Source organism: Homo sapiens, chromosome 13 (assembly GCF_000001405.40).
Source record: "Homo sapiens chromosome 13, GRCh38.p14 Primary Assembly".
Taxonomy (NCBI): domain Eukaryota; kingdom Metazoa; phylum Chordata; class Mammalia; order Primates; family Hominidae; genus Homo; species Homo sapiens.
Genome location: NC_000013.11, coordinates 37,929,707 through 38,218,064, shown reverse-complemented (window position 1 = coordinate 38,218,064; position 288,358 = coordinate 37,929,707). Strand labels below are relative to the sequence as shown.

The 288,358-nt window shown below is 36.0% G+C and overlaps 2 long non-coding RNA genes and 1 pseudogene across 3 annotated transcripts; 2 read left to right on the top strand and 1 right to left on the bottom strand.

Annotated features, from left to right (window-relative positions):
- Positions 1-74,832: 74,832 nt before the first annotated feature.
- Positions 74,833-167,248, top strand: LINC00571 (long intergenic non-protein coding RNA 571). The gene is made up of 6 exons (NR_047500.1): positions 74,833-74,933; positions 124,517-124,639; positions 128,405-128,492; positions 155,831-155,916; positions 156,612-156,669; positions 167,184-167,248. It is a non-coding gene; the product is annotated as a long intergenic non-protein coding RNA 571 (long non-coding RNA).
- Positions 152,494-283,617, bottom strand: LINC02334 (long intergenic non-protein coding RNA 2334). 2 transcript variants are annotated; one of them, XR_941880.4, is made up of 4 exons: positions 283,028-283,617; positions 220,128-220,253; positions 188,374-188,416; positions 152,494-152,720 (listed from the first exon to the last, which is right to left on the bottom strand). It is a non-coding gene; the product is annotated as a long intergenic non-protein coding RNA 2334 (long non-coding RNA). The 2 variants fall into 2 exon arrangements; XR_941877.3 differs by lacking the exon at positions 152,494-152,720 and adding an exon at positions 168,006-174,114.
- On the top strand, positions 223,339-225,476 carry HSPD1P9 (heat shock protein family D (Hsp60) member 1 pseudogene 9; annotated as a pseudogene).
- Positions 283,618-288,358: the final 4,741 nt, after the last annotated feature.

The window sequence follows — 288,358 nt, the reverse complement described above, 5'->3', positions numbered from 1 at the left end:
CTAATGGGCATGTGAAAATACGCTGATCTTTATTAGTCACTGGGAATGTGCAAGTTGGAACCACACCAGAATGCTATTTTATACCCACTTGAATGATGTTAATTAAAAAAAACATTATCACAACTATTTGTGGGGATGTGGAGAAGTGAAAATCTTCATACACTTCTGGTAGAAAAGTGGACAGACATGCACACTTTAGAAATTTGTTTGACATTTTTCATAGAGAGCTAAAAACAAATTTATCATATAACCCAGCAATGTCACTCCTGGGTGTGTTTAGTCAGGAGAAATTAAAATATATACCCACATAAAGATTTGTGTACAAATGTTCTCAATAGCATTGCTAATGGTGAGAAAGGATCCCAATCCTAGCTGTCATTTACCGTTGGGTTGATGGACAGAGTATCGGTATCTCTGCAGTACTAATGCTCAGCAGGGTGCAAAACAAATTGCTGGTGTGTATATAACACAGATAAAGCTCACAAGCATTATGCTTGGTGGAGGAGACCAGAGGACAATTGTAGAATTCCTTTTTCATAAAATGTGTAGATGAAATTCTATGGAGATGGAGAGTGAATTAGTGTTTAGCTTGGGTTGAGAAGTGAGGTAATTAAGGAACACAATAGATCTTATTGGGGTGGTGAAAATGTTCTAAAATTGTTTTATGGTAATAGTTGTATAACAATGTAGATTTACATTAAATACTTTAAGTTGTGCAATTGTAATGGTTGAATTATATGATAAGCAAAATACACCTTCATAATTTTGTTTTTAATGAAGGCAAATGAAGATATTCCCAGAAAAAACAGAACTAGAAGGATCTGTTGCTAGGGACACACCTTTAAAAATGTACTAAAAGATCTTCCGATTGAAAGGGAACAACTCTAGCTGGTGACTAAAACATGCAGAGGGAAATGAAGACTACCCTAAATAGTAAACTTGGATGCAAATATAAAAAACTATATAAATCTATTTGTCTTTTTTTCTTTAAACTACCTTAAAAACATGAAATTGCATAAAACAATAATTATGGCCCTGTGTTACTGGACTTATTTATTTATTTATTTTGAGACATGGCCTCACTCTACAATGGTGCAATATCAACTCACTACAACCTAGAACTCCTGGGCTCAAGCAATCATTCTGCCTCAACCTCCCTAGTTGCTGGGACTACAGATATGTGCTACCATGCCCAGCTTATTTTTTTTAATTTTTGAAGAGAAAGGATATCACCATGTTGCCCAGGATGGCCTTGAACTCTTGGCCATAAGCGATCCTTCTACCTTGACCTCCCAAAGTGCTGGCATGAGTCACTGCACCCAGCCTGGACTTATATATAGATGTCCTATATGTAACAATAATAGCATATAGAATAGAGGAGGAAATGATGCTGCAGTTATATATTTTAGTGGAGTTAATGTAGTATTATTCTGAAGCAGATTATGATAAATTAAGATGCACATTTTAATCCTTACAGCAACTACTGAGAAAATAATTTGGAAATATATAGTTAATACATAAGCCAAAAAATGAGCAAAGGAATGAAAACGAACACTATAAAATATGCACTTAGCATGCAACAAGGCAGTCAAGGAGGAGCAGTGGAACACAAAGACAGAATAGTGCCCTAAACATATGCAAATAAAAGTCCATTGCAGTGCTGTACCAGCCAAACCAAAGTCATCTTCAAGTCTAATCCAGTTTAAGAAAAGTTTGGATTAGGATCCTAACTCCATCACTTTCTAGCTGCATTGCCTTAGGCAAACTACGTATTTTCCCAGTGTTCCATTTGTTTAATAGGGTTGATAATAGCTTCTTTATGGAACCATTGAGATGATTATATGTAATTAAAATTTAAAGAGAATGTAAAGTGTTAACACTCTGCCTAATATTTTATAGATTCTTATTAAGCAGAAGCTACAATAATGTTCACTATAATGATGAATGCCACTATTGGTGGTTGTTTTGTTGTTATTGTATTATTGTTGCTATTTTACAGTCAAATTCCTGATTTACTATTCCTAAAAGCATCTGTCCCAACACAGAGGAAGGGGAAAGAGTTAGCCTGCTCTGATTGATTCTGTATTGGTATGAATAAGATCCACAGTTCTTCATAATATGAATGTTTCTTACCATTCCACAGCAGTTTTGAGTATGGGACATTAACATTTTGTGTGATGTGGAGGATTGTTTCAAGTAGGTGCTCTATACATATAATAATGTTTTGCATGGTAACTCTGATCCCTCATTGACTGCATATGACTCTAGGAAGTATTACAAAATCTCTTATTACATGAGGATTTGAAAGGGGTATCAACTGTTCTACCCAAGGTATTAGTTTATAAAGACCTTCATGATAATTCTTATACTCATAAACAATCAAAATAATAGACAAGATTCTATAAACTGTACTCTCCCAGAAAGCATAAACTTACTTGTGGTAAAAATATGATTAAGTGCTTAACAAACACCTGTTTTATTTAAGCAATAACAAATGCATGTACATCCACCACTTGTTTGTAGAACACATTTATTTATTTAGCGGAATTGCCAACTGGGGGGAAATTGCATCTAAACACCACTTAACAAATATCCTTGTTCTCTAAATTTCCATAAGAAAGATGTTAATGAGAGTTTGTTCATTACAAAACCTTGCAGCTGAATTATCTGGGCAATAAAAGGGAAATGGCATGGATCATGAAAGGGATCATGTCACAGTGACCAAACTGAAAGCCCTTGACAATTTCCCACTCTGATGTCCAGATGTCAGATAGTCTTCTGGGTCCTGGATGCCTCCAGCAAAGGGTGTCCGTAAAACACTCTAACGTTCATAGTGGATGGCTGACTCGTCAGGTGGGCAGTCATCATGGACAACCAAGCTGCTGTATATGAAGATTGACACATCTACTAAGTGCAGCGGGCCTTCTTCTGGGTATGGTGATGATCAGTTAGTTAAACATTACTGTTAATTAAATGGTCCTCTCTTCAGTTGTTCATCTGGTACAAAATTTCACACTGTAAAATAATCGTGACATTTTCTTTGTTATGACCATATGCGAAAACCCTTCACTTACCAGATAATTCAGCTGTGAGGCACTGCTATAAATTTACTATCATTAAGATTCCTCTTTTTTTTAATGATACTTTAAATTCTAGGGTACATGTGCACAACATGCAGGTTTGTTACATATGTATACATGTGCCATGTTGGTGTGCTGCACCCATTAACTCATCATTTACATTAGGTGTATCTCCTAATGCTTTCCCTCCCACCTCTCCCCACACCACGACAGGTCCCCGTGTGTGATGTTCCCCTTCCTGTGTCCAGGTGTTCTCGTTGTTCAATTCCCACCTATGAGTGAGAACATGCAGTGTTTGGTTTTTTGTCCTTGTGATAGTTTGCTGAGAATGATGGTTTCCAGCTTCATCATGTCCCTACAAAGGACATGAACTCATCCTTTTTTATGGCTTCATAGTATTCCATGGTGTATATGTGCCACATTTTCTTAATCCAGTCTATCATTGTTGGACATTTGGGTTGGTTCCAAGTCTTTGCCAGAGCAAAGATTCCTCTTAGTACCATTCAAAAGGTCCCAAATGGGGCTGATCTCCAGAATCATCAGTGGAGTTTTTGAAAATACCAAATCTTGGGCACTGCTTCAGACATACTTAATTCCTTTGGAGAGGCTCTCAGGAAAAGGTATTTTATGATGATCAATAGAATTTGTCAAAATATACTACAGAGAAAAAAAAACTCTCTATAGCCTGTAATTTTGATATATTGTTTCATTGATACTTGGAAGAAAATTCCATTGCCTAAGATTTGCTTGTTATCTGAGCCCTGACAATGTACTTGTTTGGAATAATTCAGGGAGAAAAGTTGAGCAGAGCAGGTAAAAGACCCTTAAAGGGAATAAATTTGAGCCTTCCACTTGTACAGACATTTCATAAGTGTTAATTAACTCTGTAATGATTATTGGGCCTCAACATCCACATTGTTGGAGGCAGGTGTCCATTCTACACAAGGGGTCGTACTTACACTTTTAGTTGCCTGTTGCAACAAGAAGTTTCAAACTGTTTTCTGCCAGTGGCTGCAAGTCTACATGAGTGCCTCAGAGCCACAGCTAACGTTGAGAAGTGTCACATAGATGGGAAACTGAGCCCACAACTGAGCCCACTGCCCACAACTTAATCCAGAGACAATCTATTCTTACCAGATTTTATGTTAGGAAAGTTTTAAAAATAAGTATTTGAAAACAATGTTCTAGAACAATTAGCCTCCAGAGTCTTTACCTAATCAGACTCCCAAGAAGTGTACATTCCTACCTTACTTAAAAAGATTGGAAAGCTCTATTACCTAATCTTTATGTCATTCAATTTGTCTAGCTACACTTTTTCCCTGGGTGATCTTAACCATTCTCTGGCTTAAATCATATTACCTATATAGACTCAATATGTTGATGACTTTCAAATTTATATGAGTAATGCAGGCCACTTCACTGAGCACCAGGTCATCCTACTGCCTATTCATAATCTTCTCTTGGATGGCTAATATGTTAGTCAGAGTTCTCTAGAGAGACAGAACTAACAGGATAAATGTATATATGAAGAGGAGCTTATTAAGGAGTATTGACTCACACGATCACAAAATAAAGTCCCACAATAGGCCATCTGCAAGCTGAGGAGCAAGGAAGCCAGTCCAAGTCCCAAAACTTCAAAAGTAGGGAAGCTGACAGTGCAGCCTTCAGTCTGTGGCTGAAGTCCTGAGAGCCCCTGCAAATCACTGGTGTAAGTCCAAGAGTCCAAAAGCAGAAGAACTTAGAGTCTGATGTTCTAGGGCAGGAAGCATCCAGCACAGAAAGAAAGATATAGACTGGAAGACAGCAAGTCTGCTTATTCAACTTTCTTCTGCCTGTTTTATTGTAGCCACACTGGCAGCTGATTAGATGGTGCCTGCCCAGATTGAGGGTGGGTCTGCCTATCCCAGTCCACTGACTCAAATGTTAATCTCCTTTAGCAACACCCTCACAGACACACCTAGGATTAATACTTTTCATCCTTCAATCCAATCAAGTTGATACTCGATATTAACCATCACAGCGATAACTGCCTCACAATATCTTTATCTTTCTCCATCTTATGTAACACATCCAAAGAGAGCAACTCTTCTCCACAGAGTAGCCCAAGTAGTATTTCAAAAGGGAAACCAAATTGTGTCATTGCTCTACTTAAAACTTTCTAATATCATAACACTTAGAATAAGTTCAAACTCTACTTGTAATCTACAGACATGTAAGGTATGCATGAATCCTTCCTGCAGGGGTGTTTTGCTGGTCAATATGCTATTTCTTGGTTTTAGACCCACTCTTCTATATTCTGCCTTATAAAGCTGGGGATAGGACTATGCTAATTACATTACTAGTTTGCTGGCTGGACTGGTGGTTTCGTAGAGTAGTCATTTAAGACACCATTATGACAAAAGTTGGGTAACAGTACTGTTGTGGGAAGTCAGAGACCCCGAACGGAGGGATAGCTGGAGCCACGGCAAAGGAACATAAATCTTGAAGATTTCTTGGACATTTATCACTTCCCTAATAATACTCTTATAATTTCTTACGCCTGTCTTACTTTAATCTCTTAATCCCGTTATCTTCCTAAGCTGAGGATGTATGTCACCTCAGGTCCACTGTGATGATTGCATTAAGTATAAAAATTGATTGTAAAACATGTGTGTTTCAACAATAGGAAATCAGTGCACCTTGAAAAAGAACAGAATAACAGCAATTTTAGGGAACAAGGGAAGACAACCATAAGGTCTGACTGCCTGCGGGGTCAGGCAGAATAGAGCCATATTTTTCTTCTTGCAGAGAGCCTATAAACGGACGTGCAAGTAAGAGAGATATCGCTAAATTCTTTTCCTAGCAAGGAATATTAAGACCCTAGGAAAAGAATTGCATTCCTGGGGGAAAGTCTATAAATGGCCACTCTGGGAGTGTCTGTCTTATGCGGTTAAGGACTGAAATACACCCTGGTCTCCTGCAATACCCTCAGACTTATTAGGGTGGGGAAAATAACCGCTCCCTGGTAAATTTGAGGTCAGAGTGGTTCTCTGCTCTCAAACCCTGTTTTCTGTTGTTTAAGATCTTTATCAAGACAATACGTGCACAGCTGAACATAGATCCTTATCAGGAGTTTTTGATTTGCCCTTTGCCTTGTGATCTTTACTTTGCCCTTTGCCTTGTGATCTTTATTGGCCTCAGAAACATGTGATCTTTGTTCTCCTTTTTGCCCTTTGAAGCATGTGATCTTTGTGACCTACTCCTTGTTTGTCCACCCCCTCCCCTTTTGAAATCCTTAATAAAACTTGCTGGTTTTGCAGCTCAGGTGGGCATCACAGACCTACCAATATGTGATGTCACCCCTGGCGGCCCAGTTGTAAAATTCCTCTCCTTGTACTCTTTCTCTTTATTTTTCAGATCGGCCAACACTTAGGGAAAATAGAAAGAACCTACATTGAAATATTGGGGGCAAGTTCCCCAGATATCTGGTGCATGGGCCAGGGACAATGATTTCTGTCATGTACAGTGCAATTTACAAACCTCCTACAGCACTCATTTTCAAACTGCTTTCTGAGGATGCCTTCCTGTCTGTGTAAGCACCTTAGTAGCTACAACAATGGTAAAGGGAGTAACCAACAGATGGGGCTTTATGAGTCTACAGAGAAGATTTGTTCTTACTTTAAAAGTGACCAATTTATTTCTCCCATTGCCAGAATATGGAAAGGGAAATGGAAGGGTTGACCCTTATTAATCTCCCTAACAACCCATTCACAGAATTTTTTGGTTTCTGTTTCCACAGCTTTGAAAGCTGTTGATTTGCAGGTTCTACTTGCCAACAGAGGAGTATTTCCATCAAGGAACCCAACAGTGATTCCATTGAATTGGAAATTGAGATTGCTTCCTAGCCGTTTGGTTCTCCACATGACAATGAGCCAATATATAAAGAAGAGGGTTAACATACTGGTTGAGGTGACTGATTCTAATTACCAAGGAGAAATTGAGCTGCTTTTAAGTAATGTGGAATAGAATAGAGGACCTACGTATTCTCTGGGGTGGGTGCCTTTTGCTACTTCTTGTTTGGTAGCAATCATAAAAGGTATAATCATTGTGGCCTCAGACAATTCGAAAATGAAGGTTTGAGTCACTTCACAAGATAAAGAATCTTGGGAAAAGCTGAGGTCCCCACTGAGGTAAAGAAATCACGGAATGGGTAGTACAGATGGAAGTAGGAAGTAGAAATTGAAACTATTCATCTCAGAGACTCATCATTAGTTATAGGAATGAAGGCAGTATCAGTTATGAGTAGATTCTTCTATTATTAGGTATGTACTTTTGTTTTTATTAATGAATATGACATTTCTTTTCTTTCCCTTCTGCCATTTATTATCATAAATAGGGTTGTTCTAGTGGTTAACATTATAACATTGTGTTTAGTTTCAGAACATTCAGATGGGACTGTTACTGAATTTGGGGAATAATTCACACCTTCCAGACACATACCCTGTGACTATCATCTAGCAATGAATGAAATGACCTGGGACTTTGGGTCTCCCCCTTAGGAGGAGAGGATGAGTATGTCTTAATGTGTTCAAAGAATAATTATTAGGAGAAATTGTTGGTTGAAAGTATAAATTTTTTACTGTCATATGGACCTTTGGATATATTTAGATGGGATACTGATTAGCCAAATAGGTGGACTCTACTGCTTACCAAGCTATTGTCTCAGCTATACACCTGCCTTCCCCAGGTTGGGTGCTCCAGAAGCAGACACTGAGACTGAGTGTAACAAGCAGGGCATATTAGAAACACTGGTAGAAGGACAGGTGGAAGGTAGGACTGGTATGAGGGAGAATTGGGCTGCAATAATTGTAACACAGAAATGATAAAACTCTGCCTAGTGCCCTGTGGAGCTGTAGGTTGTATAGAGCTCATTACAGTTGTCTCACAGTAAGCCAAAATGGTGGAGCCTTTATAAGCTGAGGAACAGTCATCAGATATGGGCTATCCAGGAATGACCATGTTCTTCGGTGAAGCAGCTTTCAGCAGCCATGTTCCGCTCTGAAGGAACTACAGATGAGACTGCTCATAACACTCCCAGCTTCTGATCTGAGCAGTGTGGCCACATCACCCTCCTCTACCTTTATACTCAGTTTGTGAAGCTTGGGCTAGAAAACCGTATGTTTTGCCTTGTCATATGGTTTCCTATTATGTTCTCATGAAGAAGAGTACTAGAGGGAGACTATAAGAGAGAAGGAACTTATGCGTTTCTTATGCCTTTCTTTCTTTCTTCTTTTTTTTTTTTTTTTTTTTTTTTGAGATGGGTTCTCACCCTGTTGCCCAGGCTGGAGTGCAATGGCATGATCTCGGCTCATTGCAACCTCCGCCTCCTGGGTTCAAGCGATTCTCCTGCCTCGGCCTCCCAAGTAGCTGGGATTACAGGCGCATGCCACCACACCTGGCTAATTTTTTATGTGTGTTTTAGTAGAGACGGGGTTTCACCATGTTGGTCAGGATGGTCTTGATCTCCTCATGATATGCCTGAATCGGCCTCCCAAAGTGCTGGGATTACAGGTGTGAGCCACTGCGCCCAGCCCTCTTAGGCCTTTCTTTTTTCTTTCTTTCTTTTTCTTTCTTTTTTTTTTTTTTGAGATAGAGTCTCACTTTGTCACCCAGGCTGGAGTGCAGTGGCACAATCTCAGCTCACTGCAAGCTCTAACTCCGAGGTTCACGCCATTTTCCTGCCTCAGCCTCCCGAGTAGCTGGGACCATAGGGGCCTGCCACCACGCCTGGCTAATTATTTTTTTGTATTTTTAGTACAGATGGGGTTTCACCGTGTTAGCCAGGATGGTCTCAATCTCCTGACCTCGTGATCCACCTGCCTCGGTCTTCCAAAGTGCTGGGATTACAGGCGTGAGCCACTGCACCTGGCCCTCTTATGCCTTTCTTATTGTGCTTACTGTTTTCAGCAAATTTAGTGCCATCTAGTCAAACTTTGCCTCAGCAAATCAAGCTGTGTCGTGGTAGAGGAATTGTAGGTATAATTAATAGGTTTATAATATGAAGCAGAGAAATGCAAATATTTTCAGTCTAGCTGCTAGCAATTACTAATTATAAAAAGGTAGTAACAAAGTTTCAGTAAAAGCTTATAAAACTATTTCAAGACTTTTAATACTAATCCTGTGTGAAAGAATAATATAAAGACCTAAGTCAGTTAATATCTCAAATCAAGAGAAATCCTTGGACATGTTAGATTACTTTACTCATTTTTGTTTGAAAGACAACTACATTATTTCTCCTTGATTTTTATCTCTGACTGGAATATAATAAAAGCATAACATTAAGCTTATGTGAGATGAGTTAATTTTCTCATAAAAAGCTTAACTAATTTTAACTTCAAATTTTCCCTATACTAGTTTAGTGGTCAGGTATGTTATTATTACTTCCATTAAATGTAACTGATGTCACTTGTTGATTACCTCTAATATTTCAAAATTAATTAAGAGTCTTAGAAATTGTTTTATGCTGGCGTTAAGTAACACAGTTTGCTTTAAATTAATTTATAAAATACAGAAATAATCTGATAATGAAGGAAATATATGTGCTTACCTCCAAAGACAATTAATAATTACATTGAATTTATTTTGCAATTTAATAATATATTTAATTATCAATTAACCAATTTATTACTTAATTTCCTGTGGCATAAAATTATCAAAATCTATGACAAGCAGTGAAGGATATTTCTATTTCATTATGTACTATTTTTTGTGCCACTTTGTTCAGAGAACTGTTGTACTATCTGTAATTCTCAAGTTAGTAGGTCATAATTATGCAAACCAGAACAAATTCTTTAAATAATATGCTCTTCCAGCTGATCGCTCTAATTTTGTTAAAAGAATCATATGGCAAACCAGAGATACTCCAATTTAGACAGCAAAGAAATAAAATGCTCAGAATAATTTCCCACTTGAGCACTATGGTGGACAGCCTTTAAGGTGGTCCACTTGAGTCTTACCTTCCAGTAGCCAAGCTTCTATGAGATGCTTTCCTCTTGTGTGTGGGTGGGACCTTTGACTTCTTCATAAGAAGTAGATTGTGGCAAAGGTAATGGAATGTGTATGATTAAGTGTGCTTGAATATATATAGTGCTTAACTTGCTAGAGTTGCGCGCTCTCTCTCTCCTCGTTTGCTCTCTCTCTCTCTCTCTCTCTCTCTCTCTCTCTCTCTCCTTTGCTCTCTCTCTCTCTCCTTTGCTGGCTTTGAAGAATCAAGCTTGCATAAATCCTATAAATATCCACAAGGAAATAAATTGTACAAATAACGAGAGGGAACTGGGAAACAGATCTTTCCCCAGTTGAGCCTGTAATGAAATCTCAGCCTGGCTGGCATTTTGATTCCAGCCTTCTCAATCACAGGAGTCATCAGATACAGATGACTTGCACCTAGACTCAGTCCACAGAAACTGTGAGATAATAAATATGTTTTGTTTTAAGTCACTAAGTTTGTGGTAATTTGTTATTTCAGCATAGAAAATAATATAAGCATTATATAAGTGATCTTCATAGACTATGCCTTGAGACTTCTCACAAGCTTAATATATCATCGGGGCATTTACAGATGATGACTCTAGAAACTGAGATTTAAATCAGTACTTTTTGCAATAGGTTAAACGGAGACATCACAACTCATTTAACTAAGGACTCTAAATTTGAATTTTACTAATTCTAATAATATTTATAAATAAGTCAATTTCTTAATAGTCTTGCTGGGGGAATCTAGGATTATTATACAACAAATAGGAATGATAGCAATTGATGTTAGGAACATAACTATCTGGGATGATGGCCAGATATTATATTGAGTGTTTTCACAACCTTTTTTAAAAAATTATTTTACATAGGTTCAGTACCAATCAGTCTTCTTTTCTGCCAGGATATAAATGGGCAAAACAACTCTACAACCAAGGCAATATTAGCTATGTTATATTTAAAAATATCTTATTTAATTGGGTATAATTGTCCTGCTGTTGGGAAACAGGTGTCATACTTCGAATGTGGCAATGATGACTATGACACAACAGTCTGTTAGTATCACAGTGCTTATGAAGTCACAGCAATTTTGGTGGTGAATTCTGTGACCTTAGAGAAATGAGGAATACCTGCACATTATTGGTACTGCAGACAAAATCTCATGGAGATAAATTTTCTGTTCTTATTTCTTATCTCCAGATCTTGATGCATTACCAAAGAGAGGTATAATAAAACTCTGAAACATTACAGGCCAGAGAGAAAGCAACCTGTGTTTCTTATGTTTAATCTTCAGATTGTAGTTAACATTATTGCTTTAGCATTTGTGCCACTCTATATGACTTTTAATTAACCCTACAACGAAGTATGAATGTATTTATTATACTTTTTGATAGGCCTAAGTAGATATTTCAAAATATAAACAATATAAGTGCTCAACTTCATAGATTCACAATAAATATTGTCATTTAAAGTTATTTGACTTGGAATTTATCTGAAAAGTCTTTCCTAAAATTGAAATATTAGTTAAAGAAATACAATCATTGAATATACAAATGTTGCTTTTAATCACGTTTGCTATTTTATTATAATTTCACTGTCTGTAAGAATGTTAGTAAGCTTTTTACTAAGCAACACATTCGATGCATTTCTTAACACAAAATTCTAATGAGAATGATCAACAGTGGGGAATGGAGAAAAGTTATATTACGTGTTTCACAACATTCCGAAAGATACTGAAGAGGTGTTAGTTGATCTTTATTTGATAAATATTTCTATTAACTGACCTTCCTTTGATACATTTGGCACCTTTGGGCTTATTGACTCTTTAATACATTGAGTAACATCTAAAATTGAGAAGCTTATTATGTGCTTCTCAACCATGTTACTCATTGTTTCTGATTCCTTTCAGCTCTGTATGTCAGAGATTATTAGGAAGGTATTTTTGTTGCTTTTAATTTTTATCAGGGGGTGGTATCTGTAAATTAAAAGAATCACCAAATATTATAAATAAATTGCACAGATATCCGAACATAACAAGGTTAATTATTTGCTTTTCAAGAAAATATTTTTAATGTAAATTTTATTTATTTGTTTACATTTTATTTTAAATTTTTATGGGTACATAGCAGGTGTATATACTCATGGGGTCAAGAAAATGTTTTTTAAAAATTTCTTGAAAGTATTCAGCAAGAAAAACATTCATATCCAAACACATAAGCAAAAACCAAGTTTTTCTTTGTAAACTTAAAGAAATGAATACACTCCTAGGATTTCTGAGGGAAAAATATAGTCAACATAAAAATTCATAGCTAGGTAATAATCTAATTCATGTTGAAGTTGAATGGAAAATTATCAGATATCCAGCAGCCTTTCTGCATATGTACTTTGTTGAAAATGTGTTACTTAAAGAAGTACTCTAGCCAACCAAAAATTCTCAAAAAAATTCAATACGAATAGGAAATGTTACTTTAACAAATGGAAGTGATAAAGCAAACCAGGAAAACATGGTGTTAAGTCTAACTTACTATTACTAATATGATTATTTAAATGTTAAAATATAAAACAATTCCTTACAAAATAATGCATATAAAGTGAAATTATGCCAGGGCTGAATCGATTAATAGCTTATGTATATAAAATTCAGAAATTGTGTGGAGGAAATATGGCAAAAATATCTTAATGAAAGTTAACTAAAAATACATCTTTATTTTATCAAAATAAATATGAAATAAACATGATAAAGAATAAAATTCAAAATAAGTATGGTAAATCCTAAATATTTTATATGGTTTAGAAATAAATAAGTGAAATATCTAAAAAGTAACAAAGAACATTAGTTGAATATTTACAGAAGAAACAATAATGGAGTTGGATATAAAGAAATGTTCACTAAGATTTACAGAGAATTATAAAATCAGAATATAAATTGGCTTTTGCCTAAAAAAGTTGTTTTTATTTATTTTTATTATGTTTCTTTTTCTTCACAGTAGCAGTTCCCACTATAAAAAAGTTGTTTTTTTAAAAACTATTATTTAAAAACTATATTCAGTAATGATATTGTCATGTCTCAGCCAGGAAACCCTTCCCATAGACAACAATTATAAAATCTAAGCAAAATATTTACTGTAAAACTATTTGAAGACACTGGCTGATAAGTGACTAAAGCTGGAATAAACTGCAGGAAAGATTACTCCCAAAAGGCAGCAGCTGTGAGAGGTAAGAATTGCAAGTTCCTGGTTATGAAAAATATTAGAGCATTCCCCATATTTTCTGTTTCCAGTAGCAGAGAACAGCAGCATTACTGAATTGAGGTAGTGGAGAACTGAGAATGTCTTCAGCAGAGATGAAATCAGGGTAGGCTCATGGAAGTGAGAGAGCCACAGAAAGAATAAGACATAAAATTGACTCTGGATCCATTTTGTAAGCAGCCTTTTATTTTTTTTCTCTATATGTAATCAGACAGTCTTACTCCTTTAATTGAGATAGTTCATTTACATTTATTATAATTAAAAATGTATTTTGGTTAAAAACTACCATTCTATAATTTGTTTGCAATTAACCTGCATGTTTTATGGCACTTTCCTTTCCTTTTGTAGCTTTTGTATTAATAAAATCTTTCTATTTAACCTCTGCTATATAGACCTTTTACATAATGCTATCATATGACCTTGCTGAATACACACACCACACACACACACACATACACACAAACACTCTTTAACTGTACTTTCAGAAGTTACTGATGAGATTAAAACATGTATTCTTGACTTATACAGTCTAACTAAAATAATTACTTTTACAACTTCCCCACTAATGTTAGGACATAAGAATAACTTCATTTATCCCTTCCAGACTTATTTTTGTCATGCATATTAATTCCAAAATATTTTAACTTTTATGACATTATCATTTTATATTTATCTATATTTGCCAACATATTTGTCTTTTCCAGTACTCTTCATTCCTTTCTGCAATACTGTTTGTGACTGAAATCATTTTTCTTCAGTCTGAAAAAAGTCCTTACAGGATTGTTTTCATAATTATATGCTGGCAATAAGTTTATGTTTGATTAAGATAAATATTTTTGCTTTCATGTATGGAGCACACTTTTGGTAGATAATGAATTATAGATTGGCAGTTACTCTCTTTCAGCACTTTCATAGTATTATTTGCTTTCTGTCTTTGATCATTGGTGTTTGAAATCATTTCAGTCTCACTGTTGCTTTTTTTTAAAAGTGATGTATATTTTTCCAAGAATTTTAAAAGTTTTTTTTTCTCCTTCTCATTTTCTTAAATAATTTAACTGTGACTTACCTAGGTGGGCTATCTTTATATTTATTTGATTTGGCATTTCTAGAGCTTCCTCAAATAAATGGTTGATTTATTTCAACCATTTAAGAAAATTTCTAGCCGTTATTATTCCACTGATTGCTTTTGTCCCCTTTTCTTGCTCCTCTCCATATGGTACTCCCATTGCATGTGCGTTAGAATTTTTAACTGGATTCTATACATCCTTTCTGCATTTTTCATCATTTTCATCCTTTACTCACATTGTACTTCAATTTTGACATTTTCTATAAACTGTTTTTCAGTTACTAATTTTGTCTTCTTTCATACCTAATTTCTAATCATCTATTGAACTCATGTATGACTTAACTTGAAATGTGCTATATATTTCTAAAACTGCCTATTGATTCTTCTTACAAGTTTACTTCTCTGGTGAAAGCCTCTATTTTTTTCATCAATTTGTCCTATCACCCCCATAATTGTATTAAAATTTTAATCATGTTAATCAATCATAAAATACCAATTTTAAATACCTTATCTACTAACTTCAAGATCTTGATCAACTCTGGATCTAACTCTATTTTACGTCTTTTTTTTTTTTTCTGGTTTCTGTTATATGATGGTCCTGTTTCCTGGAATGCTTGGTAATTGTTTATTGACTGCTTGACATAGTGAGTAAGAATTGTAGAGAGACTTTATAATTTTAGCTTCCACCGAAGAGATGATTCATCCATTCCACAACTTGGCAGATATACAGGGGTAAAGGGAGGCTAATTAACTTCATCTCATCAGGGCTGAGCTGCGTCTACACTGGGCTGTGGTTTGAGTAAGGCTCTGGCCACGTACACCTTGCTCTTGGCCCTAGAGTTCAGCAGCTAACTCTTCCTTGATTTTTATCTTTACCAAGTACTCCCAGGAAAGAGATTGACTACAGAGTGTCAACTTAGCTCTCCCTAAACGATTTTCAATCCTATCTTTCTGTGTTATTTGTCCCCCCTTACTGGTAAATCTTTGTTTTTCACATAGGAATTCTGTAAGAAATATGCTGATATGTTCACCACATGCTTTCAGGTCAATCTCTTGGCTTTCCATTTCATGCCACTTCAAATGTGGACAGACAAATGTCTTGAAAAGAACACCAACTATTGAAGCCCCTCAAGTCTCAATACTTTCTTCCTTCACTTTCCTACTGCCCCTTGTAGCTACCAAGGGCTTTGCTGGCATCCTGCTCCCCGGGAGTAGCCCTCTCCCATAAGCCCAGATTCTCACTACCCAAGGCTTGTGACTTCAGAAGAAAAGCAATCACAGATGATCACCTCACCTCTGAGAGGTTCTATCTACTCAAAAATTTTAGTGCCTGTAGTTATCGTTGCTCCTGAAGCACCCTGATTCCTCTAAACATATTTTTAAAACAAATTTTTATGAACTTTTCTAGTTTTTTATAGCAACATTGTTCTGCCACAAATTGCCCCATCCTACCCAGATACAGAAGTCTCTCAATTATGTTTTAAAGTTTCATAAATGAAATATAAGTATATTAATATTTTACAACTATAAATACAGTAAGGATAAGGAAATAAAATTATCACACAGAATAAATTTGATTTTGAAGTGTGAGAATAAAAAAATGATTTCATATGAGATTATGACATATGGATAGATGTGGCAGAAGGAGAAACAGGCATAAGGAACTAGTATCTAGAAACCCTTAAAATACATAAGGCATTGTTACTATCCTACAAATGTTATAAGCATTATCTCTAATAATTAATATATACTCTGATTATCCTCAAAACAAACATCCCATAATAAAGGAAAATGTATTTTTGTCGCCTTTGAAGATTTTTTCTTAAGGGAGTCTGCTCACACATTGGGCTGTGGGGCACAGATACAAACCACATCTTTTATATTTTCACGAGTTACTCATGATTATCAAGTTGGGATTAGAATTGTCCGGAGATGACACATTCTATGCCAAAAGAATATTCTTTTGCAATATTTTAGGACTTTCTTCAGAAAACTCCTTTCACATTTCAATAAAGAAGAGAATGTGAAAAGGGGCAAACTTGCAATGTTTTTTCTTAGGCATATATACGTAAAGTTTTCATGTATTTTATATTTTTAGTACGTGCATAAAAGACAATAGGGAAATCTAAGAAACACACATCACACATTTAATTTACAGTAACTGCTCCGCTCTGTTTTTGTCTTTTTTTGTGCTCACCTTTTTTGAATTGTCTTCATAGATTCTCTCACAAAGTCACTTTACTTTCTTTTGCACCAATTAATTATCTTCAAGATTCCCACCAAAGATGGGAACCAGCAAGAATGCTTCCTGGAACTAAACCAGCGAGAGTGCTTCCTGAAACTTGAAAGAAGTTTTACGCATGTTTTAAAGCAATGTAGACATTTCTACAAATATTCCCATCCATGTTACAGTATATAAACCAGATTCAAAGCACAATGAAAGAGTTTTTGTTTAAGCATAAATGTCTTTCTTGTAACATGAGTAATTGAGGGTCATATCCGAGTACAGCCCCATATGAAGAATTGAAAAAAAAATAATAAACTCTCATTTGTAAGTTGGCATAAACTGGGAAATAAGTTGGTGAATATAAGAATGTGTCAAATTATTCTTTTAGTTCTGTGATTCTGATAGTTTTAGAATTCTGGGAGCAGAAGGAATAAATTTTTCTCAGTCCATTTAATGTGTGTTGGGGTTATGAGCAGAGAGCCTGCCTTCCATTATCAAGGCAGACTCCCATGGAATTCTTTATGCTTTTTTTTTCATGGAATATGGATTTGAGGGAAATTTTGAATGGTGCATTGCAGATGAACAAATGTTGTTTGTGGTTGAATGTTACATTACAGATGACAAAACAAAATTACACTTATTTTAATATGTGCATACAGATTGTCTATTTTTAGACACCAGGAGATTGGGGAAGAAATAAGGATATAAAATAAAAAGTGAAATCAATGATAAAAATATTTATTGATGTATTTTAAAGTTTCGGTGGGATGATTTTTCAAAAATATATAAATTACCAAATTGTCAAAATTAACAGAAAATCTGACATTCATACCTAAAAGAGATGTTTAGAAACTTTATAAACAACTAACACACAGGGATCAAATCATAGTTATAATTCGAAAAAAATATTTAAGGAGGAGGGAAATGACGCAAACCCCAATGTCATTAATATTGAACTTCATTCACTACAAAAGGTGGGTAAATGGTTATTTCTTCTCATCTAGTGTCTTCCTGCACTAAAGTTACTTTGTTCCCTTCCCCTTCCCCTTCCGCTTCCCCTTCCCCTTCCCTTCCCTTCCCTTTCGATGGAGTCTCACTCTGTTGCCCAGGCTGGAGTGTGGTAGCACTATCTCGGCTCACTGCAGCCTCCACCTTCCGGGTTCAAGCGAGTCCCCTGTCTCAGCCTCCAGAGTAGCTGGGATTACAGGCGTGCACCACCACACCCAGCTAATTTTTGTATTTTAGTAGAGACAGGGTTTCACCATGTTGGCCAGGCTGGTCTCGAACTCCTGACCTCAGATAATCCACCCGCCTCGGCCACCCAAAGTGCTGGGATTACAGGCATGAGCCACCACGCCTAGCCTAAAGTTACTTTTCTTACATTCTGTCTTTTTAAATTTTTTGCACTTTTATTACTTTTTTAAACTAATAGCTGCTTTCATGTAGTTTGACAATTGTATTATATTTTGAGCTGTTATATATATTTCTCTTCTGGAAAATGGGGAATCATACACATCCTTCCCTCATATCTTCCTAAAGCAGCTATGAGTCTAAACCCATTTTGTAGTGCTGGTGATCTTAAAATATATTTAAGGGATGTATAACACACTATGTAATATCTATGATGGTAAAACCTGAAGAAAACTAGAACTTATTTTATTTGTAACTGGTCTAAAATGTTAAATAAAACATGAATGAGAAAGGTACAGTACATCAAGAAGTTAGATTAGAAAAAAAAAAGTTTAGTTGAACTGAAGAATTAATTACAGCTTTCTTCTCATTCCAGATCCACAGTCTTCAGGTGCTGCACAGCAGCAGAGTAATTGATCTTTTTAACGCTAGTTCATCCTCTCAGACACTTTAGCCCCTTTGAGGTACCCTGTAAAATACTGAGGTATATGAAAGAATATTTCTTTTTAAGTACTACTTAGATTTTATTTCTTCCTAAATTTCTTTCCTAACTACTTTTATCAGATGGATTATAAACACTTTCTACTGAAAATCACCTGGAAACTTGAGATAGATAGCTGTGCCACATTAACTGATAGTACTCAATCACGCCCACCTCTCCTGAGGTGACATTTTCTATATTGATAGAAATCAATCACGCCCACCTCTCCTGGCTGTGACATTTTCTATAACTAATCTAAAAGACTTCCTGTTGTCTACTACCTTTAATTAAGTTATCTATCACAGGCAACCTTTTGCATACTAATCACTTTTTTGTTAATACTGTATCTTTTTGTAATGTTTTTGAAGACATTTTAAGAAACAGTAATCCAAATTTAAGCTAAAATTCCAAAGCATGTATTACTTCCAATGAATATAATTCAACAGGGGTATGAATTGATGGAGAGAAAATCTTCCACTTGGCCTCAGTATTAAGGCTTGGGTTCTTGCCCTTGTTTGTAAGCCTACTTAAATTTCTGCTTCCAGTCCTGTTCAGTACCCCATAAAGGACTTTTGTATGAATGAGAAAAAAAACCACTGCTTCTGGCAACTGCAACGTAATGGGCATGTAGCTTGACAAACACATCACAGGCTACATTTCAGACTCCACTTACCCTCTCCATCAGGCACCATCCTGCAGGGCACACTCTGAACAATTGTATGCAGTGAACTTATTTGGAACCAATGACATGCTCATCTGATAAAAAGCACAACAGTTAACGTAGTTACAGGTGAGAACTCAAGCAGCTTCACTCCTTCAAGTGCTGGTTCTTCTGCCTCAGAATTTCCTTAGCTTTCCTTAATTCAAAGTATAATTAATTAGATATAATAGGACAGATTCTCCTTAGGCATCAGTGTCCACATAACCAAACTAAGAAATACATCTGAATATGGACATCTGATGAGGCCACTTGAGAAGCTGATCCCTAGATACAGTCCCTGGACCTCTGATTTTCCTGTGAGATCCCAGCACTCTCTCCTTGCATCCCCAGGCCTCCATCATACAGGGTAGAGGTGCAGGATGGAACAGCCCAGTGGTCCTATAACTTCCAGCTAAATAGAGAAGACTGTCCTGAATGGCCCACCATTCTCTGAGATTCTAACTGCATTGGTCTCATCAGAGTTCACATGGATATTTACCTTAGGCAGCACAGTATTTCCAAGACTTCCAGAGGATCCATCTGTATGTGGACTCTTATTCTTTCCTACCTTATTAAAACCCTTCCCCTGTGTCATCTCAAACTTCAGTTTTGTCACCCTAAAACTCTCCTACATCCCCAAACCCTTCCATAAGTGTTTTCTTTATTTTGAAAACCTCCTGCCCCACAGATGAGTGTACTTTCCCTTCACACTCTTCAAGTCGAGATTTGTTTATGATTTTTCACTTTATGTACCTCAAGGCCTTGATGAGGTTATATACACCCTATTTATTTCATGTGACTTGACACTCTATTTATTAAATGTGACTTTATTCTTTCTCATACTGCCCCTTCAAGTCCATTCTCTCAAGTTGTTCTTGCCTGTGTCTTGGTAAAAATCACAGGACCCATAGATTTTCCTGGTGATTCTCAGTTACTTTTAGGTAATACAGTGCCCATTGTAGTTTAATGATCACGTAAGTGTAAAACTTCCCCACCTTCCTGGTTTGTGACTACAAACTGTAGGTGAAAGGGAGCTATAGTTGGCTTCTTCATTATTCTTGCACCAACTCTGTCACTGCATGTCACCACCTGCTGCTTGGGGCCTCTCCAGGGTTCTAGTGGAAGAAAGGAGAAGTGATAAGGGAAAGAAAAGCTGTTACTTGTCTGGTGCATGTATAATCTAGCATGTTGCATTCTGTCCGTCAGGTGACACAACTCCCACCCTTTCTCCTGTGGGAGCTTTGGTGGGTTCTCAGGAGACGATTCCTGGGTATCTCTCAATTATGTTATTTTCAACCTGGGAAATTCTGCATCTGACTGGCCTTGCATAGCTCTGGTTTACCGCGCCCCCCCCGCACCCCCACCCCCCACCGCCGCCTTGTTTTTCTTAAATATTTGCATCTTCTTGGTCATTTCACATTTCCAGGTAGGCCTCTTGAATGAAGCTTTCTCAAGACTACTTAATTTTGGTTCTTGGATAAGAGCCATGTCTGGCCACAGGAAATATCCGTATATTCTGGCACCTTAAAGTCTTAGACTAGGCTTATCAGTAGCCCTGTTTGCCCAGGAGACTTACCCAGTTTCATAGCTGAAAGTCCCATGTCCTGGAAACTCCCTCAGCCCTGGGAAAACCAAACCTCTTGGTCATTGTGCCTTGAGGTACAGAAAAATCCTCCCTTCTCTGATGCCTGTAGGGCCAGCTACAACCAAGCCATCTCACATTTACATTCTAATAGGTAGGAGGCAGATACCTGTTCTTATAATATTCAAAGCCTAAAGACTAATGCTAAGCTCCCTCCAAGCTGTTCTTTCTGAAGATGTTTCATTTGACTCAATGAAGAGGAGGCATCCACTTCTTCCCCTCACCATGGAAGTGGGGGACAGAACACTCAGCTCATGAAGCAAAGGTCTCCAGGAGAGCAGATGATGGGCTAATGCTAGTGCAACCTGTTTCTCAGTCTCACAGATATCCTGTATACCTGGTCTGGCACCTTGCTTTAGAATATGGGATTACTTGAACCAGTTGTGGTGTTGCTGACTTTTGAGATCTTTACCAAGATGCTGAGTCAATAAGAATAATATTTAATATTATATTTCTAGACCTAAACATGAAGTTAGTGTTCTCTGTTCCTTTAAGTCTATCTCTTCTTCCTTCAAGATTAACAGTGACTTCGAAATGTCTGACATCAGATTAGCCACTTGATAATCTCCTTTGTTGCTTTTAAAAATGGCTACCAAGTCTTAGGTAGTCATTACAAGAGTTTCCCTATCCCAAAATCATTTTTAAATGTTTATTTTTATGTTATTATCTAGTATGTGTTGAATTCAGAAAAATATATGGTCCTCACATATTGCTCCTCCTGTATTCTTTTTCATTTAAGTACAAGATTTATTTTTTTTCAAAAAACAATTATAGTTTATTCTTAATAGTAAGGTGTAAATATATGTCGAGTTTATTTTCGAGAATGCTAAGCTTGACCAAAAGGATATTTGCAACAGATTTGAATTTTCAGCTCAGGCAGCTAGGCACATTCAATAGTTTTTAACACAAGCATCCGACCATTCCATTTTAAACTCCCCAGTCAGAAGCCTGTCAATGACTCATCTCTATTTTCTCACAAAGATACATATGTATGCACACACACAAACACACACACATTCATAAACACTCTGAATAATCTGAATATAATGAGTTTGTTGTGAATTTAGAACAGATTTATTTTCTTTTTATGCATTCCCTTTCTGATCACTCTACTTCCATCTCAGGGGAAGAAGACATCTTTAAAGCAAATCCTATGTCCATCGTGAATCATAAGAAGACAGCAATATTCAGTAGGAATTCTCAACCATTCAGACACTCTTCAAAAACCTCCAGACAATACAATGATAATTTTTAGGCTTGGGTTAAATAATCATCTGCTATCTGCCATTAGATACCTATTGCATAAAAATTTCTTATTCTCCTTTGTTACCAAAAAACAGACATCGTTAATTACGGAGCTGAAACCCAATGCAGGTAGTTATGGTGCTTCTTTGAGAGGTAGTCTTATAGCAAAAATACAGCTCATTCAGGAGAAAAACATATAAATGAATTCACTTTGAAGGTCATATAATGATATCTAAAGAATGTGCTGGTAAATACATTCATTTACCCAAATGTATCATTTTGCTTCAATTATAATTATATGTGAAAGGCACATTAACTGGTGTTAAAAGCTGAGAAATATAATAAAAATCACTAAAACACATGAGAAATTTATGACACCAAAGATTCAAATAATTTACAAGTCCTGAGAAGTCATTGGTAGCTACTGTCACCTCCATGCTCCAAATGGTTAAGGATCACACAATTTAAATTTATGTGTGGAATCTCAACTCTACCATATTACAATTGCGTGGATTTTGGCAAATCAGTCCCAATGACTAACAGACTTCCCACTTCTTAACATTAAGAAATGTTTTTAGTGAAGCTGTTTTTTAAAAATACAGTGTAGTGACAATGATTTGGGGGGCTGAGAGAAACATTGCACTAACAGTATATAGTGAATAATTGCGTATATTTTTAGCCAGTCTTACCTGTAAAGTATCTCTTAGTATGTGAAGCTAATTAATGCAAATATGATACATGTGAACCTTCTCTCAGGTGTAGCTATAGAAAGATAACAAGTGACAGTCACTGAAGTACTTTCTCAAGAACCTCTAGCATAACTTAACCAGCACTTTACTTTGGGTGAGATGATATAGAAAAATACAAATGGCTAAATTTTTACAACTGCCAAGGCATATATTTGTAAAACTTCCAAATATTGAAGACAAAAGAAGCTATAAGTCAGAGGAAAAACAGGTCACACAAAAATGGTTAGGTGCCCAGATGACTGGCTACTTTTAATAGAAGCACTGAGAGCTTGAAGACAGGGGAGACATGGTTTCAAAAATCCGAGGTTAAAAACATTTCCAACCTAGAGTACTATACTAAGCTAATATTAGTCAAGAATGAGGATAGAAAGATGACACACACACACACACACACACATATATATAGTCTCAGAAATTTAACTTTTTATACATTCCTTCTGTGTTCTGCCATAATAAGGAAGTCAATTACTAGGTTGGTACAAAAGTAATTGCTTTTTTTGCCACTGAAAGTAATGGCAAAACTGCAATAACTTTTACACCAACATAATAAAAAGAGAAATATAAGCTACACCAAACAGGGGATACAAACAAACGTTATGGATAAGGTGAAGGGATATCCCAGGGAAGCAAATATACATCTATCTCACAGAGTAACCAGACAAAACTGGAATATGTCAGAACCTCTGGGAGGGATGATTCCAAAAAGAAGACATTGATGCAATACCTACTGCATTTGCATGGCTTTAAAGCAAATTTAGATAATTATTGGAAAGCCAGTGTTTGAAGTAACAAGAAATATTTAGTATACTGAACAAATGAAAAAAAGAAAACCATGGATACTATTAGACCTGGGGAACAACAGACAAAAGATTTGTGCAAGAAAGGAAAACTAGTCATGGTGCAAAATATTGTTCAGTTGTGCATAGCATGTGTAATTTTAATAATACAACCACAGAAAACTGATATAACCAAACTTACCATATAAAAATATTGAGAAGGTAAAAAAAAATAAATGTATTTGGTGTGTGTATGATATTAGATTAGGGGTTGATATTGGGAGATCAGTAGAAAATGTCTAGTATTAAAAAACCAGGAATTAGTAATATAAATGAGCTTAGTAGAGATGTGGAAGTAAATATCTAAAGAATAAGTTAAAGAGTTTCAAGTAGTTGCTTTTAGTGAGGAATCTGAGGGAAAGGGAAGACAAGGAACTTTTCCTTATTTCCTAGTTGATCCTTTTCCGTTCTGTATCCTTCCTGTCCTCCTCAGGCTTTCTGGAAGGCTGCCCTCTATGGTTTACAACACCCAGACTCCTTTGCCCTCTGACTTGCAGCTGGGTTTGTCCAATGGGATGTACTAGGAGGATATTTAAATATTAAAGTGCAGGAGGAGAGGGAGATAAAAGTATTTGCCTTTATCCCTCCTATTTTCTGACTCTCTATTGCACTAACAAGAGTCCCCCTTCCAGGCTTGACCTCTCACCTTAACAGAACTAATGAATGTATTTGCCTTTATCCCTCCTATTTTCTGACTCTCTATTGCACTAACAAGAGTCCCCCTTCCAGGCTTGACCTCTCACCTTAACAGAACTAATGAATAATTTCAAAATTTAAATAGAAATAGTCAGTTGTATAACCTATGTTTAATTTTTCATTTTAAGCACCGTAAAATCTTAACCATTGACATATTAGGCAGTTTACAGTTAAAATATATTTTGAATAAATGCATGTATACTTGCCTAATGCAATAGATACAAGCTTGAATATTTGTTCCAGAGAATTGAGACTTGGTCTATTCCTGGGAGCTCATTTTTAGACTTGCCTCTGTGCTTTGGTGGTGCAGGGAGACATGAGCATGGCTGAGGATTCTGTCAAGATTGCTGAAATCAGACACTACTTGAAGATATTAAGGGACTTTATATTGTAAAACCCTGGAATCCTTCCCAGTCCACCCTCAACTGACTGGAGTGCACCCATGCACCCTAATATGTGCACACACACACATACACAGACCTGGGAAAAAATGAGAGAACCTACCTACACCAAAAAAAAAAAAAAAAAAAAAAATACAGCCAAGGACATGGACTATGCCTCAGGTACTGCAAAACGTAGAGGGAACAGACACTGATAATGTGACAATTTACATTTTTCAATATTAAAGAAGAAAACTCGAGGCTTTGTATAATATTCTTAAGGAATTATTGTGAATATATAATATATGTGAGCAACTACAGTAGCCTTATCAGTAAACCTACCTTTAGCTGAACTTAATGATGATGAAAGTACAGTGCTGACCTGTCTACCTATACAAGCACTTATTGGTAATTTGAGAAAATGCAAATTCAAATGTCTACTACTGGGCCACTGGCAAAAACAGCTACAAGAGGCTGCCATAATAATCTCTGAAAGCAGTAGTTTACAAGAACAGGTCAGGATGAGGTCAGGGAAGGAGGGCGGCAATGATGATCATAGTTGATAAATACTGACACTGTCTTCATTCCATACATTGTATTGTACACATTTAGTCTACCCTGAGTAGTGATCCTCAACCTGCTTCTTCATCTTTTTCTCCAAACACCAATCTAAGAGCATATGGACAACCTATTTGTATGTTTCTGTTTGAAAAATGTCTATAATGTAAATTGGTTAATCTGTCTTTATTGTCCTTCCAAATCAGCTCGCTGTGCTTTAAGATCCACATCTTATTCTATTATCTGATATACATAGAAAACTACTTCTAAAAATAATTTCTGTAACTTGCATGGTTCCTCAGATGCTGAATAATAAAACAAGACTAATTTTCATATTTTATGTCTTAATGTCTCATTATAGTTAATAATATTTGGGAAAATGTATAAACTGGGGAAGAGTTCAATTTAGGAAATACACTATGTCTTAATAAAGCCACAAGATAAATTGTGACTTTGCATTATCTCTTTTTCTACTCACTGTGCTCACCCTTTTTAAGAACTCAAACTGGCTGGTTTTTATACTACTTTTCAATCTCATGCAACAGATACACACTGATTACTTAGCGTTTCCCAGGCACAATGTTAAGGAACTCTCATTGAGTTGACCCCATGTCATCTGACCTCAAGGCCAGTGCTTAATCAACCACCATTCACCACCTCCATTCTAAAGGACTTGTGATTAGTTGCTCAAGACATTTCATCATTCTGAAGGTGAAATAAAAAGTAGTCCTTTATTCTATGATTTAATACAGAATATACTTATCTTCTTTACATGAAGTCATGTATTCTCCTTAATGAGAAACAGGTGGCAGAAATACAATGTTATAATTGAGAAACAGGTGGCAGAAATACAATGTTATAATTGAGAAACAGATGGCTCCTGTAGTAGGCAAATTAATGACCTCCCAAAGATATTTAAGCCCTGCCAGGCTTAGTGGCTCATGCCTCTAATCCCAGCATTTTTGGAGACTGAGGCAGGCAGATCCTTTGAGGTCAGGAGTTCGAGACCAGCCTGACCAACATGGTGAAACCCCGTCTCTACTGAAAATACAAAAAAAAGCTGGACACGGTGAGGCACGCCTATAATCCCAGCTACCTGGAACGCTGAGACAGGAGAATCACTTGAACCCAGGAGGTGAGGTTGCAGTGAGCGGAGATCGTGCCACCGCACTCCAGCCTGGGTGACAGAGGAAGACTTTGTCTAAAAAAAAAAGATATTCAAGCCCTAATCCCCAGAACCTGTGAACACGTTACCCTATGTGGCAAAGGAAACTGTACAGATGTGATTAAATTAAGGCTCCTGCAATAGGGAGATTATCCTGGATCATCCAGATGGGCCCAGTGTAATCAGCAGAGTTCTTACAAGAGGGAGCAGGGGATGTGATGACAGAAGAAGAGGTTGAGTGATGTAGCCATGAGCCTAGAAATGGGGGCCGACTCTGGAAGCTGGAAAACACATGAAATAAATTGATTCTTCTCTAGCACCTGCAGCAGGAACACAGTTTTGTCACAGCTTGATTGTGACACTTTGTACTTCTGACCTCTGAAAATGTAGGAAAATAAATGTGTTATTTTAAGCCACTGAGTTTGTGGTAATTTTGTTACAGCAGCAGTGGGAAATTAATGCAATTTCTTTTTAGTTCGCCAAGCACAAATCGCCTTACATGTGACTTGCCAGATTATGAGGGCACAGTGCAAACAAAACACAGTCTACTTTTTATCCACTAGGTGCATATATGTTTACTCTTTGTCTTTTAGTCTTACTTACTGATGTGTATGTCATTCATAGACTTCTAAAGCAATCTTTCATTTCTTTCTCAACTGTAGTTGGCCTTCTGTATCCATGAGTTCCATATGAGTGGATTCAACCAACTGTAGATTGTAAGTATTCAAAAATTGTTTTTCACAAAGTTCCAAAGGAACACAGCAGGTGCATCACACATAAATTTTATTCTATCTGCTTTTTCAGCACTCCAGGAACCAATTAAAGCCAGACAGATGTTAAGTGAAAACTAAACCATTTTGTTAAACATGAAAAGGAGTTAGAGTAATACAGCATATATAGAGTATAACTTATATGATAAATATTGTAGGATATAGTATGTATATGTAGTGCATTTTTACATATATGGTGTAAAGGTAAACTATTTCATAATGGTAGACTCTAGTCCTTCCCATTCTAAAAATAAAACTTCTCTAAGAGTTTTATTATTTTCTTCATTTAAATTTCTAGAAAGAAAACTTATGTCAGCCTTTTCATTAATATATGGAAGGATAGATATAATTTTTACTTCTTTTCGTTCATCTTTCTATAGGTAGCCACTGTTTCAAGTTATAGTCTTTCTAATTTTTCTTAAACACTATCTGGTTTTCCTTCAAATGCATTTTATATAAATGATCTTATCCAAATATGTATATACCATAAACTGTACATAGTTAAAATGTACAATTGGACAAGTTTTGACATGTTGCTAAGTCAGCAACCATCATGAAAATGAACATAACCTTCTGCCCCCTCAAAATTTCTCCTGCCCTTGTGTAATTCCCCTCAGGTACCCCCTACCTTCATCTGTAGACAACCATTGAACTGGTTTCTGTCACTTTAGATTAATTTACATTTTCTAGAATTGTATATAAATGTCGTACCATATGTTCACATTTTAATCTTGCTCTTTCCTTCAGTACATTTTTTTGGGATTTATCCTTGCTGCATGTATCAAGAGTTCATTTATTTTTAATGCTAAATAAGATTCCATTCTATGAATGTATCATAATTACTTTTTCAATTCACTTGTTGATGAACATTTGGATTATCTCTAGTTTTTGGCTATTACAAATTAATCTGCTGTAAACATTCAGGTAATATGTTTATATGGGTATATGTTTTCATTTCTCTTGGGTAAATACCTATGGGTGGTATGATCATCATATACTAGGTGGAGAAAACTTTTATTCTTTTCATTTGGAGACAAGGTCTGGCTCTGTTGCCCAGACTAGAGTGCAGTGGCTTGATCTTGGCTTACTGCAACCTCCAACTCCCAGCCTCAAGCCATCCTCCCACTTCAGCCTCCCAAGTAGCCAGGACTAGAGGTGTGACCACAATGCCCAGTTAATTTCTGTATTTTTGGTAGAGATAGGGTTTTGCCATGTTACCAAGGCTGGTCTGGATCTGAGCTCAAGCGATCCGCCCCACCTTGGCCTCCCAAAGTGCTGGGATTATAGGCTTGAACCACTGTACCTAGTCCTGCCAAACTTTTAAAAACATAATTGTATTAATACTATTTTTCATTCTCACCAATAATTATACAAGTTCTAGTTGTTTCTCATTCTCTCCAAAACTCGGTATGATCTGCCATTATATTGGTTGTATACTGACATCTAATTTTATTTTGCATTTTCCTAATGACTATGAGGTTCAATATCTTTTTATCAGATTGTCATCCACTTATATTCTGTTAATGAGGGCTCTGTTCAAATACTTTGCCCATTTAAAAAAATGAACTGCTGATATTGTCTCTTATTGAGTTTTGAGAAGTATTAGACAATTGCTATTTCTTTTTACTGAAATATGTGATAGAATTAATCAGTGAAGCCATATGGGCCTGGAGTTTTCTTTGTGGGGAGGTTTTTAACTAAAATTCAATTTCTTGAATAGATATAGAACTTTTCTTGCTATCTTTTTCTTTTTAGGTGAACTTTAATAGACTGTGTGTTTCAAGGAATTTTTCCCACTTTATAAATGCTATAGAATTTATTGGCATTAAGTTGTTAATAATATTGCTTATTTTCCTTTAATTATCTGTGGCTTCTGGAGCGGTGACACTTCTCTTACTACATATAATATTGGCAATTTGTGTCTTCTCTTTTGTTCTTGGTTAGTTTGACTATTTTATTAATTTCCTGATACTCTCCAGTCAAGTGTGGATTTCTCTTACTATGTGATGTCAGTAAGTGTTCAAGTTAATATTATTTCTTATTGTTTCTAACTCATTGAGTTAGAATAGCATATTTTAGCTCATTATGTTATGAATAATATACACTCTACTATATTTTTCTATATGTAAATACCAATATCTGAATTTTCTAGTATAGTGGTGCATATTATAGAAAGAGGGGCTCTTTGAGTAAAAAAATATGGATTTGAATCCTGAATAATATCCATTATGATTTCCAGTTATCTCATGTGTGAATGAAGATAATAATACTTATCTTTTAGTCACTGGGAAGACTAAATGAGGCAAACTACATAAAGCATAGTAATTGACACATAAAACATCAATCAGTATATAATATTATTTGATTTTAATTAATCTACACTATTGTATTGTTTCTGATTAAAATTCAATGAATAAATATTTATTAATCTCCTAATATGATTTTTTCAGACAGCATGTTATGTTTTTGCATTCAGAATTATAAAAACAATATTCTTGCCTCTTAAATTAGACTTTATCAGAATTCCATTCAAATGGTCAGAGCAAAAAAATATCAATTATACAGTATTTGAAAAACAGACTTTTTGCATTAATATAGAAGTTTGCATGGCTTTGCCTTTAGAAAGAAAAACATTATGGCTCTATTTTCCCCCTTCTTGAAGTGCCTTGCCAATCACATGGCACAGTGATATCAGATAGCAATGGCAGATGTCATTACGAGGACAGCAGACACAGTAAAAACTAGATTACTTCACAGGACATAATATGCTTTCTTCAGGAATAAAGAAAATCATGCAATGGAAGAGAACCTAGAGTAGAAACAGAATATTGCAAAGATCACAAAATATTCAAGTGTACTTCTTTTTTCTTTAGTGACAGAAATATTTTAATATTACTCAGGCTGGTCTTGAACTCCTGGGCTCCAGCCATTCTCCATCCTCAGCCTCCTAAGTAGCCGAATTACAGGCACATGACACCACGCCTGGCTCCAGCATACTTTTTGAGTGCATATATGACCCATAGGAACGCTAAGAAATAGTTTGCTGTATTTGTTTTAAAGAAATTAGAGGTCCTTCAATGGTGGTTGGGGTCTGAAGGTAGTGAACTAACATGTGGAAGTTAGAATCCTGCATTTGTATCAACAGAATCACGGTAATATGATTTCACAAAAAGACCAACCATAAATATGATGTCAAACATTTTCTTAGAGAAACTATTATGGTATCGGTTAAAACACACACAATTAGAGACTTTGACTATTTTTAAATCTAACAAGCCAACGTCACATGTTTAAATAATACTTGCTGATGATACTTAGAATTCCTGCTCCAGCACCAATCTCTCTTCTCTCACTTGGCCTTCATACTGCATATTCAACTGCCTTCTAATCTAGTGGTCAACAGATACCTAAAAATCAACATGTCTAATTTAGAAACAAATTTTGGGTCTTTTTTGTTCTTGTGCCCAAATTTTTCCATTTCATTCTTCTCCATTTTGGTAAATAACACACTGAGATTCAGGCCAAAAATCCCTACTCATCTTTGATTTCATCTTTCATTCTTTTTTTCCCCTTCCTCCCTTTCTTCCTTGCTTCCTTCCTACCTTCCTACTTTCCTGCCCTCCTGCCTTTCTTCCTTCCTTTTTTCCTTTTCTTTCTTGCTATATTCTAGAAAACATAGCAATGCCTAGAATGTAGTAATAGCTCAATACATATTTATTAACTGATTGGATGAATGAATACATAATTGATAATAATTAGAAAAATGAACTATTGCACTGTGAGCTTCCTCTGGATAGATATTATATCAGGGTTCTGTGGGAAGCAAATGTTGAGAACCAGTTGGAAATGCAACATTTTTATTGGGTAGGTAGGGGAACTGATGGAAATACCTGTGAAAGAGGGAAGAGAAGGAAGCCAGATTGATTAAGGAAAGCCTTCAGACCACAATGCAAATGTGACAGCTGAGAAAACAAAGGGGGCAGGAAGTCGAATTTTCTGGGGAGACCTTCAGACTGCAAAATAGATTTGACAAGATCTTGGGTAGCCAAGAGGAGAACTTCAGAATAAAGATTATTCATTATAGGACTTCTCTATTGGGCAGAAATGGCCAGGCCCTAGCAGCTCTACCATGCTCAGTCGTTGGTTCAGAACTGTCCAGAAAAAGTGCAGCCTCCATTCAAATTTTGTGGCAGAACCGAATGGTGCTACTGCTGGAAGCACATAAGTATCTGTTGTCTTCACAGTTACACAAGCATGATCTTGAAAGAGCTCTGAGAAAAGAACCTCTAAAGCTTATCTGTGTGTGTCTCTCTCTCTCTGTGTGTGTGTGTTGTTTGTTTGTTTTTTGAGACGGAGTCTGGCTGTCTCCCAGGCTGGAATGCAGGGGCGCGATCTCAGCTCACTGCAAGCTCCGCCTCCCGGGTTCACGCCATTCTCCTGCCTCAGCCTCCCGAGTAGCTGGGACTACAGACGCCCACAACGCCTTGCTAATTTTTTGTATTTTTAGTAGAGACGGGGTTTCACCTTTACCTTGTTAACCAGGATGGTCTCGATCTGCTGACCTCGTGATATGCCCGCCTCGGCCTTCCGAAGTGCTGGGATTACAGGCGTGAGCCACCGCGCCCAGCCATGTGTATATATATTTTCTAATTCATTGATAACATACTCATATAAAGTACACATATATTAAACTTATAGCAACTCAGGGAAATTTTACAATGTAATCACATTATGTAATCACCACCAAGGTAAAAATATAGACAATTACAAGGAAACTCAAAAGCCTCTACCCTGCCCAATTTCAGTTATTAATCCCCAAAGGTAACCAGCATAAATTAGTTTTGTTTGCTTGTGAAATGTTATTAATGAAATGGTACTGTATATGCTTCTTTGTGCCTACTTTAATTCATTTACATTTACATCGATAAAACTCACAAATGTGGTCATCTGTGACAGTAATTCCTTAACTATAATTGTTGAAAAATAAAGATATCACCATGTATCTATAAGTGCATGTCTATTTATGAAAAGAAAGGCAAGATATGCCAGCTCTCTGAAGCTTAAACTTCCTTACTCTTATTTCATAAATTTTCCTACTATATTTTGCATTCACTTTGGAAAAAATAACAACAAACATCTTTCTCAATTGTTTACTTTTTTAATAGATGTTCAAAATTGATAGTGCAATTGCTCTCATCATTATGATGCATCAGAACAGAAGAGCAGCTTTTTAAAAATATAACGTAACAGTCACTTCCCTCAGAATTACAGATTCAGTAGGTCTAAAGTGTAATTTGTAATTTGCAAATCACTTTTTAAAAATAAGTAGTTCAAGGGATTCTCTGGCTGTGGCTCAAACACTGTCTCCCAACCACTCCTATAATCAAGTACTCTACCTTCCGGAAAATGAAAACCCACTCCATTTTTTTTTATACTTGTAAGAAATATACTTTCTGTGGGATTTGTTTTCATCTTTCCCCATACCAAAATATAGGAAAGTATAGAAACAAAGAGGAATTGATATTCCCTTCAGGTTGACTAAACTTTAGATAGTTATTTTTTCTGACTATAGGCCCCTAATTTATCTTTTCTCAGAGCTTTTACTTTGGGAAACTTGCAATTGCAAATCCAATTATTTCTTTGCCTTTTTGAGATGTTAAGTTTCTTCTCATCTCTTGCCAGTTTTACAGTCCAGAGATGTCTTTCTCAAGTACCTGGAAGCCAGCTCTTTGAAATGTAACATCAAGAATACAGTGCTCCATTATGGAAAACAGTATGGAAGTTCCTCAAAAATTTAAACATAGAACTACCATCTGACTCAGCAATCCCATTTCTGGGTACATATCCAGAGGAAATAAAATCATATTCCCAAAAAATAGTTGCACTCCCATGTACATTGCACCATTATTCACATAGCCAAGATAAAGAACAGCCTAACAGGTGAATGGATTAAATAATGTGAGATGTATATGTGTGTGTGTATATATATATATATATATGTATATATATATATATAATCCCATGTGTGAAAACAATGTATAGATATATGGCTATTTGGATATGTATGTGCGTGTGTGTGTGTGTGTATATATATATATACACATACGCAATGGAATATTATTCCATCTTTTTTAAAAAAGGATATCTTTTCATTTGTAACAACAAGGATGAGCCTGGAGAACGTTGTGTTAAGGGAAATAAGCCAGGCATAGAAAGACAAATACTGCATAATCAAACTTATATGTAGAATCTTTAAAAAAGTCCAACTCCTAGTAACAGAGAGTAGAATGGTGGTTACTAGGGGCTGGATATAGTGAAAAAGGAAGATATTGGTTAAAACGTACAACCTTTCAGTTATACAGTGAGTATGTTCTGGAGACTTAATATACAGCATGGTGGCTACACTTAAGGATAATGTATTGTCATTAATGTAATGTAATGTCTTGAAATTTGCTGACAGAACGGATCGCAAGTGTTCTCACTACAAAAAAGGCAATTATGCGAGATGATGGGTATGTTAATTAGCTTGACTGTGGGAATCATTTCACAATGTATACATTTATCAAAACATGAAATTGCCTATCTTAAATAAATAAATATATATAATTTGTCAATCATACCTCAATAAAGCTAAAAAGAAGAAAAAAGAAAAAAATAGCACTCCTATCTCCCAAGCTCTGTGGGAGTGTAAGAAGTTACCTTAGATAAATCCAATTAGCATACACAGATGGCCTAAATACATTGACCAACTTCACTCCTAATGTCCTCCAGTACTTTCCACTAGCTCAGCCCAGCAAATAAAAATTTCCCTGCTTTGCTTTAGCTGAGTTTAATCTCTCTTCCTTACTGCAATAGTCTTAACCCCTGTGGCAATTGTCCTGAATAGAGTCTTTTCTTGCCTGATTAATTCTGTTCAGTGCAATTCCTCTTTGGTAGAGCACTAAGGGAAGATTTCTATATTTTTCCCAAATTTGTAGAATGGGAATTTATGTTGGATACTTTTTTCCAAACTGCTACAATTTTGTGAAGCTCATAGAGCTTTCAACTTGGCTTTGAGAAAGAAGAAATTTCATTTCATTTTTTAAATGTAATAACTAGAAAAGAGAGAGGGACAAGGACCAGGTGAGTGATCCTGTCTGATTTATGCACTAGTTATAGAAAAGTTTCTCATGGAGCATGAAACTGAAGATGTTAATGGGAAAATAACGAATAAATGGCTTTGGGAAATAATTAGCAAAAAGTAGGAAGGGTAATGAAGAACCTATTGTAGTTGTCCAGACTTAATGCATAATCATCACCTACTTCCCCTGCGAGGAGAAAGCCAGCGCTAATCTCTGTTGGAGGTAATTAGCTTAGGTAGAAACATTAAGGGCAGTTACATTTTTTAAATTATGAAGTTTAAATCTTACTGTATGAAATTGTCTTGATTGTTTTGGAAATACAGGACTTTTATATGTCATTTACAGAACTTAGTCAAGTAATTACTCTCAGAAAGAATAATTTTACAAGAAAAAAATGCATAAATTATCATGAGTCAGAAAACATCACCATCGGAGGTGGTAAGATTAATATTTGCATATAAACCTTCTTTCTTCTCTATTTCTGGCATTATATGTGCTCTTACTATATAATATTAGCCTTATTAATTTAAAATGTTTTGAGAAATTTCTCTCCTTATTCTATTAGCATTTTGTTCTGGATAATCCCAAATGAAATATTCCTTTATTTAAAGTCTCATTTCCTCTTACAGAATCAATACTCCAATTTCTGAAAACGTGATGGTACAGAATATCCTTGCTAACATAATGATAATGTCATGTATCAATGAGATTTAAGAGTTCATAGGGTATGCCACAGCTCAATGGAATTGATTATTTTTGTTTTAGAAAGGCTTTTTTTTCTTTTCACCAGTGTGTATGTGGTTCATAAGTGGCAAAACCAGGACTAAAACACTCACTGTTTGGTATAATTATGTATTATATCCATCACTCATTTTCCCATTTATTAAACATAGAATGTTTGTTTCAATTTTAAGTTCTGAACTGTCCCAGTCCTACTAAAATCTTCCATTTCTCCAAGAAATGCTGGTTCTTTTTATTGAAGGGCAGTATTGGAAACCAAGTACTGGGCATGGATACGCTCATTGCTATTGTGATGTTATCACTTCCAGACTATTTCAACAGAGAGAGCTGGAAAATGTATATGCATAGAACCTGCTTATGTATACATGTCTATATTCTGTATCTGACTATCAGTATTTATCTTAAATTAAACAATAGTTAATATTGATGTCTCAAACTCCAATCCAGCACAGCATGGTCTATTCTAACCTCTCCCTCTTGCTTATCTCTAACCTCCTGCTCCAGGATGAAAACCTGTCCACTATCCACTTATTTATTTGTCAATCTTGTATGTATGTACAGTGGTTTCAGAAGAGTTAACCCTTATCCCTGTGAGAAACAACTTTAACAACTATAGTGTTTGTGTCAGTTTCTTTTTATCTTATTGTATATCATCAGTTCTGAAGTTGCTTAGATCAGTACCTCCTTTCTTCTCACCCACTTCAGTGAGGCTGTCCCATACTTGTAATACAGCTAGATCGTTTCAGCAAAATCTTCATTTTTTTCTCCCATATTATTTTTTAAATGTGCACATATTGTCTCATTTTTTGTGATTTAAAATTATTTGAGTGTGAAACATGGGAAAGTAAATATTTTTGAAGCTGTCAATTAAGTCTGGAAATAAAAGCATATACAAACTTTTGTGCATATATGAAATGATAATGGGATTGCAAGCTCTGTGAGGGCCAAGATCTACCTTCTTTATCTTTGGAGTTCTGCACCTCATATATTTTCTGGCTTATGGTAGTGCTGAGAGATCTGTTACTTACATGCGTTTCTTGATGTCAGACTTTTATATCACTCTTCCTTTATATCACTCTTCCTCACCTAGATAATTTGAGATTGTACAGATAGGGCTGTGGTGCACACATTGCTAAAAATATGTCTTTTCCGATAATCTTATTTTATATTGCAAATTCTAAATTATTTTGTAAATTTGGGCTTAATTTTAAAATTTTGGGCTTATAAGTTTGAGGATACCTATCCTTTTCCTTTACCCATATTAAATTCTTTGGTGTTCATCTTTCTAATGTAGAAGTTTTATTGTTTCTTTTAACTTTTTATTTATAAATTTCCCCCATTATCTTCAGAATTAGGTTCTCCTAGTCATTTATTCTATTCTTAGAGAGATTAAGTGGTTACCACGTAGGGCAAAATTGCTTTCAGCTGAAAAATACTTCAAGCAGAAACTTAGGAGTAAAAATTCCCCAATGCTACTCTATCTTGCCTCCAGGCCTACTGTAATTTCCATCATACTCATAATAATGGCAATGGTGTTAACACTATTCTTTATGATTTACAAAGCACAGTACAATTTCATTTCATCATCACAATAAATCTACAAATAAGTATCACATTCGTTTTGTAGTTGAGTTTCAAAGAAGTGAAAAAATTTGTTCACAATCATAATGCTCACCATGCTCTAAAATATGAACAGGTTTTAAAAATCTCTTAACTATGTACTCTATTTTCTTAAATGTTGACATAATTTGAAACAAAGAATGTGGCAGTAATATAAAAATGCATATATCCATATGTATGTTTGTATCTGCAAAAATATAGTTTTCCTGAACCTTTTCAGAGTAAGTTGCAGACTTGATGCCCCTCTACCAATCATATTTCAGTGTGCATTTCCCCAAAATAAGTACATTCTCTTATATAACTGTAGTACAAAAGGGAGAAATTAACATGGATACAATGCTATTTTCTAATCCACAGATTTAATGCAGATTTTTCTAACAGTTCTTCTGTTCTTTTGTTGACACCATTTCCTTCATCTGGCGAAGTAGGACCTTCCAATAAGCTACTTTTAGTTTCCCTTTCATTTTTGTTTCATCTATGGTCTCTCTAGGATGATTTCAGGGTTAGGTTCATGAATTTTCCTGTATGCCTGTATGTTTTCTGACCAGGAACTCAGTTCTCTCCCTTGTCTTCCTTTCCTAATATGTCTGTCTCTTTGAAGTTGTGCATGCTTTCTCCTTTTCACATTCTAATACTCAGCCTAACTTCATCTAGATGTGCGGATTTCTAGAGGACAATGTGAGCAGGGCTGTGATGAACTCTCCAGCTTATTAATTGTCTATTGTCTTCTTCTAAGTATGTATCTGAAATTTAAATTGCCTATCTGTACTCAGTTAGTATCTGTTTATATTGTTTCCTTCTGTGAATCTCTGACCACCTCTTCCATTTTTTCTTGCCATGTTAAACTTACTATTTGCATAGAGACTAGACTCATATGTTTAGCCAGAAGTATTTTTTTCCATCTGTCTACAAATTCTGTTTAAATCCCTCATTATCAAGCTGCCTATCTTTGGAACAATACTTTTCCCATACAAATGACATAGCTTATTGGCACGGGATAAAATGTATCAGTCTGGTACCTTGAGTCATAATTTGAAATGCACATGTTTAAAATTCCATTTTCTTGCCCAATATTTTTATTCCCATATATTCTTTTCTCTTCCAAGGTTCCAACTGCCAGTGAGAACAATGACTAAACACCACCTGTGCATACTTGTCTTTATTAATTGCCAAAGACTTTATAATCCCTAAAAAAATCTTTTATTACTCACTCAAATCTTCAGGATGGCAAGTAATTGATAAAATTGAAAAATATCAAAAGTGTCTATATACCTAGAAAGACTACAAACCTATGGATTGACTATTTAGGATCTTCATTCATTCGCACATGTGTTCAAGAAATATTTGAATTCTTGAACCCAGATAACTGCCTGATAATTTGAAAAGTACAATACAGGGCTAAATAGGACAACTCTCTGGCCTCATTAAGCTCATATTACAGTCAGAGTTTCAGATAATAAAGAAATAAGAAAACAAGTAAGTATAGAGGATGACATATACAACAACTGAGATCAACACCATGGCAAGGTAGTAAGTGACTTGTGGGGAAAGCCTCTTTAGGTAGTGCAGGCTAGGTGGTTCTTTCTGATCTGATAAACATTAGAAACAAATATCTCAAAGGAAAAATTCAGGTAGGGAGGAATAAAAAGCAAGTCTGCTGTTTTCAAATATGGAACTGCATAGATGTATAGGTATGGTGATTGAATGAGATTAAGTCATGTGTGTCTCTTAATAGCAGTATGAGGATAGTAGTGAAGGTATTTTAGATAGACTGTGAAGCTTATATTCCTACTAGTGACTGGATAAAGAGAGATATGAGACAATTAGGAACTTGTTCAGATGACAAACTCTCAGAATAAGATCAATGTGATATTCCTGAATAATTTGATCAATCATATGGGGTTTCTGGATAATTTCTTCCTCTTCATGGTCCAGTGATAGTGTGGGGGTTGCTATGTTGTTTGCTGTACAAAAAGAAATTGACTATCAAAAATAAATTGCCTATTACAAATACATGGTATTGTTAGAGTTGGTATCTAGCCAGACATGAGCAGGGCAGAAGATCCCCCACCCCCACCCGAAATGTCAGGCAACCATCAGGTGATGGTTAGGCAGTTGTTAAAATGTCTCTCTAAAATAATAATTGATTACAGTCTATGCCAGGGAAAGGCAGTCTCTCAACAGATAGATGGTGATCAGCATCTTCCTAATAAGGTCCCAGGAGCTGAGTGAGTGGCTCAAGCATGTGCCCTAACAGGCAAAATGGAGTGTAACTAGAATGTGACCTTCCTCTAGAAACATTGTACAGGTAAGGGAAAAACACCTCAAGTGAGCATGCGCACAACAACTCCAGTAAACACCTGGTGCATGCAGCCCCTCCCAAGTGCTGGCAGGCCACTGTGCATGTGGGCAGCCCTCATCAAAGGAAGAAGTAATGCAACCCCAGAAACATGCCAATGTATAAGACCCCAAGTCAAAGATAACACCATACACTTGAATCTCTCAAGTTGTCTGCTTGGCCCTCTTCCAAGTGTAATTTACTTCCTTTCATTCCTGCTCTAAAAATTTTAATAAGCTTCCATTTCTGCTCTAAAACTTGCCCTGGTGTCTTCTTTCTCTCTCTCTCTCTCTCTCCCCCACACACCCCTTTCCCTCTCTCCCTCTCACTTTATGCCTCTCAGTTGAACTCTTCCTCCTGAGGCAGGAATTAAGGCTGCTGTAGACCCGTGTGGATTCACCGCTGCTTACGGTTTCTCATCCACAATTGTCTAGGGAGTTTCTTTGTCATTCCAATGGTCTAAAAAGACTTGCATTTTCCTAAGTGGAGTCTAGTGTTCACTTTCCACAAGTCTCCAGTCCTGCTCCGTGTCTTCTCTTCTTTTCTCTTATTATTTCTCTTGACTCAGGTTTGTATTCTTTTCCTCTACTTACCAGCTTCATGATTATTTCAAAGGTATTCAACATTTTTGTGCCTCAGCTTCCTCAACTGTAGAAACATTATTGATACTGTCTTTTAGGGCTGTAGTCTGGGGTTGCTCAGATAATATTTGTAAAGCAATTAACACAATTCCTAAAAACTATTAAATGTTAATATGTTAGCTATTATTTTTATTATGAGAATCTTGTGCTTTCTCAATTTCTTCCACCACCTCTGCCCTCAGCATTTTCTACATTCTCATTTTAGTATATATTATCCAATTTGCTATACTGGATAATTGATCAGGTTTATTACAGTTTTTCAGTTTTTTAGCTTTTTAAAATTGTGTTTTCACTTTATATTGAAATATACATTTAAAGAGTGCGCACAATCTGAACCAACTGATTAATTTTTCACACAGTGAAATCATATAAACATCACCCATGCCAAGAACTAGAATATCTATATTTTTTAACTTTTATTTTAGGTTCAGGAGTACATGTGCAGGTTTATTATATAGGTAAGCTCATGCCACGTCACAGGGGTTTGTTGTACAGATTATTTCACCACCCAGGTACTAAGCATAGTACCCTATACTTATTTTTTCTAATCTTCTCCCTCCTCCTACCCTGAACCCTCAAGGAGGTCCTAGTGTCTGCTGTTCCCGTTTTTATGTTCATGTGAAGAACTAGAATATTAAGAGTATCTCAGATGTCTCACTTTTGGCCCTTCTTAGTCACTACCTCTGCACAAAGGGAGCAACAATTCTAACATTTATAGCCATAGGTCAGGTTTTCCTGTTACTGAATTTTATATAAATAAATTTGAACAGCATTTGCTCCTTTGCAGCTGGCCTTTTGCTCAACCTTGTATTAAAAATATTATTTCATACTGTTTGCATGCAGTGGTAATTTGTTAGTTATCTGTTCTGTAAAGCAGAAGTGAGCAAATTACTGCCCAAGGGTCAATCCTGGCCCACTGCCTACTTTTGTAAATATAGTGATTCCCCCTTTTTCTGTAATTTTGCTTTCCATGGTTTCAGTTACCTGCAATCAACCTGGGTTTAAAATATTCAATGGGAAATTCCAGAAATAAAAGAGTTCTATGTTTTCAATTGCACAGCATTCTGAGTAGCATGACTGAATCTTGTGCTCTCAGATCCCATCCTGCTGGGGACTTGAATCTTCCCTCTGTGCAGAGGATCTACACTATCTATGCACCTGCTCCTTAGTGATTTAGGAGCCCTCTCAGTTATTAGATCGACTGTCACAGTATTGCAGTGCTTGTGTTCAGGGAATCCTTAATTTACTTCATAATGGCCCCAAAGCAAAAGACTAATGTATTAGTCAGGGTTCTCCAGAGGGACAGAACAAATAGGATATATGTATATATAGAAGGGAGTTTATTAGGGACAGTTGACCCACATGATTAAAAGGCAAAGTCCCACAATAGGTCATCTGCAAGCTAGGGTAAAAGAGAAGATGCTAGTGGCTCAGTCCACATCTGAAAGCCTCAAAACAAGGGAAGCTGATGGTGCAGCTTTCAGTCTGTGGCTGAAGGCCCAAAAGTCCCCAGGAAGCCACTGGTGCAAGTCCCAGAGTGCAAAGGCTGAATAGCCTGGAGTCTGATGTCCAAGGACAGGAGGAGCAGGAGCAAGCATCCAGCACTGGAAGAAGAAAGAGAGCCAGAAGACTCAGCAAGTAAACTTATCCCACCTTCTTCCCCCTGCTTTGTTGTAGTTGCGCTGGCAGCCAAGTGGATGGTGCCCACTCACACGGAGGGCAAGTCTTCCTCTCCTAGTCCACTGACTCAAATGTTAGTCTCCTCCAGCAGACCCTCGCAGACACACCCAGAAACAATACTTTACTAGCCATCTCGGCATCCTTCAATTCAGTAAAGCTGACACCGAATATTAACCATCACAAGTAGTGTTGCTGACAGTTCAGATATGCCAAAGAGAAGCCATAAAGTGCTTTCTTTAAGTGAAAAGGTGAAAGTTCTTGACTTCATAAGGAAATAAAAAAGTTGTATGCTGAGGTTGCTAAGATCTATAGTAAGAATGAATCTTCTATCTATTAAATTGTGAAGAAGGCAACAGAAATTTGTGCTAGTGAAACTGCCTTTGCAAAAATTATAGCTGAAAAAAATTCTGACAGTGAAAGAGATCTGATCTAACCAATTCTGTCTGTCTTCTAACCTCCAAGCTGCCTTTGTTCATTCCTGGGTGTAGGGTGAACAAACTTTGCGAGGAATTTAGTTTGTAGTTTAACTTTGAAATAAAGATGATAACAGCCCTTCCCCCAAGCAAACCCCCTCTTTGCTGAGAGACAGCCTTTGTAAAACCAACAAATTATCCACAAGATTAGAAATTGTGGCTCAGGAGTCATGCAATCAGAGGCCACAAAATTACTAACCTCCCCAGTTGCTCCTATAGATAATAACATTATTATAAAACTTAAGATTGCTGTTTGAGGTACTTTTCAGAACCTGCATTCTGATGGATCAGCTGGAGCTACCCAGCCCTGTAAACTGGTTTATCTGTTCTTGTGGTCCCCACCTAGGACTGACTCAGCACAAGGGGACAGCTTTGATTCCCTATGATTTTATCACCAATCCAACCAATCAGCAATCCCCATTCCCTAGCCCACTGCCTGCCAAATGATCTTTAAAAACCCCAACCTCCAAATTTGGGGGGAGGCTGTTTTGAGTAATAATAAAACTCTGGTATCCCATTTAGCTGGCTCTGCCTGCATTAAATTCTTTCTCTATTGCACTTCTCCTGTCTTGATAAATCAGTTCAATCTGGGCAGCAGGCAAGACCAACCCATTGGGCAGTTACACCAGTTTTGCTGTCACACCTTAAACTGCCAAAGTTGTAGCCACAGTGTATGAGAAGTGCTTAGTTAAGATGGAAAAGGTATTAAATTTGTGGGCAGAAGACATGAACAGAAATGCATTCTGATTGACTTCAATTGGGTTCAGTACTCCATGGCTTTAGGTACCCACCAGGGGTATTACATCATATCCCCCTAAGATAAGGGGGAACTAGTGTACAGTTTTATTTCAACATAGCCACTTCAACATACACACTACTTGTGTATACATTGTCTGTGGCTGCTCTCTTGCTACAATGGTAGAGTTGTGTAGTTGTGATAGACACTATCACCTGCAAAGCCTAAAATATTTACCATCTGGCCCTTTTTATAAAAAGTTTGCTGACCCACCCCTTAGTTCAAGGTGGGCTCAGCCCAGACTTCTGTGTTCTTAAGACAAGAAATGTTAACAGGGGGTATTCATCCCAGGCCCTAGAGCCAGAGGACATAAATTCAAGTCAAACTCTGCAATTAACCATAAGAGTGTGGAAAAGCTACCTAACATGCATATAGCTTAGTGTGTTTTTGTTGCTGAAAAATAGTGATGATCATTGTACCTTTCACATATGGTATATGTGAAGAGTTGTAAGGCTTAGATGTGATTTTGCATGTTCATCACATTTAGTGTGTCACAGTAGCTGTGAGACCCAGAATAGATTTATTATTATTATTTTAAAAATAAAATTTTGTTTTGTGTATTTAAGGTATACAACATGATTTTATGTGGTACATGTGTATAATAAAATAGTTACAATAGTGAAACAAATTAACATATCCAGAGCAGATTTCTTAAGCTCTCCATGCCACACTATCCTCATGTATAAAATGGAGAAAATTACAGTTGCTACCTCTAGGGATTTTTGTGATGACTGATGAATTAAAGAAGTAAAGCATTGAGAAAAATGTCTGCTGAGTACAGGAATTTAGTAAGCACTAGTCGTTGCTGTCATGATCATTGACATTTTCATCAGAATTGTTACTAACATTTAATCAAATAAAAAGCAACTATAAAAACAAAATATAAAGAAAATGACTAGAAAATTTGACAGAATTTGATCACAAAGTCTGAAAAGATTTCTCCTGAGTACCAAATGTGTCAAATTTATTTGCTTTATAAATTATCATCTGCTTCCATTGGAACATAATTTTTTAAAAAAATTCTCTGATGGTTCCATTTCAGGAAAGAAATGTTTAATGTTTATTTCTAATGCTAATATAAAAATAAATTAAAAGAATTTAAAGCTACTTATTATATTCAGCAATGTTTAGAAGAAAAAATGTATATACTTTGTTCTTCTGTACAATGGTTTGTCCTCAAGTAAGAAAAATATTTAAAAACTCTATCCTAAATCCTGTAGTGGCTCCATATTTCACTCCATGTAACATTCAAAGTTCTTAAGATAACCTACAGTACCCCATGTAAGCATCTCCCATTACCTCCGTGAACTCTTCCCACAACTTTCAGACCCTGCATAAGGTCGCTTATTACCTCTTGGAACCCCCACGTACACTCCTCTCCAGCTACCTGTGACTTCTCAATGTTCCTGGAATATCATTGCCTTGGGGCCTGTGGTAGGCAGACTTATAAAATGCCTCCCCAAAATATCTCACCCTGATCCCAGGACTGATTATGATGAGAGATCACACCCATGAACATGTGTCATTACCTGGAAAAAATGGATCTTGCCGATGTAACTGAGGCTAATCAGTTGACTTTGAATTAATTAAAAAGAAGATTATACTAGTGGATCTAACCTTATTACAGGAGCTCTTTGACGGTAGAGAGTCTTCTCTGGATGGTAGCAGAAAAGGAAGCCAGGGAGATCTGAAGCATGAGAGGGGTTTGTCATGGGAAAGATTCTCTGCCACTGGAATGGAATGGGCTGCCTGGAAGAACTGAGAGTGACTTCTGGGAGCTGATTGTGTTCCCCTGCTGGCCTCCAACAGGAAGGTGCTGACTTACACCTGCAACCACAAGAAACTGAACTTTACCAATGACCTGAATGAGCTGGGAAGTAGATTCTTCCTCAGGTCCTCCAGATAGCCTACTCTGCCCAAAACCTTGCTTTTGGCCTGGTGAAACTCTAAACAGAGAACCCAGTCACATCTACCCAGACCTCTGAGCTACACAAGTGTGAGATAAGAAATGGGTGTTGTTTTAACTTACTGTTTGTGGTGATTTATTATGAAATAATAGAATACTTGCTTGGCCTGTTTTTTATAGCTGGATAGCTGGAAGGATTTCTCTTTGATATCCATTTGGCTAATTCTCTTGCTCCTTGAAATCTTGACTCCAATGTTTTCTCCTTGAGAGGCCTACGGTGGTAACATTATTTAATATTTTAATATGCCCCATTCCACCCTAGCACTTGATCTGTCTGCTACCCTGCTTTACTGGCCCAGTTTTTTTTCCCACATAGACTCTTATTACATATAACATTAATATACAGATATACTCTGGCATAATATAATGTATTTCTTCAATTTGTTGTTCTCTCTCACCACCTGCCACAAGAATAAAAACAAGGCCGCTTTCTGTTGTATAACAAATGCCAAGTGCATGAAAAGGGCCTGGCCCACTGTGGGCATCTAATAAAAAAATTGTTGAATAATTAAATGAATGAATGAATGAATTAATGAATGAATAAAAAGTTTACACAGAATGTTGGACTGTGGTTTGCAGTGAAATAGGAGGTTCACAAACATACAAATAAACATAATTAAAAGTCCAAGTTACTATAACAATACTTTGTTTCCCTTTTGTAATGCTGTGCAGAAAATGTCTGCTATCACACAGAATGTTATTTAGTCTTATGGAGGAGATTAAATTTTGAAATGATGTTTAAATAAAGAGCAGAGATCAGATGATTCATTCAAAACTACAGAGAAAAACAACTTCAAAAATGCTTCCAAGAAAAATATTTTCAAAGTAATCTCTTAGAATCTCTGAAAGAAAATGAACAAAATGTAAAGAGACAGTGTCCTCAGCAAAAAGCCATAAATAATGGGAAGACTGTGTATGGCAATGTCTGAATCAGACTTCAGGAGTTAAATCAAACTTACAGATTAAATCAGACTTAAAGAATATAAAATAAAGAGAGAGGAAAAGAACAAGGAATTGCATCTTTCTGCATAGCCTCATGATTTTTAAGTGATAAAATTCACAATTAAGAGATAAAGAAATACCATTTGACCCAGCCATCCCATTACTTGGTATATACCCAAAGGATTATAAATCATGCTGCTATAAAAACACATGCACATGTAAGTTTATTGCGGCACTATTCACAATAGCAAAGACTTGGAACCAACCCAGATGTCCAACAGTGATAGACTGGATTAAGAAAATGTGGCACATATACACCATGGAATACTATGCAGCCATAAAAAATGATGAGTTCATGTCCTTTGTAGGGACATGGATGAAGCTGGAAACCATCATTCTCAGTAAACTATCGCAAGGACAAAAAACCAAACACCGCATGTTCTCACTCATAGGTGGGCATTGAACAATGAGAACACATGGACACAGGAAGGGGAACATCACACACAGGGGCCTGTTGTGGGGTGGGGGGAGGGGGGAGGGATAGCATTTGGAGATATACCTAATGTTAAATGACGATTTACTGGGTGCAGCACACCAACATGGCACATGTATACATATGTAACTAACCTGCACATTGTGCACATGTACCCTAAAACTTAAAGTATAATAAAAAAAGATAAACATTTGTACATGCTAATTTCAATACGCAAAGTGAAAATCATGGAAGCCTAAAATATGCAATGTAAACATTTGGGTTAATAGTGAGAAGAAAGCTTAGCATTACCAGTTGCATTAAATTCTTTTTTGCTGGAGGTATGTTGGCAACTTTGACATGAAGGCAACCTGGGAATGGGAAAGCAGGGAATGCAGACAAGGTGATGATGAAGCTGTATCCCAGCTCTGGCACTGGAGGCAGAGATGGATAAAATGTGTACACATTGGAATAGCCTTCATTATAGTGAGGTATTAAACCTACATGTGGCAAGTAAGAGTCTATTTATTTGTTTTCTTTCTTTATAGTCTTATTTGTTAATATTAAAGCCATTTTAGTTGTGCTTTGAAAACCCATGAGAGAGCATTTCTTTCTATACTGTACCAGAGTGTGAAAATGGAATAACTCAGTGTGAAGGTAACACTGTTAATCTGAGTGAGGGAACCAAATGGGAAAAAGATCAAAGAGAAACAGAATCAGAGCAGATTAATGAACTGATCTCATCCTCCTCCAACTTCTTCTTACCAGGCTGAAATGTTGGAGCTCTGGGTTTTGTTTAATAAAGAAGGTTTCTCTTATATCTAACATAGCTTTAGGATGAGAACCCTGGTTAGAACCCCAGTTAAAAGGTAGACTCTTTCCTAGCCCTGACGTGTCAATCATTTGTGAAATCATGTCTAAGTTTCCAGCTCCAGTGATGTTATTAGCCACCTTTCAGTGTATCATCTTTTATGGGTAAATCAGGATCTCATCAACTGTTCTACACCAATGAATAATCTCCTACCAGTTTCTGCCTACCATCCCCTCCTGATCTGTCCTGAGTATTAGAAATGGACCACATGTCCGAAAGAATTTTGACTTAGTTTTTAAAGCTAAGAATATAACTTTTAAATTCTTATGCCATTTTTTAGTGAGCAAAACTAAAAATGCAGCCAACCAGAGCATTCCAAAACATTATAGAGCCCATCCATAGATATCATTTTAGCCTGTGAAGTGTGAAACTGTTTCTGGGAATAAGGAGAATAAAATTCTAACAAATGGCAGAAATATTAAAAAAAAATCAACATAGTAAATGACATTAAGAAAAAGACTTATTTCATCAATTAAAACCCTTGAGGGCATATCAGAAATAATAGAAATACAGGCATTTGTAAGTAAAGAACAATGTTGCCCTGGAAATCTATGCAAATTAGAACTTTTTGGAGGAAACAAGAAAGAAACACTTCATCTAACAGCAACAAATAGAATACAAGATAAATTTCAGTTGATATTAAGATTAATTAAAGCAGTGTATATATATATATATACTACTGTTATATATATACACTACTTTAATTAAATATATATTATATATATATTATATATATATATAAAATATATATAACATATAGGAATAGGCGTAGGCTAGAAATGTGAAAATGAATGGTCACTTATAGAATTCATCCATAATCCACAAATACCAACGTTCTGACGGCCTATATGCCACAAAATATAACAAATATGGCAAAACTGACACTTTTTTAAATAAACCACTGTAAATGGCAAATCTTCTGCCAACTACTTAGAATGATCACAGGTTAGCAGGCATTGGACATGATATATCATTGTTACTTATTCATCTATTAGCTTAGTTATTGTTTTACTCTCTTTAATTTGGTCTGACAAGGAGATGAATACATTGGAGAAAAATACATAAATGAGTAGCAACTTATTATTTAAGTAACTGTAGACCCAAAAATCAATCAGAAAGTTCTTGGCTCTGAAAAATGTTTATTTCAAGAATTCAGGGCTACAGACACTTTCCAGTAGATACAAAATAAATTAGATAAAGATGTGTAAGTATTTTAAAAGCCCTTTAAAAAATAAAAATAGGAACTAAGATGAGGTTATATTATGAAAATTAATTTTTTTAATCAGCCCTCCTTTTGGGTTAATAATCTCTGCTATACTCAAACTTCAGCTGAGATTTTAAGCTCAGTTAAAATTAAAAAATAAAGCAACTTACAAATGGTAGGAAAACTTTGAGGCATTTGTATTGGCCTTGTCCCACTCCTTCACTGACTTAGGGGCCTGTGTTTCCAAGGTGGGATCCTGGTCCCAGGTTCTGGAGGGAGTAAAGTGGATATTATTCACAAATAATTGGTTATATGTTTATCACTTGTCTAGGGGCTACCAGAACTACTGATGCAAGGTTCATATCTCCATTTCACCTAACACTGAATTCAGAATAGAAAAGAGATGAATATTACTCAAAAGTATTATAAAGCTAATGAAAAACCCACAGTCACTTGGGGCAAAAGATTATGGCTGAGATACACAATAAATGATCCATGCCAAGGAAGAATGCTGGGGGCAAATTTTTTGGGAAATCAGGACATTCAAAAATACGTATGTATAGTAGGGAATTTAGAAGCCATATATATTCCCATAACAGACTTGAAAAGACCCTATGCTTTCACCTATGGCTTATCTCTTGGCTCAGTATGGCTCAGTACAAACCATTGTTGAAGAAGTACCCAAGCTTAGGGCTAATTTGCAAAGAATGGGAGAAATGATTTTGCGACAGCTGGATTTTCATATGCAAAAGTGTGGATTTCGGCCCCTGCCTCATGCCATATAATAAAATTAATCCAATATGAATCAATGACCTCAATATAATACCTAAAATCCTAAAACTCTAGAAGGAAACATAGGTATAAATCTTCATAACTGTGAGTTTACAATGGATTCTTGTATATGGCATCAAAATCGTGAGCAATAAAACAAAACAAGCAAACAAAAAATAGATAAATTAGACCTCATTAAAATTACAAAGTTTTGCACATCATAGGATATGATCAAGAAAGTGAGAAGAAAACCCACAGAATGGTAGAAAATATTTGCAAATCATATATCTAATAAGAGTTTGATATCCAGAACATACAAAGAACTCCTAACTCAACAACAACAACAAAAACCCAGCTTTAAAAATGGGCAAAATACTTGAATAGACATTTCTCCGAAGAAGATGCACAAATTACTTGCTAATAAGCACATGAAAAGTTTACTAACATCACTGGTAATGAGGGAAATGCAAATCAAAACCATAATGAGATACTCCTCTACACTCATTAGGATGGCTATTATCCAAAAAATGGAAAATAACAAATATCCAGGATGTGCAGAAATGGAAACCCATGTGAACTGCTGGTGGGAATATAAAATGGTGTAGCCACTATTGAAAGGAGGTTAGTGGCTTCTCAGTGGGCTAAATATAGAATTACTGAATGGTCCAGAATTCTACAAGGCATATACCCAAAGCAATTGGAAGCAGGGACTCAAACAGAGCAATGTCCCTTTCAGCATTATCCACAATAAATAGCCAAAAGATAGAAATATTGAAGGTGCCCATCAACAGTTAAATGGATTAAAAAAAGTGTAGGTGTGCGCATGCGTGTGTATACATATACATACAGTGAAATATTATTCAGCCATATAATGAAATGAATTTCTAATACATATTTCAACATGGATGAAACTTAAAAACATGCCTAGTGATTTAATCAGATGCAAAAGAAAGAATACTGCATGATTTCATTTATATGAGATATTAAGAATAAGCAAATGTATAGAGATAGAAGTTAGATTAGAGGTTACCAAGGATCAGGGGAGGAAATAATGGAGAGTTATTGCTTAATGACCTCAGAGTTTCTATTTGGAGTGATGAAAACGTTTTGGAAATAGATAGGGGTGATGTTTGCACAACATTGTGAATATAATTATACTAAATTGTACACTTAGATATAGTTGAAATGACAAATTTGGTGTCATATATTTTTACCACAATATTAAAAACTCAATGAGAATTTACATGGTTGTGAATAAGTGAAGCAGTAACAGTAATTAAAAGACACAAACCAAGGCTTTCAAATTTTTTTTATCTTAAATATAATTGTCATTTGAAAATTTCATTCACCAAAATGTAAAAATTGTCAGCTACCCTGTAAAAAATTCATAGAATTTTAAAATTTGAAAATGTATTCCACAATTTTTACATATAGAAACTGAAACCCAGAGAGGTAAAAAACATGCTTAAAACCACATACACATTAGAGACCAAACCACAATTAGAGTTTCTTTTGCAGTTTTCTTCCTCTTTTCATTTAGCTGTTACTCCTTAAGTACTGTCAGTTTTTGGAGGATACAGCATTTTACCTGCATTTTTCATCACTGCCAGTTAAGAATCTTGCACAGCTCCTGGTACTCAGTAAATTTTTGATAAACTTTCCTTGAATGAATGAAGAAATCACCATTTGGTTATTTTGTACTTTTTTGCTGGTTTAGTAACATTGTGGCTCAAGAACAGAAGAATAATGACCCAGCTTAAATCAGACCAGATTTCAGCCACCTGAAACTCCTCAGGTCAAGCCATTACAAGAGAGAGGAAAGGAGTTTGCATTCACACTCTGGCAATGAACTGGCTCTGTAAGAACAGAATAAATAGAACCATCTCAAATGATGATCAGAAGAATTACCGTAACTGAATGAAAGAAGGAAGTAGATAAGGTGTTCTGAATATACAATTATGTTTCTTATAGTATTTTCCATCTAATAAATAACACAACAATGTTGTCAAAACATATAATACATTGTAAAATAATCTTAAAATTGTCTTTCAAATTTATTTAAGACATTCTAATCAGAATAATCAATAAGGTAAATCTTGTTGCTGTTTTTCTTTTAATAAGCTGCCAAAAATCAACAAGAAAGAAATTTTTTATGTTCTTGAAAGTGTTACTTCAGTTGTGTTTCTTGGTTATAAAAATTTAAGACAAGCAGAAACTTCTTGTGTTGGAGAAATTATATAGTAGAAATGTTAGTTTGGCTTATGGAAAGTTTCTCTAGCCCCTGAAAAGAATTTGGGGGAGTGTAAGGAGCCATGTGCATTCTGGGAAGGAAGGGTCCCAGATATCCAATGCCTTTCCTCCCAAGTTTGAAAGTTAAGTAAAACTGTGGGAGTGAATTGCTATCTTCATAAACAAAGTTTCCTAGCTTAAAAGACTACAAAGAGGAATTAATTCACCATGATAGGAGAGAACCCCTACCTTTGGGATCTGGATCTAACACAAAGACCATCAGGAGGGATTGTCCTGACCAGGCTTACAACCAGATTTGCAGCCTTTTGCAGACCCATCTCCCTGGCATGTGGTAGTGCTTTGGGACCCGTCAGGTAAGTGTGAGGTAAATTAGACAAATCTTGGAGCTTAGCCGCAATTGGAAATCATCTGCGTATTACCTGAGCACAGCCACTATCATTATATTATGTAGGGCTGATGTTTTATATTACTCACTGTGGCAATAATTGATTAAAAAATGCCAGTGGGCTGATGGGACAGTCTAGTTCACTTGCTCCACTTTACTACCAGAAACATGACTGAAGTCCTTCGAATAAGTGTAAGTGAGTAAGTGCCTGTGGTATGTACACAACTAAAGAAAAGGGGGAGATAGCCTCATGGGGAAAGCTTGGGCTTTTTCCTTCCTTTTTTTTTTTTAAGCTGATGAAAGCATCAGTGATTAATTGGACAGATGAACAAAGTATGGGCATCCTTGCACACAGGATTGGTTGGGCTGTCCCATTACATTACCACCATTAAGCACAAACCTATGAGAGCACTCTCCTGATTTTTTGCTATTGTCCATTTTAAAATTAGATCTCTAAACTTAATTGATAAAATAAGATGTCCAATTTCTCTTAAATTAAGGTAAATAGATTAAATTTCTACACTTAAAGTAACACATCTAAAGACATCATAAATAGTAAAAGGAAAATAGAAAACTGGATATATTAATTTAAAAGATCACTATAAAAATTCAATATATGGAAAATGCACTATCTGGTTATTAAGTGAAGTAATTAAAATCAAACAATACTGAGATACCCTTTTGTACATATCAAGTTGGCTAAGATTTATTAGATAAATTCTTGAGACATTGAGATAGGCACTCTTATCTACTGATGGTTAAATGAAAATCGGTCCATCCTGTAGGAAAGAAAGAAAAAAATGAACATATACATATTTTAAGAGTTCATACTCTTTAATCCTAGAATTCTCACAGGTAAATATATATTTGTACTGAAAGTTTATACAAATATGTTTAATAAATCTCTACCACATAAGCAAAAATTAATAAACACAAAGAAAAACAATTTAGCAGTCCAATAATAGGGATTGCTTAAATCAAGCACCATGAACATATAACTTGGAAATTCATATAGCACTAAAAGGAGCATGTAACTTGGAGAATTATGTAGCAGCATTGCTTTAGTTTTTCAAATAGTATCCAGATTTAAGTGAATTGAAAAGAAACTGATTGCTCTTCTTTACCAAAATTAAAACTCTTGCAAGGGCATCTTGTGACACTAACTACTTGGAGCAGTTATTCTTTTCCAGTAGCTCACCAAATGGGTCCAGAGCTATGCATTTGGAGTTCGTGATAATGTCACCACTGGTTTTTATAAGAAATTTGTGTTGCCGCATGTTTCTTGCGGCAACACAAATTTGCTGCAAATTTGTTTTTGCGTTGATCATGGGGCTCTCGTTCTGAAATTGTATACCAACCAGATAAGCATATCCTGAAAGAGTGGGAGGAGGGCATGCTTTTAGTTTTTGGAAGATTCATTGATTTCTCAGCAAGAGAGATAGTGCCTCCAGCAATAGCCATGGAGAAACTATGCTGCGAGTATTCACAGTTCTTCACCGTAGCACCTCCCCACTTCCCATTCCTTGGATTTTCTTTTTTGCTTTTATTTTACCTATTGCTACTAAAAAAAGCTTTAGATCATAGGCAATAAACATACCTTTCACAACTGAATTTGTATTATATTTGATATACATGACTATTAAATATATATGTTTAGTGAAATGCTTTATGAGAAAATACAAATTAAAATCTCAGATATAAGAGGCTGGTCAGTCATTGTACACATACATACGTGTGTGCACACACACATGTTAAGAAGATATTATTTAAAGCTAGAAAATTGCTTAAGAGATTTTAATCAGTGACAAATACCATGAAGATATCCTTTTTCACTTCGTCATCAATGTATATTAGAAAACATGCATAATAAAGGCCAGCCAGTATAACTCATTGATCTTGTATCCCCAACAAAGGCTAACAGATGCTTGCAAATTCAATAATCTGTGTGGTCATTTTCACTTAAGGTGCTTGCTGTAAATATAATTGTCAATCCGTCTATATCTATCTATCTATCTATCTATCTATCTATCTATCTATCTATCTATCTATCTACAGAATTGTGCACTTTAGCATATCTCAAATTATGCTGGTGACAACTTTAAGAGTTTATTTTGCTTCTCAGACAGTTGTCCTATAAATAATGGTGCAATCTGCTGTAGTGTAATCTATATTATTGGCAGAATTCTTCATGTTTGTGCATCAAGTATCAGCAAAAATACATTCCACATTTTCATATTGAGTAAAACATTAACCTTTGAATCTCTTAGGATGCACTTTATAAATATAAGCAGAAATAAAAAAGAAATATTCACAGGTTTTACATATAGACAAAATGGGGCTCACTAGTACTTCAAAATTAAAAGCACTAGATCATAGACTTAAAGACATATGGCACCATTATTTAGTCCTTGTCAAAATTTTCAATTAAATTATTGTAAAAGTAATATATATTCTGTCACAAGAACTATGAGTTTTGCCTTAACAACCTTCTTTTTATTGTTTTGACAAAATTTGCCATTGCTTTAATTTGTCTTTATTTGCGTAAGTCTCTAAGCCCACCCTTTTTAAAATTATAGATGTCAAAACCTCTTTAGTTTTAAATAATAAAAAAATGCATATTGAATTTGGTGTTATTTTTGGTTATTAATTTCATAAGTTACAGGGAGCAGAGGTAAAATGTATTTTAAAACTAAAATATGAAATACAAGTTAGAATAGTTGGTGAATTTTAGGAAGCAAAGGCCCAGTACATAAGCATTTTATTCTAATTGTATTGTGTAGAATTTTTAATCAATAATGGGGATAATTACTCCAAATGGAGCTGTATGTGCTATCCAAGGTAGTTAATATTTTACCATTTTGTATTTTTTCCTTTTTTTATTATACTTTAAGTTTGTATTTTTTTAATTAATAAGAATTAATGTTTACCACCACCAAAACACACACGCACACACACACACAAACACACACACACACACACACACCATATAGATAAATCCAAAACAGTCAGTCCAACTCTTTTTCCCTAATGCTCAATTCCATGGATTCCCAGGAGTCCATGGAATTTAATTTAATACATCAATCATACAATCTGCAAAGATCAAATCAGTGTAATTGGGATATTCATCACCTTAAATGTTTATATTTTCTTTATGCTAGAAACATCAGAATTGTTCTCTTCTAACTATTTTGAAATATGCTATAGATTTTTATAAACTATAACCATCCTACTGATCTATTAAGCTCTGGATTTTATTTCTTCTATCAAACTGTATATTTGTAATATTTTTATATTAATTGACCCCATTTCATTTCTTCCTCTTATTTTTAAACTCATATTGTTTTATATTAATTAATGAATTTATTATCATCTAAAAATTTTTTGAGATGTAATTTTTATCTTCATTTTCTAGATTAAAAATTTGATATTTGGAGTAATTAAATATTTTTTCAAGTCATGCAGCTAGTAAGTAGCAAACTAAGATCAAGTTCTGACATATTGTTCCAAAAACCCCTTATCTTCCATTATGTTATATTCTCTGAACGATACTCTCATTCACTCTAGAAGAAGCAACTATCCATGCCAAGTAGTTTGCAGAGAGAACGAACATTGTTCTCACTCCCAAGTTAGCTGGTAATTGATGTCTGAAATTCCTTTATCAGAGAAATCATATATTTTTTTAAAGATGTGGGCCTTGCTATGTTCTTCAGCCTGATTGGATTTTTTAACCTCTTGAAGGCAGGATTTATGTGATATTATTATAAAATCATCTATTATTATAAAATCATAAGAAACAGTACTGCCTGCCTAATAGTTGGCCAAATAATGTATGCTGAAACAATTACTTCTTGAAAATGCTTCATATGCAAATGTGCAAAAGGTAGCATATAGGCTTAAATGACCAACTAATCAACAATTCCTATCTGACCCTTTCCTAAAGGTAGAGATAAGAACGAGTTGCAGAAGGGTGATGGTTGTGATATTGAAGCCCCTTACAGGAAGAGAAAGGATGAAGAATCGAAGACATCACAGAGAAACTTGGCCTCATTTCCACATTTCCAATAGACCCTGATTAAAAAATTGGCTAAAGACTAGACTTAAAATACAGCTAGCAGCTGGTCATCATCACTGCAAAATAAACTTATTTGGAAAGACACATGCTGAAACACAGCAATCAATTACTTTGCATTTAGGAGTAAATTACAATCATTAGGACTAGTAATTTTTAACATGTGGAGTACTAAGGATGTTGAGTTTTACCCCCCACTACAGAGAGAAGGGATGTTATTAAAATAATAAATTTGCCAATTATTGTTCTTATCTATATGGGGGTCTATCAATGAGGTGTTTAGAATTCAAAACAATGCTCATAATACTAAAGTTTCTCCCTGGCCATTGGTAGCCAATTCTACCTATCCAAATGCACAATCGCTAAGGAGGTGTCACTCTTCAACTCTAAGTGTAAGCTCACAGATAAAGCACCAAAGCAAGGCTTTTCCACTTTGTCAAAAAAGTTTCTCTAAGGTGTGTATAAGTGCTGTTTTAAAATGCTATATATTTTCACCTTTTTTGTGTGAGTAGTTCTTTGTCATTTTTAGGGTTAACATAAGGAATTCTATAAAAAGGACTCACTTGGTACTAGAAGCACTCATGTATTAGGGTTCTCTAGAGTGACAGAAAAATAGGATATATATATATGTATATCCTATATTACGTATATATATATATATATATCCTATATTACATATGTGTGTGTATATATATATATGGAGTTTATTAGGTGTTATTAACTCATGTGATCACAAGGTCCTACAATAGGCTGTCTACAAGCTGAGGAGCCAGAAAGCCAGTCTGAGTCCCAAAGCTGAACAACCTGGAGTCCTGTGTTGGAGGGCAGGAAGCATCCAGTGCTGGAGAAAGATGTAGGCTAGGAGGCTAGGCCAGTCTCACCTTTTCATGTTTTTCTGCCTGTTTTATATACTGGCCATGCTGGCAACTGATTAGATGGTGCCCACCCAGATTAAGGGTGAGTCTGCCTTTCCCAGCCCACTGACTCAAATGTTAATCTCCTTTGGAAACACCCTCACAGATATACCCAGGATCAATACTTTGCATCCTTCAATCCAATCAAGTTGACAGTATTAACCATCACAACCCACATTTGAAAAGAAATAAATCAATATTTTGAAAGGCAAAAAAGAGTGGGCAGATACGTAAGAAAAAAGTAGGGGTTTTAAATAAAAAAGGAAGAAAAAATTTAGAAGTGATTAGAAGTGATGAGAGGCAAGGATGGAGGAGGAAAAAAGAATCATATTGAAAATTATAAGTAAATGGAAAAAGAAAATTATTAGTCTAAGAGATGGCTGTGAAATTTTGCCACCAATTGCTTCAAATGTCACTTAGTAGCACTAAAGCACTTGGAAGTGTTCAAGTTGCTGTAGGGGCAAATGAGATACATCTGAGTAAACAAAGTAAATTGATAAAAGAAAAGCTTGTCCTGTAATCCCAGCACTTTGAGAGGCCAAGGTGGGCAGATCAAGAGGTCAAGAGATTGAGACCAGCCTGACCAACATGGTGAAACCCCATCTCTACTAAAAATACAAAAATTAGTTGGGCGTTGTGGCATATGCCTATAATCCCAGCTACTCAGGAGGATGAGGCAGGAGAATCACTTGAACTATGGGGGCAGAGGTTGCAGTGAGCCAAGGTCGTGCCATTACATTCCAGCTTGGGCAACAGAGTGGACGTCATCTCAAAAATAAATAAATAAACAAACAAAAATTAAAAGCTTGTTTGTGTAAGTTTGGCATCTGCATGATTCCGCAGCTGTTTTTTTTTTTTTTTTTTTTGTCTTGTTCACAGTGACGGTAACACTTCAGCAGTTACTTGCTGAAGCCTAGCTTCACTAGGCAAGATCATGACAGATGATGAAGTACAGAAAAGTATTCACAAAGCAATTTATACTGAAGAACGTTTAGGCAGTTATATGTTGCAAAGAGGGAAAAAAAACAAGATTAAGGACAAAGTAAAACTGAGTGGTAAAGCTAAGCCGAATAATTGCATGTGGCATATTGGAGATTTTGTTATATTTGGGTCCACACAGGTGTATGGAAGGTGACAACGTGCCAGCCAAAGAAGAATGCTCAATGAGCACCATCCAACCGGAGCAAGGATGTGGCAGGCTCTGGGTACAGACAGATGGAAGTCTCTGGCAAGCTCTTTGTATTTTTCTCACTCTGTGGATAAATACAGGCACTCACAGATATCATTGTAAATTTCAGTTGCTATTTCTAGGGAGCCCAATGTTGTGTGCAGTATTATAAGGAGAATGGTGGCTTTTGTGTGAAGATTTACCTCACTGCATTGTCATCCTCTGATGATACCCCCAGAAAATACATCCCAGAGTTCAAGGAACAGAAAGACACACTGACCAAGTAGAGATTTTCAAATAACATAGACTAGTAACTCAATTAAAAACACACAGTGGAGGGTCAAGGGAAAAAATAAAGGTAAAATAACCCACTTAGGATAGATTACAAGGAAGACAGAAAAGACATACTGAGTCCCTAGATATGTTCTATCAGAGAGACACAGTTAGAAGTACACCTGGCCAAGCTGTAGTTCATCATTTAACCTGAAGAGCAGCTGTAGATTTTATTTATGTCTCTTGGGAAACCACAGGTAGGGTCAGAAGGGTTTCACAAATGGTTGGTCAATTTAAGAACTCATAAATATTGTGTGCCTTCATAAGCCTCATGAATTTGTTATGTATCAGGAGTATTATATGCCGCAGGTATATGCAGTGTGTTATGAATATTAAGTGCCACTTGATCTTTCTGTCTTTATGTTTGGTGCATACCTGTTTTACTTATGTTATCTATTCCTAACCCACAATATAGTTTACTGATTTACTTAATATTTTCGTGAATTCTGTCTATGCCTCACAAGCTACTTGTTTCCACATCTAATTTATCTCATTTGTCTCTTTTTCCTATTTCCTATAGCAGAATTGAATCATCTTAAATAATAAAGGAAATTCACATTACATTAAAAGTGAGAGAGGACTTGCTAGGGAGAAGGGAAATGTAAAAGCTGGGAGAATTGGGTCAGTGATAGTTCAGACGACATTATAATTTAACATAGTTGTAGTGAATGTTGGGAGATAATGAAAAAAGATAACACAGATAGTGAGTCCACATCTGTTTTACAAGGTTGATGATTAGTGCTTTCTTTCTTATTAGAAACAGGAGTGTCTGCTACAAACAGGAATGCCTGCTACCCTGTTTCTACCTTAGAATATGGGATGCACTCTTAAAAGGTCCAGAGTGAGATAACTATCTTCTGTCTTTAGGTCTAATTATCACCTTTTCCTTAAGCATTGCCTCCCTTAGGAACAGCCTCTTCACAGCATGTTGGATGGAGAAGATATTCACTCCTCAGGATAGACTCCATTTTCTACTCAAAGTCCCAGCAACACAATTACCACAAAGCAAGTAAATCTTTCCATTCTGATTAAATGATACTTATATAAGGATACATCTTAAAACAAGGTGAATATACAATGAAATTTCTATTCTTTAAAGCTATCTCTCCTCTAGTGGGAGATGAATTTATATTTGTGTGATGTTTCCTGCAGCTCCCGTTGTCGCAGTCCCCATTTCTCATTCCCTATCTTTTCTGTCTGTTCATCTGCCACACACCACTTTCCGACAAAGACACAGTGTTCCAGGAAATTAAAATATGTTTTACTAAGAAAGAACAAAGTCAGTATAGATGTAATGGAGCCTATCTACACACAAATCAATTTGCTTTACAAAATAGAAAATTATTTTTTAAGTCTTAAAACATCCAAATTCATGCTGGGAAAACTGGCTAGCAATAAGCAGAAGACTGAAACTGGACCCCTATCTCTCACAAAAAAATGACTCAAGATGAATTAAAGACTTAAATATAAGACCTCAAACTATAAAAATCCTGGAAGACAACCTAAGAAATACTCTTCTGGACATTGGCCTAGAATTTATGACTAAGACCTCAAAAGCAAAAGCAAAATCAACGAAAATAAAAATTGACAATTGGTACCTAATTAAACTATAGAAATTTTGCACAGCCATAATAAACTATCAAAATTGTAAACAGCCTACAAAATGGAAGAAAATATTTGTAAACTATGCATCCAACAGAAGACTAATATCCATAATCTATAAGCAACTTAAACAAATCAACAACAACAAAAACAAATGACCCTATTAAAATGTGGACGAAGGACATGAACAGACTTCTCAGAAGAAGACATACATGTGGCCAACAAACATGAAAAGAGAAATGCTTAACACCACTAACTGTCAGAGAAATGCAGACTGAAGCCACAATGAGATATCATCTCACACCAGTCAGAATGACTATTAAAAAGTCATAAAATAACATGTTGGTGAGGACTCAGAGAAATGGGAACACTGACACACTGTTGGTGGGAATGTAAATTAGTTCAGCCCCTATGGAAAGGAGCTTGGAGATTCCTCAAATAACAACAAAAATAAGACTACCATTCGACCCAGCAATCCCACTACTGGGTATCTACCAAAAGGAAAAAAAAATGTTCTACCAAAAAGATACCTGTACTCACTTGTATTTTGGTATTGTTAACGATTGACAATACCAAAACCAACCTGGATTCCCATCAATGTGGATTGGATAAAGAAAATGTGGTACATATTAACAAGGAAATATTACACAGCCATGAAAACAAATGAGATTATGTCCTTTGCAGCAACGTTGATACAGCTGCAGGTCATTATCCTAAGTGAATTAACACAGAAACAGAGAATCAAATACCACATGTTCTCACTTATAAGTGGAAGCTAAACAATGATTACACACACATAAGGATGGAAACAGTAGACACTGGGGACTCCAAGGAAGGGGAGACTGGGAGCAAGGGCTGAAAAACTGCCCAAGGGTACTGTGTTTGCTATTTGGGTGATGGGTTTGATGGAATCCCAAATATCACCATTACACATTACATCCATTTGACAAACCTGCACATGTACCCCTGAATCTAAAATTTAATGAACAAAATAAAAGTTTTAACCTGAAAAAAATACTGGATTCAGACTACAAAATGATGTGCTAATGTGATAACATAAATGTAAAACTAAAGTATTCTGCTACTTCACAAAATCAAATTTTAATTTAAATGTGAATTGAATTTTCCACCATGAGCAAAGTCGTAAAAAAACCTCAAGATAGGAAGATAATGATTTCACAAATCTTATTTCTTAAATTGTTTGGTATTGCTGCCTGTAGCTGCCACCTCTCTTCTTGTATAGATCCTTGAGATCTTAAGTACCCCTTGAGCCAAGATGTAGCTCATTTACTGTGTTGCTGAAGTTTTGATGGTTGTATAAAATACTCCATATGATGCTTTTCTAACACTGGAGACTGGGCGGAAGAACTATTTGGAGGTTCAAACCTGGCTAAGCAAGATTTTAAGAATAAACTAAGACTTGCAGAGTATTTGTTTTTTAATAATAACTGTGATTTATTGGACAGCTACTCTAAGTGCTAGACATTGTCTCAAGCTCTTTAAATGTATAATATCTGTATTATTACTGGTTTTATACAAACAAAGAATCTGAGGATTGGAAAAGATGTGGTACTGTACAGAGTCATTCAGCAGGCATCAAGATTTAGACTCAGGTTTATCTGATTCAAAGATAGTTTTCTTTCCACTGGATCATTATGCATCAATAGGCAGAAGGGAGTCTTTGAATGTTTTGGAACATAAAAATGGAATAAACAGAAAGGTGCTTCAGTTAGATATGTGGGGTGACCCTCAGGGACATTATTTAAGATAGGGCTCCTGTTAAGAGGAAATGGCAAAAATAATAGAAGTTTGAACAAAGCTTATAGTAGTGGAATAGGAAAGTAATTGGAGTGTAGTAAAAGCAATTCTGTGAAAAAAATGCATGAAAAACTTTTATCCTCCTATGTATCCCCTGAATCTAGCACAGTGCCTGCCTTTCTGTAGGGGTTCAACATTTGCTCACTGAACAAAAGGAAATCCATGGATGAGCTATTGGTCACCAAGGAAAAGCAGCAGGTACTCTCAAGCAATGGGATCATGAGTGGGATAACTTTTTAAAACAAGGACCTAACTCAAACGAATTGGAAAGGAAATGATGACAGGCATTCAGAGATGAAGGTGTTGGAAAATAATAACTGTGGCTGTAATAAGGGGAACAGTTGTATAAATGTGAGAAATAAATGGAAAATGAATGATTGCCACATAGCCAGCTTTTCCCATTAGCACAAACATAGCTCAAAGTATCTTATTCAACTACTCATGTAACACCTGACTACTCAGATTACACAATAATCAAAACGTGTTTAAAGGAGTATTTTATAGTTTATAAGGCACATTCATGAAAGGTTCATGATGTAAAAATTGAGACAAAATTTTTAAAGATAGCTAGAGCAGATGAAGAAGGCAATTTTAGTGCCATTTTATAGATGAAATATAGGAGGATGAATGATAATTTCAAAACACAGCTGGCTCACAGGTAGTACCAGAACTTTTCATTATTTTTTATAATCTATACTATTTAATTATATTAGCAGTCACACATTTTGTACAATAAAATTCACTAATTTGAAGAGTCCAATTTGGTGAATTTTGACAAATATATTGTGACAGTGTAACCACAACCACAAATAAATCATAGAATATTTCCATCACCCTGAAAAGCTCCCTTATGTCCATTTGTGGTCAATCTGCTGCACCTATCCTTATGACGGCAGTGGCTGCTCCAGAGAGATTGTCGCTGCCATCATGCTGGCTACACCAGGGAGGCACAGCTGGGGCTGCACACTCCATGGAGCCAGTGGGAGCCCCATCCCTACCATGTTGGGGTGGGAGCTCCCCAGGAGCAGTTGCAGCTGCCCAAACCGCAGCTGCAGACCCAGGCCTCCCACTCCATGGAGTAGGTAGAAGCCTAAAACTAATTCATAGTTTTAAGTTTAAGTTGTAGATCTATGATTCTTTTGGCACAAATTTTTGTTTATGTTGTGAAATAAGTGATAGTATTTATTTTTTCACCTGTAAAAATTTTCCCACAGAATTTGTCAAAGACTATTCTGTCTTCATGTAATTACCTGGACAACTTAGTGAAAATCAGTTGACCACATAAGTAAAAAATCTCTTTCTAAACTCTGTTTTATTCTATTTACCTAAAGTTAATCTGTATGCCAATACCACATCATGTTGCTTAATGTAGTTTCATAATTACTCTTAAAGGTACAGTAAACTGGCCAGGTGTGGTGGTTCATGTCTGTAATCCCAGCACTTAGGGAGGCCAAGGTGGGTGGATCACTTGAGGCCAGGAGTTCAAGATCAGCCTGGCCAACATGGTGAAACCTCATCTCTACTAAAAATACAAAAATTTTCTAGGTGTGGTGGCACATGCCTGTAGTCCCAGCTACTTCGGAGGGTGAGGCACAAGAATCGCTTGAACCCAGGAGGCAGATGTGCAGTGAACTGAGATAGCACCACTGTACTTGGCAACAGAGCAAGACTCCATCTAAAATACAGTAAATGCTTCAATTTTTGTTTTTACCTTTTTATTTTATTTCATTTTGGCAACTCTTTGTCATTCCCATTTTCACCTAAGTTTTAAAACAATATTGTTAATTTCTTCAAAAGTATCTCTGCTGTTTTTATTTAAATTTCATAAATCCACAGATTACTCTGGACAAATTGACATGTTGATAGTATTGAGTCTTCTACTAATGAACATAGTATATATTTAGTTTATATTTTATTTGTCTCATATGGTTTGGTTGTGTCCCCACCCAAATCTCATCTTGAATTCCCACATGTTGTGGGAGGAACCTGGTGGGAGGTAATTGAATCATGGGGGCAGGTCTTTCACAGGCTCTTCTCATGATAGTGGATAAGTCTTATGAGATCCGATGGTGTTAAAAATGGGAGATTCCCTGCACAAGCTTTCTCTTTGCCTGCTGCCATCCATGTAAGATGTGACTTGTTCCTCCTTGCCTTCTGCCATGACTGTAAGGCCTCCCAAGCCACATGGAACTGTAATCCATTAAACTGTTTTTCTATATAAATTACCCAGTCTGATATACTTTCATGAAGCTTTATCAGCAGCATGAAAATGGACTAATGCAGTAAGTTGGTACCAGTTGAGTGAGGCACTGCTGAAAAGATACCCAAAAATGTGGAAGCGACTTTGAAACTGGGTAACAGGCAGAGGTTAGAACAGTTTGGAGGGCTCAGAAGAAGACATGAAAATGTAAAATTTGGAACTTCCTAGACACTTGTTGAATGGCTTTGCACAAAATGTTGATAGTGATATAGACAATAACATTAAGGTTGAGGTGGTCTCAGACAGAAGTGAGAAACTTGTTGGGAATTGGAGCAAAGGTGACTCATGTTATATTTTAGCAAAGAAACTGGAAGCATTTTGCCCCTGACCTAGAGATCTGTGGAACATTGAACTTGAGAGAGATGATTTAGGATATCTGGTGGAAGAAATTTCTAAGCAGCAAAGCATTCAAGAGGTGACTTGAGTGCTGTTAAAGGCATTCAGTTTTAAAAGAAAAACAGAGCATACAAACTTGAAAAATTTGCAGCCTGACAATGCGATAAAAAAAGAAATCCCATTTTCTGAGGAGAAATTCAAGCTGGCTGCAGAAATTTGCATAAGTAATGAGGAGCCAAATGTTAATCACCAAGACATTGAGGAAAATGTCTCCAGGGAATGTCAGAGGCCTTTGTAGCAGCCCCTCCCATCACAGGCCTTGAGGTTTAAGAGGAAAAAGTGGTTTCATGTGCTGGGCCCAGGGTCTCTCTGCTGTGTGCAGTTTAGGGACTTGGTGACCTGCATCCCAGCTGCTCCAGCCATGACTAAAAGGGGGGAAGGTACAGATTGGGCTGTTGCTTCAGAGGGTGCAAGCCCCAAGCCTTGGCAGCTTCCACATGGCGTTGAGCCTTTGAGTGCACAGAAGTCAAGAATTGAGGTTTGGGAACCTCTTCCTAGATTTCAGAGGATGTATGGAAATGCCTGGATGTCCAGGCAGAAGTTTACTGTAGGGGTGGGGTCCTCCATGGAGAACATCTGCTAGGGCAGTGTAGAAGGGAAATGTGGGGTGGGAGCCCCCACAGAGAGTCCATACTGGGGCCACCGAGTGGAGCTGTGAGAAGAAGTCCACCATCCTACAGACCCCAGAATGGTAGATCCACTGACAGTTTGCACTGTGCACCTGGAAAAGCTGCAGACACTCAATGCCAGCCCATGAAAGCAGCCAGGAGGGAGACTGTACCCTGCAAAACCACAGGGTGGGGAGCTGCCCAAGACCATGGGAACCCACCTCTTGCATCAGCATGATCTGGATGTGAGACATGGAGTCGAAGGATATCATTTTGGAGCTTTAAGATTTGACTGCCTTGCTCGATTTTGGACTTGCATGGGGCCTCTAGCCACTTTGTTTTGGCCAATTTCTCCCATTTGAAAAGGCTGCATTTACCCAATGCAAGTACCTCCATTGTCTCTAGAAAGTAACTAATTTGCTTTTTATTGTACAGGCTCATAGGAAGAAGGGTCTTGCCTTGTCTCAGATGAGACTCAGGACTGGGGACTTTTTAGTTAATGCTGAAAGGAGTTAAGAATTTGGGGGACTGTTGGGAAGGCATGATTGGTTTTGAAATGTGAGGACATGAGATTTGGGAGGAGACAGGGGCAGAATGATATGGTTTGGCTGTGTCTCCACCGAAATCTCATCTTGAATTCCCATGTGTTATTGGAGGAACCTGATGGGAAGTAATTGAATCATGGGGGTTGGTCTTTCCAATGCTGTTCTTGTGATAGTGAATAAGTCTCATGTGATCTAACGGTTTTATAAGGGGGAGTTTCCCTGCAAAAGTTCTCTATGTGTCTGCTGCCATCCATGTAAGAAGTGCCTTTGCTCCTCCTTGCCTTTCACCATGATTGTGAAGCCTCCCCAGACACGTGGAACTGTAAGTCCATTAAACCCTTTTTCCTGTATAAATTACCCAGTCTCAGGCATGTCTCTATTTTTTTATTTTTATGTATTTATTTATTTTGAGACAGAGTTTCACTCTTGTAGCCCAGGCTGGAGAACAATGGCATGATCTTGGCTCATTGCAACCACCGCCTCCCAGGTTCAAGCAATTCTGCCTCTGCCTCCCAAGTAGCTGGGACCACATGTGCCCACCACCACACCTGGCTAATTTTTGTATTTTTATTAGAGATGGGATTTCACCATGTTGGCCAGGGTGGTTTTGAACTCCTGACCTCAGGTGATAGATTCACCTTGGCCTCCCAAACTGCTGGGATTATAGGCATGAACCACCACAACTGGCCTTGGGTATGTCTTTATCAGCAGCATGAAAACAGACTAATACTTTGTCCAAATGAAACTGTATAGTTTTTGCTGTACAGATCTTGAATATACTGTTTGAAAATTATTCCTGTGTTATGATTTTAATGAAAATTTTCCTGTGTTATGATCTTTATTCCTGTGTTATGATTTTAACAATGTGGCTACAGGCCCCATGCAAATCCAAAATTCAACAGGGCAGTCAAATCTTAAAGCTCCAAAATGATATTCTTTGACTGCATGTTTCACATCCAGATCACACTAATGCAAAAACTTCAGTTTCAAAATATTGATTGCTGGTATATAGGAATACAGTAAATTTTTAAAAATATCCATTATATCCTACTGCTTTTCTAAGTTCATACATCAAATTTAGCAGTTTGTTTTGGTTTTACTGTTTTAATATTTTAAAAATAGACTTTATTTTTTAAAGCAGTTTTAGGTTTACTGAAAAATTGTAGAGAAAGTACAGTCCCCATTTACCCCTTTTTCCTTAACACATGCACACAGTTTCTTCTAGTATTGCAATCTTGCATTGCTGCAGTACATTCACTTCCATTGTTGAACCAATACTGAAACATTATCATTAACTCAATTCCACAGTTTATGTTACAATTTCTTTGTATTATATAGTTCTATGGATTTTTCACACATGACAATATTATCACGCAGAATAGTTTCACTTTCCTAAAAATTCCCTGCTCCCCTATTCATTCTTCCTTCTCTCTCATCAATCACTGGCAATCACTAATCTTTTTACTGTCTATGGTTTTGCCTTTTCCAAAATGTCATATAGTTGGAATGATATGGTGTGTTGCCTTTTCAGATTGGTTTCTTTCACTTAGCAGTATGCATTTAAGGTTTCTCTACATCTTTTCATGCCTTTATAGCTCATTGCCTTTTAGTGCTGTGTACATCCCTGTCTGGATGTACTATGGTTTATTCATCTATTCACCAAGGACTTCTTGGTTGCTTCCAAGTTTGGTAACTATGAATAAAGTTGCTATAAACATCCGTGTGCAGATTTTTATGTGGACATAAATTTCCAACACATTTTGATAAATACCAAGAAGCATGATTGCTGGATCACATAAAAATATGTTTAGTTTTGTCATAAACTGCCAAACTGTCTTCCACAGCAGCTGTACCATTTTGCATTCCCACCAGCAATGAGTGAGAGTTCCCGTTGCCCCACATCTTTACCAGCATTTGGTGTTGTCTAGGTGCTGTTGACCGAATTGTGCTCCCCTAAGATTCATGTGTTGAAGTTCTAACAACCAGTACCTCAGAATCTGACTGTTTTTGGAGGTGGGGTCTTTAAAAAGGTAATTAGAATAAAATGAGGTAATTAGAGTGGACTGTAATTCAATATGGTGTCCTTATAAGGAGAGAAGATCAGAATACAGACACAGAAGGAATACTGTGAGAAGACACAAGGAGAAGGTAAACATCTATAAGCCAAAGAGAGAAGCCGCAAAAGAAACTAACCCTGCTGACACCTTATCTTGGACATCTAGTCTTCAGAAGTATGAGAAAATAAATTTCTTGTTTTTGAGCCATCCATAATTTGTTATGGCAGCCCTAGCAAACTAACACACAGGGTTTTGAGTTTTAGCCATTATAATAGGTGTTTAGTGGTATCTCATTGTTGTTTTAATTTGCAATCCCCTAATGATATATAATATTGAGTATCTTTTTATATGTTTGTCATCAGTGTATCTTCTTTGGTGAGGTGTCCAGATCTTTTGTCTATTTTTTAATTGAGTTGCTTATTTGTTTACTGTTGAGTTTCAGGAGTTATTTGTATATGTTTGATACATGTTCTTTATCAGATATATGCATATTTACCCCCCAGTCTGTGAATTTTCCATTAAAGCAATGTTTTTCTGAGCATTCTAGCCAGGGCTCCTTGCATAATGTGGTCTGTCTACTCTGGCTGGTAGGAATTCAACTTACTTCAATCTTATTTGAGGTCTAATTAATTATCCAGTTTTCTGCTTGTTGTTGATTATTTCCTATATCCTGTGAAATTTTATCCCACATATGTGCATCTCAGCATTCAGCCAAAGAATTGTTGGAATGAATAACTGCAGAAAGCTAGAGCTCTCTCTTCCTGTGGAATGGCTCCCTCCTCTCGGGTGCACTGTCACACGAATTCTAGCTGCCACATTCTACCTGGACTGCCATTTTTGTCTCTTCAACTCAGTGCAACCACAGTCTTTGTTTGAGGTCTGCTTTCCTATATTGAAACCTAAAAACTGAACTCACAGAGCTCATTTTTCTTGTTTTTCTTCCTTCAGAGTCTACAGCACTGCATGGTGTGTTTTCCAACATCTGAAAATACTTCTTTTCACATGTATCTTGTCCATGTTTTTGATGTTTATAGTGGGAGTGAGATCTTATGTAACCTTTCATAGGTCATAATGGAAATCCCGTCTAGTCATTTTGAGATACTTTCAATGCTAAAGGAGCAACCTGTTTGTCAATTTCTTTATAGGCATACAACCTTTTATTTTGACCTCAATTTTTGTACATTTTTAAAATTGATATTACCTTGAGATAAGTTAAATAGCATCAATCCTCTTTTACACTTTCAGAAACAAACATTTTAGAAATAAAAAAGAGATAATATTCACTTCTTTCAGACTTTTACATAATTATAAATCCAAAAATAGTGTGAGTTTCACACAGGAAGAACCAAGATATAATATTTTAGAGTGTCAGACTTTGCCATGGTGGTGCATCCAGTACAAATTGTCTGTTAAATAATCATGAAAGGAGAGAGGGAAAGAGTAAGGAGAGAGGGAGAGAGAAAGAGAAGGAAAGAGAGAGAGGGAGGCTGGGAGGGAGGGAGACAGAGAGAAAGAGAGAGAGAGAGGAAGAGAGAGAGACTTAGAAAGAACAAAATTGCAAGAACACTGTAATCCAAACATCACTAAAGAACATATAATAATATATAAGGGAACAATATACTATCTGTGCTATGGGCAACATTTATGGAAAACAAATGAGAAATGGGGATTGAAAGAGAATTCATTAAATAACCATTGTATTAATTTAATTTCTGAGCCAATTAATGAATATAAATAAAATAGAAGATATGTGGAAATATAATTACATTTTCATTACTCAGGAAGTGCCAAATTAAGGCAGTTCTTTTATTTGCAGGCAAATGGATTTCCTAATATAGAAACCGAAAAGTATATAGACCTATTCTCCAAATCATTTGTAGAGTTGGACCACTGTATGACAACCTGTCTTTACAAACAAATGGCTTAAAAGGAGTGGGGCAGAAAGTGTACTCTTTTCAGTACACCCCAGCTCCCATGAGTGATCAGACTCAAAGGAGCTTGGCTACACATGTAAGTTTCTCCTTATAAGTTCTCAGTCCATCTCTAGGGGAGAAGAAATGCTGAAGAACACTCAGTGCCTTTATATTGATGACAATAATGGTACTCCTCGAAATAATGGAGATGTCAGAAGCATTTGCGATAGGTGTTTCACCCTTTTCTAAGTACAACATGGATTTGCTTTTTCTGATTGCAAGACTACCCCTGTAATGTCAAATGATAACAATGTTTGACTATGTATATGTTTAACTATGTGTATGTTTAACTATGTTGAAGGACAAAAGCTCAGTGTCTACAGAGCAGGCTACATGGAATGGAATTGTTTAAAGAGGATAGGAAATTGTTTAAAGATTGTGAAAAGATGCCCACTTGGGAATTCGGTTCATATTTATTCTCTCGAGCACTGTGGAGAGATAGAACATGGAGACACGGATGCTTGAGATGCCAATTAGCAGGCTATGGTAGCAATCTCAGTTACCTACATGGAGGAAGTGGTGGTGTATTTGAGACACATACAACTGGATATGTCACTGTGGAGGTGGGAGGGACTTCTTTCATCTAAATTTTAATGAAATTGCTATGTTCCAAACCACATCACAAATTAACTGAAAAGTTTAAATCCTGCCCACGGATTTCACCTGAGTCTCTGTTTAGCATGAGTAAAAAGGAGTCTTACCACTACTTACCCTATACTGCCTATTTGTTCATTATTTAATTTTCTGTTTCACATAATTCTGCATCATCTGTATAATGTTAACATTTAATCCCGAACATAATCCAACACATGTCATGTCATTGAAAATAATATCATGACCCTGGTACACAGTATTTAAAACAATTATGACCTTCAGGTAAACAAAACAGGAATTTAACATCATTATTCTGTTTTTGTTGTTTAAATTATATTAAAATTGTGTGCATTTATTTTCTTAGAACACTCCATAGACCTATTTTCATAGGAACACATAGTTAAGTCCTTTCTTGTTATGTGGAAAATTCCTTAGTCATTGTCAGAGAAAGAAATAATTCACCAAGAAATCATGAAACTAACAGACTATTTTATCATTTTAGAGAGAAAATATCACACCATTAGTTTGAATGGTGAGTAATGGTGGGAGGTATAGTTATGAAAGTGTTCTATTTGTCATAGTTCACTCCAATTCTGACTGCATATACCCTTTCAAGTTTCTAATCATAGTTGATCTTTGTTTGTTTTTTAGGGAAAAAAAATGTAGAGAAATGGTGAGGAATTGCATTGTTAGAGTCTGTATAAAAAAATGTCTCAAGAGAAGAAAATCTGATATTATCTAAAGAAAGCTCTGTGACTTTGGGGGATTCTTTGATGATTATACATTTCGAAAGAAGAAAAAAAAAAGGAGAAGGCGCTCACACATAAATACAAATTTAAGAGTTGCATGAAACTGTAACAGTGCCAAGAAGGCTAATAAAAAATAATCTGAGCCTTGGAAAATATGTGAGGAACAATAAAAAGAACACTTTTACTAGGTTCAAAAGCAGGAAGAGGAACAAGGAAGAGAGAGTTCCATTCCTTGCAACAGATGGTATAATGTTAACAGAACAACTTAACTGCTGTTTTGCTTTTGTCCTATTCATGCAGGGAGTTTGTCTCACTGAAACTGTTAAAGGAAGATAAGATGCTGTTTAAGTCCCAATGTAGCTGAGGAAGTAACGAGAGAGCTCTCAATGCCAGCACCTCCACCTCAGAGATCTCCAGGCCAAACGCCCCAGTACAGAAGGAAAGAACGGCTAGAATCCAGTTTGGCAATTGCTGAAAACCATGAAGAATAAGATAGATGACTAGGATCCATGGAAATAATTCACTTTTTTAAAAAAGGTAAAACACATGTGGGAGAACTTGATGTCAGCTACTTAGATTGTTTCAGAGTTGCCCTTGGAAAAGAGTAAAGCACATACTAAGGGCCAGTATGAATATTCAACATACTGTTGGAAGTTCTGGCCAGGGCAATTAGGCAGGAGAAGGAAATAAAGGGTATTCAATTAGGAAAAGAGGAAATCAAATTGTCCCTGTTTGCAGATGACATGATTGTATATCTAGAAAACCCCATTGTCTCAGCCCAAAATCTCCTTAAGCTGATAAGCAACTTCAGCAAAGTCTCAGGATACAAAATCAATGTACAAAAATCACAAGCCTTCTTATACACCAATAACAGGCAAACAGAGAGCCAAATCGTGAGTGAACTCCCATTCACAATAGCTTCAAAGAGAATAAAATACCTACGAATCCAACTTACAAGGGACGTGAAGGACCTCTTCAAGGAGAACTATAAACCACTGCTCAATGAAATCAGAGGATACAAACAAATGGAAGAACATTCCATGCTCATGGGTAAGAAGAATCAATATCATGAAAATGGCCATACTGCCCAAGGTAATTTATAGATTCAATGCCATCCCCATCAAGCTACCAATGACTTTCTTCACAGAATTGGAAAAAACTACTTGAAAGTTCATATGGAACCAAAAAAGAGCCCGCATCACCAAGTCAATCCTAAGCCAATCCTAAGCCAAAAGAACAAAGCTGGAGGCATCACGCTATCTGACTTCAAACTGTACTACAAGGCTACAGTAACCAAAACAGCATGGTACTGGTACCAAAACAGAGATATAGGTCAATGGAACAGAACAGAGCCCTCAGAAATAACGCCGCATATCTACAACTATCTGATCTTTGACAAACCTGAGAAAAACAAGCAATGGGGAAAGGATTCCCTATTTAATAAATGGTGATGGGAAAACTGGCTAGCCATATGTAGAAAGCTGAAACTGGATCCCTTCCTTACACCTGATACAAAAATCAATTCAAGATGGATTAAAGACTTCAACGTCAGACCTAAAACCATAAAAACCCTGAAAGAAAACCTAGGCATTACCATTTAGGACATAGGCATGGGCAAGGACTTCATGTCTAAAACACCAAAAGCAATGGCAACAAAAGCCAAAATTGACAAATGGGATCTCATTAAACTAAACAGTTTCTTCACAGCAAAAGAAACTACCATCAGAGTGAACAGGCAACCTACAAAATGGGAGAAAATTTTCGCAACCTACTCATCTGACAAAGGGCTAATATCCAGAATCTACAATGAACTCCAACAAATTTACAAGAAAAAAACAAACAACCCCATCAAAAAGTGGGTGAAGGACATGAACAGACACTTCTCAAAAGAAGACATTTATGCAGCCAAAAAACACATGAAAAAATGCTCACCATCACTAGCCATCAGAGAAATGCAAATCAAAACCACAATGAGATACCATCTCATGCCAGTTAGAATGGTAATCATTAAAAAGTCAGGAAACAACAGATGCTGGAGAGGATGTGGAGAAATAGGAACACTTTTACACTGTTGGTGGGACTGTAAACTAGTTCAACCATTGTGGAAGTCAGTGTGGCGATTCCTCAGGGATCTAGAACTAGAAATACCATTTGACCCAGCCATCCCATTCCTGGGTATATACCCAAAGGACTATAAATCATGCTGCTATAAAAACACATGCACACATATGTTTATTGTGGCACTATTCACAATAGCAAAGACTTGGAACCAACCCAAATGTCCAACAATGATAGACTGGATTAAGAAAATGTGGCACATATACCCCATGGAATACTATGCAACCGTAAAAAATGATGAGTTCATGTCCTTTGTAGGGACATGGATGAAACTGGAAATCATCATTCTCAGGAAACTATTGCAAGGACAAAAAACCAAACACCGCATATTCTCACTCATAGGTGGGAATTGAACAATGAGAACACATGGACACAGGAAGGGGAATATCACACTCTGGGGACTGTTGTGGGGTGGGGGGAGGGGGGAGGGATAGCATTAGGAGATATACCTAATGCTAAATGACGAGTTAATGGGTGCAGCACACCAGCATGGCACATGTATACATATGTAACTAACCTGCACATTGTGCACATGTACCCTAAAACTTAAAGTATAATAATAATAAATAAATAAATAAATAAAAAGCAGAACAAAAGATAGCCCATATGTGTGAAAAAAATAAAAAAATTTTAAAAAAACGGCAAAAACAAAAAAGCAAACTATGGTATAGAGTATAACTTCCTTTTTCTCAATAAAATAGGGGAATGCATTTTTTTTACTATACATCACCTTCTGGAAAAGCATCTTTCACTCTGCATATTTATGAGATTCATCCTTGTTTTTTGACTTATCAGTAGCTCATTCCTTTTTATTACTGAGTCATATTTCAGTGTGAATGCACCACAGTTTATTGCTCTCTGTAGAAACTTGGACAGTTTTCAGTTTTTCATTACAAAGAATAAAGCTTTCATGAATATTCTTATTACAAACTTTTTTTGTGCATAGTTTTCCAATTTCTTGAGTAAATTTCTAGGCAGGAAACTCCTTGGTTACAGTGAAAATATTTGGTATATATGATTTTATATATCAAATGTAAAATCCCAAGCCTCTTCTTCAAAGTGAAGGAAAATATTGTATGGTACATTCCCACACAGCATACATTAGAGTTCCCCTGACCCCATGTTCTCGCTAGTGTTTGGTTTTTCCAATTTTTAAAGTTTTAGCCATTCAGGTGTGTGTAGTATAGGTATTGATTGTAAAAATCCATATTAAAATGTCTTAAAACATCACGGACATATAGTCATAGAACAATCTGGTGAATAATAAATGATTGAATAATTGTTTCCTGGGAATCAATGCATCGCCTTTGAGTCTCTTAGTCTGTCAATCAACTGCATGACCATGCAAGTTAGGCAAGTTATGCAGTCTTGGTTTCCTTTTTGGTGAAATAGCTTAATAATAGATCTGTCTCATAGGTTTGTACTAAAGATGGAATGAAAATACCTATAAGTGAATTAAAAAGGTTAGAGTCTTAAAAAGTTCAATTTGAGTCTCAGGGACCCCTTTAGTACACACTGCCTTAAATTGGAGTGGGTTCTTCAGCAGCAAACAGTTGGTAAGTATTTCTCTGGAGACATTTACTGTATGCTACCCCAGAATTCCAGAAGACCCTGTACTTAACTATATTAATCAGCATTTTTATTATTGCCTGAATGAAAATAGAAGTAACGTTAATGAAATCTCTAAATCTGATAGGAGAGTTAATATTTGGTGTCAGAATTTAGTTGTAAAATCTTTAAACAGATTAAAATATGCCATAATCTAATAGAAATAATTATTTTTTAAAAGCAAGCAAACAAAAATTCACTGGACTTACAGGGTCTTGCTACACTTAAAAAATAATTGTAAGGAAAAAATTGGTTGATTATAGCATTACAACCCTAAGTACAGAAAAAAATAATATCTGTAACTGTTTATAGCATTATATATTCATATTTTAACATAGTATTGTGTTTACTTTTGTTAATCATGTTTTAAGGAGGATCTTGAAACAAAATGTATGTTCAAAAGAGAATAAGATGCAGTTATCTTTTAATTTGAGAAACAGTTGATGAGATTTAGTAGAAGATGGTGACATTGATGTTTTGTCTTTTAGGCCAAAAGATAAAAACAAGCAAGAAAGCAAACAAATAAAAGTAACAACAAAATTTAAGAACCCCTTGCATGGAAGGATGCTTATTTCCTCTGGACTGAAAGGTATGACTTATATCTAAAGTACGTACATTTGGGGGAAGGTGATTTTAGCTAAATGTGGGAGACATTGAACTTTCTTTTCCTTCTCTCCTAGAATCCCATTTCTTTTTATTTTAGGGCACTTGCCAAATTCTGTTGTAATGTTGACTTTACTGTCTGTCAACCTGAGTGTGAGCTACTTGAGACCATAGCGCTGAACCTTGAAGGAGTCATGGGCACTGGCACCCCACACAGTTGAAAATTTGTGTATCACTTTTGACTCCCCCCAGGCTTAATTAATAGACTACTGTTGACTGGAAGTCTGATCAATAACACAAACAGTCAATTAACATATATTTAGTTAGCGTATTATATGTAGTACAACTGTATTCTCACAGTGGTAGGCTAGAGAAAAGAAAGTGTTGTTAAGAAAATCATAAGAAAGAGGAAATATATTTACTATTCATTAAGTGGAAAAGGAGTATCACAAAAGGTCTTTATTCTTATCCTCTTCACATTGAGTAGGCTGAGGAGGAGGAGAAAGAGGAGAGGTTGGTCTTGCTGTCTCAGGGGTGACAGAGGAAAAAGAGGTGGAGGAGGTAGAAGAAGAGGCAGGAGAGATAGGCACACTAGGTGTAACTTTTATTGAACAAAATCTGGCTATAAGTGGATCCACACAGTTCAAACCCATGTTGTTCAAGAGTCAGCTATATTTTATTGTCTTGTTAATCCTTCACAATTATCACAGAGCCAGGTACACATACTTGAGAGATGTGTGTTAAATTGAGTATAATAGGTTATTTAATAAATAAAGACATCCAAGAACATGACTAGATGCATTTGCAAGGATATTGCCCCGAGATCCTGCAATTATCACACAACTATGAAGGCAAATAATGTAGATAATTTAGAAGTAATTTATTTTTGTTTTAGTTGGGAGTTCTAGAGATCTCTAAAGCCAAGTCTTCATGTCAATTCCATGAAGATTCATGAATCAGATGCAATAAGTTTGTTTCATTATGAATTCTTCATATGTGGATAAATTTTTATGGATTCATTAGAATTTAAAAAAAAAACCCATGCACACACACACACAAAACAAATAAAAAGCAAAACAACTAAGAATATCAGTAGTACCTCTTGAAGTAAGGCCAGAATCTATGACTAACTTGGCACATGAAGTATTTAATATCCTGGAAGTGATATTAGATTTTACTGGGGTGTGAATCACTCATTTTGTTTTTCTAGAATGTCAGTTTCTGCTATTTTTCTGAAAACCATATGTCATTATGAAAAGAATCATACTTCAAGTTTAAGGTGCTTTCAGTACTGAATATGATTCAGTATTGTTAACTTTTTGTGATTTAAAACCATAATATTCATCTCCATTACTTAAAAACATTTTGTTTGAGTATGAATAGAGATATTAAATGAGGCTCACCAAGATCCCATTTAATACTGGCAGAAATTTTCGCTGTGACATTTTGCAGATAAGAGCTTGTGATTCAAGAGACAAAAGGAATCTTTAGCTTTTTCACTTTAATTCTGGCTGGCATATTCTAACCCCTTTTATTTTCTAATGTCAGTTTTCTGAAATATATAAATGGATCCTCTATATATTGAAAATTATGCACTAGTTTTCATTGGTATAATTTCAGATTACATGTATGTTACTTCTATTATTTTATTTAAGTGTTCTTTCTTTTCTGTTGTTTTTGCCACAGTTTATGTTTTTCCCTTAGAGGTTTGGGTCACTGTTTTAAATATTTATATTTTCAACAAAGATATCTTATGAATAAATTAATCAAGTGATTGATAACACCAACACCAGTTGTTCCCACATACTAAAAATACTTCTAATAAAAATTATTTCAAAAATAAATATGAGTTACTTACAAAAAGAAAGAAATTTTTTATGGAATCTAAAGATATTGAGTTTTTTTAAATGAAGACAATTGGAAGTCCTAGCTAGAGCAATCAGGCCAGAGAAAGAAATAAAAGGCATCCAAATAGGAAATGAAGGATCAAACTATCTCTCATCACTGATGATACGATTGTATACCTAGAAAAGCCTAAAGACTCCACCCAAAGGCTCCTAAAGCTGATAAATGACTTCAGTGAAGTTTCAGGATACAAAATCAGTGTACAAAAATCAATAGCATTTCTCTACACCAATGATGTTCAAGCCAAGAGCCAATTCAAGAATGCAATCTCATTCACAATAGCTGCACACATGAAAATAAACCTAGGAATACAGCTAATCAAGGAAGAGAAAGATTTCTACAAGGAGAATTAGGAAACACTGTTAAAAGAAATCAGAGACAACACAAATGAAAAAACATTCCATGCTTATGGACTAGAAGAATCACTGTTGTTAAAATGGCCTTACTGCCCAAAGTAATCTACAGATTCAGTGCTATTCCTATCAAAGTACCAATAATATTTTTCACAGAATTAGAAAAAAAATTCTAAAATTCATATAGAATGAAAAAAGAGCTCAAACAGCCAAAGGAGTCCTAAGCAAAAAGAGCAAAGCTGGAGGCATCACACTACCTGAATACAAACTACACCATAAGGGTACAGTAGCCAAAACGGTATGATACTGACACAAAAACAGACACATAGACCAATGGAGCAGAATAGAGAACAAGAAATAAAGCTGCACCTCTACAGCCATCTAATCTTCAACAAAGTTGACAAAAATATGCAATGGAGAAAGGAATTTCTATTCAATAAAATGGTGCTGGTATAGCTGGTTAGCGATGTACAGAAAAATGAAACTGGACCCATACCCTTCAACATATAAAAAATTAATTCGAGGTGGAATAAATAATTAAATGTAAGATTTCAAACTATAAGAATCCTAGAGGAAAGCCTGGGAAACACCATTTTGGTTACCAACCTTGGGAAAGAACTTATAACTAAGTCCTCAAAAGCAATTGCAACAAAAACAAAAATTGACCAGTGAGACCTAATTAAGCGAAAGCACTTCTGCACAGTGAAAGAAGCTAACAACAGGGTAAACGAACAACCTACAGATTTGGAGAAAATATTTGCAAAGCTATGCACCTAACAAAGGTCTAATATCTAGAATCTATAAAGAACTTAAACAATGGAACAACCAAAACACAAATAACTTAAAAATGGGCAAAGGATATAAATAGATACTTCTCAAAAGAAGACATACATATGGCCAACAAATATATGAAGAAATGCTCAACATCACTAATCATCAGAGAAATTCATATTTAAAAAAATGAGATAGTATCTCACATCAATTACACCAATTAGAATGGCTATTATTAAAAAGCCAAAAAATAACAAATGTTGGTGAGGCTGTGGAGAAAAGGAACACTTATATACTACTGGCGTGTATTTAAATTAGTTCAGCCAATTTGCCATTCTGTGTCTTTTAATTTAGCACATAACAGAACCAAAGACAAAAACCACATGATTATCTCAATAGATGCAGAAAAGGCCTTCGACAAAATTCAACTGCCCTTCATTCTAAAAACTCTCAATAAATTAGGTATTGATGGGACGTATCTCAAAACAATAAGAGCTATTTGTGACAAACCCATAGCCAATATCATACTGAATGGGCAAAAACTGGAAGCATTCCCTTTGAAAACTGGCATAAGACAGGGATGCCCTCTCTCACCACTCCTATTCAACATAGTGTTGGAAGTTCTGACCAGGGCAATCATGCAGGAGAAAGAAATACAGGGTATTCAATTAGGAAAAGAGGAAGTCAAATTGTCCCTGTTTGCAGATGACATGATTGTATATTTAGAAAACCCCATTGTCTCAGCCCAAAATCTCCTTAAGCTGATAAGCAACTTCAGCAAAGTCTCAGGATACAAAATCAATGTGCAAAAATCACAAGCATTCCTATACACCAAGAACAGACAAACAGAGAGCCAAATCATGAGTGAACTCCCATTCACAATTGCTTCAAAGAGAATAAAATACCTAGGAATCCAACTTACAAGGGATGTGAAGGACCTCTTCGAGGAGAACTACAAACCACTGCTGAATGAAATAAGAGAGGACACAAACAAATGGAAGAACATTCCATGCTCATGGATAGGAAGAATCAATATCATGAAAATGGCCATACTGCCCAAGGTAATTTATAGATTCAATGCCATCCCCATCAAGCTACCAATGACTTTCTTCACAGAATTGGAAAAAACTACTTGAAAGTTCATATGGAACCAAAAAAGAGACTGCATTGCCGAGACAGTTCTAAGCCAAAAGAACAAAGCTGGAGGTATCATGCTGCCTGACTTCAAACTATACTACAAGGCTACAGTAATCAAAACAGCATGGTGCTGGTACCAAAACAGAGATATAGACCAATGGAACAGAACAGAGCCCTCAGAAATAATGCCACACATCTACAACCATCTGATCTTTGGCAAGCCTGACAAAAACAAGAAATGGGGAAAGAATTCCCTATTTAATAAATGGTGATGGGAAAACTGGCTAGCCATATGTAGAAAGCTGAAACTGGATTCCTTCCTTACACCTTATACAAAAATTAATTCAAGATGGATTAAAGACTTCAATGTTAGACCTAAAACCATAAAAACCCTAGAAGAAAACCTAGGCAATACCATTCAGGACAGAGGCATGGGCAAGGACTTCATGTCTAAAACACCAAAAACAATGGGAACAAAAGCCAAAATTGACAAATGGGATCTCATTAAACTAAAGAACTTCTGCACAGCAAAAGAAACTACCATCAGAGTGAACAGGCAACCTACAAAATGGGAGAAAATTTTTGCAATCTACCCATCTGACAAAGGGCTAATATCCAGAATGTACAAAGAACTTAAACAAATTTACAAGAAAAAATCAAACAACCCCCATCAAAAAGTGGGCAAAGGATATGAACAGACACTTCCCAAAAGAAGACATTTATGCAGCCAACAGATATATGAAAAAATGCTCACCATCACTGGCCATCAGAGAAATGCAAATCAAAACTGCAATGAGATACCATCTGACACCAGTTAGAATGGTGATCATTAAAAAGTCAGGAAACAACAGGTGCTGGAGAAATAGGAACACTTTTACACTGTTGGTGGGACTGTAAACTAGTTCAACCATTGTGGAAGACAGTGTGGAGATTCCTCAAAGATCTAGAACTAGAAATACCATTTGACCCAGCCATCCCATTACTGGGTATATACCCAAAGGACTATAAATCATGCTGCTATAAAGACACATGCACACATATGTTTATTGTGGCACTATTCACAATAGCAAAGACTTGGAACCAACCCAAATGTCCATCAATGATAGACTGGATTAAGAAAATGTGGCACATATACACCATGGAATACTATGCAGCCATAAAAAAGGATGAGTTCATGTCCTTTGTAGGGACGTGGATGAGGCTGAACACCATCATTCTGAGCAAACTATTGCACGGACAGAAAACCAAACACTGCATGTTCTCACTCATAGGTGGGAATTGAACAATGAGAACACTTGGACACAGGAAGGGGAACATCACACACTGGGGTCTGTCGTGGGGTGGGGGGAGTGGGGATGGATAGCATTAGGAGATATACCTAATGTAAATGATGAGTTAATGGGTGCAGCACACCAACATGGCACATGTATTTATATGTAACAAACCTGCACATTGTAAACATGTACCCTAGAAGTTAAAGTATAAAAATAAATAAATAAAATAAATTAGATCAGCCACTGTGGAAAGCAGTTTGGAGATTTCTCAAAGAAATTTAAACTACCATTCAACCTAGCAATGCCATTACTAGTATATATCCAAAAGAAAATAAATTGTTCTACCAAAAGACACATGCACACATATGTTCATTGCAGTACTATTCAAAATAGCATAGGCATGGAATTAACCTAGGTTCCCATCAACAGTGGATTCAATAAATAAAATGTGATACATAATACATCATGGGATACCATGCAGCCATAAAAGGGAATCAAATCATGCTCCTTGCAGCAATATGGATGCAGCGGGATTCCATTATCCTAAGCAAATTAATGCAGGAAGAGAAAACCAAATACCACTTGTTCCAACTTATAAGTGGGAGCTAAACATTGGGCACTCATTATATAAAGATGGCAACAATAAACACTGGGAAGTACTAGACGGGGTCAAGGATTGAGAAACTAACTATTGGATATTATGCTCACTACCTGGGTGATGGGATCATTTGTATGTCAAACCTCAGTCCCACACAACATACCCATGTAACAAATCTGCACATGTACCTCCAAATCTAAAATAAAAATCAAAATTGTAAAAAAACAAAGACAATTATTGTTTTGCTTTGAAGAGTTGATTTATAAATAATTTTTTTTTTTTTTTTTTTTTTGATACGGAGTCTCGCTCTTTCGCCCAGGCCGGAGTGCAGTGGCGCTATCTCGGCTCACTGCAAGCTCCTCCTCCTGGGTTCACGCCCTTCTCCTGCCTCAGCCTCCCGAGTAGCTGGGATTGCAGGCGCCCGCCACCATGCCCGGCTAATCTTTTATATTTTTAGTAGAGACAGGGTTTCAACGTGTTAGCCAGGATGGTCTCGATCTCCTGACCTCGTGATCCACCTGCCTAGGCCTCCGGAAGTGCTGGGATTACAGGCGTGAGCCACTGTGCCCGGCCGATTTATAAGTAATTTTAAAATCAGAAAAAAAGAAACAGCAGATAGAAAAGAGCAACATTATTTTAAGTTCAAAAAATTAAAAAAGCAGAAGAGATAAAACAAAGCAGTATCTCATACCAAAAGTAAAGATTATATCATTGAAATGTAATAAGACCATGCCTTACAAGTATTTCAGGAGCAAGAAGAATCTGGGGTCCAGACTGTCTAGCTAGCAGCAGATGGGAGACTTACACCCACTTCAACCTGGGCATAACTTTTTCTCTGCTGTGCATTTAGCAAAATATAAACCTTTATTTGCTACCTCAAAGGCTTTTTTCTTATAAGGCCTGGTATGCATTTCAGATTGTTTTTTTGGGGGGGCAATATTAGGTGTGTTACTCAGGAGGATTTACGGTGGTCAGTTTCACAGAATGTCTGGTCCTAAATTTTAAAATGTGTAAAAAAAAAAAAAATTACTGTAACTCACAGCTAGGGAGAACAGATATCCCAAGTTTGCCAGGAAATTCTGGTTTATACCTTGTGTTCAAGCACAATTATTAATAACTGCTGCATTTCACTTCCAACTGTGTCCCAGCTGAATGAAAATCCATCGTCACCCCATTTACAGATTACCAGTTGGGTTTTAATTAAGCCATTACCAACCAATCTGTAGCTCGGAGCTCCACTCCTCAAAGAGTAGTACTTGGACTAATCTAACACCCTGCGCATTCCATGGTAGCTTGTTAGAATTGCAGGCCTCACTCCAGATTTACTGAGTCAGAATATGCATTTTAATAATATCCCCAGGTGATTCACACATATAATAAAATTTAAGAAACACTAACCTATAAAAACAGATCAACTTAACATTTGTTTTAGGACAGTTCGTTCTTTGAAAAAGAGTATAAACACCTATACACAAAATATCAAGCAAAACAAAGAAAGCTGAAAAAAGCAAAGGAAAAAAAAGTCAATCTTTTTTCCCATTCTCATTTGCAATTAGATTGCTTTGTTCATTTTCCATTAGATTGTTAATTAACATAGCATTTTAAGAACTTTTATCTTTATACATTTAATTTTTAAAATTTTATGTTATTTAACATTGCATCTATCAAAAATGTAACCAAAACTTATGTATATAGTTTAAACAGACAACTATGAAGCTAATATCTATTTTTACCCTAGTCAAGGCTAGAAAGAGAATATGATTAGCATTTATGATGTACCCCAAGTTCCCTCCAAATGTTTCTATCTTTAATGTAGCTGCTATCCAAACTTGCAAAAATTATTTTCTCATTTTTCTTCATAGTTTTAACAAATGTATATGGATTCCCAAATTATACAATTTAATTTGCCATTTTAAAATTTATGTGAATGAGATAACACTGCTCATATGTAGGATTTTATTATTTGTTTTTGCTTATTCAACGTTATGTTTGTGAATTGACACAAGGTGCTATAAGTGATTATGATGTATTTTTTTATTGCAATATAATTTTCTATTATATGAAAATGTAAAAGCTAATGCATTTATTCTATTATTTATAGATTTGTTGGTCATTTTTCTGTTTTCGTTTAGTGACTAAAAACAAATAAGCATTCTATACATGTATGAAAGTGCAATATAGATCCAGGAATTAAATCGTTAATTTATAGTATATGTGTGTCCTTAGCTTTATTAAGTAATGACAATCTATTCTTCAGAGTGTTTATAAAAATTTACCCTCCCACCATTAGCGTTCTTATGTTTATTTCCATGCTTGCCAATTTTGCTAATTGGCAAGCATGGAAATAATTTTTTAATTTTTTATCAGTCTATCAGTCTATTTAAATTTTTATCAGTCTATCAGATGTGTTTTAAATTCTCATAACCATGAAAAATTAGGCATGTTGATGGTGTTTTCTTTGGAGGTTTGAGCATCTGAATATTCTTTTGTAAGCCAAATAGTCATGTTAGTTTAGTTATCTTGTCTTTTCACTTTCTTCAGGGTATGTGTGATGATCATAAATCTCTCCTTTTGATGTAGTTGAATTTATTATTATTTTTCTTTTATATTAGCATTTATTCTGTTGTTTAAGAAAACTTACCCTATTTTGAAATCACAAATCTATTTTATTATATTTATTTTTTATAAATCTTTACAGTTTTGCCTTCTAGATTTCAGTCTTCAAGCCACAGGAATTATTTTTAATATAGAATCACGTATAGATCTTCAATTTTCTTAATACTACTTATTTGATGTATGTTGCTCAGCTTTTCATATCAAATATCAAAATATGAATCAATATGTTTGGGTCTATTACATTTCATTAGATATTTGCCTGTATTGTTGGTAATGCTAAACTTTCTTTGTTACTATAAATATATAAAGTAAACACTGTAATGATTTATGAACCAAACTGATTTGATGGAGTTGAAAAACTCACTGTAAGAATTTCATAATGCAATCAGAAGTATCAATAGCAGAATAGACCAAGCTGAGGACAGAATCTCAGAGCTCAAATACCAGTTCTTTGAATCAACTCAGTGAGACAAAAATAATGAAAAGAGAATTTTAAAAAGTGAACAAAACCTCTGAGAAATAGGGGATTATGTAAAGAGACCAAACATATGATACGTTGATATCCCTGAAAGAGAAGGAGAGAGGGCAAGCAACTTAGAAAACATACTTTAGAATATTGTCCAGGAAAACTTCTCCAACCTCACTACACAGGTCAACATTCAAATTCAAGAAATTCAGAGAATCCCAGTGAGATAATACAAGATGACCATCCCCAAGACACATAATCATCACATTCTCCAAGGTCAATGTGAAAGAAAAAGTATTAAAGAAAGACAGCTAGAAAGAAGGGTGGGTCACCTATGTAGAGAACCCCATCAGGCTAATAGGAAACCTTTCAGCAGAAACCCTACAATCCAGGAAGGAATCGGCAGGGGGGGTGCTATATTCAGCATCCTTAAAGAAAAGAAATTCTAATCAAGAATTTCATATCCAGCAAAAATAAGCTTAATAAGTGAAGAAATAAGATCCTTTTAGACAAGCAAATGCTAAAGAAATTTACTGCTACAAGACGTGCCTTAAAAGAGGGCCTTAAAGGAGTGCTAACCATGGAAATGAAAGACCGTTACTGGCCACCATAAAAACACACTTAAATATATAGATTATCAATACTATAAAGCAAATACACAACCAAATTTATGTAACAACCAGGTAACAACACTATGACAGAATAAAATCCACATATGTCAATATTATCCTTGAACGTAATCTGGTTAAATGACCCATTTAAAAGGCACTGAATGGCAAGTTGGATTAAAAAAAGCACGATCCAACTGTATGCTGTCTTCAAGAGACTCGTCTCACATGCAATGACATCTATAGGCTCAAAGTCAAGGGATGGAGAAAAATCTCCTAAGCAAATGAAACACAAAAAAAGCATGGGTTGCTCTTCTAATCTCAGAGAAAACAGATTTTAAACCAAAAATGATCAAAAAGGACAAAGAAAGGCACTACATAATCATAACAATTTCATTTTTATAAGAAGACTTAAGTCTCCTAAATATGTATGCACCTAACACTAGAGCACCTAAATTCATAAAAAAGCTCTTAGAGACCTACAAAGAGACTTAGTTAACCACAGATTAATAGTGAGAAATGTCAACATCCCACTGAAAGTATTAGACAGATCATCAGTGCAGAAAACTAACAAAAATATTCAGGACCTAAATATAATATTGATACTGGTATATATACAATCCTAAGCCACGGGCTTAGTCCATGGGCTGTTAGGAACCAGGACACACAGCAGGAGGTGAGCAGCAGGCAAGCAAGTATTACTGCCTGAACCCTACCTTCTGTCAGATCATAGGCAGCATTAGATTCTCACAGGAGCATTAACCCTATTATGAACTGTGCATGCGAGGGATCTAGGTTGCATGCTCCTTATGAGAACATAATACCTCTGAAACCATCTCCCCTACCACAAGTTTGTGCAAAAATTGTCTTCCATGAAACCAGTCCCTGTTGTACAAAAGGTTGGGGACCACTGATCTACAGAACATTTCACCCAACAACAACAGAATTTTTTTCATCTGCACATGGCACATACTCTAAAATCAACCATATGCTTGGTCATAAAACAATATCCAGCAAATAAAAAAAAATCATAACAACCACACTGTCAGACCACAGCACATTAAAAATAGATGTCAATACTAAAAAGACGTCACAAACCAATTACATGGAAATTAACTAATCTGCACCTGAATGACTTGAGTAAACAATGAAATTAAGGCAGAAATCAAGAAATTCACTGAAATTAATGAAAATAAAAATACAACATACTAGAATCTCTGTGGCTTTCCTCAACTGACTTTATTACAATGCTTGTTCTTTTCTATAAATTAAGACAGTTTGAACGTTGGCCTTTGGTGTAAACAAGAAAAAATGGAATGACTCCAAGAAAATCCAGTCATTTCTTACACAGTATATCTTTCCATTCTGTCTCTGTTTAGTCAAATGTCAAGTTTAGGTCCCAAATATCTTTGTCTTTGTTAGTATTCTGCCTCGATGATCTGTCTAATACTGTATAATACAGCTAAAGTAGTAGTGAGGAAAGTTTGTAGCACTTAATGCTCAATCAAAAAGTTTGAAAGATCACCAATTAATAACCTAACATCACACCTGGGTGAACTAGAAAAACAAGCACAAACCAATCCCAAAGTTAGCAGAAGAAGTGAAATAGTTAAACTGGATGAAGCTGAGATAGAAAACCATAAAAAAGATAAATAGAAACAGAATTTTGTACTTTGAAAGAGTAAATAAGATTAATGAACTGTTAGCTAGACTAATAAAAAAAGAACATCATAATTAAAAAATCAGAAATAATAAAGGAGACATTACACTGACCCCACAGAAAAACAAAAACCCTCAGAGAATATCACAAACACTTCTATGCACACATACTAGAAAACCTAGAAGAAATGGATACATTCCTGGAAATATACAACCTCCCAAGATTGAACCAAAAAGAAATTGAAACCCTGATCAGGCCAATAATGCACTCTGAAATTAAATCGGTAATAAAATTTTTCTAACAATCAGAAAAATCCCTGGACCAGAAGGATTCACTGCCAAATTCTACCAAATATAAAAAGAAGAGCTGGTACCAATCCCACTGAAACCATTTCAAAAAATTGAGGAGGAGTGACTCTTCCCTTACTCATTATATGAGGCCAGAATCATTCTGATACCAAAACCTGACAGGAACAATAGAAAAGGAGAACTTCAGGCCAATATCCATGATGAACATAGACACAAAAATCCTCAGCAAAATAACAGCAAGCTGAATCCAGCAGCATATGAAGAAGCAAATCCATCATGATGAAGTAGAGTTTATTCCTGGATAGCAAGTTTGATTCAATATACACAAATGAATAAGTGTAATTTATCACATAAACAGAACTAAAAACAAAAACCATGTGATCATCCCAATAGATGTAGAGAAGGTTATTGACAAAATTCAACATCCCATCATGTGAAAAACCCTCAACAAGCTAGGCATCAAAGTAATATACCCCCAAATAAGGAATCACTTATGACAAACCCACAGCCATCATCATACTAAACAGGCAAAAGCTAGTACTTATCTTGAGAACTGAAACAAAACAAGGTTGCCTACTATCACCACTCCTATTCAACATAGTATGGGAAGTCTTACCCAGAACAATCAGGCAAGAGAAGGAAATAAAAGGCATCCAAATAAAAGACAGGAAGTTTAAATATCTCTGTTTGCAGATGATATGATTCTATACCTAGAAAACCCCATAGTATCTGGCCAAAGGCTCCTAGATCTGACAAACAACTTCAGCAAAGTTTCAGGATACAAAATCAATGTACAAAAATCAGTAGCATTTGTATACATCAATAATGTCCAAGCTGAGAGCCAAATCAAGAATGTAATCACATTGACAATAGCCACACACAAAAATCCCTAGGAATACAGCTAACCAGGGAGATGAAAGACCTCTACAATGAGAATCAGAAAACACTGCTCAAAAAACCAGAGATGATACAAACAAATAGCAAAACATTCTATACTCATGACCGGAAGAATCAATACTGTTAAAATGGCCATACTGCACAAACCAATTTATACATTGTATTAGTCCGTTTTCACTCTGCTAATAAAAATATACTCAAGACTGGGTAATTAATTCAGGAAAGAAGTTTAATGGATTCACAGTTCCACATGGCTTGGGAGGCCTCACAATCATGGCAGAAGGCAAGGAGGAGCAAGTCATGTCTTATATGGATGGCAGCAGGCAAAGAGAGAGCTTGTGCAGGAAAACTCCCCCTTATAAAACCATCAGATCTCATGAGACTTATTCACTATCATGAGAACAGCATGGGAAAGACCCACCCCCATGATTCAGTTACCTCCCACCAGGTCCTCCCACAACACATGGGAATTGTGGGAGCTACAATTCAAGATGAGATTTGGGTGGGGACACAGCCAAACCATAACACACATTCAATGCTTTTTTTTTTTTTTTTATTGACAGAATCTCACTCTGTTGCCCAGTAGGCTGGATGGAGTGCAGTGGCGATCTCAGCTCACTGCAAGCTCTGCCTCCCGGGTTCAAGCTATTCTCCTGCCTCAGCCTCCTGAGTAGCTGGGACTACAGGTGCCCGCCACCAGGCCCGGCTAATTTTTTGTATTTTTAGTAGAGACGGGGTTTCGCTGTGTTAACCAGGATGGTCTCGATCTCCTGACCTCGTGAGCCACCTGCCTCGGCCTCCCAAAGTGCTGGGATTACAGGCTCAATGCTATTTTTATCAAACTACCAATGACATTTTTACCAATTTTTAACATACTATTCTTACATTTATATGAAATCAGAAAAGAGCCCTCACAGTCAAAAGAATCCTAAGTAAAAAGAACAAAAACAGAGGCATCACGTTACCCAATTTCAAACAATACTACAAGGCTTCAGTAACCAAAACAGCATGATACTTGTCCAAAAACAGAAACATAGACCAATGGAACTGGTTAGAGAACCCAGAAAGAATGCAGCCTACCTGTAACCATCTGTTCTTTGACAAAGTTGACAAAACAAGCAATGAGGAAAGAGCTTCCTATTCAATAAATGGTGCTGGAATAACTGGCTAGACCTATGCAGTGGATTGAAACTAGACCTCCTTTTTCACCACCTACAAAAATCAACTCAAAATAGATGAAAGCCTTAAATGTAAAACTGAAAAATATAAAAGCCCTAGATAAAAACCTAGAAAATACCATTCTGGACATAGGCCCTGGCAAAAATTTCATGACAAAGACTCCAAAAGCATTTGCAAAAACAAAACAAAACAAAAACAAACAAAAAACCCAAAAAACAAAAAACAGTGATACCTACTTAAACTAAAGTGCTTCTGCAGACCAAAGGAAATGATCAACAAAGAAAACAGACAACCTACAGAATAGGAGAAAATATTTGCTAACTATGCATCTGGCAAAGGTGTAATATTCCAGAATCGATAAAGAACTTAAACAAATTAAAATGCAATACACAGACATGGACAGAGAGTTTTCAAAAGAACACATATATGCAGCCAAACAGTATATGCTCAACATCACTAATCATTAGAGAAATGTAAATCAAAACCAAAATGAGATACCATCTCACACTAGTTAGAATAGCTATTGTTAAAAAGTCAAAAAATAATAGATTCTGGCGAAGCTGTGGATAAAAGAGAATGCTCCTATGATGCAGGTAGGAATGTAAATTCGTTCAGCCACAGTGAAAAGCAGCATGGAGATTTATCAAAGAACTTAAAACAGAGCTACTATTTGACCCAATGATCCTATTACTGAGTATATACCCAAAGAAATATTAATTGTTCTACCACAAAGACACATATATGCATATGTTCATTGCAGCACAATTCTCATAGGAAAGACATAAAATCAACCCAATCAACCCAGATGTCCACTAATGGTGGACTGGATAATGAAAATGTGGTACCTATACACCATAGAATACTACACAGCCATAGAAAAGAATAAAATCACGTCCTTTGTGGCAATACTGATGGATCCGGAGGCCATTATCCTATGTGAATTAATGCAGAAACAGAAAACCAAATACCGCATGCTCTCTCTTAGAAGTAGGAGCTAAAAACTGAGCACACATGGACACAAAGTAGAGAACAATAGATGCCAGAGCCTACTTGAGAGTGGAGTGTGGGAGGAGAGTGAGGATGGAAAAACTACTCATCAGGTCCTATGCTTATTACCTGGGCGAGGAAATAATCTGTACAGCAAACCCCCACAATACATAATTTACCCATATAACAAGCCTGCACATGTACCTCCTGCACCTAAAATAAAAGTTGGGGGGAAAAAAAGAGGATATAAGAGTTTCCAAAAATAAATTGAAAACATTAATAGTTTTTCTAATCTTTGCATTTGTTTATGTTTGTATTTATTCTTCCAGCTGATTGGTGGGTAGAGAGTTCTTTGGGGGCAGACCTTTGACTACTGCTTTAATTTCTTTTATGAATGTAGGATTATTTGAGTATTCCATTGCTTGAGTCATTTTTAGTAAGTTCTATTTTTTTCTATGCATTTTCTAATATTTTTCTTAAAATATTTTGGAATATAAAATTATTTATTATCTCATAATATTACTTGTATTTATGTGCTCCCTTGTTATTCCTGTTATAATTTGTTGGACATTTTTTGCCCCCTCCTCATTAGTCAGTAGAAGATTTGTCAGCTTTATTAATCTTCTCAGATAACTAACTTTGAAGTTTTTCCTCCTCTTTTTTAGGTGGATACTTAGCTTCTTCATCAGCCTTTGTTATTTTATTTTCTGATATAGATTATATTAGTTTCTTAGAGCTCCACAACAAAGTACTACAAACTGGGTGGCTTAAAAAAAAAAACAGCATATATGTATCCTCTCACAATTCTGGAGGCTGGAGTTGAATGCTGAGTTCAAGGTGTCAATAGGGTCATGCTCCCACTGTAGGTTTTTTGGAAGAATTCTCCCTTGTCTCTTACATGTTCTGGTGGGTGTAGGCAATATTGGCGCTCTTTGGCTTAAAAATGTATCACTTCCATATCTTCCTGTATCTTCACAAGGCCTTTCCCCACCTGTGTGGGTCCGTATGTGTGTCCAAATTACCTATTATAAGGACAGCAGTCATTGTATTAGGGCCCATCTCAATACAATATAATTTAACTACATCTGCAAGACCTAATTTCCCTCTTCCTAGAAGCAGAGTGTTTCTATATTACAAAACATTTTCTAATTAATAAAGAAAAACATTAATCTCCCATGTTAAATTAGTCATTGTTCAAATCTTGGGACAATTTCTTTTTGTATTTTCATTATATATTCACCTAATGTAATACATGTAGCATAGGTATATTTATAATATATATACATATTTTTATCCCATTCTTCTTTTTATAAATAATTCTTCTTTCATTAACTATAGTAACAAGTTTTTTGTTTACAGATTTAAAACAAAACCACTATTCTATTTTTTAGAAATATCTAAAGTCTGTGACATGTATCAGAATAACTGTGTATCAAAAAATGTGTCTCTATTGTTATATAATTGACAGTATGTCAATAATTCTCAAAAAGTGATTAAAATCTTTATTTGTAAAAGTTACATCAAGTAAAAGATAAAACTTATTTAAAGATGAAAAAGCAATTAAATTGTCAAATAATTATATCTATAGGAAATTACTGTCTTTCAACTAGTAGGAAATTCCAGAGACTCATAATGATCAATAAACCATTTATCCAGTCCTCCAATTATGGATTTAAAAAATGGTTTTTCACATCTATTACAAACTTCCAAGTCCATTAAATTCCTCCTCACATCTATTACAAACTTCCAAGTCCATTATATTCCTCCCAAGTACAATTTATTGGCTGTGTAACCTATGTAGTATGTTCACCAAAATGTTTTTAATTTGCTTCTGTATACACATTTAAATCATATCTTTAGCCTGGCTGTAGTCAAGGGAGGTTATTTGACTAGTACTTGTCAACAGAATGTGTGTGTAATTATTGTATGTTACATGTACACTTACCCTCTAAAGACCCCTAAGTAACTTTTGGTACATTTTCTCTTTCATCAATACAATTGGATGTAAAGGATTTCAGTATTTTCAGAACACATGATGATGGGATTCCAAATTCCTGTGTTAAAAGTAGGATATCTGGCCTAAGGAACTGTTCAAACTGCTCCAATCTGAAATGTGAGTCAGATATAAACCATTACTGAGATAAACTGCTGAAATTTCAATATTTTCAATATGTAATGGCTGCCATAGTATAGACTGTGCTATCATGATCTACACGGTAATTGCTACCTTGACTTGCGACACTACTATAGGAAAATAAAAAGAGTGAAATAGGTAGCACTTGCTACAGATAATATATAGGATAAAATATATACCTGAGTTACTTGGAGGCAGCAAACAAAGACATATAGCAGCAAAGATAGATGAATATCCAGGTTATATAGTGGCAAAACACTGAATATAGTTTTCATCTCCTATATCTTGAAATGTAGATAATGTGCTTATTATATTTATAGCTCTAGGGGAATAATTTGGAAAATGGTACCATAATAGTGTGGATTGCTTACTGTTGGCTGTGTTTGGCAATGTATTGCAAGAAAGAGAAAATGGATTTGGTAAAGAATTGGCTGGTTGAAATAAGAAATGAAAGGGAATGAAGAGAGCCCAGAAACCCAGGGTTCTGCAGACTTTGAAAAATAGATTACATTTATCTCAAAGAAGTAAAATATGGATTTTAAAATGGCCTTGAATGTCGAGGGCTAATAAAAATGCTTGGCTGAATAAAGTCACTCAGAACAAATATCAGATTAAAAGGGCAGCCCCTGTAGCTGTTGTTCCAGATCACCTTACAGTAGCCACTATTAAGTTTTAAGAGTGAGCTGTGTACTTAAGAGCTTAGAAATAAGAAACACAAACTAAATTGATTATTTAATTGAATAATTGATGATCATCTTGCCTCATCCAGTAATAAATTCCCACCTGTCAGCATTTAGAACTGGTCTTACTCTCCAATTTCTGGTTCTGACGCCTACTGGTGTTAATTCATTACTTCAGCTGACATTTTACTGATTACAAAATTAGCTCATGACAGATCTTGGCAACTCTCGGGACCACAGGTGGGCTGTGATTGAGACAACAAACCCCAAAGGCCACATGTTGTAGGAGAAATCCGGTTTCACCTTGGTTCATATTTCAATGCTTTCTATCACCAACTGGAACAAATTTAGTGAACTGAGGAGGCTTTATTGACCAATCCGGCAGAGCCAAACTTTCCATGTCTCAGTCTGACACTTGCTCATGGCCCAGAGTCCACAGTGTTCCATCAGATCTGTGATCCTGTTCTTAGCCTTGCTGCCCCTGTTTGTTGCTGTTGTTTTACATAATTCATTTCCATAATTATAATACAGCTGTCTACATTCTTTTACTGGCTCTTGCTCATTGTTTTTCATTATCATGTATCCCATTCTATTTTATGAGAGCTTACTTTGTAACAGGCATCTTAGAAAAAGACAGTAGTTTTGTTTTTTGTTTTTGTAGAATTTGAAATAGATCAAGTCCTTGCTCAGGAGCATCAGGTACAATGGAGGATGAGAAGGAGTGGCAAAACTTAATGCTGAAGAAGTATGTGAGAGTGTCCAGGCTGAATGATGAGAGACTCCCCTTCACACCCACAATGCCCTCCCCAAATCACCTCTAGATATATGGCCTATTCCCTCAGACATACTATGAGACGATTCTTCCCTAGATAGTGACCAAAGGAAGAGAATAATAGGTAAATACTGACAGAAGCTGTACTTTTTCAGAGGCTCCTGGCTAATTATCCTGTGGTACAATCCACTAGGAACCCACAGTTGTCCATGGTATTCTACACAGAATTTTTTTAGGCCTTACACTTATGTATAAATGGATAGCCAAGAAATCAAAGATATATGAGGAAAGATTCCAACATCAAAGATAAAGAACAAACAAATAACAACAAACAAAGAAGGAGGGCAAGGAAATAAAGCTAATGGAGGAAACAGAGGGAAAGATAAAGCTATAATTTATGAAAAATTTAAAAAGAGGCCAAGCCAAAGTGACAATAAAAAAGAAAGAAAGAGAGAAGAAGAAAAAAAGAAAGAAAGAAAGAGGATAAGAAAAATTTGGTACATATACACCATGGAATACTATGCAGTCATAAGAAAGGAATGAGATCATGTCCTTTGCAGGGACATGGATGGAGCTGGAAGCCATTATCCTCAGCAAACTAACACCAGAACAGAAAACCAAACGCCACATGTTTTCACTTATAAGTGGGAACTGAACAATAAGCACACATGGACACAGGGAGGGGAACAACACACACTGGGGCCTGTTAGGGGAGGGAGAGCCTCAGGATAAACAGCTAAAGTATATGGGGCTTAATACCTAGGTGATGGATTGATAGGTGCAACCAACCACCATGGCACAAGTTTACCTATGTAACAAACCCGCACACATTGCACATGTATCCCAGAACTTAATATAAAATAAAATTTAAAAAAAGAAAAAGAGTCGGGGTACAGTGGCTCATTCCTATAATCCCATTGCTTTGGAAGGCAAAGGCAGAAGAATTGCCTGAGGCCTGGAGTTTGAGACCAGCCTGGGCAATATAGCAAGACCCCCATCTTTATAAAGAAAAAAATTAGCCAGGCATGGTGGCAGGTGCTTGTAAGTCCTAACTAATTAGGAAGCTGAGTGGGGAGGATCACTTGAGGCTTGGAGTTCAGGGTTACAGTGAGCTACGGTCTCACCACTGCACACCAGCCCGGGTGACTTAACAAGCCCTGTCTCAAAAAAAAAAAAAAGATGTAAAAAACTACATCTGAAATTCTGACAAAAACGAACAAGCGAAATGGACAAAAGGGTTAAGTGGTAATGTGAAGCTAAGTCCTGGAAAGCAAATTCAAATGACAAAGAGATGAATAGTAAGAGTTGTAAAAATCAAAGGTTCAATCTAAGATGTCCAACATCTGAAAAGAAAACACCACTTATAGGCTAGAATAGGTGAAATACATGCGGTGACATCATTTTTAAAATCTTATGAATATTTCTCAAAAGGCAGAATACAGATTTCCAAACAGAAAAGCTTACACAGTTTCCAGCATAGCAAATTAAAAAAAAATCACCAAGCCATAAGTTATAAAATCTCAACATGTTCAAGATAAATGGCAAATCATACAAATTCCAGAAAGGTCAAAGGAATTACTCCTATATACAGGTATTTGAATGCCAGTGAACTTTTCAAGAACAGCATTGGACTAGTTAGAAAACAGTAAGACTTTCAAGTTCTTGATGAAAGATGTAGAATTCTATATCCAGCCACGCTATGAGACTTGTAGTAAAGTATTTTCGGATGCATGTCCTTAAAAATATGCCCTCCATGCTCTCTTTCTCCAGCAGCTTCTGTATGACATTCACCACAAAAAAAAATGAGTGAAAAAGGAGAAAAATATACATGAAGAGACATATTTAGAAAACACAAAATCCAACACAAGAGTAAATTCCTTGAAAACTGGTGAGGGACAAATGGTTCCAGGAAATCAGCTGTATAGGAGGCACTTAGAAATTTGCAAAGGTTAGCACAAGATGATAAAAGGCTGCAGGAGGGATATCTCAAAGAAAATGAAAATGGATTTTGTAGATTACCTGACATATGGAGATCTTAGGAATATTTTACAATTTTGCACAGGAATAGTTTTTATTATAAATACAGAAAATCCAGCAATAAAAAATGGGGCAATTAGAAACAGCAAAAAATAATAAAACTTTTATAAAGGAAGCATATGTGGACTATATGTTTAACTGTAAATTATGTACACTCAGCTCTTTGTATTTGCGGGTTCTGTATCTGCAAATTCAACTGACTATAGATCAAAAAGACTTGAATAAAGAATAGCACACCAAAAAAATAATAAAAATAAAAAATACAGTACAGCTATTCACATAGCATTTACATTGTGTTAGGTATTATGAATAATCTAGAGATGATTTAAAGTATACAGGAGGATATACACAGATTATATGCAAATACTATACCATTTTATATAAGTGACTTGAGCATCCACAGACTTAGGTATCCATTGGGGTTATAGAACAAATTCCCCATGGATACTAAGGGAAGATGGGAAGATACACACACACACACACACACACACACACACACACACACACACATACATACATATACATGTATATATGAACACATAGAATATCAAAATTGTGACATAATATTGGGAGAGAAGGAAGGCTTTTTGTGGAGGAGACTGAGTAGTATAACGTGGTAAATTTCACACTTGATCTTAGCCGTAAGGTCAAGAAGCAATAAAGTCCTAAATTTTTATTTCAATATTAGAACTAAGCAGATAATGTTTAAGATAGAAAATTGGGAAACAGGTTTATGAGCATATTATTTACACTTATGGAGGTAAATTCAGGGCAAAAAATGAAAACATAGAAAGACCTTTTTTGGGGGGAATCTGGATGGAGTTTAGAACAGTTAATATTCATCATAAAACATGTATGTTTGCTTTTTAACCAATATACATGATTAATTTGAAAACAAATAATAAGTAAATAAAATAAACACAAAGTGAAAGAATTTTGCATTTTCCTGAGATTGCAAGAAGTTTCTGCTGAATAAATTCTGGTGGGTTAGTCAAGGTTATGTTGCAAGGGAAGTTGAAGAATGAGTGGGGGCTTGAGTTTTGGCCTTGTCTTAAGGGGGATTTAAAGTTACTGAATAATATCAATGTAAACCATAATTAAATGTGCATTTTAAAAAGGTCTGTGTGTCATCCTATGGAAAATACTTTGTTCACTTTTTCCATCTAAGGCTGTAAGGACCTTGTTTTGACAGCTATTTGGACTGTTTACCTTTTAGTCCAGCCCTATTTGCTTTTGCCTCATTCTGACGCACTTACCTCCCCAGATACCCACCCAGTCACACTAGAGCTGAAGCCTTGCTAACTTGCACAAATACTGGGAAACCTTCAGTCTGCCTAAATCCAGGGACTCGGCAAACTTATTCTGTGAAGGGCCGGACAGTAAACAACTTTGTCGTGTGTGTCCATGTATGTATGTGTGTGTACAGTTGACTCTTTAACAATGTGGGGGTTAGGGGTACAGATCTCCCAGGCAGTAGAAAATTTGTGTATAACTTTTGATTCCCCACTTAACTACTAATAGCTTACTGTTTACCAGGAGGCTTACTGATAACATAAACATTCAATTAACATGTATTTTGTTTATTATATGTATATACCATATTCTTATAATGAAGTAAGCTACAGAAAATAAAATTTTCTCTATTAAAAATCATAAGGAAGAAAAATATTTACTTTTCATTAAGTGGAAGTGGATTATTCCAAAGGTCTTCATCTTGATGTCTTCATGTTGAGCAGGCTGAAGAGGAGTAGGAAGAGGTGTTGGTTTCACTGTCTCAGGGGTGGCAGAGGCAGAAGAAAGTCCACATATAAGTGGACCCATGCAGTTAAAACCAAGTTGTTCAAAGGTCAATTGGTCAACTGAATGGATAGATAGATAGATAGATAGACAGATAGATAGATAGATAGATACACACACACACAGGTACACACATATATAATTATTTTGGGCCCACAATCCTTTAAAAATCATTCTTAGTTCACTGGCCATACAGAAAAAAGCAACATGAAAACAACATTCATTTAGCCCTTGGGTCATAGGTTGAAAATCCCTGATCTAACTCATGCTTTATCATAGACCTTTAAGGAAATTTAACATTGATTTCATTTGTGCTATTTATAAATACATCATATATTGTAATGTTTTCACATCACATTGCCTTTTTGAAATTTTCAGTCTCCCTATTAATCATCTAGATAAAGCGTAGACCCCTTATTGGTGGCTTCAAAGCACTTTGTTAACCAGTTTCACTTTCCCCACTATTAATTTCTTAACTATGCCTTTTCCCAGACATTCAACAAAGCAGCTCAATATGCCATAAACCATCTACATGGAATCACTCAAAGTATGTGTCACAGTATAGATCCCTAGGCCCAGTTAAGCACATTAAAGAGAACTGTGGGCTCCATAAATGGTTATTTTTAAGAAGCTAAGTGATTCTAATACGCTTTCTGTTCTGAAAGCACTGTATCCTATCAATGCGCTTACCTCACACAAGCTTCTGAAGGACAATAGCCTTCACTGCAGACTTCCCTGTAAGAGTCCCAACTCCTGGAGCAGCTTCACTCTTGATATTTGCCACAGGCCTCGCTAACATAATTCTGTCCCCATTAGTATGGAGCAACTTGCAGATATACAACGTTGCATCTCCTCTCACCATCTGACTCTTTTGTATGTGTATGTTATTGTGTTTTTTTATGTAAAGGGAGTTCCAGGCCCATGTGCGGAAATAAGCCTCGTTGCAAATTATTCCATAATTAGGGATGGCTTCTACCCAAATATAGAAGAAAACCTGCTTCGAAATAACAATATAAAAAGAAATCTGTCTAATTCTGACAAAATGTTAGACTAGGTTGGCCAGAATCCTTATCCATCCAAACAATAAAAGATTCTGGGAAAAAATAATTATATCATTTTCGATAATTGTCCAAGCTTGCAATAAAGGAAAGGAAACCTGTAGGGTCTAAAAATGAAGAGGAATATTGTGATTCACAGCAGTAGGAACAGGAGCTGCTGATGGTCATGGCAGGCCTGGAGGATCATCAGGCCACCGTGAGAAGGGGAGCTGGAAGAGGAAATCATCACAAACCTGGAAATGCGAAGATTACAACCCCAGAGAGAGGAGACTAACAAATTCCACCTGTTTGTTCAGTGACATAGCAGTAAATTTGCCTCCTTCCAGTCCTAGCCAAGAATTATATTTTTCTGTGAAAAACATAACTTTTAATCTACAATCTAATTCTAAATTTGAGATCATAATTTATGCTACCATACAATGTAGGAAAATCTAAACTGAGAAACACAACATATAAATCCCTGATTTGGTTTGGATCTGTGTCCCCACTCAAATCTCATGTTCAACTGTAGTCCTCAATATTGTCCTGTTGGGAGGAGATTGGATCATGGAAGTGGATTCTTCATGAATGGTTTAGCACCTTCCCTTTGGTGCTGTTCTCATGATACATTTCTCACAAGATATAGTTGTTTAAACATGTGTGGCATCTACCCCCACTTCCTCCTGTTGCAGCCATGTGAGACATGCCTGCTTCCCCTTTGCCTTCTGCCAAAATTGTAAGTTTCCTAAGGCCTCCCCAGCCATGCTTCTTGTACAGCCTGTGGAACCCTGAGGCAATTAAACCTCTTTTCTTTATAAATTATGCAGTATCAGGTAGTTCTTTATAGCAGTGCAAGAATGGACTAATACAATCCGCTAAATATATAACAAAGCAATAAAAAAAAAAGACAGATAAAAATCACTCAAAAGTTACAGGATTTCTTTGGAGTAGTTGGATAACCTTCGGAAAATTACCCAAATTCCAACATAGAGAGATGAGGAGATGAGGGAAAACACAAATAATTAAAGGAAAATGTACCTATAAAAGAATTTTCAGAAAAAAAAGAAATAATAGAACCATGAATCTTAAAATTTAAAAGCATTCCATGTCTCATGTTTTGAGCAGATCAAAAAATGCCATAATTAATTATAATAAAAATGTAAAACACTAAAGACAAATGAAGTAACCCTAAAAACCCCCAGAAAGAGAGACTACATACAAAACAATAGTAATTAGATTGATGAAAGTCTTCTTAATTGCAGCAGAAGAGGCAAGAAAAACATAAAGTAATATTTTCAATGTTGTGGTAGAGAGTAACTAAACTATCATCGAATGGGAGTGAAATATAGAAAATTTTGATGAATGAATCAGAGATTGAAAAAGAAATCAAAATATGTGTTATTCTGTGAATGAGGTTTCAAGTATGTACTTCAGGAAGAAGAGAAGAAGAAAGTTGAACTCAGAACACTAAGATACAAGAAAAAATACTATCTATGTTATATATATATAAACACACGTATATACACATACACATGCATATATAGAAAAGTGTTTAAACAATAGTTTATATATATATGAATACTATTGTTTATATATGTATGTGTACATATATATATACACATATACACACTAATTTGAGGAGCATTGAAAACTGGCTAGTATAAGAAAATAATAACTTAATTGATAGTAAGATAATTTTTAATCTTTCTTTACATTTTTATTTATTATTATTATACTTTAAGTTTTAGGGTACATGTGCACAGTGTGCAGGTTAGTTACGTATGTATACATGTGCCATGCTGGTGTGCTGCACCCACTAACTCGTCATTTAGCATTAGGTATATCTCCCAATGTTATCCCTCCCCCCTCCCCCCACCCCACAACATTCCCCAGAGTGTGATGTTCCCCTTCCTGTGTCCATGTGTTCTCATTGTTCAATTCCCACCTATGAGTGAGAATATGCAGTGTTTGGTTTTTTGTCCTTGCAATAGTTTACTGAGAGTGATGATTTCCAATTTCATCCATGTCCCTACAAAGGACATGAACTCATCATTTTTTATGGCTGCATAGTATTCCATGGGGTATATGTGCCACATTTTCTTAATCCAGTCTATCATTGTTGGACATTTGGGTTGGTTCCAAGTCTTTGCTATTGTGAATAATGCCGCAATAAACATACGTGTGCATGTGTTTTTATAGCAGCATGATTTATAGTCCTTTGGGTATATACCCAGGAATGGGATGGCTGGGTCAAATGGTATTTCTAGTTCTAGATCCCTGAGGAATCGTCACACTGACTTCCACAATGGTTGAACTAGTTTACAGTCCCACCAACAGTGTAAAAGTGTTCCTATTTCTCCACATCCTCTCCAGCACCTGTTGTTTCCTGACTTTTTAATGATTGTCATTCTAACTGGTGTGAGATGATATCTCATTGTGGTTTGATTTGCATTTCTCTGATGGCCAGTGATGGTGAGCATTTTTTCATGTGTTTTTTGGCTGCATAAATGTCTTCTTTTGAGAAGTGTCTGTTCATGTCCTTCACCCACTTTTTGATGGGGTTGTTTTTTTCTTGTAAATTTGTTTGAGTTCATTGTAGATTCTGGATATTAGCCCTTTGTCAGATGAGTAGGTTGCGAAAATTTTCTCCCATTTTGTAGGTTGCCTGTTCACTCTGATGGTAGTTTCTTTTGCTGTGCAGAAGCTCTTTAGTTTAATGAGATTCCATTTGTCAATTTTGGCTTTTGTTGCCATTGCTTTTGGTGTTTTAGACATGAAGTCCTTGCCCATGCCTCTGTCCTGAATGGTAATGCCTAGGTTTTCTTCTAGGGTTTTTATGGTTTTAGGTCTAACATTGAAGTTTTTAATCCATCTTGAATTGATTTTTGTATAAGGTGTAAGGAAGGGATCCAGTTTCAGCTTTCTACATATGGCTAGCCAGTTTTCCAAGCACCATTTATTAAATAGGGAATCCTTTCCCCATTGCTTGTTTTTCTAAGGTTTGTCAAAGATCAGATAGTTGTAGATATGCGGCATTATTTCTGAGGGCTCTGTTCTGTTCCATTGGTCTGTATCTCTGTTTTGGTACCAGTACCATGCTGTTTTGGTTACAGTAGCCTTGTAGTATAGTTTGAAGTCAGGTAGTGTGATGCCTCCAGCTTTGTTCTTTTGGCTTAGGATTGACTTGGCAATGCAGTCTCTTTTTTGGTTCCATATGAACTTTCAAGTAGTTTTTTCCAATTCTGTGAAGAAAGTCATTGTTAGCTTGATGGGGATGGCATTGAATCTGTAAATTACCTTGGGCAGTATGGCCATTTTCACGATATTGATTCTTCCTACCCATGAGCATGGAATGTTCTTCCATTTGTTTGTATCCTCTTTTAATTCCTTGATCAGTGGTTTGTAGTTCTCCTTGAAGAGGTCCTTCACATCCCTTGTAAGTTGGATTCCTAGGTATTTTATTCTCTTTGAAGCAATTGTGAATGGGAGTTCACTCATGATTTGGCTCTCTGTTTGTCTGTTCTTGGTGTATAAGAATGCTTGTGATTTTTGTACATTGATTTTGTATCCTGAGACTTTGCTGAAGTTGCTTATCAGCTTAAGGAGATTTTGGGCTGAGACAATGGGGTTTTCTAGCTATACAATCATGTCCTCTGCAAACAGGGACAATTTGACTTCCTCTTTTCCTAATTGAATACCCTTTATTTCCTTCTCCTGCCTAATTGCCCTGGCCAGAACTTCCAACACTATGTTGAATAGGAGTGGTGAGAGAGGGCATCCCTGTCTTGTGCCAGTTTTCAAAGGGAATGCTTCCAGTTTTTGCCCATTCAGTATGATATTGGCTATGGGTTTGTCATAGATAGCTCTTATTATTTTGAAATACATCCCATCAATACCTAATTTATTGAGAGTTTTTAGCATGAAGGGTTGTTGAATTTTGTCGAAGGCCTTTTCTGCATCTGTTGAGATAATCATGTGGTTTTTGTCTTTGGTTCTGTTTATATGCTGGATTACACTCATTGATTTGCGTATATTGAACCAGCCTTGCATCCCAGGGATGAAGCCCACTTGATCATGGTGGATAAGCTTTTTGATGTGCTGCTGGATTCGGTTTGCCAGTATTTTATTGAGGGTTTTTGCATCAATGTTCATCAAGGATATTGGTCTAAAATTCTCTTTTTTGGTTGTGTCTCTGCCCGGCTTTGGTATCAGGATGATGCTGCCCTCATAAAATGAGTTAGGGAGGATTCCCTCTTTTTCTATTGATTAGAATAGTTTCAGAAGGAATGGTACCAGTTCCTCCTTGTACCTCTGGTAGAATTCGGCTGTGATTCCATCTGGTCCTGGACTCTTTTTGGTTGGTAAGCTATTGATTATTGCCACAATTTCAGATCCTGTTATTGGTCTATTCAGAGATTCAACTTCTTCCTGGTTTAGTCTTGGGAGAGTGTATGTGTCGAGGAATTTATCCATTTCTTCTAGATTTTCTAGTTTATTTGTGTAGAGGTGTTTGTAGTATTCTCTGATGGTAGTTTGTATTTCTGTGGGATTGGTGGTGCTATCCCCTTTAACATTTTTTATTGCATCTATTTGATTCTTCTCTCTTTTTTGCTTTATAAGTCTTGCTAGCGGTCTATCAATTTTGTTGATCCTTTCAAAAAACCAGCTCCTGGATTCATTAATTTTTTGAAGGGTTTTTTGTGTCTCTATTTCCTTCAGTTCTGCTCTGATTTTAGTTATTTCTTGCCTTCTGATAGCTTTTGAATGTGTTTGCTCTTGCTTTTCTAGTTCCTTTAATTGTGATGTTAGGTTGTCAATTTTGGATCTTTCCTGCTTTCTCTTGTGGGCATTCAGTGCTAGAAATTTCCCTCTACACACTGCTTTGAATGTGTCCCAGAGATTCTGGTAAATTGTGTCTTTGTTCTTGTTGGTTTCAAAGAACATCTTTATTTCTGCCTTCATTTCATTATGTACCCAGTAGTCATTCGGGAGCAGGTTGTTCAGTTTCCATGTAGTTGAGCAGTTTTGAGTGAGATTCTGAATCCTGAGTTCTAGTTTGATTGCACTGTGGTCTGAGAGATAGTTTGTTATAATTTCTGTTCTTTTACATTGGCTGAGGAGAGCTTTACTTCCAAGTATGTGGTCAATTTCGGAATGGGTGTGGAGTGGTGCTGAAAAAAATGTATATTCTGTTGATTTGGGGTGGAGAGTTCTGTAGATGTCTATTAAGTCTGCTTGGTGGAGAGCTGAGTTCAATTCCTGGGTATCCTTGTTGACTTTCTGTCTCGTTGATCTGTCTAATGTTGACAGTGGGGTGTTAAAGTCTCCCATTATTAATGTGTGGGAGTCTAAGTCTCTTTGTAGGTCACTGAGGACTTGCTTTATGAATGTGGGTGCTCCTGTATTGGGTGCATATATATTTAGGATAGTTAGCTCTTCTTGTTGAATTGATCCCTTTACCATTATGTAATGGCCTTCTTTGTCTCTTTTGATCTTTGTTGGTTTAAAGTCTGTTTTATCAGAGACTAGGTTTGCAACCCCTGCCTTTTTTTGTTTTCCATTTGCTTGGTAGATCTTCCTCCATCCTTTTATTTTGAGCCTATGTGTGTCTCTGCATGTGAGATGGGTTTCCTGAATACAGCACACTGATGGGTCTTGACTCTTTATCGAATTTGCCAATCTGTGTCTTTTAATTGGAGCATTTAGTCCATTTACATTTAAAGTTAATATTGTTATGTGTGAATTTGATCCTGTCATTATGATGTTAGCTGGTGATTTTGCTCGTTAGTTGATGCAGTTTCTTCCTAGTCTCGATGGTCTTTACATTTTGGCATGATTTTGCAGCGGCTGGTACCGGTTGTTCCTTTCCATGTTTAGTGCTTCCTTCAGGAGCTCTTTTAGGGCAGGCCTGGTGGTGACAAAATCTCTCAGCATTTGCTTGTCTGTAAAGGAGTTTATTTCTCCTTCACTTATGGAGTTTATTTCTCCTTCACTTATGAAGCTTAGTTTGGCTGGATATGAAATTCTGGGTTGAAAATTCTTGTCTTTAAGAATGTTGAATATTGACCCCCACTCTCTTCTGGCTTGTAGAGTTTTGGCCGAGAGATCTGCTGTTAGTCTGATGGGCTTCCCTTTGTGGGTAACCCGACCTTTCTCTCTGGCTGCCCTTAACATTTTTTCCTTTATTTCAACTTTGGTGAATCTGACAATTTTGTGTCTTGGAGTTGCTCTTCTCGAGGAATATCTTTGTGGCGTTCTCTGTATTTCCTGAATCTGAACGTTGGCCTGCCTTGCTAGATTGGGGAAGTTCTCCTGGATAATATCCTGCAGAGTGTTTTCCAACTTGGTTCCATTCTCCCCGTCACTTTCAGGTACACCAATCAGATGTAGATTTGGTCTTTTCACATAGTCCCATATTTCTTGGAGGCTTTGCTCATTTCTTTTTATTCTTTTTTCTCTAAACTTCCCTTCTCGCTTCATTTCATTCATTTCATCTTCCATCGCTGATACCCTTTCTTCCAGTTGATCGCATCGGCTCCTGAGGCTTCTGCATTCTTCATGTAGTTCTCCAGCCTTGGTTTTCAGCTCCATCAGCTCCTTTAAGCACTTCTCTTTATTGGTTATTCTAGTTATATATTCTTCTAAATTTTTTTCAAGTTTTCAACTTCTTTGCCTTTGGTTTGAATGTCCTCCCATAGCTCGGAGTAATTTGATCATCTGAAGCCTTCTTCTCTCAGCTCATCAAAGTCATTCTCCATCCAGCTGTGTTCCGTTGCTGGTGAGGAACTGTGTTCCTTTGGAGGAGGAGAGCCCTCGGCTTTTTAGAGTTTCTAGTTTTTCTGCTCTGTTTTTTCCCCATCTTTGTGGTTTTATCTACTTTTGGTCTTTGATGTTGGTGATGTACAGATGGGTTTCTGGTGTGGAAGTCCTTTCTGTTTGTTAGTTTCCCTTCTAAGAGACAGGACCCTTAGCTGCAGGTCTGTTGGAATACCCAGCTGGCCGTGTGAGATGTCAGTCTGCCCCTGCTGGGGGGTGCCTCCCAGTTAGGCTGCTTGGGGGTCAGGGGTCAGGGACCCACTTGAGGAGGCAGTCTGCCGGTTCTCAGATCTCCCGCTGCATGCTGGGAGAACCACTGCTCTCTTCAAAGCTGTCAGACAGGGACATTTAAGTCTGCAGAGGTTACTGCTGTCTTTTTGTTTGTCTGTGCCCTGCCCCCAGAGGTGGAACCTTCAGAGGCAGGCAGGCCTCCTTGAGCTGTGGTGGGCTCCACCCAGTTCGAACTTCCGGGCTGCTTTGTTTACCTAAGCAAGCCTGGATAATGGCGGGCACCCCTTCCCCAGTCTCGCTGCCACCTTGCAGTTTGATCTCAGACTGCTGTGCTAGCAATCAGTGAGACTCTGTAGGACCCTCTGAGCCATGTACGGGATATAATCTCCTGGTGCGCCGTTTTTTAAGCCTGTTCGGAAAAGTGCAGGATTTGGGTGGGAGTGACCCGATTTTCCAGGTGCCGTCTGTCACCCCTTTCTTTGACTAGGAAAGGGAACTCCCTCACCCCTTGCACTTCCCAAGTGAGGCAATGCCTCACCCTGCTTCGGCTCATGCACGGTGCGCGCACCCACAGACCTGCGCCCACTGTCTGGCACTCCCTAGTGAGATGAACCCGGTACCTCAGATGGAAATGCAGAAATCACCCGTCTTCTGTGTCGCTCACTCTGGGAGCTGTAGACTGGAGCTGTTCCTATTCGGCCATCTTGGCTCCTCCCCCTCAATTTTTAATCTTAAATACTGGTGTGATATTCATATTATTTAATAACTAGTGTGAAATTTTAAACTAATTTAAAGTTAAAATATAAATTGAAATTTAAAATATATATTACTTTCCATTCTGTGACTAATACATTATTCAAATTTGCTTACCAAGTGGTACAATTTATAATACAAATCTTTTATTAATAATTCAAAACATTTCCAAATCATTTGCTAAATTTTAGAAATTATTGCTATGACTTATTTGAAGAATATTTTGTTTGCTGAATATGGCTTCGATTTGCACCACGATTTTTAGGTAACAACAGTGACCTCTTACTGACCTCCCACCAATTACATTGGTAGTTGTTACATAATAGTTTTAAGAAAAAAAATTATCTTAAAATCAATGACATTGTTGATGCTGTTTTCTCCTCTCTCTGCTTTTGGCAAACTACAAAGAAAAATAAAGTCCTAAACAAACTCAGAAAGGAACAAGACATTACTTATAAAACAATAATTCAACAGATGGAAGTCTTCATCAGTTTTATAACACTTATAATACTGTCAGAGAACTTTATATAATCGTATCTCCATTTTTGACCAAGTCATGAAAATCATGGGTTGGACTTCCATTTAGTTCTGCAGACCAGATGACATGTGGTATAGGCGGATAATTAAGAAAATGGGCACACTGGGCTGCTAATTACACCTCTACCATGGAAATGTGAAATGATCCCAAACTGTTTCAGTTTCTTCACTTGAAAATGGAGATGATGATGAAAATCATATAATTCTAACAAGTTAGTATGCATTAACAATTATGCCTCACACAGGACAAATGTCATATAAATATTAGTTCTATTTGTAGTAATGGAAATGAGGTTAATATTCATGATGGATGAATATTTCAGGGTTTTTCATGAACCAGTGCAATTAAATGGAGGTAAAATGTAACAGGAAGCTACATCTTTCCTGTTTGAGGCCCCAAACCACCGCAAATTGTCCTTTGGTTCCTGTGGTCTCCCTCTTGTTGCTGGCATGCTTGCTATGCCAGTGGACACCATAGTGCCTGACCAGAGACAGCAATGATTCTTTAATATCAGCCATGGTCTGTCTTTGTCTCTCCCAGAGTCTCTCAGAACCAGACAAGTTGTGGAGCCAGATAGGCATTTGTTCCCCAGTGGTGCCAGCTCTGCTGCCAATGTGCCTTGTCCTGTCCTGACTGGGCTCACTCTGACTACGTAGACTTATGAACGTGCAGGATCACCGGTGAAGTGACTGGTGCTGGGACATAACCCTGGCTTTTGGGGACCAGATGTGTCCCGTGCTTGGGGAATTAAAATGGTAATGTCTAGGAAGCAAGAATTTCAAGGTGCTGACTGTGAAGGCACTGAACAATCAGAATGAATTGGCTTTGGAAGGAAATAGATCTGAAAGCAGTGCAATGCTGAGCCAAAAGAAAAATTCTGGCTGCTACCTACTCTTCTCAAACTATCCTCTATATTTTAAACCGAGTGGAAAAGAGCTAATAAAATAAAGCTCTATAATGAAAACAGATGACTATATATTATTCTTTCTGTTGCATAATCTGTTCTGCATGCCATTGTCCAGCCTCATAAACTCACCTGACAGGTGATCGGTGAACTGAGAACTTTAGGTTGATTGGATATGACTGTTCCTGCTGCAGCATCTTAAAACAAGCAAAGCAAAAGTAGACTTTTAATTCAATATTTTGTTATATTGTTGATAGGAATTATTTGCATTCATGTTTTTCCTTCTAACTCTACTTTAGGTTAAGGGAGTATGTGTTCAGGTTTGTAACATGAGTAAATAACATGTCGTGGAGATTTGATATACAGATTATTTCATCAGACGGGTAATGAGCATAGTACTCAAGAGGTAGTTTCTCAGTCCTCACCCTTCTCCCGCTCTTTACCCTCAAGTAGACCCTACTGCCTATTGCCCTGTTCTTTGTGTACATATGTACTCAATGTTTAGCTCCCACTTGTAAGTGGGAACATGTGGTATTTGGTTTTCTGTTCCTGTGTCAGTTTCCTTAGGATAATAGTCTCCAGCTGCATCCATGTTGTTGTAAAGAACATGATCTTGTTCTTCTTTATGGCGGTGTCGTATGCCAGGCTGTATATGCACTACTTTTTTTTTTTTTATTTTCTAGTCCAGCATGATGGGCATCTAGGTTGATTCTATGTATTTGGTATTGTGAATAGTGCTGTAGTGAACATACATGCTCATGTGTCTTTATGGTAGAATGATTTATATTCCTTTGGGTATATACCCAGTAATGGAACTGCTGGGTTGAATGGTAATTCTGTTTTAAGTTCTTTGAGAAATCCAAACCTTCCACAGTGGCTGAACTAATTTACATTCCCACTAACAGTGTATAAGCATTGCTTTTTCTCCACAATCTTGCCAGCATTTGCTATTTTTTTACTTACAGTCATTCTGACAGTTGTGAGGTGGTATTTCATTGTGGTTTTGATTTGTATTTATATAATGATTAGTGATATTGAACTTTTTTCATATGTTTGTTGGTTGCTTTTATATCTATCTTCTTTTGAGAAGTGTCTGCTCATGTCCTTTATCCATTTTTTAACAAGGGTTTTTTTTTTTGGCTTGTAAATGTGTTTAAGTTTGTTGTAGATTCTGGATATTAGACCTTTTTTAAATGCAAATATTTTCAGTTCAAATACCTTGCAAATATTTTCTCCATTCTGTAGGTTTTCCATTTACTCTGTTGATAGTTTCTTTTGCTGTGCAGAAGTGCTTTAGTTCAATTAGGTCTCACCTGTCAATTTTTGTTTTTGTTGCTTTTGGAGTCTTTTTCATGAAATATTTGTCAGAGCCTATGTCCATAATAGTATTTCATAGGTTTTCTTCTAGAATGTTTATAGTTTTAGGTTTCACATTTAAGTCTTTAATCCATCTTGAGTTGATTTTTGTATATGGTGAAAGAAGGGGTCCACTTTCAATCTTCTGCATATGTCTAGCCAGTTATTCCAGCACCATTTATTGAATAGGGAGCCCTTTCCCCATTGCTTGTTATTATCAACTTTGTTGAAGATCAGATGGTTATAGTTGTGTGGCTTTATTTCTAAGTTCGCTAACCAGTTCTGTTGGTCTATATGTCTGTTTTTTGTACCAGTACCATGCTGTTTTGATTACTAAAGCCTTGTAGTACAGTTTGAACTCAGGTAGTAATGTGGTTTAGATCTGTGTCCCTGGCAAAATCTCTTGCTGAATGTAGCCCCCAGTGTTGAAAGTGGGGCCTGGTGGGAGGTGATTGAATCATAGGGGCATTTTTTTTTTTTCATGAATGGTTTAGCATCATCCTCTTGGTGTTGTTCTCATGGCAGTGAGTAAGTTCTTGTGAGATCCAGTTGTTTAAAAGTGTGTAGCACTTCCTTCCTCACTCTCCCTCTTGCTCCTGCTCCAACCATGTGATGTGTCTGCTCCCCCTTTGCCTTGTGCCTTGATTGTAAGTTTCCTGACGCCACTTCAGGAGCTGAGCAAATGTCAGCATCACGTATCCTATTCAGCCAGTGGAACCATGAGCCAATTAAACCTCTTTTCTTTGTAAATTACCCAGTCTCAGGTATTTCCTTATAGCAATGTGAGAATGGACTCATACAAGTAGTGTCATACCTCTGGCTTTGTTCTTTTTACTTGGGAATTCTTTGGCTATGCAGGCTCGTTTTTGGTTTCCCATGAATTTTAGAATAAAGTTTTCTAAATCTGTGAAAACATGGTTGGTAGTATGATAGAAATAGCATTGAATCTCTAAATCTCTTTGGGCAATATGACCACTTTAACAATATTGATTCTTCTAATCCATGAGCATGAAATGTTTTTCCATTTGTTTGTGATGTGTCTGATTTCTTTCAGTAGTGCTTTGTAATTCTCATTGTAGAGATCTTTCACCTCCGTAGTTACTTGTATTTCCAAGTATTTGATTCTTTTTTCGTGGCTATTGTCAATGAGACTGTGTACTTGATTTTTTTTCTCAGTTTGAGTGTTACTGGTTTATAGAAATGATACTGATTTTAATACATTTATTTTGTGTTCTGAAACGTTGCTAAAGTTTTTTATTAGGTGGAGGAGCCTTTCAGCAGACTATGAGGTTCTCTAGGTATCGAATTATATCTTCTGAGAAGGCAGACAGTTGACTTCCTGTCTTCCTATTTGGTTTCCTTGTATTTCTTCTCTTGCCTGATTGCTCTGGCTAGGACTTCGAAAATGATGTTTAGTAAGAGTGATGAGAATGGGCATTCTAGACATATTCTGGTTCTCAAGGGGAATGTTTCCAGTTTTTGTCCATTCAGTATGAGGTTTGCCATAAATGGCTCTTATTATTTTGAGGTATATTCCTCTAATATTTAGTTTACTGAAGGTTTCTAACATGATGGGATATTGAATTTTATCAGAAGACTTTTCTGTCTATTGAGATAAGCATGTGGTTTTTTGTTTTCGTTCTGTTTATGTAACGAGTCACATTTATTGATTTGTGTATATAGAACCAACCTTTCCACCCAAGAATAAAGCCTACTTCATCATGGAAATAGCATTTTGATGTGCTGTCAGGTCCAGTTTGCTAATATTTTGTTGAGGATTTTTACATCTATGTTCTTCAGGGATATTGGCCTAAATTTTTCTTTATTCTGTCTGTGCCAGGTTTTGGTATCACAGTGATGCTGACCTCATAGAATTAGTTAAGGAGGAGTCCTTCTTCCTCTATTTATGGGAGTAGTTTTAGTAGTATTGTTACCAGCTCTTCTTTATACATCTAGTGGAATTTAGCTGCAAATCCATCTGGTTCAGGGCTTTTTCTGGTTGACAGATTTTTGTATTGCTGATTGAATTTTGGGAGTCATTATTGGTCTGTTTAGGGATTCAATTTCTTCCTGGTCCAATCTTGGGAAATTGTATGTTTCCAGGAATTCATTTATTTCTTCCAGGTTCTCTAGTTTGTGTGCATAGAGGTATTTATAATAGTTCTGAGAGTTTTTTTTTTAATTTTCTGTGGAGTCAGTGGTGATGTCCACTTGTCATTTCTGATTGTGTTCAATTTTCTCTCTTTTTTTTCTTTATTAGTCTAGTTAGTTGTATATCAATCTTTTGTATTCTTTTGAAGAACACGCTTTTGGTTTTATTTATCTTTTATATGTTTTTTCATGCCTCCATTTTGTTCAGTTCAGCTCTGATTTTGGGTATTTCTTTTCTTCTGCTACCTTATTGGTCGGTTTGCTCTTGTTTTCATAGTTCCCCTAGGTGTGATGTTAAGTTGTTAATTTGTGATCTTTCTAACTTTTTGATGTGAATATTTAATGCTATAAACTTTCCCCTTAACACTGTTTTAGCTATGCCCCAGAGATTCTGGTATGTTTTATCTTTGTTTTCGTTAGTTTTAAAGAATTTCTTGATTTCTGCCTTAATTTCACTGTTTACCCAAGAGCCATTCAAGAGCATATTGTTTAATTTCTATGTCATTGTATGGTTTTGAGAGATCTTATTTGTATTGATTTCTATTTTAATTACACTGTGATCTGAGAGTATGGTTGGTGTGATTTTGATTTTGTGAATTTGTTGAGAATTGCTTTATGGCCAAGCATGTGGTGAATTTTAGAGTATGTGCCATGTGCAGATGAGAATAATGGATATTCTGGTTTTGTTTAGTGAATTCTGTACATGTTTGTTTAATCATTTTAGTCAGATGTTCCTGTTTAGATCCCAGATATCTTGGTTAGTTTTCTGCCTCATTGATCTATCTAACACTATTAGTAGGGTATTTAAGTCTTCCACTATTATTATGTGGTTATCTAAGTGTATTTATAGGTCTCTAGAAACTTGTTTTATGAATATGGATGTTCCAGTGTTGGGTACATATACATTTAGAATAATTAAGTCTTCTTGTTAAATTTAAGCCTTTATTCAAAAAGAAAAGCATTGTTGATTTAAAGTCTGTTTTGTCTGAAATAAGGATAGCAACCTGCTCTTTTTTTAGCCTTTGCTTTGAGCCTATGAGTATCATTGCATGTGAGATGGGTATCTTGAAGATAGCATACCATTGGGTTTTGCTTCTTTATCCAATGTGTCAGTCTGTATCTTTCAAATGGGCTGTTTATCTCATTTATGTTCAAGTTTATACTGATGTGTGCATATTTGACCTTGTCATTATGTTGTTAGCTGGTTGTTATGTAGACTTGTTTATATGGTTGCTTCATAATGTCAATGGTCTATGTACTAAATTGTATTTTTGTCATGGCTGGCTACTGTCCCTTGTTTCCGTGTCTACCATTCTCTTAAGGACATCTTCTAAAGCAGGTCTGGTGGTAACAAATTCTGTTAGTATTTGCTTCTCTGAAAACTATTTTATGAAGCTTATTTTGGCTGGATATGAAATTCTTGGTTGAAATTTATTTTCTTTCAGGATGCTGAACATAGGCAATCATTCTCTTCTGGCTTGTAGGCTGTCCACTGAAAGGTCCACTGTTAGCCTGATGGGGTTCCCTTTGAAGAGAACCTTTCCCCTTCTCTCTAGCTACCTTAAATATTTTTTTCTTACTCACTGACCTTTAAGAATCTGATGACTATTTGCCTTGGGAATGGTCATTTTGTATAGTGTCTCCCAGAGCTTTGCTGAATTTCTTGAATTTGAATGTTGACCTCTCTAGTGAGTTTGGGGAAATTTTCTTGAACAATATCCTCAAATATTTTTTCCAAGTTGCTTGCTCTCTCCCCTCTTTCAGGGATGCCACTGAGTTGTAGGTTTTGTTTCTTTACATAATCTCATATTTCTTGAAGGTTTTCTTAATTCTTTTTAAATTTTTTTCTTTATTTTGGTCTGACTGAGTTGATTCAAAGAACTGATCTTTGAGTTCTGAGATTCTTTCCTCAGCTTGGTCTATTATGATTTTATACTTATAAGTATTATGAAATTCTTGTAGTGAGTTTTCAGCTCTATCAGATCAGTTTAGGTTCTTTCTTAAAAATGGCTATTTTGTCTTTCAGCTCTTATATTGTTTTCCTGGCTTCCTTTGATTTCTTGGATTGGGTTTTAAGTTTCTCCTGAATCTTGATGATCTTCATTTCTATTCAGATTCTGAATGTTCTGTCTGTCATTTCAGTGTGGTTGAGAACTATTTCTGGGGAAGTAGCACAATGATTTGGAGGTAAGAAGACACTCTGGTTTTTTAAGTTGCCAGAGTTCTTGCACTGGTTCTTTCTCATCTGTGTGGGCTAATGATCCTGTAATCTTTCAAGTTGCTATACTTTGGATGGGGCTTATTGGTTTTATATTCTGTGATGCCCTTGTGTATTTGATGTGGTATAAATTGGATTCAGTTGACTGGATTCATTTCTGGACAATTTCACAGGGGGCTAAGGCTCAGATCGGCACTCTTGGGCTGCATGCTCTAACCCTGGGGGACTGGGACCAGGCCCACAGCTTTGTTCTTTGGCTCCTCAAGGATCCTGTTTCACTGGAGGGGCTGAGGTATTCCCAGTCCACTGGTAACAACCCTCTTAAGGGGGCGTGCTGGCAAAAGTACTTCACTGGGGAAGTGGCAGTGAGCTTCATGCTTTCAATCACCAACGAAGTGGTACAAGAAGGCTGTGAGCAAAAGCACACTGGCGAAGCAGTGTGGGCTGCTGTCAGCAGGTGCATGCTGGGAGTGGCCCATCTGCAGAAGCTCTCTGATGATTTGGTGGTATCTGCCAGTGAAGATATGGCAGTGACCACTGGGAAATGCCACAGTTGGAGATCTCAGACTGCACTACTGGGAGAGGCCAGCAGACAGGGGGCTCTCAGATCAGACTGTCCCCATCCCATGAGCAGACAGTCCTGTTCCACCCATGTCTAATAGTCAACAAAGGCCCAAGCCACCTAGAGGAGCATGGTGAACCTTGGGGTATGGATGTCCCCAGCCATGTGCCACTGCTGCCATTTCCATGCCAAACCCTGTAGGCTCTACACCACTTAGAGTCCTGTCCCTGCCAACTCTCTAAGCAGCTCTCTGCCAACTCAAATGTCCACAGGGGTCATCAGTTCCCCTTCAGCTAGGATTCCAGAGGTCTGTGGTGATATTTGGCCACTCATGCCTATTTGACTCATGCTTTCCCTAGGAGCTGCCCAGGACAAGAAGTACATCCTGGCACTCAGCAATATTGTGCAGCATTCCCAGCCTCCTCCCCTTTCAGGGTAGGATCTGTGGCCTTCCTCTATTTATTCCCAATGGCTTCCTTCTGAAAATCTGCTTGGAGTGTGCCAGTCTTCATGGTCTGGTCTCTCAATAGGTTGGAGAAGCTATTCTTGGCAGCATGCAGTCAGCCATCTTGGCTCTTGTCCCAGTATTAATTTCTATTGTAAAAAATATTTCATGAAGTGTTATTTTTTTCTTTATCACTGATTTTGCTGGATTATGTGACATGTCTCACCTAAATCCTGGCTATGTCTGGAAGTCTGGACAGGTAGAAGTTCCAGGAAAGAGATCTGGATGGCTGGTGACTTGCAGGATCACTGAAGGGTAGCAGCTTAGGATAGTGGCCTTTGATGTACATGAATATAAATGTATATTTTGACAACTGCTATGACCTCATGTATGCACAAGCAAAATTATAAAAATGTCCAATTCAAAAAATTAGAAAAAGCCTAGCAGATTAAGCCTGAAGTATAAGAATGGTAATAATACACAAATGTAAACAAGTAACATAGGTACAATAAAGATAAAGAAAATCCAAAATCAGTTCCTTAAGAACTCCTAAAATAGACATATCTAAGATTTAATTAACACAACTTCAAACTTCTTATATAAAATACTAGTAAGTTGACTTCAGTAAAAATGTGTGTGTTTATATGTGATACATTCCGACCACATACAATTATCCCTCAAAATACAAAAATGTAAAGATGATTTGACTTTTTAAAATGTTTTGACATAATTTACTATAATGATGGAACAAAATAGAGTAATTCATCCTTTAGAGAGTTGTCTCAAAAATATAATGAGATTTTTAATCTATCAGAATTAATAATAGAATCTAGCAATGCAATTTATTGTTAGAAATCATTACTGTTATAAATACTAGTTTTATATTTTTAAATTACAAATACATTTTACAGATTGTGAAAATATATGTTGCAAATATTTAAATATTGTATTCATTTTTAAAGCCCCTTCCCCATGATATTTTGTTTATAACTATTATCGCTCTTCTTATTACAATATAGTTTATCAGTTTACAAATATTTCTTCCTACAGTATTACATGCTCATTGAAACCAGGGAAAATGTAAAATTTATCGTTATGTCTGCTGAGTCAGTTTTGTTTCCAATGTATTCTAAATGTTCAATCAATGTTTCCTAAATGGAAATAAAATAGGAAACATACAGTAGTTCTGGAGTAAATGAAATGTCCTTCAATAAAATAAATAAAATCTTATTCCTAGATTTGACACTTAGCTTGAATCTTGACTGTTGATGGAGTGGACCCACAGAGGAAGCAGACGTAGAGTAATAGATTTTGATGGAGAAGAAGAGAGGGTGAAACAATGGTGTTGATTCTATTGACTGCTAGAACAGGGAACTCTCCACTAAAAGAATGCAGAAATGGAATAGACAGTAGCCAAGAAAAATACCATTTGTATCACAGTTTAAACTACAATGTAGCCTGTTGGTTCCAGGACAAAGCTATTGAAGGATAACTGTTACTTTGCTTTTGCCTCCTTGGAGTTGATCTCAAAGGAAAAATGCTAATAAATGGGTACCACTTTTAATATCAGTGAATCATTCAGTATTAATCATAGCCACAGAAAAATCAGTTATGTCTAAGGACACAGTCACATTAATTTGATAGCCAGCAATTGCTTTTTATATAAGGTAACATTAAATATGAGAAGTCACATAAGTGAAATCAAAAGGAAATGAAGCAATTTTTGAAAAAGACTATGACCCAATAGTGAACTAAAACTAATGAAGAGAAAGTAGAAGGGTTTTTTCCAGAATAAATCTGATAAAATGATTATGCTGTGAATTTTCCCTATTTTCCCATTTTATAGTGATTTTTAGCTTATGTGACATCAGCCCAGCACCAAATGTTCTCTGACACACTAAGGATTTTCTTGCCACAACATTAGACTTTTCGAAGCCTAAGAACAATGAAGGCTTATGAATGACTTTGTCACTACTCTTTACCACACAATAATATCCTTCCCTTCTTTTAAAATTTGTCTCAAACCTCTTTATTTTATGAAGGTTTCCATAATTGATTCCATAATCTCCCAGATTTTTCATCTTTATGACAAAACTTCTATCACTTTAGCCCTAAATTATCTACTTTTATATATCTCAGTCACTTTGTACTTACATGTAGGTTTCTTTTTCTGGCTTTCCCACTGTGTGATAGGGATTAAAACTTGTGTTTCCTTTAATAATGAGATACTAAATTAGAAAAGAACAATACCTAACAATACCCTAACAGCCTAAGCAACTGCTCTTACCATTTCTCTTATTCTGTGTCTCATCTATATGAACATCAGAGATACAGCTATCCACTATCTTCTTCTCACTTAAGCACTTTGATCTGCTGTTAAATAGTCTGAATTTGTAATATGATATTTAACAGATGCATCAGTATATTTTGGATGTTTGTACCCTCCAAATCTCATATTGACATGTAATCCCCAATGTTGAAAGTGCAGCCTAGTGGGAGGTGATTGGATCATGGGGGCAATTCCTCATGAATGGCTTTGTGTTCTCTCAGTGGTAATAAGTTCATAGTAATGAGTGCACCCAAGATCTGTTTGTTAAAAAGAGTCTGGGACCTCTCTCACTCTCTCTTGCCCCCTCTCTCACCGTATAATACAATGGCTCCTCTCTGCCTTCCACCATGGGTAAAAGTTTCCTGAGGCCTCACTGGAAGCAGAGCTGGCACCACGTTTCTTGTACAGCCCACAGAACTGTGAGCCAAATAAACCTCTTTTCTTTATAAATTACCCAGCCTCAGGTATTCTTTTATAGCAATACAAAATGGAAACAATGGAAATAACAAATTTCTAGAATCTTCAAGTCAATATCCCAAAAGGCTAGAATCAGAGGAGAATTGATGGTAAAAAGAAGCAAAAGGTGTAAGGAATCAGCACTGAATATACATTTGATATGCCAGTTTCTATTATAGGTGTTTTACAGATAGGATACCAGTTATATCATTGCAACAATCCCACTCAGTGAGCATTGTTGCTCACATTTTATACATGAAGCTGTGAATACAAGTGGCCAAGTGTTTTGGACAGAGTCAGGCTGCTTATAGCTGGTAGAGCCAGGAATTGCACCCACTATCATGTAGTTAGACTAAAAATGCTCATTTCCTTTCAAAACACTGTGTATCTCACAAAGAGAAATTCTGAATTTGTATTGTAACTGAGAGAATATAATTGAGACTTTTGGAAGAGAGAGAATTAAAAATTAAGCTTTGGGGTTTTGTTTGTAGTTATAAATACCACTTTCAGATTGTTTTTCACTATATATTTCCTACTCAAAGATTTGTTAAAATATTTACTTTATGAAACACATACACAATTCTTCCATTGGTAAGATTTTTATTTTTGTGTCATTCCTGGTTTACATTTTCATGAAAATATATTTAATTCAAAACAAATATTGCTGTAAACCTGCATCATAATTAATAACTAATTTTCTTTACAGACTGTCATAATTTTAGAATCTGGCTTGATTTTCACTTGTTTTGCTCTTCCTTTTGCAAGTCACCAGAAAAAAACACAGAAAATCAAATTGAATCAACATTGCTTTTATGTCTGCCACATTAACTACACTACAACTTTTTGAAGAGAACTCAGCAAAAAGATAACATGAAGATTAACACCAGAGCATTACATACAGAAGATAGATCTTAGAGCCAACAGGCAACATTTGTTATTTCCATAAATACTTACATTTATCTAAATTCTAGAAAGAAAAAATGCAAATTAATGCAATAACTCTTGTCTCTTAGGAAGATATTTTCAAATGTGTTGTTACACTATCATTTATTCAGTGCCATAAATAAACTTCAGTGTTAACAAGCATAAATTAAATCAAGGTCTCTGACCCAGGATCTAGCTATCAAATAAAACTGTAACAAATCATAAAATGTAATCACATCTAAACTCTTCATTGTTATAGGAGTAAATGAAGTGGAGTAAATTAAGAACAATGTGATTTATGTTTTCATTAAACAGAACACTGGGGCAATTTGAGACAGTACTTTAGATAACTTTTTAATAGATTGTTAAATTTCATGACTGAAAAGAAATTGGAGATTATCTAATCTAATATCCCTGTTTTTTTTGTGACTGTTGTTTTTACAGATGAGGAAAATAATGTCTGGAGAAGTTTATTAGTTGCCTGAAGTTACAAAGATTTTTCTGTTAGGGATAGTACTATAATAAAAATGAGACCTTTTTTTCATTATATATATTTCCTTCATTAAATATATATAATATGCATTATGTAATGCATATTAAGGAAAATAGAAGTATCTCTATAATTTTTAGTTATGATATGTTCTATCTTTTTTTGTTTTTAAATTATGAGGAAAAAATAGGCTAAAATTAAAGTAAAAGTTACTCTGACCTTTGGTGCTGAGCCATACCTCAACGAGGATATCACTGTAAGGCTGGAGTATAGATTAGGAATAAATGAGGCCAAATTTAACCAGAGTTTTCCTGGAATATTTTGTATATTTCTCAACCAAGGGAAAGGAGGACAATATCAAAATTAGGAAACCACATTGACAAGTCACTGGTGTTTGGAAAAACTGGAGAGAGTTGACATAAATATGACTGGAGAGTAGATTTGGCTCAAGTAGTAAGGCTGGTATGGTAGGAAACTAACACAGTTATCTGCCTTACCTCAAATGTGTCTCCCTCATTTATTAATCAATAAGATTTACAGCAAACCTAAATATTTGTCACTGGTAAATAGAGTGAAAGACTGATATGGTTTGGATATTTGTCCCCTCATGATCCCGTGTTGAAATGCAGTCGCCAATGTTGGAAGTGGGGATGTGATTAGATTATGGGGATGGATCCCTCATGAATGGTTTAGCATCATTCCCATGGTGATAACTGAGTTCTTGCTCAGTTAGTTCAGGCAAGATCCGGTTGTTTAAAAGTGCATGGCATCTCCCTGCTCTCTCTCTTGCTCCAGCTTTTGCCACATGATACACTGGCTCCCTCTTTGCCTTCCACCATGATTGTAAGCTTCCTAAGGCCTCAGGAGAAGCAGACACCAAAAGCATGCTTCCTGTAGAGACTGAAGAACCAATTAAACCCCTTTTATTTTAAAATTATTCAGTCTCAAGTATTTTTTTAAAAGCAACACAAAATCAGCCTAGTGCAGACTGAGACAGGAGTTTCTGTCTTCCTCCAAAATATAAATAAAGACTACAGCAACTACTATTACAATTAATAGTATAGCAGTAATAATACAAGTAATATTAGATCAACACAAGGCTGCAAACTTGGAGCTTTCCTAAGGAGTTCTTATTTCCACAGTAGTCTTTTCAACATGTTTTTGACCATGGCTGCCTCTACCCATGTTTTCTAAGAACCAATGCATTAATTTCATTCCTCAAAAATTCTGTGTTTTTTATTTTCCTATATTTATATTCTTTCTTTTTATTTTTTAATAGTATTTTATGAAAATTATCTTTATTTTTTAAAATAGACACATTTATATGTCTGACATTGTTCTAGGCCCTTCATAAATATTTAAACTATAATTTATGTAATAACACTATAAAATAGGTCCCTACTATTATTCTCATTTTGCAAGTGAGAAAAAAAAAGCATCCTGGAGATATAAAGAAATTTTTTCATGGTCATCTAACTGGTGAGTGAGACCATTGATATTTTAACCTAGGTTTAAAGTCATAGAAAACTCACCAAAAGCACAACTTACGAAGCCAGACTGGTTTCCTATTCTATAACTGATATAACTATTCTATAACTGATACATCATTCCTATTCTATAACTGAGATATCTTTCTATTCCATAACTATTCTATATTCTATAACTCTTCTATAACTGATATGTCTTTTCTATTCTTTAACTGATATATCTTTCCTAGTTTCTCATGAAAAAAATTAAAAAGCACAAGACTTATGAAAAAAATTAATATATATGATTTTAAGAGGGGTCCTTTGAGGGTTAAAAGTGGAACTTGTCAATTGAGAAAAATGATGAGACAAGTCTTAATCATTTTAGGAGGTTTACTTGCCAAAGTTAAGGATGCACTCCCTCCAGACAGGTCTATGCCTTTCTCCGAAGATGATTTTGAGGGCTCCAAATTTAAAGGGGAAAGGGCAAGATATTGAGAACTACACAATTTTCATGTAAGAGGGGGGAAGAAAAAAATAGTCATTCATGCCTTTGTCTGGCTTAGTGAATCTGAATTTTTTTACATATAATGATGTATTAGGGTTCTCTAGAGGGACAGAACTAATATATAAAATACTACTCAATAAACTCCCATGTATATGGAGTTTAAGTTAAGTTTTATATATATATGGGAGTTTATTAAGTAGTATTAACTCACACGATCACAAGGTCCCACAATAGGCCATCTGCAAGCTGAGGACCAAGGACACCAGTCTGAGTCCCAAAGCTGAAGAACTTGGAGTCCAATATTCGGAAGCAGGAAGCATCCAGCACAAGAGAAAAATGTAGGCTGGGAGGCTAAGACAGACTAGCCTTTTCACATTTTCCTGCCTGTTTTATATTCTGGCCACCCTGGCAGCTGATTAGATTGTGCCCACCCAGATTAAGGATGGGTCTGCCTTTCCCAGCCTGCTGACTGAAAGGTTAATCTCCTTTGGCAACACCCTCACAGACACACCTAGAATCAATATTTTGCATCCTTCAATCCAATCAAGTTGATACTCAGTATTAACTATGACAAATGACATAGACAAATGGGGCAGTCGAAAAATGTGGGGAATGTGTATTTTACATAAGACAACATAAGACAAAATGGGGTAGGGGAACAATCGGATATGCATTTGTGTCAGGTGGGCAGAGGGGTGACTGCACCTGTAAAGATAAGCTATAAATTTACATGGCCATGGTGAAATTTTAACAGAATACCTTAGAGTAAAGATCTTGCAGCTCACTAAAAATTTGCTTGTGGGCAAAACATGGGGGAGGCATGGAGCTTTTCATCTTGTAGCCATCTTATTTAGAAACAAAAAAGGAGGAGTTAGGTTTGTGTGACCCAGTTCCCAGCTTGACTTTTCCCTTCGGCTTAATGAATTTGGGGTGCTAAGATTTAATTTTCTTTCACAAACTCTAGATTATGTAATTAGTTCAGGAACACTGCATTTGATTGTTGCATGAGGATGCCAGAAGAGTAGATCATGCAGAAAATTGAATTTTACCATTTATTATGATAATTCTTTTATGAAAAGGCTAAATAAATTTCTTGATCTATTAGAGGAACTTGATGGGATAGGTTCATTCTTCAAGTTTGGGAATAAGAGTAGAGGAGAGCTACACTGTTTTGCAAAATAGAGAGAAAAATGTGTAGTTTCATGGGATATATAAGAGTGAACGATGGAGTGAAGAGATGAGCCAGCAAGTTTGTTGGAGTCTAGTTCTGTTTGATGTAAAGACCAAAAGAGCCTGGGAGCAGTGGCTCATGCCTGTAAACCCAACACTTTGGGAGGCCTTGGCGGGCCAATCACTTGAGGTCAGAAGTTCGAGACCAGCCTGGCTCTCTACTAAAAACAAAAAAAATTAGCCCGGTGTGGTGGCACATGCCTGTAGTCCCAGCTACTCGGGAGGCTGAGGCAGAAGAATTGCTTGAACCCAGGAGGCGGAGGTTGCAGTGAGCTGATCACCACTGCACTTCAGCCTGGGTAACAGAGGGAGACTCCACATAAAAAAAAAAAAAAAAAAAAAGAGGAGCCCAAGTGTTAAGGTGTTAAGGTGGAAGAGTAGCAATGTCAAATAGGTTATATTGGACTGAAGGTTCTTTTCCATTCAATGTGCTGTGTGACTTCCTCCAGGAAACTCCAGCTTTTGTATTAGTGAGTACTCTTGCATGAGAGCTTTCTGTGTGCAGGTGTTTACCCTTGAAGGAGCTTTGTTGCACATCTGCATGCTTGGGGACAGAGAGAAACTACTCTCAACTGGAGTTCAGGGGTCTCAAGGACTGTGAGAATGTGATTACGTGGAATCCTTTGCTGGCTTTTGGGCTTCCACAGGGAGTAGAATTGGAGTTTGTGCCATTCTGTCTCTATCTTGGGGGTGAAGCAGATTCTTAGGTTTTTTGTTCATAGTGTTCCTGATTCAGTTGAACTAAAAATCCACCTTCTAAAGGACAAAAATTACAGTTTCCACAAGACTGTTTAAAATATTGTACTACATGGCTGTCACTCAGTCATTCATTGACCTATTAAGTCAGGGAATGTATGAGAACATTGACTATATATAACAATCAGTAAATTTATCAACTAGAATCCTGTTGTCATGTTTGTTCTAGAGAAAAATTATGTATATTGTGTATAAAATTTTATCTTGGTTAAAATTATTTGTAGCTATAGTTAAGTAAAAAAAATGCACTCTTATTTCTGGGTTTCTGGATATATATTCTAATTAATCATATTTTATATTTCCCAGTATAATTTTTATGATCTGGCATAAAACATCACTCAAGTTTTCATATGAGTAAAGTCTTGAATTTAGAAATTATGATAGTTTATTATGCATGCCATCCAATTCCTGCTGTAAGCATTTGATAACAAATGGATTAATAATCTTTATCTAGATATCATTTATCTTTGTGTCAGATCATAACTTATTGTTGTATATTTTTATCTTAAATATTTACTATCTGTCCTTTGCAAACAGGGTCCCATTTAAATTCCATCAGTGTGAGTGATGAAAATTTTGAAAGGCAGACAAAGAGAACCTGTTATAGGCTATAGGCATGTACATGGGCTTTGGCAATGAAAGGATTTGCCAATAGTTTCTAGGCATTATTCTCTGAATGGCCTGCAGTTGAGATGATCTGCATTTGTCTCCTACCATTTTCTTCTCTCCTGAATTTTGTATCATTCCTTTCAGTGGTAATGTAAGCCTCTATTTTCTTGCTTCTATTATCTAAGGTAGTTCCTTCTCCTGACCAAACCCAAATTGACACAGTCTGCTTTACCTTGGCCCTAGCCATTCAATACTCACTCATTATTTCTCTATTTACATCATCAGTTAAGTATAATTTTTCATATCCTCTATTTCTTAGCAAACGGCATAAGGAAATAATTATTTCTTCGGAGCAACTATTACAAGTTCTCTGTGGTTTGAATTACTCTTAATATATAAAATATAATTTTGTTTCTCTCCCCTTAAGACTTAATACTTGGATATTTTCTTCTCCCCACCCCCCAAATCCCCAATTATGCCAAAACATTTGTCACTATAAACGTGAACATCTTTCTTTATGATCAGATATCTCCTGCAAGATAACGAACTGTGTAGTAAATATATTTTTTACAAATATCTCATGATTTGAACATGTTAAATTATCAATGCTAAATCAATTTTCTTTCGGATTTAAATTTAAAATGACACTAGCATTTCTAATCATTTTAAATCAGGCTCTGATGGCATTTGAATCAACCTTTTAAAAAACAAAGCAGGTTTTTAATAAAGCATAAAGCCATGGGGTTTTGCATTGCTTAATGAACTATAGCACTTTCTAATCAGATAATTACATGCTTATACAGAGGTCAGAATAAATAAGTTTATATATGTTTACCAAACTGTGACAGTATCAATCTGTAGCAGTAGTTGATTATACACATTCAAATAAATTTTAATAATAATTGAAAAAATATTACAGCCTTTTAGAGCAAAAAAAGATATAAAATATATGATCCAAATTCATTTTTTGACAAATACGTAATATGTCATTTGGAAAAACTACATTATTACCACTAAATACTGTTGGCCCTGTTTATAATTAAAAAATGATCTTTCCCTCAGAAAGTTTTGTTATCTTCTTCTGCTGCACTCTCTATATAATTAGTGCCTGAACACAAAAAATATCCTGAAAATTCATACATATGCCAATGAAATAATAAAAGAAGACATATATATTAAATATATTAACTTTGATCTACTGTAGATTTTCCTTGGTAAATATTAAATCAAGTTTAGCCTAAAGCTATCTTCTTACATATTTTAAGTTCAGCCTAAAAGTTTCTCTGTATATCGTCAACTATAACTGAAACGGAGTTGTACACAAACTGTAGTCTACTCTTGTGCCAATTACCAAGTTTTGGCCAAAGGTGGCCAACTGTTCAAACTGTGTTCAAATAAGGAAAATGCCAGGCTGTAACCAATTCGGCTGTTTCCTTACCTCACTACCATTGTCTGTATGTCTCTATCCTTTTTCTGCCCATAAATCTTCTACCACATGGCCATGCTGGAGTCTCGGAACCTACTTTGGCTCAGGAGGCTGCCCAATTCATGAATTGTTCTTTGCTCAATTAAACTCTGTTATTAATTCAGCTAATGTTTTTATTTTAACAGATGGCATCAGAAGTGGGATCTAAAGTAAAGCTTCTAACAATCCCCATGAGCACTGAGTGACCAAGCAAGGTACACGCCAGGCCTGTTCTGTCTGTTGCTCTCACAGAGGAGCTGGGGATCGTGGTAAGTTTTCTTTTGGATTCTGAAGCTCCACAGATTTGTGTTTTGAGCTCTCTGAGTTTCCTTGAGCGAATGTATGATCCAAACTGGGTTTGGAACTCATAAGAGAAATTGGACTGGGTCCACAATTGAATTAGATCTGATAATTAACTGGCTTGAATCCAGTTAGAGATCTCTTATATCTGATTGGGTCAGAAAGAAATAGGTAGTAAATGCCAATATTGCAGGGGGTGTAAAATTTGGCTTTTGTAAACTCACAGGGATTTTTGTGTTCTATGCCTTTGTTTCATTTTAGGTGGAGAAAAAAATCATTAGCTAAGTTGATCAAAAGAAACTGAGAGCCAAAGCCAATATTTCAGGTAGAAATAGGATCCTTAATTACTTAAGAACTGAGTTCCTTCTGGCTTATACATGCATAAATATTAGATCCTGGAAGCAGCAATGTCTTACAGACATGGCAGAATCTTACTAAAAATAAGTTACAGTAGAATCTTCCAAATAAACAACACTGCAGCAGAAACTTCTAAAAAGATTTCAATGTTTTTATTTAAAGAATTTGTAAAAGGCAAATAAAAAGCTTACGTGACTGATAGATAAGAAAAATTAAATCTGCTAACCCTTTGTCTTAGTTACCAACCCATCTCAAGGGTGGAAAAAAAGCTATCCTAGATAAGTTGTTTATAAAAGGTAGACCCTAAGGTAAAATAGGCTTGCTTTGTTTTTCAGATCTACCCATGCTGAATCCAGGCATACAGAATGCTTTCTGGCCTTATTCCTTAATAGACTCCAACCTTAACTCAAGTAATTTTAGGTAAAAAAAACAGTAGCTAAGTTAAAAAGAACACCCTATTGAACTAAAATATACCTTTCTGAAATTTAATTGGCTATCTTAAAACTCTTTTATAAATAAAATTTATATCTATGAAGGAAATCTCCAATTTTAAGGATGTCTGCCTATGTGTGTTCGAAACTCTTACCATCTTTTAAATTTACATAATAAGTCATACCTTTGTTTAAGGTGCTTTTCTGGCCATCCTGTCTTAAGTGAACTTTTATTTAAGCAGATTTTTTTCCTTAGTTTGAGAAAATGATGATACAATATTTAGGCCTAAAATCTTAGCTCTGTGCTTATGAAATTTAAATTTTTCTGTTCCACCTAAGAGTTGTCCCTTTAGAAATTCAAATTTCTTGCCTAGTACACAATTGCTTAGGGTAATGAAACAGGTAATTGGATGATTGGAAGGCTCAATGGGGAAAAGAAAAGCTATTTAAAAGCCAGCAAATGAAAATCCTTTATGAAAGCTATATGATCTGTTTCTGTGTGTTTGTATCTGTATATGTGTATGTGATATTTGGTAAATAAAGCTAGCTTTTAAACTGTTGGTAAAATGTAAGTGGTTTCAAAATTATCAAGTTGAATATAATTAGATATATGCTTGATTTAACTGTGAGCTTATGTCTTTGATTTAGAGTCTCTGGATCCATGGGTCTGGATAGGTGGCAATGATAAAGTCTGGAGACATGTTTTTAGTGCCTATATCAGGGGCTGCAAGCCAGAATCAAGCTCAATGTGGTCCCTTCTTCCTCTGTTTTCCCTTTTTTGCCTCATAGATATTTTTGGAAGGGTTGGTTTCTCCAGGTATGGTCTTAACAACTGTTTCCTCTCCTGATGGACTCAGACAAGCCTTGACCTTCCTAGTCCTCATGTATGTCACATGGCTACTTGGGACCTAGAATGACTGGGGGAAGTCATTGGGGAGGCTACCTGTGTCATAGTATCAAAGTTCTTTTCAGTAATTTAAAATCTTAGAATCATATTTTTTTAAATTCAGTAACAGATAATCATAAAATGTCTGAGTCATCTGTAAGCTAATATACTGAGATATTAATTAATAAATATACATTTAAGTCTCTATACCTTGACATGTTATTTTTATGTGGTAGGTATTGATATAGGAGTTAAGAAGGAATTACTTAGGCAGACAGCAAGGCCATGGGAGTTCTCAGTAGGGCTTTTCTTTTTAATGAAAAGCAGCTTCAAATTATTTTCTTTTCTAATGAAAAGCAGCCTGTAAAATTGAGCTGCAGACATAGATGCCAGCAGTTGTGCCAATCATGTTAAAGATGGTGGCTCCATCTTCCCTTCTCTTTGTCAGCCATGTGTACAGTGAGAAGCAGACAAGATGGCTCCGATCAACTGGAAAGCCCATTTGCACCATTTGCATAATTAGATTATGGTTGGGCCACCAGTTTCCCCTCCTCCACCCTCTCCTCTGCCCACTATGTAGATGTCATACCTGATTGAACCAATCTGTGAGCCCTATGTAAATCAGACACTGAATTCTCCAGCCTGCCTATAACGTCTGCTGCAGTCTGCTGCCCCTCCTCTTTTCAGATGTCTCTCTCTCTCTCTCTCTCCTCCTCTCTCTCTCTCTCTCTCTCCTCTGTCCTCTCTCCTCTCTCTCACTAGGAGCTGCTCTCCTCTCTCCTTTCTGCTGTCTATTGAACTTTCTACTCCTTAACCCACCCACATGTGTCCATGTCCTGAACTCTTTCTCAGCACATGGCAATGAACCCCAGGATATATACCCCAGACAACCGTAGCTGCTTCAGTATAGAAAAGCTAAGTATGTTTAGACTGTTAATAAACAATAATTTGGATAACCATCTTTCTAAAAACTTATAAAATATTTTTTATCTACAAATACTGATATAAAACAGTTCAAAATTACTTTCCAGGCTTATCACTGGAAATTAGGGTTACTAAGGGTTAAAAACTACTAGATATGAGATAATTCTTTTTTCAGAGTGTATAAGCAAAGCAAAATATGTGTTTGATGAGGAAAGTTATAAAGGCATAAAAATGTGTGTTAAAAATTGTGTTTGGTTTGAAGTTACTTAAAGATTTCAAATTGAAGGAATAAAAAACAGATAAAACAAGATGAATGTAGAAAGTTGGGGAAAATGTAAAATAAAAGATTTACAGAAATGTGTGGTTAAAAAATGATAGATTTGATAAATGTTATTTATGAGGTTTTGTTAAAATCAGTTTTCATATTGATAATACACTGATAGGTTTTCCCTTTTTAACAAGAATTTTGTGTAGTATTAACATGCCAGTATAATATTTTCATTCACCTTTTCAGTAAACTGAGGAAAAGAAAGAGTAAATAAGAACAGAGAGATTCTGTCTCATGCTGTCTTGTCTTTTGATTGTTTAGAAAACTGAGTCCCCTTGATCAAAGACAAACAGGTTTTGTTTTTAAAAATCTTTTAATTATTACTTTGGTAAATGAATCACTGTGGTCTTATGGTGACCTCTGATCCTATTTTGGTCAAGTGCTCTAAACCTTTGACATATTTGACAGGCTTCGCAAAATCAAATTTCAACTTCAAAATTGCGTCTTTTTTTACCTCTCACTTTGGGGTGCTCCAGAGGCCACCTGAAGCATCCAAAGGAGAAGTAAATGGGATTATTTTACATGTTATGTTACAAGGGAAGGATTGTCAAATAAGAAATAATATTTAACCTTCTTCAGGTTACATTTTAATGAATGTTATTTATATGTGTTCCAAAATTGTATGGGATTTCTAAAATTCTAATGTGTATAATATTTTGTTATTGTAGACCAGAGAAATAACCAAATTTCCTAGTCAATTGTGTCATTAACCATGACTATTCAAAGCCATTTTCACAGTTAATTGCTTCTGAAGCAGTTTCTGAAAACTTCACAAGTATATAAAATCCTAGAATATGTTGTTTTGCAGGAGGTTCATGACAGGATGAAAAGAAACCTGAGAAGCACTCTTGAAGAGAGGTTTCTGAATAACTTTCGAATCATATCATTTGGACTGGGTAAGAAATCTCTGAAACTTTAATAAAAAGACTGACTGGTTTATCTAAATCAGCCAGTACTGAAGTTGCTCAGATATACAATTTGAATAAACTTCATTGTCTAGGTAAAATTACCCATGATAACCCATCATTTATCAGTGCTGTGCACTTAAATTGGAGAAACAACTGGTATTCAAGAGGACATAATTTGAATAAGCATGAACTCTTGGAGAACTAGGGCAGCAGGCTTGTCCTCTTGAGTCCTTAAAGCTTTTGTTATTAAATGGTCTACATTCCATGACTCATCATGGAAAAGATAAAATGATCCCGATAAATGTATGTGTGTGTGTGTGTGTGTGTGTGTGTGTGTGTGTGTGTATATATATATATATATATATATATATATATATATATGGACTTCTAACTTGCTAAAATAGTTTATGACCAAAATGTTTGGTTTGTTAAACTCACATTCCTGGGAAGACATTCAAAACTTCAGGTACATTTCACTACCTGATGGGCCATTTAAACATTTATAGAAGGATTTAATCACTTGTCATCTCAATGCATGTTTTCTAGTTATACAAAAGTTTCTCATGTAAGAAGTCTGATGTTATAACAGTAGCTCATTATGCCACAGTATATTTTCACAAAGTAAAGAAAATTCTTCATGGTTCACTGACTGGGGACAATCAACCTCTTCACAATCTAGAACCCAAAGATTCTAGATTGTGATCCAAGAGCATCAGAGAAAAACTGCCCTTGCCATCCACATTGTAGCATAACTTTGGGACCTTGAACCTAAGGTTCATAATCTCACAACTCAGAAGCATCCCTCAATACTCTTGGAACTGTACGCCCTTTGAAACCCTTAAAATAAAACTAGGCAGAGAAGTTTCTACCCAGAAGAAGATGGCATCCTTGATGTGGACAGCTTTATCCCAAGATCACGGATCAAGACTTTTCTACTATCACGAGACTCTTATCTTTCAATTTTTTTCTTTGCTTATGCCTCTTTGAATAATAGAAGTAAAAAGGGGGTCTGTTGTGTGGACTCATGGAATATACTTTGTGAAAAATTTTGCAGCCAGCCTTATACATGGATAAGCTTATGCCTTGATAGATGGAAGATGAAGACCCAATGTAAGTTAGAAATTTTACTGGTACATATGTTGCCTCATAATCAGTCAGAAACAGAACATTGGTCCACTCCTCTTAACCTACATCATGGGTTGCAGAGAACATTGCCAGGAGGCCTCCACTCTTTTAGAAGGGTCACATTTGTTAGGTCCTTTTTTCCACAATTTCTTTTTTGAGTGTTCTCAACAATATATATTTTATAAATTTCCTGAACACATAAAAATATCTATGAATTATAATTTTGTTATCCAAGGTAAACATTTTGGAAAGTAAGATTGAAGAAAAAAAATATATATATATAATAAAATAGTTATTTTTCACTGAAGATTTTAAAATTTCTTCTTCTCAAACCCAGCAACTCATCAAAGTAATATTTTTTGTAATTGTCATTATTTCTACCTAATTTATCTTATCCACACACTAATTTTATAGTTAAAATGTCAAAACTGACAAAAATGTATGACAAAATTAATATTAGCCAAATTTACTCTGGAAAATAATTATGTTTCCCACTCTGTCTCTGCAAAATTTCTTCTGCATTTAATATGCTTTAAACGGATTCAGTTTGAATGCCTCCCCCATGAATAATTGCTATTCTACTCTGCTAGAATTAATACTTTTTTTCCTGATATTTTTCCACCATGGAACATGGTTGACATCTTTAGGTCACCTCTATATTCTCTATTCCCTCTTTTTCGGTTTTTTAATTCTTTACCAGACTATAGAATACTTTTGAGAGAAAAAAAAAGAACAAAAAAAAACAAAAAACCTTATTTCTGGGCTCTCTACTCTGTTCCACTGGTCTATGTGTCTGTTTTTGTATCAGTACCATGCTGTTTTGGTTAATGTAGCCTTATAATATAGTTTTGTCACAGTATTCTTCAGGTTTCTCTTCACTAGCTGGGAACCTCTGTGTCTGGTGGCTGCTGGCCCCTCTGCTTGAGTTTTGCTTGTACCTGCTCATTCCACCCACTCAGCCTGGCAGGCTGTGGTTGGTTTGCACTACCTACTGGCCTGGATTCCACACATGCTAAGGGCAAGACAGGCATGGAGTGGCAAGGGGTGTATGAACAAGTGAGTACGGGGGCCAGTTGCTGTGCACAGCAAAGCATGCTGGCTGCTGTGGTGGGGTGGGCAGCTCCAGGTGCTGGCACAGGCACTGTGAGAGGCTGTGGCTTCATGCAAGGCTTCGTATGAGGCTGTGGCTGGACCAGACATGACACAAGTGGCTTCCACTGCAGGCACCAGTGTCTGCACAGGAAGACTGCAGTGGCACCCAAAAGCTTGAAGACACCAGGAACCACAGAGCCCCAGAGAGGTTGTTGCAGCACGTCCCAGTCTTGGCTCAGGGAGCCCCGAGGTCTGGGCTCCCAGAAGGGCTGCAGCTCTTTGCTCCTTCTTGTTGTCAGCAGTGTGGCAAGCAAGGGAGCGAGTTTCAGGGGGGCATGTTTCAGCCCATTTGTGTTACACCTCTTCTAGTCCCACTGCCCTACTCTAGCCTGCAGTTTCTGGGTTGGCCTGGCCCCACCACTGCTTCCCATCACATGGGGCGGTCACCAAGTACCAGCAGAAGGCAGGAAGGCTGTACTGTTACAGCAGCTCTGGCTCAGGGAATCCTGAGGTCTGGGCCCCCAGAAGGGTTGCCACTCTTCACTCCCACAGTCCAGGAGTGTGTCACTGCCCGTGCCTCAGTGAGCTGGCCAGAAACATTTTACATCTCCTTTTGCTCCTGCTGTTCAGCGGGTCCAGAGTTCTTGTCCTGTGTCCAGGAAGAATGAGGTTACACAGACTACTGGAGGGTGAGCAAGGTGGAGAGGAGCTTCATTCAGTGACAGACCAGCTCACAGCAGAGAGGAGACCCAAAGTGGGTAACTCCTATCCACAGGCAGATCATTCTGATGAGTGTAGAGAATACCCAAAATGGGTAGCTCGCATCTGCAGGCAGGCAGTTCTGACAGGTGTCGGACTCTGGCTGAGTTTGGGGTTTTTATGGGCTCAGAATGGAGAAAGTGCATGCTGATTGGTCCATGGGTGGCCATGGGCAGGCCTGGAAAAAGCACCATCCAGTTGGATAAAAGGCATCAAGGAAGTTCTCAGTCCATGTTGCAGACTCCACCTAGAAATGGCAGCCAGCCCCCAGGCTTCAGGCCATTCTTGGGTTGAAAGTGGGGTTTCACCTGCGACCCACCCCCTTCGCGCCCAGGAGTCTCCTGCTGCCATCAACATGCTGTCCATGGCACCCAGACTGTCTGCCATTAAGGGGTGCCTGCAGGCCCTCATTGAGCCACCCTCAGCCCCCTGGCCTCCTTCTCATGCTCATTAGCACCCAAAGTCCAGAGGGGCTGAGGTAGCAGGGGTCAAATGTGTCAGCACCTCCCCAGGTGCACACACACACAGCCAGATCATGACAGTTCCCAGGCTTGGCCACAACTTTCCTCCACACTGGAGTGGGCTCTGGGAGTGGGGAGAGGCCAGGGAACAAGAGTAGGCACTTTGGAGCCTTCAGGGGGAGGGGGCTTTCTGGGCCCATGAGAGCACAGGGATGCCTGGGTCTGGAGCCTTGGCTGGGTAGCTGCAGTTGCACCCAGGAGCATGGGGCTCCCACCTGCCAACTTGGTAGGGCACAGGGATCCTGCTAAGATCATCTGTTCCTGGCCCTCACTGGTTCTGTGGAGCACACAGCCCCAGCTGTGCCTTCCATGCTGCAGCTAGTGTCTTCACAGTGGCCACTCAAGATGGGCCGCTGCCACCATCAGTTTGAAGTCAGGTAATGTGAAGCCTCCAGCTTTGTTCTTTTTGCTTAGGATTGCCTTGGCCGTTTGGGCTCTGATATGGTTTGGCTGTGTCCTCACCCAAATCTCATCTTGAATTCTCACATGTTGTGGGAGGGATCTGTGGGAGGTAATTGAATAATGGGGGCAGGTCTTTCACATGCTATACTCGTGATAGTGAATAAGTCTCACGAGATCTGATGGTTTTATAAGGGGGAGTTCCCTGCACAAACCCTCTTCTCTGGTCCGGCGCCATGTGAGACATGTCTTCTACCTTCCGCCATGATTGTGAGGCCTCCCCAGCCACGTGGAAATTTGAAGTTCATTAAAACTCTTTCTTTTGTAAAATGCCCAGTCTCAGGTATGTGTTTATCAGCAACATGAAAACTGACTAATACAGGCTTTTTTTTTTTTTTGGTTCCACATGAATTTTGGTTTCATAGGATTTTCTAGTTCTGTGAAGAATGTCTTTGGTAGTTTATTAGTGAATAGCATTGCATCTGTAGTATGTCTGTTTTTTGTGTTTTTTTTTTTTTTTTTTTTTTTTTTTTCTGAGATGGAGTCTTGCTCTGTCCCCCAGGCTGGAGTGCAGTGGCACTATCTCGGCTCACTGCAAGCTCCACCTCCCAGGTTCACGCCATTCTCCTGCCTGAGCCTCCGGAGTAGCTGGGACTACAGGCACCTGCCACCACACCCGGCTAATGTTTTTGTATTTTTAGTAGAGACAGGGTTTCACTGTGTTAGGCAGGATGGTCTCAATCTCCTGACCTCATCATCCGCCCGCCTCGGCCTCCCGATTCTTCCTATCCATGACAATGGAATGTTTTTCCATTTGTTTGTGTCATCTCTGGTTCTCCTGAGCAGTATTTTGTAATTCTCATTAGAGAGCATGAATGATCTGATTTCTCTGCATCCTAACCAGAATTTTGTGTTGTCATTATTATACATTTTGACTGGAGCATAGTAATATTTCATTGTGATTTTGATTCACATTTCCCTAGTGGCTAATAACATTAGCTATCTCAAATATCTTTTTAGGTACTTATTGCCATGTGCATTTTTTTGGTGAATTGTCTCTTCATGTTTCTTGCTTATTTTCTTATTGGACTATTCAAGTTGTAAGATTTTAAAAATATATACTAGATACTAATCTTTTATTGGATATATGGTTTACAAATATTTTGTACTCCATATACCTCATGTCTTCATCCCTTTAGCAGACTCTTTCACAGAGCAAAGGTTTTTAATTTGAATTGAGTCTATTTAAAAAAACGTGGATTATGCTTTCAGTGTCACAGCTAAGAATTATTCGCCTAGCCCTAGAGCCCAGCGATTCTCTTGTACCTATTTTCTGAGTTTTACAGTTTTACATTTTACATATAAGTTGGTGATCCGTTTTGTGTTAATTTTTATATGAGGTGTGATATTCTTTTTAAATTTTAATTACTGATATGCTACAGCTTTAGTCTACCACTTCAGTATTTTTTTTCTATTTGTTTTTCTTTCAATGTCTTCTTTTTTCCATATCCTTGTGGGTTACTTGTACATATTTTTTTAACTCCAGTTTTACTTATTGATACTGTTTTTGAATGCATCTCTTTGTATAACTTGGATATAGGTCTCTCTCTATATATATTATATATATATATTATTGTATACAGGTTGCGCTCTCTCTGTGTGTGTGTGTGTGTGTGTGTGTGTGTGTGTGTGTGTATTTTACCAGTTTCAGTGAAGTATAGAACACTTATCTCCCTTTTTCCTTTACTATATCCCATTTAAAATACAGTTATCTTAAGTATTTCTTTTACACACATTTAGAACCTTTAAAGACAACATTATAATTTTTGCTTCAACAGTAATATAATTGAGAAAACTCAAGAGGAGAGATAAAGCTATTGTATTTGCCATATTTTTACTTACCATGTTTTTTCTTTCTTCCAGATATTCTGGGGTTTCATATTTTATCATTTTATTTCTATTATAGACATTTAGCTATTCTTTTAGGATAGATTTTTTGAAGGTAAATATTACTAGCTATCCTTTATAAAAGAATACCTTTACTTTTTTTTCCAAAAGGACATATTCACAGCATATAGGATTTTGAATTGGCAGGTCTTTTATTTCAGTACTTGAAAATACAATTCCACTTCTATCTACAACAATTTGAGGCAGAATCCACTGTCACTTGATTTATTTTTCTCTGATAGCTAATGTGTCATTTTTTGGCTACTTTCAAGTTTTTTTATTGGTTTTATTTTCAGAAGATTAATTATTTTGTGTCTTAGTATGAATTTGGGAGGTTTATCCTATTGGGAGTTTGTTCAGTTTCTTGAAATTATAAATTTATTTATCTTAACAATTGAAATATTTCTCTTCATTTTTTAAAGTACTTTTTCAGTCCCATCTTCTGTTTTGTCTCTGTCTGTGACTCTGATGACATGAGTGTTATGTCTTTTATTATAGTCCCACAGATTACTGAGGCTCTGTTAATTTTTAAATTTTAGTCTGTTTTTGTTGTGATATCCAGACTATGTAATTTTTATTGTTTAATCATCTAGGTCACTGATTCTTTTTTTGTGTGTGTAGCCTCCATTCTGCTTTTGGGTTCATCTACTGAGTTTTTATTTCAATTATTATATTTTTCAGATCTAATATATTCATTTGGTCCTCCTTTATAACTTTCATTTTTTTCTTTAGTGTTTTCATTTCTTTGCTGAGTATCTTTGTTGTAAGTGTGTTTATAATTGCTAATTGAAGCATTTATATAATCACTGCTGTAAAATTTTGATATTTCTGTTATCTCAGTGTTGATATCTATTGACTTTCATTCAGTTTGAGATTTTTCTGTTCCTTTTTGGGGGGATGTATCCATTCCCTTAAGCATTTATTCTTTCAATTACAAATAATCCAATTATACTCTTAAAGTTATTTTAAAATGTAGAATAAAGTCATTATTGACTATGGTCTTCCAGTTGTACTATCAATCAGTGGGTCTTATTCATTCTTTTTAACTATTTTGTTTTGTACCCATTAACCATCCCCACCTTCCCACTAGGCCCCTACTATCTTTCCCAGCCTCTGATAACCATCCTTCCAACTCTCTATGTTCATGAGTTTAGTTGTTTCGATTTTTAGATCCTACCAATAAGTGAGAACATGTGATAATATTCTTTCTGTGTCTGGCTTATTTTCCTTAATATAATAATCTCCAGTTCCATCAATGTTGCTGCAAATGATTGGATCTTATTCTTTTTTATGGCTATATAATACTCCATTGTGTATATGTACCACATTTTTTATCCCTTCATCTGATAATGAAAGCTTAGGTTGCTACCAAATATTAACTATTGTAAACCATGCTGCAACAAACTGGAAAGCAGATATCTCTTTAATATACTGATTTCCTTTCTTTTGCATATATTCCCAGCAGAATGATTGCTAGATTGTATAGTAGCTCAATTTTTAGTTTTTTGAAAAACCTCCAAACTGTTTCCCATAGTGGTTGTACCAATTTACATTCCAACAATATATGGGGGTTCCCTTTTTTCCACATCCTTGCCAGCATTTATTATTGCCCATCTTTTGGACATAAACCATTTTAACTGGGGTCAGATGATATTTCATTGTAGTTTTGATTTGCATTTCTCTGATGATCAATGATGTTGAGTACCTTTTCATATGCCTGTTTGCCATTTGTAGATCTTTTTCTCAGAAATGTCTATTCAAACCTTTTCCCCAATTTTTTTTATCAGATTATTAGATTTTTTTCCCATATAATTGTTTGAGCCTCTTATATATGCTGGTTACTTATCCTTTGTCAGATGGGTAGTTTGCAAATATTTTCCTCCATCCTGTGGGTTGTCTCTCCACTTTGTTGACTGTATCCTTGCTGTTCAGGGGCTTTTTAACTTGATGTGATCCCATTTGTTCATTTTTGCTTTGGCTGCCTGTGTTTGTAGGGTATTCCCAAGGAAATGTTTTTGAAGAACATCTAAAAAGCATCCAGGTCAATGTCCTGGATATTTTCCCCCAATGTTTTCTTGTAGTAGTTTCATAGTTTGAGGTCTTAGATTTAAGTTTTTATTCAATTTTGGTTTGATTTTTGTATATGTTTGGGTTTGATTTTTGTATATGTCTAGTTTTATTCTTCATATGGATGTCCAGCTCTTCCAGCACCATTTATTTAAGAGATTTAAGAGAGTCTTTTCTTGGGCATATGTTCTTGGCACCTTTGTCACAAATGAGTTCACTATAGGTGTGTGGATTTGTTTCTGTGTTCTATATTCTGTTCCATTAGTCTGCTTTTATACCAGTACCATGCTGTTTTGGTTACAAAAGCTCTGTAGTATAATGTAAAGTCAGGGAATGTGACTCCTTCAGTTTTATACTTTTTGTTTGAGATAGCCTTGGGTATTCTGGATTTGTGTGGCTAATATAAATATAATTGCTTTTTAAATTTTTTATATTGTTAACTGTTGCCATATAGAAATGCTACTAATTTTTGTACATTGATTTTGTGCCCTGCAACTTTACTAATTTTTTTATCAGTTCTAATAGCTTTTTATTGGATCATTAGGTTTTTCCAATTACATGATTATATCATCTGCAAACAAGAATAATTGGACATTTTTCTTTCAAATTTGGATGATGTTTATATCTTTCTCTTGTCTGATTGCTCATACTAGGGCTTCCAGTGCTATGCTGAATAACAGTGGTGACAATGGCAGATCTTAGAAGAAAGGCTTTTGAATTTTTCCCATTCAGTATGATATTATGTGGTTTTTATTATGTTGAAGTATGTTTTTCTATCCCCATTTTTTAAGGGATTTTATCATGAAGGGGTGTTGGATTTTATTCATTGCTTTTTTAGCATGAATGAAATAATCATATGGTTTTTATTCTTCATTCTGCTGATATGATGTATCACACTGATTGATTTCTATTTGTTGAACCATCCTTATATCACAGGGAGTAAATCTTACTTGGTCATAATGAATGACCTTTCTAATGTATTGTTGAATTCAGTTTGCTACTATTTGGTTGAGGATTTTTGCATTAAGATTTATCAAAACTATTGGCCTGTAGTTTCATTTTTTTCTTTATTTTGATTTTTATTTTAAGTTCTGGGGTATATGCGCAAGATGTACAGGTTTGTTACATAGGTAAACGTGTGACATTACTGGTTTGCTGCACCTATCAACCCATCACCTAGATATTAAGCCCACCATTCATTGTCTATTTTTCCTAATGCAATCCCTCCTCTCATCCCATCCCCCAACAGGCCCCAGTATGTGTTTTTCCCCTCGCTGTGTCCATGTGTTCCCATTGTTCAGCTCCCACTTATAAGTGAGAACCTGCTGTGTTTGGTTTTCTATTCTTGTGTCAGTTTGCTGAAGTTTTCCTTTTTCTGATGTGTCTTTGCCTTGTTTTGGTATCAGGGTAACACAGGCCTCATAATGAGTTTGGAAGTATTCTCTCCTCCTCTATTTTCTGGAATACCTTGAGTAGCACTGGTATTAGTTCTTCTTCAAACGTTTGGTACAATTCAGTGGTGAAGCCATCGGGTCCCAGGCTTTCCTTTACTGGGAGACTTTTTTACTACAGCTGCGATCACATTACTTGCTATTTGTCTATTTAGGTTTTTAATTTCTTCATGGTTCAATCTTAGTAGGTTGTATGTGTCCAGGAATTTGTGAATTTCTTCTAGATTTTCCAATGTATTGGCATGTAGTTGCTCATACTAACCACTAATGATCTTTTGAAATTTTGTAGTATCAGTTGTAATGTCTCCTTTATCATTTTCAATTTATTTGGATCATCTCTCTTTTTCTTAGTCTGGCTAAGGGTTTGTCAATTTTGCTCAACTTTTCAAAAAAGTATTTTTTAAATTTTAATTTGATTTATTTCTGCTGCGATCTTTATTATTTCTTTTACTAATTTGGGGTTTAGTTTGCTCTTGCTTTTCTAATTCTTTAATATGAATCATTGGATTGTTCATTTGAAATTTTTCCTTATTTTTAATGTAGACACTAATAGTTACAAACTTCCCTGTTAGTGCTGCTTTTGTTGTATTCCATAGGTTGTTAGATTGTGTTTCTATTATCATTTTCTTCATAATGTTTTTAAATTTTATTTTTAATTTCTTTATTGACCCACTGGTCACTCAGGAGCATGTTACTTAATTTCTATGTGTTTGTATAGTTTCCAAAATCCTTCTTGTTATGAATTTCTAGTTTTATTCCATTGTGGTCAGAGAAGATGTTTGATATTATTTCAATTTTTATATGTTTTAAGACTTGTTTTGTGACCTAACAGGTAGTCTGTCTGTTAGAATGATCCATGTGCTGAGGAAAAGCATGTCAAATGAAATGTTCTGTAAATATTTATTAGATCCATTTGGTCTACGGTGCAGATTAAGTCTGATGTTTCTTTGTTGATTTTCTATCTGGAAGATCTGTCCAATGCTGAAAGTGGGGTGTTGAAGTCTCCAGCTACTATTGTTTTCGGTCCTATCTCTCTGTTTAGCTCTAATACTATTTTCTTTATATATGTAGGTGCTCCAGTGTTGGGTGCATATATATTTAAAATTGTTATATCTTCTTACTAAGTTATCCCCTTTATTATTATATTGTGACCTTTTTTGTCTCTTACAGTTTTTATCTTGAAAATTATTTTGTCTGCTATAAGTATAGTGACTTCTGCTCTTGTTCAGTTTCCATTGTCATGAAATCTTTTTTTTTATTTCTCTATTTTCAGTTTAGTGTGTCATTATAGGTGAAGTGTGTTTCTTGTAGGCAACAGATCAATAGGTCTTGCTTTTCATTTATTCAGCCAGTCTATGCCTTTGATCGGAGAGTTCAGTCCATTTACATTCAATATTATTATTGATAAGTAGAGACTTACTTCTGCCTTTTTGTTACTTGTATTCTGGTTGTTTTATAAGTTTTTTACTTTTTTCTTTCTTTCCTCTAGTGAACATAATTTTTCTCTAGGGATGTAATTTTAGTTTCTTGCTTTTTATTTTTTGTGTCTCTATTGTATGTTTTTTGGTTTGACGGTACTGTGAGGCTTGCAAATACTACGTTATAATCCATTTTGTTAACCTGATAACAACTTAGCACTGTTTGCATAAAGAAACAAAGAAACAAGCCAAAAAAAATCCCTAATAAGAATTCTGCATCTTAATTTCATCCCTTTGCTTTTTAACTGTTTGTTGTTTCTTTATATTTTACTGTACTGACCATATCTTGCAAATTTGTTACAATTATTATTTTCAATTGGTTCATCATTTAGTCTGTCTACTTAGGATAAGGATAAAACTACAGTTCCAATGTTATAATATTCTGTGTTTTCCTGCATACTTGCTATTAACAGTAAGTTTTGTACCTTCAGGTGATTACTTACTGCTCATTAATGTCCTTTTCTTTCTGATGGAAGTACTCCCTTTACTATTTCTTGTTGAAAAGGTGTGGTGTTGATGAAAACTCTCAGCTTTTGTTTGTGTGGAAAAGTCTTTATTTCTCCTTCATGTTTGAGGGATATTTTTGCCAGATATACTCTTCTAGGATAATAGTTTTTTCCTTCAGCGCTTCAAGTATGTCATGCCACTGTCTCTTGGCCTGTAAGGTTTCCACTGAAAAGTCTGGTGCCAGATGCATGGGAGTTCCATTGTATGATATTTGTTACTTTCCTCCTGCTGCTTTTAGAACCCATTCTTTATCTTTGACTTTGGGTGTTTTATTATTAAATGCCTTGAGGTGGTCTTCATTGGGTTAAATATTCTGGTGTTCTATAACCTTCTTGTACTTGCATATTGGCATCTTTCTTTAGGTTTGGCGCATCCTTTGTTATTATCCCTTTGAATAAACTTTCCATCCATCTCTCTTTCTCCACCTCCTCTCTGATGCCGATAACTCTTAGATTTGCCCTTTTGAGGCTATTTTCTAGATCCATTAGGTGTGCTTCATTGTTTTTTATTTTTTTTCTTTTGTCTCCTATTACTGTTCATATTCAAATAATCTTTCTTGAAGTTCACTAATCCTTTCTTCTGCTCAATCAATTCTACTATTAAAAGACTGTGGAGCATTCTTCAGTATACCAATTACATTTTTCAGCTCCAGAATTTCTGATTGATTCTTTTTAATTATTTTGATTCTTATATTAAATTTATCTGATAGAATTCTGAATTCCTTCTTTTTGTTATATTGAATTTCTTTGAGTTTCCTCAATACAGCTATTTTTAATTCTCTTTCAGAAAGGTGACATATCTCTGTTTCTCCAGGATTGGTCTCTGGTGCCTCCTTAAGTTCATTTGGTGAAGTTAGGTTTTTCTGGATGGTGTTGATGCTAGTACATGTTCTTTGATGTCTGGGCATTGAAGAGTTAGGTATTTATTGTAGTCATCACTGTCTGCACTTACTTGTAGCCATCCTTCATAGGAAGGCTTTCCAGATATTTGAAAGCACTTGGGTGTTGTAATCCAAGCTGTATTTGCTTCAGGGGGCACCAAAGCCCAGTCATGCTGTGGCTTCTTCAGACTCATAGAGGTACTGCGTTGATAGTATTGGACAAGATCTGGGAGAATTCTCTGGATTACCAGGCAGAGACTCTTATTCTCTTCCTTTACTTTCTCACAAACAAATAGAGTCTCTCTCTCTCTGTTCTGAGCTACCTAATGCTGGGAGTAGAGTAACACAGCCCTCTGTGATGAGGTTTGTGGGAACTCAAGTTCAGACTGCTGGGATAAGTGATTTCCCCTGGCTAGGGCTGGTTTAAATACTCGCACCATGGGTGGGCATCAGCTGAGATTGGTCTGATTTTCCTTTCTTTCTTACAGGACAGCACTGAGTTCAATGCCTCACAACTGGTGTGTTCTCCCTCCCTCCTCAGTGTCCAAAGCCATTCTTTGCACCATGCTGCTGCTACTGGGGGTGGGAGAGGGGTGGTATCAGAGATTCAGGACTGTTTTCTCTATCTCTTCAGTGGCTCTTCTTGTGATATAACTTTCTATGACACCATTCTTGCATATAAAGCTGGGGATGCCACCTTGTTACCACCAGCTAGAGGTAGAAATCCATCTTCCCCACTGGCTGCTGCAATCACATGAAGGGGAGTGGGTGGGTGTAGGAGTTCCTACTCACCATAAAGCCTCCACTAACAGTGTGGTTGGGGTGACCTCTTTACTGTTAGTGGTGAAAATATTAACTCTCCACCTGGCCTGTGCTGTCAGCACCCTTTCAGAAAGAGGTGAGAGATTCTCATTGCTGCTGGGTGAAGGTAGAAGCTCATGTCAGTTGTGTCAACTAATACGGGGAATGGGGTTGCTGACTCACTATTGGCCAGTAGCAATGTACGTCCTGGCTTTCTACTTGGCTTTCTCTGAGAATCTTCTGTTGGGGTTAGAGCACCTTGTCACAGCCTCTAAACTGTAGCTGTGTAACCTCCCCATGCAACCTTTAGCAGTGTAGGTAGGGATGGGGTAGGCTCATGTTTTTCTTTCTGTGGCATCAGGCTGTAGTAGTGAGGTTATTGACTAAAAGTCTGTGGCCTTAATAACCTGCCATTTCTCTAGAGAAAGCAGGGATTTTTGTCTTCTTGTCTTTGCCTGTTGGTGTTTCTGGGCTGCCAGTTTTTTTGACTCCAAGTTTGGTATATATGAATCAAAAATAAATCCTAGAGAATTCACCACGGTATAGTGTCTTGGGCCTTGAGGTCCATAGCCAGTCTACCTTCTTCTGCTTACCTGTAGGAGCCTTCTTATGTTGGTTTTGTATGTGATCAAAGGGGAGGCTGAGGCAGGTGGATCACCCGAGGTCGGGAGTTTGAGAGCAGCCTGGCCAACATGGAGAAACCCCATCTCTATTAAAAATACAAAATTAGCCAGGCATGGTGGCTCATGCCTGTAGTCCCAGCTACTCAGGAGGATGAGGCAGGGGAATCGCTTGAACCCAGGAGGCAGAGATTGCAGTGAGCCGAGATCGCTCCATTGCACTCCAGCCTGGGCAACAAGAGCAAAACTCTGAAAAAAAAAAAAAAAAAAAAAGAAGGAAAGGAAGGATGTTATCAACTTGACCATTTCTATGAAAACTCATCCACTGGGGACCCTCCAGAACAGTGAATATGCACCCTAGAGTTGTATCTTTGAAAAGTTTATGGATGTTTCATTCATTCACCATTTCTCATTCTTCATGAATCCCAGTGCTGGGATTACAGGCATGAGCCACCATGCCTGGCCGATAGCATATTCTTTAAATGCTTTAAGTGCTTTTGCTTTTTCCCTTTCTTCCGCTGTCTGCTCACTTAATGTTACTTCTTAAAATGCATCACAAATAAACCACCTGTAGTCAAATCTTTGTCTCAGACTTTGTTTTGAGAAACCAAAATGTTTAGATACAATCATCTTATTCATATATTTCATTTCACATATGAAGTATTTGTAAACCAAAATATTTCTGTTTATCTTCAGTGATAAAGTCATTCATACTAGGACAGCTTCAGGTGTAGTAGCTGTAACAGTTTGTACAAGAAATAATTATATGGTCAAATATCTTGAATATCATCATGCATTTTGCTAAAGCATAAAGAACATGAGTTCCAGGTAAATACTGTAGTGACAGTCTTTTCTGTACTTCCTTGCCATTTGAATTCCTGTCAATAAATGTGACAGCAAGGATAAAATTCATAAAAAAATTTAGCCACAGTTTCCGACGTGACAGAAGAAATGATGTGTAAGTTACCTTTATGTCCACAAAAACCAGCAAAGTGTCCAGCAGAAACATTGATTCTTAATAAGTGTCTGCTATTGGATATTTTAAATCATGTTTACTAGGTGGCAGCATTAATAGAGATTTAAATCACATCCGAGTTAATCATTTCATCTGTCTTGCATGTTGTAGTTCATTAAGTGATTATAATACTCATTCTGCAGTTCTTATGTATCCTTTTTTTCCTCTGAATTTAAAAGCATTTGTTTCCACTAATAATTATTAATATATTATGGGCAGCAAATATAGCAACCTTAATAGAACTGATCATCTTTATGCCCGTTTTATGTCACCCATTCTCTACTCAACAGTAGCCAGAATTTTAGTTTATCTGAAAGGTCTGACTTGTGAATTAACAATTCAGATTTTCTTCCCTGGATGATCCACATCCCTGGTTACCATGATTTTTGGGGGTAAAATTTCTCAATTTTCTATTTATACTTTTCAGTGGTCATGTAAGAAGCAAGACTCACCCCAATGAATACTTCGCATTCCAGAATACTCAGCCTTGTCCCATTATCGAACTGTAAACTTACGCCCCCATACTGAGTAAATTATTTATTCCAGTAAAATAACTCATTTATTTTCCTACCAGCCTATTAACATGGGAAGACCCAGATATAGCAACTGCAGCTTTATGTTTAGTGAAACATTATGTCATCTCGTGGTATTATCTCCCACCAGGAGCCAGAAACTCAAAGCCAGAAGGGCATTAAGTTGTGGAGACAAGAAGCATATATTAGCCACATATGTCAATGGAAATCTTTCTGAGAAGGGCAATTTCTTGGAATTCCAGCAACCAGGAATGCAGCATTATATGATGTCTCTTGGTTCCAAGTATAGGTTACATTTTGCAGAATAATGGCTAACTACCAGAGTGTCATTTCCTAGCTCTTAAGCTGAGACTTCAAGGATCCATGTCCATAATCTATCAGGGGAATCTCACCCTTTAAGTTAAGATGTGCAATCAATGCAAAATATCATGTAATGAATAATATTTCCTGTCTGTAGCAAGGAGACATTTTAAATGTTAATTTTAAAGTGGCTACTGAATATGTTCAGGAACACCAAATTTCCAGTGCTAATGAATTGCCTGGTGCAGCAAACTGTGATAGAATGCCAAAATGTATCTCAATATTAATTGCACATAGTAAAAATATCAACGTGATGCTACAGGGATAAAGAAAATTGCAGGAATATGTCATAAGTATGAGATGTACAAGACTTCCATATTAATTTCTCAAGCATACCTGTGAATATTAGGATCTGTATATTTCTCTTAACTGAAAATCTGTGATACCATCAATTATTAATATAAATGGAACAAACTATTGCCATTTATTAGGAGAAAATATATACTGTAAACTGAAAGCTGAAACAGGACTAGATAATATATCCTGAGAATAGGATCCAGAAGTTGCATTATTCACCTATCAGACGGCAACAAGGATCCCAATGCTAGTCATAATCGTGGGTCCTAAGAACCCCTGAAAAGCTGGATTTACTAACATTTTCATATGTGGTAGATGGGAATGGGGTTATATGGAAGATGACACCCTGGATTCTGCAATTGGCAAGTATTTAAAGTGTATGGGAGAAATGGTAATAGACTTATATGTTTGATTTAGGTACATGGAAAAAAATTAGATAACAATGCAGAACATTGGAAATGACTGTAGAGGTAGACAGAATTTCTCTAGCTTCTGTTTTCTTGACACATTTTTCAAATATGAGAAAACAGCAAGTGGATGAACTTCTGTCTGAAGTACTCTGACAGAAGCCTTCTTCTAGAGGGCATAGACAATACCAGAGCTTTTGTTATTTTCACAGGAGTGGAGCCAGAGAAATTGGGTCTCTAGAGGTTAGGATTCTAATGTGAAGAGATGTGTGGATAAATGACCTCAACACATGTATGAAAATGCAAGTTTTATTTATTTGCCTAGGTATGATGAGACCAAAAGACCAGGAGACAACTGCCAAAGGTTATTATAACTCCAGATCCAAAGGGAAAGGGACACATGACACTATGGGGGAGACACATGGAAAAGCACCAAGGTTGGTCAGGAGGAAGATGGACTGTGCTGAAAATGCAGGCAAGAGCTTTTATTGTGGTTTTTGCAGGAAGAAATGGGCAAGGTAGTGTAAGCAGGCTTAGAATTGGCTAGTTTGAGCAATTTTGGCAGGCTCCATTGTGTAGGAGCTCTTCCTAGTTGTCTGGTATCTGGCTCTGGGGTAATTAGGGCAAGGAAATCATGGCCCAGACTGTGAGAGCATGATTTTAAAATGTGGTTGGGGATATGGGTTCTGGGTTAGTTTAGTTTGCCTTTGAAAAGCATGTTTGCATGTGAGTTCTTTGTATCTTTGGGAATTGATAAATCTTGGGAGAAGCAGTCTGTCCAGGATCAGCAAGACCCTAATATGTGAAAACATTAAAAATACAAAAAATTTACAAAGCATAATTAGTGTGACTCACAGTTGGTTTTCCCTTCTTTTTTTTTTGCCATTATTTGAAATATAGGGTGGGATTCTAAGAATCTAAGTAGATAATCTTCTTAATTTCAGTTAATAGTTGTTTTTAATAGAAGATTAAATGAAATAGAAGTGTTGACTAATTGATTAATAAACTGGAAGACAAGAAAGTCAAAAAAATCCAGAATCCTTGTAGAGAAAAATTCCATAGATTGTTTAGAACAGAGTGTAAGAGCTTATATAAGATACAATGAGAAAATTTAATATATGTTAATTAAGTTCTAAAATGAGAAAAGAGGAAAATAATATGACAGAAGAAATACGGAAAGTCACCAAATATTCTCCAAAGCTGAAGAAAGTTATTAAAGTACAGATTTGAGAACTTCAATAAACCTTAGTTGGAATATGCACAAAGTAAACCACACTAAGGCGTATCAGGATAAACACAACCAACAACTTAAAGCAAAAGCAACAGCCAGAAAAAAAAATCATTTCCTTCAAAGCAACAATAATAATGACAAACTCATTTTTTTTTTTTTTGAGACAGAGTTTTCCTCTTGTTGCCCAGGTTGGCGTGCACTGACGTGATCTTAGCTTGCTGCAACCTCCACCTCCCAAGTTTAAGCATTTCTTCTGCCTCAGCCTCCCAAGTAGCTGGGATTACAGGCACCCGCCATCACACCGGGCTAATTAGGTATTTTTAGTAGAGACGGGGTTTCACCATGTTGGTCATACTGAGCTCAAACTCCTGACCTCAGGTGAGCCACATACCTCGGCCTCCCAAAGTACTGGGATTACAGGCTTGAGCCGCTGCACCTGGCCACAACAAATAAATTTTTAATAGCAGTAATGAAAGCTCAAAATTAATGGAACAAGATCTTTATTTATTTTTATTTTTTAATTTTTTTTATTTTTTTGTATTTTTATTTTTATTTTTTTATTATTATTATACTTTAAGTTTTAGGGTACATGTGCACAATGTGCAGGTTAGTTACATATGTATACATGTGCCATGCTGGTGTGCTGCACCCATTAACGTGACATTTAGCATTAGGTATATCTCCTAATGCTATCCCTCCCCCGACCCCACAACAGTCCCCGGAGTGTGATGTTCGCCTTCCTGTGTCCGTGTGTTCTCATTGTTCAATTCCCACCTATGAGTGAGAACATGCTGTGTTTGGTTTTTTGTCCCTGCAATAGTTTACTTAGAATGATGATTTCCAATTTCATCCATGTCCCTACAAAGGACATGAACTCATCATTTTTTATGGCTGCATAGTATTCCATGGTGTATATGTGCCACATTTTCTTAATCCAGTCTATCATTGTTGGACATTTGTATTGCTATTGTGAATAATGCCGCAATAAACATACGTGTACATGTGTCTTTATAGCAGCATGATTTATAGTCCTTTGGGTATATACCCAGTAATGGGATGGCTGGGTCAAATGGTATTTCTAGTTCTAGATCCCTGAGGAATCGTCACACTGACTTCCACAATGGTTGAACTAGTTTACAGTCCCACCAACAGTGTAAAAGTGTTCCTATTTCTCCACATCCTCTCCAGCACCTGTTGTTTCCTGACTTTTTAATGATTGCCATTCTAACTGGTGTGAGATGCTATCTCATTGCGGTTTTGATTTGCATTTCTCTGATGGCCGGTGAGGGTGAGCATTTTTTCATGTGTTTTTTGGCTGCATAAATGTCTTCTTTTGAGAAGTGTCTCTTCATGTCCTTCACCCACTTTTTGATGGGGTTGTTTGTTTTTTTCTTGTAAATTTGTTTGAGTTCATTGTAGATTCTGGATATTAGCCCTTTATCAGATGAGTAGGTTGTGAAAATTTTCTCCCATTTTGTAGGTTGCCTGTTCACTCTGATGGTAGTTTCTTTTGCTGTGCAGAAGCTCTTTAGTTTAATGAGATCCCATTTGTCAATTTTGGCTTTTGTTGCATTGATTTTGGTGTTTTAGACATGAAGTCCTTGCCCATGCTATGTCCTGAATGGTAATGCCTAGGTTTTCTTCTAGGGTTTTTATGGTTTTAGGTCTAACATTTAAGTCTTTAATCCATCTTGAATTAATTTTTGTATAAGGTGTAAGGAAGGGATCCAGTTTCAGCTTTCTACATATGGCTAGCCAGTTTTCCAAGCACCATTTATTAAATAGGGAATCCTTTCCCCATTTCTTGTTTTTGTCAGGTTTGTCAAAGATCAGATGGTTGTAGATATGCGGCATTATTTCTGAGGGCTCTGTTCTTTTCCATCAGTCTATATATCTATTTTGGTACCAGTACCATGCTGTTTTGGTTACTGTAGCCTTGTAGTACAGTTTGAAGTCAGGTAGCGTGATGCCTCTTTGTTCTTTTGGCTTAGGATTGACTTGGCAATGTGGGCTCTTTTTTTGGTTCCATATGAACTTTAAAGTAGTTTTTTCCAATTCTGTGAAGAAAGTCATTGGTAGCTTGATGGGGATGGCATTGAATCTATAAATTACCTTGGGCAGTATGGCCATTTTCACGATATTGATTCTTCCTACCCATGAGCATGGAATGTTCTTCCATTTGTTTGTATCCTCTTTTATTTCATTGAGCAGTGGTTTGTAGTTCTCCTTGAAGAGGTCCTTCATGTCCCTTGTAAGTTGGATTCCTAGGTATTTTATTCTCTTTGAAGCAATTGTGAATGGGAGTTCACTCATGATTTGGCTCTCTGTTTGTCTGTTATTGGAGTATAAGAATGCTTGTGATTTTTGTACATTGATTTTGTATCCTGAGACTTTGCTGGAGTTGCTTATCAGCTTAAGGAGATTTTGGGCTGAGACAATTGGGTTTTCTAGATATACAATAATGTCGTCTGCAAACAGGGACAATTTGACTTCCTCTTTTCCTAATTGAATACCCTTTATTTCCTTCTCCTGCCTAATTGCCCTGGCCAGAACTTCCAACACTGTATTGAATAGGAGTGGTGAGAGAGGGCATCCCTGTCTTGTGCCAGTTTTCAAAGGGAATGCTTCCAGTTTTTGCCCATTCAGTATGATATTGGCTGTGGGGTTGTCATAGATAGCTCTTATTATTTTGAGATATGTCCATTCAATACCTAATTTATTGAGAGTTTTTAGCATGAAGGGTTGTTGAATTGTGTCAAAGGCCTTTTCTGCGTCTATTGAGATAATCATGTGGTTTTTGTCTTTGGTTCTGTTTATATGCTGGATTACACTCATTGATTTGTGTATATTGAACCAGCCTTGCATCCCAGGGATGAAGCCCACTTGATCATGGTGGATAAGCTTTTTGATGTGCTTCTGGATTCAGTTTGCCAGTATTTTACTGAGGATTTTTGCATCAATGTTCATCAAGGATATTGGTCTAAAATTCTCTTTTTTGGTTGTGTCTCTGCCCGGCTTTGATATCAGGATGATGCTGGCCTCATAAAATGAGTTAGGGAGGATTCCCTCTTTTTCTATTGATTGGAATAGTTTCAGAAGGAATGGTACCAGTTCCTCCTTGTACCTCTGGTAGAATTCGGCTGTGAATCCATCTGGTCCTGGACTCTTTTTGGTTGGTAAGCGATTGATTATTGCCACAATTTCAGATCCTGCTATTGGTCTATTCAGAGATTCAACTTCTTCCTGGTTTAGTCTTGGGAGAGTGTGTGTGTCAACGAATTTATCCATTTCTTCTAGATATTCTAGTTTATTTGCATAGAGGTGTTTGTAGTATTCTCTGATGGTAGTTTGTATTTCTGTGGGATCAGTGGTGATATCCCCTTTATCATTTTTTATTGTGTCTATTTGATTCTTCTCTCTTTTTTTCTTTATTAGTCTTGCTAGTGGTCTATCAATTTTGTTGATCCTTTCAAAAAACCAGCTCCTGGATTCATTAATTTTTTGAAGGGTTTTTTGTGTCTCTATTTCCTTCAGTTCTGCTCTGATTTTAGTTATTTCTTGCCTTCTGCTAGCTTTTGAATGTGTTTGCTCTTGCTTTTCTAGTTCTTTTATTTGTGATGTTAGGGTGTCAATTTTGGATCTTTCCTGCTTTCTCTTGTGGGCATTTAGTGCTATAAATTTCCCTCTACACACTGCTTTGAACGCGTCCCAGAGATTCTGGTATGTTGTGTCTTTGTTCTCATTGGTTTCAAAGAAAATCTTTATTTCTGCCTTCATTTCGTTATGTACCCAGTAGTCATTCAGGAGCAGGTTGTTCAGTTTCCATGCAGTTGAGCGGTTTGAGTGAGTTTCTTAATCCTGAGTTCTAGTTTGATTGCACTGTGGTCTGAGAGACAGTTTGTTATAATTTCTGTTCTTTTACATTTGCTGAGGAGAGCTTTACTTTCAAGTATGTGGTCAATTTTGGAATAGGTCTGGTGTGGTGCTGAAAGAATGTGTATTCTGTTGATTTGGGGTGGAGAGTTCTGTAGATGTCTATTAGGTCTGCTTGGTGCAAAGCTGAGTTCAATTCCTGGGTATCCTTGTTAACTTTCTGTCTCGTTGATCTGTCTAATGTTGACGGACGGGTGTTAAAGTCTCCCATTATTATTGTGTGGGAGTCTAAGTCTCTTTGTAGGTCACTGAGGACTTGCTTTATGAATCTGGGTGCTCCTGTATTGGGTGCATATATATTTAGGACAGTTAGCTCTTCTTGTTGAATTGACCCCTTTTCCATTATGTAATGGCCTTCTTTGTCTCTTTTGATCTTTGTTGGTTTAAAGTCTGTTTTATGAGAGACTAGGATTGCAACCCCTGCCTTTTTTTGTTTTCCATTTGCTTGGTAGATCTTCCTCCATCCTTTTATTTTGAGCCTATGTGTGTCTCTGCACATGAGATGGCTTTCCTGAATACAGCACACTGATGGGTCTTGACTCTTTATCGAATTTGCCAGTCTGTGTCTTTTAATTGGAGGATTTAGTCCATTTACATTTAAAGTTAATATTGTTATGTGTGAATTTGATCCTGTCATTATGATGTTAGCTGGTTATTTTGCTCGTTAGTTGATGCAGTTTCTTCCTAGTCTCGATGGTCTTTACATTTTGGCATGATTTTGCAGCAGCTGGTACCAGTTGTTCCTTTCCATGTTTAGTGCTTCCCTGAGGAGCTCTTTTAGGGCAGGCCTGGTGGTGCCAAAATCTCTCAGCATTTGCTTGTCTGTAAAGTATTTTATTTCTCCTTCACTTACAAAGCTTAGTTTGGCTGGATATGAAATTCTGGGTTGAAAATTCTTGTCTTTAAGAATGTTGAATATTGGCCCCCACTCTCTTCTGGCTTGTAGAGTTTCAGCCAAGAGATCCGCTGCTAGTCTGATGGGCTTCCCTTTGTAGGTAACCCGACCTTTCTCTCTGGCTGCCCTTAACATTTTTTTCCTTTATTTCAACTTTGGTGAATCTGACAATTATGTGTCTTGGAGTTGCTCTTCTCGAGGGGTATCTTTGTGGCGGTCTCTGTATTTCCTGAATCTGAATGTTGGCCTGCCTTGCTAGATTGGGGAAGTTCTCCTGGATATTATCCTGCAGAGTGTTTTCCAACTTGGTTCCATTCTCCCCGTCACTTTCAGGTATTGCAGTCAGACGTAGATTTGGTGTTTTCACATAGTCCCATATTTGTTGGAGGCTTTGTTCATTTCTTTTTATTCTTTTTTCTCTAAACTTCCCTTCTCACTTCATTTCATTCATTTCATCTTGCATCACTGATACTCTTTCTTCCAGTTGATCGCATCGGCTCCTGAGGCTTCTGCATTCTTCACATAGTTCTCGAGCCTTGGCTTTTAGCTCCATCAGCTCCTTTAAGCACTTCTCTGTATTGGTTATTCTAGTGATACATTCGTCTTAATTTTTTTCATAGTTTTCAACATCTTTGCCTTTGGTTTGAATTTCCTCCTGTAGCTCGGAGTAGTTTGATCGTCTGAAGCCTTCTTCTCTCAACTCGTCAAAGTCATTCTCCGTCCAGCTTTGTTCCATTGCTGTTGAGGAACTGCATTCCTTTGGAGGAGGAGAGGCGCTCTGCTTTTTACAGTTTCCAGTTTTTCTGCTCTGTTTTTTCCCCATCTTTGTGGTTTTATCTACTTTTGTGGTTTTATCTACTTTGATGATGGTGATGTACAGATGGGTTTTTGGTGTGGATGTCCTTTCTGTTTGTTAGTTTTCCTTCTAACAGAAAGGACCCTCAGCTGCAGGTCTGTTGGAGTTTGCTAGAGGTCCACTCCAGACCCTGTTTGCCTGGGTATCAGCAGCAGTGTCTGCAGAACAGCAGATTTTCGTGAACTGCGAATGCTGCTGTCTGATCGTTACTCTGGAAGTGTTGTCTCAGAGGAGTACCCGGCCCTGTGAGGTGTCAGTCTGCCCCTACTGGGGTGTGCCTCCCAGTTAGGCTGCTCAGGGGTCAGGGGTCAGGGACCCACTTGAGGAGGCAGTCTGCCTGTTCTCAGATCTCCAGCTGCGTGCTGGGAGAACCACTGCTCTCTTCAAAGCTGTCAGACAGGGACATTTAAGTCTGCAGAGGTTACTGCTGTCTTTTTGTTTGTCTGTGCCCTGCCGCCCAGTGGTGGAGCCTACAGAGGCAGGCAGGCCTCCTTGAGCTGTGGTGGGCTCCACCCAGCTTGAGCTTCCCGGCTGCTTTGTTTACCTAAGCAAGCCTGGGCAATGGCAGGCACCCCTCCCCCAGCCTCGCTGCCGCCTTGCAGTTTGATCTCAGACTGCTGTGCTAGCAATCAGTGAGACTACGTGGGTGTAGGACCCTCCGAGCCAGGTGCGGGATATAATCTCCTGGTGCACCGTTTTTTAAGCCCGTTGGCAAAGCGCTGTATTCGGGTGGGAGTGACCCGATTTTCCAAGTGCCATCTGTCACCCCTTTCTTTGACTAGGAAAGGGAACTCCCTGACCCCTTGCGCTTCCTGAGTGAGGCAATGCCTCACCCTGCTTCAGCTCATGCACAGTGCGCTGCACCCACTGTCCTGCGCCCACTGTCTGGCAGTTCCTAGTAAGATGAACCTGGTACCACAGATGGAAATGCAGAAATCACCCGTCTTCTGCGTCGCTCACTCTGGGAGCTGTAGACCGGAGCTGTTCCTATTCAGCCATCTTGGCTCCTCTCCCTGCTCATCGGAACAAGATCTTTAAAGGGCTTGGAGAAAAAAATTGACAACAAAAACAAAGAATTCATTGCTAATACACCAATACTAAAAGAAATACTAAAATGATTCTTTGGAAAAAAGAAAAAGTATTTTAGATAAACCCATCAAATATCCAAAAGGTTAAATATGTGGATAAAATTAAGTAAATATCAATTCAAAAGAATAGTTATAATTATAATAAGAATGAATGCCTTTGGCTTTAAATATTTACATATGATTAAAATGCAGAGTAATGACACAAGAGAAAGCATTAAGAATTCTAAGGTTATAGAAAAATCAAGGAGTTGTTGAAGTAAAGATTTCTATTAGGTTCTAATTATTCAGGAATATGTGATGCAATATCATCTATTTCAACTTCTGGGCTATAAAAAGTGCAGGAATGTTTAATCAACATATTAATAGAGGAAGGAAATAAATATATTTGATTAAATCAAAAGAGGATATGAAAAGAGACAAAATACATATATAGCAGATGTATCAAATAGAAAACAAATAGATAAGAGATATAACCACAATATTGAACTCATTTCAAATGGAAATAGACAAAATACTTTAAAACAAATATTGCTAAACTGGTTAAGTCTAACAACTATGCTCTAAAACATTAGACGTTAGGGATTTGACTGAATTAAACATTCAATAACAACCATTTGTGTTACAAGAAATAATGAAAATGAAGCTATAAACAAACCAGGAATAGGCACTTCATTAATGTGAATAGGATTATGTACAAAAATTATTCAGAAATCATTATTCTTGATGAATTAGTAAGAGCACTTCCCTGAAGATAGGGAATGAGGAAAGGCTGTAATTGTCTTCATTTCACATTTCAATGGACAGCCTTGTCAGAACAATATGATGGTGAAAATGTTAAATTTATAATGACTAGAATGTAAGAAAATAAATTGGCATTATTCACAGAAGGTTGGTGGTGTGTGTAGTAATCCAAAAAATTTTATGGATAAACTGTTAGAGATAATAAATTTTCATTATAACATGATTACAATTAGAAATGTAGTATATCTGAAAAAAATTTAAAATTACAATTGGTATAACTTATGCTTGCACCAATAAGCATAAGCAGCTAGGAATAAATTTAATAAGTGATGAGTGAGACCTCTCTATTAAAATAATGCAAAAGAAGTACTACCTAATAGAGGGCTACATCATGTTCATTGTTTGGAAGATTCAACTTTTTTTGAGAGTTAGTTGTTCTTGTTCTGTTGCCTAGGCTGAAGTGCAGAGGCATTGTCATGGCTCACTGCAGCCTCCCCCTTCTGGGCTCAAGTTATCCTCCCACCCGGGCCTCCCAAGTAACTAGGACTATAGGTGTGTGCCACCATGCCCAGCTATTTTTTTTTTTTTGGTAGAGACAGGATCTCACTATATTGCCCAGGCTGGTCTCAAATTCCTGGCCTCCCACCTTGGCCTCACAAAGTGCTGGGATCATAGGCATGAGCCACCAAGCCCAGCAGGATTCAACATTTTTAATGTGTTGCTGCTTCCAAAATCCTTCCATGCATTTAATGCACTTACAATTAGATTTATAGCATGTGTTCTTTGGCTGGAAATGACAAATGGATATTAAAAATCATATGCAAATTTAAAGGCAAGAATAGTTATGACAATGATAAAGAAGAATGAATCTGCAGGCATTACAATACAGATACAAGATTTTTAAAGCTATAGTTGTTAATATAATGTGGTAACGCAAACTAGATATGCTACCACATGGAACATAATAATATCTAGAAACAGACCCTTTAAATACAGTTAGTTTATGATAGAAGTGATACGTACAAAGGAGATACATAAGTACAAAGGAGATAGCATGATATTTTCAATTAATGATGCTGTGGAAATTTGATATTTAAATGGAAGTACAATGTAGTTTTTATATATGTATGTGTGTGTACATAGATGAATGCCTCTTTTACAGTCATGCCATACACAAAAATCAATTTAGGATGAACTATAGATCTAAATACAAAATGTAAGTCTACCGTTTCTTGAAGATAACATAGACACACTTCATGCCATTGAGGGAGACAATAATTTCTTAAATACTATAAAAAGTACTACCTAGAAGTGAAAAAATGATAAACTGGAAAATATTGAGTTTTTTTCCCTTAAAACAAATCATTACATGAGTGAATAAAAAGCTATTATGTGGGAGAAGATATTTTCAAGGTATACACATGAAAAAAGACAGATAATATAGGATAGATAGATATATAGACAGACAGCAAAACAGACAGATACATACTTCCTAGGGAGACAGATTCCTATACATAAAAAATATTCCCTGGAGATAATTTTGTCCCTACTTTTTCACACAGTCTTTCCTGATGTGTTCTATGTGATTAATAACATATTCTTTTGTTTGATTTTTTCCCATCATTAAATGGCAGCACACTAAAAAAAAAAAATGTAGAGACAGACAAGCCAATAGAAACATGAACAAAAATGTAATCAGGCACTACACAAAAGGAAATGCCTAACTGGCCAATAATAAATGAAGTTTCTCAACATTTTCAGTGGGGGAAATGAGAATATATATGTGCCTCTCCCCAAGAAAAATAAAACCAGTCAATAGGCAAAGTATATTAAAACTGTGAATTCATTTCTTAAGATCGGTGGAATCCTTTATCACAGAGCAATAAATTGCCCTTTGGTGAGTACTAAATGATAGTGGGTTTATGCAGAAGCTAATTTAGATAATTAATTCTACCACATAAGTGTTAGATACACACTTTTTTGGCACAGAGCAATAGACAAATACATATTATTCTGTAAAATTCATTTTATAACCCATCTTAATCAAGTTCTGTGTGCTACTATAAGATGCAATAGCATTAGAGCAGATTTTGGCATCTGAGAACCAATTATTTATGTGATTAAACAACCTTAAAACTCCCAGAGCATTTTAATAATCAAGAATGTTTTGTAAAACATTAGCATAATAAAAATGATCTTAGTGAAAAATACTAATATGAGAATGTAATGGATGCAAGACACTGTTCTAAGAGCTTTACAGGTATTAATTTATTTAATACAATCATACTATGAAGTTGGTCACATTACATTTTCTGTTTTACAGATAACAGTGTTGAGGCAGAGAAGTTTCATAATCTGCCTAAGATCATTGCATTTACAAGTGACGAACCCACTGCACAAATTTTGGCAGTATGTTTTTCATTAATTAGCATTTACTATCTGCATTTTAGAGTTAATTCTGTTTTATTGTTCTGTATTTATTTTCTCATCTTATTTCATCTGCAGTCTGTTCACTAATATACCATGAATTTTAAATATTAATAGTGAAATTAACAATGACTGGTAGTTTAAATTTTGGCTCACTGAAAATGAAATTGAAAATGACTTTGTGTAACTTTTTGTATTTTTGAATATTTTATACCTTCACTAAAGTAATGCAAATTCCACAAGCAGTAGAATAACACCTCACAAATCTTTCTGCTACATATACAACAAACAGAGAATTTATTAAAGTTTCTTACATTTTACCATTGCCAAATAAAAGCTGTTTGTAACAGGTTCACGTAATCTCATTAATTTTTAGACTCCAGTGGGAATAAAATTTGCAGATCATTAAATTTTTACTTCTTTTCTCTGAAATATCTCTAAATTGTTGTTTCTTTGTCTGTGGAAAGTAATAATATTATTTCACATTTTCACATAATATTTACAAAAATGCTACATTTTATAGCTATTCTCTCGATATGCCTGAATTTTAACCAAGAAAACAGTTTCTGAAGATTTCATTACCTCAAAAATATTTGACAGGCTTGCTCTTTATGATAAGTAGAATGATGAAGATGATGATAATTTTATTAACCAAAACTATTTTTTTTTTTTTGCAGATGACAGAAACTTCATCTGCATTGGCTTCGGCAAAGCAGAAATTTATTAGCTTACAAGGTAAATGGGGGAATTAAGTAACCAAATTTTGGGAAGAGTAAGGATGCAGCTAAGCCTTAGCATCAATGGGACAAGAATTTCAGACACCACAGGAATCTACCTCTATCATCTACCTGTCTTTGATATTGTTTAGAAATCTCTAATTCTGGCATGTGTTTTGCACATATTAAGGATCATATAACTAAGAACTCTCAGACCTCATGACTCACAGCATTTGCTACTTCGGAAGCACCCCTATTTCAGTTTTAAAATACTCAGAAAATCTATATGATGTTCCTACCTGGGTCTGCTGCTCGGCTTTGGGCAATGAGCTCACGTAATGGTGTCATGTGTGAAAATGGGACAGCCCATGAGAACCATAGGACTGGAATGATATAATAAGGAATGTCTAGGCTGGGCACAGTGGCTCATGCCTGTAATCCCAGCAGTTTGGGAGGCCAAGGCGAGCAGATCACCTGAGGTCAGGAGTTTCAGACCAGCCTGACCAACATGGTAAAACCCCGTCTCTACTAAAAATACAAAAAATTGGCCGGGCGTGGTAGCTCATGCCTGTAATCCCAGCTACTCAGGAGGCTGAGGCAGGAGAATCTCTTGAACCCATTTTGAAATCAGCCATTTCTGCAAGGCTGCCTGCTCCTTTTAGTAGAGGATGGTATTTAGATACCAATACCCAGAAACTAGATGTGCTCAGTGCTTCTATGGCCTCCCAATAGACGGAACTGAGAAATATGTACAAATAGCTAGATATGCAGATATACAGTTTGATTCTTACTGCTCTTGGGTGTTGTATTTGTGAATCCACTTCCTTGCTAAAATTTATTTGAAACCCCAAAATCAATACTCATGATGCTTTTGCTTTATTCATGGACGTGCTCAAAGTGACAAAAAATTTGAGACACCCCATGATGGTGTTCCCAGTTGAGATCAACTAAGGCAATTTTCTCCCTTCTTGTTTCCATACTATAAACAAGTGTCCCCTTTGTGATCTGTTTAGTGCTACATTTTTCACATCTTGATTTTTTGGTGATTTTGCTATTTAAAATGGACCCCCAGGGTAGTGCTGAAGTGCTGTCTAATGTTCTTAAACGCAAGAAGCCTGTGATATGACTTACAGAGAAAACGTGTTAGATAAACTCCATTCAGGTACGAGCTATAGTGCTGTTGTTGACTATGAATCAACAATATATATTCAATAAAGTGTCTTTAAGCAGAAAGACACCTAAAACAAGGTTATGTAATGATCAGCTGACAAAAACGTGACCAGAGCCTCACAGGAACCTAACTCTATATTTTCCCTAAAAACAATGGTTTTAGTTTCTGCTAATTCCATTTTCACAGCAACTTTTATAGAACATAATACTTCAAATAATAAAAGTCTATTATGTATATACTTTTATACACATACATATATAACCATTTCTATTTGTCTGTGTGTATTCGTGTCTGTGTATGTATACATAAAGCTCATGAGTTCATATCAATATTTATAATTTCAATGGAACACATTGGGGTTCTTTTCAACCATCTTTCTTTGCCATAATTATGAATCTATTCTCAGACAACAATGATAAACCTGATTCCCACACCATCAATATACTTACAATAAGTACAAAGTACAAGTATACATTGTGAATACTTATGTATACTCACAAATATTTTGGCATCTCTTTGGCCATACCCTTCACAGGCCCCATCTTGTCCATGCACCTGTCTGCTTCCTTGGCTTCAGAGCATTGCCTCCAAGTCCTCTACAGCACAACTTTCCCTTCAGCATCCAACCTTATGATGTACTGGGATATTGTGTTGCCCCTCTCCCCTCTCTACCTGTGCTGGGCTTTAAGGCTGACACACCTATAAACCCCAGGAGTGGAGGGAAGGTAAGAAGGAAAAGGGTGATGTTAAAAAAAAAAAAGATTGAAAAGGAGATAAGATGACAAGAACATGCAGTGAATATTTATGGCATGTTTACCTCTAAGGGAACATAATTTCACAAAGTTTCTGTTACAAACAACAAATGTATTTAATCTGTCAGTTATAAAGATACTAACATATATGAAAATTTGGACGCAATGTCAAAAGGTAGAGTGTATATTGAAGGGTAAAAATATAGAATGCAGGCAATTGTACACATATGCTAGTTAAGCTCCCTGTAAGTGCTATATATAGGACTGTAGTGACATATGAGGCAACCGCCAGACCTAAGACTTAGTTGCTTACTTCAATGGATCATAATATGTTAATCAAATATTGATTTTTAGTAATTATTTGAAATTTGGATTAAAATATTTATCTAAGTAAAGTCTCATAGATAGATGTTAAAGCAAAGAAAAAACACTACATAAAACATATAATTGTGCAGGTGAGAAAACTGCACATGTGTAATACATAAACCTGCCAAACATGTGAATTAGGTAGCAGACTTTACAAAACTGCTACAAATTAGAGGTGGCTAATACTTTAACATATCTTTAATTACTTTATATTGTATTAATAAATAGTGAAAAAGAGAAATTTTAAAATAACCTATCTTGTTTCTTACATTATTTAAAACCATTATATTATTACAAATCAGGTAACGTAAGTGCTGGAAGTCCAATTAATATGTGTGTTTCTAATTGTCTTCATTAATTAAATGTTTGAAGTCAAATGCATATATACAGCCAAATCCAGAGATTCTTAGAAAATTAAAAGCTTAGTGATCTAGTAATTTTGATGGATAAATCAATTGCATAGACGGGAAAATGAAGCCTTAAGGCAGCTCTTGAAAAAATGCAAGGCAAACAAGCAAACGAACGCCTTTTTATTCATACAGGTGTGTGTGTGTGTGTGTTTGATTGATTTTACCTCCTTGATTTTTTTTCAAGGCCTTGGCTAAGTATAAACCAACATATGTATACATGCCTTCTTTTTTATAGTAGAAATACACCTGCATTTTCATGAATCATACAAAATGTTGAGACACAAGAAAGAAATTGTGAAAAAGAGTGATAATACAGTGGATTCATTAAATGAAATTCCGGGCATTTATTTCAAAATGGCATTGAGATCAAGTGCATATTCTGCCATAATTTGAAATTTTTTATTTCGCATGTCATAATTTTAAAAATAATGTGACATATTAGTATTCATATTTTCTCAGGATATATGACCTATAGTGAAAAATTAAACTTGGAGTTAAAAAATTATTTGGAAAAAATAAAGCACTTAGTGAAAGATTAATATTCATTCATATAAAACATCTAAAATCTCAGCATATTTTCAAATAATTCTACTCTACATAATGCTAGAAGAAAGTGACATCATTTTAAGGATAGGGAAAAATCTTTACCTTTCATAGTTAGAATACATTGAGTTTCTGTTCTTTGGAAAAACTTCTCATATTTAGCATGCTGGTAGTACTAGTGTTAATATTAACAGAAATTATAAAAGTAGCAGAAATTAATGAGCACTTACCATGTTCTAAGCACTTTGCTAAGTACTTTATATTATTACCTCATTTGATCCTCATGATAACATTAAATGGATCTTATAACTGCTCCCATTTTACAGATGAGGCAATCGGAACAGCAGGGTTGAATTGACTTGTCCAACATGCTAGCATGTGGTGGAAGTCTGGTTTCAAACCCATTAAATAGGACTCAAGAGTCTGTGTAGGATGCCATTCTGCCATTCCTTCTCTTCATATCATTGAAATGTATGATGAATTATAATCATTTAAAATAAACATGTAACCTACTTTATTTCATGCATATTTTCTTAAAATGTTAAATAATTTTTTTCACAAACTCTATTACATTTTTGGTACACTAGGAATGCAGGATGGCTAATGAAGCAATGATAAAGTCTCTCCGAAAAGGGTAGATTTTTCCTTTATGAGTTATACTTTTTGAGTTGATATCTAGAGGATCTGTTTAAAGCAAAACATGTCAAAGACCATGATAAAACTCACAAGATAGTCATATCAATACACTAATAGCTACTCAGAGCCCTCACTGTTTAAAAGAAAATGAAAAGAGTGATGCACTTAGCTCATGTTGGTGCTTTAGCTGGACTTGAAATGCAATAGAACAACAAAGCTTTATTACTAAAGTGAAAAGATTTGAGGCTATCTCAAAAAATCCTGGAGAATATTTAAAATGTCAAGATTTTGTGATCATAAAGACATTACTGTTGACTTATAAAGTTGGGCAATTGTGTCCAAACTATTACCCACCCTCACCTCTGGTAGTTTCTACAGTCATTTGGTAGGAACCCCACAGCTTTTAACAGGCAAGACTTTCTTTGAGAAATATCAGTTTTACATTTTCTTCTTAGACAAATACTTAAAAAGTAGAAAGAAGGAAACCTACAGAAGGCTGGAAATTTTATATGTTTATATATTTGGTTTTTATAAAACAAATTATTTGATAGGTTTAAAAAAGCCCTGAATCTCAGATAGATTACATAGCTTTGCCAATGTCATACACCTAAATAAGAAGAAAGGAGATTCTAGCTTCAGAACCCAAGCTTCCTTCAATGAACTGCAAACTGCCAATAAACTAATGAAGGATCTCCGTAAGTAGATTTTCTCTTGCATTATATATTATATATCTAATGGCTGATTGGTGGGTAGAACAGTGTAGGGAAGTTGCAAACATTCCACAGAAGGTCGTCAGACTATCAGTAGTTTTGAGGGGCAGAATAAGGAAAACATAGGGCTTTGTAGGTATAAAAGCAGGATTTCCTAAGTATAGACATAGCTGTAGGGAGTTGCTTCCACTGTCTACAGGATTCAGTTCAACTTTGAGCTGGCTGACTTATGTATATGAAAATGTTTATTCACCAACATGAGCATGCTATGCCTTCTTTCCTCTGTGAGTTATCCTTTGTGTTTTTATTCTATAATTAGAAATTGATTTTTTTTCCTGGAAGAATCATTTGAAAAAAGCTTTTCTTTATGTATATATTTACAAACTAATCTAGAGAGAGGTATTTCTAAAAATGCATCAAAAATTAATAACACCTACTACAAATCATATGTGTCAAGGGGTAGGCACAACTTCTTATGGATAGGTAAAGAAATACATGGAATAGGCCCGATGCGGTGGCTCATGCCTGTAATCCCAACACTTTGGGAGGCCAAGGTGGGCGGATCATGAGTTCAGGAGATTGAGACGATCCTAGCTAACACAGTGAAATCCCATTTGTACTAAAAATACAAAAAATTAGCCGGGCGTGGTGGCATGCACCTTTAGTCCCCACTACTTGAGAGGCTGAGGCAGGAGAATCGCTTGAACCTGGGAGGCAGGGGTTGCAGTGAGCAGAGATCGCATCACTGCACTCCAGCCTGGGTGACAGAGTGAGACTCCATCTCAAAAAAAAAAAAAAAAAAAAATACATGAAATAATCACACTGTTAAGTTTTCTAATTTGCAATGGGTATAAAATACATGAGGATATAAAATGTACTCTTAAGTTCATTCTTAGGCATTAAAGAAAATGCCAACTCCTTTATAAGAAACTACACATTTGTCATAATAAGTATTTTTATAATAGCTTTTAATAAAATATGTATCCAGTAACAATTATTATCATCATGATAATAGTAATAAGAATAAGAAAAAAAGAACATTGATTGGGTGACTAGTATGGCTGGACTTATAACTTAATAGATTACTTCATTTAACAGTCATTCCAGATACCTGTGAATAATCAAAGATACCTAATAAGACAATTCCAAGAAAATGTGATCCTACCAATAACCCACAACCCCCCACTTCCCACTCAAGTGGCAGCCAGAGAAGACAATGGTGTTCTATGAGCATATCTTCCCACCTACCCACACCCAGGCCTCTGCTGGATGGCTCAATTGTGGATTTGTGACTCAATGACATTCAGTCAAACACTAGCCAGTCACCAGTGATGCTACATTTTGCTAAAATATAAGCTGGAATAGTGACATTTATTTGTCTCGAAAATTGTTGAACCATAAACTATTAAGAGAGAAAAAGAGTTCATACTGAGATCAGTAGCTCAACAGTCATGAGAAAAACTGGAAAACCTATGTTATGTTGTATATAATCCAAAGCAAGGTAAAAGTTTAAACTAGCAGTGAATAAGAGTTATAGGATGGATAAAGAGTAAATGAGAAAAACAGTTGGAAATAGACGAAAAAAGAGAATATACACAAAGAATAATCAAATCCCAAAAGTAAACGTCTCACATAAGCCTAATAGTTCATGACTCAAAGTTGCCTTGGGTTAAGAGTGAGCCTCTTGCTCATCCTGGCAACTGAAGATAACTGAAATTGAAATTTCCTCACAGGGATCTTGTGCTTTTATTGTCCCTTTATTATGAAATGATTATTTTAAAAGACAACTCCATCCCTACTCTGCTGTAAGGAATAGATAGTTTTACTTTACAAAAAAGAAATAATAATTCAGAGTGTAAACAAAGTTTTCCAAGGTCATGTAGAGTGTCTATTGCCCTCCATAATTCTGCACACTAACCTACTACACCCTATTGTTTTCCTATTATCAACTTTTCTTACTCTTTTTTGAAACATTGATTTAGATAGCTGGAAATGAATTATAGTTTTTCAACAAAATGTTACTTAAATTTAATTAATCAACCATTGCTTATAGACAAAAAGAAGTATAAGTGCTTGTTGAAAGGGCACACAATTTTAGCTGAATTATTATATTGTATTAATTTCACATAGTATATTTAACAAGGATATCTCAATGACAATGCTGCTAAGCATAAGTAAAATGTATAGATATTTTTATACTTACAGGTGATAAAGCAGAAGTAGTTAAATCCTAGTGTGAAGGGCTCATTTAGATATGTCTTTGTATTAAGAGAATGATGAACCTCTAAGATTGGAACTAATCCAAAGCCACCTCTAAGAGTGGAGCTAATCCACTGAAGCCTAGACCAGAAGGATTTCACGGTAAAACATGATATTGTTGTAATTATAGTTTCTCAACTTGGGCACTATTAACATTTCGGACCAGTAACACTTTGTTGAGGGAAGCTGTCCTGTGCATTGTAGAATGCTTAGCAGAATTCCTGGCCTCTACACATTTGATTCCGGTAACAATATCCTAGGGGTAAAATTGCTCCTGGTTTAAAACCACTCTATCTGATGTGTTTTCATACCAATATACCCTGTGCATTTGCATGAGTCCTAGAAAGAGAAGAGTATGCAAGTTAAAACTAATAGCTCTGTTTTCATTTTTTTTAAAGGGAGAGTGGATTGTCATTGAGACATATGTTCTGCTTACGTGGAGAGTAACTTGAGCAACGTTACCCACCTCTATGTGGAAACACAGGTTTATTTAGTATGTTGAAATTCCAGACATAACTATCTGTTCAGTAGCAGTGGTTCCTATAAGACAACAACTTCACTGTTCATTTTGTGCTAGTAGAATGGAACTTCACGGACCTTGGAGAAGCATACTCCAAACACTACAAATGATGGTTATACTTTGGAGAGATGCTAAGACAGCAGATGCTAAAATCCAGATACCTTTTGTGAATATGAGGCATATCTACTGGGAACACATCATAATAATCTGTTGAGGTAAACATTAAAGATGGTGGCAATAAGCAGTTGGAGAAAAAGAAAAATATCAACATGCAAGGCACCATTGTTTTCTTGCTTCTTAATTGTAACTTTTTATTTTTTGTGTATATGGCTATCACAGAGATTTAAAAATTAATCATTGAAAATCATTAATAGAATCGACCTGTGAGCATCAACACAGAAATGGATAAAGAAAATGTGTTATATACACAGTGGGATACCATTAAGCCTAAAAATGAAGGAAATCTTGTTATTCACAGCAACATGGGTGAGCCTGGGGGGGCATTATGTTCAGTGAAATAAGTCAGGCACAGAAAGATAAATATCACCTGTTCTCACTTATATGTGAGAGCTTAAAGAAGCTCAGCTTATAAAAGTAGAGGGTAGAATTGTTTAGTATTAGAGGCTTGGAATGGTAGGGAGGAGAAGATAGCTAGAAGTTGGTTAACAGACACAAAATTGTCTAGATGGAGAGAAAGTTCCAGTGTGCCATAGCACTGTAGGGTGACTATAGTTAACCATAATCTACCATATTTTCCAATAGCAGGAAGAGAGAACTTTGAATGTTTGAAGTGCTGGACATTCTTACTACTCTGAGTTGATTATTACACATTGCACACATGCATCAAAACATCACTCTGTATCCTACAAATATGTACAATATTACGTGTTAACTCAAAATAAGAAAAAATGAAATCTTGATTTATTATTATCTAATTTCAGTATTTTACCACTTTCCCCCAAATGCAAAAGCAATTTAGTACTATTTTTCAGCATCCCATTGTCTTGTATTTTACTATACATTTTATGAATCTGATACTACATGTATTTTTTCCCTAGTATTGATTTACATATACCTACACACATCCGTACTTTCACCTGGGATTCCTTTGTTTTAGTCCTTTAGTATTCACTTTAGAGAAGATCTGCAAGTTGTGAATTCCCTTAGCATATGATTGTCTCTATTATATGCTAAAAGAATATGATAGAATAAATAAAAGAATATGTTTTTCATTTTGAAGGATATTTTCACAGAGTATAGATTTTGAGGGGTTTATATTTACTTTTAATATTTTAAAGATATCATTCACTTATCTTCCAGCTTCCATCGTTTTTGACAAAAATTTAAACATCAGTCTTGATTTTCCTTTGAAGATACTATGATTTTCTAACTGCTTTAAAATGTTTCCCTTTGTCTTTGATATTCAGCAATTTGACTAGGACATATCTAGATGTGGTCATCTTTATATGTGTCCAAATGAGTTTCGCTGCGCTTTATAAACATGAATTGATAATTTTATCTGATTTGAAAAATTCTAGACAAATACTTTATCAAATATTGTTCCTATTCCATGCTCGTCTCTCTTTCTGAGCAATAACTATAATTCAAACTATTTTATCATGTTCCAAATATCTCTTACTTTATGTTACTGTTTTCTTCCCTGCTTCGGTATGTAAAATTTTTATTGACTTATCTTTGGGGTCACTAATTCTTTATTCTGTTGTACCTAATTTTTAATATTAAAAATTTTTAATTTTAATTTTAATATTAAATTAGTATTAAAATTTTAATATTATTTTAATGTTATTTTTATTAAATAATATTAATATTTTAATGTTATTTTTATTAAATAATATTAATATTTTAATGTTATTTTTATTAAATAATATTAATATTTTAATGTTATTTTTATTAAATAATATTATTTTAATGCTATTTTTATTAAATATTAATATTTTAATGTTATTTTTATTAAATATTTAATATTTTAATATTTTAAATTTTATAATATATAAGTGGAGTTATTTTGAATACTTTTTATTTCAGTTCCATTAACTAGATTATCTCTTGATCTCCTTTATAGTTTTTCTCTAAACTTTAGTTACCTACTTTCAGGATTATTTTAAACTTTTATTTTAGGTTCAAGGGTACATGAACAGGTTTGTTATCTAGGTAAATAGCATGTCATGAAGTTTTGAGGTATAGATTATTTTGTCACCCAGGTAATAAGCATAGTACCCAATAGGCAGTTTTTCAATCCTTTCCCCACTCTCACTGTCGTCACTTAAGTAGGCCTTGGTGTCTAACATTCTCTTCCTTGTGTCCATGTGTTCTGAATGGTTAGCTTCCATTTATAAATGAGAACGTGGTATTTTGTTCTCTGTTTCTACTTTAGTTTGCTTAAGATAATGGTCTCCTGCAGCATACATGTTTCTGAAAAAGACATGATTTCATGCTTTTTTATAACTGCATACTATTCCATGGTGTATATTTATCACTTTTTCTTTATCCAGTGCACTATTAATGGTCATCTAGGTTGATTCCATGTCTTTGCAATTGTAATTAGTGCTGCAGTGAACTTATGCATAAATGTGTCTTTATGGTGGAATGATTTATATTCCTTTCAGTACATACCCAATAATGGAATTGTTGGATCAACTGGTCATTCATTCTGTGTTAAGTTCTTTGAGAGATCTCTGAACTGCTTTCTGCAATGGCTAAACTAATTTATGTTCCCAGCAACAGTGTGTAAGTGCTCCCTTTTCTCCACAACCTTAGCTGCAACTGTTATTTTTTGACTTTTTAATAATAGTCCTTCTGACAGGTGTGAGATGGTATCTCACTGTGGTTTTGATTTGCATTTCTCTAATGATTAGTGACATTAAGAATTTTTTATATGCTTGTTGGTCACATGTATGTCTTCTTTTGAGTAGTGTCTTTGCCCACTCTTTAATGGGGTTGTTTTTTGCTTGTTAATTTGTTTAAGTTTCTTATTGATTCTAGATATTACACCTTTTTTGAATGCATAGTTTGCAAATATTTTTCACCATTCTACAGGTTGTGTGTTTACTCTATGTATTTGTCTATCCTTGTGTTGCTATAAAGAACTACCTGAGACTGAGTAATTTATAAAGAAAAGAGGTTTAATTGACTTATAGTTCTGCAGGCTGTACAGGAAACATGGCTGGGGAGGTCTCAGGAAACTTACAATCATGGTGGAAAGTGAAGAGGAAGAAGACACATCTTACATGACAGAAGCAGGAAGAAGAGAGTGAAGGGGTAAGTGCCACACACTTTTAAACCACCAGATCTCATAAGAACTCACTGTCATGAGAACAGCAAGGGGGATGTTTGCCCCTATGATCCAATCACCTCCCACCAGGCCCCTCCTCCAACACTGAGAAAACTATAATTTGACATGAGAATTGGGTGGGGACACAGAGTCAAATCATATCATTCTGTTGGTAGTTTCTTTTGCTGTGCTGAAACTCTTTAATTAGGTCTCATGTGTCCGTTTTTTGTTGTTGTTTTTACAATTGCTTTTTGTATCTTTGTCATGAAATCTTTGCTAGGGCCTATGCCCAGAATGCTATTTCCTAGATTATCTTCCAGCATCTTAATAGTCTTATGTTTTACATTTAAGTCTTCAATCCATCTTGAATTGATTTGTGTATATGGTGTAAGGAAGGGATCCAGTTTCAATCTTCTGCATATGGCTAGTCAGTTATCCCACACCATTTATCGCATAGGGACTCCGTTCCCCATTGCTTGTTTTTGTCAGCTTTGTCAAAGGTAATCTAAATGGTTGTAGGCGTGTGGCATTATTTCTGAGCTCTCTATTCTGTTCCATTGATTTACATTTCTATTTTTGTACCAAACCCATGATGTTTGGTTACTGTAGCCTTGTAGTATAGTTTAAAGTTGGGTAACAGGATGCTTCTAGCATTTTTCTTTTTGCTTACTATTGCCTGCTATTTGGGATCTTTTTTGGTTCTACATGAATTTTAAAATAGTTTTTTTTTTCTAGTTCTGTGAAAAATGTCATTAGTAGTTTGATAGGAAAAGCATTGAGTCTGTAAATTGCTCTGGACATTATGGCCATTTTAACAATATTGATGCTTCTTATCCATAAGCATGGGGGGATTTTCCATTTGTTTGCATCATCTCTGATTTATTTGAGCAGTGTTTTGTAATTCTCATTGTAAACACGTTTCACCTCCCTGCGTAGCTATATTCCTGGGTATTTTATTGTTTTTATGGCCATTGTGAATGCGATTGTGTTCTTGATTTGGCTCTCAGCTTGGATATTGTTGCTATATAGGAATGCTACTTTTTGAACACTAATTTTGAATTCTGAAACATTGCTGAAATTGTTTATCAAATCAAGGAGGTTTTGGGTAGGGACTATTTGGTTTTCTAGGTATAGAATCATATCGTCTGCAAAAGGGGATTATTTGACTTTCTATTATCCCATTTGGATGCTTTTTTTTCTTTTCTTTTGGCCAATTATTCTGCTTAGGACTTCCAGTAGTATGTTTAATAAAAATAATAAGAGAGGGCATTCTTGTCTTGTTTTAGTTTTCAAGCGGAATGCTTCCAGCTTTTGCCCATTCTGGATGATGTTGGCTGTGAATTTTTCATAAATGGCTCTTATTATTTGAGTATGTGCCTTTGATGCTTACTTTGTTGAGAGTTTTTAACATGAAGGGACATTGAATTTTATCAAAAGCCCTTTCTGCATCTATTGAGATGATCATGTGATTTTTGTTTCTAGTTTTGTTTATATAATGAATTACATTGATTGATTTGCCTCTATGGAACCAATTCTTGCCTCCCAAGAATAAAGCTTAAGAGATTGTGGTCATTTAGCTTTTCAATGTGCTGCTGAATTCAGTTTGCTAATATTTTGTTGAGGATTTTTACATCTTTGTTCATCAGGAATATTGGCTTGTAGTTTTCTTTATTGTTGTTTGTCTGCCAAGTTTTGGTATCAGAAGGATGCTGGGCTCATAGAATGAATTAGAGAGGAATTCTTCCTCCTAAATGTTTTGGAATATTCACAGTAGGGATTATACCAGGTCTTCTTAATATGTCTGGTAGAATTCATCTGTGAATCCATCTGGTCCTGGGATTTTTCTGGTTGGTAGGCTTTTTATTACTGATTAAATTTCAGAACTCATTATTGGTCTGTTCAGGGTTTTAATTTCTTCTTGGTGCAATATTGGGAGGTTGTATGTTTTCAGGAATTTATCAGTTTCTTCTAGGTTTTCTATGTCGTGTGCATTTAGGTGTTCACAGTAGTTTCTAGGGGCTTTTTGTATTTTTGTAGGGTTAGTGGTAGTGTTCACCTTTGTCATTTCTGATTTTGTTTATTTGGATCTTCCCCCTTTTTTCTTTATTATTCTGACTAGGGGTCTATCTATCTAATCTATTCCTTCAAAGGATCAATTCTTATATTTGTTGAACTTTTGTACAGTTTTCTGCTTCTCAATATCCTTCCATTCAGCTTTGATTTTTGTTAATCCTTGTCTTCTGCTAGCTTTGAGGTTGCTTGCTCTGATTTCTCTAGTTCTTCTAAGTGTGCTGTGAGATTATTAATTGGAGGTCTTTCTAACTTTTTGATGTGGCATTTAGCAGTATAAACACCCCTCTTAATGCTGTTTTTACTGTGTCTCAGAGATTCTGGTATGTTGTATCTTTATTCTTCTTAACTTCAAAAAATTTCTTGATTTCTGCTTTGACTTTATTGTTTATACAAAGGTCATTCAAAAGCAGGGCTTTTAAAAATTTCCATGTAATTTTATGGTTTTGAGGGTTTTTTAAGTAATAATTTCTATTTTTATTGTGCTGTGGTTTGAGAGTGTGATTTGTATGATTTTGTTTTTGTTTGTTTGTTTTTGATTTCCTGAGGATTATTTTATGGCTAATTGTGTTTTCTCTTTTGCAGTGTGTGCTCTGTGCAGATGAGTAGAATATATATTCTGGTGTTGTTTGGTGGAGAGTTCTACAGATGTGTATTGAGTCCATTTGGTCAATGTTGAGTTTGAATCCTGGATATTTTTGTGAGTTTTCTGCCTCAGTGATCTGTGTAATATACTGTCTGTGGGGTGTTGAAGTCTACTACTATTATTGTCCAGTTATCTACATCTCTTCATAGGTCTCTAAGAACTTGCTTTATGAATCTGGATTCTCCTGTGTTGGATGCATATATATTTACAATAGTAACATCTTTCTGTTGTATTGAACCCTTTACTATTCTGTAATGTCTTCCTTTGTCTTTCTTGATCATTGTTGGTTTAAAGTCTGTTTTGACTGAAATTCGACTGTCAACCCCAGCTATTTTCTGTTTTCCATTGGCTTGGTAGATTTTTCTTCATCCCTTTACTTTAAGCCTATGGATCCATGTGAGATATGTCTGTTGAAGACAGCATACAGTTGGATCATGCTTTTTTTTTTTTTTTTTTTTTTTTTTTTTAGGCTGAAGCGCAGTGGCATGATCTCAGCTCACTGCAACCTCTGCCTCCTGGGTTCAACTGATCCGCCCGCCTCAGCCTCCCTAGTACCTGGGACTATAGATGAGCACCACCATGTCCAGGGCTAATTTTTGTATTTTAATAGAGATGGGGTTTCACCATGTTGGCCAGACTGGTCTTGAATTCTTGATTCACCTGTGTCAGCTTCCCAAAGTGCTGAGATTACAGGCATGAGTCACCTGCCTGGCCAGGGTCTTGCTCTTTATCCAACTTGCCACTCTGTGACTTTTCATTGGGGCACTTAGCCCCTTCACTTTCAAGGTTAATATTGGTATTTGCTGATTTGATCCTGTCATTGTGCTGTTAGCTGGTTATTATGCAGCTTTATTTGTGTGGTTGCTTTACAGTGTCAATGGTCTACGTTTTTAGTGTGCTTTTGCAGTGGTCAGTAACAGTCTTTCTGTTCTATATTTGGCACTTGCTTCAGGATCTCTTATAGAGCATGTCTGGTGGTACTGAATTCCCTTAGCATTTGCTTGTCTGAATAGGATCTTATTTCTCCTTCGCTAATGAAACTAAGTTTGGCTAGATATGAGATTCTTGGTTGAAATTTCTTTTCCTTAATAATGCTGAATACACACTCCTAATCTCTTCTGGCTTGTGGGATTTCTGCTGAATGATCTGCTGTTAGCCTAATGAGGTTTCCTTTGTAGGTGATCTGCCTCTTCTCTCTAGCTTCCTTTAACATTTTTTCTTTTGTTTTGGCCTTGAAGAATCTGACGACCATGTGGCTCGTGGATGGTCTTCTTATATAGAATCTCACAGGGATTTTCTGCATTTCCTGATTTTGAATGTTGTTCTCCATAGCGATGTTGGGGAAGTCTTCATAGATGATATCCTGAAATATGTTTTCCAAGTTGCTTGCTTTCTCCTCCTCTCTTTCAAGGATGCCAGTGAGTCATAGATTTGGTCTCTACATAATCCCATATTTCTCGGAGGTTTTGTTCATTCTTCTTTATTCTTATTTTTGTCTGACTGAGTTCAGAGATGTTGCCTGTGAGCTCTGAGATTCTTTCTTCAGCTTGGTCTATTCTGCTGTTAATACTTGCAATTACATTAAGGAATTCTTTAGTGTGTTTTTTAGCTCTATCAGATCAGTTTGGTTCTTTCTTATAATGGCCATTTTGTCTTTCAACTCCTGTATTGTTTTATTGTAATTGTTAGATTCCTTGGATTGGGTTTTGACTTTCTCCTGAATCTTGATGACCTTTATTCCTATCCATATTTTGAATTCTCTCTCTGTCATTTCCACCCTTTCTGCCTGGTTAAGAACCCTTCCTTGGGAACTAGTACAGTTATTTGGAGGAAAGAAAACACTGTAGTTTAGTTGTTAGAGCTCTTGCACCAGTTTTTTCTCATCTGTGTGGGCTGATGCTCCTTTAACTGTGGTGTAATTGAGTGCAGACTCCTTTTTTGAATGTTTTTTGAGGGCCGAGGTTTTGTGCAGGGTCTTTGTTGTTGAAATCTTGTCGTTGTTTTCACAGAGGGGGGTATATTAGCAAGCATTTTTGGAGTTGGAGTTTGGGCTATGATCCAGTAGATGGCACTGAAGTGTAATGGCCAGTAGGTGGGCTCTTGCTCCACCACGTGGCTCCTCTGTATTTCTTCATGATTGCAGCCATGCTCCCTCTCAGTGCTCTGAAAGTGTGGGCTCCCTTTCCCACTCCAGTGCTGGCTTAAGGTCTGGCCTTGGCACTCCTGGGCTGCACACTGCTGCTAGGGGCGAGCTAAGGCTTTATTTTCCCTCCCCAGCTTGAAGGCAACAGGGGAAGGGACCTTGGCAGTTGCTGTGGCAGAGGGCCTTTCACTTGTCTCTTGGGGCTCCACCCTAGAGAAATGCAGAGCCACTACTAATTGGAGAGATGGGCTTGGGATTGGGGCAGCTACATTGTGAACCCATGCCTGGAGGCCCTGCCTGGTGATGCGCAAGGGTGGCAGGGGTCTCACAGAGGAGACAGACTGGCCTCCTCTCCTTAGGGCAGCTGTCACTTCCTGGACATGTGGGTTAAGCACTCAAGGTCTCTGCCCCTTCCCCAGTCCAAGGGCAGCAAGGCAGTACCGCTGCAGTGGCAGTGGGAGAGGTGCTTTCCGTTGTCCCTGGGAGCCCTACTTCAGAGAAACGCAAGCCATTGCTACTGAGAATGTTCAGCCAGTGGGTGGGGTGGCTACGCTGCTAGCCCAAGCTGGAGGCTTCACTTGATGAAAAGTAGGAGGTCAAGGGCTCACCAGGAGGAACAACTGGGCTCCTCTCCATATCATGACTGTGTTGTGCTAGGAGTGTGAGTGAAGACCTCAGGCTGTTTGTTCTTTCCCCAGTCTGAGTGCAGTAAGGGCAGAACTGCTGCCATGACAGTGACAGAGGGGATGTCAATTGCTTCTGGGAGGCCCACCTCAGGAAAATATAGAGCCAATAGCAGTGGGAATTCTCATCCGGGGGTAGGACAGCTGCTCTGCTGTCCCCAACTAGGGGCCTTGCCTGGTGAACAGTGGTGAGTGGGGGCTTACGGGGAAGAGAGACTGGGCTCTTCTCCATATGGTGGCGATGGTGTGCTGGAGGGGCCAGTGTAAGGACCAAGTCCTTCGTTCTTTCCCCAGCCTGAAGGTAGTAAGGGCCATACCACTGCAGCTGCAATAGCAGAAGGCTTATGGATTGTCTTTTGGATTTTTCTCCTCAGAGAAACACAGAGCCATCACTGACAAAGCGTTCATGTGGGGGCGGGTTGGTTGTGCTGGGGGCCAAGGTCAAGAGGTGCTGCCCAGTGAAGAGTAGCAGGGGTGAGGACCCATGTGGAAAAGAGTCTGGCTGCTTTTCTGCAAGTCTGTACACTGTGCTGGGGGTCTATGTTAGTCCCCAATCACTGTGCTCACTCCCAAGACTGAGGGCAACAGGAGTGAGGGCTGTGGAGCAGCAAAAACAGCAGCCTGCCCATCCCCTCCAGGAGTTCCATGCCAGGGAAGTACAGATCTGTTCCTCAAGAGCCCAGGTGGGACTTTTGTGACCATGCTAGGATCCCAGGCCAGTCTGGCAACGGGCTGTGTAGAAGAGCCCCACAGTCCACCCACTGCTTAGCCCCATGGATTGTGTTCCTATTCTGAGGACATGCAAGAGAGCCTGTCCTCCCCCATTGCCGCAGCTGCAGCCATTGGTACCAGGGTGCCTGGGGATGAAAAGCTCCAAGGATTTCATGAGTGCCTGAGTGGCAGTTCTGCCCACACTCCATGTAGCTGTCTATGTCAGTCCAGAGGCCCTGGTGGGGCACGGGTGTCATGGGGGATCGCCTGGGCCCAGGGTTGCAAAGGTCTGTGGCAGAAATGTGACTCCCTGGGGACTCTCACTTACTAACCATGGTGAGGGCCATCTCCCGGCTCTATGCCACTTCTGGGTGAATGATTGTCCTGTCTCATTCTTCTGTTTTCTGTGTATTGTTTCCTTGATGAATCCCAATGTGTCCACCTGGATGGTCCACTCACCACTCTTTCTTCTCTTTGTGAGAGCAGCACACACCAGCTGCTTCTAGTCAGTCACCTTGAAAGGAGCTCATCTTTATTTATTTTTTTATATGCCTACGGTGGAAGATGTGGAAGATACATTAAAGATTATCTGAATTGTACTATCTTCCCTCAAAGATTGTTAATTATTCTCTGGCAAGTCCTTAAATTCAGGCACATCTTTTATTTATTTATGTATTTATTTTTTTAGACAAGGTCTTGTTCTGTCACCCAGGCTGGAGTGCAGTGGTGTGATCACTGCTCACTGCAGTCTTGACCTCCCAGGCTCAATGGTCCTCCTGCCTCTCAGCCTCCTGAGTAGCTGAGGCTACAGGCTCACACACCACCCCACTAATTACTGTATTTTTTGCAGAGATGATGTTTTGCCATGTTGCCCACCCTGGTCTCGAACTCCTGGACTGAAATGATCTGCCCACCTCAGCCTCCCAAAGTGCTGGGATTGCAGGTGTGAGCCATTGCATCCAGCCAGGTGCATCTTAATTTTTTCAAGGGTTAGTTTCAGGCTTTTTAAAGGTACATTATTTCAGCTTTCCTCTTACACCTAGAAGAGACATGACCCTTACTCCTAGGAACTAGGTCTGACCCTTACTCCTAGGAACTAGGTCTTACCCTTACAATGTGTTTCTACTGGAATCTCTAGCTAAATCTCACTATTCATCAAATTGTCTCCACTACAGCTGGAACCAGTGTCATCTTCTATCTATCTTCCTAATACTGTGTAGCCTCTGTGATTTCTTCCATGATCTCCAGCTTCTAGCTGCTATTCTATGCTTGGCCTTCTAGAATCTCTTCTTATGTATACAAATCTCAGCAGTTGGCCAAAAACCCAAGAAAAATTTTGGGGACACTTTATGGCTCCTTCTTTGTGGAATCCTGCCTCTTGATTCAACCATGTCAACCCCGTTAAGCTCTAATCTCTGTCTCCCCTGCCTAGTGAAATTGACATTCATCTTGGGTTCTATGTAGCAGCTTAGTAATTGGTAAATGCTCTTGGGGGAAAGCTATGTGTGATCTTAACTTTCTGTGTTTCCTGCTTTCAAAGACCGTAATCCACATTGGTTGCCTTCCAATGCCTGCAGTCATTGTACATATTTTAGCTGTTATATCATTAAGGAAAATCTTATATCCAAGCCATTTACTTTAACTGACACTATTTAAAATCTTAATCTAATATGGTTTGAAAAAATATGGTGTTTGCATGTTCTCACTCATAAGTGGGAGTTGAACAATGAGAACACATGGACACAGGGTGGGGAACATCACACACCAGAGCCTGTCAGGGGGTCAGGGACTAGGGGAGGGAGAGCATTAGGAGAAATACCTAATGTAGATGATGGGTTGATGGGTGCAGCAAACCATCATGGCACGTGTATATGTATGTAACAAACCTGCATGTTCTGCACATGTATCCCAGAACTTAAAGTATAATGATATGTGTGTGTATGTGTATATATATATGTGTATATATATATGTGTATATATATGTGTGTGTATATATATATATGTGTGTGTGTGTGTGTGTGTATATATATATATATATATATATTCCTAGAAAAAAATGGTGATCAAGGGAAATGGATAAATACAAAAAATAAAAAAGCACACAATATGTAATGCTAATAAAACATTCTTTGGCATATGACTTGGGCTTTTAATATATTCAATCCAATCTCCAGTTTTTATATCTTGAGAATTATATGAGAGATTAAAATTCAGAACTATGGCTCTAAGGTCATATAAATCTTTAATAAAATTAAATAATATCTAGTAGATTATACTTATTAAACTATACATGCCTCTCACTAATACTGTATCAGAGAAAGACTTTAAAGTAAAATAGATTTTTAAAAAGTAACCATCTTTGTATTAGGCTACTGAGAACATGAATTGCTGTCTTTTTCTCCTCTAAGGCATGCATCCATCGACCCAGAATTTTTACTCTCATGACTCAGTACTATCAGACATTACCTTACAACACTCTGATGAAGAAATATAAAATGTGTTTCTATTTTGAAGGGAGAAAAGGAAACTCAAAGGAGCTAGTTTGCTTGTGTATAATATCATATCTAGTTAGTTAGTAATGAATAAAATACTATGTATGTTTTTAAATTTTCATTATAGCACTCTTTTTAATAGGCAAACTGCTTATATTTAGCAGATGTTTTGTGTCTGTGTCTGTGTTTGTGGTGTGTGTGTGTGAAAGAGAGATAGAGAGAGACACACAAACCACACAGAGACATTAAGGTGGGGAATACAAGGCTTTATGATTAACCAGCTAACGTGAGAAAATTATTATCTAAGCAGAAGATCCCCAAAGATTACTATTAAACTAGGTTTTATAGGAGACGTTCTTTTGAATCTCTGGCCCCCAATTTAAGCAGGAGTTCCAGAATGCTGCTTCAGGAATCTTCCATAAGAAGAAAGCCTGTAGTTAGTTATAAGGGACTGAGGCTTGTTTTTAATAAATGGAGTTACCTCCTCAATTATGAACTAGTTTTCTTTTTTTTTCATTTTTTCTTTGCAGTATTGCAAACTTTGTATTTTATCCTAATGACAAGAATATCTTGAATAAGATATTTTTTGACTCGTTTTTTTTTCTCCTGGAGGCATAAATGAGCTAGAAAATAATCTAAACTCAGGCTTCAGACTGATAATTCAAAACCTAAATTTCCTAACCCTTAATTTTAAATTGGGACTTTTCAGCATGAAGATTATTGGATATGTACTATATCAGTGTGCTTTAAGGTGGAGATAGTGATAGGGCAAATTTAAATTTGTCTAAAGCTTAATTTACAAACAAAAATATATTTTTGGATTGAATTTAAAGATTCCTTTAAAATATGCATGTCTTCTCTCCCTTTTCCACCACCTGAAATTATAGATTCTCTTTATAGCAGTAGAGAACATGAGGCAGTACAAAACACATCAGTCTGTGTGTGCATAATCACACGCACATTTATTTTTTCCTTTCTATGTTGGTGAGTTGAAACAATCCTGCTGCTATGTCTCCTGGAGAAGACTGCTGTATTTTTTGGTGGGGGCTTACAAAATGAAGAGATTTCAATGTTCAAAAATTGGCTTTGCAGCTGTGGCATGCCACCTTTTATAAACAAGGAAAAAAATAGCTGCTTTTTATTTTTCTGGAAGGAAAATGCCACCTGTCATAGAGTTCTGTAGCCCCTGTTCATATTTTAACAAATAATTTTCATTTAGTTTTCCCTTTCCTAATGAAAGGTCTAAAGTTATTGAAAATGTAAGTAGTGCAGTAGGAAATAAAAGGAAGCTTAATTGTAAGAAACTACAAAAGGATATTTTAAGAAAAGTACAAAGCCTCCAAGAAATGAGGGACTATGTGAAAAGACCAAATCTACGTCTGATTGGTGTACCTGAAAGTGACAGGGAGAATGGAACCAAGTTGGAAAACACTCTGCAGGATATTATCCAGGAGAACTTCCCCAATCTAGCAAGGCAGGCCAACATTCAAATTCAGGAAATACAGAGAATGCCACAGAGATACTCCTTGAGAAGAGCAACTCCAAGACACATAATTGTCAGATTCACCAAAGTTGAAATGAAGGAAAAAATGTTAAGGGCAGCCAGAGAGAAAGGTCCGATTATCCACAAAGGGAAGCCCATCAGACTAACAGCTGATCTCTCGGCAGAAACTCTACAAGCCAGAAGAGAGTGGGGGCCAGTATTCAACATTCTTAAAGAAAAGAATTTTCAACCCAGAATTTCATATCCAGCCAAACTAAGCTTCATAAGCAAAGGAGAAACAAAATCCTTTACAAACAAGCAAATGCTGAGAGATTTTGTCACCACCAGGCCTGCCCTAAAAGAGCTCTTGAAGGAAGCACTAAACATGGAAAGGAACAACCAGTACCAGCCACAGCAAAAACATGCCAAACTGTAAAGACCATCGAGGCTAGGAAGAAACTGTATCAACTAAGGAGCAAAATAACCAGCTAACATCATAATGACGGGATCACAGTCATAACAATATTAACCTTAAATGTAAATGGGCTAAATGCTCCAATTAAAAGACACAGACTGGCAAATTGGATAAAGAGTCAAGACCCATCAGTGTGCTGTATTCAGGAGACCCATCTCATGTGCAGAGACACACATAGGCTCAAAATAAAAGGATGGAGGAAGATTTACCAAGGAAATGAAAAACAAAAAAAGGCAGGGGTTGCAATCCTAGTCTCTGATAAAACAGACTTTAAACCAACAAAGATCAAAAGAGACAAAGAAGGCCATTACATAATGGTAAAGAGATCAAGTCAACAAGAAGAGCTAACTATCCTAAATATATATGCACCCAATACAGGAGCACCCAGATTCATAAAGCAAGTCCTGAGTGACCTACAAAGAGACTTAGACTCTAAGGAATCCAACTTACAAGGGATGTGAAGGACCTCTTCAAGGAGAACTACAAACCACTGCTCAATGAAATAAAAGAGGATACAAACAAATGGAAGAACATTCCATGCTCATGGGTAGGAGGAATCAATATCGTAAAAATGGCCATACTGCCCAAGGTAATCTACAGATTCAATGCCATCCCTATCAAGCTAACAATGACTTTCTTCACAGAATTGAAAAAACTACTTTAAAGTTCATATGGAACCAAAAAAGAGCCCGCATTGCCAAGTCAATCCTAAGCCAAAAGAACAAAGCTGGAGGCATCATGCTACCTGACTTCAAACTATACTACAAGGCTACAGTAACCAAAACAGCATGGTACTGGTACCAAAACAGAGATATAGACCAATGGAATAGAACAGAGCCCTCGGAAATAATGTTACATATCTACAACCATCTGATCTTTGACAAACCTGACAAAAAACGAGAAATGGGGAAAGGATTCCCTATTTAATAAATGGTTCTGGGAAAACTGGCTAGCAATATGTAGAAAGCTGAAACTGGATCCCTTCCTTACACCTTATACAAAAATTAATTCAAGATGGATTAAAGACTTAAATGTTAGACCTAAAACCATAAAAACCCTAGAAGAAAACCTAAGCAATACCATTCAGAACATAGGCGTGGGCAAGGACTTCATGTCTAAAACACCAAAAGCAATGGCAACAAAAGCCAAAATTGACAAATGGGATCTAATTAAACTAAAGAGCTTCTGCACAGCAAAAGAAACTACCATCAGAGTGAACAGGCAACCTACAAAATGGGAGAAAATTTTTGCAATCTACTCATCTGACAAAGGGCTAATATCCAGAATCTACAATGAACTCCAACAAATTTACAAGAAAAAAACAACCCCATCAAAAAGTGGGAGAAGGATATGAACAGACACTTCTCAAAAGAAGACATTTATGCAGCCAAAAGACACATGAAAAAATGCTCATCATCACTGGCCATCAGAGAAATGCATATCAAAACCACAATGAGATACCATCTCATACCAGTTAGAATGGCGATCATTAAAAAGTCAGGAAACAACAGGTGCTGGAGAGGATGTGGAGAAATAGGAAATTTTACACTGTTGGTGGGACTGTAAACTAGTTCAACAATTGTGGAAGTCAGTGTGGCGATCCCTCAGGGATCTAGAACTTGAAATACCATTTGACCCAGCAATCCCGTTACTGGGTATATACCCAAAGGATTATAAATCATGCTGCTATAAAGACACATGCACACGTATGTTTATTGCGGCACTATTCACAATAGCAAAGACTTGGAACCAACCCAAATGTCCAACAATGATTGATAGACTGGATTAAGAAAATGTGGCACATATACACCATGGAATACTATGCAGCCATAAAAAATGATGAGTTCATGTCCTTTGTAGGGACATGGATGAAGCTGGAAACCATTATTCTCAGCAAACTATCGCAAGGACAAAAAACCAAACACTGCATGTTCTCACTCATAGGTGGGAATTGAACAATGAGAACATATGGACACAGGAAGGGGAACATCACACACCGGGGCCTGTTGTGGGGTGGGGGGCAGGGGGAGGGATAGCATTAGGAGATATACCTAATGTTAAATGATGAGTTAATGGGTGCAGCACACCAACATGGCACATGTATACATATGTAACAAACCTGCACGTTGTGCACATGTACCCTAAAACTTAAAGTATAATAAAAAAAAGAGAAGTATTTACATTGAATAATCAGAATTTTACAGGCAGGATGAATATTGAAATTTGTCTAATTTTCTCATTTTACACATAATGAAACTGAGGTTTTTATTAGTTCAACATTACACAGCTAAGTAGTGATAAAATCAAAGCTAAGACTCATTTCTACTAACCTCATTGACATTTTTCTTTACTTTAAATATCAAATCAGTATAAAAGGGTCATGTCCCAATCTCTTTCATTTTAATAAATGAAATCGCTTTCTCTTACCTATAAAATATCTTTGAACATTTTGCTATATTAATCAATTATATTGTGTTTTATTCTGATAGATTTTAGTTACTTGTCTGTAATAAACTAAGCATTTCACAAATACATTCTATACAAATATATTAGAAACTGTAAAAGGACAGAGTCATGTTTGCCTTTTATTTTAATCTATTATATAATCAATATGTGCCAAAGGAACTAGGACACAGAACATGCACATTAAATATATGTTAAATATAAATGTATTTAATAATTAAATATATCCTAAATTCTGGTGAAAACCTAACTAAAACATGCAAACTGACTTACAAAGGCTTATGCTTCATTGAGGGAGACAAAACAATTAAAAATTAAATATCACACAAGATTTTATAAAACTATTTATAAACAGACCATTTATGTGAAAGTTGCAATAATACTGAGTTGAAGGAGATTTTCCAAATATCTACCTGTAACCATAATTTTATATTCTTATGAATGAACTATTATTTAATAGTTCCAGTTACACTTGACTGCATAATACATTTTACATTTTTTTAGTTCTTTCAAAACTAATTTAAGTGTTATCTGAAGTTATGACTGTTAAAAATGTTTCAAGGGAGTATATAATGTTTTTGCAATATGGCATAGTTTTGATTCACATGAAATTGATGAATAATCAATGAATAAATACACATATCCAAGTGGCTTCTGGGAACTCATACAGAGAAATTCTGTTAATATACTAAAGTTGATCATATGTGGTGGACAACTGGAAAGGAGGAGTTAGAGTGATTTCGGCTTAGATTTTGGCAACTCTAGATGTTAACATGCGGATCAGATTTGACTGAGGTATCTATGTTGGCTTCACATTAATTCTTAAATAATAGATCTATCACCTAAAGGATATGAAATGCCCATCATTTAAATCTGGTCATATGCCACATTCTCTATGATGTATCACACTTCTTGAAGTGATCTTAGTAACCATCAAGTTAACTCTACTAATTGTCCATCTGCATAGACTGAGGGAGAGAGGTGAAGGAATTTGCCAAAGATAAATATAAAGTCAATACAAATAGTGAGCAGCAAGGCCAGGATAAAAACGCAAATCTACTCTATCTCAGATGAATATTGTTGTTTCTAAGTCATGTTGTCTAACTTGGAGTTACTGGATTGACTCAGAAACATAATGATTCAAATTAAGTTGAATAGCCATGATAGTGAAGATAAGTTCCTTGGATGATTGGTAGTACTACATATGTATGTGTATATATATATGTACATATATGTATACTACATATGTGTATATATATGTACATATATGTATACTACATATACTATTACTACTACATGTACTATATATTGGTAGTACTATATATGTCTGTGTGTGTAGTACTACCAATCATCCATGGAACTTTATATATATATATATATATATATATATATATATATATATATATAGTTCTGTGTGTGTGTGAACTACATATATATATAGACACATACATATAAAGTGTGTGTGTGTAATATATAAAGTTCTATGTGTGTGAACTATATATATTACACACACTTTATATATATGTATGTATGTATATATGTATGTATATATGTATATACATATATACACGTGTATATATATACATACATACACGTGTATGTGTGTATGTATATATGTATATATATAAAATATGTGTGTGTTATATATATATATTTCATATACTTCATATATATATATAAAGTATCTGTGTGTGTAATATATACGCACATACTTTTTCCTCCCCATCTCTGATTTGAGTGTGTGTGTATGTGTGTGTGTATATATATATATTTATTATTTGAGTATATATAGTGTGCATATATACACACACAGCTTATTGAGATATAATCCACATACCATACAGTTCATATATTTAAATGGTACTATTCAGTAGTTTTTAGTATCTATAACTTTTATTGTTTTATTTATTTACTTTTTTGAGATGGAGTCTCACTCTGTCACCCAGGCTGGAGTGCAGTGGCATGATCTCAGCTCACTGCAGCCTGTGACTCGTGGGTTCAAGCGATTCTCCTGCCTCAACCTCTCAAGTAGCTGGGAAATACAGGCATGTGCAGCCACACCTGGCTAATTTTTTTTTTTTTTTTTTTTTTTGGTAGATACAGGCATTTCACCGTGTTGCCCAGGCTGGTCTCGAACTCCTGAGCTCGAACGCCTGCCTCGGCCTCCCAGAGTGCTAGGATTGCAGGTGCGAGTATATTCTCAGAGGTGTACAAACAGAATCAAAATCAAAATCAATTTTAGCACATTTCATCACCCAAAAAATAAACCTTCTACCCATTAGCAGTGACTCCCCACTTAACACTCAACATCAGCCCCAGCCCTAGGCAAGAGCAAATCTACTTCCTGTCTTATATTTTTCCTTTCTGGATATTTCATATGAGTAGAATCTTACAATATATGCTCTTTTGCGACTGGCTTCTTTCACTTAGCATAATGTTTTCAAGCTTCATCTATCTTGTAACATGCATGCGTACTTCATTTCCTTTTATTGAATAATATTCCATTGTATGGGTAGACCACATTTTTAATCAGTTGTTCAGTTGATAAATATCTGAGTTGTTTCCATTTTTTGACTATTATAAGTAATGCTGTTTTGAATATTTATACACAAGTTTTTGTGAGAACTTGTGTTTCTATTCCTATTGAGAATATTTAGAAGTGGAATGACTGATATATAAGGTAACTGTATTTTTAATTTTTGCAGAATTGCCAGACTTTTCCAAAGTGATTGAATCATTTTATATTCCCACCAGCAGTATATGAGAGTTCCAATTTTGTTCACCATCTCCAACACATTGATTGTTATTTGTCCTTTTGATTATAGCCATTCTAGTATGCGCAAAGTGGTATCTCACTGTGGTTTTATGTTACTCTGATGACTCCTATTGTGGAGCACTTTTTTATTTGCTTTCTGACTGTTTGTATATCTCATTGAGGAAATATTTATTCAGATATTTTGCCTATTTTAAAATTTGATTATATATCTACTTTTTTATTGAGTTGTAAGTTGCTTATATATTCTAGATACAAGTCCCTTATCAGATATAGGATTTGCAAATATTTTCTCCCATTCTCTTGTGTTTTTCCCTTTTGGGATGGTGTCCTTTGGAGCACAAGATGACACCTACTTTTACAAGTTGCATTTTATACATGATCTATGTATGAATATAAGACGCTAAGGGAGTGAAATAGACTGCATTTCTCCTATAGGATTGAGAGCTGAGAACTAAGAATTTCATGGCATTCAAGTCAGAACACAAAAGTTAATAGTCATTCATCACAGAACATGGATGTAATAACCTTCAAAATTAATATAGTATAATCCATTATGGCTGAAGTGTAGAATAATATTTCAAACCTAAAAATGTATGTATATGTTTATGATTAATATATGATACAGTAAATATATATGTGTGTGTATATATATGCATACACACATACACACACACAAACACATGAGTTGACCATAGACCCACATAGTATTAATTGAGAATTAGCTGACACAAAGAGACAAAGGACAAAAAACACACAGCAAGAAGCCTTAAATGTCTCTGCTAGAGATACTCTCACTAGGTGTCTTTGTCAAGACCAACACAATTTTATGAAGTCAAGAAAGCTATTTACTAAAAATTAAACTGGATTTATTTGCTTGTTTTCTAGGTTTAAGTAACACCTTTTCTTTTCCAGCTCTGATTTATTTGAGTGCAAATACTTCAGTATTCAATTTGAAGGGGTGGAAATAAACCAGGAAAGAATAAGTAGCAAGAACACCTTGATTTCTTATCCTTTTAAGGTGTCTTTATTCTCTTAGCTTTATTATTATTAGAGGCATGTGGATCTAAAATTACCTAACAATGTAGTTAGGTTCCAGCTAATTGTCAGATACTACTACCTTGAATTAATTGCTTCTAATATTGATTGATATTCAGCTTAGAGAAAGAAATATGTAAAGAAGTATATGTTGTCCATTATTTTTCTCATATATTATAAAATATATAATTTGATTAACTCCTACTAACCAAGATCAGGTTATCCAGACTATAATTCATTGGCAGGCACATTTTTTTTAACTGAATTGTATCTTTGAAGTATCCTGCCTACATTGAGGGTTACTATAAGACAGGCCTAATATATGTGTCTGTATGTGTTCTGGAAAGACCTTTAAGTAGGGATGTGCTAGTCAACATTTGACAACTAGCTTTCTAGGGGACAAAAATCCCTTCTATGCAGCATTTGCCAATCCCCATGGTGTAAATTCTTCCACGCTGGCTAATTTCAAGATATCAATGTGACCTCACTGGACTCAAGGTTGAGAAGACATGCCCACAAATGTATCACATTGCATGGTTTAAGCTAGAGCGAATCAGCTCCTGAATATCACTGCCTGCAGAATGAGCATACTTCTCTAGAATGATGGCTTCTTTTACCTTGTGGATAACAGCGACTTGCATCCTGGATCAAATTTTATTTATCGTATTTGTGCTACAAAGCTTAGAGCCAAACTGAAAGCTAATTTAAAGTAATATATGTATGTTTTCGTGTTTTTGTTGCCTCATTTCTAGATCTATTTGATCTTAACTCAATCCTTGTTTTATTTTTTTAGTTTTGTTTTGTTTTCAGAGATAGGGTCTCACTCTGTAGCCCAAGCTGGAGTATAGTACCATGATCATGTCTCACTGCAGCTTCAAACTCCTGGGCTTGAGCAATCCTCCTCCCTCAGCCTCCCCAGTAGCTGGGAGTATAGATGTGCCCCACCATGCCTGGCCTTGTTTTTATTTCTTTTATTCCTATTCTTAAAGTTCATTCCATCCTTTAAAATTTATAAGCTATATCAATTATTTTCTAGAAAGAGTCATAATAGACTTAAATAAATGAATAATCCTTGGACAGCTTCAGACACAGAGTGGGAATTAAAAACGAATTACTAAAATATCTTATGGCGGCCGGGCGCGGTGGCTCACGCCTGTAATCCCAGCACTTTGGGAGGCCGAGGCGGGCGGATCACGAGGTCAGGAGATCGAGACCACGGTGAAACCCCGTCTCTACTAAAAATACAAAAAATTAGCCGGGCGCAGTGGCGGGCGCCTGTAGTCCCAGCTACTCGGGAGGCTGAGGCAGGAGAATGGCGTGAACCCGGGAGGCGGAGCTTGCAGTGAGCGGAGATCGCGCCACAGCACTCCCGCCTGGGCGACAGAATGAGACTCCGTCTCAAAAAAAAAATATATATATATATATATATATCTTATGGCTAAAAGTGAAAGAAAAAGGGGTTGCATATTAACTCCACTTCCATCTGGGCAGGAGCAATTTGCTTCCCTCTCTGGCCCTCAGTATTCTTACCTATGTAATTAGGTATATCAGGAAAAGCTCTAATACTATTCAAATTATCCATAATTTTGTCACTTCAAAAGCCACTGGTTCATTGTAAAACTACATTGCATTGATATTTAGCACAGTTTAAATAAACTATGTAGTTTCATGCTATGTTCAAATGATTTTAATGTACTCAATTTTAACTTTTGCAGACTGCTATTGGCTCACTGGTGTTGACAGGCAAACTTGTAGCTACATGTTATTAGCTCTTTATAAAATGACATTTCATCTGTAGGCAGAGTAAAAAATTTTGAATTTTATGCATGAAAAGACTGATAGCTGGCACAATTATTAATTTCTGCAGGCTTCCTGTTGGTGGTATATGATTTGGAAAAGACATTTGCATTTACAGTCTAATACAAAAATGATTCTATCCTGTCAGTTAATTTTGGAAAGCAAAATACTTTAAGCAACTCTACTTTAATAGTCCTAGTTCCCAGGGATATGTTAGCAATTCATATGAGCAGATGGCTATGGCCTGGTAGAAAGTGTTCTGGGACTGTCAGAACTTGTACTTGAATTACAGCTATGCTTTACTAACCACTTGACCTTAGAGAAGGTATGAAATAATCTAAGCCTTAATTTTGTGTTGTAAAATGGGCAAATCCATTCAATTTTCAGGACTGATTTGGAGATCAAATGAATTAATAGAGTTAATATTCTTAGCATAGTTCTAACTTGGCAAATGCAGATATTTGTGACAATCCCCTCCCTGGTCTTTTCATATGTTCTTTAGTGCAGAATTGCTCAGTCATATTCAAGGGTTTGTTTTAAATCAAATGGCAAGGAAATCAATTGTTTCTTCCCAAATTCCTTAGTGCATGACTTATCTCACTAGAACAAATTTAGGTAAAATATTCCAGTGATAGGTATCTCAATGAGGAAAAAACATCAAATAATTGTTATAACAGGCAAGGCCTACAAGTATTCTGAATTAAAAAGGTTGATTAGTTCTGTTTTTTTCTACTGCTTAACTACATGAAAATCACATTTTTAATAATCTCACTTCTGGGAAATATAGTGATGTACTTCAAAATTTGGAAATAATTACCTTACATTCTGATTCCATATTGTAAGAAGACATAAAATAGATGTTCTTAGAAGTCAGATACAAGGAAAAAGGAAGGAAAGAAAATCCTTTATAAATTTTTATGAATCATATGTTCAAAATAAATCTTACTGTGGAAGATATTTTCATCACCTTATTTTAAAAATGTGTTGAAGAAGGAAAGTGAACTTGTGATAATATCATTTAAATGCATTTATGGGGCATAAAATAAGCCTAATAAGAAACTAAAGTTACTGGATTTTTACTTTTAATTAGAAGCAGTTGAATTTAAATTCCAGATAAAGAAAGCATAAGCAGTGCAATGTTTGTCAGCTAAAAGACCATAATAACTAAGTTTGAAATTGATTTCTCATCTGTCTGTTTCAAAACATACAACATAGAAATTACCATGAACTATATAATGTATGTGTCGGGGGTGGAGGTGGGACTCTGGGAAAAGGGTGGACCGTGGAATAATATTAAAACACAACAGGGCCAGGCGCAGTGGCTCACGCCTGTAATCCCAGCACTCTGGGAGGCCGAGGCGGGCAGATCACCTGGGGTAGGGAGTTTGAGATGAGCCTGACCAACATGGAGCAATCTCGTCTCTACTAAAAATACAAAATTAGCCAGGCCTGGTGGCACATGCCTGTAATCCCAGCTACTCAGAGGGCTGGGGCAGGAGAATCACTTGAACCTGGGAGGTGAAGGTTGCAGTGCACTCCAGCCTGGGCAACAAGAGTGAAATTTCATCTCAAAACCAAAACAAAACAAAAACCACAATAAAGTATCTTTTTATAAATATAAGTAAAATCTAGGAATATAGAGGGCTAATTACCAACTTTATCTTGCAGTATATTGTATGTTAGCTTATAAGACAATATTTACATATGGACTTTACAGCTCATAATTATTATTACTACTAGTATATTTATAGTAACATCTATAAATTATTAATGCAGAATAGATTCTGTTTTAAAACTCTCAATAGCCATTATGTCTGTTTCCATATACATATTCATATATTTGATCTCTGATTTTCAACCTGAGTGTTTCAATACCCTTCAATGTGTAGAGAAAGGAATAAAATTGCTCCCATCTCTCCCATGTTCTTAAGTTTACTTGAGCCTCTGGCCAGATACCAGTCTACCGGTACTTTAGGTTATGGGGTGCCTGGGGTATTACCTGGTTTATTTCAACTAAGAACACATATCATGCTGTATCTCCCACGTACCCAGGAATGCAGCTGGAAATGCTATGGGAATGCAGGGGAACTATATGTTCCCCTGTGGGTCTCTGCATCCTTCCCCTCTACCCTTTCAGAATTGTGTGAACTGAGCAGCTTTGCTCCTGGGACTAATAACTACTCTGACTGATATTTAATTTGTTGTTTTCTTCTAAGGTAATTACACCAGTACATAGTAGTTACTGTCACCTAAATTTTTTTTTAAAAGATTGGAGAAGACAGCACCTTACTTTTCTTGTCTCTGTGACAACGTCTGTAAGATCCATTTGCAAGCTGTACAAAGACAAAAAGATATCATTATTAAATGTTTATACCATATAGTCCAACATTTGTATGTAACTTTAGGTACAAATATGTTTATTATTTGATGAGCTTGTCTCAGTGCCAGCTGTCACTAAAAGAAGGAGAAAAGAGGAAATAGTGGGTAGGATACAATTGAGGGCTTCACATTTAACGATTATTCCCATCTGCTTTCAGAACAACTTTTCTCAAAGAGAATGTGGAGACTAGAAAATAACTGGCAAATTTATTCTTGTAAAATAATTTCTTTTTTTGTTTATTTTGTCTGTTTGATCACAAACAAGAGCATGGCATGTGAAATACTTTCTACCAGTGGTTACATAATTAAATAGTCAGCTATTGAAAAAAGTATGAAATATTGATTTGAAAGACACTTTTCACCAAGCACTGTTCTAGACATTAGAAAGATGGTAAAAAATAATGTAGATACATGTTCTGCTTTCATGGAGTTAACATTCTCATGGGATATACAGCTATGCAGCTGAACTTTGGATTGCGATGAACCTTCTACAGTATGCCCCATGCTGAATTTAAGTACTTTTGACCTGACCAGTATGTTTGGTTAAAACTCTGTGATATGGTTTGGATTCAAGTCTCCACTCAAATCTCATGTCAAATTTTAATCCTCAATGTTGGAGGAAGGGCCTGGTGGGAGGTGACTGGATCATGGGGGTGGATTTCCCCATTGCTGTCCTGTGATAGTGACTGAGTTCTCAAGAGATCTGGCTGTTTAAAAGTGTGTCTCTCTCTTTCTCCTGATACTGCCATATAAGACATGCCTCCTTCCTGTTCGCTTTCCCCATGGTTGTAAGAACTGATGGCAATCCTACTCAAAGTATTTGGAAAAATAGAGGAGGAAGGAATACCTCCAAATTCATTCTATAAGGCCAGTATTATCCTGATACCAAAAGTAGACAAACATGAAGAAGGAAAACTACAGGCAAATATATCTGATAAGTACTGATGCAAAAATCCTCAACAAAATACTAGCAAACTGAATTCATAAACATATTAGAAAGGTCATTTACCATGACCAAGTGGGATTTATATCTATGATACAAGGATGGTTCAACATACATAAATCAATCAATGTGATACATCATATCACCAGAATGAAGGATAAAAACCATATGATTATTTCAATTGGTGCTGAAATAACATTGGATAAAATTCAATATCTCAAAAACTGGGTATAAAAGGAAAATATTTCAACATAATAAAATCCACTTACGACAGACCCACAGCTGGCATCATACTGAATGGAAAGAAACTGAAAGCCTTTCTTCTAAGATCTGGAACATGACAAAGATGCCCACTTTTAACTGTTATTCAACATAGTACTGGAATTTCTATTTAGAGGAATCAGACAAGAGAAAGAAATAAAGACATCCAAACTGAAAAGGAAGAAGTCAAATTACCCTTGTTTGGAAATGATATGATCTTATATTTGGAAAAACCTAAAGACTTCATAAGAAAATATTGGAGCTGATAAACATATTCAGTAAATTTGCAGGATACAAAATCAACATATACAAATCAGTAGCATTTCTGTATGCCAACAGTGATCTGAAAAAGAAATAAAAAACATAATCCTATTTACAATAGCCATAATTAAAATTAAATACCTAGAAGTCATTTAAAACAAAGGGTGAAAGATCTCTGTAATGAAAACTATAAAACAGTGATGAAAGAAATTGAAGAGGACACCAAAAAATTAACAGAGATTCCATGTTCATGGATTAGCAGTCTACCAAAGCAGTCTAAAGATTTAATTCAATCCCTATCAAAATACCAATGGCATTCTTCACAGAAATAGAAAAAAAATCCTAAAATGTATATGGAATCCCAAATTCTCAAATGGCCAATGCTATCCTAAGCAAAAAGAACAAAACTAGAGGAGTCACATTACCTGATTTCAACTTATACTACAGAGCTATAGTAAACAGAACAGCATGATACTGGCATAAAAACAGAAACACAGACCAATGGAACAGATAGAGAACCCAGAAACAAATCCACACACCTACCATAAACTCATTTTTGACAGGAGTACCAAGAACATACACTGGGAAAAAGACAGTCTTTTCAATAAATGGTGCTGGGAAAACTTGATATCCATAAGAAAAAGAATGACACTAGATCCCTATCCCTCACCATGTACAAAAATCAAATCAAAATGAATTGAAAACTTAAACCTAAGACCTCAAACTATGAAGCTACTACAAGAAAACATTGGGAGGGTCAGGCATGGAGGCTCCTGCCTGCAGTTCCAGCACTTTGGGAGGCAGAGGCAGAATTCCTTGAACCTAGGAGTTCAAGATCAGCCTGGGCAATGTGGTGAGATTTGGTCTCTACAAAAAATACAAAAATTAGTTGGGCATGATGGCATGTGACTGTAGTCCCAGCTACTCAGAAGGCTGAGGAGGGAGGGTTGCTTCAGCCTGGGAGGTCAATGCTGCGGTGAGCTATGATCCTGCCACTGCACTCCTGCCTGGGCAACAGAGCAAGACCTTCACAAGAAATATTAAAAAAAAAAAGAAAGAGAGAGAGAAAGGAAACATTGAGGAAAGTTTCCAGGACATTTGTCTGGGCAAACATTTCTTGAGCAATACCCCACGAGCACAGGGAACCAAAGGAAAAATAAACAGATGGGATCACATCAAGTTGAAAAGCTTCTGCACAGCAAAGGATACAATCAACAAAGTGAAGAAACAACCCACAGAATGGAAGAAAATATTCGCAAACTACCCATCTGACAAGGGATTAATAACCAGGGTATATAAAGAGCTCAAACAATGCTATAGGTAAACATCTAATAATTAGATAAAACATGGGCAAAAGATTCAAATAGACATTTCTTAGAAGAACACACACAAATGACAAACAGGCATATGAAAAGGTGCTCAACCTCACTAGTCATCAGAGAAATTCAATCACAACTACAATGAGATATCTGACCCCAGTTAAAATGACTTATATCCAAAAGATGAGCCAAGACAAATGCGGGCAAGGATGGAGAGAAAAGGGAACCCCCATACACTGTTGGTGGGAATGTAAATTAAAACAACCACTACGGAGAACAGTTTGGAGGTTCCTCAAAAAACTAAATATAGAGCTGCCATATGATCCAACAATCCCACTGCTGGGTATATACCCAAAAGAAAAATCAGTATATCACAGAGGTATCTGCACTCCCATGTTTGTTGTAGCACTGTTTATAATAGCTAAGATTTGGAAGCAACCTAAGTGTCCATCAACAGATGAACATATAAAGAAAATGTGGTAAATATACACAATGGAGGACTAGTTCACCGCAAAAAAAGAATGAGATCCAGTCATTTGTAACAACATGAATGTAACTAGATGTTAAATGAAATAAGCCAGGCACAGAAAGACAAACATCACATGTTCTCACTTATTTTGGGATGTAAAAATCAAAGCAATTGAACCCAGGGACATAAAGAGTAGAAGGATGCTGTCCAGAGGCTGAGAAGGATAGTAGGGGGTTTGGGAGGTGGTAGGGATGGTTGATGGATACAAAAAAAAAAAAAAACAGAAAGAATGAGTGAAACCTAAGATTTGATAGCAAAACAGGATGACTGTAGTCAATAATAAACTATATATTAAAAAATAACTAAAAGAGTTTAATTGGATTGTTTGTAATGCAAAGGATAAATGCTTGAAGGGATGGGTACTCATTTTCCATGATGTGATTATGACACATTGCATACCTGTATCAAAATATCTCATGTATCCCATAAATATATATGCTTACTATGGACACACAAAAATTAAAAATAAAAGAAATCTTAAAGTGCATACAACAGTATCTGACACATATCAAACAAGTTGTAAATTCTAGCTATTGTTTTTGCTGTTATTTCTTTAAAGTATAATGATTATAGATTTCTATCTATTTTCTTCTGTTAATAGATAAATAAGGTATAGTTTATGGTAAGTAAGAGAGACATGGATTTATATATTTATATCATCTCATGCAATATGGCATTCTGAAAATGTAGTATTAAAATGTATTGGCAGATAATCTACCTGGGCCTCATATTTATTATTATTAGATAGATAATAGTATTCATTAAGCAAGAGAAAACAACCATGATGGAAAACAATTACAGATAATGAGATGATTAAGGACATATTTATTTTGCGCCACCTGAGGCACTGTAGAGTTTTAATAGTTGGATAGTGGGTCTTGAACTTAGGAGAAAAAGACTTAAGGTGTAAGATTAGAAATACTAGCTCTACCCTTTGCCAATTGTTTGATCTAGAACATGATTATTCATTTCTGAATCTCAGTTTTATACTCTTAAAAATAAATGGAACAGATAACTAATGAGATACTATATGTGAAGTTGGCTAGCACTGCACCTGAGGTTTTAGTTATATCCTTTGTCTTTCTTTCCATTTCATTCCTCCTCTTCTCTTTCCCATACCATATAGTGTAACCATCATTGGTGTTAGAGACAAAAATAATTTCTTTTAAATCCTGATTCCATCACTTATTAATAATGTGACCTTTACTTAAACTCCAGGAAATTTTGTTTTATCATCAACTATAAAGTAAGCATGCAACCATGTGTTGGTTTTGCCAGGATTAAGTAAAGATTTAATTATTGTTTAGTATTTATTACTATGATTTTAATAATATGCCAGGAAAATACAAGGTGATTGTACAATGGTAACTTTCATTTTTTTTCTTTTTATCATTTCTATTTTCTATATGTATTTTTTCTTATTTATTTTTAAATAAGAAATATTTTAAAATGTATTTTTAATTGTATTTAAGAAATATTTTAAAATGCATTTTACTTTTTTAAATATTTGAGAAAATGTAAAATACATACACTTCAGGATTCTACATAAGATCTTGATTTTAGTGTTTGTCTGTTATATACTTTTGTGTGGGCTTTCTATTATTGATGCTGGCAAAGCTTGTCCAAATGTGGCTTTCTACTAGTAAATGAAGGCAACATAAAGTGTTATGCATGACTCACTTGGCTGACACACTTTCTTATTTGTTTGAATAAAAAGAAAAACCCTTCAGCGAGATTAAAATGTTGATTAGAGTGAAATCTAAGGATTTCTGAATTCCAAATTTATGTGATCCTTTCTTCTAATCCTTTCTTTAACTGCCTCCAAGCTTTGAACACCATAAAATGTACTTTAAAAAGCGAACAATACCAAATAATTATTTTATTTTAATATTGATGAATAATGATATTTCTAATATCATATAAATCAGAAAAATTAGTTTTTTTAATTCAACAACTCATTCTGTTAAGCTTGCTATTTTTTTCTTCACCTATAAAGCATGAATAATATCCTCCCTTGGTTACCTCTTTGGATTAGTGGAATGATGAAATAATCCATATATAATTTTAAAACCCATAAATTAGTAAGTTATTGCTAGTAATACTCCAAGAAAATATGAAAATAGAAGCAATTAACACATTAAAAGTTAACAAGTTATTCTGTTGTATAGCTGACAAATATCTGCTGCTATTAAATAATGAATATGATGCAGCAGAGTTTTTAATGCTTTTTTTAACCCTAAAAGTAAATTTTCTAGAAAAAATACCAGCTATGTGAGTTTTAGAATATTAAAGATATTCTTGGAAGAGGAAATGTGAATGCTTGTTGAAAAATAAGATTGTTGGCAGTTCGTTGTCAAAAAAGCTTAAAATTCCAAAGTGTCTACCAGTTGTATAGTACTAAAATAAACCTATCCTTGTTTTTTTCAAAATTTTATCAATAACCATGCAGCTGGGAACTGCACAAGCTAAATTAAATCAACATATTGGAAGAAAAGGAGTTGATGATGACAGTAATCACTGAGTATTTAAGTGATGTAAAGGCTGAGAAGCAAATAAAAGAGTGGGGGGACGGGAGAGATAAAATAAATCATAAACAGCAGATAGTTTATAACTAGGGCAAGCCAGTAGCTTTAATGAACATTTTCCATAAAATAGCATGACAAATGATGCTTAAAATATTGTGCATACAATTAATTATGCAGCTTCTCTTTTTTACCCAGTGGATAACATACTGAATTTATAATTTTATTATTTCAAACTAATAGGTTTTGTACATAATTATGACAAATACCTTTAAGGTTTTTATGAGATGTCAGTACTAGTTATGATTAAGAGCTATAAAATGACTGCAATATAGGTTGGTTTCAAGTGTAATTTCTAAACTAGCCAATGTTTTCAAGAATAATTTATTATTAAATTCTAAGGCAATTACTTATTAACCATTAAAAATAAAAAATAAATTATATATTCAACTCAGGAAGCTAGAGAAAAGTGTTTTTTTTTTTTTTTTTTTTGAGACGAGTCTCATTCTGTCACTCAGGCTGGAGTGCACTGGTACAATCTCGGCTCACTTTAATCTCCACCTCCCAGGTTCAAGAGATTCTTCTGCCTCAGCCTCTCGAGTAGCTGGGACTACAGATGTGTGCCACCACACCCAGCTAATTTTTGTGTTTGTAGTAGAGACAGGGTTTTACTATGGTGGCCAGGCTGGTCTCAAACTCCTGACCTCAAGTGATCTGCCTGCCTCAGCCTCTCAAAGTGCTGGTATTACAGGCGTGAGCCACTGCGGCTGGTGGAGAAAAGATTTTTTAATTAAGAAATTTAATATCAAAAGTAAACAAGATATTTCTAAATAATATATAAGGAAATAAGTGAAGCAGAAGAGAAACTAGAAAATATTTTTAATTAAATAATATTAAAAATGTAGTCTCAAACTTTCTAAGGTACAACAAAGCAGTGCTTTGTAATAAATGTAGATAGATTTAAACACTCAAATGCAAAGCAAACCCTAAATACATAGAAAAAATAAAATAAGAATAAAGAAAATTAAGAAATGTGGTTCCATGAAAGAACAATAAAATTGATAAGCTCATAGCTGGATAGATCACAAATTACCAGTTTTATTAATGAAAGGAAGGAACATTATAAAAAATAGCACAGGCATTAAAATGATTATTAAAAAATTTGAAAAATAATTTTTGGACAATGAATTTAACAACTTAGATGAAAAAAATTCTTAAAAACACAACATGCAAAACTGACACAATATTAGTGAGAAAATGAAAGTATCCCTGTGTCTCTTAAGGAAATTGAATGTGTTACAAAGTCCTTTCAATAAAGTAAACTTGAGAGGGGAGGCGCTTCAAGATGGCTGACTACAGACATCTGGTAGTAGCCTCCTCTGCAAAGACAAACCAAATAATTAATAGATAATAACACTTTGAATACACCACCTAAAAAAAATGCTGGAATTCAACAAAGGAATGACAGGAAACACCTAAGGTGAAAAAGGAAAGGGAAATAAGCCAGTCTACTCCAGCTGTATTGGCTGGGAGACTGAAAAGACTCACCAGTGTGCAGAAAGGGTAAATGAGTGACTCCCACAGCAGTCTACATTCCCACCACAGACCCCTGCAATCCAAGCCATGGAAGAGCTCCTCAACTTATGATCCACATAGGTTTTGAAACTAAGACGGAGCACTGCCTGAAGACTGAGCAACAGCATTACTCCAGAGAAGGAGCACACGTTCTTTCGAAATAATTGAATTAGACAAATATTAAGAGGAATAAAAAAGGAGGAACAGTGTCTATGTGACATAAGGAACAACATAAAGTAACCAAATATTTAAATTTTCAGAGTCCCAGAAGGCAGAAAGGAAACAAACGTTGGAGAAAACATTAATTTTAACATTTCTCAAGTCTAACAAGAGATTTAGACATTCAGATACAGGAAGCTCAGAGATCCCCAAACTGATATAATATAAAAAGTTGTTCTTTACAGCACATTGTAGTCAAACTATCAAAAGTGAAAGACAAAGTGAGAATTCTTTTGTAAATTCTACAAGAAAAACTATATAGTCACTTATAATGGAACCCCCATCAGACTAAGTGAGTTTCTCAGTAGAAAATTTATAGGCCACGGGAGAATTAAATAATATATTCAAAGTGCTGAAAGAAGAAAACTGCCAGCAAGGGATACTATACCCAGCAAAGCTACTTTTTATAAATGAAGGACAAATAAAGTTTTTCTCTGACAAGCAAAAGCTGAAGTAATTCATCACCACTAGACTGGACCCACAAGAAATGCTTGAGGGATCTGTACATGTGGAATTAAAAGGAGTATGTCTGTATCACAAAAACACATAAAAGTATAAAACCCCACTGGTAGAAAAAAAGACACAAATGAGGAAGATAAAGGTCTCAAATGTTACCAGCACAGAAAAACACCACACCAAAAAAATAAACAATAAAAAAGAAATGAACAAAAGGACAACCAGGGGTGAAGAAAACAACCAGGTATCAATTAATGAAATGGTAAGAATAAGCCCTCACATATCAATAAGAACCTTGAATGTAAATGGATTAAACTGCCCACTTCGAAGATATAGACTGGCTGAATGGATAAAAGAAAATAATATGACCCAACTATATGCTGCCTATAAGACACTCATCGTGGCTGCAAAGACACATGTAGAATAAAATTAAAGGAATGGAAAAAGATATTCCATGCTAAGAGAAACCAAAAGTGAGTAGGAGTAGCTACACTTATATCAGATAAAACAGACTTTAAGTCAAAAACAGTAAAAAGAGACAAAGAAGGTCATATATAATGTTAGACATCAGTTCAGCAAGAGGATACAATTCTAACCATACATGAACCCAACACTGGAGCACCCAGATATGTAAAGCAAATATTAGATCCAAAGGGAGTGATAGACTCTTGTACTATATGTATTTGGGGGCTTCACCACACAACTCTCAGCGTTAGACAGATCATTTAGACAGAAAATTAACAAAGAAATATTGGATTTAAACTGCCCCAAAGGACCTAACAGGTACAGAGCACTTCATTTAACAGCTACATAATACATGTTCCATCACATGGAACATTCTTCAGATAGTTTACATTTTAGAAGACAAAACAAGTCTCAACAAGTTTTTAAAAATCAAAATCACAAGTTCTTTTCAGACCGCAATATAATAAAACATCCATAATAAGAGGACATCAATAACAAGACATCAGTAACAAGGGAAACTTTGGAAACTATACGAATATATGGAAATTAAATAACATCTTCCTATATGATCATTGGGTCAAGGAAGAAATTAAGGAGAAAATTTTTAAAACATTTTTGAAACAAATGAAAACCAAAATACAACATACCAAACCCAATGGGATACAGCAAAAAGCAGCATTTAAAGTAATGCTTATAGCAATAAATGCCTACATCGAAAAAGTAGAAACATTTTACATAATCTTACAGTTCTTCTCAAGAAACTACAAAACAAGAAAAAAACAAAGCCAAAGTTAAAAGAAGGAAAGAAATAATAAAGACCAGAGCAGAACTAAATGCAATAGAGACTAAGAAGCAACACAAATTATCAACAAATGAAAATTTGGGGTTTTTAAAAAAATTACATAAAGTCGATAAACTGCTAGCTATACTAACCAAAAATAAAGACTCAAACAATATCAGAAATGAAAAATGAGACATTATAACTGATGCCACAGAAATACAAAAGATTATCAGGGACTATTATGAACAACTACACACTAATAAACTGAAAAAACTACAGGAAATTGATAAATTCCTGGATATATACAACCTACCAAGATTAAAGCAAGAAGAAACAGAAAACCTGAACCGAATTATGAGTAATGATATTGAATCAGCTATAAAAGTGTCCCGACAAATAAAAGTCCAGGATCGAATGGCTGCCAAATTCTACCAGACTTTCAAAGAAAAACTAACACCAATTCTCCTCAAAGTATTTTTGAAAACATATGGAGGATGGAATTCTCCCTAACTTATTCTAAGAGGCCAGCATTACCCTGATACCAAAACCAGACAAAAATACAACAACAACAAAAATTACAGGCTAATATTCCTGATCAATATAGACACGAAAATCCTCAATAAAATATGAGAAAGCCAAATCCAGCAGCACATCAAATAGATAGCACAGTATGATCACGTAGAATTTATCCCAGGGATACAAGGATGATTCGACCTATGCAAATCAATAAACATGATACGTCACAACAACAGAATGAAGGACATAAATCATATGAACATATCAACATGCCCAAAGAAAGCATTTGACAAAATTCAACATCCTTTCACATTAAAAACTATCAAGAAACTAGAAGAAACATACTTCAACATAATTAAGGCTATATATGATAAATCCACTGCTAACATCATATCGAATGGGGAAAAGCTGAAAGTCTCTTTTTCTATTTATTTATTTATTTATTTATTTATTTATTTATTTTTTGAGACAGAGTCTCGCTCTGTCGCCCAGGCTGGAGTGCAGTCGTGCGATCTCGGCTCACTGCAAACTCCGCCTCCCGGGTTCATGCCATTCTCCTGCCTCAGCCTCCTGAGTAGCTGGGACTACAGGCGCCCGCCACCACGCCTGGCTAATTTTTTGTATTTTGTAGTAGAGATGGGGTTTCACCGTGTTAGCCAGGATGGTCTTGATCTCCTGACCTCGTGATCTGCCCTCCTGGGCCTCCCAAAGTGCTGGGATTACAGGCATGAGCCACCGCGCCCGGTCAGCTGAAAGTCTCTCATTTCAGAACTCAGACAACATAAAGATGTCCATTTTCACCACTTCTACTCAACACAGCACTGAAAATCCTAGCTTGAGCAATCAGGCAAGAAAATAAAAGGCATCTGAATTGGAAGATGGGAAGTCAAATTGTCCCTTTTTGCAGGTGACAAAAATCTCATATCTAGAAAAATCTAAAGACTCCACCAAAAAACTCCTAGATTTGACAAACAAATTTGGTAAGGTTTCATGATACAAAAATCAACATAGAAAACTCAGTACTGTTTCTCATAGAAGGGAGCAACTCACACTGGGGCCTGTCAGAGGGTGAAGGGTGGGAGGAAGGAGAGGATCAGGAAAAATAACTAATGGATACTAGGCTTAATACCTGGATAATGAAATAATCTGTACAAAAAACTCCCATGACACAAGTTTACCTATGCAACAAACCTGCATATATACCCTTGAACTTAAAAGCTAAAAATAAAATAAAGAAGAAGCTTAAAAAACAAAATTTAGTATTGTTTCTATATACCTTAATGAAATAGCTGAGAAAAAATATCAAGAAAGCAATTCCATTTACAATCGACACACATATACAAATACCTAGGAATAAATTTAACTAAAGAGGTGAAAGGTCTCTACAAGAAAAACAGCAAAAGTCTGAAAAATAAAAATAGTTGAAGAGGACACAAATGGAAAGACACCCTGTACTCATGGATCAGAGGAATTAACGTTATTAAAATGGCAATAATAACAATGAAAACTACAGATTTAGTACACTCCCTATCAAAATACCAATGTCATTTTTTCCCAGAAATAGAACTATCTTGAAATTTGTATGGAACCAAAACGGGTCCAAATAGCCAAAGAAATCCTGACCAAAAAGAACAAAGCTGGAAGGATCTCACTGACTTCAAAATATATTACAGATCTATAGTAACCAAAAAAGCTTAGTGTTCACATAAAAACAGACACATAGAACAATGTAACAGAATAGAGAAACCAAAAATAAATTCACATATTTACAGTGAACTGATTTTTGACAAAGGTGCCAAAAACATGCGGTGCAGAAAGGATACCCTCTTCAGTAAATGTGGGAAAATCAGATATCCACATGCAGAAGAAAGAAATTAGACCCTTATATCTCACTATATGCAAAAATCAACTCAAGATGGATTAAAGACTTAAACATAAGATCTGAATTATATAAAACCACTAGAGGAAATAAGATAAAACACTTTATGACATTGGTCTAGGCAAAGATTCTATGGCTAAAACATCAAAAGTACAGGCGAAAATTCAAAATTATACAAATATACAGATTAAAGTAAAAAAAACTTCTACACAGCTAAGAAAGCAACCAACAGAGTGGAGAGACAACCTGTTGAATGGGAGAAAATATTTGCAAACTATTCATCCAACAAAGGACTAATATTCAGAATAAAAAGGGACCCAACAACTCAACAGAAAAAAGAAGTTATCTCATCAGAAATGGGTAAAGAACATGAACAGGCATTTCTTAAAAGAAGACATACAAATGGCCAACAGGTATATAAAAAATGTTCAACATCAGTAATTATTAGGGAAATGCAAATCAAAACCACAATAAGAAATTGTATTATCCCAGTTAGAATGGCTATTACGTAAAAGACAAATATAACAGATGCCAGTGAGAATGTGCAGAAAAAGGAACTCTTATAAACTGTTGGTGGGAATGTAAATTAGTACATTCACTAAGGAAAGCAGTAGGCAGATTTCTCAAAAACTATTCATAGAACTTTCATATAATCCAGCAATCCTGCTATTGGGTATTTATCCAAAAAAGAGTAATGAATATGTCAAAAAGATAACTCCATCCTCATGTTTATTGCAGCACAATTCATAATAGCAAATATATAGATTCAACCCAAGTGTTGAAGAAAGTGTGGTATATACACACAGTGTCCACAAAAAAGACTAAAATTATGTCATTTGCAGCAACATGAATGAAACTGGAAGTCATTATGTTAGGTGAAATAAGCCAGGTATAGAAAAACAAATATCACATATTCTCACTCATATATAGGAGCTAGAAAAAGTTGATCTTATAAAGGTAGATAGTAAAATAATAGATACTAGAGGTTGACCAGGATGTGTGAGTTTGTGGAGTGGAGGTGAAGAGAGGTTGGTTAATGGGTAACAAGCATACAGTTAGATAAAATATATTTTAATGTTCAGTATCAGAGGAGGGGACTATAGTTAACACCTATGGATTGTGTATTTTAAAATAGCTAAAAGAGAGGACTTGAAATGTTCCCAACATGTGGAAATGATATTCGAGGTGATGAATACCCTAAGGACCGTGACTTGATCATTACACATTATATATGCATGTAACAAAATATCACATGTACCTCATAAATCTGTGCAAATATTATGTAGCAATGAAAAACTAAAACATATATATTTGAAAACATAAAATTAAAATAAAGCAGATGTCATGTCCTTACGGCTTCAATGATATCTCTGCCAAACATTCAAGAAGAAAATACCAATATCACATGAACTATTCCAAGAAGCAGGAGAGGAAGGAGCCCTCCTAAAATCATTTTATGAAATCAGCATCACTCTAATAGAGGTTGAGTATCCTAATTTGAAAATCCAAACTCCAAAATTCTCCAAAATTTTAATCTTTTTGAGCACCAACATGATGCTCAAAGGAGCTGTTCTTTGGAACATTTTGGATTTCAGATTTTTGGATTAAGGATGCTTAACCTAAGGATAATGCAAATATTCAAAAATCTGTAAAAATTTGAAAGTCAAAACACTTCTGGTTGCAAGCATTTCAGAGTAGGGATACTCAACCTGTACCAAAATATAACAAAGATGTAGTTTAAAATATACACCAATATCTCTAAATTAATATAGATACAAAATTATTTAGCAGGTACTAGCCAACAAATACAGTAGTATTAAAAAGTTTAGTATACTGTGAACAATCAACATTAATCTGAGTAATTTGGGATTGGTTTTACATTTGAAAATGAACCATTGCATTTTACCATAAAAAGAGAATAAAAGACAAAAACTGTTCTCATTTCAATAGATGCTAAAAAAGCATATAACAAAATTTAACAGATAAAAAACTCTCAGCAAACTAAAGAATATAAGGAGACTTCCTCAACCTAATAAAAGGCAGCTACAAAAGGCCTACAGCTAAATAATAAATATTTGAATATTGAAAAAGGAAGTGATGTACATTTCTACCACTTCTATTCTGCACTGCACTGGAGCTCTTCTCCAATGAAATCAGGAAAGGAAAACAATGAAAACAGATAGATAGATTTAAAAACAATAAAGATATAAAAGGAAGAAGTAAACCATTTATATTTGCAAACGTCATGATTAGTTACATAGCAAATCCTGAGGAATCTACAACAAAACTATGGAACTAATATATTTATTTAATGAGGTTGCATGATACAAGGTTAATATATACCACCAGCAAACAAAATGAAGAAAAACAATGCCATTTAAAATACTGTCCTTACACATAAAATGTCTTTGAATAAATTTAATAGATATGCAAAACTTCTGCATTAAAACATACAAAACATTGCTGCACTAAATTAAAGACCATCTATGTAAATATCTAAAGAATGAGTTTTACAAGATTCACGGGTTGGAAGACTCAGTATTGGTAAAACATCAACTTTACACAAACTGATCCATATATTCAATACAAATTCAATGTAAATCCAAATGCTAGAAGAGTTTTTATAGACATTGACAAGCTAAATCTATGCTTTATGTGGAAATGCGAGATCTAAAATAACCAAAGCTATCTTGAAAAATAAACCAAAGTTGGAAGATTACCTCATGACATCATGAGGTAATATAAAGCTACACTAATTAAGACAGTGCAGTAGTGGCATAAGTATTGGCACAAAAGTTTGATGTAACAAAATAGAAAGTTAAAACATACATACGCATTTATATACTGTCATACATAAATATTTATATAGTATCATTTGACTTATGAACAGACAATCAAATTAAAGGGAGAAAGAAAAGGTTTTTCTTTCAACACGTTGTGCTATAGAAAAATGTATATTCATGGTGAAAAAAAGAAAAAGAGAAGTCTGACCCTTACCTTACATTAAGCAAAACAATTGTTTAGATATAGAATGTAGACTAAAAGATAAAAGAAGTGAGTATAGGACTTTTAGAGAAAAGAAGAAGGAAATATTTTTTATGACTTGGGAGACAAGCTTTTTCACCAATTCACAGAGAGCAATAACTTTTGAATAATATATATAACAATAAATCAGACTTTGTCAAAAAAAAGTACTCATTAAAAATATCAGAAAATCAATGTGTAAGTGCCGGAGAGCAAAGAAAACAATCAGCAGAGTGAAGAGACAACCTACAGAACAGGAAAAATATTTACAAACATACATCTGATAAGGGATTAATATCCAAAATATATAAAGAACTCAACTGCATTGTAAGAGTAAAAAGAAGCCACTTAAAAAAACAGGTGAAGGACCTGAACACATATTTCTCAAAAAAAAGCCATACAAATAGCCAAGAGATATATGAAAAAAGGTTCAACATCATTGGTCATCAGGGAAACACAAATTAAGACAACAATGAGATATTTCATACCTGTTGAAATGGCTTTGATCAAAAACAAAAGACAAGTGTTTTTGAGGATGTAGATAAAATAGAACACTTATGCCCTGTTGGTAGAAATGAAAATTACTATAGGTATTAATAAAAATAGTATGGAAGTTCCTTGAAAAATTAAAAATAGAATTACCCTATGATCCAGCAATCCCGCTACTGGGTATATATACAAAGGAAACGAAATCACTATGTCAAAGGAATCTGCCCTCTGGTGTTGATTTCAGCATTATTCACAACAGCTAAGATATGGAACCAACCTAAGTGTCCATCAACAGATGAATGAATAAAGAAAATATATATTTACACAATGGAATACTATTCAGCCCTAAGAAAGAAGGAAATTCTGTCACTTGTAACAACATGGATAAGCCTGGAGAACATTATGTTAAGTGAAATAAGACAAACACAGGAAGACAAATACAGTATGGCATATTCTCACTTATGTATGAAATCTAAAAATGCTGAACTCATAGAAGCAGAGAGTGGTGGTTACCAGGTGCCGGAAGTGGGGTGGGAGTTAAGGAAGATTGGTCAAAGGATAAAACATTTCAGTTAGACAGAAGGACTAAGTTCAAGAGATCTATTTTACAACATGATGACTGTAGTTAATAACAATGTATTGTATACTTGAAAGCTGTTTAAGAGAGTAGATTTTAAGTGTTCTCACCACACAAAAAAATAAGTATTCAAGGTGATGCATATATTAATTAGCTTGATTTAGCCATTCCACAATGTATCCATATTTCAAAACATCATGTTGTACACAATAAATATATACAACTTTTATTTGTCAATTAAAAAATTAATATTTTTTAAAATTAGTCAGCTGTGCTGGTACATACCTGTAGTCCGAGCTACTGAGGAGACTGAGGCAGGAGAATCACTTGAGCCCAGGAAGTCAAGGCAGCAGTGAGCTGTGATCTTACCACTGCACTCCAACCTGGGGTATAGAGCGAGACCTTGTCTCAAAGAAAGTATTAATTAATTAATTATAAAAGAAAACAAATGTGCAAGCCACAGCTGGAAAAAACATTCACAAAGCAAGTATATGACCAAAATCTTGTCTCCAGAATTTATAAGGAGCTCTACAACTCAATAATAACACAAACCACTGAACTGAAAAAAAAATAGCGCGCAAAAGATTTGATAGGCACTTAAAAAAAGAGCAAGAGTAGTAGAAAGAGACAGATATGAGTTCACAGAAAGCACAGGAAAAATAATATTATTTTATAAAGTAAAACTACAATGTGATACTACACAATGTATCTCATACCATATATAAGAAATAATTCCAATAGACCTATTGTAAGGGCCTAACTGTAAATCTTGTAGAAGAAAACATAGGAGACCGTCTTATGACATTGGGTTTGGCAAAGAGAATTTAAATAGGACACAAAAAGAAAAACTTTAAAAGGAAGCATTTAGTAAATTGGATTTCATCAAAATAAACTCTTTGAGTCTTCCGCAGTCACTATTACGAAATACAAACAGCAAGCCACACCAGGAGTAAATACTCCTAAAATCTATGCCTGACAATGGGGCTTGTATTTAGAACATAAAATGAGCTCTCACAATTCAGTAAAAAGAAGGCAACCCATTAAAGAGAATATATGAATCATTTCCCCACTCAAAATCAAATATTATGATATTTAATACAAAATTGGCAGAGGTTAAGAAAATGAATAAGCAATTCATAAAAATCAGAAAGCTTTTTTATTAGCTTTCTGTTGTTTGGTGGATGCAACGATCATCACAGTTCTCTATGGTTCCTAATTATTCTTGTATTTTCATCTAATCAATAAACTGTTTCTTTCAAAATAACATTCTTTTGGTCATTTCTGCACATCTCTTTTATTCATCAGCTGTTTTTAAAAGATTGCTGGTACCTTTTTACTGTCGATACTCTATGCATTACCTATCCCTCTGAGTTGAGAGGTGTAGGTAAAAGGTGGAGTATTCTCTGTAGTTTGAAAAGTTATTTTGCCAAGAAGCCCCTTCCCTGAATCACCTGACTGTGGGCTCAGTGCATGCTGGGCTGTGTGTGGCCAGGCGCGTGGGCAGCACAGAGTGACATGGGCAGACTGCCTGTAAGCAGACACTGTGGTCAAAATAAAAAGGACTGAAATTCAGACATGAACACTTTATGCATCTTGGACACAAATACACACTCTGCAAAAAGAGAAGGAATATTTTATATTTCGAAAAGTCACAAAGAACAAAGTAATCCCCTTTTCTCTTTCAAATCAGCAGTTTTTTCCAACTAACATTTCCTCTGGGAAATGGTAGGGGGCCTTTTAATTCATAACTATTTTATTTCAAGTTCATTACTTATTTTTAAATTCATTTATAATTAATTATTTTTCTTTTATCTTTTATATTTTTTCCAAAATTCTCAAGTTTTTTTCTGTATTCACTCATATTGATTTTTTATACATTTTTAACTCTTATATTTGATTTCATTTTGCATAAGCATTGGCTCAAGGATCTTTATTTGAAGAAGTTTTCATCATATTTTCATCAGAAAATATTTAATCTTATCTCTATGTGTACCAAATAACATTTTAATTTAATTCTTAGATATTTTAATTCTTAGATAATTTAATTCTTAGATAGAGGTCTTCTAACCTTGTGGATACTACAAATTAGAACCTCAAGTGATATAGACCTTCATTGCAAAATCTTAGGAGAGACTATTTTAAGCCACAACTTGGAGCTAAAACATAGATACACAATTTTTATTTTGGGGTTTTCTGCTCACAGTTGCATTTTCATTCCTTTACACGCAATCTTTCTTTGAAGAAACAATCCTTCATTATTTAATCTAATGAATTATTTGTAAGAGATTAAACACTTATTCTTATGTTTTTTTAAAAAAGGGTTTTTTTTTGTCCTAACAGTATGTTGATTTTTAAATTTCTTTTGTTTCTTAGTTTTCTTAATATTGTGTTTGGCAAGACATTTAAAATTATAATATTTTTTATAATTTATCTAGAAACTAGATGTTTTCAAGCATAATATTCTGAAAGCAGAAGTCAGTTAGGTCATATTGTCATTATTTGAGATTTTTGATAAGATACCACAATTTAGTTATAAATTTGAATTAATATTTGACATTGTTTTCTGTCCTGAAGATTTTTAAAGAGAAGCAACTATTATTATAAGTGGTGCAGTCTTCCCTTTAAAACCAATTTTTATATAAAACTGACATTATTCATCTAAGACTGAACCAAGTAAGGCTGTCTTTCTATCCTGCAACCATTGAAAGGTACAGCACTGACATTTAATAGGAAATATTCAGTCATTTGTTTTACAGAAAGACATTGGGCTTCTCTATGATATTGAAATGAATGTGAAAAGTACGGCAAAAGCATGCTTTAAGTAGGAAATTGAGAGATAAATTATTTTCTTTCAAACATTCCCACTAATTGGGGCTCAAATGAGGCTATGGGAGAGGCAAACATTTTCTAAAGTAGGGTAGAAAGAAGGAGAAATGAGAATTTTCATTTTATGTGTAACCGACTAAAAAAATAGCTTAAAGATGGAGATTAGAAACTACAGCTGGGTAAAATAAAAAAAATTTTAGATATCTTCTAAAATATATTCAAATTTTAATTTGAGTAGAAATGTATTCAAGTTAAAGGAAAATAATCGACTACCATTTTAAGCATCTTCATTTTTTATTTTGTTCTGCTGACTTATAACTAAGAGCTGCCTTAGCAGACTGAAATTTGTGTTATGTCATTCATAAACGAACGCATTCTGAGTGTGCATCACACTTTTTACATTTGTTTAGTTTTGTTTTATTTTGAGACACAGTCTCACTCTGTCACCCAGGCTGGAGTGCAATGGCATGATCTCGGCACACTGCAACCTCCGCCTCCTGGGTTCAAGTGATTCTTCTGCCTCAGCCTCCCAAGTAGCTGGGATAACAGGAGCCCACCACTGTGCCCAGCTAATTTTTGTATTTTATTTTTTAGTAGAGACGGGGTTTCACCATGTTCACCAGGCTGGTCTCAAACACCTGACCTCAAGTGATTCAACCGCCTCTGCCTCCCAGGGTGCTGGGATTGCATCTGACATTCTCAAATAATCTCTTGTTTCATTTTGTGGAACTCTATGTTCCACAAATGTGGAGTGCCAGGCCCACACTTTTAAAATTTTAAATGTTACTTTCTCAATTCTTGTATCACCATTTTCTAAGAAAAACTATATTTTTTATATTATGTGTGATTTACAGATATTTTTCTCTGTCACGGTGAAAAACCTAAAAGACAATTTTCATTTTAATATTAACTTTCTAGTTTTTGTCTGAAATTGCTTTTGATGAGGAATCACTCTGAAGAGCTATTAAATAATGGATTAACATTTAATGCAGTATCTGATTATTGAGAAAACACAGTTGAATTTCTTCATTTTATGCATGAAGTATTGACAACTACAGCCCATGCTGAGTGCAACTGATTTCAGTGGCAAAACCTCAGCAAAAGATTGTACTGCAGCTATATTGCCTGCCAATAGTGATATGTTTCACAACTATTTGTGCTGAGACTTGGTATTTTCTCATAGACATTTCCTACTGTCTTATCGTTTGCTCATTTTCAGCTATAAAATATTGATTATGTAATCAAAAATACAGTTTTGATTATTTTCAGGGCTACTGACACACACCTTTAAGGAAGTTGGAGATACAGTGGTGAATATTGCTAGCAAAATCCCAGTGCCCATAAATGCAACTTATGTAGACTATGCCTGAGAATATGGGTTTCTAGCTTAGATTTTAAAGAAGCTTCATTATATGCTTGAATTTAAACATCCCTGAAAACAATTGGGTAAGTATATTTAGTTGTTTTAAAATTAAAAGAAACAATTTCAAGGTTTTACTATTTATTTTTTCTTTAAAAATTCACCTTTTCAGTGTCTAAGTAGATTTTAAAAGTCATTTGGATTCAGGAATTAAATCCAGTATTAATTCATATGATGTGGACATCCATGAAACTTCCTCAGTATAATTGAACACAGATTTTTGAAGATCATGGATATAGAATACCTGTGAATTACGTCAACTCATCCAACTTTTCCATCTTTTGATTGACCCAGAATAATGTTGAAATATATACAGTTGAATAATTGTGTATGTGTGTCTGTGTGAACATACTCAAGTAAATGCTTTATAAATATAACTGTGTGATCTTACACAGTTCTTACACACACACAGCTGTATTTATAAGGTATTTGCTTATGTTCATGGTATATAGGTATGTAAATATGCACATACATGAAATATTGTTCATGAGGGAATCATAAGTAAAAATTATTGAGAGCAATTTACTAGTAACAGAGAAGCTATTCTAAAATTTCAGAAAGAGCATTTTTAAAAATTTACCAAGGTAAAACATAATTAATAATTAAATTTGAGTTCAGAACCAGCCATGGGCAGAGCTGGTTTCCAAACCGAGCTTACAGAAGATTATGTCCTAGAAGCACAGGCAATACAAAGGCAGCTGGCACATCGCCAATATTGTATTGCAGAATGTAGAAAGCTCTGTTCCTTGTTATATTGAAGTCATCAGTCCTGCTCTATTTGTCTGAAAAAGTAAACATTCTCTAGACGAAGAAACCACCATCCAGAATCCCATATACTGTGCCCAGCTTTTAATCTTAAATTTTGAGCCATGCCAAGAAAAAAGCCCCTAACCCACTGATTAATAAGTAAACTTAGCAGAGTTGCTGAATACAAGGTCAGCATACAAAATTCAATTGTAATTCCACATGCTAGCAGAATAGAGAACACAAATTTTACAAGGGATTGATTTTTGTTAGTATCAAAAGAACTTTGGTACCTAGCAATAATTCTAAAAACAGTTGTACAAGAACTCTAAAATGAAAACTCCAAAACATTATTTAGGAAATCAAAAAGATTTCAGAGAATGGAAGGATAGATACTGTTAATAAATTCCAAGACTCAATAATTTAAAGACATACTTTTCCCAGATTAATCTATGGAATCGGTGCAAAACTCTATCAAAATGTGAACAAATTTGTACTATTTGTGTGGGGGTGTGGGTGTATAAACTCACTGGCTGCTTAAAATTAATTTGGGAAAATCACAAAAGGCTAAATAGAATCAAGAAAATCTTAAAGAAGAGTAAAGCTAGGGAAATTTTACAATAGATTTCTGGAAAAATAACCTACAGTAATTAAGACAATGCCATATGGACAAGTAAACTAATGGAATGAAGTCAAATGTGCAGTCCCGCCCATACGGGGTAATTTGATTGGTGAGAAATGTCATACCACAATACTGTGAGGAAAGGGACAGTTTTACAAATAAATGTGCTGGGGCAACTAGGTAGCCATATAGATAAAATTTTATCTTGCCTTCAAGCACAGATCATTCACAAAAATCAATTCTAGATTGACTGCAGATCTTATTATAAAAGGTAACTATATAAAACTGTGGGAAAAATAGGAAATATTTTATATTATTGAGGTAAGCAAAGATTTCTTAAATAGGACACTAAAATTGCTAACAGTGATGGTAAAATTCAATAAATTGATAAAACTATTAAAGTTAAGAACCTATGTTTATCAAACAAATATTGTAAAGACATTGAACAAACAAGAATGTGGGAAGCTGTCTGTCGAACGTATATCTAACAAAGTCCCATATCCAGAATATATAAATATCTACACATCATTCTTTTTACTTTTTAAATTTTTTCTTTAATTGTTTGAGACTGGGTCTCTCTCTGTCATTCAGGCTGGAGTGCAGTGGTACAATCATAGCTCACTGCAGCCTCGAACTCCTGGGGCTCAAGCAATCCTCCTGCCTGAGACTCCTAATATGTGGGGCTACAGGTTTGCACCACCACACCTGTCTTAACACATTTCATTTTTTTGTAGAGATGAGGTCTCACTATGTTGCCCAGGCTGGTCTCAAACTCCTGGGCTCAAGTTATTTCCCACCCCAGCCTCCCAAAATGCTGGGAGTATAAGCATGAGCCATTGCACCTGGCCAATATATGCAAATCAATAACATAAAGATTAACAGAGCAATAGAAAAAAATAGACAAAAGACATACAGTGACATTTTACAATGTCATCAGGTTAATAAACATATGAAATCTGTTTAAGGAATCGAGTTGCATGGGGAAATGCAAGCTAAAACCACAATTACTACCACCACACCAGAGTGGTAGTAGTAATTGTTTCTACTAATTACTAATTAGTAATTCTAATTCTTTAGCTACCAGAATGGCTGAAATAAAAAAGATAATGCCGAGTGTTAGCAAGGATGTAGCACTCTCAGACACAAATAAGAGTGAATGGTAACCACTTTTCAAAATTGTTTACCAATATCTAACATAGCCAAATTATGCATACTTAGTGTCTCAGCCATTCCTCTCATATATCTATATCTATATCTTTATATATATTCCAATATACATATGTACATATGATCATTAACAGACATGTACAAGGACGTTCATAGCAGTGTTAATAACAAATGTGTTGAAACATTAAGATAAAAATATCACTACCTATAAAAATGGATAACTCTCAAAATATAATTTCTAATGAAAATATTCAGGTATAAATGAGTATGTATAGTACATAATTCTATTAATAAAAATACCATTAAGAGGACAAATACATCTGTGGAGTAAGGCATCATAATAGTTATTACCTTTGTGAAGAAACAGTGACTGGGAAGTTGGCTTTTTGAATATTGGTAATGACCTATTTCTTATATCAGTGCTGATCACTCAATGTATTTCAATTTGTGAAAATAAAGTTGTATACTTCTGATTTGTGTACTTTGGGTCTATGTATTCTAGTTCAATAAAACATTTAAATGATAAGATTAAAAAATGGATTTAGACTATTATCACACATATCTGACCAAGAAAAAGTCATTTCTACCTCAAAAAGCAAATATATTAAGAATATTGTGCTACATCAAAAAGCTAGAGAGATCTCAAATGGACACCCTAACATCACAACTAAAAGAACTAGAGAACCAAGAGATACACATCCTAAAATTAGCAGAAGAGAAGAAATAACCAAGATCGGAGTAGAACTGAAGGAGATGGAGACATGAAAATCCCCTCAAAAAAGATAAATGAATCCAGGAGCAGGTTTTTGAAAAATATAATAAAGTAGGTAGACTACTGGCTAGACTAATACAGAAGAAGAAAGAGAAGAATTAAATAGACACAGTAAAAAAATGATAAAGGGGATATCACCGCTGACCCCACAGAAATACAAACAACCATCCGAGAGTACTATAAACACCTCTATGCAAATAAACTAGAAAATCTAGAAGAAATGGACAAATTCCTGGACACATATAGCCTCCCAAGACTGAACCAGGAAGAAGTCAAATCCCTGAATAGACCAATAACAAGTTCTGAAATTGAGGCACTAATTGTTGGTGGGAAAGTAAATTAGTTCCACCATTGTGGAAGACAGTGTGGCGATTTCTCAAAGATGGTAGAATAAGAAATACCATTTGACCCAGCAATCCCATTTCTGTGTACAGAACCAAAGAAAGATATATTGTTCTATTATAAACATGCATGCCCATTCGTGTATGTTGATTGCAGCACTATTCATAATAGCAAAGATATGGAATCAACCCAAATGCCCATTAATGATAGACTGGATAAAGAAAACGTGGTCCATATACAACATGGAATACTTTGCAGCCATAAAATGGAATGAGATTATGTCCTTTGCAAGGACGTGGATGGAGCTGGAGGCCATTATACTTAGCAAACTAATGTATAGTTTTCTGGAACAGAAAAGCAAATACCGCATGTTCTCACTTATAAGTGGGAGCTGAATAATGAGAACACATGGACACAGCGACGGGAATGATACACCCTGGGGCCTGTCATGGGGGTTGGTGGGGAGAGAGAGTATCAGGATAAATGGCTATTGCATATGGGGATTAATACCTAGGTTGGGTTGATAGGTGCCACAAACCACCATGGCACACATTTACCTATGTAACAAATGTGCACGTCCTTCACATGTATCCCAGAACTTAAAATGAAATTAAATTTAATTTTTTAAAAGAATATTGTGCTAATAAATACAAGTGACTCATTTTTAGTAAAAAAAATTCGAACATGACATATATCTACAAAGTGTTATTATGTATGCACATTTTCTAAAATTGGGCACAAACTTCATATTTGATAATGAGGTTTTTTTGTCCTAAATGTGTACATATAATGAATAATAACGTCCTCATTTATTTCCCTATATAAGAGACAATGCTTTGCTCAATTGTCTTATAAGAAGGCATGCATTTTTTTTTTTCTTTTTCTGGAGACGGAGTCTTGCTCTGTCGTCCAGGCTGGAGTGCAGTGGCGCGATCTCGGCTCACTGCAAGCTCCGCCTCCCGGGTTCACGCCATTCTCCTGCCTCAGCCTCCCGAGTAGCTGGGACTACAGGCGCCCCCCACCAAGCCCAGCTACTTTTATATATATATATATATATATATATTTTTAGTAGAGATGGGGTTTCACCGTGTTAGCCAGGATGGTCTTGATCTCCTGACCTCGTGATCCACCCGCCTCGGCCTCCCAAAGTGCTGGGATTACAGGCGTGAGCCACCGCGCCCGGCCAGAAGGCACGCATTTTTAAGTCTTTAGTAAAATGGTTGTAGTTAGTAGTACCTTCAAATCATCTTCTAGCGCAGAATGATGTACTTTCAAGCAAAATCACACAGGCTACTTGGCTTCTGCAGCAACTCACAAACGTAGGGACCATGAATAAACTTTATGATTTTTAATATTTATTTTAGTATAGATGATATATTGTCCAATGCTTTCTATTATCCAGTTCTTAAAATAATTTTATGCACACTAACAGTACACATTCTTTGATTTATAAGAATATAAATAATGAATTATTTTAACAGCATAAAAATAAGAGCAAGACAATTACCTCAGATGCTCAATTCTCTAGTTTACATTTTTGGAGCACTCTCAACATTGTCATTCAGCAGAGAAATCATCTTCCTTTCAATCTCATTACCATGAGAATGAAATGTTAGGGCATTATTGACAAAATATGAAGTTGCATTTGAAGGTTTTAAACATAGGTAAATGACATGATTAGAGCTGGAGAAAACTAGCTTGGCATTAGATTGTAGGTTGGATTAGAGAAGAAAAGTGGAAGTTGGAAGGCCAGATAAGATATAATTAGTAAAGCCTAAGCAAGAAGTAAATATAACTTGGTGTAGGCTGTTGTCAGTAAAAATAGAAAGCAGAAGTAAAAATGAACAATAATGATACAATATAGTCAGCAAATATGAAAACTGATTGGATTTGAAAATTAGGCAGAAAGATACATATGAGATTTTGTGTGTGAGGGTCTTCAATTTACTATCATATGCCATGTGTGGATTTGAAGTCTACTTAAATATTTCCATTCTTTTTTTATAAGCTCACACAATAAACCACTTCATCCCTGTAAATCATCTAATATTTGATCATATTTCCCAATACCTGAGGCACCTCTACACAGAGCTTAAATCAGGGTAGGAGAGAGTAAGGTGCCAGAAAGTCTTCTACTAAAGCAATGTTGAAGAGAGAGAGAAGATGAGAAAAAGAGAGAGAGAAGTTTGAAGGTGGGAAAGTTCCGTCACATTAACTGACAATTCATGGTCTCTCCACTCTTCATGCCTATACTTACAGTGTCTCAGGGTACAAAGTACCAGGGAAGCAGGAGCTGCCACCAATACTGGTCCTTGTGCTAAAGAAGAGACCATTGACTATGTTGATCTGCAGCCTTTTCCCAGCCCTCTGGGCACTTAGAGGCAATATACAGAGCACAGGAGGAATGCTTGCTGGAAGCTGTGTTGAATGCATAAGGAATTATCCCTGTCCTCAAAAATCCTCTTTCCCTCCTTTTGACAAATCAAGATTTTGAGCTCTAATAACATAACATAAATTATTTTTATATTGAATCTGACATTTGATGTTGAAAGGCACAAAAATGTATGATTCAGAGAACAGATCTTGTGAGATTCAAAATCAGAATGTGTGTCTGTGATAAGTAAAATGTTAACCCAGGTGCCAGCCTGAAATATATTGTTAATTGAGCACTTGAATAATTTTTTATGAATAAAACCAAAGTTCATTTTTATAATGACATAATTTCAGTAAAATTGTGACACTGGGGGAGTGAAGCCAGAGTTCAAGGGATTTGGGGGAAATTATACTCTGCACCAAACGGTATTTTTAAGAGCATGTAAAATTCATGGCAGTAGTTTCATCAATAAGTATAATTTTTACATAAAGTTTTGGACAAAGGCTATGCTCTAATAAGTCTGCAAAGAGGTGATTTGCTTAATACTCAAAGTGCAATACCCTGTGCAGCACCGCACTTCTTAGAGAACATAAATCAGTCGCTTTGGATTATAAAATCGTTACGGTATAGGGAGTTCTCAGTTGTCCCGAAGCCATTCAATGCAAAGCAAATATTCAGTGTTTGCATGATAGTTTCCTCATTTCCTTGTGTCAGGTTCCTGACAGGAAGATTTATACGCATGCACTGTTTGGCTTGTACATGTAAACGCAACAATTTCCTTATTTGCCTGTAGTTTGATTAGCCTTATGCCAGAAAAAAAAAATTAACAAAAGAAACCTTATGACCTGTTGGTACTAGGCTTGCTACTCATGGTCTAAATGTTGATAAAATTTGAACCTAATAAAAGTTTACAATCTTGTTGTCAAAAAAATCATAAACTGGAAACTAGGAGAAAATATGAGTGTATATATGTGTATATCTATGTCCAATAAAATTTTAGCATGTAGAATATAAAGAGTTGCTAAAAATAGATAACACAATGTGAAGCAGTCCAGTGGAAAAGTAGGCCAAACACATGACAAAAGAAGGTAGGGGGCGAGATGAAGGAAAGGTGGTTAAAGGGTTCAAAAACACATTTAAATAGCAGGAATACATTTTAGTATTTGACAGAACAATAGGGAAATTATAGTTAATAATAATTTATTGTATATTTCAAAATAACTAGAAGAGAATTGTAATATTCCCAACACAAAGAGAAGATATATATTTGAGGTGATGGTTATCCCATTTACCCAGATTTTAGCATTATACATTGTATACATGTTTCAAAATATCACACGTATCCCCAAAATATGTACAACTATTATTTATCATTAAAAAATACAAAAAATATAATACAAACACATGACAAAAGAAGAGAAAGTAAGGTCAATTAGCATATGAAAAGCTGCCAAAAATCAATGTTAATCTGAGAAATATAAATTAAAATAGCCAGAAATAATTTTTTACATTCTAGGTTTTCAAAATTAAGAAGTCAAATAATACAACCATGATCTCCTTTATATCTTGTAAGAATGTAAATTGATTGTAACCATTTTTGGAAACAATCTAGCACAATCTCATAAAGCTAAATATTTGTATACCCCTTTACCCAGTAATTTCAGTAAAATTGTGACGTTCATAGACCTATATCCAAACTCTTGTCTATGTGCACCATGTAGAATAGCATATTTTCATACAAAACAAAACAATAAAGCAAAACTAAAAGCAATTCAAGTTCATAAAGTGTGGTATATTAACACAATAAAACATCATTCAACAAGGAAATTAGTTGCATAGAGCAACATGAATAGATTTTGAAAGCATAGCATCATTAATTAAGATTTGGAAGCATAAATTAAGTAAGCAGTCAGACCCACAAGACTATCTACAATATGTTATCTTTTATTCACTAATTTAACGAGAAATTGATGGGTTCATGTCCTTTGCAGGGACTTGGATGAAGCTGGAAACCATCATTCTCAGCAAACTAACACAGGAACAGAAAACCAAACACCACATGTTCTCACTCATAAGTGGGAGTTGAACAAGGAGAACACATGGACACAGAGAGGGGAACATCACACACTGGGGCCTGCTGGGGGATGGGGGGCTAGGGGAGGGATAGCATTAAGAGAAATACCTAATGTAAATAATGGATTTATGGGTGCAGCAAACCACCATGGCACGTGTATACCTGTGTGACAAACCTGCACGTTCTGCACATGTATCCCAGAACTTGTTATTTTAAAAAACACATATATATATACACAATGGGACTTCAAAATTTCATTAAAAATAGAATTAAAGGATAAGAATAAAAATATAAACTTATTTCTTAACATAACCTCCATCAAGTTCAAGATGCTTTTGTAAGAGATAACACCAGCCATTCAGTCCATCCCTAAAGAACTGAGGGTCCTGGGACTTTAACCAGAACAACAACTGATTTAACAACTTTCTTATATTATTATTTTTATGTTATTAACTGAAGAAAAATGGGTGTATCCTTTAAACATTTTTTTAAGATTAGAAAACAAAAACAAGTTAGAAGAAGCCCAATCAGGGCTGGAAAGGTGGATGCCTAATAATTTGTTGAAACTCACACAATTGCCCTAGTTTGATGAAAGAAATGTGCAGGAAACTTGTCATGGTAGAGAAGGACTCTGTATTGCCTCTTTCCTGGGTGTTTTTGCTAAAGCTTTGGCTAACTTTCTCAAAACATTATCACAATAAGCAGATGTTACTAGTCTTTGGCTCTCCAGGGAGTTAGCAAGAAAAATGCCTTAAGCGTCCCCAAAATCTGTTGCCATGACCTTTGCTCTTGACCAGTCTGCTTTTGTTTTGACTGGACCACTTTCACCTCTTGGTAGCTATTGCTTTGATTGTTTCTTTGTCTTTAGGATCATACTGGTGAAACCACGTTTTATCTCCTATTATAATTCTTTGAAGAAATGCTACAGGATCTTGATCTTGCTTGTTTAAACTTTTTATTGAAAGCTCTGATCTTGTCTGCCGCTGATTGGGGCACAACAGTTTTGGCACCTATCAAGTGGAAAGTTTGCTCAGCTTTAATTTTTCATTAAGAGTTATGTGAGTTGAACCAATTGAGATGTCTATGGCGTGGGCTATTGTTTGTGCTGTTAATCATTGGTCCTCTTCAGTTAGCGCATGAACAAGATGAACAACAAATTGATGTGGATGGTCTGCTACTGCAAGCTTCATCTCCAACAGTGTCTCATCGCTTCTTAAAATGAGGTATTCCTTTGTAAGATGTTGATGTTGGCGAGACATTCTCTCCATAAACTTTTCATAAAGCATCAATGAGTTCACCTTTCTTCCTCCCAAGCTTCACTATAAAATTAATCTTTGTTCTTGCTTCAGTTTTAACGCAAGTCATTTTGCTCTGATAGGAGCTCTTTTCAAATTGATATGTTATTCTTAAGTTATGATATTTAAGCATGTTACAACAAGTTAGTAGGAGTTTATTTTGATGCAAAAAATAAATTCATGCAAGTTTTTTATAATATACATTTTCATAAACGTTTTGAAGAACACTCATACATAATAAAATACATAAAATACATAGGGACATAAGGAGAAAGACAGCAGCAATAGGTAATGTAAGTTATTGATTATATTTTAGTTCATGGACTGGAAAGTAGGTTCATGGTTGCTTATCATTATAGTTTGTCGATCATATTAATATTACTTATATCTATCTGTATTTGTCCAACACATTAAAATTTGATAAAACAAAACTAGAGAAAAGTTTAAACAGCTATGTATAACAATTTTTTAAAAAATAATGAGACAATATACATATGCTTAATCAGATAGTTTATTTTACGTGTTTGAGAAAGAAGATACTTCATATTATTTTTCAGCAGATATAGTTCACCTTTTCCTATGATTTTTCCTTAAGCAAATGGCAAACAAGAAGGCTTTTATTGTAGAGTTAAAGTTCAATACATATGACATAATCGTTTGTTGATAATATGCTATTATTAGTAGTGTTAATATGTTATTAACACACTACTACTAGTAATTGTAAATAGTATGTTATTAATAGTATGTCATTTACTAGTATGTTGAAAAATAAGCAGTATAGTGTTTGTTGAGCAGAGCAAAATATAGTTGAATATTTTTTCCTTGTATCTGACATGGAGTGTATGTGAGTGTATATATTAGAGAAAAGTGAGGCACATTTTTGTGAGGGTAAAGCCTATGTTTACATGAAGATTTTTATAAATCCAGTGAATATAGTTTAAAATGTAAAAACTGAAAGTTATCTATAGTCATTTAGATTTTCAGACGTTTTTAAATCATCTCATAAGAGATTAATAAAAGTTCTATTTTGTGCATCCCAGTGAGGCTTGAAAATGAATACTGTTTCTGTGACACTGTTGGTTTCTTCATCATGTTTCCATACCATTTGCAAATGAATTGGTTTTCTTGTGAAATTTTAGTTGTCACTTTTCTGTAGGAAATCTTCACTATTTCCAAAACAGCCAAGCTTTTTAGAGATGTGTATTAGATACACCATAACTTTAACTAATTAAAGACTGTTACTTTGACAGTTTTAAATAAAGATGAACAATTCTGCTAGAAAGGATGTGAATCCTGAAAGAGCCAGTTCTTCAAGATGGATCCTGAGTGGCTAACTGGGCCTAAATTCAAAATAGAGCCAAGCACCCAGTTGCTGACTATAAGGATCACACACATATTCTGCATTTCTGGAAAACCCAGACACTCCTATAATTTTTGGACTTTCATAACTGTCTGTAGCTGTTCAGGTTAAAACCCCATTTTGCTTCCTGGACCTAACCAATAGACTGTGAGCTGCATCGGTCAATAACAATTAACAAGTTTGCATGCCTCATTTGTATAAGCAGACCAGAGTGGGAACCTGAATGGGGATTCTCTGTGAAAAAAGAGCGATCTCTGTTGTCTCCAACACACCTTCGCTTTGTAAGGAAGGCAACATCTCCCCTGTTTGCAAACCACTCACTGGAATCGTCTCCTTTGTTTTTTTAAAAAGAAAATTCTTTTCAGTGGATTTGTTAACAAGTGGTTTAAAAGTTCTATCTGTGGCTAATGGAGCTAATAACATGATTAAAAAAGAACAAGTCCAGCAGCATACAAAAGCTTTTAAATTACCCATATTACAAGACAAGTATTAGAGTATTTTAGAGATGAAAGAGCACTTAGAGGCAATCTCCAAGTAATCCATTCAAGTAAGAGATTCTGTATGCAATATCAGGCAAAGTTATCAATCTGCCAAACTAAATTAATGTCTTTTGTCCAGTTTACACACGTCTTTTTCTTAAATGTAGTAATGTATGAACCAAGTAATTAAAATTAAATTTGTATTTACAATGTTCACATTAAATATGGCTTCAAATTTAATATTATTCACCATAAGACAAAATTCAAATATACTAAAAGATGTATCTAAATTGCACTTACATCTTTGTTTGGAATCACTATGCTGCAAGGCAAGTAGTTATTAGTTATAAATAATATATAGTTTTGTAACTCACCAGAATCAGCTTTGTTTCTATACAGCCAACCAGATGTTAGTGATTTTTGTCTTCTTGTTTTCTTCATGTTTCTATGTTTTTTCATATGTTCATGGCACATTATCAAGGATAATAGGAAACATCTCCCTGGTTAAAAACAAAACAAAACAAAACAAAACAAAACAAAACAAAACAAAACATGTCTTAGAAACAGCCAGAAGGTGGGCTCTGTACAATAATTAGACACACCCACAAAAATGTAAATAGAATTGCCTGATAAAATTATATTGAAAATAAAACCAAAATTTGAACATGACACTCAATTAACTGATATTAATAATTCATATTTGATCCTACAACACAGTAAATCTTTAATAGTGCCTAGCACATATTAAAGCCAAAACTTATTAGATAACTAAATAACTAAATATCTATTCTTAATATTATTTTTGCACTTTTGCTTTTGAAAGTTGAAGAAAGTTTGATTTAGAACTCTGAGGAAGAAAAAGAAGGTACCTTTAAATAAGAATATAATTAAAGAAGGATGCTCCTAAATCAAACTTAGCAAATTTGCATAGCGAGCCAAGTAAACCTGCAGATGGAGCATTTTAGGCATACCTTATTATGCGCAAAACTAGCAATTCCAAATTCCAGAAGTCTATGCTATTGTCATAAATTATTTATAATCCATTATTACAATCTCAAAATCACTTTCCATGACAGATTCTCAAATCCTGTAATTCCCACTTCTTGGAATCACTCAAACAGAAAAAACAAAACACAAAAAGCAAGTGTGTGTGTGTGTGTGTGTGTGTGTGTGTGTATACAATTGAAGTAAACTAAGTAAAGTATCCATCAGAGGAGAAATTTTTCAGTAATTTATGTTAAATTTATAGTAGAGTAAAACACGTATATTAAAAATAGCTATGTAATGTAACACATGTTACCTGATAAAATGTCTATGATGCATTCAGGGAAAACACAGTATTTCAATTAATCCAATAAAAATGATTGAATAAAAAGAATATGTCCGTATCTGTGTGTGTGCATATGTGAGTATACACATGCACATGTGTGTGACAGAGGAGACAAAGGAAAGTAAATATTGTATTTGAAAAGCAATATAAAATATTAATGTCCCAATTTTTTCTTGAAAAATCTGTCTTATTTTTTGGTTCCAAAATAGTCATATGTAGAATGTCCTATGATTTAATTTGCAAGAAGAGTATTCGAAAGAGTATTTTGTAATATTTTCCCCTTTAAGTTCTAATTGTAAAGATGCTCTGCTAAGTATTCAGCAAAACAGGTTTAAACAATGTAATCTGTACTCCTCTAGTTGCACAGAATTTAAAATTCACAATGTTCCAGAGCTGATTAATTACATATAAATCGTATTTTTCTTTGTGCAACTCAATAGATAATTAGACTTAATTGTCTTGTGAATGAATAGGAGTTGTATGTCAGAGAATAGAAGTTGCTATTATATAAAATTAAGAGTTTAGGCCGGGCGCGTTGGCTCACGCCTGTAATCCCAGCACTTTGGGAGGCCGAGGCGGGTGGATCATGAGGTCAGGAGATCGAGACCATCCTGGCTAACAAGGTGAAACCCCGTCTCTACTAAAAATACAAAAAATTAGCCGGGCGCGGTGGCAGGCGCCTGTAGTCCCAGCTACTCGGGAGGCTGAGGCAGGAGAATGGCGTGAACCCCGGAAGCGGAGCTTGCAGTGAGCCGAGATTGCGCCACTGCAGTCCGCAGTCCGGCCTGGGCGACAGAGCGAGACTCCGTCTCAAAAAAAAAAAATAAATAAATAAAAAATAAAATTAAGAGTTTAAAAAGCCTTCAAAAATAATTTTAAAACAATATTTGACTTATAAAGAATCCTAATTTGCCAGAAGATTTTGTCCACATTTAATAATAATACACAGCTGCTCTTTAATTTGATGTCTTTTAAATGCTCTTATGCTGGAAAAACAGAGAAATCTACATAATGTAAATGCATTTACTTAACTTCTCTATCTCACCACTCAGCCCAGAAAAAACTTTGTTTATTGACTGTATATAATAAATTTTATCAATACTTTGTCTTTTAATGTTTTAGTTTACTAAAATTATCTATGTCCTTTAGGCTATCCATGCTTCTAATATCTTCTAATATTTTCTAGATCTATAGACAGGTTTTCTTTAGATGTTTTAAGATTTTGTGACCCTTTGCAGTCAATTTCAGATAAGTTGGGTCTCTTCCATTCATGCAATATTAAGGATTAGTTTTTCTGCTTCAGAGCAGTACTATGAACTAACCACTATTTATCCTTGAAATGCTCACCTACAGCTCACCTTTAACTTTAGCTGCTAATTTGGTAGTGGCTGATGAGGGTGAAGTAGAAGGGAAAGTAATTATTTTCACCTGTAAAAAAAAAAAAATTGGCAAACACCTAATATATTTTGGACTTTGAATTAAACTGTTAAACCTGAATTAGAAAGAGGAAGCAAACTCATTATAGAATTAATATCTTCCCTCAAATTGCCAGTGATTATAGCAAATGCATCTTTCCCATTGAAGCTTTTCACATGCAAGTTTGGACAGGGTAATAACTGTCCCATTATCCCATTGTCTTTATAAAATATATGCAGCCTGCTACCTAGGAAACTTGAGTGTAGGAGGAGCTGTTCTGAGAGACTGCACATGGCTCCAGTTGCCAAGGAAACTCATGCCTTTTCTCCCTGTAAATGCACAGAGCAGCTTCCTTATTAGGATTGGGTTAACAATCTTCTTAAAGGAAAAGCTGAGTGGAGAAGGTAGTAAGTTCTTTTCATGCATACAATCTGAATTGTAAACTCTGTATAAGCTGTGGCGAATTGTTTTTAGCAAGTAAGCTTCAGTAATGACAGTAAAAACGTGTGGATTATCACATACTGTTTTATCTGACAGAATTGAAAATATTAGAAAATGAAAAAACTTGATATTAAATAAAAACAGACCATTTGCTTATTAAAAAAATAGATTTTCAGACTAATAAATGACATATACTGACAATGTATGGTATGTATCCAAATGTAAATGAGTTTTTAATTTGCACTTTTAGAATGACTCTACATAAAAAAAATTTTCCTAAAATACTTTCATATCAAGCTATTCTAATTAATTATCTAAATTAATCCTCTTTCTTTATATCACTCTGTTATTATTGCGCTAAAAAGCACCTATTTCTCCTCACTCACCACCACCACTCTGCAGAAATGCTTCGATAACTCACAGTCTTTCACTAGATGAGAACTGTGTCCAGGGTACTGGCCCCTTATCTCACTTGGGCTTATGCTAAAGATGTAAAATGTGGTATAGATGCCCAAGCCTTAATGCTTCAAGGTGCAGAACTTTTAGCCGATGCTGTAGCCATTACAATGGGGTCAAAGGGAAGAGCAGTGATTATTCAACAGAGCTGTGGAGATCCCAAAGTAACAAAAGATGGTGTGACTGTTGAAAAATCTATTGACTTAAAGGATGAATATAACAGTATTGGAGTTAAACTTGTTCAAGATGTTGCCAATAACACGAGTGAAGAGGCTGGGGATGACACTACCACTGTACTGTTCTGGCATGCTCTATTGCCAAGGATGGCTTCAAGAAGATTAGTAAAGGTGCTAATCTATTGGAAATGGGGAGAGGTGTGATGCTAGCTGTTTATGCTGTAATTGCTGAACTTGAAAAGCAGTCTAAACCTGTGACCACCCCTGAAGAAATTGCTCAGGTTGCTACAATTTCTACAAATGGAGACAGACTGTAGAGAGGTTGCCATCACAGTAAGGAAGGAAAAAACACTGAATGATGAATTAGACATTATTGAAGACCTGAAGTTTGATTGAGGATATATTTCTCCATACTTTATTAATATACCAGAAGGCTAGAAATGTGAATTCCAGGATGCCCATGTTCTAATGAGTGAATAGAAAATTTCTAGTGTCCAGTCCATTGTACCTGCTCTTGAAGTTGCCAATGCTCACCATAAAACTTTGGTCATAATTGTTGAAGATATTGATGGAGAAGCTCTAAGTACATTCGTTTTGAATAGGCTAAAAGTTGGTCTTCACATTATAGCAGTCAAAGCTCCAGGATTTGATGAACAATTGAAAGAACCAGCTTAAAGATTTGGCTATTGCTACTGGTGGTGCAGTGTTTGGAGATGAGGGCTTGGCCCTAAATCTTGAATATGTGCAGCCTCGTGACTTAGGTAAAGTTGGAGAGGTCATTGTGACTAAAGATTATGCTATGCTCTTAAAAGGAAAAGGTGACAAGTCTCAAATTGAAAAAAAAATATTCAAGAAATCATGGAGCAGTTAGATGTCACAATTAGTGATACGAAAAGGAAAAACTGATAGAATGGCTGGAAAACTTTTCAGATGGAGTAGCTGTGCTGAAGGTTGGTGGGACAAGTGATGTCAAAGTGAATGAAAAGAAAGACAGAGTTACAGATCCCTTAATGCAATAACTGCTGTTGAAGAAGGCATTGTTCTGGGAAGGGGCTGTGCCCTGCTTCAATACGTTCCAGCCTTGTACTCATTGACTCCAGCTAGTGAAGATCAAAACATTGGTATAGAAATTAAAAGAATATTCAAAATTGCTGCAATGACAATTGCTAAAAATGCAGGTATTGAAGGATCTTTTATAGTCAAGAAAATTACGCAAAGTTCTATAGAAGTTGGTTATGATGCTATGGTCAGAGATTTTGTGAATATGGTGGGAAAAGGAATCATTGATCCAACAAAGTTTCTGAAAACTGTTTTATTGGATGCTTTTGGGTGGCCTCTCTGTTAACTACAGCAGAAATTTTAGTCACAAAAATTCCTGAAGAAGAGAAGGACCCTGGAATGGGTGCAATATGTAGAATGAGAGGTGGTATGAGAGGTGGCATGTTCTAATTCCTAGAATACTGCTTTACCTATATTAATGAACTGTGACAGAAGCTCAGTGCAGTGTTCCTCACCAATAGCTTTAGAGAAGTCAGTTGGAGAAAATGACTGAAGAAAAGGCTGGCTGATATTTAAGAAACCACTATAACCATTACTGGTTTCAGTTGACAAAATACATAATGGCTTACTCCTGTCATTGTCCAGGCCTACAGATAATTTATTTTGTATTTTTTAATAAAAGACATTTGTACACTCCTAATATTGGGTGCAAAGCCATGTACCAATATATTGCTTTCAACTTAAATCCCTGAGGCATTTTTACTACTATTCTGTTAAAATTTTAGTGCTTGCCACCACCAGATGAGAATTTAAGCAGTCTCTCTGTGGAGATTAATTGTGTACAAAGTAGAGAAATATCCAATTATGTGACAATTTTTGTATAATAAAAACTATTTTAAAGTTAAAAAATCACCTATTTCATATTCGAACAGTCTATTTTTTGTGCTTCTGAAACTAAAATTCTCTAAAGTATAAAATCTCAAATTATATCTTCTAAATGTTTCCTCAGTATGATCTGTTACCACTTGTAGTTATTTATTAAGTCCATCATTTATCAACTATGTAAAACAACTTTAGGTAAAATCTAATAATCTTTTTCAAAAGATCCTTAAAAAATCATGTACTATGGAAAGAAAAAGGAAGTGGGAATATTTCCAGGCAAGAAGGCTATTTCTTAGAAATTTGAGCTGTATCTTCTATGTTAATAACAATATTAAAATTCATATGGAACAAAAAAGACTCCCAGTAGCCAAAACAATCTTGAGCAAAAAGAAAAAGCTAGAGGCATCACACTACCTGACTGCAAAGTATACTACAAAACTGTAATAACTAAATCGGGCTGGCACTGCCATAAAAACAGACTCATAGACCAATGAAATAGAATAGAGCCTGGAAATAAATCCACGTATTTACAGCCAACTGATTTTGTAAAATAAATGTGACAAGAACACACATTGGGGAAAATACAGTCTCTTCAATAAATAGTGCTGTGAAACTGGATATCTATAGACAGAAGAATGAAGCCAGACCGTCATTGCTCGCCTTATATAAAAATCAACTCAAAATGAATTCAAGACTTAAATATGAGAACCAAAACTATAAAATTACTAGAAAAAGACACAGGGGAAATGCTTCATGACAATAATGTGGGTAAAAACCTTTTGGATAAGACCTCAAAAGCATAAGCAACAAAAGCAAAAATAGACAAATGTGATTATATCAAACTAAAAAGCCTCTGCACAGCAAAAAAATAAAAAAAAAATCCTAGGAGTGAAGAGAAAACCTACAGAATGGGAGAAAATATTTGCAAATGATTCATCAAAATAGGAGTTAATATATACAATATATAAGGAACTGAAACAACTTGATACCAAAAACATAAAAATAATTTTATTTAAATATGGGCAAAAGATCTGAATAGACACTTCTCCAAAAAAGGCATACAAATAGCTAGTGGGCATATGACAAAATGCTCAACCTCACTAATCATCAGGGAGAGGTGAATCAAAACCACAATGCAATATTACCTTACTTCAGTTAGAATGGCTATTATCAAAAAGACAAAAAATAAAATGCTTATGAGGATAGGGAGAAAAGAAGACTCATATATAATATTTGTGGAAATGTAAATGTAGTAAAGCCATTATGGAAAAAAGTATAGAAGTTTCTCAAAAAAATAAAAACAGAACTGCCATATGATCCAGCAATTCCACTACTGAGCATATAGCCAAAGGAATGGAAATCAATATGTCAAAAAGATATGTGTACTCTTATGTTTATTGCAGCACTATTCCTAATAGACAAGAGATGGAATCAACCTAAGTGTCCATCAATGGATGAATGGATTAGAAAATATGATATAAATACACAATGGAATACTATTCAGCTCTAAAAAAGACTTAAATTCTGTCATTTGAAGCAACATGGATAAACCTGGAGGGCATGATGTTCAGTGAAATAAGCCAGTCACAAAAAGACAAAACTACATGATATCACTCATACCCGGAATTTTTGAAAGCTGATTTCATAGAAGTACATAGTAGAATAGTGATTACCAGAGGATGGGGAAGGGAGGAGAAAGTGAAAGATAGGGAGAGGTTGGTCAGTGGCTACCAAGTTACAATTAGATAGGGAAAATAATTTCTGGTGTTCTATTACATAGCAGCATGATTGTGGCTAATAACCATGTATTGTATATTTCAAGATAGCTACAAAAGAGGTTTTTGAAAGTTATTATTACAAAAAAATGATAAAGGTTTGTGATGATGGATATACTAACTACTCTTATTTGATTGTTATCAATGTAAGCATGTGTTGAAACGTCACACTATAACCCATAAACATGTACAACTATCATGCATCAATTGTAAATAATTTTTAAGTTAGGTATCCAACCTAAATGCAGACAGAGAAACACACAAGTATTTTATTGCAAAATAAGTGGAAAAGTTTGTTTCCTCTAGAGAAATAATTTATAAAGAGTTATAATTCTTTGTATATTCTATTGAATAGTGAAGGTGTGTGAAAGCAGGCGTTCTCATGTATTATGGATAGAGTAAATACTGGCAATATAATTCTAAGGAAGTTTCTTTAAAAAAAACCTACCAACTATATTTACAAAGATAAGAATCACACTTTGCCAAAAATATCTAAATTTTAAGACTTGATTATTGACGAAGTTGTGATAAGTGTATGTGGAAAATAGAGTACTATGCTCATATATAGTCATTAAAACTAATCATAGTGAGAATATGTAATCACATAAAATATGTTCATTCTAGATTTTGAAGTGGAAAATGAAAAATCACACAAAAGGTATAAACAATTTAACATAATACTGGAAGTACATACATCTACGTGTTAAGAGTAGATGGTTGGTGTATTACTTTTTTCTTGCTCTTGTCCAATCCTGCCAAGTTGTTTGCATTGAGTATTTATTAGATTTGTATTTAGAAAATGTTTTAAAGTTTTAGAAAGAATAAAGTTTAAATGACATAGGGGATACATGTAATGCCAAAGGAAAGCAAGTTTGCACATAATATATAGATACAAATATCACAATGACAACAAAAATAGGTACGTTTAGCTCATTATTAGGAAGCTCAGTATTTTAAAATAAATTTAAAGATTTTGTGCTGGTTAGTTTGAGGTGTCAACTTGACTCTATTAAGGAATATCTAGAAACCCTATAATACGTTACTTTTGGGTGTGTCTGTGAGGGCTTTTGCAGAGATTAGCATGTGAGTCTGAGTGGACTACGTGGGGAAAAGCAGCCCTCAAAGTAGATGGGCACCATCACAGAAACTGAGGAAAGGCAACCATGTTGAACTATCTGCTAGAGCTAGGATACACTCTTTCTCTCTTGTCCTTGAACAACAACTTGAAGTTTCCTGGCCTTCAGACTTCAGGGCTTACACACACCAGCTTATTCTCAGGCCTTTGACCTCAAACTGAGGATTAACCATCAGCTTTTCTGGTTCTGAGGCCTTCAGACTTGGACTGATCCGCACTAATGGCATATCAGGGTCTCCCTGCTTGCAGATGGCTTGTCATGAGACGCCTCAGCCTCCATAATCTCAAAAACTAATCAATAAGTACACTCTTTATCTATCTGTGTGTCTGTGTGTCTGTCTGTCTATCTATCTATCTATCTATCTATCTTCTATCTACCTAGCATCTGTGTGTGCTTGTGTGTGTGTGTGTGTGTGTGTGTGTGTGTGTGTATCTCAGTTCTTTCTCTCTGGAGAATCTTAATATAAATATTAATCTCGGCTGGGCACGGTGACACATGCCTGGAATTCCAGCACTTTGGGAGGCCAAGGCAGGCAGAGTTCAAGAGGCAGAGTTCAAGGTCAGGAGTTCGAGACCAGCCTGGCCAATGTGGCAAAACCCTGTCTCTACTGACAATACAAAAATTAGCTGGGCATGGTGGTGGGTGACTGTGATCCCAGCTACTCAGGAGGCTGAGGCAGGAGAATCGCTTGAACCTGGGAGGCGGAGTTTGCAGTGAGCCAAGATCGTGCCACTGCACTCCAGCCTGGGTGACAGAATGAGACTTTGTCCCAAATAAAATAAAATAACCTTGGTAACTAATCAGTAAAATCCAAATTGCAACATGATAATTTTTATTTTTTGTCACATTAGCAATAGTTTAAAAATTGATCATTGTCAATGCTTATTGGGAAAATATACTCTCTACTATAAATGGGATTAAAACTGGTATAATTTATTTGAAATAAAATGATGGTATTTATTACAATTAAAAATGTGTATATGCTTTGAGGAATTTACTTTAGGCTTCTCGATATTTGAATGGGCTTCTTCATAGTGGAGAACCCAGAGTCTCTACTCCTGCAGAGAAGTTTCAGTGAAGCAGTTGTCCCTTCTTAAAATTCAAGAACAGTGGCTGGGCGCGGTGACTGATGCCTGTAATCCCAGCACTTTGGGAGGCCGAGGCAGGCGGATCACGAGGTCAGGAGATGAAGACCCTCCTGGCTAACACAATGAAACCCCGTCTCTACCGAAAATACAAAAAAATTAGCCGGGTGTGGTGGTGGGTGCTTGTAGTCCCAGCTACTCGGGAGGCTGAGGCAGGAGAATGGCGTGAACCCAGGAGGTGGAGATTGTAGTGGGCTGAGATTGCGCCACTGTACTCCAGCCTGGGTGACAGAGCAAGACTCCATCTTAAAAAAAAAGAAAAAAAAAAAAATTCAAGAGCAGTATGATTGAGCCTTAGCCAGTCTGAAACTCCTATCCAGGAATCTGAATCCTGAGAGAATTGACACAACATGTAAGGATGGCGAGAGGTCATTTGCAATGGCAGTAATGGGTTTAAAAGTCCAGTGCTATAGCCAAGATTGTTCATTGTCATTTAGCCCTAATATTCATAACATTTTACATTCAGCATGATAATGAAATGCATATCATTTAAGTCTCAAAAGATGCACACACCTGTGATGGGACATTAGCTGTTCCTTGCCTTTTCTAATTTTCTGACTTTTCTGTGCTTGGTTCTTTAAAATTCCTGATAATGCTCGAACCACATAGCAGACTTCTGATAAAGTATTTTTCTGGTGAAGTTAGCTAAATTGGTATCTGTTATTGGTAAAAAGATTTATGATTAGGGCAATGCACCTTCCTGTGGACCAGAAATCTTACATCTACTAATCTAGTACATCAAGATACTTCAGCAAATGTGCAAAAACCTAAGTACTAGGAAATTCAATGCTGTATTGCTTATAATCAAGATAATATGAGACAGCCTCCACAGGATAACTGCAAGATATAATAGATGACAGCATCTTTATACAATGAAATGTTATACAAATATTAGAAATACATTCATTTATGTATATTTATATATTATTTGTGATATTAAAAAGTTGCAAATTAGAGTGCACATGACCTAATTTTATTTTTAAAAGGAAGAAAAAATCTACAAATATGTTGACATGTGTATGACTGTTTAGAAAAAAGTGATGTATATGGATATTTAAGAAAAAGGCATAGGAAGGTATCAGTGATGTACTAATTTATTAAAAGTGACTATTTCCTTCACCTATATATGAAAAAATAGCAGTGCTTTTAAAAATGAGAAAGTGATTTTACTTTTAGGAAAAATAAGAATGACCAATCAATACTAGTGTTTTTTATTCTTCACTGATTAGGCCAATATATTTCTGTTCTAAGTAAAATATTCTAAGAAGGATGTAGCTAAATTAAAGCACAAGACAACTAGATGTTGAAGGGTGTAGAACCATGCCATACAAAAAAAGAGGCAACCTAATCATAACCATTTAACTGAAAACATGAAAGTATATAAAATTTTGTGGGTATTTTTCCTCCAAATATTTGAAACTGACATTATGTAGATGACATAATACACATTTGTTGTAGCAACCACTTTGATGTACTACACAGACCATACTTCAAGAATGAAAGATGTATTCCCTCAGCTGCTGAGACTGCTGTAGGCAAACAGTCTTTAGCTGTCAGCTCTTTGAAATTGTCTCAATGGAGAAAACCACCTACCCCAAGATAAATTCCTTTCCCAAACAGCCCACATTTACTAACCAACTAATCATCACTGGCGCAGAGGTCAGCTCTGTCTATTTTATGTAGATTTTCCTAACAAGAATCTAGGACAATCATCATTCCACAATTTTCACTAGAATTGTTTATGATATACACCAGCGATCCTCAACCCTTTTGGCACCAGGGACCAGTTTCATGGAAGACAATTTTCCATGGACCCAGGGGATGGGGGAATGATTTTGGGATGATTCAAGCATATTACATTTGTTGGGCACTTTATTTCTATTATTATTATATTGTAATATGTAATGAGATAATTATACAATTCACGATAATGTTGAATCAATGAAAGCCCTGAGCTTATTTTTCTGCAACTAGATGGTCCTATCTGGGGATGATAGGGGACAGTGACACATCATCAGGCATTAGATCCTCATAAGAGGTGTGCAGCCTAAATCCCTCACATGCACAGTTCACAATAGCGCTCACGCTCCTCTGAGAATCTAATACCACCACAGATCTGACAAGAGGCGGAGCTCAGGAAGTAATGTGAACAATGAGGAGCTGTCACATGCAGATAGAGGTTTGCTTGCTCACTCACCTGCTGCTCATCTCCTGGTGTGCAGCCCAGTTTCTAACAGGCCATGGACCATGTATATTAGATAGTGAATATTGGGGACGCCAGATATATACCATCTGCAACTATATTATTAGGAGTATCTTCATTTTAATTACTGAAATATGTGTCCTACTTGCTTTTATGCTGCTCATACACCTAATTATCTAAACATAGATACCCCGAAAGTATTTATGGAATAGACTAAAAGAAACTAAGAAAAGTTTAGAAAAAAAAATTTTATAACAAAAAAAGAAACATAACTAGTGTTGAAGAAAATTAGTTTTCTCCAGTTATAAATTTTCACAAAATCAAAAAGAATGGATTTACATGAGTAGTTGACACACAGGTGTTTATGTTGTTACTTGTAGCAAAATATTTTTTTCTGTAAGTCTGTGTCTACTCTTTGAGAGGTTAAATTGATAGTTTTTTTTAAAGTTTCTTTTTATTTCTCATAGCTCATATACATAGATATCTTTTTTTCACTTTACTGTTGTTAAACTTTTATTCACTTACTAAGAAGTATGGAATAGTAATTCTAATGAGCTCCCAAACTGAATTTCACAAGTACGGAATGGAGGACACCTGGTTTAACAACCTAAACAACCCTTTTGTAAGTTAGTAATAGTCTCCTACTCTGGGAGATACAATTCTAAAATGCACCATTCCACACCCCACAAGATGCCCACTGCTTGACGTGCATATACTGTGTAATCATCTCCCCTTGAATGTGAATGAGGCCTGTGTGTGTGCTGAGACACCACTCCAGGGATTAAGTTACTAATCATCGGACTTGGAGGTAGTCATAATGGAGACCTAATCTTATCTAACTTATATCTTCTGATACCCTTCAAGTTGTTGGCAGAACTTCCTTCCTGCTATTTATGGGATTAATGTTCCCATTTTCTTGGTAACTGCCCACGATGGGTCTCTCTTAGCTTCTAGAGAGTGTCTGAAATTCTCTGTTACGTAGCACTATCCACAACATGGCAGCTTTCGTTTTTTAAGACCAGAAGGAAAGCATTCTTCTGGTTTTTGTAAAGGGCTAATTTTGCCTTCCTTCCTTCCTTTCCTTCTTCCCTTCCTGCCTGCCTGCCTGCCTGCCTGCCTGCCTGCCTGCCTGCCTGCCTGCCTTCCTTCCTTCCTTCCTTCCTTCCTTCCTTCCCACTCTATCTCTTTTTTCTGTTTCTTTTGGTTAAGCACATTTGGCACATTATACAGCATATGAGCTCATCAAATTTTCTTCGATTATGCATGCTATATATTTCTAGGTAATTTATTTTAAACTTTAAAAAATTTTTAAAATTATTTTAGACTTGCACAAAGTTGCAAAAATGGTCCAGTGAGCCCCAATTTACCATTCATCCAGTGTATTTCAAAGACACATGGTCTCTTACATGCCAGATATTATCAATCAAGTAATTTTTTAATTTTATGTTTATAAAGTTTATGATAGGTAAATAAATAGGTAGGTAGATAGATATGAACATGACACAAAAAGCTGCATAATTCTAAAGAAATTTTCAATGTTACCCCTTTATAGACATGACATTCTCCCCAACCTAAAGCCCTGACAACCTCTGGCCTATTCCCTATCACTGTGAATTGAACATTTTAGAATGCTATATAAATAGAATCTTACTGATATGGTTTGACTCTGTGTACCCACCCAAATTTCATGTAGAATTATAATTCCCACATGTTGGGGAAGGGACCTGATGGGAGATGATTGGATAATGGGGGCAGTTCCTAATGGTTTAGCACCACGCCCCCTAGTGTTGTCTCGTGATAGATTTCTTGTGAGATGTGGTTGTTTAAAAGTGCGTAGCCCCTCCCCATTTGCTCTCGATCTCTCCTGCAGCCATGTGAAAAAGGGTGCTTGCTTCCGCTTCACCTTCTGCCGTGATTGTAAGTTTCCTGAGGCTTCCCTAGACATGCAGAACTGTAAGTCAATTACTCTCTTTTCTTCATAAATTACACAGTTTCAGGTAGTTCTTTATAGAAAATGAAAATTGACTAACATAGTATTTAAAAAAATTTTAGTCATTCTAATAACTGTATAGTCTTATCCTATTGTGGCTTTAATTTGAATTTCCTTAATGGCGAAGAATGTCGAATATGTTTTTATGTAGTTATTGCCATTTGTATACCTTTTGTATACCTTCTTTAGTAAGGTGTTCTATTTTCTAGAAGATTATTTTCTTACTTTTGAGTTCTACGACTTATATAATATTGATCAATTCCTCAAAATCCACAAACTAAACTCACTCAAGATGAAATAGACAATATAAATACAGCTACAACTTTTGAATTCATGGTCAAATATAATTCATGACCAAAGAAATTGAGTTCGTGGTTTACAACTTTCTGAAAAAACTGTCTTTAGATCTAGATGATTTCATGTGTGAATCCTGCCATGTATTTAAGTAGAAATAACATTTATCCTACACAGTCTCTTCCAAAAAAAAAACAGAAGAGGAGAAAACACTTTCCAATTCATTTATGGGACCAGTTAACCTTGATATCAAAACCAAAGTCAGTACCAAAATAAGCACAAGACCCTCATGAACATCTATGAGAAACAGGCCATCAATGAGAAACAGATACCACATCTATCTGTGCCTTGATCTCGGACTTCTCACCTTCCAGAAATTTAAGAAATGCATTTTGCTTTTATATAAATTATCCAGTCTCCGTATTTTGTTATAGTAGCAGAAATGGAATAAGACAATAATTACATTTTAAATTTGTTACATTTTCATGGTTTTTGTCATACTTTTTATCTTTTTATTCATTATCATCATAGTTTAAATCTTAGAAAATATTAATAACAGCAGCTTTAGGAATTATAGTTTTCTTGTGCTAATTCTAATACCTGAGTGATCTAAGGTTTGATTATAGTAGTCCTCCCTTATTAGCAGAGTTTAGGTTCCAAGACCTCCAGTGGATAACTGAAACCGTGGATACTACCATACCATACATACACTACGTTTTTTTCTAAGCATACATACCTATAACGAAGTTAATTTTATAAATTAGGAAACAGTAAGAAGTTAACAAAAATAACTAATAATAAAATAGAATTATAAACATATATTGTAATCAAAGTTATATGAATATGGTCCCTCTCTTTTCTCTCAAAATATCTTATTGTACTGTAACTGAAGCTGCAGAAATCAAAACTGTGGATAAAGGAGGACTACTCTATGTGCTGCTATTTCTTTCAACCATGGATTACATGTTCAATTTTTTTTTGCACATTTAATAATTGTATAAGCTGAACATTGTGTGTGATAATTGTAGAAAGTGTAGTTAATGTAAAATTCCTTTAAAGAGTGTTATTTTTTCTTTTAACTAATAAATTGCTGATGGATTATTTAAGTGCAGTCAGACATTGCAGTGGTTTGAATGTGTCACTCAAAAGGTATGTGTTGGAAACTTAATTTGTAATGCAAAAATTTTGGGAGATGGATTCTAATGAAAGGTGATTCATCCATGGGGGCTCTGCCCTCAAGAATGGATTAATGCCATTACTGAGGGAGTGGGATTTTTATTAGGTTGGTGCAAAAGTAATTGTGGTTTTTTCCATTACTTTCAATTTGTCTCTCTCGCCCTCTCTTTTTCTTCCTGCCATATGATGACAGAGCAAGAAGGCCCTTGACAGATACCAGCTCCTTGATTTAGGACTTTCTGGCCTTCAGCACCATAAGCCAATTGATTTCTCCTCATTATAAAATATCCAGTTTGTGGTATTCTATCATAGTAGCACAAAGCAGACTGGGAAAGATATGAATTTATTTGTTGTTAGGGCATATTTATTTTGCTTTTCAACTTAGTCCTATGGCTTGGCCCTTACTCTTGGATGTGGTTTTTACTAAAACATATAGTCTTTCTGGGGTCTCAATTGAAGTCCAATATGCTGAATAATTTCTTTTTATTCTGGATGAATTGTAATTCCAGTGTCCCTCACCCTGCTGGCCTTTCACTGTTCATCTCTCTGTCCCACAGCAACAATTCTCTGTCAGAAACCACAGTGCTTTGCTCTTTGCCTTTTCAAGCCTATCCATTGACAAAGGACTGAGTAACTTCCATACAGACTTTTAGGTGGCCTTTCCCTCAACAGTTTCCCCTTCTCAGATACTTTGTCTTATAAATCCCTGTGGCCTCCATAGCCTGCAAATCTGGACTTTGACTTTGGGTTTGGTTCCATCTTGCTGCTCTACTCCCTGCAGTAAATCACCCTTAGGCAGAAAACTAGGGCAACTGTAGGGCAGTCTGGGAGCTCACCTTTTTGTTTTTCTTTTCCTCAAGGATAATGGTCCTAAACTGCCTCTTTTTCAGTGTCAAAATAATGACACAGTATTTCATCAAATTTTATAGGTGTTTTTGTTGGGAGGCCAAGTCCTATACCAGTTATTCTTTGCAAGCAGAAATATATTTTTCTTGTTTTCAAGGTAAGAACATTTAAATTAGGAAAGGCTAAGTTATTTGCTTATTGTGACAAAGTAAGTGATAAAAATAAATTTTAACCTAGGTCTTCAGATTTGATAACTATGGTGTTACTACTGCATTAGAGCTGTTGCAAAAATGAATAGCACTAGAGAAATATTAATTGGCGTTTCCTAGCTCAAAGTTTTACAAACTTTTCATTTCATGGTATAATAAACTTGTAGATACTGTATAGAAAATGACTTATGGGTAACAGCTGTTTATTTATTCCTAAATATTAAACACATAATATAACAATAATGATTACTACTGGCATTATTGTCCATAAAAGGCCATAAAATCACATAAATGGTATAAGCAAACATACTATTTCATAACAAATAAAAATTCCATCAAGTAAATACAATTTTATAAAAGACTAATGTCAATGTACTTTTTCTCCATTGGCCATAGTAGAGTCAACTTCAATGTGGACCGAAGCCTGTCTGAAGACAGATATTTGGAAATGATTGATAGTATTTAAACAAATATTATTACAGCATTTTTTGTGTGTCTGGTAGGATTCTCAGTGCCTACAGTTATTAATGAATTTAAACATTATAACTACGTTAAGAATCAGGTCCTGTCATATTCCCCATTTACAGATTATCAATCTGATGCAAGAAAAAAATGAAATAACTTGCCCAAAGTCACACAACTAATAAGTGGCAGATTAAGGACCGACATCTAGAGAATTGGGATCTTAAACTTTGCTCCTTTTCTCTGATTATTCCTTTTGAAAATAGGAATCTGAGTTAACAGTAGATATAGGCTATGAATAATGTTTCAGAAGCTATTTTTCTAATTTAATCTTTGAATGGATATGCATTTTCCCACAACGTGTTATTGTGGTAAAAGAGAAATATTGTATTATAATTTTTCAATTCTTGAAATTGTATCTCAGGTAAAATAAGAATGCACTGTGTAGAATGGGAAAATGGCATTTTTTTCTAGTTCTGCATTTCTAGTCATAAATGAAGGTTAATATTTGCGAGCAGATGGGAGATTACATCATTAAAACAGATAATGTTCCCTGCAAATGAATAGAATTTAAAAGGTTAAATTTTCAGTTCAGTTTAGTCCTAAAAATGTAACCCTTTAAAAAAAATTTAATCTGTATAAATTCTTGGTGCAAAGAAGAGTTTAAAATAGCTCCCTGAACGAAGTCATGCATCCAAAAGAATGATGATGTAGCGCTCAAATGCAAATAGAAAGTATTGATTTAGGGTAGCAGCTTCTGTGTAAGAAGGGAAGAAATAAATGTTATTCTTCCAATTTTTATTTCTTGAGAAAATTAAAATGCATTTTCTAATTAAAATGTATTCATTAATAAACATTCAATAATTTAGAGAACAGTGGGAGAATAAGCATATGTTCCCCTTTGTCATTGAAAATTATGAGCATTAAAATTAGGAGAAAAGAATAATTTACAGAAAGATAAATCAGACTATCTAGGTTTTTATGCCTCATTAATATCTCTCATCTTTTAGGAGGAAGACATTTAGGTAATCTAAATGAACTTAAATGGATGGAAATGACTTATTTGCTCAGATGTTGGTGGAAAACTTTTATTTGCTTAAAATCTAGATTGGAAGGAACCAAAAATGATTAGATTTTGCTGTACATTATTTTTCGTAAAAAAAACAAAACAAAAAGTTTGCATGATATCAGAATTTTTCTTTTTCTATGCTGACTATAGGAAAACTGGCAAAATAAAATCAGTAAACAAATGGCTATTCTCCAAATATATTTAATAGCAGAAAACTATCAGAATGGCTCTAATCCAAATTCCACAGCAAGAAAATGCTATGGAATTTTTTTTCCTAAATAAAACCTGTATTAGAACTGCTCTGTGCAACTTCTTTGAGTTACTAATTTTCACCTTTTATATCTAGTCCTTCAGAACTCAGCCTACTATATTTTCTGGGTTCCCTGCTTTTTCAGATCAATTATTAAATATCACACCCTATATGTTTGTTTGTTTGATTGTTTTGAGATGGGGTTTTGTTCTTGTCAGCCAGGCTGGAATGCAATGGCATGAGCTCTGCTCACTGCAGCCTCCATCTCCCAGGTTCAAGCTATTCTCCTGCCTCAGCCTACCAAGTAGCTGGGATTACAGGCATGTGCCACCACACCTGGCTCATTTTTGTATTTTTAGTAGAGATGAGGTTTCACCATGTTGGTCAGACTGGTCTCAAACTTCTGATCTCAAGTGATCCACCTGCCTCCACCTCCCAAAGTGCTGGGATTACAGGAATGAGCCACCGCACCTGGTCACATCCTGTATCTTTGAATTGCAATGTTTAAAATTTGCATTCAACACAATTATTGATATGGTTCTACCTTTATTTCTTATGCTGTTTTTTCAAAATCCTGTTCCTTTTCTGCATTCTTTTGCATTATTAGAACATCTTAGTATTCTATTTAAATTTATTAGCTTTTTGTCTCTTTTTGTATTATTTTTGATGGTTACTTCAGAGTTTATAATTTATATATATTTTACTCCAAACTGTTTAGATCATAATTCCCCTAAATGTAATATGTTACTTATTTGTTCTGGCTGCTCTCAAGATATTGATGCTAATTATGATATATCTGGACTTTGTTTTCTCTGAGTTTATCATATTTGGGGTTTGCTGAGCTTCTTGAATCTGAAAATTTGAGTATTAACTAACCTGGGAATATTTTGGTCATTATTTCCTTAAACAGCTCTAAAAACTGTGAACAAAATACAAAATTCATAAAACAACTCCCTAAACACTCTGGAAAGTTCGTACTACCAGAGATATCATAGAAAAGCCAAAGACTGAAGAATGAACAATATAGGAGTGAATGTCCTTTATTTCCTTCTACTTTTATCTCCTACCTTTGACCATAGGTGACCTCCATGTAGAAACGCTCATCAGGTCCTTTCCTTTTCCTTTTCCTTTCCCTTCCCTTTCCTTTCTCCCTTCCTTTCCTTTCTCCTTTTCTTTCCTTTCTCTTTTTCTTTCGTTTCTCCTTTCCTTTCCTTTCTCCTTTCTCCTCTCCTCTCCCTTTCCCTTTTCCTTTTCCTCCCCTCCTCTCCTCTTCTCTTCTCTTCTTTTCTTTTTCTAGAGACAGGGTCTTCCTGTGTTTCCCAGGCTGAAGTGCAGTGGCTATTTAGAGGCACAATCATAGCCTCTAACTCCTGGCCTCAAGCAATCCTCCTGCCTCAGCCTCCTAAGTAGCTGGGGCTACAGACACACACCATCATGCCTGATTGCTCTTCAATTTTTATTATGTTTACTTGATTAATTCTTCCACTTTCTATTTCTGTGTTGAAAAATTCTATATTTTCATGCATTGAAATAGAGTTTACTTTTATCTAATGACATGAGGATATAACGGTTGCTGTAAAGTTTAAATAATTTTAAACCTTAATGATTATAGCACTTGGATAATTTTAGCTTTAGAAGCTCTTGACTGTCTTTCCCCTTGGGAACCAGTCATATCTTCCTAGTTGTTTTTGTATTAACTAATTTTGGATGGTATCCTGGATATTTTGGACATTATATTGTAAGACTCTGCATCCCATTAATATACTTTGGAAGAGGTTGTGTTTGTTGCTATTGTTGTTCCAGTAGACAATCAATCCATTCATGTTCAGAATACAAATTCTGTCTTGTCTTCTGTGTACAGTAGTTCTAATTTGAATTCAGTTTTCAAACTTTTGGTGTTACTTCGGTTCTGTTCCACACATACACAGCACATGAGTCAGCTTGGGTCTTGTGTTAGTTCATACACAGAGTTAGGAGATCCTCTTCTCTAGTTTTTCCCTTTACAAGAATTTCCCTACACTTTCTCTTTCTGGCTATGAAAAGGAATATCAGGGCCACCAGTGGAGAAACATGTCAAGAGAAAGAGCAGAGTTAAAAAATTGATGATCATTCCCTCCCTCTTTAGACCTCATGTCTTCTTTTCCTGATTCTTCAGGCCAGAAATATTCTTTTCACTCTCAGGGTTTTGGCTTTTTTGCCACCACACCACTGCATGGAGAACGTAAAAATAAATGCATATAAGAAAATATAAACAAAGATTCATTTCACACTCTTATATTCACAAGGCTGCATTTTCTTGGTCTTATGGCCAAAAAGACAGTATTTCTCTTGTAGGATTTATGTTCTGAACCTGATGAGCGTTTCTACACGGAGGTCATCTATGGTCAAAGATGGGAGATAAAAGTAGAAGGAAATAAAGGATATTCACTCCTATATTGTTCATTCTTCAATCTTTGGCTTTTCTATGATATCCCTGCTATTATGAACTTTCCAGAGTGTTTAGGGAGTTGTTTTATGAATTTTGTGTTCTCTTCATGGTTTTTAGAGATGAGGAAATACGTTTTAGTGTACTGATTCCGTCTTAATTGTTACTATAAGTCCATAGTTGGTTTTAAGCCTGTTTAACTACTCACTGAAGTGAAAATTTACTTTAATAAACATGTTTCTGAAAGTCAACCAGTCAGAGACAGCATCATATCTTTTAAGTGAGCCAATCAGCCACCAACTAACTTTGGAAAACACTGCTTGATCAAACCATATTGGAATCTGAATCAAAAGAAAATATATATGCAGATGTATATTGTGTAAATATACATTGTATATGGATACATATATACACATATGTTTTTATATACATTTTTAAAGTACTTTTCCAAAATATTAAAATTTCAGGATTTTAGGTTTTATTTTAGGTTCCGAAGATACATGTGCAGGTTTGCTATATGGGTAAATTGCATGTTGCTGAGGGTTGATGTACAAATGATCTCATTAACCAGGTAGACAGCAGGGTACCAGATAGGTAATTTTTCGAACTTTGACCCCCTCCCACCTTTCCCCCTCTAGTAGCCCCCAGTGACTGTTGTTCCTATCTTTATGTCCTTGTATTCAATGTTTAGCTCCTAATTATAAGTGAGAACAAAATATGCAGAATTGTGTTATCTGTTCCTGCATTAAATTGCTTAGAATAATGGCCTCTAGCTTCATCTGTGTTGTTGCAAAGAGCATGATTTTGTTGTTTCATGACTGTTTATTATTCCATGATGTATATGTAGCACATTTTCTTTATCTGGTCCACTGTTGATGGGCATCTAGACCTTTGCTATCGTGAATAGTGCCATGATTAAACATAAGAGTACATGCATCTTTTTGGTAGAACAATTTATTTGCCTTTGGTTATATACACAGTAATGAGACTGCTGGGCTCTATGGTAGTTCTGTTTTAAGTTCTTTGAGAAATCTCAAATGTTGTAATGCAGTGTATGACTACACTTTTTTTGACAATTATAATCTGAGACTGTGTCCTCCATCCATATCACTATTCTATATATTAATTAACATGTCTTCCAAATGTTTTCTACTATATTTGTGTTGGAATTGCTATAATTTTGTTTTCAACTCAATTTTTTAAAATTTTCTCTTTATAAAATAATATTCTTATTATTTTTCCATATGAGAAAAAACAAGCCCCAAACATAGGGATGGAATATAGGTGAGTAACAGAATTCGACTTACTTTTAGGTTGTTGAAATTGTAATATAAATTTTATAGGAAAAAAATAGACAATGCTGCTATATTTAGGGGAACTGAGAGAAAATGAGGAATCAGCTAGTGTGGAATGTTAAGCAATTAGGGGGAGAAACTGAGGCCTATAAGTATTTGAGTATTCTCAGCAATGGCTTACGATATTTTTACAATGTCACCATTCAACTATTCCTCAGCATATTGCAATCACTTCCTTATTTCTTAAAGATGGTGAATGGTGAGGGTAATTACCAATAGGCAATTATCCTTAAGTGAACATTTCCAAGTGTATAATTAGTTGAGAGGGCAATTTCCATTCCATTTGGGTTAATTTAGATAGTTGATTTTTACTGGAAGGGAAGATTTATTTTTTAAAAAGCAACTATTTAACAGCAGGCATGCCAGTCATTTTTTATAAATGTCGCTTGCAATCCTAAATGCAAGCTCTAAAAGCTCTAAAAAGAAGTATTCTTACTTGGACGGAAAGTTCACAGCAAGAAAATTCACATTAAAGGCAAGTAAACATTGTGAAGTACAATTTAGACATTTATTAAATGTACATTCTGGAATTCTGAGAGAACACTTCTAATTTTCATAAAGGAATACACTGGTTTAATATAAGAAGCCATATCAAAATGTATATGCTTAGACAATAGGATCTTTCCTCATAAGAATTAAATGACTTATAAGTAAAATGTATACCCTCTTCCTTTTAAAAGTACATAGTGTAATGAGGAAGAGTGAAATAAATTGACTTATTCAACACAGTGTATTATACTGATGACTTCAGTAGTTAAGAAATGCATGAAGGTACTAGTAACAAAAATCAGAAATAATATTAAATTTTATTTTTCTCTCAATTAAATCCAAATGTTCAAAGGCAAATAGTCTAGGGCTGGTATGACCAAACTGGCTTTTTGTGGTTTTTGCTTCTTATCTTGAGAAAATGGTTTTAATTCTGAAGTCATCTTATAGTTCAAGATGGCATTTGAAACCCCAGCCATCTATTTTGGGAAGCAAGAGAATGAAGAGGGGGAAGACAGAAAGAGAACTTTCTTTTAAAATGAATTTCTCCAGGAATCACATTCAACAATTTCTTCTTACATCTCATTGACTAGATATAGTCTTATAATCACACCTGTCTACAAAAAGGCTGGAAATCAAGGCTTTGAACTGGAAATATTTCTTTCTAAATAAATTGGTGTTCCATTGCTTGAAAAAAATGAGTACGGATATTGAGTTAGCAAAATTATAATGATAATAACAACCAGCAGTCTCTGCCACAATAAGAATGAGGTGAGTGTGAAATCCTTCAATTATTCATTCATTCATTCATTAATCATTCTGTCTTTTCAAAAATACTTATTAACTGTCAATTACATACCAAAGACTATGCTAGAATGGAAACACACAAATACCACCAAAAAAATGTATAACGTAGTTATCAGGATAAATGAACACATAGATAACTACAATAAAATGCGGAATCATGTCTGTGATATAGATTAGGACAGGTTGCTGCATTCATTTGTTCACTAATTTCATCATCTCAAAATATCTATGAATTGCTAGGAAGGTTAGGGCAATGTAACCATGTAACTGTAAAACCACCAAAATTTGTGCTGCAAAATCTAAGGACATTCTATTTACTTTAGAGTAAACTCAAGGAATCTATTATTAGTTATAAGGCAGAGATATTGCTGTTCTCCTGATGCTCTTTCTCATAATTAAAATCCACTTATGTGACTCTAATAGCTTTTCTCAGTCCTCTGAGCTCAAGCTAAGCCACCATATCCCCTGTGACCTGCACATACACATCCAGATGGCCGGTTCCTGCCTTAACTGATGACATTCCACCACAAAAAAAGAAATGAAAATGGCCTGTTCCTGCCTTAACTGATGGCATTATCTTGTGAGGCATCTCACCAATTTCAAATCCGGTAAGCAGCCTCTTTTTACTTTCTTCTCCAACTTCCCTCACTATCCCTCAACCTCTTTCTCCTTTCAATCTTGGCGCCACACTTCAATCTCTCCCTTCTCTTAATTTCAATTCCTTTCATTTTCTGGTAGAGACAAAGGAGACACATTTTATCCGTGGACCCAAAACTCCGGCGCCAGTCACGGACTAGGGATGCCTCTCTGATTATTCACCCAGGTTTCAGAGGTGTCAGCCCACACAGGGACACCTGCCTTTGTCCTTCACCCTTAGCGGCAAGTCCTGCTTTTCTGGGGGAGGGGCAAGAACCCCAACCCCTTCTCTCCATATGTCTACCCCTTCTCCGCTTTTCTGAGGGAGGGGCAAGAACCCCTCAACCCCTTCTCCTTCACCCTTAGCGGCAAGTCCCGCTTTTCTGGGAGAGGGGCAAGAACCCCTCAACCCCTTCTCCTTCACCCTTAGTGGCAAGTCCCGCTTTCTGGGGGAGGGGCAGGAACCCTGACCTCTTATTTCTGCACCCCGATCCCTTATTTCCACACCCCGACCACTTATCTCTGTGCCCTGATCCCTTATTTCCATGCCCCAACCCCTTATCTCTGCACCCCAACCCCGTATTTCCATGCCCCAACCCCTTCTCTGCTTTTCTGGAGGGCAAGAACCCCCCAACCCTTCTCTGTGTCTCTACTCTCTTTTCTCTGGGCTTGCCTTCTTCACTATGGACAAGCTTCCACCTTCCATTCCTCCTTCTCCCTTGGCCTGTGTTCTTAAGAACTTAAAACCTCTTCAACTCTCACCTTCCCTAAAATCTAAGCACCTTATTTTCTTCTGCAATGCCGCTTGACCCCAATACAAACTTGACAGTAGTTCCAAATAGCCGGAAAATGGCACTTTCAATTTTTCCATCCTACAAGATCTAAATAATTCTTCTCGTAAAATGGGCAAATGGTCTGAGGTGCCTGACGTCTAGGCATTCTTTTACACATCAGTCCCTGCTTAGTCTCTGTTCCCAATGCAACTCGTCCCAAATCTTCCTTCTTTCCCTCCCACCTGTCCCCTCAGTCCCAACCCCAAGTGTCGCTGAGTCTTTCTAATCTTCCTTTTCTACAGACCCATCTGACCTCTCCCCACCTCGCCGGGCTGAGCTAGGTCCCAATTCTTCCTCAGCCTCTGCTCCTCCACCCTATAATCCTTTTATCACCTCCCCTCCTCACACCCAGTCCAGCTTACAGTTTCGTTCCGTGACTAGCCCTCCCCCACCTGCCCAGCAATTTATTCTTAAAAAGGTGGCTGGAGCAAAAGGCATAGTCAAGGTTAATGCTCCTTTTTCTTTATCCCAAATCAGATAGCGTTTAGGCTCTTTTTCATCAAACATAAAAATTCAGCCCAGTTCATGGCTCGTTTGGCAGCAACCCTGAGATGCTTTACACCCCTAGACCCTAAAAGGTCAAAAGGCCGTCTTATTCTCAATATACATTTTATTACCCTATGTGCTCCCGACATTAAATAGAACTCCAAAAATTAAATTCTGGCCCTCAAACCCCACAACAGAACTTAATTAACCTCGCCTTCAAGGTGTACAATAGTAGAGTAGAGGCAGCCAAGTAGCAACATATTTCTGAGTTGCAATTCCTTGCCTCCACTGAGACAAACCCCAGCCACATCTCCAGCACACAAGAACTTCCAAATGCCTAAACCGCAGTGGCCAGGCATTCCTCCAGAACTACCTCCCCCAGGAGCTTGCTACAAGTGCCAGAAATCTGGCCACCAGGCCAACGATTGCCTGCAGCCTGGGATTCCTCCTAAGCCGTGTCTCATCTGTGTGGGACCCCACTGGAAATCAGACTGTTCAACTCACCTGGCAGCCACTCCCAGAGCCCCTGGAACTCTGGCCCAAGGCTCTCTGACTGACTCCTTCCCAGATCTTCTCGGCTTAGCGGCTGAAGACTGACACTGCCCGATCGCCTCAGAAGCCCCCTAGACCATCACGGATGCCGAGCTTTAGGTAACTCTCACAGTGGAAGGTAAGCCCGTCCCCTTTTTAGTCAATACGGAGGCTACTCACTCCACATTACCCTCTTTTCAAGGGCCTGTTTCCTGTGCCTCCATAACTGTTGTGGGTATTGACGGCCAGGCTTCTAAACCTCTTAAAACTCCCCAACTCTGGTGCCAACTTAGACAATACTCTTTTAAGCACTCCTTTTAGTTATCTCCACCTGCCCAGTTCCCTTATTAGGCCGAGACACTTTAACTAAATTATCTGCTTCCCTGACTATTCCTGGATTACAGCTGCATCTCATTGCCACCCTTCTTCCCAATCCAAAGCCTCCTTTGCGTCCTCCTCTTGTATCCCCCCACCTTAACCCATAAGTATAGGATACCTCTACTCCCTCCTTGGTGACCGATCACGCACCCCTTACCATCTCATTAAAACCTAATCACCCTTACCCCACTCAATGCCAATATCCCATCCCGCAGCGCACTTTAAAAAGATTAAAGCCTGTTATCACTCGCCTGCTACAGCATGGCCTTTTAAAGCCTATAAACTCTCCTTACAACTCCCCCATTTTACCTGCCCTAGAACCAGACAAGTCTTACAGGTTAGTTCAGGATCTGAACCTTATCAACCAAATTGTTTTGCCTACCCACCCCATGGTGCCAAACCCATATACTCTCCTATCCTCAATACCTGCCTCTACAACCCATTATTCTGTTCTAGATCTCAAACATGCTTTCTTTACTATCCCTTTGCACCCTTCATCCCAGCCTCTCTTCACTTTCACTTGGACTGACCCTGACACCCATCAAGCTCAGCAAATTACCTAGGCTGTACTGCCGCAAAGCTTCACAGACAGCCCCCATTACTTCAATCAAGCCCAAATTTCTTCCTCATCTGTTACCTATCTCGGCATAATTCTCATAAAAACACACGTGCTCTCCCTGCTGATCGTGTCCGACTAATCTCCCAAACCTCAATCCCTTCTACAAAACAACAACTCCTTTCCTTGCTAGGCACGGTTAGATACTTTCGACTTTAGATATCTGGTTTTGCCATCCTAACAAAACCATTATGTAAACTCACAAAAGGAAACCTAGCTGACCCCATAGATCCTAAATCCTTTCCCCACTCCTCTTTCCGTTCCTTGAAGACAGCTTTAGAGACTGCCCCCACCCTAGCTCTCCTTGATTCATCCCAACCCTTTTCATTACACACAGCCTAAGTGCAGGGAATTCTTACACAAGGACCAGGATCGCGTCCTGTAGCCTTTTTATCCAAACAACTTGACCTTACTGTTTTAGGCTGGCCATCACGTCTCCGTGCAGCGGCTGCTGCCGCCCTAATACTTTTAGAGGCCCTTAAGATCACAAACTATGCTCAACTCACTCTCTACAGCTCTCATAATTTACACAATCTATTTTCTTCCTCACACCTGACGCATATACTTTCTGCTGCCTGGCTCCTTCAGCTGTACTCACTCTTTGTTGAGTCTCCCACAATTACCATTGTTCCTGGCCCGGACTTCAGTCCAGCCTCCCACATTATTCCTGATACCACACCTGACCCTCATGACTGCATCTCTCTGATCCACCTGACATTCACCCCATTTCCCCACATTTCCTTCTTCCCTGTTTCTCACCCTGATCACACTTGGTTTATTGATGGCAGTTCCATCAGGCCTAATCGCCACACACCAGCAAAGGCAGGCTATGCTATAGCACAAGCCACTAGCCCGCCTCTTACAACCTCTCATTTCCTTTCCATTGTGGAAATCTATCCTCAAGGAAATAACTTCTCAGTGTTCCATCTGCTATTCTACTACTCCTCAGGGATTATTCAGGCCCCCTCCCTTCCCTACACATCAAGCTCAGGGATTTGCCCCCGCCCAGGACTGGCAAATTAGCTTTACTCAACATGCCCCCAGTCAGGAAACTAAAATACCTCTTGGTCTAGGTAGACACTTTCACTGGATAGGTAGAGGCCTTTCCCACAGGGTCTAAGAAGGCCACCACGGTCATTTCTTCCCTTCTGTTAGACATAATTCCTCAGTTTGGCCTTCCCACCTCTGTACAGTCCAATAGCAGACCAGCCTTTATTAGTCAAATCAGCCAAGCAGTTTTTCAGGCTCCTGGTATTCAGTGACACCTTTATATCCCTTACAGTCCTTAGTCTTCAGGAAAGGTAGAAGGGACTAATGGTCTTTTAAAAACACACCTCACCAAGCTCAGCCACCAACTTAAAAAGGACTGGACAATACTTTTACCTCTTTCTTTTCTCAGAATTCAGGCCTGTCCTCAGAATGCTACAGGGTACAGCCCATTTGAGCTCCTGTATAGACGCTCCTTTTTATTAAGCCCCAGTCTCATTCCAGACACCAGACCAACTTAGACTGTGCCCCCAAAAAATTGTCATGCCTGCTATCTTCTGTCTAGTCATACTCCTATTCACTGTTCTCAACTGCTCATACATGTCCTGCTCTTGTTTACACTGCTGGTTTACACTGTTTCTCCAAGCCATCACAGCTGGTATCTCCTGGTGCTATCCCCAAACTGCCACTGTTAATTCTTGAAGTAAATAAATAATCTTTGCTGGTAGGACTATGCTGAATCTCCTTAGGCACTCTCTAATTAAATGTCCTAGGTCCTCCCAATTCTTAGACCTGTAATACCTGTTTTTCTCCTTCTCTTATTCCATTTAGATTTTCAATTCATACAAAACTGTATCCAGGCCATCACCAATAATTCTAAATGACAAATGTTTCTTCTAACAGTCCCACAATATCACCCCTTACCACAAAATCTTCCTTCAGCTTAATCTCTCCCACTCTAGGTTCCCACGCCGCCCCTAATCCCGCTCGAAGCAGCCCTGAGAAACATCGCCCATTATCTCTCCATACCATCGCCCAAAATTTTCGCTGTCCCAACACTTTACCACTATTTCGTTTTATTTTTCTTATTAGTATAAGAAGACAGGAATGTCAGGCCTCTGAGCCCAAGCTAAGCCATCATATCCCCTGTGACCTGCACATACACATCCACATGGCCGGTTCCTGCCTTAACTGATGACATTCCACCACAAAAGAAGTGAAAATGGCCTGTTCCTGCCTTAACTGTTGACATTATCTTGTGAAATTCCTTCTCCTAGCTCATCCTGGCTCAAAAGCTCCCCTACTGAGCACCTTGTGACCCCTACTCCTGCCCGCCAGAGAACAACCCCCCTTTTTCCTTTACCTACCCAAATCCTATAAAACAGCCCCACCCTTATCTCCCTTCACTGACTTTCTTTTCGGACTCAGCCCACCTGCACCCAGGTGAAATAAACAGCTTTATTGCTCACACAAAGCCTGTTTGGTGGTCTCTTCACACGGACATGCATGAAAGCTTTCCATATTTGTGTTCCAAAGAATCACATTCAGAGACTCTCTTATTACCATAAGAAATAGATAAGCGCATGTATTTTTTTTTTCTAAACTCTGATATAGTCTTCTTTTCAGGCCAGTCATAAGTTTGCCTTGTTTAATGGACTCATTCAAACATAGTAGTTACATCTACTTAGTTTTATGCATTTTTGTATTTAAATATTTTTATATATGCTATCAATTTTCTTTAAATAAGTAATGCTTTCATTTAATTTGCTTACTAAGGTTATTTTTTAACAAGATTAAATTAACAAAACGCTTTTATCTTGTCAACATTTCTAACAAATTTCTTTAGTTCACTTAAGTCAATTTTAACAATTCTAGGGGCTAATTTTATTTAAAATGATTATTTAACATGAGTGTTTAATTTCAGTGTTAAATCTACATGTAAAGTGTTGAATTCACAGGAAACAAAACATATTCCTTGGTGTCAAAGATCATATAATCTAGTATTTAAGGATTCAAGTATTCAAATAGATAATTATTAAAAGTAAAAATTTATCGAAGCTTTGAATGTTGTGCTATGGAGCTAACAAATGGAACGGTACCATCTGCTAAAAATGAATCAGCAAAACAAAATATATATATAAAAAAAACAAGTAAAAATCTGAGAAGGCTTCAGAACAGAGGTGAAGTTTAAGTTTTATCTATAAATACCGTAATGGTGAACATGTAACTCTAGACATTTGCCAAAACCTATAAAACTTAAAAGCACAAATAATGGATCTTAATATAAGTCAATTTAAAAAATCATTTGGGAGATCAAGGATGCCTAGGTGAAATCCAGAATGTGATGAAATAAACTAACTGTATTGCAAATGTATGAAACCACCTCACTGGTCATAGGGGAAAAAGGTGCTGACTTAAGTCACTTTGGAAGTAAGTGAAGTCTAAGACTAAAGGCAAAAGAAATGGAATATAAGCACTGTACTCTAGTTGTTTCTCATGGAGATAAGTGTTAACTCTTCTGCAAATGCTGTTTATGTGTACAGGACTTTAAAAATTAAGTAAATGGCTGGTTAATGGTGGGAGGCAGGTTTCTCACTGTTGGAGTGAGAGGTTACAGATAAGCAAGGAAAGAAAGGAGGCTAGAATAATCCATCTCATAATGGATTAGGGTTGGCTAATGCATTTAATATAGACACAGATATTACATATGGAAATATTAATAAATATGTATATACTGAATTAGTATATGTGATAAATAGAATAATGACCTCCCAAAGACATACTAATTCCTCAGAACCTGTGAATATGTTATATTACATAGTAAGGGGAGATTTAAGTTGCAGATGGAATTAAGATTGCTAATCAGTTATCCATAAAATAGGATTATTCTGGATTATCGGGGGGGGGGTGTAATCACAGGGGTCCTTTGAGTAAAAGGAAAGACAGGAGAGTCAGTGTCAGAATGATGTAATGTTAGAAAGACTGACCTGCCAGTGCTGGCTGTGAAGATGTAAGGGGGCCACAAGCCAAGGAATGAAGGCAGCCTCTAGAAACTAGAAAAGGCAAGGAAAAAAGAAAGGATAAAAGGAAGGAAGGAAGGAAGGAAGGAAGGAAGGAAGGAAGGAAGGAAGGAAGGAAGGAAGGAAGGAAGAAAAAAAAAAAAAAGAGCAAGAAAATGAATTACCCTGTAGAGCCTCTAAAAAGGAATGCACTCCTGCTGACATCTTGATTTCAGCTCACTGAGGCTCATTTTGAACTTTTGACTTCTAAAACAATAAGTCTCTATTGTTTACAGCCACTAAGCTTATGGTAAATTGTTACAGCAGAAATCGAAGATTAATTGGGTATACATACATATTTTCTTGTTGTGATAGCCAAAATGGTCTGGAAGCAATCACAACCCACTAGCAATGAGCATATCTAGTGCCCATATTTGGTTTCTAATACTGTTCTCCTGTTAAAGGATACAGGGCTCTTTGAAGGAATGCCTGGTTCTAGGACAGGTCAGAAAACATACCAAATGAGCGCAAAGCATTTTAGAGCAGCAGAAAATAAAGAAGTGTTCTAACAAAATAAAAAGACTCCACAACGATAGGGGTATGACAAAGAGACACAAGATCCAACTGAAAGAGTTCCCAGTGGTCAAGTGGAACAATATGAACAACAAAATCACAATAATCATGTATTGAATTATAACAAAATATAAAATAAATATCTATAAGTTCATATTGATAAATAAATGATTGTATAAACATGTAAATGGGGGAAGGGAGACAAATGTTCTGGGCATAGAATTCCAAATAATTATTATGTAGAAACTCCATCATCCAAGCAGTAGAGCATTCTCTTCACTCCTTAAGTGTGGAATGTATATAGTGACTTTCTGCCTAGTACAGTATGGAAGCGGTGTGTGTGTGTGCAGTAACTTTACAGTGAAGAAACACAACATCAGCCAGGTGACCAAGGTTTACATCATCATTGATAAGTCATTTTGATAGCATATACCTTGATATGATGCAATGGGAATGCATTTTACTTATGTGGTCATGCTCCACTTAACTCATAACCTCAGTCTAATCATGAGAAAAATATTTGAAAAATCCCCACTGAGGGAGGTACTACAAAATACCTAATCAGTGCACTCCAAAATCATCAAGGTCATAAAAAAAAAGCAAACACTGCAGAGACAAAGAAGACATGATGACTTAATGTAATGTTGTGCCCTTGGTGGGATCCTGGAACTGAAAAAGGACATTAGATAAAAACTGAAGAAATAGGAATACAGTATGAACTTTAATTGGTAATAATGTATCAAAATCAGTTCATTAATTATTACAAATGTACCATACTAATGTAATGTTTTAACAATATGGAAAACTGGATGTGGGGTATGTAGAAACATTGTATTATATTTGTAATTTTCTGTAACCTAAAATTATTCTAAAACAAGGATACCTAATGCATGTGGGGCTTGAAACCTGGATGATGGGTTGATGGGTGCAGCAAACCATCATGGCTCGTGTATACCTATGTAACAAACCTGCAAGTTCTGCACATGTATCCCAGAACTTAAAGAAAAAAAAAAGTGTAATTAGTAAACCTGGAAATAAAAGAGAAAACAAACATACATTTTAGGCAAAGGATACACTATTCACAATGTGGTAAGGACACGTATTTAGTTAACACAGAAAATGTTTGTATGAATACTATATAGACTGCTTAAAGTTTTGTTTGAGTAGATAAGGCCAGAAAGAAATAGGTGTGGCTTGATTTTGAAAAGACTTAGATCAGCTTTAATTGTAGAAAACCAACTCAGGCTGTTAAAAAAGATGTCACATAATGAAACTTACACTTGAGAAAAAGGTATGCTTATGGTAATGCGAAGGATGAGCCTAAAAGAAAAAAATGGATAATGAGAGAAGGGAAACAGAACAACTGTTTATCAATGTCACAGGACTATTTCCATTACAGCCTGGGAAAGACATAGTAAGAGCCCAAGCCAATCAAGCAGTATAAGGTGAGAGACTGATAGGGACACAGGTACTGCAAATGTAAAAGCTAGGCATTTTAAAGTCTCATCATTATGCAGCCAAATCCAGCTGTGTTTGAAAATATTAGAGCCGGAGTTCCCAGTTTGGGATGTGCATCAGGATCATCTGGCGAACTTGTTCACAGTTGAATTTCAGGTTCTATTCAAACAAAACAGTTTGTGGAATGATGGAGGTAGGGCAAAGGAAATATGAAGATTTTTTAACATATGCTTTAGATAATTCAGAATTAAAAATTAAATATACAAATATTCCAACTTGAGAACTATGTCATTATTTGTTTGCTTCTAACTCAAACAAAAAAAAATGGCAAAATATTGGGTAAAGGCATACAACCCGATTTAAACTCTTTTTTAGCATTTCTTCATTTTTTAAAAATTTCCTTTAAAATAGGAAATGTAATTTATGTAATTATTACCTAATATTTCACTCTAGAAAAATTAGTCAAATTCTTCAACTTATAAGTTATTTTGTGTCGGTTGTAGTAAAATGATAATATGCATAATGTGTGTTTTTATATATAGTATGTCACATTTCATAGGATGAAAATGGAATGAAGTGGATACATTCATATTGACTCATGTAAGCCCCAAATCAAAAGACAATGTTTTGTTTAAAACAATGGATGTGTTTGCATTTTAAATGTAAGGACATTTGAAGTGGTTTTTAAAAGCTAATGTTCTGAGATAGCTCATTTGTACTTTGTTAATGTACAACACTAATGACATCTGAAATTTTGAATGCATTAAAATGTGGTTGACTATTTCCCTATGCACATATTTCAGCTCTGAAATTTAATTGAAGCTCAATAATGTATGATATTTGTCTTTTTTCAGTTATTCTATTATGCAGAACTAATGTGAAGACAGATCAAAGTTGTGTATTTGAACATGACTTCTTGTATTTGAAAGTAGAATTATATTGTGTTTATGATAGGAAAGGCTTTCTAAATTGAATAACATTTAGAAAAAAAGCAAGATTTGTATTCTTTAAAATTGAGCTCTGTGAAAATCTCATTCAAAAGGAAAAAAAAGCACTTTACATGTACTGTTAGAAGCAAAGAGCAAGATGGGAGCTTAGAAATCATCCATTCAACTCCTACATTTTTACAAATAAGGCTATTACATTGTAGATGAGTTGTGTATCTTTCTAAAAATACTGATCCTGTTAGTGATAGAATAAATGTGATCTAAATTCCTGTAAGATAGGCTAACAAAGCTTCTCCCAGGTTAGGAAGGAAGCAGATAAAGAGAAAAAAATTCAAATATTTACTTTTTCATTTTAAAAAAATCTGCTAGGCACATTCTCATCTATGAGAGTTGGGACACTGTCCGCTTGCCTAAGCTGAAACTTTATTTACTGTAATATACTTCCCTTTATAGTTCTGAGTCAGAGTTGGCTAAAAGAGATGTGTTGGGGATAAGTGAAGCAGGAGTCATTCTCTGAAGGTTGCAGAGACTAACAGATGCAGAGTTTTGGTGGCTTTCAGATTGCCTATACTCTCCTCTGCTTCACATCCATCTATTTTTCCTAGCCACTGGTAATGATGACTAACCATAGCCCCAATATGTGCTTAATGAAGAAACACAGAAAAGAGAGCATTTGAGCACCAAATTTATATGGTGGGAGCTTTTGATTGGGCAAGTGTAACATTGACTTATACATTTAGTTTTGGACTGTATACGTTTGTTTTCTGTATTTCATATTACTATCTACTTTTGAACACTTTCTGAATGTTGGTTGTTTACTTGTTGCCAGAGGAGTAGAGTCAAACTTCTGTTATGTCTCTCAGGTAGAACTATAGGCCACGAGAACACTTTATTTATTTATTTTTTGTTGTCTTGGTATTATAAGACTTTACTTTCATTCAGGGCCAAGGCTAGTTTGATCCCTCTACTTAACCTTTGTATACTTTCTGGTTCTCTTCCCTACATCAGGTGTTACTCAGACCTGTCAATCCTGGAGGTCTAGTTTCCAATTTTACCCTCTAAAAGTTCATAAACTTTATCAGCAAGAAAGAGAAATAGGGACTATCTCACCCAACATTGGAGATGCTATGTCCACTGAAATCTATTATCTACTTTTTCATAGTAGTGAAATCATATAGCAGGGGATGTGGCTATACTACATCCTTCAGTATCTCCTGCAATTGATTTTGGTCATAGGACTAAGCCATTTCCAACTAAGCTATATTCCAATGTGAGTATAGGGATGGGTGCCATCTTTGGGGCAAGGTAAAAGCATGAGTGTGCCTAGGCCAGACATCCCTCTGCCTTCTCTCCTGACTGACGTTATGACTACCACAGCATCTCTAGAAGCCATGCATAGGGGATAACAATTCCAGCAACACTTTGGGTCCCTGAATTACTATGTGGAACCCACCCTCCTCAAACACTCATCTCAGACTTTTAGGAGAAAGAACAATCAACTTCAATATTATTTGAGACACTTTTTTTTGAGAACTCTGTTATACAAGCTTAGCATATCTTAACAAAATTAGGATATAAAGCTTCCATCTGGATATATGACAGCAGGAATACTAAAGGAAATTTATAATTATTCTGAAGGTCCAAAATATTATTAAAGAAATCTTATAGTAGTGAAGCCCTAATTTGAGGAATTATGCTTGCATAGAAACAAAGTTCTTAAGAAATACAAATTTCAGAATGTTTTAGATTAGGAATCAACAAATTATATACAGTCTGCAGACCAGTTCAGACCTGCTACATATTTTAGTAAATAAAATTTTATTGGAACACAGCTATATAAGTTCATTTACATATGATTTATGGTTACTTTCACACTGCAGTGTCAGAGATGAATAACTGCTACAGAAACTGGATGGTATACAAAGCCCAAAATTTGTACCATGTGGCTCTTTATGAAAATATTTGCTGCCTCCTGCCTTCAGTGAACAGAGAATTTTGCCCCAAACCGGTTTGTCTCTGAATAGAAGAGAATAAACAGTAGAAGTAAGAAGGGAATACTTAAAGGTGTTTTTTAATGAAGATTCAAGGTTTTAAAGGCCAAGCTAGAGCTGCATGAAAGGGCAAAAAGGGAAATATATACCATAATCTTATTAACTTAAACATGACACTAGTCTGGGTGACAATTCTTTGGATATGATCCCAAAGCACAGGCAACAAAACAAAAATAGACAAGTGGGATTGTATCAAACTAAAAAGCTTCTGCATAGCACAGGAAACAACCAAGTGAAGAGACAACTCTCAGAATGGAAGAAAATATTTGTAAACCATATGTCTGATGAGGGGTTAATATTTGAAATATATAAAGAAGTCAAACAACTCAATAGCGAGAGAATAAATAACTTGATTTTAAAGTAGGCAAAGGATCTGGACAACAGATAGTCCTCAAAAGAAGACATACAGATGGTCAACAAGTATATGGAAAAAAATGCTCAGCATCACTAATCATTAGAGAAATGCAAATTAAAATCACAATGCGATATCACCTCACACCTGTAAAAATATGAAAAATAATAAGTGTTGGAGAGGACTTAGAGAAAATAAAACTCTTGTACATTATTAGTAGTAAAGTAAATTTGTATAGCAATTATGGAAAACAGTATAGAGGTTCCTCGAAAAACTAAAATCAGAAATATCATATAATTCAGTAATCTCTCCTGGGTATCTATCCAAAGGAATTAAAATCAATATGTTAAAAGGATATCTGAACTCCCATGTTCATTGCAGCGTTACTCATAATAGCCAAGATATGGAAACAACCTAAATGTCCATTAATGGATGAATGAATAAATAAAATGTGGTATATATACACAATGGAATACTATTCAGTCTTAAAAAAAAAAAAGAAAATTCCGTCATTTGGGACAATGTGGATGAATCTGGAGGACTTTATGCTAAGTAAAATAAGCCAGGTACAGAAACACAAATACTGCATGATCTCACTTACATGTGGAATCTAAAAATGTTAAACCCTTTTTTTTTTTTTTTTTTTTTTTTTGAGACGGAGTCTCGCTGTTGCCCAGGCTGGAGTGCAGTGGCAAGATCTCGGCTCACTGCAGGCTCCGCCCCCCGGGTTCACACCATTCTCCTGCCTCAGCCTCCCGAGTAGCTGGGATTACAGGCGCCCACCACCTCTCCTGGCTAATTTTTTGTATTTTTAGTAGAGACGGGGTTTCACTGTGTTAGCCAGGATGGTCTCGATCTCCTGACCTCATGATCCGCCCGCCTTGGCCTCCTAAAGTGCTGGGATTACAGGCGTCAGCCACCGCGCCCAGCCTAAACTCTTAAAAGTAGAGAGTAAAATGGTGGTTACCAGAGGCTGGGGTAGGGCGTTACAGAGAGAAAGAGAAGGGGAGATTGGTTGGTTGAAGGGTGCAGTTTCAAATAGACAGACGTAAGTTTTGAGATCTATTGCACAGCAGGGTAAAAAAGAAAAAGATAATAAAGATAGCACTAGACAATGATGACGCCAATTTAGTGGTTTCCAGGATCGGGCAAGTTGTTGCAGCCCCAAAAAACCTAGAACAACACAGAAAATATTTTAAGAAGAATAAAATTACTTCCTTGGACAAAGGCAAAATCCATAAAACTTTTGAAAACCTCTGTAAAGATAAGAGGCTCCATAGTAAGAGCAAATGGAAAAAACATACATGACAATTGAATAAATACATAGATAGAAATAGAAGATATGGATGTATGTGCATATATAATATGCATATCTATCTATCTCTACTCATCTATAATTCCTAAATGTACCCACTAAAAGGACCTAGTAGCAATGAAAACAGGTAGCACCAGATAATTTTTCCAACTGCTACTCTTTGCTAAATGGAACCAGGGTTCCTTGGAGAAAATGCTGCCTCTAGTGTTAGAGCTGAGAAAATAAATGTAAAATAAACCTGAAAATCTCGCCATGCCAGAAAGTAAGCAAGTGATCTAAGAATATTGGAAACATGAAAAATGAATGGCAGTCAGCTTGAAGGGATTCCTAATCTCCAAACATGAAATGATTTGCATATTAAAATAAGTAATTATAATAACAAGTTATAACCAATTGTAAAGAATCCTTGAGCCAAATCTCACTTACATACATAAAGTCATAACTTTATTAATAAAAATTTATATAAAGAAAGAAATAAGGGAAACCTCTTTCTTATACCCACTTTCCAAGCAATAAATGAAGAAATCATAATGTTAAAAAGCAATAGTAATCACTGATTTAAGAAATAATCATCAATGAATGATAAATCTACTTGAAAATCTAATGAAAACTAGGATATTTCCATAGGCTTAATTTATATCCATGCAAAATATTTATTAATTACAAAGATAAAAATAGTAGCTATAACTTGTCAGGAACCATTTTACTAATTGTTCAAAGTTAACATTCCAAATAATAGAGGAAATCATTATATGCATTCTAATATAATTCAGTGAGAAAGACATAGCATCACCATTGTGGTATCTTGATAAAATAATTTTTAAGCTGTAACCATGAGGAAATATCAGATGCATTCAAATGAAAGGACATGTTTCACAATAATTTGCCAATACATTAAAAACTCAAGTTATAAAAGACAAAAGAAGGTAAGAAACTATTTCCTATTAAAGGAGATTGACAAGGCATAACAACAAACTTTAAATCCCAGTACATATAGAATAACAGGGACTAAATTTACTCTCCCACTTGAAACACCTAATGAGAGATAAAATTTAAGAAATACTGGCACTCAAGATGTTGAATAAAGAAGGACATTGCTCCATGAGAGAAGAGAAACCAACAAGGAAAGGCTTTTGACCGACCGGTGTACTGTACAGAGAAAATTTCTGGGTTGCAGCACAGAGAGGGAGCTTCCTGGAAAAGTTCAGCAATCGTCCTAACCGAGAAGACAAAATGGGGTTCTGGTCAGGGCCAGATAGTGAGTTTGCAGGGCAGATTACCAGAGAAGACACAGCTGCACATAAAGATAATTCCACAGATCTGCATAAGGTTCCTCCCGCCCCACAAGTATTCAGTTGAGTACTCATCAGCACATGCTCATGAGGAAATTATCCAAGAATGAAGAAAGAACCACCTAAAAGGATTAGTAACCAAGATACCCACAAGATTGGAAATAATATCTGTTCCCAATAGCCAGAACTCAGTAGTCATTGGTTAGATTACTAAGGAGGGTCTTGCTCAGTAGTGAGAAAAATTTAAACCTAGACTAAATACAGCTCTATTCCTGCTAAAAAATAATAAAGAAACAAGACAAAACAAAACAAAACAAAACAAAAAAACCGAAAACTACGCTGTTTCCAAGTAGCTTAAGCAAGTCCCAAACAAAGATCAAGAAAATTTATAGTCATGCAAATCTATTCAGCACACAGCAAGGTAAACATTTTTCAAATCTGCATCACATCAGAAATTAATAGGTTGTCAAATAAGCAGAGAAATGACAAAGCTCGTATTGAAGAAAAAAATCGGTCAATCAATAGTAATCAAAAAAGGATACACCTGAGAGAATTAGTAGGCAAAAGCATTAAGATAGATATTGTAAATATGTTCCATATGTTTAAGTAGCTAGAAAAAGATTGAACATGTTCAGTAGAGAAATGAAAAATATTTCAGAGATGCACATAGAACTTCTAGAAAGGAACACTACAATATTTGAGATTAAAAATTAGATTGGATTAGCTTAATGGCATTAGAGGTTACAGAATAAAATATTAGTGAGTGTGAATATATAGTAATAGAAACTAAACTGAGACCTCAACAAAAAGAGACTATCAAAATAATAAATAAACAGGCCATCAGTGAAAGATAGAGTAATTGCAAGTAGCTAAATATAGGTTTATTTGGAGTCTTAGAAGATAAGGAGAAAAAAGGGGGCACTAGAAAGGTATTTTTATAATGGTGGAAAATGCTCTATTTGAAGAAAATAATAAACCCACAGCTCCAAAGAATCAGCAAACCTGAAAAATAAGAAATAGAAAGAAAAGTATACGAATGAACGTCATAATCATATTACTTAAAACCAGTGATAAAGTGAAGATACACCAGTATCTTAAGTGAAGTCAGAATAAAAAATATATATTACATGCAAAGGAACAGAGATAAAGATCATAGCAGATTTCTTATTGGAAACAATGGAAACTAGAATAAATGGAGTAACAACTATAAGATATTGAAAATATGTTTCAAAAATGAAGATTAAAATGCCAACATTTTCAGCCATGCAGTTCATCAGCAGCATAGTTGCATTAGAATAACTATTAAAATATTTCTTCAAACAAATTTTAAGAAACAGAACTTTTAAATTTAATACAAGCAAATTTTAAAACCTTGTTTTTTCCGGGTTGTGCTTTTTGTGTGTTGTTTAATAAGTTTTACGTACCATAAGTTTAAGAAGACTCGAACTGTATAGTCTTCTTTAACACCTTTTCTTTAATTTACTTAAAATTCCTTCTGGTTATAATGTGAAATGGATTCAATTACATTTTTCCTAAAGGATAACAGATTTTCCTAAAGATCAACAGCATTTGTTGAATAGCTCATCTGTTATCTAGTGATTTTCAATACCGTCTCTGGTATAGATCAAATATCCATTTATGCATGGAATTGTCTCTTACATTTTAATTTCCCTCACTTTTCTATATGTCGTTCTCCATACTTAACTGTCATAGCTTTGTAACTTCTAATAACTAATGGGGTAAATGCCTTATTATTCTTATCTGACGGTAAATATATCTTGATCCTTCTTACAAGTTTAGAATCAACTCTATGTGTATGACGAAAAAAAATGTCGATACCTTGATTTGAATTTCAAAGCTTTTTAAAAGAAAAATAAAAAATAAATGCAATTTTTAGAAAATTTCTGATGGCAATATTTAAATATTAGAAACATCCTTTAGTAATATAAATCACAAAAGGCAAAGTCATTCTTACTTACATATGCATTTAAAATAGCCTAATAGAATAATTAATAAATATAATGGCTTTAAATAGCTCTGATTAATTTCTTTAATAATCATGAGCCCATTAACACAATAAAAAACAAAGTGAAAATGAAATACGTTTTGTTATAGGTGCCTAATACAAAACAGATAGCAGCAGCAGTTTATTCGATAAATTTGAAAGGTGTTTCTCTGATGATGTGTTTTACTTGAACCATAGCATACGTATAGAAAAGTACAGAAACAAAAACGTATAGCTTAATGATTTAGCAAAAGCGAAATACCACGTAATCACAAAACAAGTTAAAAAAAATAGAATTTTATTAGGACCCCAAAAGTCCTCATTATGCATTCTCCCATCCAAAAATAGTCATTATCCTGAATTTATGGTAATTACTTTATTTGCATTTTTCCATTCATGCAAGAATTTCTAAGTGCAATAGTTTAGTCCTGCCAGTTTGGGTAATTTTTATAACTGAAATCATATAGTATGCGTTGTTTTGTTTTCAGCTTCTTTTGCCCAACAATATGTGAGCTTTACAAATATGGTTGACTGCAACTGTAGCTAGTTCATTTTCATTGATGTGTAGGTTTTTATTTGTGAATATATCATAATTTATTTTCATCATAATGTTAATGGACATTTGAATATTTTTCAGTTTGAGGCTACTACAAATAATGCTAAAATAAATATGTTTGAACCGTCCTCTTGATGATATTTGTGCTCATTGATAAACATGCACACCTTTGAGTGGAATTGCTGAGTAAACAGGTATGTATATCCAGATTTCTAAAATGGCATCCTTACAAGCCAAGTAGATGAGTCATTACTTGTACAAGTCATTACTTGTACTGTAATGTACCTGTAATGTACAAGTCATGACTTGTACATTAATGGACAAGCCAAGTACATTAAACTAAGATATAGCAGCATGGAAATAATTCTGTAGGAAAATGTACATGTTAGTTCCCTTGGATCTTACAAATGTCATCTTTTTAGCATAATCAAACAATGTAATAAAATATAAATTTGAATTAAGTTAATCTTTTTATAGATTGATACATTTGGAATTTAAGGAAAGCTGGGTGAAACTACCATTACAGTTTGCAGAATAACTTATGTAGTATTCTAAAGCAGCTCCTCAGAAAGATGCCTTCCCACCACTCTTCTGCAGTTTTTACACAGGAACTTGCTTTGTTGCTTTCATAAAGCATTCAGAGTACTATTTATAGAATTTTTCCAATTTATTTGGCAGAGTCTCCCATATATATGTCATATTATCCACTCTCCTGAACAGTCAGCATCTCCCACTGCCCTCCTCCTCACCTTGATCTAAAATCAAGACAATATAATAACAGAAACAGCGGAAGAGAAATTGCAAACATTTTAAATGCAGATTACATATTAAGGTGAAATGTCTTATATAGGTTAAATTGTCTACTATTGTGTACCTTATGAAATAAAATCACTTAAGATAAAGTTTAGATGGAAAGAAGGTTCTATATCTTTCTTTTCTGATCCAATTATTGTTTCCTATAGTGGCAATTAGCATTCACTGACTATTTACTGTGTGCCAAATGTCACACTTAATGCTCTTTATAATTTAAACCTCACAATGTCCTTATGAGATTGCTATTGTTTTAATTACTCCTTTCCTTGATAAGGGAATAGGCTTACAAGGAGACTTGCCCAAATTGATGTAAAATTTGTGTTTTTAGCCAAAATATTGCCGTTCTAGTAAGTGCTTTCAGCATTCAATTTAGTAGCTGTCTCTCGGACTTGATGATTTGCAAAATGATCCCGAATAATGGCTTAGTGTTTGATTATTTCACCTGCCAAGTATTTCCACCAATAATATTTTTTGTTAAATGATGTAATTCACTGCTAGGGAAAATACTCTGCCCAGGTTGGTAGTGGGGAGTCTTCATGCTATGAGAATCTATGGATGGGGGCAGAGTATGAATGAGGTGAGAGGAATACAGGTATAATTTGATAAAAGAACTAAAGGATATATTCTGAAATATCCTACAATAAGTATATTCCCCCTACTTTAATACTCATTCCCCCAGCAGATTAAAATCCTAGCCACACCAATAATTCATCTCCATGTATTTCTATTGTTACTTGTTCCTGTCACCATCTTACCTATCTCTGTACTTTCTGACTCTCTTGCCTCCCAGAAGCAAAAAATACACCTATCTCTTTAGCAGAATCTCTATTCCAATTTTGACTTCTGCAAGCACAGTTCACAGGGACCCCAGATAAACCTCTGGGTAACAAGATGGATCAGCCTTGTGGGTGTCCTTCCATATAGATGCAACTCTGTTCTGATGGAGGGGTGAATAGTCTAGCAAAGTTTTGAAGCCCAAATATTGGTATCAGAAGAGCTGCAATAAATATTAGACCCAAAAGAAATGTAGAGTATGAGAACATAGAAGATACAATAAGAAATCTCAGAATACACAGAAGAGGCCAGAAAAGAAATCATTACCTGTAAACATGCTACATACATTGGTAAATTAACTTCACAATTATGATAAAAATCTCACAAGACTCTATTCTATAGCATACTATTAAATAATTCACTACAGGTGAAATTATGAAGAAAAGATCTACTGGACTTTCTTATCTTTTCTTTTCCTTTTTTTTTTTTTTTTTTTTTTTTGAGATGCAGTCTCGCTCTGTCACCCAGGCTGGAATGCAATGGCGCAATCTCAGCTCACTGCAACCTCCGCCTCCTGAGTTCAAGCGATTCTCTCACCTCAGCCTCCCGGGTAGCTGGGATTACAGGCATATGCCATCACGCCCAGCTAACTTTTGTATTTTTGTAAAGATGGGGTTTCACAATGTTGGTCAGGATGGTCCTGAACTCCTGAACTCAGGTGATCCACCCACCTCGGCCTCCCAAAGACATGGGATTACAGGCGTGAGCCACCGCACCCAGCCTCTATTTTTTTTCTTTTCTGAGTAGATACTGTAGGAAGTTTATTGTCAGTAAAGTTTGGACCAGCCAAAAGAATAGCAAATTTAGAGTGGAATTAATTTCTTAAGGAGAATATACCTGGGTTCTTATATAACTAAGTAATTGTTGGTGTGCACAAGGCAGCATACCATAGAGGTGACACACCTGCATTCAGGCACACTTGGCTGAAATCCAGATCGTATCATTAATAGTCATAAGCCCTTGAATGAATTACTTAACCATTGGGAGCCTCAGTCACCACACCTTTAAACTGGGTACTGTAAGAATACTGACCTTTGTGAGACTAGAAAGTAACATATGAAGGAGTTTAGCATAGCATCTGACATATGATAAGAGATCAATAAAATTGGAGCTATCATTTTAACTTAGGTAGTATATGTGACAAACAGCTGTGGCTTATTCTGTGTAATCATAGCAAAACACATGGGCCCACTTTTTGCAATATGAAAAGATTGGATAATAGATGTTAGAAAGCTTCAAGGTCAATAAGCCTTTAATAGCCACTCTATGCTACTGATTCCTTTTATTAGAAATAAAATCACTTATGGATAGGAATTTGAAATGTATCAAATGGCCTGAAATCAGCAATGATTCATTTTTTTTTTTGAGTAAGGCTGAATAGTTTATAATTAGCAGTTACTAAGTTAACAACTCATTACATTTAAGGACCTCAGGGGAAATTAACTATTTCAAACTGGGAAAGAGCCATAAACTCCTGGAGAGAGAGAAAAAATAAAATTAAAGTTAAGCAATTACAAAAAGAGTTTTTCATTTTCAATCTTATGTTTCTGGACTATGCAATCTGTTTACATTATTGGATTTGCATTAATTAAATTCACAGATAAGTCACCCTGAGAAGCTCACTGAATTATTTTTACTGTAAAATGCATAGAAACCTTGAAGTCTTATTGCCAAGAAAAACCACCATTTTCTGTTAAATGTGACCTTAATAATTATTTTCATTCCCCCTTAAACACTAAACATTTAAACACTTGAATACTATAATTGAAAGTCCAGGAAAATAGACATATGAGATTTGAGTCCATCTTAAACTAATCCATAAACTGAGGGTAAGCTGGACACCTCACAACATTTGATTTGATTAAAAACAATGAAGTGTGTTTGTATATTTGAGGTTTTTTAAAATAAATGGATAAGTATATTATGAAAACATACTTTTAATTCCTACCTTATCTCTACTAATGATGGAGATCCCCATAAAGCCAAGTTCATGCTCTTTTTTTTAAGTATTATAAGGTATCTTCTTTTTTATTTACTAATTTTCCATCTAAGTTCTACTATATCTATTTTATTTTATTTTATTTTATTTTATTTTATTTTATTTTAAGGATACATATGCAGGATGTGCAGGTTTGTTACTTAGGTAAATGTGTGCCATGGTGGTCTACTGCACTTATCAACCCATCACCTAGGTATTAACCCCAGCATGCATCCCATCCCCGGCCCCACCCCTGACAGGCCCCAGCTATATTGTTCCCCTCCCTGTGTCCATGTGTTCTCATTGTTCAGCTCCCACTTATAAGTGAAAACATGTGGTGTTTGGTTTTCTGTTCCTGTGTTTGCTGAGGTCAGTGACATCCAGCTCCATCCATGTCCCTGCAAGTGACATGATCGCCACAATCAAGTCCCTTATACAATACGCAAATATGCAATATGCAAATCAAAAAACATAATGCATCACATAAACAAAACTAAAGACAAAAACCACGATTATCTCAATAAATGCGGAAAAGGCCTTTGATAAAATTCAACACCCTTTCATGTTAAAAACTCAATAAACTAGGTATTGAAGGAACATATCTCAAAATAATTACAGCCATTTATGAAAAACCCACAGCCAATATCATACTGAATGGGCAAAAGCTGGAAGCATTTCCTCTGAAAACTGGCACAAGACAAGGATGCCCTCTTTCATCACTCCTATTCAACATAGTATTGGAAGTTCTGGCTGGGGCAATCAGGCAAGAGAAGGAAATAGAGTGTATTCAAATTATTCAAATAGGAAGAGAGGAACTCAAACTGTCTCTGTTTGCAGATGACATGATCCTGTATCTAGAAAACCCCATAATCTCAGCCCAAAACCTTCTTAAGCTGATAAGTAACTTCAGCAAAGTCTCAGAATACAAAATCAATATGCAAAAATCAAAAGCATTCCTATACACCAACAATAGACAGGCAGAGAGCCAAATCATGAATGAACTCCAATCCACAATTGCTACAAGGAGAATAAAATACCTAGAAATACAGCTAACATAACAAGGGAAGTGAAGGACCTCTTCAAGGAGAACTACAAATCACTGCCTAAGGAAATCAGAGAGGACAGAAACAAATGGAAAAACATTCCATGCTCATGAATAGGAAGAATCAACATCATGAAAATGGCCAAATTGCCCAATGTAGTTTATAGATTCAATGCTATTCCCATTAAACTACCATTAACATTCTTTGCAAAATTAGAATAAAAATACTTAAAGTAGTCATTTTAAAAATTCATATGGAACCAAAAATGAGCCATCACAGCCAACACAATCCTAAGCAAAAAGAACAAAGCTGGAGGCATCACACTACCTGACTTCAAACTATACTACATGGCTACAGTAACCAAAGCAGCATGGTACTAGTACAAAAACAGACATATCGACCGATCAAACAGAACAGAGAACCCAGAAATAAGACTGTACATCTACTACCATCTGATCTTTGACCAATCTGGCTGAAACAAAAAATGGGAAAAGGATTTCCTATTTAATAAATGGTGCTGGGAGAACTGGCTTCCCATATGCAGAAAAGTGAAACTGGACCCCTTTGTTACACCTTATACAAAAATTAACTCAAGATGGATTAAAGACTTAAATGTAAAACCCCAAACTATAAAAAACCTATAAGAAAATCTAGGCAATACCATTCAGGACATAGGCATTGAAAACGATTTCATGACGAAAACATCAAAAGCAATAGCAACAAATGCAAAAAATTGACAAATGGCATCTAATTAAACTAAAGAGTTTCTGTACAGCAAAAGAAACTATCAACAGTATGAACAGACAACCTACAGAATGGGAGAAAATTTTTGCCGTCTATCCATCTGACAAAGGGCTAATATCCAGAATCTACAAGGATCTTAAATTTACAAGAAAAAAACAACCTCGTTAAAAAGTGGGCAAAGGACACAAATAGACACTTCTCAAAAGAAGATATACATGCAGCCAACAAACATGACAAAAGGCTCAACATCACTGATCTCTAGAGAAATGCATATCAAAACCACAATGAGATACCATCTCATCCCAGTCAGAACGGCAATTATTAAAAAGTCAAGAAACAACAGACTCTGGTGAGGTTGTGGAGAAACAGGAATGCTTTTACACTGTTGGTGGGAATGTAAATGAGTTCAACCATGGTGGAAGACAGTGTGGTGATTCCTCGAAGACCTGGAACCAGAAATATTACCATTTTACCCAGCAATCCCATTACTGGGTATATACTCAAAGGAATATAAATTATTCTGTTATAACAATATATGCATGTGTATGTTCATTGCAGCACTATTCACAATAGCAAAGATATGGAATCAACCCAAATGCCCATCAATGACAGACTGGATAAAGAAAATGTGGCACATGTACACCACGGAATATCATGCTCTTTTAGTCAGAACTTAGAATGTTCTTCTGTCAGTAAGGAGTTTCAGAAGAGAATTGAATAAAGTGACTTAAAGAATACAACAAGGCTAGAAAAGCACTTGACTTATATTGCAAATCTCAAAGTCAGAATTTTCTAGTTCATAATTAGATTAGATTTACACACTTCAACTGTAAAGCTCCCAAGGAGAATGGAGAAGCCTGCTGATCTTGAATGTCCACTCCATTGTGTAACTTTTATTTTATAAATACCTCATATTTTATGACATATGTACCTAAACATCGACTTTTGCCTATCCCATCAATTTGAAGGCATTAATTTTAAGGCATCTCTTATCAAATTATCATTTAAAACCTTACAATTTAAAAATAATTATACTTTTCAGCAGTCTTTTAAATCTACATTGCTGTGAATATGACATCTATTCTGAGGGTCTTTGGAAATTTTGGGAAGGAGGCCTTTGAGATAAAGTTACGGTTTGAATGTTCTTTTCTTACAAGTTATTATCTCTTAAGGCTACCATACTTTGAATGTCTCAAAGTAGATTATAAAGAATTTCAGGACTAAAAAAATACCCATTAGGTTATATAATTCCTAATTTATTTTCAAGGCTGAGTGGTTAACAACTAAATTTTATGAGGCCAAAGTTCTATTTGACTTGATCACTAGCATATCTGCAGCCTTTGCCCAGAACAAAGTCTTCACTACATACCTGCTGAATGAAGAAATGGCATCTGCAAGCACAACTTAAAACACACTTGATCTGATTTATTTAGTGATGTGCATAAACACAAATGACAAACGAATTTTAGTAAATTAGTATAATTAATATTTTATGAGTCTGTATCCATTTGTCTACATAGTCCTAGTTCTTAATACCTAAAAGTGGATTAAGTGAAAATGTCTACACCAAGACAATTCAAGCACATCAGTTCTATGTTGCAAAGAATCCAGGGATACCTAAAGGAATCTCAGAACAGATTCTTGCACACCTTTGTCTGTGTGTCTTTTAACCCATTTCTCTTCCTAAGGCAAGATTATGGACAGAAAAAAACTTTGGTTTACATAGAGTCTCACAAGTATTATGTACTCCATCTATATATGATTGATGGATGGATGGATTGATGAGATGGTTTCCTTGTCTATAAACTCCTTCCCCAGTTTTCTGGAATCTCAAAGACTCACTTGACTTAAGAATATTAACTGGTCCTAGAGGTTATTTGAGGGAAAGAGGTGCCCTTCATAAAAATCTCCAGGGATTCTAATTCACAAAAACTATGGGAACAAAGAAAGAAGGAATAAAAATCATATGTAGTAAGATTTCATTGAAATTTCAACCACTTCTAATCAAAAGATGCGTACATTTTTAAACTCTTCTCTCTCCTGTCCTCTCCTGAACCAGGATGACGTGACTCCAGGATGTATTGGTTTATCTGTGCACTTTCAAAATATACTTGTTTACTTGAAACACAGGGGGCAAAGCAGAGGGCATATTTCTTGTAATGTAAGAATATTGTATGGTGCGTTAGAAAGTTCTGTATTTGGGTCTTGCAGGCAAATTGAGCTTTTGGGAAGAAGCCAAAATCCACTGCAGATCTGTTATATTTCTGAGAAAAAAAGAAAAGAATAGCTATCTCCAAGAGGCTGATCCCAGGTTCCACTAGGAGGCCAAGGTGACAGGTGAAGCTCTTCATCGTGTGACAGGAGCAGGCAAAGGCCCTGCAGAAAGTGCAGAGAGCCAGAGAGGTTGTGGAGATGTGGCAGCTAACTCAGCTGTATTTGCAATGCCCATTGAAAGGCATGATAAGACAACAAAATAGAAAAATATCATAATCTACAGCAGTACAATTAACTTTAGTAAATCATTTTACTCTGTCTAGAGAGACCCACATCTAAAATGGTTACAAACAAATGAAAGCACCTGAGTTTACTTTTTCTAATCTTTGCATCAGAGTAACATAGATTGGGAGGAGATACATTGAAAGTGTATTTTGAGCTGCTTTATTCTGATATTTTGTTTCATTTTGTTTTGATTTGTTTAATTTTGTTTCATTTTAATTTGTTTGTTAATTTTAATACTGAAAAGCTGTTAGAGGTGAGAAAAACTAGGAACTAATACTCAGAAAGAGCATCCATGAAAACTTTACAATTATGCAAGATCGGCCAGGTGTGGTGTCTTACGCCTGTAATCCCAGCACTTTGGGAGGCCAAGGTGAGTGGATCACCTGAGGTCAGGAGTTCGAGACCAGCTTTACCAATATGGTGAAACCCTGTCTCTACTAAAAATACAAAAATCAGCCGGGCAGGTTGGTGTGTGCTCGGGAGGCTGAGACAGGAGAATTGCTTGAACCCGGGAGTCGGAGGTTGTAATGAGCCGAGATCGTGCCACTGCACTCCAGCCTGGGTGACAGAGTGAGACTCTGTCTAAAACAAAACAACAACAACAACAACAAACAATTATACTAGATCACTTCTACTCCCCATCCTCCTTTCCTTAGAGCCAGTTGGCATCTGAATTCCATGAGGCCTGACTTGTTCACTCCTTTTTGTTTAACTGCATGTTATCTTGGGGTTGTGGAAGGGAACTCTGAAATGAATTTTAGTGTACAGAATGTTGAATAATAAACATTCTTGGTATCAACACCTATGTAAGAGAAGGGAAGTGGGAAGGAAAGGGAAGTAAAGAACAATGGAAACACTTGGTAGAAACTGATTTATTTGTGAGCATTTGTAGGGCATTCCTGGGGTCCCCACAAATTTCAAAGTTTGAAGTACTTTGTGAATTGGTGTAGATAAGAGCTGGGGATATTAGTATTATTGTTTAATTGTACTGGTGTATACCCAAATCCTGAAGAGAATGCGTGAAGAAAGATACGGTATTGACTTCAGCTTCAAAATATACTTCGAATCTAACCAAGTCTTATCTTCACTGCTGTCATCCCATCTCAGACACCTATGGTCCAAACCCTAGAATATTATAATTAGCTTGTTAGCTTGTCGCTTTGTTTCTACTCCTGCTCCCATGGAGTCTATTGTCCAGGCAAAAGTAGAATATGCCTTCTCAAATATAAATAAGAAAATATACTTCTTCCAATGGCTTCTCATCACACATAAAATGAATGTAAACTCTTAACTACCCCTGTTTATCTTTCTGACTTCATTTCCTACTGCCTCTGTCTATCACTGTGCCGCAGTTTTGTAAATCTCCCCACCATTTGTAACAGGCAAGATGGATTAGCACTCAGCACACATCCAGCTCTCCTTAACCATGACTTAGCATCAGCTTCATGACTGGCTAGAAGCAGTGGTTGTGGTGATGATCTCATCTCTAACTACCAGCAGGGTTTCACCTATGACTACTCTGTATCTCCCATTTATCAATGAGATTATTTGTTGACATCCTGTTGTTCCTCCAGCAGTGTGTAAGAGATATAATGCAGGTATATTAACTTGCCATTAAATCATATATAGCAATATGATAAAAAATATCCACCACACTATATGCATATTAACCAACACTCAATTTATATTGTTTTAATAAAGAAGAGCAAGGACACAAGACTTGACTCAGAAGCCTTGTAAATATAAGCTGATATCACCTCTATAAGAACCATGGAATACTATGCAGCCATAAAAAATGATGAGTTCATGTCCTTTGTAGGGACATGGATGAAGCTGGAAACCATCATTCTCAGCAAACTATCACAAGGACAAAAAACCAAACACCACATGTTCTCACTCGTAGGTGGAAATTGAACAATGAGAACACATGGACACAGGAAGGGGAACATCACACACCAGGGCCTGTTGTGAGGTCAGGGGAGGGGGGAGGGATAGCATTTGGAGATATACCTAATGTTAAATGACGAGTTATTGGGTGCAGCACACCAACATGGCACATGTATACATATGTAACATGTATACATATGTAACTAACCTGCACGTTGTGCATATGTACCCTTAAACTTAAAGTATAATAATAAAAAAAAAGAACATTGAGGTAGACACCCTGAAATAAAAGGGGATGCCATGGAAAGAAACAAACCTTATCCAAGACAAAACCATGCATATTTTATTTCAAATTAAGAATAATTAAAGGGAGCTTTATTGATAGACATTTGTTTTGTGGGCAAACATCAAACCTATTATAATAATGAGAAATTCACATATCTACACACCTAACATTTTTATTCTGTCTTCTCTCATCATAGAGTCCAGATGTCCCAAGAATAAAATTCTGAAAATTTAAGAGAAAATTCTGAAAATAACCCCAAAATTTGGTTTGCTTTGCTGCTCAAAGTTTTGCATGTTCAGTTTTATTATTAGGCTTCCAAATGTCTAATGATTTCTCTCTGACATACTAACACTTTTGTAATCAAATCCACCAGCATATTTCTCACTTTATGCTGCCACTAAAAGCTGACAGTGAAGAAACCTTGGCATGAAGGCTGCTGAGAAGAGCTTAATTTGAGGGGCCAGGTACTGGGAATGATGACTAGATGCCTTCACTGACATAATGATAACGCTCTCAACAAACAACATGGCCCTCCCCAGCCACACACAAGCACAGAGGTAGATCCAGAGAACCAGAGAAAAGCAGGCTCTCCTTGGGGCCATTGCCTTGTATTTAATGACTTTAATGCATGGAAATTTAGATAGCAGAACTCTAAATGCTGACAGTAATGGCAAGGAAAGAAATCTACAAGGAGACACTTTGTTACTTTCAATACGTAAGGCCTGCAGAGTTAGCCCTGGGTACTTTAAAGATGAATGTGGGCGCTGGAGGCACAACACACCTGCTGACTGTACTCATTTATATTTGCTGTTTGACATATTTGAGCTATTTGACTCCAAAGCTCTATTTACATTTTCCAATGCCTGTGAACTGACAGGCGATGTTTTGGAAATACTTAAAATATTTTTAATCAATTTCCTGAAAAATTATTGTACATGAGCACATAAATCAAAAAGAAGAACTTGTTTCTCAAAGGGCAATGTCTATGAGACTTAGCATCTGACATATCCAAGGCTATTCATTTTAATATTTGAGGAAACTTGGCTGGATTCCTTCTTTCATATGACTGCCAGAATTTCTAGTCAATAAATAATCTAATAAACTCAAGGACTAACAGGCAGAAAAAAGGGTAAAGTGAAATATACCATTGACAGAATAGACACATGGTGAGTGACTTAATTTCTTCCTAAACTGAAGAATGTGACCACTGTTCAAGTTAGAAGGAGAAGTTGTGTGTATTTATTTTTTAAATTATATGTCACATATATAACTCTTGTACACGTGACAAAGTTCTATGCTTTCAAAGCCCCATGAAGACACTTTATTTGTATTTAGAATGAAATGACTAAGAAACAATCTATAATCATGTTTTTTTTTTTAAACTATAAAGTCATAGAACTAGCTGGCATCAAATACTTACCAGGAAGTAGACGTTCTCTCTACTTCCATGGACTAATTATGTGCAATTCTCCTTCATTTTCCCCATGATTAATAACACCCAAAATAAAGCAGGGCCGCATTTAGGCAAGTCTCATTTGAGGTGATGCATTTTAAAGTAAACATCCATCTCATTTCAAAACTTTAAATAATAATTAGGGAAGATATTTCATGAAGTGTCTTAAATAAGCAGCAGAGGGGGCAAGTGTGGAGAGAATTACATTCAACGTTTAAACATCTAGAAAAACTCACTAAAAAAAAAATCCTCTAAGCAACCTTTTGTTTTGTTTTGTTTTGTTTTGTTAAGATACAGGGTCTCAGTCTGTGGCCCAGGTTAAACTGCAATGGCGCAATCATGGCTCACTGCAGCCTCACCCTTCTGGGCTCAAGCAGTCCTTCCATCGCAGCCTCAGCTTCTCCCGTAGCTGGAACTGCAGGCGCAAACCACCAAGCGCAGCCTCCAAGCAACTGTTTTTTTCACCAGAAAGCACTGGCCTTCCTCCAAATTCTTTCCCTGAATTTCCCTTTCCGTGAAACAACACCTGGACCCTGCCATCCCTCTTCCTGATTTCCAGGCCTGCGAAATTTTCTAGTAGTTACTTAGTGACCATTCTCATAATGAACACTTCGGCTTTTCCTTTTGACATCTTAAACTCTGCACGTTGACCCATTCAGAAACCTGGAAAACTCAGTGGAACTAGGCAGAGGGGAGACGAAGTCTGCGTTAGACCCCTATCCAGCTTCTATGGCACAGCTATTCTTTTTATCTCCTGGCCACAGAAACAAAGGCTTGGAAATTAGTCAGACAAGGGCTCTAATCTTCATTCTGCTGCAACTGCCTAACTTGTTCAATTTAGTCTTTTGGAGACTGTTTTAATCTGTAAAACAAATGGCAGCAAATATAACATTAAACACATCCCAGGTTATTTAAATCTCTCAATATATGCTTTGTTTTCTTCAGAAACAAACATACTCTTCTTACCGATTTGCACTCAGCTATAAAAATTTTAGTTAAGGGAAATCTCGAGATAAACCATTTGTATGAATAACTGCTACTCTTGTAGTGATGTAAAGTCAGCTTGCATTAACCTTCAAAGCAGGCTTTGAAATTGACTACCTTTGGAAATACCCATGGACTTTGTGATGTAGTACCTCGGACACTCCTTAAACCTCTATCTTCTCATCTTTCACAGGCTATAAAAGGGGATGCTATTGGCTCGAGAAAGTAAAATTGGTTTCATAAAAGGTGGTGTGCCCTGAGGTAAAACAGTTGAGGAACTGGAAAAGCTAATAGTCTCTGAGGATTATTTTAAAACTTCCTCAACTAGAACTCAGCAAATGCTTACCGCATAACAGTGTTGCCAACCGTGTGTTAGGAGATGATGCAAAGACTCTGTCTCAGCCTGTCATGTACTGGAGCCAATAGTTACATATTCAGAAATTATATTATTGATAAATCTTTGAAAACTTGAAATCAGGCAATGGCAGAAACTCTAATAGCAATGAAATGGGGAATGGCACAAATCAGAACTCCCACACTCCAGAGCTGTCTTATCAGTACACTACTGGTTCAGCCCTCAAGAATCTTAGTCTTGTGGATGGCCCAATAGACTCAGTTAAATTCAGTATCATTTCAATTTCAATAGGACAAATATAAGATAAGGAACCCACTAGGGGAGCATAAAGATGAGGTAAATTTAGGGGTTGTTTTACCCTTTGACATCAATACCTATTTCTGACTCTTACGTTGACAATTTTTGAAAACCAAATGCTCCTGGAAATTTCTGTTATTCCACTTTGGTGTGTGGTAGGGAAATGTGACTTAAAGCTGTACAGCAACCCTTAGACAAAATAAGAGAGAACTCCTTTCTTTAATTGAATGTTTCTCCTTTAGTGTGACCTAAAAAATAGGTTTTCTTCATATGTTTTATTTTTAATGGAAAATAGATTTATCACTCCCAATGCTACAATGAGGTGTTATAATGTGAAGCTGGCTGTTAGTATGCACACTTGAACTTACACATCCTGTTGAATTTTGTCCCATGAAATATGAGTAGCTCTCGAATCCTGTGTGTATTTACTCAAAATGGCAGATTCTACTTGCTGTCAGTGTGGATAACCTACCTTTTCTCCCATCACCATTTTATTCCCTTTTACCAGCACAGAGCAACTCCAGTCTTCACTCTAGCCCTAGATCCCCCTTCTCATCTTGATTTAGAATGGATTATCTTGGTGCAGAAGAGGGATGCCTTCAAAGAAAGAATGGTGGCAAAGGGCACAAAGGAAGGATCCCTTCCCTCTGCTCTGCCTTATTGTGTGTCAATCACTGCCTTGCTGTGAACCCTGCTTTGACTTACTTAGGCTGTGCTGAGACCTGTGATGAGAACTGTTCAGCAAGGAAGATACAAAGAGAAGATAACTCTTCCCTGGGCCAGAGTTGTTAGGAAATGTGTACTCAGGTTCCTGCCATCTTATTTATTTCTTGCATGTAGTGTACTGGGAAATATTGTTAGACATAGTTGCTAAGTTCTGGAATCCTACCTATTTCAAGAAGTTAATTAATTAATTAGGCTTAGTTGGCCAAGGAACCAAACTACTGTATATGTTTCTGATGAATGCAGAGTTTGTTTGTACAGGGGATTGGTACTTAGATGGGAGACTGGCTCACAGCATTTGGGAATTTTTTTTTTACATGTATTCCAAAAAATATATTATTTCTCATAACATGTTCCCCATGTCTCCTTTGGAATGCCCCTGAATCTGTCTTAAACCTCATGAGAACATTAGCTTCATTGCTTCACTCACGCTTCATTTTGTAAAACACACACACACACACACACACACAATACACATAAACACACACTGTATTCACCAGTTTCATCATGTTATTTGTTCATCTTTAACTCTCTGAAAAAAGCATATCTATTCTCAAAGGGTGAAAATGTGCACTGCTTAACTGTATGCATTTTAAGGGCAGAGACGATTTGTTATTTGGTTTTGGTATCCACGATGTCTAGTATTTAGCATTCTTAATAACATGTATAGGAGGAAGGAAGGAAGGAAGGAAGAGAGGAAGGGAGGGAGGAAGGGAGGAACAGAGGGAGGGGCTACACAATTCTTTATTTTAAAAAGGAATTAGATATTGCTTTGGTTGAGCGCTTTCTCATTCTGACTGATCATGTCAAACACCTAGGAAATTTTTTAAATTTCTAAATTTCACTTCCAACCCACCAAAATAATCATAAGTATACATCATATATTCTATAAGAGTTGTTTATTCTGCATGCAAGAACCTCTTTTCAGGTCCCAGGTATACTTTGGCGAAAAAGGCAAAACCCTAGCTGTCAAGGAGCTTATGTTTTCTTGAGAGGCTATTTTTAATAGGACAGCCAGAGAAGGTCTTGTTGAGATGACTGTTAAGCAGATACTGGAATGAAATCAATAAAGCATCCCTGTCAATACATTCTAAAATATCCTCCTAATTCTTGTAGAAAAAAAATGGCTTCTCTGAAAGAATTTGATAAAACATATTTTTGTAGGATATAGTTTTGTTGTTAAGATATGTTTGTGAAAACTGTATGAACCATTTGAACAGAAGCAATTTGATTTATTGTAGATAAATGTATACTCCGTGACAAGGCCACTTTAAAAGTAAAGATTATCTTTAAAAACCCATTGAAAAAGAAATATACAAGTCCCTAGACTTTCAACCTAACTACTATTTCTATGATTAAAATGATAACATAAAAATAGCTCAAGCTCTAAAATTATATTGTATAAAATTATGGATGCATAAGAATCAGTTTCCTCTGAGCTTTGATAATTACATTTTAAATAGAGTACTGACATGCTGTAATTATAATATTAAAATACTAAGATAATCAAAAGCTCAAAGGGGTACTCTGGGCTTCTGAAAGATTTTGTAAATGTCATTAAAACTTTGACTTTATTTCCATTATATCATAGGAAGATTATTATTATTCGTGTGTTTCTGTTCACATCTAACTGGAAATCTTTTTCACACAGAAAATTATTGCCATTGTATCTGTCTAATAGCATTGATTTAAAAATTATAATTTCATACAATGCCAATTTTTAATTCCAGCAGATTAAAAGGTCTCTTTAGTTTGACTCTTTCTTCTTTTTCATTCTCTCTTCTAAATTCATTCAAATCTCTCTTTCCTCCTCCTTTTGTTTATATTCCTCTCCTCCCCTATATCCTCTGGGGTTTTGTTCCACTAAATGCATCTTTCTCTTGAAGTTCTGATCTCTTTTTTTCACATTGGATTTCTTTCTTTCTTTCTAGTGAAGGTTGGTGTATTGTATGTTAGAAAATCCGAAAGAGGTCGAAAGCAATTGAAGAGAGAACCGCAATAGCTCCAGGGTCCTGGCAACCATGAGTGTTGAGACTTTTACTTACTTACATCTCTGGTTTTCCCCATATGTGCACCAGATCCATTGGGCTGAGTTACTTATATTGACCCCTGTGCATGATAAACTTGTATTACTGGCCCATGTGGAGCCGCTGTCTTGTTTTTGTTTTATATTTTCTTTCATTAGTTTTTCTTTGCCTTGTCCTTACTTATTTCGGTTTCCCTTTCACCTCATGGATTCATGCTCTAATGTGCTTGGAATAGTCCTTATGTATACATGAATTTTTAGAAATATATAGTATTGTTTTAATTTCCATAATAATCATGCCTAACATTTTCATAACTTTTAAAATTGAATCATAATACTCATACAGACTTACGGGGTATATAGTTATATTTTGATACATGCATACAATGTGTATTAATCAAATCAGGGTATTTTATATGACCTCAAACATTTATCATTTCTTTGTGTTGGGAACATTTCAAATGTTCTCTTCTGGCTATTTTGAAATAGATGTTAAATTCTTGTTAATTATAGTCACCCACCATGTTATTAAACGCTAGAACTTATCCCTTCTATCTCACTGTGTTACATTGGATATCTTCTTTTAAAGTACATATGTCAATTATCTTAATATTAATATTAGTTAATATTGAAAATAAGATAAAAGTGTAACATTCCTAAGGAAACCACAGCTGGTTAGATTATTATTACACCTCTTTTCATCATGCCATTAAACTTTTTGGAAGGACCGGGGGCACCTTATGCTTATTACTGCTTATTTCCCATTCTACCTTCGGTCTTGATTCTATTTCCTATTTTGACCAAAAGGTCATCTAATAGGTTATCAGTGTCCTGAGTCACTAAGCACCTATGGGCCGTATCTCTGGCAATGTACTTCTTGAACTCTTTGCATGTTTTAACATTATAGGTACCTTGTTCTTGAATTTTCCTTCCATAATAAGTAGCAAGTAAATTTCTTGCTTCATTTCCTATCCCTCTTCTCCCTCTCAGTCTTCTTTACCATTCTCTTTTCATCAATCATAAGTTCCATTTCTTTATCCATTTTAATATGGGTTTCTCCTAGTTTTTATTCTTAGCTTCTCTTCAACTGCTAGTACCTCAATTTCACTTAATAATTTCACTCATTCAGCTGTAAAAGTGTATTCATTATTATTATTATTAAAGTGTTATTACTACTATTTGATAATAAATGTGTTTCTTACCCTCAGTTTCGGTTAAGTGTGTATGGAGATGAGGATTAGAGCAGATAGAAATATATATTTATTGTTTCTAATGCTGTGCCATCAGTTTAATACTGTGTTCAAGGAAAAATATGATGGTTGTATCAAGGAAAAATGATTAAATATCCTTCTGTCAATTGAACTGCCCAAATAAAAATACCATCAATCTGGATGGTGAAGAACAAATGGAACATTTATCAAGGCATAGAAAGAACAATCACTCTAGACAGAAGAAATAATCTATGTAAAATTTAAACAATGAACTTCAGGATAATAATGCTTCAATTTACTTTTATGATCCTGTTTCTCTCCTATACTTCAGCCTTGCCTTTCTACCTATCTAATAGACTTCTCCATGAGGACAGCCAGGCAGACCCTCAAAATAAATACCTTGTCTGCCATTTCTCTCACCTGTACATATGCTTTCTACCTCAGTTAATGACCTCATTCTCCCAGCCATCTAATGATTTTTGGAAATAGCTTTAACTTCCTTTATCTCACCCACTCTATTCAGTAACTTACCCAGTATTATGAAATTTTCAGTCTTAATGTTTTTTGCATCCATTTTTTTCTTTCAGATTGTATCTGTTAACTCATTTACTCATTAATTCATTAATCGCTTTCTGGGAGCCTTCTAGAATACTACCACTGTAGCTTCCCAAAACCACAGTGATGAACCAACCAAGCGAAATCCCTACTCACATGACTTTACATTTCATAATAATAAAGTGAACAAATACAAATAGTGTGTAATTTTTCTGTATATGTTATGTGCAGAAATACCACTTCTTCAGAGTGGCTTGCTTAGAAATGTTGTCCAGAGAAAGCAGATGATAAAGAACAGAAAGAGAATCAGTTAAGAAACTGTGGCAGCTGATACATGGGCACACGTCCCGGTAAAAATCTCTCAGTAGCTATATGTATGTAGCATTGTGCTAGCGCCTGGGCATGCCACGATGTGCTATCACAAATCAATGGTAAATATGTCTCTTCTCCCCATTCTTCCTATTATCCAGTTTTCCCTTACTATTGTCAACTCCACAAACTCTGAAGAAGGCTTGAAATTTAGCAGATGCTGAGGAAGTAGATGACATTTTTACACTCTCTTAAAAAATTGTTAAATTTATGATTTCTTTGATAATATGAGGATAAAATGCAAGATGAAAATATTTCATTATTTGATGGAAACGTTACATATCATAGATGTTTATTAAAATATTTTCAACACAAGATTCAAAGTTCTGAAAGACCAGTCTGGCTTGCAAACACTGAGAAAAATTTTCATTAAAAGAATTCTGACAAGTGATCCCACAAAATTACCAGTGACCCTAAACTTCACAAAATAGCTGTTTAGAACTTGCTACAAAGGAACATCCAGTTTTGGCAATGTAAATAAGCCGAGATACCTTAACCATGGGAAACTACCATTTTAAGATGAATTATAAATTAAGAGTTCAACTTTCTTCCACATTATCTCTGAAGTACAAATCATGGAGGCACAGGAGAAGACAATTAACAGGTTTAATAGAGTAAGAACTTTGGTAATGAATGTTTTATTTAGAGGTAAACAAATCAATTTTATATGTAAGAAAGGCTATTGCTTGTTTTTCATTTATTTGTTTGCCTCCTTAATTTTATGCTCAACCTCACCTATAAAAGGCACCAAATTAATGTTTTTACCAATAGGACCTCATCAGTGTCATAAAGACATTGTACTGTATTTACTGTGATTATTTGGCTCTCATATAATTTACTCTGGTATAAATCACAAAATGCAGTCTCTTCAGAAGCAATCATTTGCCTAAATGGTACTATTTCTTTACAATATTTTTTATTTACAAGTAATAATCTTATTTAAATTTGATTTACTAGTTTTAGTAAAAGAAAAAAAGGAGAGGAGTAATACTGAGTTTCATTAACTTTCTTTTTTTCTTTTGAGACAGAGTCTCACTGTTGCCCAGGCTGGAATATAGTGGTACGATCTCAGCTCCCTGCAACCTCCACCTGCTGGGTTCAAGCGATTTCTCTGCCTCAGCCTCCTGAGTAGCTGGGACTATGGGCCTGCACCCCAACGCCTGGCTAATTTTGGTATTTTTAGTAGAGACAGGGTTTTGCCACGTTGGCCAGGCTGGTCTCAAACCCCTGACTTGAGGTGATCTGCCTGCCTTGGCCTTTCAAAGTGCTGGGATTACAGGCATGAGCCACCACACCTGTTTCATCAACTCTAAAGTATAGAAGTGGTGTTTGTATAAGAAACACCAGGATTTAGGGACTTAAAAGTACGCTAGCTTCTATCTAGCCCCTCTCCATTTCTGTCCCTTCTTCACTGGGCATTGGCAATAGTATCTTCTCCACACAGCTTTATACCATAAGTTTAGAACATGGCTGTAGGCTGTGCTAGGTCTGCATCATCCTAGATAAACATCGATATACTTTCTACTCTCCCTACAGGTATCAGAGGGGTGGCTTACAGGATAGGTTCCATTACAGAGTTAGTATGGAAAATCTAGAGAAGGATTCTGATTGGCCTGGATCCAATCATACTATACACTCTTGTATTGAGAGGAGCAGGATATTCTTGAGTCCTAAGTTAGTGGTGGTGGTGAAATGCTATAATTTGCATACAGAGCTACAAAGGAGTTTTGTAGGGATGGATAGGTGTGCTGGCGGAGCGGGCTGCAGGAACAGAGCAAATAACATATTGTCTGTAATGCAATTTGAAAATATTAGAGTATCTATGCTTTTAACGTTATTGAATAAATTCATATTCTCATATCATGTAAATTCCTTGTTTTGAAATTTAAAGTATTCTACACAAGTACAGAAGGGAGACCCTCTAATATTTGAAAATCCTATCCTCATTGCTATTGTTTTGATCTTGCCATTAAGTGCTACCACATGTGCAGGGCTCTATTTTCGTCTCTTACCACAAGTATAAACCTATTATCCTTCGCATAATTTAGAATATAAAAGAGAAAGAAAGAATTCACCTTTGACATATATGCCCCAATTTCTAGTCTTGTTATTTCTCAAATTTCATTGAAGCTGGGCCTCATCTTGACCATTGGGATTTCCTTTAATTATTATTATTTTCAGCTTTAGCTACTTTCCTGTACTCTACTTGTTACAAACATTGTTCTCTGACACCTATATAATTTTTACAGCCTTTTTGAGAGCCATTTTGTTCCACTTGGGATTTAAATTTATGCTTGGTAAGACTATGTTATCCATCAGATCTTTCTGTGACTCAGACTCCCAAAACTGTTTTCTTCTCAGAAGAATTGTTCTGCTAGTGTCCAGTCCTCTCATCATATAAGATCTCGGCACATTATTGTAAACACCTCTCCTGACCTTTTAAAATGGAGTCAGACAGCCAAAGAGAGCAAATGAATAAGCATTGGGAAAGAGCCTAAATCTAGAATTCAACCTTAGCATCCTCCTCCTTGCCCATTCCAACTATTGGGTCTGCTTTTCATTTGTCCAGTCTTTCATTTGTGGACTCATATTCCAGTTACTGATACCCGTCTCAGATCCAGTTACTGATATCCATCTCAGATCCTCACCCTCGTGCTGGCAACCAATGATGCCGTTTCTCTGTGTCCCTGATTTTTGTTGGTCTCACTCCCTCCTCAGACCCCTCTTAAAGATTTATTTGTTCACTTTCTCTGTTTCACCTCAGCTCTACTTCCAGCTAGGAGACGGTGCTCACTCTGCTCACCCAAATTAAATCCAACCCAGCCAGACCAGCCACGGTCTTTCTGTCACAGTCTTAAACAGAATCAGTATGAATTTTTGCTGGTGTTAGCATTGTCACCTTACGGGTTATAATTTTCTAAGGCTTTCTGTGAGGACTAATCAGTATAGCTACCAAAATCTTAGAAAACTACAGACCTCATGATGACTATCACTATCATGGAAATAGGAGCTATGATGTCCCAAGTCCATTTCGATGAGTACATTTTACAAAAATGTATATAGAGAAAATAAACCCCTTCTCCACATGTGTAATATTAAAAAATTCCTTCCCATTTCAGTTTCTTCCTCTCTCCATAACAACCTTTATATTCTATAATGTATTGTAGAATTTTTAATGGAAAAGATGAAGAGAGTATACTTGTATATCTGGCCTTTAGTTCAATTGTGGTGATGGACAAAGGAATTCTTGGCACCTTGACAGCTATATTGTTTACAGGTAAGAGAAATGTTGAACTTACATACCTTTAATGCAAAGACCATGTTAAAGGATCTGAACTCTAATCATCAAAAGACACTCTAAAATCATTCATAAGAAAATTCAGGTTATCTTTGGAAGATACTCTCAGTGGGTAAAATATATAAAATGTTAGAAAGCTTTAAGAGGATTTAAGGAGAAAAAGGTAAGAGGAGTTCAGATTCAGCTGAGTGTGGAATATCTCACAGCTTTAAAACGTTTGCCTTAAGCTCAGGACAAATACAACTCAGTCCAATTCCAAATCAGCATCTTCCATTTAAGGTTTTCTCAGCATAATGCCGTGTCTTCATCTGGCCAAGGGCCTTTCCAGAAGAACAAGTAGTGATAGGGACAGGAGATAGATAAATTCCAGGCAGAAAACGGCAGGTCCCTGGTGAAAACCCCACCCTCAAGCTGAAAAGCCTGAAACTGCAGCCCAAAGCGAGAATTTGTATCCCTGTTTTCCCACCTGAGTGTTGCCTTTCCCTAAATCACCCATGCCCGCCCCCCCACCATCCACCGCCTGCACCCCAACCCCCCCCCCACCGCCCCCACTCCCCAACCTGTGCCTATAAATACCTCATACTCAGTTGGAGAGGAGCAGAGACTACGGCTGGATGTCAAAGAGAAGTGGCTTGGCTTCAGAGGGACAGCTTGACAGTATAACTTTGGAGAAGAATCCAGCTGCCGTAGATGGCCAGACTTCAGGTACCTACCCACCTTATCCGCTTTTCAGCTTTCCATTACCTTTTCAGCTCCCAGTGACAGCCGCTTTCATTGGCAATAAAATCCTCAACATTTACCATCCTTCAGTTTGTTGGTGCGACCTCATTTTTCCTGTGTGCCGAACAGGAGCTCAGGAGCCACGAGTGCAGATACAAAAGGCTGTTACACTGGCCCTTTGCCCTTGCTGGCACAGGGCAGCCGACTCATGAGAAAAGGCAAAGGGCCCACTGAGCTGTTAACACTTAAGCCATCCGCGGTCAGCAGAGCTAAAAGAGCACTGTAAAAAACGCCCTTTGGGGTTTTGGGGATCGCAGGCACCATCCCCCGCCCCCGAAAGTGCCGCGGGGCCTGCAGGGAGTTCGCTGGCTGGTTCCAGCGCCCCTGTACTCCAGTTCCCGTCTTGTTTGCTTGTGTGCTCCCTCCTGTGAGGAGTTGAGAGCAATGGGCTTGGTAAAGGAGGCACACCTGTCACGAATCCCGTGAATGAGTCAGAGAAACATCCTGCTTCAGTGTCAGGGCCTGAGTGTGGGCATCTCAGGACCTTCTCCATTCTCCTTGTGCTGCAAGCTGCTGCCTCCAGTGTCCTGGTCTCCAGATGGAAGAATGCATGTGGCAATTCCTGTAACTATTTCTGGCTGAAGAAAGACATCTATGAAGTCAGGAAGCTCAGCCTAAGGGTACTCCAAAACTGCCCTTTCCTAGGGATTCCAGATCCCACATCCATCTTTTTGGAGCTGGGAATAAGTATTTTCACCTGGGCATCTGGGAGGGCAGATACTGTACAGGTGGCTGAAGGTACAACCACCCCTAAATTACTAATCCAGAAAAGATCATTAGAGATTACTTAGAGAAAGTCCTTATTTTACAGATGAAGCAACTGAAGCCAAAAGTAGTAAAATGATTTATTCTCAGCAATGTAGTAAGTTAGTGACATGATGGAACTCTACTCTTCAGAGCTTGTTCCACTGGATCACACTGCCTGCTCTATTTTTTCTTTTAAATGATCAGAGCAGATTTGTTTCTAAAATAAAACTCTTCCACTAGCAGACATTTTAAGAACATGAAAACATTTAAATAATAAAATATTACTAAAGCCCTCAGTAATGTGGCCTTATTTACACAAGAACAATAGCCAGTGAAGGGTAATCATCTCCCACTGCACTATGTTCATAACTTTATTAGAGCATTTGTCATGCTCTATATAATAATCATTCTCCATGCCAGTTTTGCTGCATGTTAATGTTAGTTTATCAGGGATGTGCCTTATTCATGGATAACTCAATAATGTCCAACAGAAAAACAGGTGCATGTGAGCAGTTCAATACATGTATGGCACATAAATGAATGAATGGATACCTATATAAATACATGGAAAATTTGAGGAAGAAAGTTGCATAAGGAGATGGAATCATGCTATAAGGAGCAGATATAACCAGGACTGGATTGACGTGGGCTTGATATTTGAGTAAGGAATAGAATTGTGAGTTTATAATGGTCTTGCATGACCATGCAAAATTGTATAACCTATGAATTCAATAATCTGTTCTCACAGCTTGATGTGCAGCCAATAAAGTTACCTATACCATGAGTTCCTTTCCAATACTGTAGGAAAACAACAGTTTTTATTTTCCATGTCTCCCCAATAATCATTCAAGTGTCAGCTAAGTACAAGATTGTGTGTTTTTATTTTTTAATGTGAATGGGCACAGAAGACATGAACAAACTAAAGATTGTGATAAATTTCAGGATGACAGAAGTCTACTGTGGTATGATTTATGGATTACTGTGGTGGAGAAAGTCACAGATATCATAAGGAGAGAGGTCTTGTGGGGAGGTTGGGGTCATTTTTCCCAGTCTTGTCCTTAGATTCAGAAGATTTATTTAAAGAGTGAGTTTTGGGAGTAAGGTAGTAATGGAAGTGACTGATTGAACTACTGTCTGTCACATCCTTCAAACCACTCCTCAAATCAACAAATACACATTACATATATCAACTTTTGATTTCAGCCAAAAGTAGAGAAAATCTTCTACAAAAATGCAGTGGTCTTTTGGAAGTAGATAAATCTTTCAGAGTGGGTTTTGGTGTCCTAGAATAGGGTCCTCCTCTGTGGCACTAGTGGTGGTATGGGGTGTGACTGCTGGCTGTTATCCCCTACCCTCATGCTTAGAGCTTGGGGTATATGTACCTTCTTCTTCATGCAGAGGCAAGGAAGAGCAGGAGAAAAAGGGCAAAACAAAACACAGCTATCCATGGGATTACCGTTTTGATATTAACTAAGAGGTGGAAAAAATTCTCAGCATGAAAGCGTGTGACCAAGTTACTCAACCTATAGCAAACAATGATAATTTAGGGAATAAAATAGAACTTAAATAAATCTTTATTAGTGTTCTATGACAGACTCAAGATTCTCTTACACTAATATAAGAACAACTTACATTGAGAAAGGAGCAATGCAGGGACTTCATGGTATTGAAATTAGTCAACATAATTAAAAATCAAAAGAAAGTAAGAAAAAAGATTAGAATTTTCTTAGAACATGGTTAAAAAAAGAGATATGAAAAATTTTGAGAAAAAAAAAGCAAAGAGAACCAGTCCAAAGGACTAATATCTCTCTACTAGTACTTCCACAAAAAGAGGACAAAAAATTATAGGGAGATTAATTGTAGAACACAAACAAAAATATGCTTTTTAGACTGAACAGAACCATTGAATACTGAGGATTTACTTAATGATTATAATGTACATTATTTGTTTGATGTTGATGCTAAAAACCAAGACTTTACCACTACACAACATATGCAACAAAATTGCACTTGTACCCCTTACATTTATACAAATTTAAAAAAATGAAAAACAGCTGATACATGATGTTGAAATAAAATTTCAAAATACTATGTATGACATTGCCATTTACTTACCAAATCTGAAAACAGAACGAAGTAGACACTGTCATTTACTTATCTCTCCTTACTGAGAAGAATCTGAATTTGTTCATATATCTAATGGGAAGCAATATCTTAAGACAAGTTCAGTGACCTTTCAACCACAGGAGATAAGCCTTTTACTTGTTTAATGATGGAATGAAGATGTTTGCCCATTATGACCAATTAAATGAAAAGGGAGAAGTTGGCTACAGGAGATTCTGTGGGAAATATTTTTTTTTCTGACTAAGAGAAAGAGAGAGGGGAAGAAGAGGAGAAAGAGAAAGAGAATGAAGAGGGTGAAGACTAAGAGGGAGGAGAAAGAGGAGAAGGAGGAAGAATATGGATATAGCCTAGAGGATCTGAGAAAAGCTAGCTCCAAACGCTCAAATCAACCCCAGAAGCATCTATGTTTATATTTTGTTTTATGTGAAACATATAAAGGCCTTTTACGTTAATTAAATCTTGCATCCTTTAGTTGCATATAAAAAGAACCTAATTACTACAACCAAGGCTAAAGAGAAGCTCCAAAAGTTTTGAAGCTGGTGGGGGGGATGACCCCAAAGAAATTAGAATGAGATTAACCTGATACCTTTTTTCGGGATCAATGGGTACTTAATGACAAAGAAATATTATCTCAAAAGTTTTGTGATAAACAGTTTCGAAACTGGGATTCTATAATCTATTAAACGATCAAATATAAAGCTATGCAAAATTTTTCTCTCTTATACATTTTTCTTGAAGTAATTATACAATACTCTGTATCAGCAAAATGAAAAAGGAATCTAAGAAATGAAGATGACAAATCTAAGCAAATTGGAGAGAAGTAAGAGGAAAAAAAAAGATCCCAAATGACAGCTGTGCAGCAGTCATAATAAGCAATCTGTACAAAACTGACCTTTTATCAAGAAGCTGCATAATCCTAGTGCTGTGATTTAAAAAGCATGCATTTCTTCCTTCAATGAGATAAAGATAAGCAATTAAAAATTCCAGAAATAGCAAAATGTATAAGAAAATATGGTCCAAATAGCAAGCAACGTGGCATGATTTTTATTCAATGATCGAGTTCAAGAAAATGAATTTTATTGAATCTTGGTGGTTTTAAGATCCTCCTTTGAACAGCATAGAACTTATTACCTGGTGTTACTTTAAAAAGCTCCTGTTGGTTTTCAGTTTTCAGAAGAAATGGTTTCTCAAACTTAGCACTATCGGCATTCTTTGAAATGGGGGAATATCCAGTGTGATATTTGACAGCATCCCTGGCCTCTAGCAGCTAGATGTTTTTAGCACTCTAGTTGCAACGATCTCAAATGTCTCCAGTCATTGCCAAATATCCCTTTGCAGTGGGGACTTGGGAATCAGAATTGCTCCCAATGGAGAGTGATTACTACAGGAAAAAAAGGACATCTTTTTTTAAATGTAAAAAAGACAATATAAATGTTCTAAATTTTGAGTACATAAAAGTAGGGTCACAGATGAGAGAAGATGAGTGATGACGTGTGAGCAAAGAAGTAGATGGAAATAAAGGATATATTGTTTCTTCTTATGTGGAAGGAAGATGAGGAACTAAAGTTCTTGAACTGATATAAATATCAAGGTAATTCTTAAATTTCTAGACAATCATCAACAGACTAAAAACAACTACGTAAAGTTTAAAAAGTCATTGGGGGAAGGAGGTATGATTTCAGGATATGACGTGGGTAAAGTATTTTTCATAATAGATAATAACAAATATAGGTGAAGATTTTAAAATCAAGAAGTAACCGTTTGTGCATATAATGTAATTTCTACCCAACACACTAAATGCAAAAAGTCAAGTAAGTTTTCTCTAAAGAAGGAAAGCTTTGACTTTCTGCTTTTTTGCTGTCTATATTTATGTATGTATTTATATATGCCATTATGATAATGGCATATATCTTCTAAACAATATGTTTTATTTGCCTTTAAATATATCTCAGTATCTATCTTACTCAAATGACTTCCAGGAATTAACTATTATAGTTTTCATGGTAAAGACAGTGTTAACAGCCATGAACAGTATACTTTTCAGATCAATTTCTGGCACTTTTCCCTTTCCAAATTACCTGGGCAATATTTTTCCAAAACTTTTATTGGACATTGTGATTTAATTTCTTGCCTGTTTGACCCGGCTAATGTGTGAACCCTTTTTCTACCATTCAGCCTGGCTTGACTTCCTATCAACCAATTTCCAGGTGTGCATGAGATAACCAAAGCTTGGGGCACTGAAGAGCTCTTAGGGAA